Genomic DNA, 288358 nt, shown 5'->3' on the forward strand with positions numbered 1-288358 from the left:
AGGTGAGTCTCTTGCAGGCAGCATATTGTTGGATTTTTCTTTTTAATCCATCTGCCAGTCTGTGTCTTTTGATTGATGAATTCAGGTCATTAACATTCAGGGTTATTATTGTGATATGATTTGTATTCTCAGTCAATTGACTCATATTTGTTTTTGACATGATTTGGTTTCTTCTCCTTTTTTTGGCTATTCCTTTAGGCTAGCGCCTCCTGTTGCTGAGTTGCATCGTTGTTTTTCATCTCTTCCTCATGGAATATTTTGCTGAGAATGTTCCGCAATGCTGGCTTTCTTTATGTAAATTTCTTTAGCTTTTGTTTATCATGGAAGGATCTTATTTCATCGTCAAATTTGAAGGTAAGTTTTGCTGGGTATAAGATTCTTGGTTGGCATCCGTTTTCTTTCAGGGCTTGGTATATGTTGTTCCAGGCCCTTCTAGCTTTTAGGGTCTGGATTGAAAAATCTGCTGATATTCTTATTGGTTTCCCTCTGAATGTAATTTGATTCTTTTCTCTCTCGCGGCCTTTAAAATTCTGTCTTTATTTTGTATGTTAGGTATTTTCATAATAATGTGCCTTGGTGTGGGTCTGCTGTAATTTTGTATGTTTGGAGTTATATAAGCCTCTTGTACTTGGTTTTCCATTTCATTCTTCAGATTTGGGGAATTTCTGTTATTATTTCATTGAACAGATTGTTCATTCCTTTGGTTTATTTCTCTAAGCCTTCCTCAATCCCAATAATTCTTAATTTGGCTTTTCATGATATCCCATAATTCTTGTAGATTCTGTTCATGATTTCTTACCATCTTTTCTGTTGGCCAACTTTGCTTTCAAGATTAAATATTTGTCTTCAATGTCTGAGGTTCTGTCTTCCAGGTGCTCCATTCTATTGGTTATGCTTTCTATGGAGTTTTTAACTTGGTTTATTGTTTCCTTCATTTCAAGGATTTCAGTTTGGTTTTTTTCAGTATCTCTAACTCTTTATTGAAATGATCTCTTGCTTCCCGTATTTGGTCTTTTAACTGTTGATTGGTGCGATCATTTAATGCCTGCATTTGCTCTTTCATCTCCTCCTTCAATGCCTGCATTTGCTCTTCATCTCCTCATTAGCTTCCCTGATTGTTTTAATTACGTACATTCTGAACTCCCTTTCTGACATTTCTTCTGCTGTGCTGTCATTGGGTTTTATTGATGTAGTATCTAGGTTTGTTTGGGACATTTTCTTCCCTTGTTTTCTCATATTGGTCAGTTGTCAGTGGGACCCTGAGATATTGCAGTTTTCCGCTATTGGCTTATAGTGTCCCGGTAGATTCCAGTGTATCACCTCCCAGCCTTCAGTAGCCTGATGTCTTGGAGGAATCTGATAAAGCAGCACATCTGAAGAAAACTGCCCCTAGTCCCCTACTGGTTCCATGGTTTGGAACTGGCTCTGTGTGGAAATGCTCTCACTGTGGGCCTGCACCGTGCAGCTGGCCGTGTGGGAGGAGCCCACTGCCGGAGTGTGGAAGGCCACCTTGGGAAGACTCTAGCTGCCCTGCCCTGTTCCAATAAGCCACCTCTATCTGGGCCTGCCACCCGGGCTGAGCTTTACCCATTGGGCAGACTCACCCGTGGCTCTATTTCAGTCCGAGTCTCTCAATGCCTCCCCTTCTTAACTCCTGGGTTCTGGAGCGACTGGGGGTGCAGTCTCCCTCTAGGCCGCCATCTTGGATCGCCCCGTGAAGAGAGCCTGCAGCCGGAGTGGGCAGAGCCGCCTGAAGAGGTCTCTGGCTGCCCTGCCCTGATCCCAGAGGCTGCTTGCGGATCGAGGCTCTCCGCTGGTTCGTTGCCGGAGTACGCTGCGTTGCAGTGGCTCCAGGACTCGGAGCTTGTTCTGGTCAGAAAGGCTCTCACTAGCGGGCCAGTTTCCGTTCCAAGAACCTGGAGAAGCTGGCTGTGTGGGAGGGACCCACCGCCGGAGTGCGCAGGGCTGCCTGTGGATGACTCTAGCTGCCCTGCCCGGCTCCAATAAGCCATCTCTATCTGGGCCTGCCACCCGGGCCGAGCTTTACCCAGTGGGCAGACTCACCCGTGGCTCTATTTCAGTCCGAGTCTCTCAATGCCTCCCCTTCTTACTCCTGGGTTCTGGAGCGACTGGGGGTGCAGTCTCCCTCTAGGCCGCCATCTTGGATCGCCCCTAACCTTCAGATTTGATGATGAAATAAAATCTTCCCATGATAAACAAAAGTTTAAAGAATTTACAAATAGAAAACCTTCACTACAGAATATTCTCAACAAAATATTTCATAAGGAGGAAGTGAAAAAAAAAAAAAGAAGTCAGCAAAGGTAGAAACTACCATAAAGGAAAATCAAAAGAGAAGCCAAGTCAAGTTAAAAACCAAAAATAAACCAAAATTGCAAGGAATACAAATCATATCACAATAATAACCCTGAATGTTAATGGCCTAAATTCATTAATCAAAAGATATAGACTGGCAGATTCAATTAAAAAGACAGAGCAAAAAATATGCTGCCTTCAAGAGATTCATCTCATAGAAAAAGACATCCACAGACTAAAGATGAAAGGATGGGAAAAACATATCATGCACATGGACTCAGTAAAAAAGCAGGGTGCTTCTATCCTCAGATAAAGTGGACTTTATCTCTAAGTTAGTCAGAAGGGATAAAGAAGGACAATTCATACTGCTTAAGGGAAGCATAAATTAGCAAGACATAACAATTTTAAGTATTTGTGCCCCAAACAATGGAGCATCTATGCACATCAAACAAACCCTACTCAATTTTAAGAATCAACTAGACCAAAACACAAAATAGTGGGAAACTTTAACACACTTCCCTCACCACTGGATATATCCTCCAAACAAAAACTGAACAAAGAAACTATAGACCTAAAAATGCAATCAATGATCTAGACTTAGTGGACATTTACAGAGTATTTTACCCATCATCGAGAGAATAAACTTTCTTCTCAGCAGCTCATGGATTCTTCTCCAAAATGGACCATATGCTATGCCACAAACAAGCCATTAGTAAGTACAAAAATTAGAGATACTACCTATTATCCTATCAGATCATAATGGAATGCAATTAGAAATCAAAATAAAATAACAAATAAAAACTATTCCTACACTTGGAGACTAATAGTATGCTATTGAATGATGCAATAATAATAGAAGACATCAGGGAAGAAATAAAAAATTCTTAGAGGTATACAAGAACAAAGACACAACATATCAAAATCTCTGGGACACTCTGAAAGCAGTACTAAGAGGGAGGGTCATTGCATTGAGCTCATACATAAAAAAAATAAAAAGTCACAATAAAAATACCTAACATTACATCTCAAAACCCTTGAAAAAGAAGAACAGATCAACATCAAAAATAGTAGAAGACAGGAAATAATTAAAATAAGAGATGAAATCAATGAAATTGAAACAAGAGAAACAATTTAAAAAATTGACAAAACAAAAAGTTGATTCTCTCAAAAAGTAAACAAAATTGATAAACCCTTAGCCTCACTAATCAAAAGGAGAGAGAAAACTCAAATTACTAGAATTCATGATGAAAATGGAAAGATAATGGCACACAACATTGAAATACATAACATAATTAGAAGTTACTGTGAAAACCTATACTCCAACAAAATAGAAAATATCAAAGACATTGTCAAATTTTTAGAGACATATAATCCTCCCGAACTGATCAGGAAGACATATACAATTTAAACAGATCAATTTTAAGCACCAAAATAGAAGAAGTCATCAAAAGCCTATCAACTAAGAAAAGTCCAGGAGCAGATGGATTCTCAGTCAAATTCTACAAGACTTTAAAGAATAACTAATACCAATACTCCTCAAAGTATTCCATGAAATGCAAAAGGAGGGAACCCTTCCAACTCATTCTATGAGGCTAGTATCATTCTGTAACAAATCCAGAAAAAGACTCATCAAGGAAAGACAACTTTAGACCAATATCCCTGATGAACATAGATGCAAAAATCCTTAACAAAGTACTGTAAATTGCATACAAAAATGTATTAAAAATATAGTGCAGCAGTATCAAGTGGGGTTTATCCCAGGAATTCAAGATTGGTTCAACATCTGGAAATCAATAAATGTAATTCATCACATCAATAGACTTAAAGTTAAGAATCATATGATTATTTCAATAGATGCTGAGAAAGTGTTTGCTAAAATATAGCACCCCTTCTTGCTTAAAACACTAGAAAAATAAGAATAGTAGGAACATACCTCAGCATTGTAAATGCTATCTCTGCTAAGCTCATGGCCAACATTATTCTTAATGGAGAAAACTGAAAGCATTCCCTCTAAAAACTGGAACAAGGCATGGATGCCCTCTATCACCACTTCTATTCAACATCATCCTTGAAGCACTAGCCAGAGCAATTAGACCAAAGAAATTAAAGGGATAAAAAATAGGAAAAAATGAATTCAAGCTGTCATTATTTGCTGATGACATGATTCTATATTTATATGATCCAAAAAACTCCACTAGAAAACTTCTAGAACTAATAAATGAATTTAGCAAAGTAGTAGGATATAAAATCAATACACATAAATCTAATACACTTCTATTCATAAGTGATGAATCCTCTGAAAGAGAAATTAGGAAAACCACTCCATTTGCAATGGTCTCAAAAAAAAAAAAATACTTGGGAATCAATCTAACAAAAGAGGTGAAAGACCTCTACAATGAAAACTACAGAACACTAAAGAAAGAAATTCAAGAAAACCTTAGAAGATGGAAAGATCTCCCATGTTCTTGAATAGGCAGAATTAATATTGTCAAAATAACCATTCTACCAAAGGTGCTATACAGATTCAATGCAATTCCATTAAAATCCCAATGACATTCCTCATAGAAATAGAGAAAGCAATCATGAACTTCATCTGCAAGAATGAGCAGGAAAAGTGAAGCAGGAGGTATCACAATACCAGAACTTAAACTATACTACAGAGCAATGTAACAAAACGGGTGTGGTATTGGCACCAAAATAGACAAACAGACCAATGGTGCAGAATAGAAGACACAGAGAAAAACCCACATAAATACAGTCATCTCATACTAGACAAAGGAGCTAAAAACATACAATGGAGAAAAGCTAGCCTGCTCAACATATAGTGCTGGAAAAACTGGAAATTCACATGCAATAAAATAAAATTAAAACTCTATCTCTCACCATGCACAAAACTTAACTCAAAATCGATTGAGTACTTAGGAATTAGATCAGAGACCCTGTACCAAATAGAAGTCAAAGTAGGCCGAATCTTCAACATCTTGGCTTAGGACCAGACTTCCTTAACAAGACTCTCAAAGCACAAGAAATCAAAGCAAGAACCAATAAATGGGATGGACTCAAACTAAAAAGCTTTTTCTCAGCAAAAGACACAATTAATAATGTGAAAAGAGAGCCTACAGAGTGGGAGAACATCTTTGCCACAGGCACTTCAGATAGAGTACTTATCTACAAAATTTATGAAGACCTTACAGAACTTTACACCAAAACTAAAAGAACCCAATCAATAAATGGGCTAAGGAACTGGACAGACACTTTACAAAAGAAGACATACAGGTGATTAATAAATGTATGAAAAAGTATTCAACATCTCTAGTAATTAGAGAAATGCAAATTAAACAAACTCTAAGATTTTATCTTACTCTAATTAGAATGTCTATTATCAAGAACACAAACAATAACAGATGTTGACATGGATGTGGGGGAAAATACAATGGAGAAAAGCTAGCCTGCTCAACATATAGTGCTGGAAAAACTGGAAACACTTTTACATTGCTGGTGGAGTTGCAAATTGGCGAAGCCACTCTGCAAAGCAGTGTGGAGAATCCTCAGAAAACTTGGAATGGACCCACTTTTTGACCCAATTTTCCTACTCCTCTATTTATACCCAAAGAACTTAAAATCAGCATACTACAGTAACACAGCCACATCAATGTTTATAGCAGCTCAATTTACAATAGCTAGATTGTGGAACCAACCTAGATGCCCATCAATAGATGAATGGATAAAGAAAACTGTGGTATACATACACAATGAAATATTATTCAGTCATAAATACAAATAATATTATAGTATTTGCAGATAAATGGATGGAATTGGAGAATATCATGCTTTGTGAAATAAGCCAATCCCAAAAAACTAAAGGTCAAATGTTTTCTCTGATCAGTGGATGATATATTGGGGGTGGGGGAGTAGGAAGTGAGAGACGAATAGAGAAATTTTAGATTATGTAGAAGGAAATGAGAGGGAGGACAGTATGAAAAATCATGGAATGAGACAGACATCATTACCCTATATACGTACATGATTATTACATGAATGGTATGAATCTACATCGTGTACAACAATAGAAGCGAAATGATGTACCCCACTTGTGTACAATGAATCAAAATGCAGTCTGTAAAAATAAAAAAAAACAATAAATTAATTAAAAAATATTTTTTAAGAAAAACAAGAGATTGAAATCCTCTATATTGTGTTGATATTGTATGACATTGTCTAAAATGTACTTGAGAAAAATTAATTTTTGCCAACTGCAAGTAATATTGACTGTGCAGTTAACTGGGTATGTGAGGCATAAAGAGGGATAGGTCTTAGAATTTTTCTAATATGCCACTATTTGAGACCAAGATAAAATGATAGCAATAGAAATAAGTAATATGTGAGACATTATTTTCTTCAAAAGCAAAATAATTTAAAAAGTAGCCTAAAATATGATGCAGGGATTACCCAACCCTCCTTGTTTTGAAGTGTGCAGTGATATATTAATGAATTTTAATGTATTTGTAGCTTTCTTATTCTCCTGTAATTTTACAACAAAATTTTTCTGTTTTAGATGAAAATATATAACAATAATTGGGTATAAAAATAAAATTAGTTCATGACCAACCAGTGTCTAACCTCATCTGAATGTTGTCCAAGCTGTTTCTGTGTTCTTTGTCATTTTTCATAGAAACCTCTTTCCTTTTTCTTACTATTTGTCTTCTTTCTCTATTGTTCAAGTTTCCCATGAAATTCCCATCCATCCATGGGCATGTGCAGTTAAGCAATGTCCAAAGAGAGGGGTCACTCTTCTTCCTGTATCATTTGGTCTTGTACCTCTCTAATGCAGTTGAAAATCAGATCAAATCCCAAAAACACCTTTCTGAGCTTAAAATGTTTCATATAATTATATGAAATTTTTCAAATAATTCCCCTAAATGATGGCTTTCTGCCCTAATTCATAGTAAAGATGAAGTTGAATCCTGATCAGTCTCTATGCAGCCATGAACAGTCTGCTCTAGCAAATCACCACAGATTGGACTTTATGTCTAGATTGGAAGATCCATCACATTCCTTTCTGTAATGAAGCAGAAATATCCACTGATTTCCTTCACATTAAGTTCACTTTCTATGCCAAAATGAGATTCAACTCTGACCTAATCTAACAAGCACAAAATTGTCAGATATATTTCATTTCAATTTTACATTATTGAACAACTTTGGTCTATCTAGAGCTATAGATTTGTTTTATATATATATATATATATATATATATATATATATATAGAGAGAGAGAGAGAGAGAGAGAGAGAGATTTGTTTTATATATAAATTTGTTTTATATATACATATATATATACATATATATATATATATATATATATACTTATATATGTGGTATGTATCACACACAAGGACACACATACACGAACAGATGATTGAGGTGACAACTCAGGAACCAACTTGGGTTGGCCTTTATTTTTGCACAAGAATAAGTAAAACTTCAAATACAACATGTACTGTATAGCAACCCATTAATTATGGAAAATTAATGAAGAAAATAATACTTAAGGGCATTAACATGAATATAAAAACAGTGGCATTTTGATTCAGAGACAGTATTTAACAAAGGATAAACTGATAGTGATAGCATGCATAAATTATAAAACTGAGCTCTTAAATATGTGAGTATAAAGTTCCTAAGCCATGGAACCAGGAGGGGCATAGCATGGTTCACCCTATTGTGTAGATATTAAGGGTGACCATCATCAGTAGTAAATGTAAAAAAAATATAAAACCCTCTAAAAAACAATATACTTTTCATGGTAACTGACTTAGAATTTCTAAGTGACATCAGTGACAAAATAATCTCCCCTGCAAATCATGCATTAGTATAAATTTTAAACAGTTAATATTCTTTATATAGAGTAACAAATTTTATTTTTAATTGTTATTGTTTTTTATAGTCCAGAAAATTATACAAATTCAAAATAGCAACCCTGAAAATTGAAAACTAACATAATACAACCATATATATGAAATTGGTAACCTATGTTCACGTGGAAAATATTCTCTCTGAATGATTTTATAACAATGTTTTCACTCTATATCATTGGTGAACTGTGTTCTGAGTACCAGGAAACTATACATAGGAAGATTTGGGAAGATGGTGGAATAGAGAAGATTGCATTCCTGGTTGCTTGGTGGCATGAAACCAAGAAAGCAGATAGGCAGTTTCTCAGCAAGGTAGTTGAAAAAAAAAGCAAGGGGAGATTTTAATGGGAATTAATACTGCATATTCAAAGCAAATTAGGGACTTAGCAGGTTGGATATAATAAAATAAGGAAGAAATCCCCAGTACTACCGCTGCCATCACCTGTGCCAACCACAACTCCCCCTATGAGCAAAGTGGAGGGATAAAGGAATTAAAAGAACCCACCTTTTTAGGAGACCTGTGGTATGTTTGGGTACAGAGAGCTCAAAGATCAAATACACTGCCAGACTAAACTGAAAGGTATGCTGAATTGTATCTTTGTGTGAGAGAGGGGCCTGTAGATAGAGGAAGGAGCCCTACTGAAGCCATGCTGTGGGGGCCAGCAGCTGTGGTGACTGATTCCTGGCAAATCCAAGCTGGGCCCAAAGTGCAGGCTTGATAAACCAACATCGCAAGACATAGAAAGTGCCTAAGTGACCAGAAGAGGGTTGGACATGAAGTGGGGTTTACACAGGAGAATACAGATCATGGAAACCCACCTGTCTCCCCCTTTCCCTTTGGATCCAGCAGCTCTCAGGACCAGCAGGAACATTAAAGTCAGACTGGGAATTGGAAAGGGTTGAAGTGGGATGAATTGACTTTAGAGAATGAACCTCCAAGACCAGAAAACACAGAGTCCATGGGTAATGAAGGGGATAAAGGATCAGGTCCTCCACTACATGAGTGGAATCCAGGAGAGATTCCTGGGGTGCAGTCTCCCAGTATGTACCAGCAACTGCTGGGCCCTGGAGGTGTGCTGATTTAACTTCTTCAGAACAATACTATTCAATGAAGAACCTGGAGCCTAGGCCTAAACCCTGCATCCAGGAGCTTTGCCTATGAAATCTCTCTCACTCCAGTGACCCCATCCTTAGAGTGGAGCAGATATCACACTCCACCACACCCCCATCTAACATGGTTGAGAAGGGAAGACAAAATTTTTTAATATCAAAATAAACAATTCTTTAGCTCTTCATCAGGAAATTTTATTTTTTTCCTTTATTCACTTGTGAGCTGATTGGTTCATGACACTTATACATATTTATCTCTTTTTTATCACTTCAAACTTTTTTTGAAAGCAGTTATTTTTCATGACTCAGTCTTTTGAGGGTCAGTATGTTTGATTAGTATATTTTGGTTTATTTTGTACTCTTTTATTTTTATTTATAAATAAAATTATTAAAATTATATATATATTTCTCACCCATTTCCTTGAATCTCTTTCTCTCTTCTTCTGCTAACAAACATTTATTGTTCTTTCACTTTCCCTTATTTTTACTTATATTTTCTCTCCTCCCTCACAATTATCACATCCTTTATCTCTTCTGTTTTCTCCCTGTTCACCATTCAAAATTGTAAACATTATTGCAAACTTACTGTTTTTACTGTGGGCAATAACTGATTACATCATTTCTGTTTATTGTGACTGTTAATACTATAGATGCCTTAGTAGGAATTATTCAGTTTAATGCTGCGTACTGTTGGCATTGATAGTTGTTATTATTTGTCTTCCCCTAAACTATGGTGTAATGGAAACCTTCAGGGACACTATAAATTCACAGGGTAGAAACTCTACTGCCTCATATACATATTATTAGATGGGTACTCACACAAACAACTTGAAAAAGTAAGGGAACAAACTACCCCAAACAAACCAAAATACTACAATAACAGACTCCAGAACACCACAATGGTAGAAATGTCAGAGAAGGAGTTTATAAAGTTTAAAATGATATATGAGGTAAAAGATAATTTAAGAAGAGAAATCAGGGAGAAAATACAGGAAGTGAAACACACCTTCAGTAAAGAAATAGAGATTCTAAAAAATATCAAGTGGAAATCCTAGAAATAAAGGAATCAATAAACCAAAGTAAGCATTCAATGGAAAGCATCACCAACAGACCACTTGGAAGACAGAATTTCAGGCAATGAACACAAAATATATAATCTAGAAAATAAAGTCAACCATGGAGAGAAGATGTTAAGAGACCATGAACAGAACTATCAAGAAATATGGGATAACATGAAAAAACAAATATAAGGTTAAGTGGGATAGATGAAGGCTCATAGATACAAACCAAAGACATACGTAATCTATATAATTAAATAACACTAAAAGTTTCCCAATACTTAAAATGAAATAAAAAAATCAAATACAGGAGACTTATAGGACCTCAAATACACAAAATTACTACAGACTCGTACCACATTATTATGAAAATGTCTAACATACAAAATAAGGATAGAATTTAAAAGACTGCTAGAGAAAAATGGCAGATACATTTAGAAGAAATCCAGTCTGGATCTCAGCAGATTTGACAACCTAGACCCTCAAAGCTAGGAGGTCTGGGAACACTATATACCAAGCTCTGGAATAACCAAGAATACCATTCCTAGAAAAATTAAACGTCTGCATTGACAATGAAATAAAAATCTTCCATGATGACCAAAAGTTCAAAGAATTAACAACTAGAAAGACTGCACTACAAAACAAACTCAAAAAAATTTCATGAAGAAGAAATGAAAAGTAAAATTAAAAACCAGGAAAGGAAGAAACTACACTAAAAGAAGAGTCGATCAAAGGAGACACTAATTCAAATGAAAAACCTGAAATAAATCAAAATAACAGAGAATAAAAATCACTTCACCATAACAACATTGAATGTAAATGACCTAAGTGAATAAATAAAATGAAATAGACTGGAAGATTGGATTAAAAAACAAGACCCGACAATATGCTGTCTCCAAGAGACTCACCTCATAGGCAGAGACACCCACAGACTGAAGTAAAATGATGTCAAAACACCATGTCTTTCACATGGATCTTGTTAAAAAGCAGTAGTTTCTATCCTCATATCCGATAAATTGGACTTCAAGTCAAAGCTAATCAGAAGGGAAAAGAGGGTGGTTTCGTACTGATTATGGGAATTGTACATCAAGAAGTTATAACAATCATACACACTTATGCCCCAAATAGTAGAGTATCTACATGTATCTAACAAACCCTTCTTAATTTCAAGAATCAAATAGACCACAACACAATAATACTGGGTGATATTAAGATATCTCTTTCACGCTGGATAGATCCTTCAAATAAAACTAAATAAGAAGCTATAGAACTAAAAGATAAAAATGAATATATTTTAGTTTCATAAACATATATAGAATACTTCATCTAAAATGAAATTAGAAATCAACAATTAAATAAAAAATAAAAGCTATTCTATAACCTGAAGACTAAATGATACACAATTAAATGATCACTGGATAGCAGAAAAAATTAAGGGTGAAAAAAAAAAAAGCACTTAGAGGAAAAATGAGAATAGCAACACAACATTTTAAAATTTATGGGACACTCTAAAGATGGTACTAAGTGGAAAGTTCATTGCATTGACCTCATTCACTAAAAGAATAGAAAGTCACAAAATGAATAATCTGACATTACATTTCAAGGCCCTAGGAAAAGAACAAATCAACAACAAAAGCAGAAGACAGGAAATAGTTAAAATAAGAGCTGAAATCAGTAAAACTGAGACAACAACAAAAAATTTCAAAAATTAATGAAACAAAAAGTTGGTTTTTAGAAAAATCAATAAAATTGATAATCCCTTAGCCATGCTAACAAGTAGAAAGAGAAAAAAACTCAAATTACTAAAATTCATGATGAAAAAGGAAATATTGGACACTATTGAAATATAGACAATACTCAGAAAATTTTGATTAATAATAACAGAAAATTTTGATTAATAATAGAAAATCTTGAAGACATCAACAAATTTCTTGAGACATATGACCAACTCAAATTGAATCAGCAAGTCATAGAAAATTTAAACAGATGAATTTCAAGCAATGAAATGAAGACACCTTCAAAAATGTACCAACAAAGAAAAACCCAGGACCAGATAAATTATCAGTCAAGTTTCTACCAGACCTTCAAAGAAGACCTAATACCAATCCTCCTCAATATTCCATGAAATAGAAAAGGAGGAAATCCTTCCAAACTCATCCTATGAAGCTAGTATTACCTGATACCAAAATCAGACAAAAACACATCAAGGAAAGAAAACTTCAGACCAATATCCCTGATGAACATAGATACAAAAATTCTTAATAAAATTCTGACAAATTGCATACAAAAGCATAATTAAAAGATAGTGCACCATGATCAAATGGATTTCATCCCAGGGGATGCAAGATTGGTTCAACATACAGAATCAATAAACATAATTCACCACATCAACAGACTTAAAACAGGAATCACATGATTATCTCAATAGATTCAGAAGAAAACATTGGACAAAATACAACATCCATTCATGTTCAAAACACTAGAAAAACTAGGGGGTTGGTAGGAATATAGCTCAATATCTTAAAAGATATATACATTAAACCAAAGGATAACATCATTCTAAATGCAGAAAAATTAGAAGCATTTCTTCTAAAGGCTGAGTTAAAACAGGAATGCTCTCACTCTTTCACCACTTCTATTCAACATTCCTTGAAACTCAGGTCACAGCAATTAGGCAAAAGAGAGGAATTAAATGAATATGAATAAGAAAAGAAGAGCTAAAATTTCCCCTATTTGCTGATGACCTGATTCTGTATTTAGAAAACCCAAAAAACTCAACCTGAAAAATTCTAAAATTCATACGTGAATTCTGCAAATTAGCAGATATAAAATTAATGTGAATAAGTTAATTGCATTCTTATACTCTAATCATGAGTCAGCTGATAGAGAATTTAGGAAATCTATCCCATTCAAAATAGCCTCTTCTTCTGTGAAGTGTCTGCTCATTTCCTTAGCCCATTTGTTGATTGGGTTATTTGTATTTTTGGTGTAGAGTTTTTGAGTCCTTTATAAATTCCTGAGATTAGCACTCTATCTGAAGTGTGTGTGGCAAAGATTTTCTCTCATTCTGTAGGTTCTTTCTTCACATTGTTGACTTTTTCCTTTGCTGAGAAGAAGCTTTTTAGTTTTAATCTATTCCATTTATTGATTCCTTCTTTTATTTCTTGTACTTTGGGAGTTACGTTAAGGAAGTCCGGTCCTAAGTTGACAGGATGGAGATTTAAACCTACTTTTTCTTCTATTAGGTGTAGGGTCTCTGGTCTAATTCCTACGTCCTTGATCCACTTTGAGTTGAGTTTTATGCAGGGTGAAAGATAGGGGTTTAATTTCATTTTGCTGCATAGGGATTTCCAGTTTTCCTAGAACCATTTGTTAAAGAGGTTATGCTTTCCTCCATTGTATGTTTTTGTACCTTTGTCTAGTATGAAGTAATTGTATTTATGTGGGTTTGTCTCTGTGTCCTCTATTTTGTACCATTGGTCTATGTGTCTATTTTGGTGCCAATGCCATGCCATTTTTGTTACTATAGCTCTGTAATATAATTTAAGTTCTGGTATCATGATACCTCCTGCTTCACTCTTCCTGCTAAGGATTGCTTTGGCTATTAACAGATATATGAAAAAATGTTCAACATCTCTAGTAATAAAAGAAATGCAAATCAAAACCACCCTAAGATTTCATCTCCTGCCAATTAGAATGTCTTTTATCAGGAATACAAGCAACAATAGGTGTTGGCTAGGATGTGGGGAAACAGGTACACTCATACATTGCTGGTGGAGTTGCAAATTGGTACAGCCACTCTGCAAAGCAGTATGGAGATTCCTTAGAACACTTGAGATGGAACCACCATTTGACCCAGTTATACCACTCCTTGGCCTATTCCCAAAGGAATTAAAATCAGCATATTACAGTTACACAACTACATCAATGTTTATAGCAGCTCAATTCACAATAACTAAATTGTGGAACCAACCTAGAGGCTCTTCAATAGATGAATGAAAAAAGAAACTGTGGTATATATACACAATGGAATATTATTCGGTCATAAAGAAGAGTAAAATTATGGCATTTTCAGGTAAGTGAATGGAGTTGGAGCATATCATGCTAAGTGAAATAAGCCAATCTCAAAAAACCAAAGCTGAATGATTTTTCTGATAAGTGGAAGATGATATATAAAAAGGGTGAGGGAGGCAAGAATGAAGAAAAGATGGATTGTGTAGGGGAAAATGAGGGTTGTGGAGGGGGCAAGGTGAAGGAAGGACATAGAATGAGACAAAAATCATTATCCTATATACATGTATGATTACACAAATGGTATGACTCTACTTCTTGTACCACCAGAGAAATGAGAGTTGTACCCCATTTGTGTACAATGAATTAAAAACAATAACCTCAAAAAAATAACATTTGGTAATCCATCTAACAAAAGAGGTGAAAGACCATTGCAATGACAACTATAGAACACTAAAGAAAGAATTTCTTAGAATATGGAAAGATCTCCCATGTTCTTTGAGAGGCAGAATTAATATGATCAAAATGACCATACTACCAAAAATACTATAGAGACATAATGCAATTCTATTAAATTCTAATGATGTTCTTCAAAGAAATAGAAAAAGCAGTAAGGAAGTTCATTCGGAAAAATAAGAGGCCCAGAATAGTCAAAGTAATCCTTAGCAAGAAGAGTTAAGTAAGAGGCATCACAATACCAGACTTTTAATTATACTACAGAACTGTAATAACAATAACAGCATAATATTGGCACAAAAGCAGACATGAAGACAAATGGAACAGAATAGAAGACACAGAGACAAGCCCTCAAAAAGACAGCCATCTCATATTCGACAAAAGTGCCATACACATACTTGGGAAAAAAGATTTTTCAACACATGGTGCTGGGAAAACTAGAAATCCATAGGTAGCAGAATGAAATTTATCCTCTGTCTCTCAACCTGTACATCTATCACTCAACTCAAAGTAGATCAAGGACTTAGGCATTAGACCAGAGACCCTGTTCCTTACACAAGAAAGTGCAGGCCCAACACTTCATCATGTCAGCTTAGGAAATGACTTTCTAAACAAGACTCCTAAAGAAGTAAAATCAAGAATCAATAAACAGCATAGTATCAACTAAAAATCTGCTTTGCAGCAAAGGAAACAATCAACAACATAAAGTGATAGCCTACAGAATATCTTTGCCACTTGCACCTCAGATAGAGCATTAATCTCCAGCATATATAAAGAACTCAAAAAACTTAACAGCAAAAAAAAAAAAAAAAGAACAAATAACCCAATCAATAAATTGGGCAAAGGAACTGACAAACTCTTCACAGAAGAAATATAATCAATCAACAAATGCATGAAAAAATATCCAACTTCTCTAGCAATAGAATAAATGCAAATCAAAATTAGACTAAGATTTCATCTCACTCCAGTCAGAATGGCAATAAATCAAGAATACAAGTAACAATAAAAATTGGCTAGGATGTTGGGAAAAAAGGTCCACTCATATATTACTGATTGGACTGCAAATTGATAGCACCACTATGGAAAGCAATATGAAAATTCCTCAAAAAACTACGAATGGAACCACCATTTGACCCAGTTATACTACTCCTCAGTATCTATCCAAAGGACTTCAAACCAGCATACTACAGTGATGCAACCACATCAACGTTTATAGTAGCCCAACTCACAATATCTAACCTAGGGAAGCAATGTAAGTGCTCTTCGACAGAGGAATGGATAAAGAAAATGTAGACTATATACACAATTGAAAATTACTCAGTCATAAAAACAATGACTTTATGACTTTTACTGGTAATTGGATGGCTCTAAAGACTATCAAGCTAAGTGAAATAAACCAATCCCCAAAAACCAAAGGTTGAATATTCTCTCTGAAATGCAGATGCTCACACATAGTAAGGACTGAGGAGTAGGGAGAATAGTAGTAGTTCAGTGAATTAGACAAAGAGGAATGAAGGGAAGGGAGAGGGGATAGAACTAGGAAAGATGGTAGAATGAATCAAACATAGCTTTCCTATGCTCATATATGAATACACCACCAATGAAACTCCACATCATGTATAACCAGAAGAACAGAACCCTAATTAGAATAAGTTATATTCCGTGTGTATACTATGTCAAGAATACACTCTACTGTCATGTCATATCTGAAAAGAATAAATAAAAATTCAAATAAATATTTACTATACTTCAAAAGTTATGCAGATTGAACATTTTAATGCTTTTTAAATTTGTTTTCATATTGGATGTGTAGAAGAATTTAATATAATTTTGTTCATATTTTAGATTTTACTCTAAATATATTGCTAATTACTTATCTACCATCTATATTTCTCCTTTGTCTTTATTTCTTCTTTTTCTAAATAGGTGTAATGCTTAAGACATTGACTTTATTATTCTAATCTCTCTCTTTTTTTTTTTTTTACTTAACTAGTAAAGTCTCCTACTTTAGCATTTATAACTATCTTCTTCAGAAGGTTTATCAACAACTGGATAGATCATTCTTCTTTTTAATGATGTTCTCTTATAATCTATGAATCTAGAGTATATTCTCTTTTTGAAATTTATAACTTTTTCAAAAATATCTGTGTTAGCTTTCAGTTGCTATGACAAAATATGTGAGATGATCTACTTACAGGGAGGAAAAATTTATTTCACTTCACTATTTTACTTTACTTTTAGACTTTTCAGTCCATTGTTGCTTTGGGCCTGTGGTGCACAGCACATGATGGCAGGAATGAGTGTAGGAGGAGGTCTGCTCACATGGAGGTAGCTGGGAAGCAAAGAGTGAAGCACGAGGTTCTGGGTCTCCAATAGTCCCCTTAAGGATATGCACAAAATGACCTCACTTACTTCCACTAGGTTTCACCTCGTAAATGTCCCAGCAATTCCCTTTTAGCATGAAGCAGAGGACCATTTGACACATGGAACTTTGGGGGACATTTTGGATCCAAAGTATAGCAGTATCTATGTTCTAGTCTTAACCTTGAAAAGAACAGAATTTATTTACTGTTGTTGCCCATATTGTATTGAATATATACCCTTCTAACTTTCAACATCTTTAATGTTTCTATTTAATTTTATATTAAAATACTTCAAATATTTTCTTGTTTTAAAATTCTACATATTTTTCACTTTCTTTAGCTTCCCTTGTGTTTTGCATCTTTTCAGAGACCTTTTTTTTTTTTTTTAAAGAAAAGATAAAAGAAGTTTTATTGCTCTGCTAACAAGGGAGAAACACAGTGGATTCATGTCTCAGAAACTGTGATTTTGACTGTCAGGAAAAACAGAGAATATGATGTTATTATATAATATATATTAATATGTATATGATAATATATTATATATAGTAAATATATATAATATACACACAATTTTTTTTTTTTTTTAACACTGAGAATGGCTTTGAACTCTTGATCCTCCTGCCTCAGCCTTCCAAGTTGCCGGGATTACTGGCATGCTCCACTGCACAAGACACAGAATGTATTCTTGAAGTGGGAAGCTATGGACATGAATCCAACCTTGTAGGAACTCTGTAGTGCATCTGCAACTGAAATCAATTACATATAGTAAATATATAATATATATAATGTATATAATATATATAATATGTATTCTATAGCATATAATATATATTTATATTTCTGGTAAATGGTAGCTTTTTTAAAATTTAATTTTGTTTGTTTGTTTTTTTGCGGTGCTGGGAATTGAACCCAGGGCCTTGTGCTTGCGAAGCAGTTAAAATTTAATTTTGTGTGAAATGTCAGATATAAAAACAAATATATAATAAAACACTCAGTGAACCAGTTTTCACACTTGCCTAAAAACTGCCAAAATATTCTTTTGGAGAATGTAATGAAAGCTATGGTACTTGTCCAATAAAAATATAGATATGAACCATGTATATAATATTAACTTTTCTAACACTCACATTTTAAAAATGGTAAACTTGGTTTTAATAATATATTTCACTTAAATATAAAAATATAATTTTCTGCATGTCATCAACATAAAAATTATTAGTATTCAACTGATACTGACTTTTTACTGTTCTTTTTAGTTATACATGACGTGAAAATGGAATGCATCTGAAATACTTTTCCTATGTACTTGTATGAATATACCATAGTGAATCCTATGATCATGTACATTGTAGAATGGGGTCCTATTTAGAATAAGATATATTCCATGCTTTTATAATCATATCAAAACAAATTCTCCTGTCATGTATAACTAAAAGGAACCAATAAAAAATCAAAGACATTTTTATCTTTTATGCCTATCCTAAATTATTCAAACTCAAATACTTATTTTATTTAATATACCAGCCTAAAGTAATAACACTTCTCTTTTTCCACTGTAAACAAAATTATTATAATCATCTATTTGCCTTGTTTTTCCACTTTCATCTCTGTTCAGCTTTAGGAATTTAGAAGAAAATATGTTAGACATACTTCCTCTAAGTGCTTAGAAGACAGACTATTGTTTTTATCTAGTAATTACACAATTATGTTATGAGAAAAATAGCTTAATTTTTAAGTTTAATTTTATTTCTTGATACTACTCACCTCAAGATAGTTAGGTATAAATGTAGAAGATTTTGTATCAACTAACATCAAATTCAAGTGTTTTATTTCATTTTTATTAACTTTTCTTAATGGTGGGCTAGAACTGAGTTGAGTGGGTTACTATGTCTTTAAGGAAAACCTTCAGGAAGAAAAGCAGAAGAACACACAATGTTTTTTTTGTTTTGTTTTGTTATGTTTTTTTGTTGTTGTTTGTTTTTAATACTGCGACTGGCTTTGAACTCATGATCCTCCTGCCTCAGCCTTCCAAGTTGCTGGGATTACTGGCATGCTCCACTGCACAAGACACAGAATGTATTCTTGAAGTGGGAAGCTATGGACATGAATCCAACCTTGCAGGAACTCTGCAGTGCATCTGCAACTGAAATCAAAGTTGGACCAAGGTGCTATGAATAAGAAACCAAGAGCTTCCAGCACAGTGCATCCTGTGTACTGTTCAATGCATGTGTTCTGCATTTTGTCTGAATTGTCACTGCCTTTTTAAAGTGGTGTGGAGCTTATTATTCAGAGTTCTCCAGAGAAACAAAACAGCAGGAGAAACAGGGAGTTGACTCACATGAGTGTACTGCTGAAAAGTCACAGTTTGGCATCCTCCAGCTGGAGGAGCAGTAAAGTTGGTGGTGTACTTCAAAGGCCTGAGAATCAGGGTTGATGGTCTTGAATCCAGTATCTCTCTGAAAGCCTGAGAACCATAAGCCCAAGGGTGGAAGTTCCGTATCCCAGCTCGCACAGTGGGGTTGAGTGCAAATTCAACTTCCCTCCACCTCTTTGTTTCATTCAGGACCTTAGTGGATTGGTTGAAGCCCACTTGCAATAGGAAGGGCAATCTGTTTCACTCAGTTCACCAATTCAAATGCTAATCTTGTCTGAAACCACCCCACAGACCCACCTAGAATGAATGTTTAACCATATGGCTAATATTCTGTGGCACAATCAAATCGACACTCAAAAAAAAAAAAAAAAAAGGTAGGTTTGCTGATTCCCTCTTTTTGAGTTTAGCATGCTTTTATTTTTTTATTTGTGTATTATAATTAAACACAACGATGGTATTCATTATGCCATATTCATACACGCACATATTAAAATTGATCAGTCTCATTTCCAGTACCTTACCTTTCCCTTTTCTCCTCCCTCTTCCTGATGTGCTTACTCCACTCTACTGATCTCCTTTTTAATATAAGATTTAGTGAAATTATCTACAGTCTTTGGTGCTGCAAAGGGCCCTGAGGCAATACATGATAGTTTTTATGTCACTCTTTCACACTCACTCAGCATCCCGACTGGTCTAGATTCTCTGGTGGGGAAATAAAGAACTTTAAGTAAGTCAAAATCCTTGTTTGCCTTCCTCTCATTTAGTTATGGTTTAGCAATTTTATTTTCATCATAATTTTCAGGGAACACCCAAATGTGACTCCTAATTTGCAGTATACTTCCTTCAGAAACTATTATGTAGTAGCAATTCTGGTTTCTTCATGATAACCAGTGTTATTGTACTGTTTGGATTTACTCAATCATTAATATTTTGTCCCTGTCGGTACACTATCATGATACTACCAAATTAACCAGATAGTCATTGTAATTTCAGACACAAAGGAAAATATTCTAATTACACTTAACATATATTCTTTCCCAGGACACTAATCCAACAGAGATTAGAGATGTGGACAAAGAAAGTAAGAATAAGTCCTTAAGTCAATCACTGGGATAATATGGAGATCAGGCCCTCTGACTTCCACTTCTTCATATCTGGTGTCATGAGTTCTTATTTCGGAGCTTAACAGCAGTGTATGGAGATGTTAGCTCAATGTGTGTACCACATTCTGGAAGCATTATCTCAAACTGAAAGGTGTGATACCACATTTGCAGAGCTGTTTATAGGCTTTCCCAATATTTTGGGGTGGTCAGCAGCTTCCCAAGGATACACTGTATAGTAGAGACCCTTGGAAATCAGCGTCAGGTGAGAAATGCAGCAGGTCCTACAGCATAAAGTCTATCTCTTGGAGAGAGGCAATGTTATGTGGGATACCCATCAATACAGCAGGCATCCTTTAGACCCTCAGGGATGAACTAGAGAGATATCAAGTAGAAAACCAAAGCCACATTTGTGAGTTAGGTGAAAATTTCTTTGTGTGAACATCCAGAATTAAAAGGTTGCAGTGATTAATCTACCATTAAGTGACTGCCTGTTCTTCTCAATTAAAGCTTATGGGAAGGAACAGGCTAAGATTGCCCTTGATAAGAATGAACCTTTGCTACAGGGTCTATATGTCACCTCTATCACCATGGATACTCTGTTTATGAGCCTATTTGAAAAGAAAGTGGGGAAAACCATTCTAGCTATGAACCTCTGAACAACATGACCTTGTGATATGTGAATATTGACCCTGAATTGTTCTCCAGTAGACACTGGGTCTGACCTAATAATTATACATTAGGTACCTAATTTTCATGTCTGTCCAGCTGCTTCTCTTTATCTGACCTCCTAATCTGGTTCATCCCATTCCCTTGAACATGAAGCACAGTTGTTTAGTTATTTGCCACAGCCCAAAGTCCACATACATACAGTTTTCACTCAGTACAAAGTAGTCAAGGATTATATACTGCTCCCCATTCCATCTGCCAGTATTACTCTCATCTTTAAACTCTTCTTCCTCCACTGTGGATCAGTATAGCACCAGTCAGACAGTTCATTCAAAATCCATTGAGCTGATCCACCTCTGTAACAGACCTGGTTTATGCCTTCACTCTCTGCTTCCAATCACAGAAAATCATGTGTAACGTTGGTGTTGTATCTCACAGGTGAAGCTGAATAGTTGATGTGGAGATATGGGGAACAAGTTCACATAATTTAATTGGGCCTACACATAATGGCTCTGAGATTTATTCACATGAAGAAAAAAGAATGAAGCATTTTTATCCAAATAATTATATCTAAGAGTGTTACTTGTTATACTCAGACTGTACATGAACTAAGCATATTTCATAGAAGATACTTAGCAAAGAAAAACCATGAAATGGGATGCTCTCAGCCTGAGTCTATTTAGGAAAATGTTCTCCATGGTTGCAGCTTAACTCAACTTGAGGGTATTTGACTCAGGCATCCAATGTATGTGACATTTCTTTCTCCTGAAAAACTCTTAAAATGTACATGTCTTAATAGATTCATGGGAATGAATGAAGTGTGGAGTTTAAGGAATCACTAATTTAATAATTTAAGTTCAATTTCAAGAAGCGAGACAAGAGTTAAGAAATAGTAGGGAATTCAACCAATGCAGATCAAAGGGTACCCTGAATGTCAGAAATGGAAATGTGAATCTCACCACCTGCAAGAGAACCCCTAGAAATGTTTGAATTAGAGAGTGAAAGAATCACTAGAAAGAGGGATTACCAAATTCTTGTCAGAAAGATGGCTGACAGAACCTGATAGACCTCTGTCCCATAAAGGGTAAAACAACCAAGCTCGTCTCAGGAGTGAAACTGGGGTAGGGGCGGGGAACATTATTTAAAATAATTAAGCTATCTTTGTGGAAGAGAGTAGAACTCTGATGAGAAGTCATTTTTAGGATACTACATAATGTTGGCATTTGGGTATGTTATGAAGGTTCATACTCCTTTCTATAATTCACTATTATTTTAAAATGTTTTTGCGTATTTGAACATATGCCTCATGTATAGCTTAAAAATCTAGATAAAGAGATGATTTATTTCAGTATGACTTTTTTTTTTAATATTTTTAGGTGTATGTGGATACAATCTCTTTACTTATTTAATTTTATGTGGTGCTGAGGATTGAACCCAGTGCCTCACATGTGCAAGGCAAGCACTCTACTTCTGAGCTACAGTCCCAGCCCCTCAGTATGACTTTTCTAATAGTCTTGGTTAACCTGAGCTTGTTTTCTTATTTCACACTTCCACAGCTCTGGAGAACTTACCTTTGGAAAGAATTCTAGTAGTAAAATTACAGGAGAGGCAATATCTACATGAATTAAACTGTCCCAAACCCAGTTACCTGACCTTGATTGGGACAAAAATCTTTGTAATTTGGTTTTTTTATTGTCTCAGTGAGCACACACACACAGCAGAACGTGATTTCTGGGAAAATGTCTGCAATAGTTTCCATTCAAGGGAAAATCCTAGAAGGAAGTGTTGTTGGGTCTCTAAGAGTTTGAAAGTGGGACTTAGACTGCTGAAGTCTAAGAAGAGAGTTTATTTCAAGCAGAATGGCAGATTTGAACAAATTCCTGCCTGGGGTGGCACACTTGACTTTGACCTATAAGTTAATGTATCATCTAATTTCCATGAATTAGTCCCAAGAGGTAATGGACCAAAAAGTGGTTGGGTACTTGAAATTTAATCATTTACTATTTCAAAAGAAGTTACTGGGATGCATCCTATCCACACAAATTCTGGTTTATTTGCATTCACGGGAAGCATCCAAGGGCTTTTAGGTCCCACAGATGAAGATGGTAAAAACAAGAGTATTACTGGGTCACCGATCAAGAAAAAGGATCTGTAGCAATGTGAATTAAAGATTATTTTTAGATTTATTTTTGTAAAAGACTCGAGAAAGTAGAGTTTAACACACTGGTCCTGCCCCCTGGAAGACAACTATTTACTCACGTACCAAATAACCTTCTAGAGAATTGAATAGCAAAAAGCATAGATGCAATTGATCTGGATATTATGTTGGTTGTGGTATAACACAAATAAGAATCATGAAATACAGAAAACAAATTACCTATAATCACGATATAAAAGTACTACAGATTCTTATGAATGTTTGACTGAATGACATTTTAAAAAATATATCCTGAAATATTTATCATTACCTCAAACTTGAGCATGAAAATAACCTATATTTCTGCTACTTTCTTGTTTCCTTATAGAATTCAATCTGTTTTATATCTCCAAACTTCCTCTTTATCTTTCTATGTTTATTCACATGAAAATGTTTCATTAAACTCAACACAGATATGCACAGCATTTGTATACATAATCACTCTTGCACATCTCATTAACTTACTCCTATTGTAAAAGTACAAGCACCCTTTAAATGAATATGCATTTGATGTATATAGCCAGTATTGCCTGCATAATTAGTCCAACCCATTGCAAAGTGAAAATCAACTCCCCTGCAAACTCCCTTCTTGATATTCTCAGTATCCAAATAGTGGTGGGTGAAAGGCCATTGTGGGTATCGTTCATTAAATGTACCATAGCTCTGTTAGCCTAGAATGGATATTCACTGCCTTTGTCCAGCCCAGAAATGCCCTCAACCTTCCTGAGTTCAAGTACTCATGGGCAGTGGGGGAGAGGGGGGATCGCAAAATATGCATGTCAGTTGCTCATATCTCTAAAACTTTCTGATAACTTCTCTAGGTGGAGGGCAGCAGTGGCCACAGAGCAGGGGCAGGACAGGGACAGGGACAACCAGACTTTATGGGGATATGTAGCTGGGAAGAGGAGGCAGGGAGGTCATGAGAGTTTAGACTACATGTAAGTTGAGGCACCGAAACACTTGTACATGCACCTTTGTTCTGTCAGCGTTGAGTTACAAAACACACGTTTATAGATAAAATTACAAGGATTTCAGAACAGTGACCGCAGAACAACAAACCCCTAGCTTGGGGCCCGAGGTGACAATATCAGTGGCAACCTATGAAACAGGTCGAGATTATGGCCTCCATTATCTCAGAAGTGTGAGCATGCCCTCAAAGACGATCCCTAGAGCATGGGGATCGCAGTCCAATTATGAAGATCTCGGGAAGGTCTTACTTCAAGCCTAAGTACATGCTTGCTCTGATTCCCACTAAAGCCATCAGACAGGCTCCGGCTTGCAGGGGAACTAATTTAATATAAGTCAACAACAGAAACTGACACCATTTCTCCATACATACAGAATAAGATTGCACTCTTACCTCTGGCAAAATGCAGTACAGAATTTTGAATAATATAAGTGGTTCTCCACTTTTCTAAGTACCTCCAAATCATTCACAATATAACACAATTTTGTGAAACACTATGGAGTTTGACAGCTAAAGAATTGCCTCTACGTTATTCCTCCACTGGTATTGTCCAGCCTGTAATTTGGGGAACTCACGTTCTCCTGAAGAATAACATTATATATCTAGACATTTTGATTATTAGAACATACTTCAATGTATCCAAATGAATCTTTTCCTGTATAAATTTTTGCTTTCTGATCCTCAGTCTGCCCTGCAAAACTCTAGTGCAAATTTAATTAATTTTGCTATGAAAGCCATTTAAAGAAAATTAAAATATCTTCTTTAGATTAACGTATTTTGTATTTACTAGCTGCGAGAAAATTAATTAATTCATTTTATTAACAATTATTGAGTGTCTCCTCTGTCACTTTGTAAGGATACAAATGATATACAAAAGAGGCATTGTTGCTGCTCTCAGAGAAACTGCAACTTTGTTGGTTAAACAGATAATTCTTCAAATGAAAAATTGAGATAAATAGGTTGGGGTGGGCTACCTGGTGCTATGGAAACACAAAACATTCCTGACATCCTAGATAAAAATGTCTGGCTAAGAGCAAGGATTTTGAGATGAGGTCTTAGAGATGGAATTATCCTAGATAGATGGAACGGTATATAATAAATTCCAAAAACAAATGAAAATATGATGCACCTGACAACTACAACTGATATATTTGTTTATCTGGGAAATTGATGCAATGAAAAATGTGAGGGGGCAAAATCCAGAAATGAAATTCTGCTGGACTGTATAGACCATTATAAACCATTGCAACAATTCTGAATTTGACTTGCAGGTTAAAGAAGTCATTTAATGATTAAAAGTTATTGGCTTATGTTTCAGTTAAAGGTTGATCATTCTAGATTCATTAAGAACCAAGGCAGAAGGAGAATATATTGGAGGTGATGAGATCAGTGGGTAATTATGCTGAAAGAATTTAGGTAAGAGGTGCTGGAACCTATTTTAAGACAAAATCTGGAGGGGAACAAATAAGGTGGGTGGATATAAGTATTTTTAAAATGGAGAAATTGCAAGGCATGTTTTTTAATTGTAAAAAATGGAAGGGAAAGTTAATGTTCTGATGCTTAGATTTTGCAAACTTGTTAATGGAAATCCATTTTTTTTTTTTTTTTTTTTTTTTTTTACTAAAATAAGGAGTTTCTGGAGCATAGATTTTAGGGAGAAGGGGAATTCAGTTTCCGACAGGTTGAAGCAGGTGATTCATCCAAGTAGGAAAGTCTAAAAGGCAGTTCTAATATGTAGATCAGAGGGTCCATGCGCAGAGTGTCAGTGGATGTGTGTTGAGATAGCAATATTGATAGAAGGTAACTGAAGCTAAGGACATGGGGAAGACTGCTTGAAGGAGCGAGATAAAAAGAGGTCATGTGGCAGAGAGTGCTGTGACCACAGACCTTAAGGAGAAGCTGAAGCAGTGGTGGAAATGGCCCTGAGAAGTAAAAGCAGAGGGGGAGTGGGACATGTCACTACAAGCGTGATGCAGAAGATCTGTGGTTCCAGTCAGAACCAGAAGAGAGCAGCAGGGCAGAAAGAAACAGGGAAAAACACACTGTACGCAATAGTATAACTTTGTAGGCCTTTACTGAGAAATCTCTTTTCTTCGCAATGAAATTAAGGTCATTTGCTAAGACGAGAGGAGAAAAATTGAATTTGAGGAACAAAAACATGTAAAACCGTTTCTGTGGAGAATGAGAAGACTATCTGCAAATCGAAGTCACTGAGTTAGCAGGGTAGCCTCGACAAAATTGTCATCATGACTTTACAATGGCATATATCTAGGCTTTTGAATGAATTCTTCAAGGACATTCAGTAGCAGAGCTTGAAGAATACAGTCCTATCTACCAGAATGCAAGCATTCTGCTGGGAAGTGACCAAAAGTCTAAAGTCACAGGAAAGACTGATGATCCAGGACTTTGGAATCTTCATGATAATAGTCTAATTATATATATATATATATATATATAATTATATATATATCCTACTTATTTCATATATATATTTCATATATATCCTACTTAATTAATTTTTATATATATGAAGAAATAAATAATATGAGTAGCACTGGAGAATCTATTGATTTTATTTGAGAAGAAGAAAGGTTCTTGTTGATAAGATGTATAGGCACAGTAGCAAGCAATTGAAATGGATTGCACAGCGTCACTGGTAATGAGGGTGCTAGGGTTTGAGAGGAAATTGGTTCTTGAGAATGAAACAGGATCTATTCTACAGACATTCACCAAGCAAGTGATCAAGCAATGTAGCAATCTGATCTGATTTTCTTGTTAACAGGATCCCTCTGGCTTTTGTGCTGAGAATATATTGAAATAGGTAAGCAAAGAGAAAGATAAATTCTCCAGTTGAGAGGTTAATCTTTACTAGAATAAGGAATATTCAGCCATAATAACAAGAAAGAAACTGGAGTTTCTGGGCAAGTATCCAGGAAATCATCAAGGACATCACTTTCCCTATGATGTCAATAGTAAGGGTGGGGGAAACAGAGGGAAGTAGTGCTATAGGTTAGAGACAAATAGGTAAGAGATGAAGTATTAAGGAAGGAGTGAATAGGAAAAGACAGCACAATTGTTAGACAGAAGTCAGCACCTTGATTGTAAATTTGAAAAGACACCTTTCAGCAATGTTAAGCACTTTACTCTAGTCACATTAGCTTCCAGGGTATAAAATGTAAGGTGGTAAAAATTAGGAATTTAAGTAGAGTTTTTATTGCCCTAGCAAAGAGTAAAGATAGTGTTGGTTATGGATGAAGGAAGTGGGATAAGGATAAAACATTTAATTTAATCTTGATAAATGAAATGAAACATGTAAAATAAATAAGGTGGTTGTTAATAAATGGTGGCAAGATCGGTGCTTTGAAGATTGCTTGGAGCTGGATTTGGTATGGTTGTGGTATGCAAGGAGGGGTAGGAAAAGATAGAAGTCAGTTGGAGTCAAGTTCAAATTTAGAAATAATATTCTGGGGGAGTTGAATAGGTAATGATAAAGTCCGAGGGCATAACTTTGGGATGACTTGCTAAGGTTGGCAGGAGGGCATTCATTGGACAAAATGAGTTGAAGGCCCGAGAGGAGGGATTTCAAAAACCAAATTGGTGAAACCATTCTGAAAAGCAGTATGCAGATTGTTCAGAAAATTGGCACGGAACCACCATTTGACCCAGTTTTCCCACTCCTTGGTATATATCCAAAGGACTTAAAATCAGCATAATACAGTGACACAGCCGCGTTAATATTTGTAGCAGTCAATTCACATAGCTAAGCTGTGGAACCAACCTAGGGGCGCTTCAACAGATAAATGGATAAAGAAAATGTGATACACACACACACACACACACACACACACACACACACATACACACACAATGGAATACACATACACAATGGAATATTGCTCAGCCATAAAAGAGAAAAATTTTATGACATTGCTGGTAACATGATTGGATTTGGAGACTTCCATGCTGAGTAAAATAAGCCAATCCCAGAAAACCAAAGGCTGGAACTTCTCTCTGATATGCAGATACTAACACACAATGGGGGAGGGGCAGATTCAGTGGTTTAGAGGAAGCGGAGTGAAGGGAAGGGCTTGGGTATGGAAATAGGAAAAACAGTAGAATGAATTGGACATAACTTTCCTATGTTCATATATGAAACTTCACATTAGAATAAGTTATACTCCATGTATGTATAATGTGTCAAAATGCACTCTATTATCATGCATATCTAAAAAGAAAACATAAAAAACAAATTTTAAAAAGCTTGTCTATATGAATATGTAAATGATGAATTAAGAATTGTGATTATCATGCTTTTAGCGTGAGTGAACTGTAAGAGTAAACAAGTCACATAATAATGTGAAAATCTTGGGACATTCAGGCGTGAGTCTAGATTTCATAAGATATATATTGTTGAATTCCGAATTTGGTTTCAAATGAGGTACTTTGGCTAAATTTACACACTTTCTAACCTGAAGCAGTTTTCTCATTTACCGAGAACCCTGAGAGTGAAATAACAGTGGACTCTGTAAATTCAGGATGCTAATCAGATCCGACTGGCTATTGATTGTGAGTTACTGCTGTGCAATGAAAGTGCATGATTACACAAAGAGAGTAGGTGCTTGTATCACTCTGAATTTCTTTCTGCTTCAAAGACTATAAATTAATTGTGTCTGATTAACTGGGCAATCCATTACATGAATTATTACCAGCTGAAACTATGTTTCCAGAGGTCAGCTTCAAATTAGCTACAGAATGCTACATGCATTTTGTCTCATCAGTGAAAGGGACATTCTAGGATGAAATAGCTCTGAGCTTGGCCCAGCTTAAAAAGGAAGTAAAAGTTTTACTGCAGTTCTGCTGTTCTTAAAATAGTGCTGTGTTTTAAGATTTTTAATTTAAAACTTTTGAAATTAACCGACAAATCAAATTGATCCAATAGTTTCCACATATTGAAGATTGTGAAAGGTTTAAAATATATGAGTCAGGGGCTGGGGATGTAACTCAGTATATCAGATAAAGTTCAGACCTGTGAGATCTTTGGTTCAATCTCCAGTGCTGCCCAAAATGGAAAAACAAAGAATAAAAGTAAATAATAAATATAGATTCAGAACACTAACTTCTTATCCAGAAATATTAATGAAACATTGTGTCAAAGGAATAAAATTACTATAAATATTTATGGTCAATTCAATTTATTTAATATTTTTCAGATTTAAATCTAATGTTGAATCAACATAGAAAAGTTGTAAAGATTAAAAAATCCTTCTGAAACTTTTGTATGATCACTCAGGATAATTTAACTTATATTTCAAATGCATTTTCCTGGTAGTTTTCAGTGTTGTTATTGAATAAAGTGCATGTGTTCTGTGTAACTGTAAAAGTGATATCAGCAGAAAATTGCATCATTAAAATAGCTCAAGAGGGCTTGGGATGTATCTCAAACGGTAGGACACATGCTTAGCATGTATGAGACCCTGGGTTTTCATACTGTAAAAAATTAAATTAAAATTAAAAAATAAATAATAAAATAAAATATTACTTAGCCATAAAAAAGAATAATATCAGAGTAATCCTGAAAAGTCAGTGAAATGTATATTAAGATGTATAAATTAAAACTTTGATGCTGACACAAAATAAATAGATCAGTAGAATGTAAGAGATTATCCATAAAAAAATCCAAAAGGTATGGGGCATTTATAAATGAATTTATTTTAAATAAGTAGAGCATTAGCAAAATATTTTTAGAAAATATCTCAGATTCATTTCTTATATCAAAATTAATTCCACAGGAAAAAAGTTGAAATGTTAACATGAAATTCTAAAAATAATTCAGTATAATATTTTAATATTTTGGACACTGGTTAGGCATGGAGGCACATGCCCATAGTTCCTATAGCTTGGGAGGTTGAGGCAGGAGGATTTTGAATTCAAAGCCAGCTTCAGCAATTTCAAGGCCCTGACTCTAAATAAATATTAAAAAGGGTTGGGCATGTGATTCAGGGGTAAAGAACCCTTGAGTTCAATCATGTACCCCCTGAAACAATGTATATTACATATAGTCATATAGTTATATATACATATATTCTTTATATATATGTATTTCATATATATATATATGAAATTATCGAAACATGACACAAGACCTAAACTTTGAAGAGAATGTTTAGGAGTAATTTTTATTTATTATTACCGACTACATTTTAAAAATCGTTTATAATCAAAAAGTTTAAAAAATAAATCAGCATACTACAGTGACACAGACACATCTATGTTTATAGCAGCTCAATTCACAATAACTAGATTGTGGAACCATCCTAGATGCCCTTCAATAGATGAATGGATAAAGGAACTGCAGTATATATACACAATGGAATATACTCAACCACAAAAAAAGAATAAAATTTTGGCATTTGTAGGTAAATGGATGGATTTAGAGAATATTAAGCTAAGTAAATAAGCCAAAAGTTAAAAGTTTTCTCAGATAAGTGGATTTCAATACATAATGTGGGTGAAAGGAGGGAGTAAAGGGAGAATGGAGGGAACATTGGACTGTGTAGAGGGAAATGAGAGGGGGGACAGGAGGAAGGAAAGATGGTGGAATAGACAAAGATCATTGCCTAATGTACATTATGATTACACGAATGGTGTGACTCTACATTGTGTACAACCAGGGAAATGAAAAGTTGTACTCCATTTGTGTACAATGAATCAAAATGCATTCCAACTTTAGATTATGTAGAAGGGAATGAGAGGGTGGGGGTATAAAATGGTGGAATGAGACAGACATCATTACCCTATGTACATGTATGATTACACAAATGATATAAATCTACATCTACAACCATAGAAATGAAATGAGGTACCCCATTTGTGTATAATGAATCAAAATGCAGTCTGTAAAAAATTAAAAGATAAATAAAAAGAATACATTCTGCTGTCATGCATAACTAAATAGAACAAATGATAAAAAAATAAAAAAAGATGTTAAAAAAAATCCAAAACAAAGAAATAGCTCTGAATATACTTTTTATAATTCTAGGAAATGACTAATTTCTATTCTACAAAAGTTGTTCATATGACACAATAATTTAAAAATACAATTGAAAATTACACCAAATATAAATATAATAACATATAATATTAACAGTAATAATTAAATACATATAAATTTAAAAAGGACAGTAGATTAATCAGTTTGGCAAAGTATCTTAGGAAGATCGTATATAGTACCAATCAGTAAGAGTATTTGAAAGTTGTAATCTCATTATACAGTGGTATGAATTGAAGGTCTCTTTAGAAATCAAGTTAATGCTGTGTATCATAACATTTGACCAAGTAACTCCAATTGTAATAATATATGTGGCTGATAGGAATGCTCAGTTATGTATATGAAAAGGTGTTATTGCATAATTATTACATATGATTAAACTGAATGTATATCAAATAATGAAAATTACAATTAATAAATGCATTCTACTGTCATGTATAACTAATTAAAACAAATTAAAATTTTTGTTAAAAATTATAAAGAAGATGCTTTATGCATGCATGTGTACTAATAACAGAATTCTAAACCATTAAAAATCAGTTATAAATAATATATAGAATATTAAGAATGTTATTATAAAGAGAAAAGATTTATTGAGAATAGTATGGGGATTTATATACATGCAAAGTATAGGGTGTTATGATGAACTATGTGGTAATGGTTTAGATTTGGAAATATTGACGTGAATTCATGTTTAACTAAATAGCAATAATAGGTGCTTATATACAGAAATATTTATAGGTATGTGTCAGTACATAGGCTAGTGCACACACATATATTTCCTTGCTCTGTCAGTAAAGGGGGCCTAGAAGTTATGAAATCCCAGTAAGAATGAACAAACCCAGTTCTTAGGTCTTAGTACCTAGTATTACTTAATAAATGGAAGTAGGTGTCTTTGAAGAAATGGTACTCTGGGGGTGAAGAAGAAATATGCAAGACCATCATGGAACATTTTGTTGTGGTCAAAAGGAAAGAAGTTCTAAACACACACACACACACACACACACACACACACACACAATGGTGGGCAATGTCGAAAGAACACAATAGTTTAATGGACAAAGCTGAAACAACCTAAGCAAAAACATGAAGAAAAGGAGCAATGAGTGATTATCAAAATCATTAATAATTCAAAAAAATTGTTCTCTGAACGAAGTGAGGCATAGTTTCCAACTCCCTGAGTATAGATTGTGAGTACTGACTTCTTTCTAAAGGTATAATACCAAAAGGTAAATAGTTTGCAATAGAAAAACATATCAAACATTGCCTCAGTCAGGGGCCAAGGTCAACATCATACATGGAAGTTCCATGACAATCTGTATCCTTGATACAATGTGGTGAATACTGCTCTCAACTTATCACCTTCCTCCCTTAAACACATGATTAAATGTAATAGGATATACCCAAATAGAAAAATGTTACTGGGTAAAAATGAAGGAAACATGACCAGGCGCCATGGTGCATGCCTATAATCCCAGCGACACGGGAGCCTAAGGCAGGATGATTCCAAGTTCAAAGCCAGTCTCAGCAACTTGACAAGGTCCTAAGTAACTTAGAGAGATCCTTCTTCAAAATCAAAAATAAAAAGGGCTGGGTATGTGGCTCAATGGTCAAGCACCCCTGGGTTCAATCCCCAAAAACAAACAAAAAAAAAAAAAAAAAAAGAAGAAAATCTTAATAAAGTATGCAGTGCAGTTACGAATGTATCTATCTATCTATCTATTTATCTATCTATCTACCTATATTGTAATTTAACAAATAGTAATATAAGCTGTTCATATTAGAGGAAATTGGGTACAAATTATATGGAACTCTCTATTCTTGTTTTATAAATATTCTGTGAATATTTGTAAATATAGTTTATTAAATACTTATTCACACATTGATCTTTTACACAGAAAAATAAAATAGTACCAAATAATAATTGGATAAGCAGAACATGAAATTATGTATATAACAAAAAGTCAATACAACCTGTTTGTCTTATGAAATGGGAATAGCGAAATAGAAATACTTATACTGAGATTAACCAAGAAAACTAAATAAAGAGAATGAAAAAGGGAAAAGAAAAATCAGTGAAACAATAATAAAAATACAAAAAACAGACGTTATGATCACAGGCCATCCATATATTTCGTAAATCATAAAAATAAAATGCACTACTTTAAGAAATGTAGAAATTTGGATAAATAGAAAAATTAAGGAAAAAAACATAGATAATACCCAAGAATGTTCCAAAATTGATCAAAAATACTTGAAATTTCAAGAAGGTGATGACAGGGTAGGATAAATAGGAAGAAAACCTCATTAGGAACATAAAATCAAATGGTTGAAACATCAAAATCAAAGTAATGAATCTTGAAAAGAACATATAATCTAAATGAAATGACAATCACATCAATACCTGACTTCAAAAGAAACGTTGGAAGCAAGAATAAACTGAATAATACCTTTGAAGTCTGGAAAGAAAAAAAGAACAGCTAGCTTAGACTCACTATCCCTGAACTAAAGTAAACACTGAGAAAAGATAAATGTTTTTCAGAAATGGGACATTTGGCAGGTTGAGACAGAGAGCTTTGTAATGGGGAAAACAAAATGAGCTTTTGGTTTTCCCAGTTATCTGTTGAGGCCAGTGAGTAGACGCAGCAGCAGAGAACAGCAGTCTCCACAAATTGAAAGAATGGAATCAAGGAGTCCAGGAAAGTCAAGGCAGCTGGACTTCACAGGGAAAAGGAGCAAAAAAGAGCAAAGGGCCCAGTGACCACGCTTCACAGCAGCCTTCTAGAGAAGGCCCAATGAGCCTTCAGCATGGAACAGACCAGTGTAGAGGTAGGCTCCCACACCTGGGAAAAAGGACCCCCAATCAAAGACAGAGGGGACACATCTGGGTTTTCACAGAAATTATTGATATCTGTTTGCCACTGTGGAAACTTTCATAAATTTAGCCAACTTTGATAGATGATAAGTGCCTTGCCTCAGAGTTGGTGTGAAATTAGCTTTGGGGGCTGGGCTGTGGCTCCGTGGTAGAGTGTTTGCCTGACATGTCTGAGGCACTGGGTTCAATCCTCAGCACCACATAAAAATAAATAAAAAAAGAAGGTATTGTGTCCATTTACAACATATATATATATATATATTTTAAATATATATATATATATATTTTAAAAAATTAGTCTTGGATGAGAGTTGTCTCTTGTCCCAATAAAAATCTCCCAATAGGATAAACCTCCAAGGGTTTGGCAACTGTTGAAAAAAATCAAGTCATTCAGCAGTGGCATGAAATATGATCCAGAATAAATAGAAAAGTCAATCAGTAGAAGTAGTTGACACAAATGATAGAATAGAAAATGGCTCTAAAATAGTTACTATAATTCAATCAATGCCTCCAAGATGATAAAAATTGAGCATCTTAAGATAGAAAAGTATGAAAAATACTCAGATTGTAACTTTTAGAAGGTAAAAGTGTAAAAGCTGAGATGAAGACGAGATTACAGAATTTAAAAAAGGATCAAACATAAGGACATCATACCAGTGAGCGATGAACACTTTTAAGCTGCCTAATATGTGTGTGTATATGTGTGTGTGTGTGTGTGTGTGTGTGTGTGTGTGTGGAGAGAGAGAGAGAGAGAGAGAGAGAGAGAGAGAGAGAGAGAGAGAGAAAGAGAAGCCCCAAAAGAAGAAGAGTTGGGGATGGAATAAATATTCAAATAATGACCATGTACAAAGGTTGAAGATGAGGAATGAATACACTTTCTAGAAGTTGAATGCATTCAAATGTCCATTAATTTATTTGCTGAATAAATACACACAATGAACTATTTCACAGCTCTAACAACGTTAAAAAAAGCATGAGTTATTTTCTAAACCATGTACTATTATGGATTGGTCACCCCAAGAAAATAGAAAATCGGTTAAAAATATGCAAAGGATGCATTTGTATATAATTGCTAATAAAGGAAAAAAGTATTTTGAATACATTTTTGAAAAGGAAAGGAACAGTACTGAACAGTAGAGAATAGAAGTTAATCTTTTCCAAACATATCTTGTTTCATAGATCTATCAGAGCTACACATATTATTTTATAAATATGAAAGTACATATTAAAATAAAAATGAAATAAAACAAATATGATAAAAGTGCATCAATTTGATAGCAAAACTTTAACTATTTAAGTACCTTTAAAATAATAACTTTAAGGAATAACCCATGTGGGCTGCAACATAAAAATGAAAGAATTACAAAAAACCCACCTTTTTTTCTTATTTTGACTTCACATATCCTGTTCAGCAATTACAATGGCAATAGCATTTAAAGACATATTTATTTTAACATTCCCAGATATGGAATAGAGAATTATGTCATGAAACAGAATTTTAGCATGGGTAGAGAATATGCTAGTCTAAATTTCAAATAAAGTATATTTTTGAATCACTAATGCTGCTTGCCACATATTTGTGACATATTTGGATAAATTTATTTAATCTTATCTTGTTATTTTTAATTTTTATTTTGTAATTTCTTCTTTTCCTTCATTGGGACATTTATAAAATTTATTCCATTTATCAAAAAAACTCTTTTTCCTTTAAATTAGAAACTATAAACCTCATATCTAGTCAATGATTGCTTTTGGATTTCTACAAGACTTTCAAACTCAACCAATTATATTATTCATGATGTTTTTTTTTTCTTCCTACCTATTACAATAAAGGCACTCTTACTTCAAATATATGAATTATACTTCCAATTTTATTTGTATCTTGAATTATACAAACCAACTTAGCATTATTAATGTTTTCCACAGATTACCTTAACTTTGTACTCTGAAGTGTATGCATCATTTACTGCTGTAGATTTTGTGTGTCTGAATTTGAATGATCTTGATCTGGTAAAAAATACTCTACAAACAATGAGATTGGGTTATATTCTGTTGAAAATAATGATAGCAATTTACCAATTGATTTATATCAACTATGGCCAGAGTACTCCATTAGTAGCTACATATGGTCATATTCAGTAAGGAAAAGAACTTAAGTCTAGGACAAATATCATATATATATTCACCCATAAGAGTACATTTAAGCATATTGAGTCAAGTAGTTTGTCTAAGTTCAGAGAGGTCCTATTATCAGGGTACATGATTCAAACCAAAGTATCTTGATCATCAGAACCCATATCTTATGATAGAAACTCCCCACCAACTAGGACTCTAATATCTTTAAAAGTCATTTAGTAGCATGCCATGGGTAGGAGAGCATTTATTTATTAAAATAATGATATTTTCATCTAAATTTCTAACCAAATTTTGTGCACATTTTCACTTTGAAGCAAAAATTTATCCTATTGTTTCCAATGGCAGCATAAAGTTACTAAAAGGCTGAAAAAGTTTCCCCATTATTCATTTTGTGGAAAGGATTATTGTGTAGCTATTTCATTTTCATATATGAAGTACAAGTTTATACATATTTATGTAGCAAGACAGTGATAAATTTGTTTTGAGAAACTAAATTTATCTGAAATCAAAATGTTTTACTTTTATGGGCATAGTTTATGGCTGCTAAGCATTGCTTTGATGTTTACTTATCTTTGTTGATCAAAGAAATATACATTTACTTTCCTCATTCAGTAATTTTTATACTGCCATTTTTCATATGTCAACCCACTTATGGATAAACCTACCTACAAGTCAAGTCTGAATACACTGGGCTTGGCTGCAAATACCTGACATGCTTTCCATGACAGATAAGGATTGAGATTTACGGTTTCTCCTTTGCTTCAATTCCCAAGGCTATAGACTTGCTCAGTATGCACTCTCTCATAGAGAGAGCAGTATTTCTTTGCAATACACAATGTGTCTATATATTTAGTAGGTGACTGTTACATAGTCCAGAACTACTTTAACATTATTTTAATTACCTTCACAATTAAAGACCTCACTTTAGATTTTATTTATTCTCTGACTTGCATTACAATCTCATAAAATAATATTAAGAATAAAGATTATTAGGACACTGAGATTAAGGACAGTTGGTACTAAATTAAAAAATTATGACAACTCATACTCAAAATGGGCACTTATAAAATAGAGGAAGTATCCCTTAATAAAACAATTGCTATCTCAAATAATATGAAGTAAATATTTGTTAAAAGTTGTGAGTAGTGGTGAGAAGATTACTAAGAAGGTAAGAAAATAGAGGCCATAGCTAAGATTGAAAGATAAGACTTTTCTCAAGTGTGTTTATTTTTGCTGCCTGTATTTTCACTTTTCCCTGGAGACTGTGCAGACTCTATTGCCCTATAAGTCTCTAAAGAACAATTAAGTAATTGAATATGCACTTCTCCCTGCTGAGTCAATACATTAAATTTCAAGGTTTTAATGGGTAAAATTGAGCGTCACTTATATCTCATACATACTTATATCTTATACATGTCAGATCTATTAAATTGAGATAGGAACCATTAAGTTCTAATAAAATATCATTTAGGAAGTTTTTCTTCCTGTATTAGTAATAGGTTATTGTATATTTTAAAAAGTCACATGATTATAATTCAATTTCTTTTGGAAAAGTATAATATTGTTACAGTTTCCAGTATATTTAATTTAAAATAATAAGAAGGGGAGTATAAATATTACTTCAAAAACTTACTGCTTAACTGAATGCAATGTATTCATGTTTGTATTTCTCTTAAGTATATGTGATATTTGAACTGTAACTTTCTTTTATTTTTAAATTATCCTAACATATCTAGCACAATGCTCACATAATGCATATTTCCCCATGATATATTTTATAAAAAGGCATTTTAAGAATTATATAGAACAGTAGGAGCCTTCTGAATATTTCTCGAATATCCTTAAACATATCCTGTCAAACATTGAGTGTGTTCCTCAGTGGAAAATAAAATGCCTAAGTAGGAAAGCATTCACTAGGGAAGTTATTTTAATGTTTTACCAGATGAATAAGGGACTTAAGCTATCTCATTCAAATAAAATTTTGGCAGGAGAACGTGGAGCTCCAATTGCTGACTAAGCTCTACTCAACGTCACAGGGAGACCTTGCCTACACCTGCCTATGTTGTGAGAGAGCTCAGGTGCCTCCACCTTGCATAGAGACAGCAATGGAGTGTGACATATAAAGGGAAGTGTCATTTTGACGTAATCACTGGAAGATTTATCTGTGGCCTAGATGTTTTTCTGAATGATCTTAGAAGATTTTACAAATGGCTCTAGATAGTTGTTGTAGTTTCATTTTGGTTTATAACAACAAAGACACTGTGACCCCTGTATGAGAAGAATGAAGTTCAGGAACAGCCAAAGTCCACTGGAATTCTGCCAAACATAAGAAAATTTTGGTAGTAAAAGCCTAGAACTAATGTACACTCTACTGCAAATTGCCCAGTGCCCCTCACCTATTGTGATAGGAGCTGCAGGATGTGAACAGTAAGCCACAAAGCTCAACAATGATGTTGTTACTAACCTGAGCTTTGTATTATGTTCTCATCCAAAGCACACATAGAAACTGAAAAGAAAGAAAGAAAGAAAGAAACCTAAGAACCACAAGACTCAACTGTACTAGAACTTCACATTGGTGATTGCATAGGGTCTGACTGAACCCATATATTTCACTAACTAAAAAATTGGGGTGCTTAGTTGCCTGTATCTACCTCACTAGCATTCAAATAATTGCTAATAAATTTCATTTCATAATGTAGAATGAGACCTTCACCTTAACCACACATTAAAATTCTTTGTATTTTCTTTATTTTGATAATCACTTACCAAAGGGCGACTTAAAAGAAAATGTATTATGAGGTTATATAGGTCATTAAAAATGCCAGTTCCACTCAGATTTTTTTTTAGAGTTTTCAATAAACAGATAAATTTATTATTCACTTGACAGACATTGATTTTTCTTTGCAAATTGCCTTTCACCAATTCATACCACATATTTTGTAAAATGTTTCATTGATCATCATCAGTTTTAAAGCACACTATATATTGTATTATAGTTGTTGCCCCTTTGAAAGTTCTGATGCTAGTTGCATCTTTGGAAAGGACATGCTATAAGTACTTTGTGGTTTAGTCATTTAAAAAATAATGTAAAACTAATATTTTAAAAGATGTTCAGTGCAATAAAGCATGAATTGGAATTTTAAAAGTGTTTTCCAGATATATTCATAATACTTCCAGGAACAGTAAAAAGAAATTTATTAACTTGTATGGCATCTACACATTAATATAGTTATTTCCATAATTGGACTATGTTTCAACCAGACACTGATTAAGAAGGGCTCCTAAGAGCATCAACTGTCTTGGAAAATCTAGCCTGCATATGAGAGTAATGTTTTAGTGTAATATTTAATCTTATGTGAGGAGGTTGAAGAAATTACATCAGGACAGTAGAGATGTGTAGATCCAAACAATAAATATACAAAGATAAGTCTCTGGCATATTGTGATTTTTTACAAATACTAAGTTATGAGGTCAAAAAGCACTGTCAGATCTTCCCGATTCTACTGAAGTGCAGCGGCTAGAAAAAGTATCTTTTTCATTAACACTCCATTGGGGGGGGAAATGGATGACATCCCAGTTTGTAATTTTTTGGTACACATCTTGGATTTCAGGGCTATTAAATATCCTGAACTCTAAGAAAATTGAGGTGCCTCTTATCAGAGATGAAAGGTATGATCTGGATCACTTATGATAAAACATGGAAAGAAGACACAGCTGAGATCTATAATTAGATAGGAAGAATCTATCTAAAAATTTTGGTAGATTTGAAAGACCAAGTTTAGTTTAGTGTTAAAATAGAGAAACTCTGGTAGCCACAGATACAATGAAAATATTTTCACTTCTATATACTCCATGGGATTAACTCTAAGAAATATAATTAATCTAGATAATGAGATTATGGGTTTTACACTTCCACTATCGTGGAAAGAAACTTATTTAAAATATCCTTAGTAGGGGCTTAATGCACTTTGTATTTAGAAGGAATGTGATTCATTGGGGGACAGAAGGTGAGTGTGACCCTTGCTTCTAAATGACTCATTGGGGTCCCCACCTCCAGGTAGTCACATCTTTGTGTAATCTCTTCTATTTTTAAATGTATGATGGATCCAGTGATGGCCTCCAATGCTAAGAAACAGAAAAAGTGATGAGATATTAATATTAACAATAGATACAAAAGAATATTGCTTCTATCTTACTTGCTAGTTCTCTCTTTCTTCTAATGTTCCTGCTCTGAAGAAGCAAGTTGCAGAGGCCCTCAGTACAAAGAGCTGAGGAAAGTCACTGACCAATCAATAACCAAGACCATCAGCTCAATAGCTTGTAAGGTATTGGATCCTGTCAGACACCTCTGAGTGAGCCAGTTGAGTCTTCACAGGAAACTGCAGCCTCCACCAAAATATTGAGTGCACATTGTAAAAGACGCCAAATCACAAGCCCATCTAAGCCATTTCTAGATTCCTCACCACAGAAGCTATTCAATGATATGTGAATTATTTCATTTTGCATAATTTATGATATAGTAGTAGATAATTAATACATACTTGAAGGGCAATGTGGGAAACCTGAAGCCTCGTTCAGTGGTGCAGGCCTGAAAGAGGATAGAGACCCCTCAGGCGGAATAAGAATCAAGTACAGCCTGGACCCTTCTTTCCTAGAGAGTAAAGGCTTTCAGCACCGGGGAGAGGTGAATGTGAAGACTAACTAAGGATGGGAAAATGAAAATGACAAACCATCTATTCCAGAAGACAAGGGAAAACTAAAACAAAACACAAAACAAACAACCATCAACAGTTTAAAAATAAATGAAAAATGCTGTATTAAGGTGAACGGAACGTCGAGTTCCACTATAAGAAATGGCAAAGAAAGTTAGGCAGAAATTGGTACCTGACAGAAATGGAGATGTACAAAAGCCATATGAAGACCTTCGAAAACTGTTAAAGCTACATGTATTTTCTTATCTTAAATTACTCAAAGTATAATTGACTGCCTAAAGCAAAAGAAAAAGTAGTAAGACTTTGTTGTTTTACAGCATAAATATAAGTAAAACATATAAAAACTATGACAAATAGAGGAATTGGGAACATACTGCATTAAGATTGTTATAATGTATACGAAGCAACATTATATTACTTGAAGGCCAAATCTGACTAATAAAGTGTATGTTGTAGCTAGGTATGGTGGCACACCCCTGTAATCCCAGCCACTTGGGAGCTGAGGCAAGGGGATTAAAGGTTCAAAGTCAGTCTCAGCAACTTATCCAGGCTCTAAGTAACTTAGCAAGATCCTGTCTTAAAACATAGAAAGAGCTGGGGATGTGTCTCAGTGGTTAAGCACCCCTGAGTTCAATCCCTCATACCAAAATATAAGAAATCCCAAGGAAGCCATGGAAATGTCTGAGATTAAAAGGCATTATTAATAAACTAGAAGTGGAGATAAAATGGAATCATAAAAATTACTAAACTCAAAAGATGGCAAAAAAGGGAAAGACAGATTATAAAAATACACAAAAACATGATGGTAAATATTTTATACAACAAAAGAAAATTGTATAAAACAAAATGATCTGACTGTTTCAATTTAAAAACAGAAATTGCCAAGCATATTTAAAAAATACCTAACTGCACAGTATTTAAGGGATACTACTTTAAACATAAAAACATAGATAAGCTAAAATGATGGGAAATGGTATACCACATAGACATTAAAAAACAGCTATTTTGAGACAGAAAATTCTTCAGAGCAAGGATATTTAAGGGCTGGGGCTGTGGCTCAGTTGTAAAGTGCCTGCCTCACAAGCCCAAGGGCCCCAGTTCAATCCCCAGCCCCACAAAAAAAAAAAAAAAAAAAAAAAAAAAAAAAAAGAATATTTAAGAGGTAAAGAAGGACAGGTCTTAATTTTAAAGAGATCAATTCACCCAATGAATTACCACTGTAAATGTGTACCAGCTACAGCAAAGCTTCATAATGTGTGAGTAAAATATCTAGTAGAAATGAAGGGATAAATGGATAATTTCCTCAAAATATGTATTATATCGTGCCCAAATCTGTTCTATCCTGGGAATACAAGGCTGTTATTAATGAAATGATATCTATATCAATGAATGGAAAATAACAGAGTTCAGAAATAGAAGCATTCAGATAAAACCAATCAGTTTTCCAAAAAGGTACAATGAAGAAAAGACTGAATTTCAACAAATGTGCTTGGATATTTGGATATCTATGTGCAAAATAATGAATCTCGTTTCAGACCTCACACTTGCTATGAACATTAACTCAAAATTGAAATATTCGCTTTAATATAGAAACTAAAAATATAAAATTTCTAGAAGAAAAGTAGCAGAAGATCTTTCTTGGTCTTGGATTAGATGAGAATTTCTTAGTTATAATACCAAAATCATGATTCATTGAAATACTAAGTGTGATACAATTGACTTTTTAAAAATTAAGATATTTTAATCCTTAAGAGGTACCATTTACATCTGAAAAATAGAGATTAAAACCTAGGAGAAAACATGAGCATAATATTTATGAGAATCTACAATTCACAACTTATTTACAACAAATTCTATTATTTCATTATTTACATTTAACCTTAAATTTGTCAACAGTTGTAAATGTGTGTAGTAGAATCTTTGAAGGTAAGCAGAATAAGCTGTTAGGTGTTGTTTTAAAGGGACAAGCATAGCATATTATTGTTCAATAAAAAAATAACACACACATACACACACAAAAGAAAAGATTAGGCTACTTATTTCTTATGTAATTTAGGAAATAATACTGTCTCTGAGATATTTACACTTTTAAAATTGTGTAACATTTATTACACATTTTATGAAAAATAAATGAAACAATGCTTGGGGAAATAGATTATAAAATGTAAAGGGTTATTTAATTATTATTACTGTTTTAATCAAATTACCACCGAAATGTAAATAATATTTGTGTGTGTGTGCATGTGCTGCTGGGGATGCAATATAAAGCTTCACACATGCTAAGCAAGTGCTTTGTCACTGAGTTACAAACTCCCAGCCCAAATAGCATTCTATGAACAAAACCCTGTCAAATAAACTCATTCATGTATTTTTAAAATTTAAGACATCATAGATCACTTAGTTTTAAAAAAATAGATAGAACTAAGTAGAATTTAAAATGAGGACTACATAAATAATTAACCCCAAAATGTATCATAATTGATAGTTGAAGTTATTTACATTTTTGTCTAATGTTCTACAGTTAATATTAAGTTCAATGTTGGTAAGAGCCAAGAGGTTAAGCACATTTCATAAACTAGGATAACGAATTGATGCAGCCACTCTGGAAAGCAGTGTGGAGAATCCTCAGAAAACTTGGAATGGATCCACCTTTTGATGCAGTTATCCCACTCCTCAGTTTATACCCATAGGACTTAACATTAGCATACTACTGTAATGCAGTCAGATCAATGTTTATAGCAGTTCAATTCACAATAGCTAGATTGTGGAACCAACAACCTAGATGCTCTTCGATAGATGAATGGATAAAGAAACTGTGATATATATACACAATGGAATATTATTCATCCATAAAGAAGAATATTATGGCATTTGCAGATAAATGGATGGAATTGTAGAATATCATGCTAAGTGAAATAAGTGAATCCCAGAAAACCAAAGGCTAAATGTTTTCCCTGATAAGTGGATGATGATATATAATGGGCGTGGGAGATTGAGGGGTGAGAAAAGAATGGAGGAACTTTAGATTATGACATAGCAGGAAATGAGAGGGAGGTGGGTATGAAAAATGGTGGAATGAGACAGACATCATTACCCTATGTACATGTATGATTACATGAATGGTATGAATCTACATCATGCACAACCATAGAAATGAAAAGATGTACCCCATTTGTGTACAATGAATCAAAATGCAGTCTGTAAAAATAAAAAACATTAAAAGAATGAATATATGTGCATAAAATAAAAGACTCTTTATAATCTCCTTTTCCAATATCCTTATTAAAAACAAACAATAATAACAATAAAAACCAGCCTCAAGCTATTCAATTAATGAGCTAGCAATGATAGTTAAAATTGATGAGTTGTCCCAGTGACAAAAGACTGGTTATACTTGGTGACTAACCTCAAGGAATTGTGAAAGATGCACTATAAGTCCAATCATTCATACCAGTGAGGGTTATTTCCCTAATCACACCGTCATCAAAGTTTGGTTTTATTCTTTCTGGAGGATGTACTCAGAACAGACAAAATATCAGAAGCAAAAGAAAGTAGGGCAAGCAGTGCACAAAGATGAACTGAAATAAACATGTCTAGAAAGGTAGACTAATATAAACAGATTTTCTTATACTATGCCTACTTAACTCATGAATAGATTAGCCTAAATTAAAACTAGCGGCCCATCTACCTTGATTTTGAATTCTTCTTGTGTCCAAGAAGTTAGGTAGTAAGTGAAATAATTAGATGAGAAAAGAGAAAATAGAAGGAAAGAAAAGGAAGGGAAGGTAAGAGGGAGGTAGGAAGAAAAGTAAGGCAGGCAGGCAGAAAAGATAAGAAGGAGGGAAAGAGGAAAGGAAGGAAGGCAAGCTGCAGTGGGTTTCCACCTTGAGGGCCAGTACTGTTGTTTGAGTATCCACTCCTCTCCCAAATTAACCTGTGGATCCTGAACTTTCAATGTGATTCCACTGGAAGCTGGGAAGTTTAGATTGAGGTGAGGTTGTGAGGGTAGAACCCCAAGATGACATTATTATCCTTCCAAGAAGAAGATATACCAGAGATTCTTCTTACCATTTAAAAATACAAGAGAATGCAACCATCTACAACCCGGAAAGGGGAACCTCACCATGAAAATGGTCAACTGACACCTTGACTGTAGACTTTTTCTTATATTTGTTGTGGGGGGATTGAACCCAGGGCTTTGTGCTTGTGAGGCAAGCATTCTACCAACTGAGCTATATCCCTAGCCCACTTGATTATAGACTTTCTAGACTCTAGAATATCAGTTATATCCTTCCTCTCTTTTGCTCCCTCTCTTTCTCTCTCTCTCTCTCTCTCTCACACACACACACACACAAGCACACCTTCAAACATATTCACCACAAATATCGCAAACACAGAATCTAATTTCTTGCTCCCTAAGAGCGCTGGATTTAGGGTAAATCATTCCACTTTCAATGACATGTTCTTATATCCTGGATCTGATTAGAATAAAAAAGTTGATTTAATGACAATCTGAGGGATTTAGCAAGGCTTATTTGTTCAAGTTCTTCGGTGTTCTGTGTCTTCAGAGAGAAGTACATTTTTTTCCTCTAGTTACAGGCAGAAGAGGCCAGTGGGAGAGAGACTTTCCTACTCCTGCTGTCTTTTCAAATGCCAAAGAGTCATATTTTGGGGTAGAGTGCCCTGCACCCTATCACTATATTTATTAAAAGGGTAAAAAATTTTGCTCCAAAGTATCCGATTTCTTCAACAATTTCAGGATCTTTATCAATAGGAACTAATTTGTTGTTCCTAATCATCCTACTATGCAAGCATGATGACTTTCTACTTTATATTTGGAGATCAGTGAGGTTGCAATCTGCCTTCCAGTTCATGTAGGTAGGAGTGGCAGACTTGTAATTGTACATAATCAGTTTGATCCTAGGACCTGGTCTTTAATTCCCATGCTCTGCTGCTTTAATAAAATCAACTGAGAGCACAGCGCTTGGACTCGGAGCAACCACTGGGGCTCCGGGCGGCTGCCTGAATAGGAGCTGCGTGGCGAGCTGTTTAGACCCAAAACGACCGCTTCTGAACACCGGGGGGCTGCCCGGAGGAAGAGGAGAAGCGCGGCGTGTCGCTTGGTCTAGGAGTGACTGCATCAGAGCCACAGGTGGTTGCCAGAGGAGGAGGCGAGTGGTGAGTTGATTGGACTAAAAGCGACCGCTCCTGAACACCCGGGGAGCTACCCCAAGGGGGAGGAGGAGGAACAGGGCGGGTCACTTGGACTTGGAGTGACTGCCTAGGGCTACGGGCGGTTGGTGGGAGGAGGAGAAACGAAGTGAATTGCTTGGGCTCCTAGTGCCTGCGTCGGAACACCGGCCGCTGTCCAGAGGAGGAGGTGTGTGGCGGGTCTCTGGGTATCCGAGCTATTGTACGGGACTCCAGGTGGCGGCTCAGAGGAGGGGCCACATAGCCAGGTGATTAGGTGCAGAACAGGGTCCCAGGAGCTAGGTGGCTTCTTGCTGGAAGAGCCGCACCTAGACATGCCTAGGGGCGGAGCGAAGTTTTCAGGACTGGGGTCAGATTCTCTGGGAGAGGCAGCCTAGGGAGACTCGCCTGCGAAGGGTGAGGCTCCCAGGCCCAGGAGGTAGGTCCGGGCCCCTGGGAACGTTGCAGAAGAGGACAGCCCAGCCCAGGCGGTAGTTGTAGATTGAGGGAAACCTCTAGGAGGGGAACTGAGCAGCGAGACGTCCCCACCGAGTGAGTCTTCCCTGCCAGGTGAGGTTTTCCCACAGGGACGGTAAAACCAGAGACACAGGCACAAACAGGGCCTCAGCCTGAAGCCTAGTTTCCAGTTGGATGACCATTGGTCAACAAGTGGAGGCACCTCTGCCCACTGGCAGGGAATATATGCCACCTGAGGGTCACCACCCCTAGAGAGGCAGCTTCTTCATGGAGCTCCGCATTATCAACTTCCTCCAAGACTTCAGGCTACTGAAGGATAAGAGGGGATATACTAGCAATCTTCAAGGACATTATAAGTCAATAGAGGAAATCTGCAATATCTTAAGGACCCACTGATTCCTGAACAATATGAGAAAACAAGGGAAGAAAATGCCCCAAACAAATCTAGATGATACATCAATAAAATCCAACGACAGCATGGCAGAAGAAATGACAGAAAGGGAGTTCAGAATGTACATAATTAAAATGATTAGGGAAGCAAACGATGAGTTGAAAGAGCAAATGCAGGCATTGAATGATGAGATGAAAGAGCAAATGCAGGCATTGAATGATAGCACCAATTGACAGTTAAAAGAGCAAATACAGGAAGCAAAAGATCATTTCAATAAAGAGTTAGAGATATTGAAAAAAAACCAAACAGAAATCCTTGAAATGAAGGAAACAATAAACCAAATTAAGAACTCCATAGAAAGCATAACCAATAGGATAGAACACCTGAAAGATAGAACTTCAGATATTGAAGACAAAATATTTAACCTCAAAAACAAAGTTGAACAAACAGAGAAGATGGTAAGAAATTATGAACAGAATCTGCAAAAACTATGGGATATCATGAAAAGGCCAAATTTGAGAATTATTGGGATTGAGGAAGGCTTAGAGAAACAAACCAAAGGAATGAATAATCTATTCAATGAAATAATATCAGAAAATTTCCCAAATCTGAAGAATGAAATGGAAAATCAAGTTCAAGAGACTTATAGGACTCCAAATACACAAAATTACAACAGACCCACACCAAGGCACATTATAATGAAAATACCGAACATACAAAATAAAGACAGAATTTTAAAGGCTGTGAGAGAAAAGAACCAAATTACATTCAGGGGGAAACCAATACGGATATCAGCAGATTTTTCAATCCAGACCCTAAAAGCTAGAAGGCGCCTGGAACAACATTTTTCAAGCTCTGAAAGAAAATGGATGCCAACCAAGAATCTTATACCCAGCAAAACTTACCTTCAAATTTGACGATGAAATAAAATCATTCCATGATAAACAAAAGCTAAAGGAATTTACAAAAAGAAAGCCAGCATTACAGAACATTCTCAGCAAAATATTTCATGAGGAAGAGATAAAAAACAAAGAAGCATATCAGCAAAGGGAGGAATTACCCTAAAGGAACTGTGAAATAAAGGAGGAACCAAGATGTTTCAAAAAAGAAATAAATAAATAAATAAAATTTTAAATATGAACCAAATGACCGGGAATACAAATCATATCTCAATAATAACCCTGAATGTTAATGGCCTGAATTCATCAATCAAAAGACATAGACTGGCAGATTGGATTAAAAAGAAAGGTCCAACAATATGTTGCCTGTAAGAGACTCACCTCATAGAAAGAGATACCCATAGACTAAAGGTGAAAGGATGGGGAAAAACATATCATGCTCATGGACTCAGCAAAAAAGCTGGAGTATCCATCCTCATTTCAGATAATGTGGGCTTTAAGCCAATGTTAGTCAGAAGGGATAAAGAAGGACATTTCATACTGCTTAAGGGAAGCATAAATCAGCAAGATATAACAATCATAAACATCTATGCCCCAAACAGTGGCTCATCCATGTATGTTAAACAAATCCTTCTCAAATTTTAGAAACCAAATAGACCGTAACACAATAATACTAGGTGATTTTAACACGCCTCTCTCACCACTGGACAGATCTTCCAAACAAAAATTGAACAAAGAAACCATAGATCTCAATAACACAATCAATAATTTAGACTTAACAGACATTTATAGAATATACCATCCAACCAAGAGCGAGTACACTTTCTTCTCAGCAGCACATGGATCCTTCTCTAAAATAGACCATATATTATGCCACAAAGCTAATGTCAGCAAATACAAGAAGATAGAGACACTACCTTGTATTCTGTCAGATCATAATGGATTGAAGTTACAAATTAATGAAAGAGTAAAAAACAGAAACTACTCCAACACCTGGAGATTAAACAATATGCTACTATATGATGAATGGATAACAGAAGATATTAGGAAGGAAATTAAAAAATTTTTAGAGGTAAATGAGAACAAAGAAACATCATATCAAAATCTCTGGGACACTATGAAAGCAGTACTTAGAGGAAGATTTATTTCATGGAGCGCATTTAATAAAAGAAGTAAAACTCAAAAAATAAACAACCTAACACTACAGCTCAAAGCCCTAGAAAAAGAAGAACAGAACAACACCAAAAGTAGTAGAAGACAGGAAATAGTCAAACTCAGAGCTGAAATCAACGAAATTGAAACAAAAGAAACAATACAAAAAATTGACAAAATGAATAGTTGGTTCTTCAAAAAAATAAACAAAATTGATAAACCTTTAGCCACACTAACAAAGAGAAGACGAGAGAAAACCCAAATCACTAAAATTCAGAATGAACAAGGAAATATCACAACAGACACGACTAAAATACAAAACATAATTAGAAGCTATTTTGAAAATCTATATTCCAACAAAATAGAAAATTTTAAAGACATCAACAGGTTTCTAGAGACATATGAATTGCCTAAACTGAACGAGGAGGACATACACAATTTAAATACACCAATTTCAAGTAATGAAATAGAAGAAGTCATCAATAGCCTACCAACAAAGAAAAGTCCAGGACCAGATGGGTTCTCAGCCGAGTTCTACAAAACCTTCAAAGAAGAGCTCATTCCAATACTTCTCAAAGTATTCCAGAAAATAGAAGAGGAGGGAACCCTCCCAAACTCATTCTATGAAGCCAATATTACCCTGATACCTAAACCAGACAGAGACACATCGAGGAAAGAAAATTTCAGACTAATATCCTTAATGAACATCGATGCAAAAATTCTCAACAAAATTTTAGCAAATTGCATACAAATATATATTAAAAAGATAGTGCACCACGATCAAGTGGGTTTCATCCCAGGGATGCAAGGTTGGTTCAACATCAGGAAATCAATAAATGTCATTCACCATATCAATAGACTTAAAGTCAAGAATCACATGATTATTTTGATAGATGCAGAAAAAGCATTTGATAAAATACAGCACCCCTTCATGCTCAAAACACTAGACAAAATAGGGATAGTGGGAACATTCCTTAACATTGTAAAGGCCATCTACGCTAAGCCCATAGCTAATATCATTCTAAATGCTGAAAAACTGAAAGCATTCCCTCTAAAAACTGGAACAAGGCAGGGATGCCCTCTTTCACCACTTCTATTCAATATCGTCCTTGAAACTCTAGCCAGAGCATTTAGACAGACCAAAGAAATTAAAGGGATACGAATAGGAAAAGAAGAACTCAAACTATCCCTATTTGCTGATGATATGATTGTATACTTAGAGGAACCAGGAAATTCCACCAGAAAACTTTTAGATCTCATACGTGAATTCGGTAAAGTAGCGGGATATAAGATCAATGCACATAAATCTAAGGCATTTTTATACATAAGCGATGAATCTTCAGAAATAGAAATGAGGAAAACTACCCCATTCACAATAGCTTGGAAAAAAATAAAATACTTGGGAATCAATCTCACAAAAGAGGTGAAAGACCTCTACAATGAGAACTACAGAACACTACAGAAAGAAATTAAAGAAAACCTTAGAAGATGGAAAGATCTCCCATGTTCTTGGATAGGAAGAATTAATATTGTCAAAATGGCCATACTACCAAAAGTGCTATACAGATTCAATGCAATTCCAATTAAAATCCCAATGATGTACCTTACAGAAATAGAGCAAGCAATTATGAAATTCATCTGGAAGAATAAAAAAACCCAGAATAGCTAAAGCAATCCTTGGCAGAAAGAGTGAAGCAGGGGGTATCGCAATACCAGATCTTCAACTCTACTACAAAGCAATAGTAACAAAAACGGCATGGTATTGGTACCAAAATAGAAAGGTGGATCAATGGTACAGAATAGAGGACATGGACACAAACCCAAATAAATACAATTTTCTCATACTAGATAAAGGGGCCAAAAATATGCAATGGAGAAAAGATAGCCTCTTCAACAAATGGTGCTGGGAGAATTGGAAATCCATATGCAACAGAATGAAACTAAACCCATATCTCTCACCATGCACGAAACTAAACTCAAAATGGATCAAGAATCTCGGAATCAGACCAGAGACCTTGCATCTTATAGAAGAAAAAGTAGGTCCAGAGCTTCAACATGTCGGCTTAGGACCAGACTTCCTCAACAGGACTCCCATAGCACAAGAAATAAAAGCAAGAATTAATAACTGGGATAGATTCAAACTAAAAAGCTTTCTCTCAGCAAAGGAAACTATCAGCAATGCAAAGAAAGAACCTACAGAGTGGGAGAAAATCTTTGCCAATCATACTTCAGATAGAGCGCTAATCTCCAGAATCTATAAAGAACTCAAAAAACTCTACACCAGGAATGCAAATAATCCAATTGACAAATGGGCTAAGGAAATGAATAGACACTTCACAGAAGAAGATCTACAAGCAATCAACAAACATATGGAAAAATGTTCAACATCTCTAGTAATAAGAGAAATACAAATCAAAACCACCCTAAGATTCCATCTCACCCCAATTAGAATGGCGATTATCAAGAATACAAGCAACAACAGGTGTTGGCGAGGATGTGGGGAGAAAGGTACACTCATACATTGCTGGTGGGGATGCAAATTAGTGCAGCAACTCTGGAAAGCAGTGTGGAGACTCCTTAGAAAACTTGGAATGGAACCACCATTTGAACCAGCTATCCCACTCCTTGGCCTATACCCAAAGGACTTAAAATCAGCATATTACAGAGATACAACCACATCAATGTTCATAGCTGCTCAGTTCACAATAGCCAGATTGTGGAACCAACCTAGATGTCCTTCAATTGATGAATGGATAAAGAAAATGTGGTATATATATACAATGGAGTATTACTCAGCCATAAAGAATGATAAAATTATGGCATTTGCAGGCAAATGGATGAAACTGGAGAATATCATGCTAAGTGAGATAAGCCAATCTCAAAAAAACAATGGACAAATGATCTCACTAATAAGTGGATGATGACACATAATGGGGGGTGGGAGGGGTTAGTGTTAGGGTTAGAGTTAGGTTTAGGGAGGGGGGCAAGAATGGAGGAAGGAAGGACTGTATAGAGGGAAAAGAGGGGTGGGAGGGTTGGGGGGGAATGGGAAAAAAATAACAGAATGAATCAAACAACATTACCCTATGTAAATTTATGATTACACAAATGGTATGCCTTTACACCATGTACAAACAGAGAAACAACATGTATCCCATTTGTTTACAATAAAAAAAAAATCAACTGAAACTATATTGCCAATAAAATAATGCTTTTTTCATTTTTCACAGATAAGACTGATTCTTCAAATTTCATTTTTAAATACTTTCAATGTTTAAATTTGAGTATATAAAACAATTTTTTTTAGTTTCCAACAAATTTGCTTTATAAATAAGTGAGCATATTAATAGCAACACAACAGTCTCCCATTATCCATGGTTTTACTTTCTGGGGTTTCAGTTACTCGTGGGTAACATTGCTCCCAGAAATATTATTTGTTTTGATTATTTAAGAGAGGGAGGGAGACCACATTCACATAACTTTCATAATTAATTTATTAATTTCAGAAAAACGACTTTATTTCATTCTTAGTTATAGTTGTTTAAACTTATAATATGTAAGTATAGGGAAAAAAACATGTGTGAATTTGTGTTTGTGTGTGTGGTTATGGACTTTCAGGGGTTTTAGGCATCCATTGGGGGTCTTGGAACATATCCAACAGAAGGGGAACTACTATATTATTAATTTACCCAAATGAACCAGGGTTACAGAACATGTTTCTTAAGTCACAATAATTTCCTTTCAATTTAATTATTTTTATTTGCTGAAACTTCCTCTTTCATTTTCTTATGTCCATTTAATGACTTCACATAGGTTTCCCTTATGACCAAATAATTAGATATTGATAAGATTTTGTTGACCTGGAAAAAATTATTTGGGGTCCTTTGAACTTTAAGAAAAAAATGATCATGAGTTGGATGAAGTAAATAAATCAGAAGGAAACCGAGGATCTTATTTTATTGCTAAATTTATTTGCTAAATTAAGGCAAGTTCATAATATTAAAGAAAAACGTTTTTTGGACTATCCAAGTTATCAAAAGAGGAAGGAAAGTTTAATGATGTTGGCAGAAGAGTTGAGGTGAGAAAGAAATGAGCTGCAGATGGCAGAGGAGCCATTTTTGCAAAAATGGAAAAAAAAATGAGCCTTTTAATCATCCACTGGAATGGAATAAGTAAGAATCTAAAATGAAAGGCAGCACCAACTCCTCTGGTCCAGGGTCAGATAGGTCTGTAGAGATGTACAGGGTCCTCTCACTGAGGAGGGAGTCCCTAAACAGAAGCTTCTTTTTTTTTTTAATTTATTTTTATTGTAAACAAATGGGATACATGTTGTTTCTGTTTGTACATGGAGTAACAGCATACCATTTGCATATTCATACATTTACATAGAGTAATGATGTTTGATTCATTGCATTATTTTTTCCTTCCCCCCCTCCCCTCCCACCTCTCTTTTCCTTCTATACTGTCCCTCCTTCCTCCATTCTTGCCCCCCTCCCACCCTTCATTACATGTCATCATCCGCTTATCAGTGAGATCATTCGTCTTTTGGATTGTTGAGATTGGCTTATCTCACTTAGCATGATATTCTCCAATTTCATCCATTTGCCTGCAAATGCCATAATTTTATTATCCTTTATAGCTGAGTAATATTCCATTGTGTATATATATATACCACAGTTTCTTTATCCATTCATCAATTGAAGGGCATCTAGGTTGGTTCCACAATCTGGCTATTGTGAATTGAGCAGCTATGAACATTGATGTGGCTGTATCTCTGTAATATGCTGATTTTAAGTCCTTTGGGTATAGACTGAGGAGTGGGATAGCTGGGTCAAATGGTAGGTCCATTCCAAGTTTTCTAAGGAATCTCCATACTGCTTTCCAGAGTGGCTGCACTAATTTGCAGCCCCACCAGCAATGTATGAGTGTACCTTTCTCCCCACATCCTCGCCAACATCTATTGTTGCTTGTATTCTTGATAATTGCCATTCTAATTGGGGTGAGATGGAATCTTAGTGTAGTTTTGATTTGCATTTCTCTTATTACTAAAGATGGTGAACATTTTTTCATATGTTTGTTGATTGCTTGTAGATGTAACAGAAGCTTCTTACAGGTTTCCAAGCCTGGGAGATTGGGGGAAGTACGATGGGCAAAGGTTAGGAGTGGAAATTGCAGCGTACTGAGTCAGCCTGGAGGAAAGTTTCCTCACCCCATAAGTAGGTCAAGCAGAGGCATTTGAAGAACTTTGCCCAAGGCCTCAGATAAAAAGAACCAGGAATGATGAGCCAACATTAAGAACATAAACACGCAAAGAGCACCACCAACCAGAGGAGTCCTGGACTCCAACCTCCTTCATAGACAGCCCGTGTACCAAGGCTGGTGTAGGGAGGGCAGCTCTCTTGAGAAGCCTGCCAGGCATTCTGTTACAGGCCATGGTCAGGCCCGAAAAATCACACACAGATTTTTTTTTTCTTAAAGTTAAAAATTTTATTTAATAGAAGTGATTAAATATTATAAAATGTAATAAATATCAATTCTTTTTTTTTAGTTTTTTTTTAATTGTAAACAAATGGGATACATGTTGTTTCTCTGTTTGTACATGGCATAAAGGCATACCATTTGTGTAATCATAAATTTACATAGGGTAATGTTGTTTGATTCATTCTGTTATTTTTTTTCCCTCCCCCCCCACCCCTCCCACCCCTCCCTTCCCTCCATACAGTCCTTCCCCCCTCCATTCTTGCCCCATTCCCTAACCCTATTCCTAACCCTAACCCTAACCCTAACACTAACCCCTCCCACCCCCCATTATGTGTCATCATCCACTTATAAGCGATATCATTCACCTTTTGGTTTTTTGAGATTGGCTTATCTCACTTAGCATGATATTCTCCAGTTTCACCCATTTGCCTGCAAATGACATAATTTTATCTTTCTTTATGGCTGAGTAATATTCCATTGTATATATATACCACATTTTCTTTATCCATTCATCAATTGAAGGACATCTAGGTTGGTTCCACAATCTGGCTATTGTCACACACAGATTTTTAACCAAGAACCATATTCCTCAAGTGAAGCCTTTTGCCACAAAGCTCTTGATGTCTCTTTGGTGATTCACTAAGATCTTTTAGATACTCTACATAAATTGTTTTCAGGTTTTATAACAATGTGTTATGACTTTATTCTCTGCAGTTATGAATATTGTCCATGAAACATGAAAAAATAATGGTTCTATGTATCCAGGTAATCACTTGGAATATTTAAACAAACTGACTATTTTCCAGGTTTATTAATGAGAAAATGTGGAAATAGAAATTTAGGCAATTTGGACTCATTCAGCCACAGGAAAATCAATGCTGCTTTAAATATTATCTTAAATTCAAAGAAGACATGAATTAATTATTATAGGAGGTATCTTAATGGCTTGATATTAGCTATATGGTCTTAATTCTGATTCATGCTACTAAAATTAATCATTGCCATGGTACTAGAAATTGTATAATAAAATAATTTCAAAGTGTGGAGAGGACCTGGTCTTAGGGAAGACTGGAATCTGAGGGTGAATGGAATTACACCATTGGAATTCAATTTTTCCATTGCACATCTGCATCTCTCCACTAGAAATATATCTCTTCATTCATTGATATCACATTCCAATAACTTTGCAGCTTACTATTAATGGATTTATATCTTCAGAGATAGTTTATGTGCCTGTACTTCAGGATGGAGTTGAAGAGTGGCAGATCCAAAGCTCAATCAGATCACATGGATAGAAAAGCGAACATGGAGTGAGAACTCTAATGGCAGAGAGAAAAGGGAGTTACGGCAAGCAAAACCAATCAGAAAAGGATCCCGGTTTACCAAGTCCTGACACTTCTATTATTTTGTGGGTGTCATAAGAAAATATGACTTCAAAAATTTTGCACAAAGTCTTGGAAGGAGTACCTAAACGTAAGAAAAGTTTAATGAAATCTATCCTACATTACCTTCATTGCAAATCTGATTCTGAAACAAAGACAAAGTGAACCTGGAATCCTGTCTGACACTGAACACCACCCATTATTCTCTTACCCAAACCACGTTTTAAAAATTGCACATACAAATAAAGCACCCGTGGAAAGAAATCAAGAGGTGCAGTAAATGGGATCTTTAAATTGATATTTGTTTTCAATTGACAAAAGAAAGAATTAGAATAAATAGGGTTTAATCTAAACTGTTCTTTTCTGTGTGTGAGCACATGGTAAGATGCTTTTTTATTAACTCATTTTAATCCTCATTAAAATCTATGGGGTTTTATTTTCCCTTCATACAAATGACACTACTAAAGTTGAAAGATGTTGAAATATTTATCTAAGGTTACATAAGGCTGACAAGGAGTGATGGCAATTAGATGCAAGTCGTTCTGATTTAGAAGTTAAATCCCTCAATGCAAATCAGTGAAGATCAGGGTTCTTCATGAAAGACAGTCTTGGGAAAATATTGTAAACTTCAAGGTTGGAAAATAAAGTCAGAGGGGAAATTCAGGAACCATGCACAAAAGTGAATTGGGAAAATCTGAATCTCATGTGTGCCAAAGAATAAATTGATCTGTGGTCAGAAAAGCAAGGGTAACATGAATAGGACTATGGGACAGTCCCCATGACTCTTCCAGATAAGCATATTTTCTACTGAGTACTTTGAGTTCTTCTCTTCCATCCATCCTTGAACAGCCCATGTGTCCTTAAATAACAATCAAAATTTCTTATTTGTCTGCAAATTTATTGAGAGAGCATATCTATCATTATTGTAATAGATTGAGTTTCAAAGGTTACTTGAACAGTTAAGTCTAACATTTGACCTCTGTAAAGTTAATTTTGGGACACACACACACAGGCACACACACACAATCTGAGAACAGAAAAAGGGACAGGTACAATATTCCTAATCGTGTATGAAACTGAACAATTCCCAGAGGTGTAGGTTATATAATTATGCCCATTTGGGCACTAATTACATCTGACTCTAAGCAAAAAAGAATATACCACATTATACATTATACAAAAATGGCAAGTATATTCTTATTAATATCATTTTAAGTCTTTATGTTGTGCCACACACTGTGACACATCATTCAGGGTTTTCAAAGCCTCTCGAAGGTAGCTACTACTACTTTTTCAATAGAGGAAGAAACAGTGGTTTAGAGAGATAAATTAGCATGTCCAAGTTCACACAATTATAGGAGAGAGAAATGTGACAACTGTTCCAGATACTCTGAGACAAATATATTTGTAACAAGATTGAATTTTCTTTAATATATATAAAGCCAAGCAGAACCAAGAGGCATCCTAGAAACATCTTTATAAAAAGAAAAATGGAATGCCAGATTCTTTTAAACTTTAAACACCCCAGAGAGAATTACATAATAAATTTTCCATGCTTGGAAAACATTAACTATTGTATTGTTCTTACATTTAAGAACATTAGAAAGGCAAACATTAATAATATTGCAATAGTTTTTAAAAAATTCAACATCAATACTGCTTATAATAAATATCCACCCCTTTATTTCATATGACAAGGTGACCTTAACATATTGGTTTTTTTTTTTTAATCCTGGGCAATTTTTTTACTTGGCTTTAGACTAGTGAGCCTCCCACAGATGGAAGTTATAACTTGGAATAGTAATGTTTACTCTACCTGCTAGTGCTTTTAGGAATTTCCTTAGAGTTCAACTGCGAGTGCTACTGTGTACTTTGACTAGGTCTGCTTATGTATATTACAAACAAATATTTGAGGCAAAGCAAATCTGTACTATTGGATGTCAGAATAATAGTTTTCCTTGGCAAGGAGTAGTGACCAAAAGGGTAAACAAGGAAGCTTGCAGGTTGCAGCAATATTCTTTTTCTTTCTTTCTTGGCACTGGTGGTTGAATTCAGGGGTTCTTTGCCAGTGAGCTACATCCCCAGCCCTTTTATTTTTTATTTTGAGACAGGGTCTCACTAAGGCTTTAGGGCCTTGCTAAGTTGCTGAGAAAGGCCTTGAGCTTATTGTCCTCCTACCTCAGCCTCTGGAATCACTGGGATTACATATATGTTCCACTGTGTCCAACATCAATATTTTTTTTTCTTGATCTACTGATGGTTATGAGTAAGTTCAGTTTTATAAAATTCATCCAAGCTTATTAACAGTACATTGAGGTGTATATTGATATGTGACTTTTCTATATTAATATAAAATTTCAATGAAAAACTTTTTAAAAGTTAGGAAGTAAAAAGCATCTATTGAAATGTTAAAATAATAATTTTGAGGATTTTTAAGAAAACTAGGTGGCTTCCTAAAATTCATTCAGGTTTTTCTATTATTGGTTTGTGAGGGTAAATATATAATATGCATGACTTGATTTTCTCCAATTCATTTTTTTGATTCTGGACCTTGTTGATCCTGATATTAACACTTTAAATAAACAAATATATATTTTAAATGACTTTAGAATATGAAAATTTTGTCTCAAGGTATTTGATTAGAAGTGATTGATATCAGCTGTAAGTTGACTATACTAGGTGTAAACCCCATAGAAAAAGGGCATGTTGCTGTTATAACAACATCTTGATCCTCTCAGGCCATCTTTTGTATAGACGTCTCTTCTAAGATCCAGAGTCCTGTGTCTAATTGTCTCCTCAATAAATACACTTGAATATTTACATTTAAAAAAAAAAAAGACAACCCCAATATGTCCAAATTGGTCCCTGCAACGCTTGACAAACTTCTTTTTTCCACATTTAAGCAGACAATACTAATATCCATCTGGGCACAATTCTGGATACTTAGTGTCTACTTTCCCTATTTTTCACCCTTCTTCTCACCAAAGCCCTTACACTCACCAGCAGTGGCTTCCCTCTCCCCTTTCCTCCATCTAAACGCCTCACTTTCTCTTTGATTCCTTGAACACTCCATGTTATTTATCACCTTAGGATTTCCATGTATGATATTATTCCTGGAAGTATTTTCTTTCAGTTCTCTGCAAAGTTGACCTTAGTTTCAGCATTTGTAGTTCAGGAAGTAGTTCCTTAGAAAGGCATTCTTAGCCCACTCATGCAAAAATTAATTCCCTTATTCCTGTAGCATTATTATTCTTTCCCATAAGATCCATAGCAATTTTTCTCCATAGCAAAATTAAATTATGCATGATTCAGTTTACTAGCCATTCCCCCAAATTAATGTCATTGCATGAATCAATCCATTAAAATAATATGTATGGTATATATGTATTTATATATAATATATACTATAATATATACATATATTTATATAATTACAAATTTATCTGCATTTATTTAACTCTACTAAGTTAATAAATATAGATATGGGTATAATCATATTAGTTCTGTTTCTCTGGAGAACTCTGACTAATACAATTATTGTATTCAGAGCTTATTTGAGTTTCAAGGGGGGGCGGTGGAGATTTTATTCCAACTGTAAAAGCTGTGGAAATAAGGTTATGTTCCTTGAAAAGCGGAAGACAAAAATATTTTGTCTAAAGGGGAGCGAACTTTGTGCCGGTCACTATATGAAATGAAATGCCTTGGGCAGCTCACTAGTATTTCTAAACCATACTGTTCCCACACTAACAATCCATTGGAAGAGACATACAGGTTGCCTGATTCTGGGTGTGCAGCCTCCTGAGGAAAGTGTGAGGTGAATGGACTCTGGAGAAGCTGATGCTCTGGGCTTTGTGCTTCAGGAACTTTCTACAAGCTTGTATGTACTCTCAAATGATCTGGCTCTAAACACTGCTTTCCTTGACAAATGTTAAAATTAATTTACAAATCCAGAGCGCACACTAGTATATCAGGGGGCAGCAGCAATGCATCAAATCCAAATTTAATATTGTCTGTGATATGATTATTAAAGTGCTGGGAATATTTAATAATCTTATTCATGCAATAGAATATAAAGGTGTTGTAGTACATATATATCATATTATTTAAGGAGTTCTAATAATTTTATAACCATTTTCAAAGTACTTAAAATTCATTTTTAGATGTAAGAAAATGTGGCAAAGAATTGCTAGCAGGAACTTTATCTAGACTGGAAAATATTAAAGAACTAATATTAAAATTTCATTTATCTGTCATGCCTTGTAAAGCAAATGACAAAGAGATGAATACTTTCAGCATACAAATAAAAAATCTAAGGCACAGAGAAGTTCCAGTTCCTTATCTAGTGTGAACCAACTTGTCAGTGCAAGAGCTGAGAGACAAAGGACATAAATTTTTCCCTGAAACCGATGATTGGTATCCCCAATGCTAAATTCTAGTTATGAGAAGGAAAACCAATGACTGCAAGAGGCGGATGGAAACTCGGGAGAAAGTCTTGTTGCAGTGTCACTTTTTATCAGAGACCATTTACTGAGCCTGTCATTTTCATCGATGTACTTAAACTGGTAAGTAGGCTGCTTCACACAGACGGGCAGCATCTGTTCCATAATGATTGTACCTATCCATGTGAATTAAGCAAGTGGCTCTTTTATTGTTCATTCTGTCAAAGTCAAAGTTCCACATCAGTTATTAGTTGAAGGGAAGAAGAAAATGGCATCTCTATATCATTTCATTCCAGGTACTAATTCCATCTACTTTATGGGAAAATAGATGTGGATCTTAGAATGACTCATAGTGGCAGTTAAAGAACCCACAAAAGTAAGAATCTACAGAAGTAAGTCAGCGAATATTAAATGCACTGGATTTTTCATATAGTTTGACTTTTGCTGTAATTAATAGGTCATGATGAGAGTAAAAGCAAGAGTTCTAGAAAATTTTTTGCTGAAATAGTAGCTTCAGTATGTAGCATGATGATGATATCATGGGTGCAGCCTTTTCCACTTTTAGTATGCTAGACAGATGATCCGGACTGCTGGTGTAGCAACATTGCTCTGAAAAGTGTGTTTGGGGGAAAGTCAAGTAACTCTTTTTTTTTTTTTTAATTTATCTTTTAATTTTTTACAGACTGCATTTTGATTCATTGTACACAAATGGGGTACATCATTTTGTTTCAATGGTTGTACATGATGTAGATTCATACCATTCATGTAATCATACATGTACATAGGATAATGATATCTATCTCATTCCACCATTTTTTATACCCCCCCCTCCATTTGGCCTACATGGGTACTTATTTCTGGTGTTAGAAAAAAAAATCAGAGGAATTTCCCCTATTTCTTTTCTTTTCTTTTTTTTTTTTTTTCATCCCTACTCTGAGTGTTTTTTCAATTCTAAAATCCTGGTCTTTAGTTTTCAATGCGTTTTTTTTTTTTAATGATATTTTTGAAACTGATGGAATTTCACAACTAATTTATGTTCATTCAACTGTTTAATATTTATACCTTGAATGAGTCCTGTAATTAGTTTCTCTTGTTATTTCCAACCAGGGATAGTGTGCAGGAACAGAAAATAGAGCTGATTCAAAGACGCAGGGATGTTTAGTCACAGAGGCGGAACACAGGATATTGAACTGAATGGATAATGTGCAAGCAGAATCCCCACATCCTTTGGAGGAGGATCCAAAGGACATCCAGGTGTAACAGTGGTGCTTTTCATGCTTTTTGTATAAACTACCTTATGTGTGTGTGTGTGTGTGTGTGTGTGTTTGTGTGTGTGTGTTTCTCGTCTTTATCTTCCTCCTTTTCCCTCCCTCTCTACCAGCAAGGGAAACAAGATTAACAATTTTCCTTTCCTAGATCAAGTTATTGTGTCCTTCACTGACCACAAAAATAAATAAGAGTGCATTTTAGACGAGGAGTCTTTCAAGGCCACCAGCTTAGACATTAATTATATCTGCTAATAATCACTACACTTGGAGTTCAATCCTTGTATTTCCTTTTAATAGTGCTTTGTTTCCCCTTGTGAGTGGAACATGTCTTTTGGGATCTTTAGTACACTGCCCTCCCCTGTGCTAGCAAATCAATACATTTTTCCTCGTCCTCAAAAACTTGGTCCTCATTATTTAGATGGGCACCAGGGACCAGGACTAAACTTTAGTATCACAGGGAGGAAATCCCCTTCAATTTTGCCTCTCTTCAGGGAGGCAGGGGAAGGGAATGGGGATTCAGGGTCAAGAGTGCAATCTTAGTCTTGGAGAAAAAAGGCATGAAAAAGTAAGAAAACCTCAAATTGTCAAGTAAGGCAGGCAACTTGCTGAAATCATGCTCAAAAAATGCACTCTAATGCAGAAGCACAGGTAAGGGAACTTAGTCACATCTTTGGCTTGAGCCATGAGACAGGTCTGATTTAGAACTAAAGTGCAGGAGCCCTATCCCCAGAGTACACCCCTGTAACCATTCCAGAGTCAGTCAGGGACAATATATAGCATCTAATTTATGATGGTTTAATTCAGGTTTGTGCTCATACAACTATTGTGCTTTTCATTTTCAGTATATCACTGGAGATATTTAACACTTTCTTATACTAAAATACTGTGTTGGATGCTATTCCCCAACTATAACCTAATGTAATATTCTGAGCACACTTAGGTAGGATAAACTGTAATATTCAGTAAATTAAATGCATTTCTGGCTTATGATATTTTCAGCTTATGGTGTCTTTATCAGGATGCAATCTTGTGACTAGTTGAGGAACATCTATATTCTGGCTCAGATAAATATCAAGCAAGAATCATTCCAAAACTTGAGGCATAAATGTCCTGTTAGTAAAGGTGTTGCCCATCTAAGATTCAGGGAATGACATACTAGCATGATAATCACCCTGGGAAAGGTTAACAAGGTCACACTAACAGAAGCAACTCAATATTTTTATTTTAAAGTAGCATTATTTGAGGACTGATTTGGGATGCTAGGGGAGATTTGTGTGTCAAATACCATAGAAAGAATTAAAGAAGTTTGCACCTACAAACTTTCCCTCTCATTAATTCCTCCCAATAAGGGTGAAAAACAAACAAACAAACAAATAAACAGAATATTGGTACAATACATTTAGAAGTATTTTCAACTTTAAGCATTTATTTTACCATAATCTTTTTTTGAACATACAAAGTCAGGCACTCAGGGCTTTTTTGAAGCTTCCTGGTCCCTGCGTGTTTTAGTTCTCTTAGGTATTTTGCCTCCCTGCTTCCACCTCTGACTCCAGAGAGCACTGAGAGTGATGCCAAGTAAGAGTATATTGGACAGAATATTATTTGCCTTATCAGTTCAAGGCTGACATGCCAACGTGATTCACAGAGTACAGGCACTTTTCCCAAGGTACTAAGGGAACTTAAAGGAACTGAAAGGTGTATTCAAATAATTTCACCTACGCTAAAAACCTTTCAAGGCTCTCCTTTGGCTTATTTTTTCTGAAAAAGTTTAGTAGAATTAATTCTTATTTGGTCTATTGGCTAATATTCATACAATTAGGCTAAAATTAACTTCACAATTTGAATATAGAAGACATGTCTCTAGAGATGAACATATCAAGGCTACCATGAACACCAACCTCCATTATTTCAAGTTCTACACATTTTATTGGCCGTTATTCCCTTTGTGGATCTTCCCTGAGGTAGGCTGGTGCAATTCTCTCATAAAGCATCAACCAGTTTTTTGCAAACTTGTGGACTGTCTTTATTGAAAATTTCAAAACTTCTAGGTCATTTCTATGCCAGGTCATGAAATTCCTTTATGTGCCATTCTAGGTTTCTTTTGGAAAATGAGCCACTTCAAGGGTTATATTTTTAAGTCTATCTTTCTAGAGTTACAAGTGTAGAAAAAAAGAAGAAAAGAGATGAGCATTTCAATATTAGTATTTTTTACTGGTTGTGGAGTCAGAGTAGTATTTCTACTTTGTATGTTGGACTTTATAACATCCCATTTATTCATGGTTAAAAAGCTTTTCTTGGGAAATCAATATGATAATTTCAGGCAAATAATAAACCCAGGTGTATTGCAGAATTGTCTACCAAAGCATATTCAGAGATATCCCTCTTTTTCTGGCTTGGTTAAATGTATATTACAAGGGAACTTAAAGGAACTGAAAGTTGTATTCAAATCATTTCACCTACACTAAAAACCTTTCAAGGCTCTCCTTTGGCTTATTTTCTCTGAAAAAGTTTAACAGAAGTAATTCTTTATTTAGTCTATTGGTTAATATTGATAAAATTTGGCTAAAATTAATTTCACATTTTGAACATAGAGGACATCTCTCTAGAGATGAATGTATCAAGGCTACCATGAACACCTGCCTCCATTATTTCAAGTTCTACACCTTTTATTGGCTGTTATTCCCTTTGTGGATTATATACATAATTTCATGTGTATAACCATGTAATCATTTGTGGTTTCTTAAGAGCAAGGAGTTCTTTCCACAGGGTCTATTTGTGCTGATTATCAAGGGTAGGACAAAAGTGATTATCACCTATATGGTTAGTAATATAAGTATTAGGTCAACTTTAAAAATTTGTAAGATAATAACTGCAATAAGAATAATATTGGATATTGTGGAGAAAATGTCCATCCAATTTCATTTCATATCTTAGCACACATATAGGTCTACAACTTTTAGACCTGCAGTTAATTCTAGTCAGAAATTGAGTGGGAATGATTGGAACCCATGAAACTACTCTCCTCTGAGTTCTGCCCCTTCCCCAAATCTGATGTCTTAAACACCATATGAGAAATTGCTAGAGCCAGAGACATAAGAGACCAGCATCCCTCATGCTTAACTTAAAGGAGCTCTGAAATCTTGATTTTATACTTTGCGTGAGAAAGAAATAAACTTTCATTGTACTAAGGCACTGTGTTTTGAATCTCTGTTGGTTAAATAGTGAACATTTCTAAACTAATACACTAGACTACCACTTCCCCACTGAGAGATCAATGAAACTTAGAAATGTACAGTGAATTCTGTAGGCAACATAAAAAATAATAGGAACAGGTATCAACAATTATTAAAGTCACCATGGAAGGAGTTTTCTTTCTTTTTTGGGACATTCCAGGATGCTGGGATCTTCCTGTTAGAAATGTATTTTATTTGGTATATTCACTTGTTACTTTCAAGGTAAATTTAATGTATGCTGCAAAGGCTTACAACTACTGTATTCATCATGCTGGTGCTCTGAGACTGCATTAAATAAAAATATTTATCATTAATTTCTAACTGGAATTTCTAGTGGGCCTACATTTGGGATAACTGACTAACTGAATATATACATATAAACATATGTATCAATACACATACACATATAAACATAACCCTACAGAGTGCATTATAGAAGATATTCCACTAATGAGGAAATAAATGAAGCCAAAACATTACTTTTTCCTTGTAGTTCACCAGGTTGCTTTCCTGTTATGACCCAGTTTGGTAATGTGTTGTCCATCCTCAAGGTGTAAAATGATTTGGGGCGTTAAGTTGATGCATTATCACCACACAGCAGAGAATATTAACACATGCTATTTAAACACTAATGATATGTAAGCCTTGAAAGTACTAATTCAGAAGCACTGGTTGTTAGAGAATGGAAATTAGGAATCCACTCCTTATGCTACACCTTTATGGTGACAATTCCACTCTGCCCAGTAGGTGCTGTTGCTGCCACTGAGAAGAACATTACCTGCCAGGGTAGTGCTCCACCCTCAAGGTTTCCAAGTGGTCCATGAAATTCAGGAAGTCTTTACTCTAAGGTTCCTTGTCCTCCAATTCTGCTAGTTCTTTTGCTGTTATTTCTGTTCTGTTTTGCTTTTCCTATTCCTTTTGTTAATTTTTCAAGGAAAGAGTGGGAAGGAATAAAATCCATTGTTTTCCTAATGTTTACCAATTTTAAATGAAATTTTGGGAACAATAGACAAAATTTTACCATGCTTTTCTCCCCTGTTACTATGCTAAAGATAATTTAAACAAGGCTATAAAATAGAAATATCTTCACCACTCTCCAAGACATTGTTAATCATAGGTTAATTGCAGAATGAATTGAATGTAATCCTCTATAGGTATGGAACACATTGTGTTGAAAATCTTGCCCTCTATAATGATATGTGCAATAATGAAAGAAACCAATGGATAAGAGGGTTGTAATCCTAGAATCCAAATATATTAGTGCAGAAAGGAAAATTGTAAATACGCTAATATAGTCTTCTTAGTCCAGAAGTCAAATCTCAAATCTGATTTAAAAAATCTCTCATCTTTGTGGCCTGAGATTATCAAAGCAAAAAGACACCATTGATTACTAACATTTCTCCTTGTCAGCCCTTTATCTTGAGAGCATTGTAAGACAATTATCAAGTTTTAGTCTTATTTTGCTTTCTTCCATTAACCATAAAATATCCTTATTCCTAGACTATTGCAATGTTTTGCCTTTTTAATGTAGGCATGGCTCAATTCCTACCTCAACCAATGTGTCCTTCTAGTTCATAGTTTATTTCTATTTGTCCTCAAACAGTAGATACAACATCAACCAAGCAACTAGAACAACACAAAACATGCAGATATTTATTTTAGCAAAATTTGTGCTGTTATTATGAAGAATGACACACATGGAAAAAAACCCAATTATTTATTTGACTTTATTGGAACTGTGGATTGGGATATATAGTGAAACTTAAACTGGATAAAAATGATATGGGCTCTTAAAAAGGTCACATGAAGAAACGTATCATTCATTTAATCATTAAAAGTAAAAACATTTTGTTGTTACATTTTGCCAGGCATTAATATTAACACAAAAACTAACAATTGGAAAGAGAATCATCAAAATATTTTTTAAAAAGATAATTATACTTAACTTTCTTTGATTTTATCAATTTCTAGATTTACTAAAGACAACTTTTTTGTCAAATCATTATAAAATTACATTGGGCATAATTATTAATTATATAAATAAATGCTTAGTAAATCCATAATGTGAAAATATTATGAGTCAATTTTTCTGTAATATCAAAATTAATGTTAATCTTCAAACATGGCAGTTTTTAAAACATAGCTACTAATAGCTAACAATGACATTTAATTGGATTCTTGAATTCAGAAAGGTCAAAAACACAAATTTATTAGGCAATATATATAAAGCATTTAACAGATTTAATGTGCTACTATTATTTGAAAATTACTTGATATTGATGAAACTGACATCTCATGTGCTATTATTATTGTAATAGCAAATCAAAATATCTATTTGGGAGCACCAGGAACTTTTTATTCATTGTTAGTAGGAAAGCAAAAAAAAAAAAAAAAAAAAAGCACCTTGGAAGATTTCTTTTGTTGGTAAAATATAACACAATACATTGCAGTAATTTTATTCCTAGATAATTGAAGAAAATTGAAAGTGTCGTCACATAGGTCTGCACATGAATATTTGTAGTGGCTGATTCACAGTCACTAACATCAGTAAATTCTTCAATAATTTGTGAACAAATTAACAAAGTGTCATATACATTTACTATTCAAAAATAAAAAGAAATAAACTATTGAGTCATATGAAAACATGACTGAATCATTTTAAAAAATTGTTTTCTTGAATTTTTTAAAATTTGTTCTTTTTAGTTAGTTACACATGACAATAAAATCTATTTTGACTTATTTGTACAATCATGGGATATAACTTATTCTGATTAGGACCCCAGTCTTGTGGATATATGTGATGTTGAGATTCACTGTGGTGTAGTCATATATGTACAGAGTAAAGTTATGTCATATTCATTCCCCTGTCATTTCAATTCCTATTTTTCCTCCCTTCCCTTCATTCCCCTTTGTGTACTCCACTGAACTTATATTCTCTCCCCTTCCTCCGTTTACCCTGCGCTGCTGTGGGTTAGCATCTTCATTTCAGAGAGAACATTCCACCTTTGGTTTTTGGGAACTGGCTTATTTCACTTAGCCTAATAGTGTCCAGATCCATCCATTTACCAGAGAATATCATAAAGTCATCCTTCATGGCTGAGTAATTGACTGAATCTTAAATGCATGTTTAAGTGAATGCATTTGTAATGTGATTCTATTTATGACAATAAGAAAAGCCATGATGATGTGGCAGAAAATGGACCAATCATTAACAGGAATGAAGTGATTATAACTAAAGGCACCCCACCAGGGAAATTTTAGGTTGAAAGCAGCTTTCTGCATGATATTGAAGTGCTAGAAAGCAACTAATGTGTTTGATGAAACCCATTTAAGTATGGTGTGTACCACAAAGAGTGAACTTTATGCAAATAAAGAAGAAGGAGCAGGAGGAAGGGGAGGAGAAGAAGAAAAAGAGAAGACATTCATGAATCCTGGGAGAGAATGTGCAGTATAAGAAATGAGTCTGGCCAGGTGTGGTGGCACACATCTGTAATCCAAGCAGCTCCAGAGGCTGAGGCAGAGGATTGAGTTCAAAGTCAACCTCAGCAAAAGCAAGGTGCTAAGCAACTCAGTTTGAACTTGTCTCTAAATAAAAAATGCAAAATAGGGTTGAGGATGTGACTCAGTGGCTGAGTGCCCCTGAGTTCAATGCACAGTACCAAAAAAAAAAAAAAAGAAATGAGTCTCAATGAAAAATGCCACTAAAGGGAGTGTGAAGAAATAAGATGACCCAAGTCCCTTTAGAAACAGTGTTTTGACTGGGTACTGTGAAGCTGAAAACAAAACAAAACAAAACTGTAAATAACTACAGCATCCAATTAAACCTGTTTCTTATAGAGATACGATTAACCAGTTCTCAAACTGTTTTAAATATATGCAATTTTTGAATGAGTAAATGAATCAGAGATGACAGTTGGAGGAAGAAGTTACTAAGAAAAATGCAAGGACAAATATGAATCCTATGGGCAGGGATGGAGCTCACTGGTAGAGAACACTTGCCTAGCATGTATGAGACCCTGGTTTCAACCCCAGCACCACTAAAATAACAACAAAAATGATTTCTCTGGTGCTGGATTAACTTTGAACATTCTAGTATGAACTCATTTACTTTAACACATATTCAAATAGAAATATATCACAAATGTACAAATGGCCACTGTATACATATATCTGTAAGTTCTGTTTGCTGAGAAGATCTAGAAGCAGTGAGTCCCAGGAGCAATGAGCATACCTTTTACTCAGATTTTAGTATCTAAATACTATTCTCCAATAAAAGTAAACAGGAACTTTAAAGAAATGACTGATTCTATTTCTGGAACAGAGTAAATGAAAGGTAAAGCGTCTTATTTTAGGAGAAAGTAAGGAATGTTTGCCTGCCCCCCAAACCAACCAAACAATCAAACAGGCAAAAATAAAGGACACAAGAGTCAACATGAAATATCCCAAAGAAGGAAATAAAGATGTATAAATTAATATTGTCAGAAATAAAAGACTAAATGAACAACTAAATTAGCAAAGCATCTTATTTTTGCAGAAAAATCCCAAACATGCTGAAATACTCCCCCAACCCCTGAGAAGCAGCTTAACTCCTCTCCTCAGAGATATGGTTTACCAATTGAGTTTGAACTAGTGATTCTTCTCCAAAGAATAAATATTGAAAAGTTACAACCATAATTTTATAGTGGAGAAAACTGGCAGACAGCACCCCACTCAAATGGTGAAAGATAATGTCAATTGTTAAATCATGTTGTATTGGTATCACGTAGTCTCTGATTTAATGTAATGAAGATGCTTCATCTTTGTGATATTCTTTACAATAGTATAACTTCTGTCCAGTCAAGAAAAAACATAAAAAAACTGAAGCTGAGGAATATTAGACAAAATTATTTATTGGTACTCCTCAAAATCCTCAAGGATAGACTGAGAAATTTTCATAGTCTGGTGGGGATTAAGAGTTAGAATGACTGAATTATACTCAGCATATCATAGGTTGGATTCTGGAACAGAAAGAGGATAGCAATAAGGAAAACTGTGACACCCAAAAAGTACTTTGCTCAGATAATAGTACTGTAATGATGATAATTTGTTTGGTTTTGATAATTGTGACATATTTATATAAAATGTTAACAGGAGGAAGTGGAATTAAGGGAAATTTCTGTACCACTTTTGCAATTCTTCAGTTAATCTAGCAATCTACAAATTTAAAATTCAAAGGTATTTTTCTTATATAACAAGTAATGTATATTTATAACTTTAGAAACTGTAGATATGAAGTGTAGAAATGACCTGAGAATTGATTACCATCCTGCATGTTCAGGAGTTTAGCATGAGTTTAGTTTATGCTTTACATCTTTTGAAGACGCAACTATAAATATTAATTGAAAATCCCCCTGACCTATATCATAATTTAAAATAACATTTGAATTTTACTAAGGTATTTAAATGCAGTATAATCAATCAATGTTGTGTAATGCTGCAAAGATCTCCTTAAGCATCCCTCAACATAGATGTCTTTCATTATTAGACACTGGGCTCAGAAAATCTTTGTATTTAGTTAACACAAATATCAATTTCTTTGTTATCCACCATGTTATTATCAAGCTTTTATGTTGACAGAAAGAAATCTAATTAAATGCTTATGATTCTTATATATTGACATCACAAGGGTAAGTAATTCTAAGACTTCCTTCTTGTTTCAAGCATCCTTATCACTTTGCAAATGCTATCTAAAGGTCTTTATATATTACTCATGATATCATAAAACTGAATGGATTATATTCATTGTGGTTGAAAAGGTATGCTTCTACATTTTTAGTGAGATTGAAAATTAGTATGACTGCTTTGGAAAGCAGTATGGAGATGCCTCAAAAGACTAGAGATGCAAACACCATCCTACCCAACTATACTGTTCCTCATTATTTATCCAAATGAGCTAAAATCAGCATACCATAGTAATACATGAATACCAATGTCTATAGTAGCACAATTCACAATAGGCAAGTTATGGAACTAGCTTAGGTGTGCCTGTCAATAGATGAATGAATAAAGAAAATGTAGTCTATAGAAACAATGGTGTTCTACTTAACCAAAAAGATGGAAATTCTGCCATTTGCTGGTAAATATATGGAAGTGGAGAAGATCATGATAAGTAAACTAAGCTACATTCTGTAAGTCAAAGGTCGAATGCTTTCTCTTGCACGAGGAAGCTGAAGAGAGGAAAAAAAAGAATGAAAAAAGGAGATCTTTCAGACATAGAAGGGAGATCAGTAGAATAGGAACTGGGACCAAGGGAAGGGAGAAAGAGAGAGAAAGGGGAAGAACTGGGGAATAAAGCTGGTAAAGTTATACTAGGTGCATGTTGAAGACAGCACAAGGCGTTCCAATTGTATACATAATTATAATTACATATCAATTTTTAAAAGTAGAAATAACATGCAAAGGTAAAGAACAGAATTATAAAACATGAATTGCCTAATACTTCTCCAGACTGCAGTCTATATGTCAGCATTCACCTAGAATGAAGCAGTCTAATGATACATGTATGGTGTATACCTCCATCTTATTTTCAGATGTGAAACAAATATTATCCAATCCTTTGGTGAAATTAATTTTGTCTATCAGATGTGTGTCTGTCTAGTATTAATTATAAAATTAAAGAATATAAATTAAATGTACTTTGTCTTAGAATTTTCATTTATTCCTACTGATGGGGAATGTGTGTGTTTGTGTATATATACACACACATATATGAAAATATTCCCTTTGTTAACTAAAACTAGAATACTGAACATGGAATAAATTGAACTAATTGATAACAATGTATTCTTTCCAATTTTCAAAAATGTAATAACTAATTTTGTCCTGTTTAGACTCAAATTATTCCTCATATTATCTATTATTTTTCAAGATCTTTGATATTATTTGAGAAATATGTTCCTAGGCACCATTTCCCTCTAAATCTTATAAGCAGCTTTCAAATTATTTTAGATGTTCAAAACTAAAGAGTCTTGAATATTTTTCAATATGAATATATAAACATTTTAGAGATAAGAAGATGCAAATATAGATACATTAGAAATTAGATAGATTATATACAGATATTGGTTAAGTACTGATAGATTATTATTTCAGACTGAACTGTGTACCCCAAAGCTCAAATGTTGAAGTTCTAAATTCTGGTACCTCACAATATGACTGTTTTTGAAGATAATATCTTTGAAGAGGTAGGTAAGCTCAAATGGGATGATTATGATGCTAATACTCTATCCTTACAAGAGGAGGAAACATGGGCATAGACACACAGAAGGAAGATACTGGAAAGATTCTGGGAGATGGTGGCTATTTCCACATCAAGGAAGGAGCCTCAGAATAATCCAGCCCGAAGATCACCCCAATTTCAGATTTATAACCCAAAACAATGAGTGAACAAATTTCTATTGTTGAAGACTCCCAGTCCATAGTAGTTCGTTGGGGCAAATTCATACAATTATATGTAACATTAAAGATGATTTTGATCTCATTTCACAAAGATGACAAAAGTTTGGATGAGAATTACCATGCTTATTTATAGTTATGTACAAATTCAAACACCTGTACAAACATGCAAGAGATTATGGGGGATCTTTGGGGGATGTCTGATATGAATTTCAAGCTCCATTCAATAGGATCAGATCATAAACTTGAGGTGATATTCGGAAATAGCCCCTCTCCTGGTTCTGACACATAACTTTGACTCATACCAACTATTTCCTTATTACTAATCAGGAATGACATGTCAGGATTTTAAAGTTCTTTCTCAATATGTAGAATTTACCTACTGTTGTTTTATTTTGGCTGGCTTTATTTTACAAAATGTTGCTGTATTTTGCAAAATGTTGATATATACTCCTTGTTACATAAATTGATAAAAATAAAAGAAATATTTTCTTGTTTTTTTAACCTCTGTATTTTAATTTGTATTTAACTTGTCCTTTCCTTCCCACCTTCTTCCTCTGCCTCCATCGACATTTTAATGTTGTAGTGGCACAAAGGGTACTTTGCACCTTCATTGTGGTGTAACTTGTATTTAAAGTCAAAGATGGCAATGAATATTCCCCTGCCCATATCAAGACATATCTTGGTAACATTAAGGAATAAAGTTTTATAAGAACTTCAGACCACATAATTTTGTGACTATCCTTTATTTTTTCAAATACTGATTAATACCCCAAAAGTTTTAATTTTGTCTATCTCAGGGGTCCAAGCATGCTAACTCCTTTTATGTATGGATTATTTTCCTTACATATGAAAAGAGAAGGTTGGATCCTTCAGTGTGAGACTGCCCTCTGATCTTTAGTGAATGCTAAGATCAGGTTTTTTATTACTCTGAATAGTATCTTGACTATGAACATGAACTGGATGTTATTTAAAATTAAAACAAAATTTGACAAAAAGCTATAGGAATGTACTGTGGAGTATGTAATTGTTTAACTCAGCAATAACAAAAGAGAGTTCATCTATAAATGCTTTTGCTAACAAAATTTAAAAAGTGGGTTGATGATTGCTCTAGCATCCTTGGAAATTAGTGCTTTTCATTATCAGAGAAAATGCATTAACTGTTCACATATAATAACTTGTAGTTTTCTGTTCTTTGGAAATTGAGAACAGATATAGTTAGAATTCTTTTCTTTACTTAATTAGATATTATATACATGTATATACTATATGTTATATCATTCCTATATATAAATACATACATAGTTTCACATCTCTAATTTTCAAGTATATATTATATGATATATAGAATTACAGCTATCATATATCTTTATAAATAATATGCAATACATTATATACACTTTCTTTCAAAGAATCACTATAACTTAACTGAATAAATATGATAACTATGACTAAAAATGCTTTCATCTATAGCAAATTCCACACATATAAAAAGGGATGAGAAGTAATGTTCCATCTGTATTCATCTGGACTCTTTGTAATCTTGAATCTTGTACTTCTTGTCCAAAATGGATAAGAAAACTGGTATAGTTATTCTCTCTGTGGGTGCCTTCCACTAAGAAAGGAGACTTCAAACACCATTTGACTTGATATACACTGAGGATTTGTATTCTTCTGCAAACATCTCTGAAATGAACATAAGTGTCCTAGCTCTGTTTCTGACTCACCTATCCATAATGACGTTTAGTCATCGATTTTGAGAAATGCCTTTGATTTTGGTAGAAGAAGGATGATCTTGAAAGGGATGTTGACACACAGTAAAATAGGAAAGATGTTTTATGCACACATGCTAAATAGGATTGAACTTGAGCTGAACCCTAAAGAATGTGCACATGATGAATCATAGTACCAGAGAATAACACCTTCTACAAGAATGTCAATTCTCTGACTTCTGTAAGTAGTTCTGGCAACTCTGGGAACACCAGCTGAAGTAGGTGTAGGACACAGTACTGGTACACACACTCTACCATACTGCAAGAAGCCATCCAGAGGAGGAGAATATTCTTGACAAAACACTCTGATATATATGAGCCATGCACTTGAAAGATGTTTTAAATTATTATAGTGCTATTTTGTCCCTTTTATATCTGAATTTTCTATCCTCTTAGATGCTAAATGCATAGGTGGCAAAAAACATTTTCTCAAAGAAATACCTTCTCTACGTCTCATTTAAATGAGAAGTGGTCTGGAATGGTAGTTGTTGAGTTCTTCCTTTAACTCTCAGGTATAAGTTGAAATTTGTAGAATAAACTATAGATAGTAACTATAGCAACTTATATATTAACAGAGCATCTAGAAATGACAAATCCAAGGATGATTCCTTGTGTTTCCTCAAATATTGCTTGTTTTATTTGAAGTAGGCAGAACTTTGTTCCACATCCCTGCAACATCAGCCCTGGACGTATTTGGCCAACTTTTGTACAAATCTCCATCCCACTCTCATGTCCCTAGTCCTCATAATGACTCAATATGAAGAGGTCTTTGCATTAAGCAACCCCTTCCTATTCTTTCCAAAGCACCCGGATTATAGGAAAGACAGTGGGCTCTCTGTGCATCCTCTTTTCCAGAGTTCTGCTAGGATAACACATTCTGTCCTGGTGCATTCTGAGTGTTTGTTGAGACATAACTATAAAGATAATATGCATGAATTTCAGAGCTATAAGAAAAATATGTAAAACATGTTGCAGATTTTTCCTGTTCTGGATATTAATGTCTTATATGAAATTAGAGTTTAATGTTTACAAATTTGTTTGAAACAATATAACATTAATTTTTTAAATAGGACTTTTAAATATTTTAGATATTTTTCCTATTTTCTTCAACTATAAGGACCCAATTGTGGACTGCTCAAAAGGTTAATAATGTGGAGAATGGAGACAGAAAGAGATAAGAAGTACCATAACACAGATAGGAGGAATTAGGTCTGATTTTGTATAGCACAATAGGGTAACTATTATTTATAACAATCTATATTTCAAAATGCCTAGAAAAAAGGAGTAAAAATTTCTCAACACATGTAAATGCTTAATGCTTATCACCATGATTTGATCATTACACATTGTGTACTTACGTACAACTCTCATGTTGTATACCATAACAATGTACAACTATTGTGCTATATTTTAAAAAGAAATGAAAATAATATATATACTCTGAAACTGTGTTACCTGTTAATTATGATTGCTAGGTGCATATTGGTCCCTGTTGCATTATATTAGCAAAATTATTTTTCATTATCTATTTTTTTTAAAATTACCTTTAAAAACAAATAAACTTCATGTGTATGAAGTTCAAATTTAGTTATGCATATTGAAGTTAAAATGTAAACTTCAAAGTTTACTCCCCACTCCACCCTAAATAGATCTCTCCATAAATATAATTCTTAGAATAGTTGATGTGTATCTTTCTAACCTTTTAATGCAACATGAACACAAAACCAACACTACAAACATGTACTAGCCTCTTTTTTTTATATATTCCTTCTACTCGTTTTTTTCCTACTTAAATGCATTTCAGTGTTTTACTTTCTATGCACACAGCATTACCTCATTCTTTTAAAATGCTACCTACTCTTCCACTATATGCATATACTCTAAAAGTTAAACCCATTCCTTTGTTAAAATTTAAGTAAGTGCCAAATTTTCAATATTCATTTTTTACATCATAATTTCACTCAAATTTCCTGTGATGAGTTTTGTAATACAGATCATCTTTATATCTTTTTTATTTGCATAGTTGTACCTTTGGAGGCCTTTTTTTACATTTGTAAAACTGTTGGGGAAACACATATGTCCATTTTATGTTTTGATGCATATTGTTAAATTAATCTCTAAGGCAGTTTTACAGTAAACCCTTCTAAAATAGTTATAGCAGTTATTACTTCATGGAACCCTTCACAGAATTAGATATCATTAATCTGTTTCAGTCTTTGCTAATCAGATAAGTAATGTAACTCACCAATGTTTTATCTTTAATTTAATTGTTTAAAATACTGAGATTATTTTGTAAATTTATTTAATTTTAGATTTTTTAATGTGATTTAATTGTTCATATCCATTGACAGCTATTCTACTGGATCAAAAGCTTTGATAAAATTATGTTTATATGCATGGGTGAATATACTACAATAAAACCCTCTATACTATATAATAAATATGAACCAAAAAATTTATAAACAATAAATAAATATTAGTAGAATTTAAAAAGAGAGAAAATCAATTAATGGATATTTAAAATTAAAATAATTTATCAAAGAAAACATCAACCCACATTTAAAAAGTGTGTTCACTAACTGGGTGTTGGATTATATTATGGAATTTTTACATTTATAAGAATGCTAGAGATGCAATAGTATTGTTCAAGAAAAAGGGTTTACATTTTAATATTCATAATTGATTATCTACAGAAAATTTTTTGCAGTGTAGAATTTGTTGCAAAACAATTTGTAGAAAGAAAATTATAAGGTGAAATTAGATAAAGTGAAACAGGACATTATATATTTAAATTTTTCTAAATGCAAATAGTTTATAAGGAATAGAAGAAAAAAACACTTCTTAAAGATGATCAGGCAAAGAGAATATTAGAATGCAAAAAGCACAGACTGATATTTTTTGCATGAACCTAAATATTCTAAAAATCTAAATAACGAAGCATAAATCAGTCAATGAATTAAGAGCTAAATATGTCATCCATTTTTTCCTAATTTGTGCATTTATACCTGTTCCAGAGGGTAATTTCTCCTGGAACTGACCAGTTTCCTCTGGAAGTACAGCTAGAGATGTCAATGAACTTATATTCTTATGGGCATGAAATATTGACTATATGGGGAATGAAGATTTGACACTGTATAATTTCCACATTCTTCTTCCCGTCAAAACTCTCTTTTTTATTTGTCCCTAAATTGCACTGTTCAATGAAAGATTATTGTAAGTTTACTGAATAAAAAGAAGAGTGTGCTAGATATACAAATTATGTGTGAAAAACTTAATTCCTAATTCATTAATTTCTTAATTTAGTAAAGAGTGTTTAACCATGTTTATGTCTGAACTATAAAGGAGAATTTAAAATAAGATTCACAAAAATATCTGATATCACATTGAGTGAATGAATGAATGAATTTTCAAAACAGTCCTTTTATTTAATACATTGGAGATATTTTTGGAGTTAGCTTAGCTCATTTCCTATTTGAAGAATAAGATGACACTGACTTAATACTGGCAGCCTTTAACTATTGGTCAGATTCTTTTTTTCACTAATAGAACGGAGATAACACAGAGAATGAGAGTGTCAATCAGACCCACAGAATAAGTTTTACTCAATATCAAATTTTACCATAAGTCAAAGGACAGAGATAACTATAAGGCATAAATGGAACTTTATAGAAGACTGAGAAACCAAGAAAACTTTCCTAGTTTGGAATGCAAAATGAAATGAAAAAATGCACAGCTCAGATCTGCAGTGGGAATCGCCATTGACTGATGGCCCAGGCAGCTGTCCTCTGTTTCATTCGTCTTTATCCTTCAAAGACACAATCGTCACTAAATTTCTTGAGTATCTGATTCTGTGTGGTGTCATCCTAACCTAACATACGTAAATGGTAGTAAGAATTGTCTTTGAAAAGTGTTCATAAGATGAGCTTTTCAGACTTGCTGATTCTTTGTTGGGGAACAAAAATATGCCACCTGTTTTGTAAGGAGGTGAGCAGGACATGGAAATGGGACTGTTTAGCACTAGGCAGCAGAAAAATTGCTAATATTTCATGTGGATGCGTTGGGGAAATGGTCTTCAAGTGATCATACTGGCAGACATTTGACCAAGATAAGAGCAGTAAAGCCTACAAGGACATCTTATTTGTTAGATACTATTAAGTTGTACAGATGCACTGCACAGAGCTCATGAGAAACAGGTGACCATCAGTAAGCAGATAAAAGCTAAGTGCAAGAGAAAGGGGCTCTCTATACTATCTTATAAAGAGGCTCTTTCTGGCACAAAGTCAAGCCCCAAACTGAAACCTGACCAGGTCATAAAGCTCTACAGTATAATGCTAAGCAAAGATAATTATGCATATAAACGTCCAAGTCAGAAAAACCAACTTGGGTGGGGGGCTTGAAACCTGGAATGAGGTCATCTGCCTAGATTCTTCCGAGGATATTGATACTGGGAACACCTATCCCACTCCTTACAAACCTGTGAGCTTGCAGAAGCTTCCTAGTGAAAGTGACATATTCTCTCAAGAAAGAGATAAATAATAGTAACCCATAATAAACTAGAACAATTATGATACATTGTGAGAGTCTCTGCAGAGACCCTAAGCTTGCAAGCAGTAGGTGTCATACTCTAGAGGGGCCTTCTCTTCTCTTGGCTGATAGGACTACAGCTAGATGTATGACCCAATATTGGACCCCTAGAAGCATGATGGACCCATATGGGGGAAAAGAATGAGACCATAGTATTTTTTTTCTTATTCATGACTTCACTTTCTAAAGTTTCAGTTACCCATGCTCAAAAATATTAAAGGAAAACTTGCAAAAATAAACAAACCGTATTTGTATAACTCACAGTACATCATTATAATTCTTCTAGCATATTATTGGTTATTGCTATTAATCTCCTGCTGCACCTAATTTATACATTTAATTTTACAAACAGTATGTATGTATAAAGAAAAACATAGAACATGTTGGAGTCCATACTATTCACTATTTCAGAAATCCAAAGAGTCTTGAAACACATCCCTGCTGATGATCTTATGTGGCAAAAGAAAAACTAATCATTAGAGTAAATCTTAGAAAAGTGGAGAAGGCAGTGGCCAAAGCAGAGTCAGATGGAAATGCTTGAGTTGCCCTGCAGGTGTTAGAGGAAAAAATGGAGATTGATAGAAAAGTGATTTCTGGGATTTTACATGTGAACAGAAAAGTCACCAAAGTTTAAAGGTCTACTGGAGGGCCTGGGGAACACAATTGAACAAGGCCATTGTAAATGCTTTGGAGAGGAACAAAAAAAATCACTAAGAAATTTAATTGCAGCTGTCCTACAAATGAGAGTTGAGAGCAAAAAAAAAACGGTAATAATTTGAGGCTGAAATATCCATAATGAGGCCCTAAACAGTAGAGCGAAGTGATCAGTATTTACCACCCAAATCCAAGAAGCTGTAATTTTCAAAATGACAGGCAAGTTTGGAGGAGAGAAAGGCAACTTTCTCTGTAGAATTCTATGTACTTTGAAAAAAACAACTCTTGATCTGTTACAGCAACCTGGCAGACATAGAAAACTTGATGCAGCCATATTGGTGAAGCACTATTGTTCATACAGATGGAATGCTCTTCTGAAGAAACAGTTGGTGTACTGGCAAATTATAACACCCTGAAAGGACTCGTCACCTTTATTTACATTAAAGTTTGCACATTTATGCAGACTGTTATATGGCACCATGTTAACCAACAGGAAGAATTCTTGGGTTTGGAAACCAGTGATAAAACCATGAGTAGATTCATTTACCATTATTCTAGTGACTCATAGGAATATTTTGTTTGCCATGTCCATAATCCTGGTCTCTGTAGAAAAAGGAGATCCTGGTTTCCCAAAGGGAATCCTCTACCAGTAGAGCAAGGTTTCCACTGACTACAGACTATTACTGCCAGGAGAGTATTTTGGATTTCATGTCCAGAATCAGGCAAAGAAAGGAGTCATCATGTTGATAGAAATAATCAATTCAGATTTTATTCCATATAAGTAGGTAAAAATAAGTCTAAACTTAAGTGGTGCACTGGGGTACCCTTGGTACTCACTTGCTCCATTATTACTGTGAGCAACATGTTCAATGTCACCTTTAGAAGAGCATGATTGCAAGAATTTTGTTCAGTGATGGTTTAGGTAAGACTACTAGATAAACCACCAAGACCTACAGAGGTATTAGCTGAGGGTAACATAATTAAGAAGGAATAGTGCAGGAAGCAAAGGAAGAATCGAGGTCCTAAAACCAAGAACTGCCGTGGGAGCTGTGTCATACCCCACTGACCTTTGTCTTCTGTTTCTCCACAGGGAAAAAAGCTCATTTTAGTCCTGGAGGATCTGTTTCCTGAAGCTGAATAGAGATGTAGACCTGTGCACAGGAAGGCATGAATTGTGGAGCCACAGAAATGTGCTTGATATCTCTTATAGTCGGAAAACAATTGATAGCTCCAGTAGTTGCTCCTCTGGATCCATCTACACAGTCATACCAATATTGTGCTTCCCTGGGCTCCTACTTGCCCCTAACTGGTAATGCAGGCCCTCTCCTGAGAGACTGACGACTCCTCCAATGTACATATTTGATCCCGTGTTTCCCTGTCCGACACTCTTTCTACCCAACTTCCTTCATGTGACTCTCTCCTTCACAGATGGCAGACTTGAATTGTCTTAGGGCTCTTTTCACATTTTGTCTCATTTTTTTTTTTTTTAATATATTTCCACCACTAAATCTCATGCACATAATCTCCTATCTTGGTATGTGCTTGTCCAATGATCCGAACTGATGTACCAGGTCTTTCTCTGTCACATGAGGATGCGCTCTTGTCCAGATTTACACTTACATTTTGAAATGATGCAAGAGAGGCATTACTTATATAAACAATCATTTCCTTTACAAAATATTTCCCAGAAAGCCATGCTCCATAAATCCCACATTCTTAATTTATTATCTAGAGAGACCAAGTATATCCATGGATAATGACTCTCCTTTATCTTTCCACTATTAAATTATATCAGGAAGGGAGGAAGGATGGGAAACAGACTATCTATTGATATGTTCATTTCCAGATGACATATTTATTACCTTTGGTATAAGATTCTGTAGGGTTCCAGATGGTACCTGCACAATCCACAAGTGCAAATGAATTAAGGCTTCATGGGGAGAAGCCTTGAAAAATGAGAAATAGGCACTGATATCCATGTTTTTCTCATTTTCTTCCCTCAGATGAACTACCCAGATATGTGATTTATACAATTTCTTGCAGACAATCTTTCAAGATAAAAAGAAAATTGGTTTCACTTAACTATAGCCAATTCAACAATATAATCTCCTCTTGATGCTTACCCTTCTCTATTGCAAATTATATCATAGTAGTCGTAAAATTCTGGCAATATACAATTTCTTTTCCTCAGTTGTATGTATGTAATAGATTGTTTTATTTGTTAATTTTAAGTTTCCATATTTTATTGTCTACTATATGTAATTTATTTCTCAACAAAAAGTAATATTTTATACAAATGTATAAACATATCTTTACCGTCTACAATATATATGATACATTTTTAGAAAAATATTTTTAACTATTGTATATAACCTAAAAACAATGTTATTGTATATAACCTAAAAACAATGAAATAAATCTTAGAAAAGGTATATTAGATTTATAAAAATATGTACAACTGTATTGAAAGAGACTATAGAAGACATAAATGAATGAAAACTGCTCATGAGCAGGAAGATTGAATATAATAAAAATATTAGTATTTTTTTCCAAATTGTTTCTATACTCATTACAGTTTAATTAATATTGCAAAAGAAATTTTATTGGAATTAGAAAATTGATTCAATAACTTAGGAAAGTTCTACAACCTTAAATGAGGCAAGACAATCCTGAGAAAAGGAAAAATAAACATGGAAAGAATAATAATAGTTAGATAGCTGGACTCATTTGAACATTGTATCAAAATAGTGTGTTTCTTTGGCAAAAAGGTAAAAATATTTGAAAAATAAGACCTTTGATGAAGACAGACTCCTGTGTGTATGAAAATGTGGTAGACAATAGGATTGCTATTTAATTATATGGCCAGAGATAAGGAGTTCAGAACAAGAAAACAAACCTGTACCTTTACCTAGGCCCATACACTGCAATAAATTCAGAATGAGTTAAAGAATATTTCTGAAACTTCAGAAATCAAGGTAACAGTTCATTTTTGGTTAACGAGAGATTCTTTACTAAGACATAAAATAATCAATAATATTTGATAAATTGAAGAGCATAAAAATCAGTAATTTTTATGTGTCAAATGAATTATTAAAAGTAATAAAAGGACAAGATACGAAGTGAAGGTATTCATGATATTCATGATAAAATAATATAGGTATGGGCACAAATAGACACAACATAGAAATTGGAATGGAATATATATTACAAAAAATAACTAATGAAGAATTAGTTTCAGAATATGAAAAAATACATAAGAATTTTTATGAGCGTATCCTAATAAGAATATTCAGAATATCCTAATAAGCAAAGGATAATGACTGAAGTTGAAAAGGACCAAAAATTTGAAGTGAAAATTTCAAAGATAAGGAAATATAAATAACCAGAAAACACATATTGCATATATAGCTATAGTATAGAGAAAATAATAATGCTTTACAGACATCTATTATTTTAAAAGGGTGAAAACACATGAGAACTTCAAAGAAAAAGTTAAATCATACTTAAAAGCTGATTAAATCGAGAAAAAAAACAACAAAAAGCAACTTTTAAAAAATAATAAAATTAATAAGATCTTCAGAAAATCCGATAAATGATTACATAGATTAAAAGTAGATAGAGGGGGAGTTTCAAGATGGCGGACTAGGGGGCAGCTGCATTTCACATTACTCCAGGATACAAGATTCAAAAGAGGAGATAGTGAGAGACTTGGGACCAACTCAAAGCCACTGGGTGAGTCTCTGCATTGGGGAGGCGTCCCGGATGGGGCGGTAGCCCCGGAATGCAGGGAACTTTGTGAAGTAGAGTTGCCTGGCGAGGCGCCCCTCCCCCCAATGGAGCGCTAAACACGGACAACTGGGATCATCATAGAGGAGGCGGCTCAGCACAGCGCTTGAATTCCGACAACCACTGGAGCTCCGGGCGGCGGCCGGAGGAGGAGCTGCGTGGCGAGCTGTTTAGACCCAGAACGACCACTTCTGAACACCAGGGGGTTGCCCGGAAGAAGAGGAGAAGCGCGGCGGGTCGCTTGACCTAGGAGTGACTGCATCAAGGCCACAGGTGGTTGCCAGAGGAGGAGCTGCGTGGCGAACTGTTTGAACTCAGAACGACCGCTCCAGAACACCGGTGGCCTGACTGGAGGAGGAGCGCGGTGGGTTGCTTGGTCTAGGAGTGACTGCATCAGAGCTACAGGCAGTTGCCAGAGGAGGAGCAGCATGGTGAGCTGTTTGAACTCAGAACGACCACTCCTGAACACCAGGGGGTTGCCCGGAGGAAGAGGAGAAGTGCGGCTGGTCGCTTGGTCTAGGAGTGACTGCATCAGAGCCACAGGCGGTTGCCAGAGGAGGAGGCAAGTGGTGAGTTGATTGGACTAAAAGCGACCACTCCTGAACACCGGTGGCCTGCATGGAGGAGGAGTGTGGTGAGTCACTTGGTCTCGGAGCCACCACTCCTGAACACCTGGGGGGCTACCCCGAGGAGGAGGAGGAGGAACAGGGCGGGTCACTTGGACTTGGAGTGACTGCCTAGGGCTACGGGCGGTTGGCGGGAGGAGGAGACGCAAAGTGAATTGCTTGGGCTCCTAGTGACTGCATCGGAAACCCGGCCACTGTCCGGAGGAGGAGGTGTGTGGCAGGTCTCTGGGTCTGGGAGCTATTGTATGGGGCTCCAGGTGGCGGCTCAGAGGAGGGGCCACAAGCCAGGTGATTAGGTGCAGAGCAGGGTCCCAGGAGCTAGGTGGCTTCTTGCTGGAAGAGCTGCACCTAGACATGCCTAGGGGCGGATAAAAATTTCCAGGACTGCGGGCAGATTCTCTGGGAGAGGCAGCCTAAGGAGACTTGCCTGCAAAGGGTGAGGCTCCCAGGTTCAGGAGGTAGGTCCGGGCCCCTGGGAACGTTGCAGAATAGGACAGCCCAGCCCAGGCGGTAGTTGTAGATTGAGGGAAACCTCTAGGAGGGGAACTGATCAGTGAGACATTCCCACCGAGTGAATCTTCCCTGCCGGGTGAGGTTTTCCCACAGGGACGGTAAAACCAGAGACACAGACACAAACAGGACTTGCCTCAGCCCGCAGCCTAGTTTCCAGTTGGATGACCATGGGTCAAAAGTGGAGGCACCTCTGCCTACTGGCAGGGAATATACGCCACCTGAGGGTCACCACCCCTAGAGAGGCAGCTTCATCATGGAGCTCCGCATTATCAACTTCCTCCAAGACTTCAGGCTACTGAAGGATAAGAGGGAATATACTAGAAATCTTCAGGGACATTATAAGTCAATAGAGGAAATCTGCAATATCTTAAGGACCCACTGATTCCTGAACAATATGAGAAAACAAGGGAAGAAAATGCCCCAAACAAATCTAGATGTTACATCAATAAAATCCAACGACAGCATGGCAGAAGAAATGACAGAAAGGGAGTTCAGAATGTACACAATTAAAATGATTAGGGAAGCAAACGATGAGATGAAAGAGCAAATGCAGGCATTGAATGATCGCACCAATCGACAGTTAACAGAGCAAATTCAGGAAGCAAAAGATCATTTCAATAAAGAGTTAGAGATACTGAAAAAAAACCAAACAGAAATCCTTGAAATGAAGGAAACAATAAACCAAATTAAGAACTCCATAGAAAGCATAACCAATAGGATAGAACACCTGGAAGATAGAACTTCAGATATTGAAGACAAAATATTTAACCTCGAAAACAAAGTTGAACAAACAGAGAAGATGGTAAGAAATCATGAACAGAATCTTCAAGAACTATGGGATATCATGAAAAGGCCAAATTTGAGAATTATTGGGATTGAGGAAGACTTAGAGAAACAAACCAAAGGAATGAATAATCTATTCAATAAAATAATATCAGAAAATTTCCCAAATCTGAAGAATGAAATGGAAAATCAAGTCCAAGAGACTTATAGGACTCCAAATACACAAAATTACAACAAACCCACACCAAGGCACATTATAATGAAAATACCTAACATACAAAATAAAGACAGAATTTTAAAGGCTGTGAGAGAAAAGAACCAAATTACATTCAGGGGGAAACCAATACGGATATCAGCAGATTTTTCAATCCAGACCCTAAAAGCTAGAAGGGCCTGGAACAACATTTTTCAAGCTCTGAAAGAAAATGGATGCCAACCAAGAATCTTATACCCAGCAAAACTTACCTTCAAATTGGACGATGAAATAAAATCATTCCATGATAAACAAAAGCTAAAAGAATTTACAAAAAGAAAGCCAGCATTACAGAACATTCTCAGCAAAATATTTCATGAGGAAGAGATAAAAAACAAAGAAGCATAACAGCAAAGGGAGGAATTACCCTAAAGGAACTGTCAAATAAAGGAGGAACCAAGATGTGTCAAAAAATAAATAAATAAATAAATAAAATTTTAAATATGAATCAAATGACCGGGAATACAAATCATATCGCAATAATAACCCTGAATGTTCATGACCTGAATTCATCAATCAAAAGACATAGACTGGCAGATTGGATTAAAAAGAAAGGTCAAACAATATGTTGCCTGCAAGAGACTCACCTCATAGAAAGAGATACCCATAGACTAAAGGTGAAAGGATGGGGAAAAACATACCATGCACATGGACTCAGCAAAAAAGCTGGAGTATCCATCCTCATTTCAAATAATGTGGACTTCAAGCCAATGTTAGTCAGAAAGGATAAAGAAGGACATTTCATACTGCTTAAGGGAAGCATAAATCAGCAAGATATAACAATCATAAACATCTATGCCCCAAACAGTGGCTCATCCATGTATGTTAAACAAATCCTTCTCAATTGTAGAAACCAAATAGATCGTAACACAATAATACTAGGTGATTTTAACATGCCTCTCTCACCACTGGACAGATCTTCCAAACAAAAATTGAACAAAGAAACCATAGATCTCAATAACACAATCAATAATTTAGACTTAACAGACATTTATAGAAAATACCATCCAACCAAGAGCGAATACACTTTCTTCTCAGCAGCACATGGATCCTTCTCTAAAATAGACCATATATTATGCCACAAAGCTAATGTCAGCAAATACAAGAAGATAGAGACACTACCTTGTATTCTATCAGATCATAATGGATTGAAGTTAGAAATAAATGAAAGAGCAAAAAACAGAAACTACTCCAACACCTGGAGATTAAACAATATGCTATTATATGATGAATGGATAACAGAAGATATTAGGAAGGAAATTAAAAAATTCTTAGAGGTAAATGAGAACAAAGAAACATCATATCAAAATCTCTGGGACACTATGAAAGCAGTACTTAGAGGAAGATTTATTTCATGGAGAACATTTAATAAAAGAAGTAAAACTCAAAAAATAAATGACCTAACACTACAGCTCAAAAGCCCTAGAAAAAGAAGAACAGACCAACACCAAAAGTAGTAGAAGACAGGAAATAGATAAACTCAGAGTTGAAATCAACGAAATTGAAACAAAAGAAACAATCGAAAAAATTGACAAAATAAATAGTTGGTTCTTCGAAAAAATAAACAAAATTGATCAACCTTTAGCCACACTAACAAAGAGAAGATGAGAGAAAACCCAAATCACTAAAATTCGGAATGAACAAGGAAATATTACAACAGACACGACTGAAATACAAAACATAATTAGAATCTATTTTGAAAATCTATACTCCAACAAAATAGAAAATTTCGAAGACATCAACAGGTTTCTAGAGACATATGAATTGCCTAAACTGAACGAGGAAGACATACACAATTTAAATAGACCAATTTCAAGTAATGAAATAGAAGAAGTCATCAATAGCCTACCAACAAAGAAAAGTCCAGGACCAGATGGGTTCTCAGCTGAGTTCTACAAAACCTGTAAAGAAGAGCTCATTCCAATACTCCTCAAAGTATTCCATGAAATAGAAGAGGAGGGAACCCTCCCAAACTCGTTCTATGAAGCCAATATTACCCTGATACCTAAACCAGACAGAGACACATCGAGGAAAGAAAATTTCAGACCAATATCCTTAATGAATATTGACGCAAAAATTCTCAACAGAATTTTAGCAAATCGCATACAAAAACATATTAAAAAGATAGTGCACCATGATCAAGTGGGTTTCATCCCAGGGATGCAAGGTTGGTTCAACATCAGGAAATCAATAAATGTAATTCACCATATCAATAGACTTAAAGTCAAGAATCACATGATTATTTCAATAGATGCAGAGAAAGCATTTGATAAAATACAGCACCCCTTCATGCTCAAAACACTAGAAAAAATAGGGATAGTGGGAACAATCCTTAACATTGTAAAGGCCATCTACGCTAAGCCCATGGCTAATATCATTGTAAATGGTGAAAAACTGAAAGCATTCCCTCTAAAAACTGGAACAAGGCAGGGATGCCCTCTTTCACCACTTCTATTCAAAATCGTCCTTGAAACTCTAGCCAGAGCAATTAGACAGAACAAAGAAATTAAAGGGATACGAATAGGAAAAGAAGAACTCAAACTATCCCTATTTGCTGATGATATAATTGTATACTTAGAGGAACCAGGAAATTCCACCAGAAAACTTTTAGATCTCATAAGTGAATTCAGTAAAGTAGTGGGATATAAGATCAATGCACATAAATCTAAGGCATTTTTATACATAAGTGATGAATCTTCAGAAAGAGAAATCAGGAAAACTACCCCATTCACAATAGCTTCGAAAAAAATAAAATACTTGGGAATCAATCTCACAAAAGAGGTGAAAGACCTCTACAATGAGAACTACAGAACACTAAAGAAAGAAATTCAAGAAAACCTTAGAAGATGGAAAGATCTCCCATGTTCTTGGATAGGAAGAATTAATATTGTCAAAATGGCCATACTACCAAAAGTGCTATACAGATTCAATGCAATTCCAATTAAAATCCCAATGATGTACCTTACAGAAATAGAGCAAGCAATTATGAAATTCATCTGGAAGAATAAAAACCCAGAATAGCTAAAGCAATCCTTGGCAGAAAGAGTGAAGCAGGGGGTATCGCAATACCAGATCTTCAACTCTACTACAAAGCAATAGTAACAAAAACGGCATGGTATTGGTACCAAAATAGAAAGATGGATCAATGGTACAGAATAGAGGACACAGACACAAACCCAAATAAATACAATTTTCTCATCCTAGACAAAGGGGCCAAAAATATGCAGTGGAGAAAAGATAGCCTCTTCAATAAATGGTGCTGGGAGAATTGGAAATCCATATGCAACAGAATGAAACTAAACCCATATCTCTCACCGTGCACATAACTAAACTCAAAATGGATTAAGGATCTCGGAATCAGACCAGAGACCTTGCATCTTATCGAAGAAAAAGTAGGTCCAGAGCTTCAACATGTCGACTTAGGACCAGACTTCCTCAACAGGACTCCCATAGTACAAGAAATAAAAGCAAGAATTAATAACTGGGATAGATTCAAACTAAAAAGCTTTCTCTCAGCAAAGGAAACTATCAGTAATGCGAAGAAAGAGCCTACAGAGTGGGAGAAAATCTTTGCCAATCATACTTCAGATAGAGCACTAATCTCCAGAATCTATAAAGAACTCAAAAAACTCTACACCAAGAATGCAAATAATCCAATCGACAAATGGGCTAAGGAAATGAATAGACACTTCACAGAAGAAGATCTACAAGCAATCAACAAACATATGGAAAATTGTTCAACATATCTAGTAATAAGAGAAATACAAATCAAAACCACCCTAAGATTCCATCTCACCCCAATTAGAATGGCGATTATCAAGAACACAAGCAACAATAGGTGTTGGCGAGGATGTGGGGAGAAAGGTACACTCATACATTGCTGGTGGGGCTGCAAATTAGTGCAGCCACTCTGGAAAGCAGTATGGAGACTCCTTAGAAAACTTGGAATGGAAACACCATTCGACCCAGCTATCCCACTCCTTGGCCTATACCCAAAGGACTTAAAATCAGCATATTACAGAGATACAGCCACATCAATGTTCATAGCTGCTCAGTTCACAATAGCCAGATTGTGGAACTAACCTAGATGTCCTTCAATTGATGAATGGATAAAGAAACTGTTGTATATATATACTATGGAATATTACTCAGCCATAAAGAATGATAAAATTATGGCATTTGCAGGCAAATGGATGAAAGTGGAGAATATCATGCTAAGTGAGATAAGCCAGTCTCAAAATACCAAAGGAAGAATGATATCGCTAATAAGTGGATGATGACCCATAATGGGGGGTGTTAGGGGTTATTGTTAGTGTTAGAGTTAGGTTTAGGGAGGGTGGCAAGAATGGAGGAAGGAAGGACTGTATAGAGGGAAAAGAGGTGTGGGAGGTGTGGGAGGGGTGGGAGGGGTGGGGGGAAGGGAAAAAATAACAGAATGAATCAAACAACATTACGCTATGTAAATTTATGATTACACAAACAGTATGCCTTTACGCCATGTACAAACAGAGAAACAACATGTATCCCATTTGTTTATAATAAAAAAAAAAGTAGATAGAATGAAGGCAAGGAAAGAGGATGGGAATAAAAGACAGTAGAATGAATTAGACATAACTTTCCTGTTGTTCATATGTGAACACAAGGCTAGTGTTATCCACATCATGTACAACCTAAGAATGGGATTCTAATTAGAATAAGTTATACTCCATGTATGTATAACATGTCAAAATACACTCTACTATCTGTGTATTTAAAAAGAACAACTAAAAAATATTAGAGGAAAATAATTCACACTTGTTCAAACATATGTAAAGCTATGCTTCTGAAGCCCTATCTGGCTCCTTATATTTGTTTCACTTCTAATAAATAAAAGTAAGGAAATTTTTAAAACGTAGATAAATATATACATAGATAAAAATAGAAAAAATATATGAGGTTTTTAAAAAAGGAAACTACAACAGATATTTTTTGAATTATAAAAGTATGTTTTAGGACTGGGGTTGTAGTTAAGTGGTAGAGCACTTGCCTAGCATGAGTGAAGCAGTGGGTTTGATTCTCAGCATTGCATATAAATGGATAAAAAAACAAAGGTTCATCAACAACTAAAAGTATATTTAAAAATAAATAATATCTGCACATCAATCCTTAGGAACATATTGAGGTGACATTCAGGTCAATTTCTTACTCTCATCAGGGAGGCAAAATTCTAAGCAACCATTATTAGGGAATAAACAAAGTGTGGTGTTTCTGTAGGACAATGTGGCAGAGAGAAACAAGAAGTTACTTCTATGGAGACAAACATGGAGAGATCATAGAACTGAGTGAAATAAATTGGGAATAAAGGAAAACTGGCACCATTTAAATAAATTGAAATTCACACAACTTACAGCCTATGACTTATCAGAAAAGAATGAAATGAAATGGAGACATTGAGCACATTTGTCCAAGAGAGGAGCAGAAGGAAAAATCCAATTTAATCAGCAGACAAGCAGAGGAGCTATCTTTCACTGAGGAGTGTGATAACGTTAACCTTAACCCTACTTCTTAATTAATTTATTTTTTATTAGAACATCATAATTATACATAGTAATTGGGTTTGTTTTGATCAAATTATATGTGCAAGAAATTTGATTTCAATCCCCAATTCCTCTCACCTCCTTTTCCCCTTCTGCATTCTCCTTTTCTCCCTCCTCTACTTTTCTGAACTTTCTTTACTCTACATATTCATAAGGTAAAATTCTCTTTGGTATCATTATATAGAATATAACATAATTTTGTTAAATTCATTCCATTTATCTTCCACTGTCCCTCTTTTCCTCCCTTTCTCTTGCTCTCCTTCTACTCCCCTGATCTTCCCTGATCTTTATGATATCTGATTTTTTCCCAACACCATCTTTTCCTTATTTTGCTTTAGCATTCAGTGAGAGAAAACACTGATTTTTCTGAGTCTGGCTTATTTTACTCAGCTTAATATTCTCCACTTCCATCCATTTGCTGGCAAATGTCATTATTTCATTCTTCTTAGTGACTCCATTATGAATATATACCACATTTTCTTAATCCATTCATCTATTGACAGACATCTGAGTTGGTTCCATAAATTGGCTATTGTGAATTATGGTGCTATACATATTGAATTAGCTGTATTACTATATTATGCTGATTTTAGATCTTTTGGATAAACACAAAGAAGTGGGATAGCTGAAACTCATGGTGGTTTCATTACTAGTTTCTTAAGGAATCTTCACACTTCTTTCCAGAGAAGTTGTACTAATTTGCAGTCCCTCCAAAAATGTAAGAATTTACTATTTTCCCCACATCCTCATCAGCATTTTTTTTATTTGTGTTCTTGATAATTCTGACTGGAGGGAGGTAAAATTTTAGTGTATTTTTGATTTGCATTTTCCTAACTACTAGGGATACTGAACATTTTTTATATATTTTTTGACCATTTGTATTTCTTCTTTCAAGAAGTTTCTTCATAGTTCTTTTCCCCATTTATTGGTTGAGGGAAAAAAAAAAGGCAAAGCAATTCTGAGAAGAGAAATCACAATACTCAATTTCAATTTATACTACAGAGCTATAGTAGCAAAAACAGCATGGTATTGAAATCAAAACGGATATGAAGATGAAAGGAAAAGAATAGAAGACAAAAAGATAAACCCAGATTTTTACAGCCATCTGATACTTGACAAAGGTGCCAAAAATATATGTTGGAGAAAAGACAGCTTTTTAAATAAGTTGTACTGGAAAAACTGGATATTCGTATATAGAATAATGAATTCAGATCCTTATCTTTTACCCTGCACAAAAGTCAAATCAAAATGTATCAAAGACTTAGAAATTAGACCAGAAACCTTTCAACTGCTGGAAGAAAACACAGGGTCAACATTCCATCATATAGTTGTAGGCATTGACTTCCTCAGAAAAACCTCTAAAGCTCAAGAAATAAAACCAAGAATGAATAGGTGGGATGCCATCAAATTAAAAAAATTTTGCACAATAAAGGAAAGAAGAGAGTGAAGACAGAGACAACAGAATGAGAGAAAATCTTTGCCAGCTACTCCTCTGACAGGGGATTCATATACAGAATATGTAAGGAACTCAAGAAAATCAAAGCAAAACAAATAAAAATAATAATAATAATAATAATAATAATAATAATAATAATAATAATCCTGTGTTTTGAAATGGAAAGCAAACAAAACACAACTAAATGGTGTGGGAAGCAATTCAAGTACACTAGATGCTTGAAATCCATGTTAAAATATGTAATGATATATCCTTCCACACCTTCTATAGTGGCACGAAAATAGTCTCACAAAATCAAGTAGTGGTCAACATGTGGCAAAATAGAACTCACATACTGTAGTTTGCTTAAACTGAATTTTAATTTGAAAAGATAATAAATATTTATTATAATGAATATAATATAAAATATTTATAATATTAGTTATTTTAGTATTCTTTTTGTTCTAAAAATTTGCTGATTTGGATGATAAAGTATATGGTCAACAACTTAGCCTTGGGTTCATAACATATATGAGATTGTTTATCTGGTTTTTCTTTCTTTTTTTTGTGACATCAAGAAATTAACAACAAACCAGTAACATACAGGAAAAACTTGGGAAATATTTGAAAGTATCTAGTGTATTAATCAGGGTTCTGCACAAGAAATTATTTTATATGATTATGAAGACTGAGAAGTCCCAATAGCATGAACAGACCAGCTGGAGACTCAGGAGGCCAGCGTTACAAACACCAGTCTGCAGGCAAGGGGCTGATGGCCTATAGTGAATATTCAAGGAGGTAAAGATCTTAGTTATTCATTCAATCTTTTTGTTCTACTCGGGACTTCTTGATTATATCATGCCCACCCACATTAGGGACAGTCAACTGCTACCCTCATTCCACTGAATCAAATGTTGATTTTATCCCCAAACACCATTACAAACACATCCAGAATAATTATTGTACATGTATTTTGACAATCCCTAGCCCAGTCAAGTTACCACAAAAACTTTTCCATCGTCCTCAGGTATTTGAAAATATACATATCCAGTGACTCAGGAAGTTCACTGCTAGATTTGTCAGCCTATAGAAATGTTTGTATATGTACACCAAAGAAAATATTCATCAAGAGAACAGAATGACACACTGAGAAATTATTTCAACAGGATATACAGGCAATGGAAATGAACATATGGATTGCTTCATCAACAGGAATAAATCTCAAGTATAAATACAATAAATTACAATATAAGGCATATATTCTGTTTCCAACTTTTTTTTGGAAGTCCAAAATTGGCAAGATTACAGAAAGAGAGAGAGAGAGAGAGAGAGAGAGAGAGAAGGACTAAAAGTAAGAGATTTATTAATAAGATAACCTCAAGATTACCTCTGTGAAAATAGCAGAGATGGATGATGCATTTCCGAACAGGCACAAGAGGCACAAGGCAATTCGTGGAGTGCAGTAATGAGATGTTTCTCAGCCTGAGCATTGAGAACATGATGTTTCTTTCAATATTGTTTAAAATAAGCCCCTATGTGTTATATGCCTTTGTGGGCCTACACTATGTTATCTAATATCTTTACAAAATAGCATTTGGGGTATCATGTTAGATTATTTGTGGGACTCTCTTAGAATCAAAACTAGTTAAAAGTCTTATGTAATATTTATTTGCTTAACTTTAAGAAATTTTATACCCAAGTTCAGCTTCATGCAGGCTCTACACTAACCAGAATAGAATTAAGTTTCAGTGAATGGTGTATGTTATACAATTTCACAACTGAGCCCCTGAGGTAACTCTCTGATCCAGACCATCTGGTCTGCTGGAGATAAAAAAAAAAAAAAAAAAAAAAAAAATCGTGAGACCTTCAGTAATATTTTCTCCAGCCCAAACAGCAGCACTGAAATCACATAATTTTTCCCTTCCTAAACCTTTAGTACTGCTTCCTCCAGTGCAAACAGCCAACACTAAAACTGCATTATCCTTCCTTTCCAATACATTGCAACTTGCTGTGAATTTCACCATCACATGTATCCACAAGACACTTGTTTTAGTCAGTTATTTCGCTGCTGTGACTAAAGGACTCAACCAGCACAATTGTATAGGAGAAAATGTTTGAGAACTCATGGTTTCAGAGGTCTTAGTTCATAGATTGCTGGCTCCATTCCTTGGGAATGGAGGTTGAACATCATGGCTCTTTCATATAACTTAAAATCTTCTTTGCTTCATCTCTTTGTTTTCACAGTCTTGATCCTTATTGCTCTCTGATTGTATTTTCTAACGACTTATCTCCTCCTTACTGATTTCCAAAATTTAAAAAAATGTTAGATTCATTTCCATTATTAAATCTAAAAAAATCTCAAAATAACTTAATTTTGAAATTATAATATATTCTTATCTACAAACTAATATACATATAAATTAATGTAATTAATTTATTTGTATGTAAAATGATATAAATTTCTTTATATAGTCCTCTATGTCTTATGTCAACAAAATACCTGAGATAGGGTACCCATAAATAAAAGAAAGTTTATTTGGACTCACGATGCTGGCTGTTCAATTCCAAGTTCAGGTGGCCTCATTGGTTCAGCTTCTGATAGGTGAGACAGATGGCAATGGTGGGAGCACATGTGAAATCAAGATTTCTTATCATGATCCAGGAAGAAGAAAGAAAAAGGATGGGGTCCCACAATTTTACTTATTTTTTTTATTTTTCATTTTTTTTTTTTGTAAAGAGGATTGAACCCAGAGGTATTTTACCACTGTGCCACATTGCCAGCCCTTTTGTTTTGGGATAAGGTCTCTCACTAAGTTGCTTAGAGCCTTGTTAAGTTGCTGGGGCTGGCCTGTAACTTTCAATCCTCCTGCTGCAGCCTCCTGAGTTTCTGGAATTATAGGGGTGTGCCATTGCACCTGGACTCACAATTCTTTTTGAGGGTATGAATCCAGTGACTTAAGGACCTTCTACTGGGCCCAATTTCATACCACCTCCCAATACACCCATCCAGAGGGCCAATAATTTATATGAATCTTTTGGGTAGATTCAAGCCAAGAACAAAACATTTTTCTAGATTACTATCAACACAGGTGAAAACTGATGAAGTAGGAGCAATCACAGGAAACATAACAATAACTAAGAAGGAAAAATATTAACCAAACCCAAAACAAATATATAAATATCAAGGCCAATGATGCCTTTAAGGTACCAGCATAATTCCAGATAACCCTTTGATTGTCAGAATGCTTTGATGGACCAGTTCTTTGATGCTGAGCCTAAACGTAATGTTAATACAGAGTACTTTCTAGACATCAAATTTTAATTTCTACCCCTAAGGGTAACTGGTAATGAGGGAAGATAAGATAATGTGATGGAGTTATTCCCAGTAATATTTCCTTTAAGGTGCCTTGTGTAAATGTGAAGCATGAAATGTAGACTCTAGCATTATGGGAACTTGGATTTGGCAATATCATTATATATATATATATATATATACATATATATATATATATATATATATATATATTTCTATATAAATATAAAAGCTTAGGTCCTCAGAAGTATAAGGTATTACTCAATTATTCATCAATCTACAAGTTCTTATTAGGAACCAAAATGTATACAGTTTGTTCTGACAAATTTGAGAAAACTCCCATACAATATGTTCATAAAATTTATTGTCCCGATGAACAGGATATCCTTATAATTTTCATAATTCCATGTGCTCTTTAATGGCTTCCATAACCCAATTAACATTAATTACTATTAAATTTTACTCGAAATAACAGGATTAATTAAATACATTTAAAATCTCAAATCACAAGTAGGTACTTAATTAATAAGTGATAGAATTTTTCCTACATATTTTGATTGTATAGAAATAAAATGCTTGCATCGATACTTTTCAAATTATTGTTTGAAGTATGCTTCTTATATGGAGATATTTCATTGTTGAATTGCTTAATTTTATAAATCTTGAAATGTCAAAGAATGGATCATTTACTTAGAAGTATTTTTAATTGTCCATGGAGTGCACATGATACCTTTTCCAGATGTGCTAGATTATTTTTCTAGACTGAAGTTTAATAGGTTATTAAGATTTCTATTTAATAAAGTTTTCCCATACTGCTAAAAATAGATTATCTGCACTGCCTCTTATATTTCTGAATGCATTATTTTTCTCTCCCAAGAACTTAGGACAATCAAATTCAAATAAAAATCTAAAACACACATTGGAAGTCATATTGTTCACTGATTTTCTTTGTTCTGAATATAGAACATTCTTGTCTATTACTTTGGCAAGAATTTTTAGAATGGCCTCTTAAATACTCCTTTTTTAAGAGATGGGGGAAACATTTAATGTCTAGTGTACTGCCTCCACCCTTTTACAGTATCTCTTGTCCCTTGCTTTTCCATAGAGTTTTCATTTTAACATCTTAGAAATAGAAATAAAACATACACTTAAGGGTGAGTAAAGATCATGTTTGGTACAGGCACATTTTTTCAGGTACACTAATCCTCCGTGATTTATGGCCCAAGAAGTAAGTTTCCACAATGCACCTACATCAGAACTATTTGAATAATGGACAGTACAAGTCGTGAGGGAACAAACCATCATTACAAAGCTATCTGTCCCATAGGGAACACAGTACTCTGAATGGAGCCTCACTTAACCACAAAAGGGCAGTAAATTTTGTGGCTTAACCACAAAAGGGCAGTAAATTCTCCACTGACCTAAGAGGTCAGATCTGCCTGAAGCTTAAACAGTAATACAGACAGGGTTGTTTAGCAGGTGGAACAATTACAATTGGCCTATCCCTGCAGGAGTGGAATAATGAATATGTCAGTTTTAAAATTCTGAAAATACAGAAATTTTCTACATTGTTTAACAAAAACAGGCTGTCACAGGCCTTGCAAAAGACCATCTCTTGCATAGTCCTGAGTTTTCTCCATTTAGGAAGGCCTTCCACATACATATTTTTTTTCCTCCCTCTCTCTCTCTCGTTCTAATAAATAGAACCACAGATCTGCAACCTATTGAAGCATCTCCATAATTCCCCAGTGCCAAAACATCTTTTGTCTCTTTGTGAAAATTATGGGTGATCATGGCAAATTATATAACCTTTTCATCCAAATAATTACTTATCCATAAAATAGTGATAATCATCTTAAGTCATGAATTTTTGTGAAATTTATGGCACGAGACAGATTAACATTATTACATGGTGCCTGGAACATGATAATGTATAATACAACACATCATGCTTTTTATTTGCTAAATTCATGCTTTGAAATTAATTTTAACCAATAATTTCAAAAATTATTTTGTGCATTGTCTTTTATAACATCTGCTTTACTTACTTCTGTCATTTCTTCAAACTCTAACTATGAAAAGCTATGAAATCTCAGAAACTCATCAGCAGGACATGAGTCTCCAAAAATTATTTAAAACACTCTTCCTTAATATTCTTAATGTAAGAATATTAGAAAAACAGTGGCAAGTGAAGAGCAAAGTGATCAGTATTCAAATAATTTTCATTTAGCTGCCAAATACAATAATTGATCTTTTACAGGCTGTGGCAGACAGCAAAGATCTTTGAGCTCATGAACAACAATAAACACAAATATTCATGCAAAGTACTCAGCAGCAACTAGACAAGCAACTCATTTTTCTGTACTTTGCTTCAATTTCTCTGCTTTGATATCAAACCATCTTTCCATGACTAAAGTTCCATATTTTCTTTCAGAAGCTTCAAATTGAACATTCAATATTTTCTTCTCATTTACTCCTATCTGTCACAAAACACTTTACTCCATTACAACCATTGGGACTTGAATACTTATTGAAAGCGATTATACAACCAGTGGTATTGATCCATAGGAATATTAATCTGACTGCTCAGTAGATAGGCTGGAATAGAGATAATTAAAACAAGGATATAAACTGGGCTACTATTTCAATGCATTAGACAAAATGTAATGAACTTGCTACAATAATGAATTTGAGAGTTGATAGGTGGACACAGGCATAAGAACTACTTTCAGGTGTAACAGTTTGTAATAATTATTTGATGAGGAAATGATATGAGATCTAGAAGTGGAGATAGGAGGGTGGTACAAAATTCAACAAAATGGAACACATTTTAGAAATAGGAACAGATTTACTGGGTTTGACATGTTCTTAATTTATGATAAGGTGATGGTAGAAATGAACAGGAAGTAATTAAAATGTAACACTGTTGCTTAGATAAGGAAAAAATATGAAGAAATTGTTCACATGGATGATGGTTTGGAAAAGGTAAATAATACATCTGTGTGAAGATTGGAAATATGTTTCCCATGGAATTTAGGGAAGAACATAATCAAGTATCTCATGTCATGTAAATCAAGAAAGGGCAGAGTTTATCATGGCCACAAAGATGACTGAGTACAAGTAGGGAATTCATGAAAAAGCAAAGTCTGAGGAGGATGGTGAGGATGCTATTGAGAAAATATATTATGGGTTACTAATCTGAAAATAAAATTCTCCAAGGCAAGATGTAAAAATTGAAGAATCAAATATGTGATCTAAATGAGCTTATATTTTTTAGAAAAAGACATGTAATCCATAATTAACCGCCTTCCAAAACAGAAACACAGGCTAGAGGACTTCACTGATGAATTCTGCCAAATATTTAAGGATGAAATTATACTAATTCTCTACTTCCTATTTCAGACAATATTGTTGTGTTTTGTTTTTAGCTTTTTAATCTTAAAATAGTATTTTGTTTTAGTGAATGAGACTGAAGTTGTTTGGGCATTCCTTTATTTGCTCTGTAATGTCTTTAAAGTCAATAGATTCCTTATTTTTGTTGTTGGTTTTCTCTATGTTTTTTCTGATTTCTTTGAATTTTTTGTTTTATTTTGTTTTCTTGGATGTCTTTTCTGATTTCCATTATCTTCTATCTTTTCTATAATATCATTTGATTCTTTTTCTTTTTCTTTTAATCTTAGGTGGAAGCCGAGGTGGTGATTTGTGACATTTGTATTTGTTAAATACATGTGTTCAGTGCTTTAATCCCCCCCAGTACTACTTTAACTTCATTCCACTAGTTTTGAGATATTGTCTTTTCATTTTAATATAATTCAAAAGAGATTGTCTTTCCCAAATCTTTTATATTCTTAGTTATTTTCTTTGCATTTTCAATTACTGGAGAGAGTGCTATTGAAATTATTAACTATAATTGTGGACTGGTTCATTTGTCCTTAAAATTTATCAACTTTCACATGATGTATTTTGAAGTTCTAATTTTCCATAAATATTTAGGATTTGCGTATTCTTCTAATGAATGAGCACTTCATCATTAAGAATTACCAGTTAATTTCTGGTAATACTCCTTTTTTTAAACTCTACTTCATATTAGCATAGCCATGCCAGCTTTCTTTTAATTAAGGTTAGCATTGATCGACCTATTTTTATCTTTATTTTTAAGGTTCATTTCTTATGGTCAGAATATGTATTTTGCTCTTTGATCCAATCTTAATATCTCTGCCTTTTGTTTAGAATATTTAGAATATTTACATTTTTGATTACTGATGCAGTTATATTTAAATAGAATGCATTATTATTTCTTTTCCATTATCCCATTTTATTTCTATTCATCTCATATAGTCTGTTTCCATATCTTTCCACTCTGCCCTGTTTTGATTAATTCACTACTATACATAACATAGTTTGATCTTTACTGGCTTATTAACTACAATCTTTGTTTTGCCCTTTTAATATTTGTAATCGGGCAGGATATATTGAAAAAAAATCTTTTAACCGATCAGTCCACTACACTTTCATATTATCCTAACAAATTCCTATAGTATTAAGAAACTTCCATTATTCCTTTTATATTCTTTGTGATAATATTGTCTTACATTATATATTATATGCACACATATTTTTCATGTATTTTATATACATATACAAACATATACTTAGAAGTTATAAATGACACATTACATTTTGTTAATCATGCATAACATTAAATTTTATCTTAAAGAGATTTGAATAACAAAAAAATCATATATATTACCCATATAGAACATTTGTAGAGTTATTCAATCCTTTTCCTACATCGATTTTTACTATTTGATATAGTTTTCCTTCTATTTAAAATACTTTCATTTCATGTAGTAAAATTCAGTTTATGACTCATTCTTTCAAACATTCTGTAGCTAAAAATTAAGCATTTTACGTTTAGTCTGAAAAATGTTTTGCTAAGTATATATTTTTTTTCCTTTTGTAGTAAAGATGATTCTCAATTTCTTCTATCTTGAGCTGTTTTACAGTAAGAAATCTGGCATTATCTTTTCTCTTTATTATTCTGCACAAAGCAATAGCATAGACTTTTTTTTCTTTATCTTGATTATACTTCATACTGTTTTCAATCACTGATTTTGAGCAATTTAATTTTCATTTCAGTTGCTGTAGATTTATTCATGTTGCCTCTTTTGTGGGATTTATTCTGCTTCTGTAATTTGTGGCTTTATATTTTTTTTATAAATATAGAAAAATTTCAGCAATTTTCTCCAAATATTTTATTTACCTCCCCTTCCTTTCTATTTAGGGTCTCCAATAATACAAATCATTCAAGAAATTATACTAAGTTATCTTATCTCAAGGCTCCCAAGTGCTGTTTATTTTGTTATTCATTTATTTTGAGTTGAATTGTTTTGTTATCCTTGTATATTATTTTGGATAGTTTCTATTGCTATAGGTAAAACTTCACTATCTTTTCTTTTTTAATGCATAATCTACTATTAATATCAGTAGTGTATATTTTTGTCAGCTTCCATAATGCTACCAAGTTCAAAGCTCTGTTCCTTAAGTCAATCAAGATACACATTATGATTAAATCAATGTAAACCTAACCAGCCTATGGGGCCCATTGTTAAATAAAAATAAATAAGTTTATGTTTTAGTATAGATGTTTCTACGAAAGTTTTCATATAAGGTTTTTGTTTACAAATAGCCGACTTAAATTACTTAATATCGGTAATTGAGATGGGTTTTATCCAATCAGGAGAAGGACTTAAGAGTAAATATTGGACAATTCAGAGAAGAAATTAAACCTCAGGACTGTAACAGAAATTCTGCCTGACTTTCCAGGTTGTAAGCCTGTGCTACAGATGCAGACTTTGTTTTTCCCCCATAAGTGTATGAAGGAAAAACTTCTTTCATAAAATGCACACATGCACTCAAACACACAAATTATCTATCTACCTATGTCTCTATCTATCTAAATATGGACATATATATCCATTCTCATTGCTCCTTATATGTATCTATAAAATATTATTATATATAGATATGTAGATAGCTCTATATTTATCTATACATATAGGTAGATATAGATATGTTCTATTGTTTATTTTTCTCTGTAAAACCCTAATGATTATCCTGAACCTCTATCTAATATACTGCACATGTATCTTGTCTTGGAAAGTTGCTTCAGAATAATACTTACTTAATTTGTTTCTCATCTGTCAAGGATCCCTTGATACCTTAGTCTAATATCTTAAAATGCATTGATTCATAGATATTGTCACAGTTTGCATGTTTCAGGTGAGAAGGTAAAGCTGGTACCTAGAACTTCTGCCCTTCTTGTTGTGGAAGATGTCATTTACCTTCTTGGCTATTATTGTTTCTAAGAGGGCTTTACACTTTAGAACAAGCAGATACTTAAATCAACCTGACCATCTGCCTGTTAAACCCTTTTGCTGATCCTCTGAACCCACCCTGCTAAGTTCCATTAGATTCCACTTCATGGATGGATAGATATGGACAGGGTGTCAATTCCCCCTTAGCTATTTTGCTTCCAACCACTTGCTGTTTCTAATTTCCCCTTAACCTCAGCACCCAGAAGTTGATCCCATAATTTCTTAATTTCAGTGTCTTATTACCACACTGTGGCTGACTTTTATCCTGAAAAAAACAATGCATTCTGAATGATAAACCCACATTATGAAATGAATATATTATTTGATTATCAAAACAACCTTGAATTACCAGATATAGCAATATACCTTTGCTTACATTCACCATTGGCATTATTTGTCTCAGGATATGTGTCAGGGTGAAAAAAAGTGAAAAAAATACCTTGTGTTATTTTGGGCATTAATTCACATGTAACCTTGGGAAGTTCATTTGTCTTCTTTGTCTTGGTGTTTTGATTCTTCTTTGTCCCTGTAAACTCTTAAAAATAGCTATGTATCCATTTATCTCATGTGTGCGTGTGTGTGTGTGTGTGTGTGTGTGTGTGCACTTCTATATTTAAATCACTAAAGAAATAACTGAGCTTCCTTTTGAGAAAGGAATCCTCTTGCATTTCAGTGGAGAGTTTTGGAAGGCACCCAAGAACATGTGAACAAAAAGAAACAGCACTATCCAATCAGCAGGCCAGGAAAATTCTGCCTAAAATATGTTCTTTGAACTTTTATGATGCTTTTTGATTTCTGAGTAAGTGTGTTTTGGTTGACTTCTATAATCCTGATGGATTGATGGCTACATTTGTCTGATCTGGTGGTACACTAATTGTCTGAACTCATTCCTGCTATTGAAGAGTTAATTGCATAATAAATTTTGCCATGTCTAATAAAGCCGAGTTACCAATACTGTGGTAGGAGAAACAGTTTCCTAGTAACTTTTCAAGGGTCAGATATTGAGGTTAGCTTTGAATAACTTGAGGAAATGAGAACAAGTAAGGAGAGAAATGCTGGGTCAGACCTTACATTTAAAAATACCTTTCACTGAGAAAAACATCACCATCACGAAGATGAAAGCAACCACAAGCACTTATGGAATGTCTACAAAACTACTATGAGGCAACCTTAAGGTCAATGGAATGCATTAGAATGTCTCTGCTTCTAGAGAAAAAATAAAATAAATGTTTAGCCAGAAAAAGAAGATACAAGATCAATCTTCTGCATGTAGTATTTTAAAGAGATATGATTCTTTTAAATCATGTTTAAAGACTGTTACTTCCAAGGCCAGAAGAAAAGTTTATTTAAATTTGCATAGAAGTTTGTTTTTCTTCTCATATTTGCTTTATACCAAATGTATGATGGTATTCTGATGTTCTTTCTGTACTCCCCTCTTTATAGTACATAGGGTTTAAAAAAATTAATGGGTTTTAAATACAGATGTTCTTTAACTGATACTGAGTACACAATTTTGTATTTGTTTTCAATTTAATCATTTGCAGCATTTGCTATTCTTATATATATGGTAAAATCTATCATACAGCAATCTTGCATACATGGTCAAAAATAAACCACAAATATAACTTCATATTCATGTTAACATGATTTTTTTATGATATTCTTTTTACTATCTTCAATGATAAGAAGACTGAATATGTATGCAGGCTGAGCAGTGTCTCTTAAAAATAAATGTCTATAAATTCATTCTACTGTCATGTACAACTAATTAGAATAATAAATAAATAAATAAATAAGTAAATGTCTAGTAGGGCACAGTGTTCTGTGCCTATAATCCCAGGAACTCCAGAGGCTAAGGCAAGAGGATCATAAGTTCAAAACCAGTCTCAGTAACTTAGGTAGACCACATCTCAAAATAAAAAAAATAAGAAAGGCTGAGGATGTATATCAGTGGTTAAGTGCCCCTGTGTTCAATCCCTAGGACAAAAAAAATAGTCCATGTGGTATCTCATGTAATTTCATTTAGAAACAGGGTCATTGCAGGAGAAATTAGTTAGAAATGAGGTTATGCTTATTTATGATAATCTCTAAATCTAAGCATTAGTGCTTTAGTCCACGTTAGTTTTAAAATATCTGAGACTGGGAAATTTGTAAGAAAAAGAATTCATTTAGTTCACAGTTTTAGAGTATGAAAGTCCAAAAGTTGGGCAGGACCATCTATTTGGCCTTTGATGAGGACCTTGTCACTCCTTCATCACAATGTGTTGAATAGCATCATAGGATGGGAGCATGTATAAGAGTGCAAAGCAGTGCACGTGGAAGAGATCACATGACAGGAAAGGAAGCGGGTGTCAAGGGAGATGCCAGGCTCATACTTTTCCATAACAACCCACTCTCTTACAAAGTACTGATTCTGTGAAATTTAATCTACTACATGAGAACAGCACTAATCCCTTCAAAAAGAGGTTCATGACACAAAGCACCTTCACTTTAAGACCCCACGTCTTAAAAGGTCCCACCTCCTTTCATTAATCATTACATTGGAAAACAAGCTACAGGTACATGAATCTATGTGGGAAAAATGACTCCCAAAGCATACCAACAAGTATTCTCTTTATGAGAAGAACGGAGTCTACACAGACACATAGACTGGAATCAATTAGCCATAAGCCAAGGGATGCCAAGGACTGAAACCACCAGAAGCTGTAAGAGAGGGGAACAAATATTCCCCCAGAAACATTAGCAGAAATCTGCCATTCTGACACCTTGGTTTTAAAATTCTGGCCCCCTAGAATAAATAAACAAATTTTTGTCCAAGCCATTCTGTTTATACTTATTTTTATTTATTTATTTATTTAGCTTTTAGTTGCCAATGAACTTTTATTTTGTTTATTTATATGTGGTGCTGAGAGTTGAACCCAGTGCCTCACACACACTAGACAAGCATTCTACCTCTGAGCCACAACTCCAGCCCCCTATACTTATTTTTAAAAAGCAGTTTTAGGAAAGTAATAAGAATATCCTAATTAAATTAAAATTAATTTGACTCTATCTCCATTTTTTGTAGAACCTTACATCATCTAATTTTTGAATCAAGACAATACAACAGGTATATTATAACTAATTTTCCCAAACTACATAATTAATTGCTTCCACTCACAAAATTAGTTCAAATATCATCATTCAGCATAGTTGTTTTCTAATGGAAAAAATACACAGAAAAGGATTATTTTTTATGCGGTTAAGTTAGTTTCTTTTATGTTTCATTCTTAACAAGACAGAAGAATCTGTCTTTATTTTATTTTTTATTTTTTTGAGACAGAGTCTTGCTAAGTTGCTGAGACTTGCCTGCAACTGGCAATCCTCCTCCTTCAGCCTCAAGTCACTGGGAAGAACCTGCTTCCAAATGCACAATTTACATATAGCGTTTGTATTAGTACATCTCCTAGAAACCCCTAGAGCAATTACTCATTGCCCAATTTCCAGAGGGTACATTAAAAGAAAATCTCAGCTAAGAGTCTCTCTGAGATTTTCATTGGCTAATGAAAGTTGCTTTCCCGGGGACATGTCTCTTTCCTGAAAGCAACCACATAGAACATTCTATAGCTGTTCCATTTGTTCATTGCCAGAGAATATAAGCTTGTTATATGGTATAGATTCATGTATAAACAGAAAAAAAATGAGAGATTACACTGTATGTATGATCTATAAAAATGTATAAATGCATTCTACAGTCATGTACAACTAATTAGAACAAACAAAATAAGTTAAATTTAAAAATTAAAAAAAAAGATACATGAAAGGTTGAACAGCAAATGTTAAGGTTAATGAAAGTTAGTAAAGCAATATGTATTTTCTGATGCCTAAACCATGCTATATCTAGTCTTTCTCTGTAAAATAAAGAAAAAACAAATTAAAGAAAGAATCAACTTCAAAATACATGAGAGAGAGAGTATTTTGAAAGGGCAAATTTTATTAACTTTGAATTTTAACATCATGTCAAACTTTGGTGATTTGTCTCAATGGCAGATGGTATTGATATTAAGAGCAGACTAGTAAGCAGCTCATCAGAACAAAGTTCACATTTTCTCTCTAACGTTCCATCCCAATCTGAAAACAATGAAAACATAGGAGAGAAGCATGAAGCAACTTATTATTCACACATTAGTTTTTTACTGCAAACTGGAATGATCTAAACTAATATTGGATAAATTTACATAAGGGATGCTGCATTTGCAAAGGGGTTATGACCTCAAATTCTCCTTCCAATTTATTGAAAATTTTACAGAGTAAACTTTCCCTCAGAATAGATTGTTAAACAGCTAAGTGGAATAATTTGCCTGGTGCCATACTGGTTCTAAAAGGACATAACCACCTCTGGAAGAAATTTTATAACCAGCCTATACCCACAATTAGCTTTAGGATGCGATCTGAAAAGGTGACCTTGATTTATTTAGCTGGTTAGTCAGTAGATACTTTATGGAGTTCAATATTCTAAAGATTGATCAAAAAGGAAACTTTTAATGTCCTTAATGAGGTCATTAGTGATATTACTGAATGAAATTAAACTGAAGGACAATCTCAACAAACCTCTTTTTAGTTCTAATAGCATACCCCTGGGAAAGTTAATAGCTAGTGTAAATTGGTGTCTATTTCCTTTATCTCATTTTCTCTATCTGGCTTAAGTAGATAACAGATGATTACATTGAATATAAATTAGAAGCATTGCCTGTTTTCTAAACTTGACTCATAAAAATAAATGCATAGACCCTTATAAATCCAAGGAGAATTTTTATGAAGAGTCAGCAACACCTTCTAAAAGTAGGTACTATTTTATGGAAAATAATAGAACCATATCAATTTTCTGTGTGGAATGACATTGGTGAATTTATGATTCAGGCATTTATTTCAATTTTGACTTGTGAATAATTACTCAAGATGATAAAGATAAAATTACCCAGATGATAATGAATTAAGACTCTCAAGTCATCAGGAACAAAAATATTATCCAAGGAGCCAACTTCTTAAATCATGAGACAGTATACGCTTTCATGTACTACCAACCAAATGAAGAGATTCTGATACCACTGAAAGAACTCGAGAAAGAGGTCAGGGATAACTGCTTCTAACCAAGACTTTAACAGGTGGTAGGAGACAGTGCTATTCTTTCAGGGGAAGAATGATTAAATGTACTTTACCTGCTCATGTAGGAATCAAATCAGATATTAATATGAAAGCTATCTAAAACTATAAAAATATGTAGTCAAAAGAGACTTGAGAGATATTGCTATTTTATTTTCAAGCCTGACTTTAATTGCTTCAGAAGAGCAGCTATACGAATCCTTCAATCATCATGCTTTTTGCTTCTTTCTAAAGTAAATGAAAAAGATCCGGGACATTCCAGTATCCTTTATAGATAGACCCTGAGGACTAGGAAAGGGACTTTGAAAAAATATTCAGAGAAAACTGGAGATTAGAATGCTCAATGAAAGATCCAATGTAAAATTTTCTTGACACATATTTAAAAGAAAAGTAAACAAAAGTAAACAAAAGTAGAACTATTAAGTCTTCAAGGTCACAGTGTATGAACACATAAAGATAAATCCCACTCGTGATAACACCAAAAAGAATAAAAGAGTTAAGAGTAAATTTAAGAAAACAATTGCAATATTTGTAAACTGCAAATTATAAAACAATGATGAGAAAAATTAAGTATCTAAATGAATCAGGAGACACTCTACATTTTTTTGTTAGAAAACTCAGTTTTGCTAATATACCAATTCTACCCAATTTATATAAGGCTTTTATTTTATATTAGGCAGATTTTTGTTGTTGTGACCAAAATACCTGACAAAAACAACTTAGAAGTGGAAAATGTTATTTTAGCTCATGGTTTCAGAAGTAGGTCATAGTCCATGGTTGGCCAACTCCTTTGCTCTGGCACAAGTAAAGCAGCACATCATGGTGGAAGGGTGTGACAGAGCAGTACTACTCCACTCATGGCGGCCAGGAAGTAGAGAGAAAGGGGAGTGCACTTTAGGGAAGATAAACTCTTCTGGAACATGGCCCCAGTGACCCATCTCCTCCATCCATGCCCAATCTGCCTACGTAGTACCCTGTTTGTCCATTTAAACTAGAATGAACTAATTAGGTTATAGCTCTCACAATCCAATAATTTCATGTCTGAATATTCTTACAGTAACATAGGAGCTTTTGGGGAACACCTCATATTCAAATCATAACATTCCACCTCTGACCACGAAAGACAGGTTCATCTCACAATGCAAAATTAGTACATCACCTTTAAATTTATCTTCATGCAAATCTCAGAATAAGGGCAAAATGTAGACAAATTATTTGCTGGAATGTAACATGAATTGCCTCTATTCCAAATTATAATAGAGTCCCTATTCCCCTTTTAAACCTCATGAGCACATCCTTTACTGTCTGCACTCCTATCGGCATTCTGGTTTTCTGAGCTCCTACATGAATCACCCACTAAACTCTGCATACAACATTCTAAGGTTTCTCTGGCCTGCTTCTCCAAATGTTTCCAAATTCCTTCCACAAACCAATTCCAAAACTTCTGAAGCACATTGTCAGTTTAGTCAGTAACAACCTCACTTCTTGTTACCCCAATTTCTGTGTTAGTCAGATTTTCATAGCTGTCAAAGAAACTGTTACGAGAACACTTTAGAGAAGAAATAGTTTATTTTGGCTCACAATTTTAGTCCATGGTTCACCAACTAAATCACTCTGGGCCCAAGGCAAGGCAGAACATTATGGTGGAAGGATGTGGCAGAGGAGTGCTCTTCCAGTCCTGATGACCAGGAAGCAGAGACAGGAAGGGAATGCACCACAGGGAATATACACCTTTTTAGGCATGCCTCCAGTGACCCACCTCCTTTAGCCATGTCCCATCTGCTTACAGTTACCAACCAGTTTCTTCACTTAAACTAGGATTAACTGCTTCGGTTACTGTTCTCATAATCCAATAATTTCAGCTCTGAATATTCCTGCGTCAGCACAAGAGCTTTTAGGAATACCTCTTGTACAAAACATAACAGAAGGTATGCACACAACTCATAAACACATAAGATTCTTATCATTAGTCATTTTGGCAATAAAAATCATAACCATAATGAGATATCACTATATGTCACTGTAATGGGTACGATCCAAAATACCAATTATTCCAAAATTTTTCTGTGCATATAGAGAAACTAACATTAATATGTTGCTCTCAGTGATCTCCCCTGGGTGGAAACCAGGATGGAGTGTCCAGCGGCAAGGCAGACCACAGTATTCCACTGAAAAGTCAAGTACAGGGTAGAAACAAATGCATGACCTCTACAATCCAACGGATTGGCATTCCAGTCCTGCCAATCAACCAGGCCATTAATCAATGTCCCAGTCAATCAATGGATCAATCATCCAGTGCATCCTGGTTGGAGTAGGGGAGATCAGGAACTTGGTGATCTTTAACATCACTCTCAGTTCAGAAAGTCTGAAATTTTACTGAGCCCTGACTTAACCTAGTCTTTGCTAAATGTTGTGGAGTGAGAAATGGGGGAAGTCCAAGTATTTAGTTTTACCTCATGAAGGTACATTTTTAAGAAACATATTTAAAAGTAAAACAAACTTAATCATGGATTCCTCTTGTTTTTCTCCTAAGAATATTAATGAAAAATATATTTGCACACAAAGACTTGTAGATAAACATATATTATAAAATTATTCCTAACTACCCCAAAATAGCAACACTCCAGATGTCTATCAATTGATGACATGTGGTATATTCATACAACAGTAAAACAGATGAACTTCTGATATATTCAGACGTGGGTGGTATTATAATACACTAAGCAGTCACTGAAAACATTTTACTAAAGAGCCAGGTAATACATATTTTAGGACTCACAGGTTATATGGTCTCTACCAAAACATCTCAATTCTATTTTTTGTACTGTGAAAGCTACCATAGATAAATCAAAACAAATGGACAGACCATGTTTGAAGAAAACTTTATTTACAAAAGCATATATAGCTTTCTCACAGGCCATGGATTGCTGACACCTGTACTAAATAAAAACAAGCACAAAGCAAAACACAGCAACAAAAGTCTACATTACCATTTAATATCCAGAAGGCACACATTTACAGTCACGGAGAACATTGCTTTCTAGGAGTTTTCCGGGAACATTGCTTTAGGAAATTTGTAGAGAATGATGGTGAGGTTATAAATCTGGACTGTGGTTATTCTGGCACAAATATATGAATTTAGTAAATATCATCAAAACGTCCAAATTTAATCAGCAAATTTCAGTCTGTGCAATTTACATATCAGTAAACATGTAATGAATAAACACAAAATTAACCTAAGTGGAATAAATGACTTATTAAAGTACTAAAACTAGAAGGCAACAAAGTGATAAGCAACAAGAGACTTTATTATCTGAACTTTTTTTATTGTCATGAAATCCCAAGTATCTGAAGTTAAATTTGAAAATAGAAGACAAAAATGAAAAGAAAATTTGACTGTTTGTCTTATAATTCATTTTTCTGTTTCTTACCAATCCTCTCTCCACAACCCCTTAATGAAGGATTTAGATCATGCTTTGCTGACAGCTGTTATCGCCATGTTGCAGAATATTCAGCACAATCACAAGACCCTGTCATTCCCACATGGGAAAATGTAAGGGTTTTTAATAAATAGGTGTGTGGAAATATGGTGGAATGATAACAATTTAAAATTTTGAGTAAACTATATGAAAGGAGAGACTGAACTCTTGTGTTGTACTGAAAATGTATAGATATATATTTGTCAAATACACGTGGGATATAAATTTGGAAGATCCAATAACAATAATAATAATATTATAATAATATTTTTATAAGACTGAGAGAAGTTGGTAGATAGCAACTGTAATATATTTCAGGTCACAGTATGAATGCTGAAGGTCTTATAGTTTAAGACATACTATACTCTTAGGATATGTTACTACTGAAAAAATGAATGATTCACCTTATATTTCAACATATTGGTGAAACTATACTTAATCCAAGGCATTAAGTTTTAGGTACCACACTTTAATAAAATGTAGTTTTAAAAAATAGAAAATGGTAAAGGAGAATACATGAATTACTTGGTAGGTGGAATTACAAGTGTTCATGATGAATATGTGATGATAAATGTAGGACACATACCATCCAAGGATAGCTGAAGAACTTATTCATGCTGCCACAAAAGATGGGATTAAACTAAAAAGCATGTGGTCAAGTTGTGCTTATCCCAAAGAACATTAGGCATGTGGAAGGGTGAATAGTCATTGCTCAATAAATTGTAGAGAAATTTGTGATCATTAGATTCATCTAAAACAAAATAGTTCAATTCTAAATGTAGTGAGTGTCCCAACACTGGAGGTGTACAATAAATTATTTAGTGTTACTGGCATTATATAAGGATCAGAGAAGCAAATGCCATTACTTGGTCCAAAGGAACTTCCTGTTCAGCACAGAAGTAGGCAAAAAAAAAAAAAAAAAAAAAAAAAAAAAAACAATTATAATAAATAATGATGTAAGCTCAGTGAAAATGGTGCTTGTAGTAGCCAATAAGAATTATATTAATCTGAGACCTGGAGGTTAGGGATGGCTTCTCAAAATAGGTTACCACTGAGCTGACATTTTTTAAGAATGAGTAGGAACTTACCCAGAAAAAGCAATGAGGATATGATGTTAACAACAAAAGAAGGTACAAAGGCACAGAGGCATTCAAATTTATAAATATTTGTTAACCATAAATATGCATTATTCATAAGCATTATTACATACTCTAAATTGAGCATTTTTGATGCTTAAAATACAATGGTGAACATTATGTATGTTATGTGTTTACATTTTACTTGAAAATAAACACTAAATGGAAATAAAGGAGGTAAGTTATATTGGAAATATAGTCAGAGGACAGTCACAATTTTAAGTGATATAAATTGGGAAGGTCTCACTGGGAAGGTTGATACTGAGTACAGATCTGAAGGAAATAAGGGGGAAACACTATATGAGAAATAATGCATTTAATGCTACAGCACTAAAATGGTCCAGATCAGAAATGAACTGGATTTTCCACAATGAGGAGTCAAGAATGTCTGTATGAGAGTTTAGGTGAAGTGTTGGAAATGAGACCAGAGATAATGGTTTGATGTGAGAGGAGAGATTATGCCAACCTTATATAAGGATGGAGACAATGGGAGCAAATAGTTATTTCCAGGAGCTTTATCAATTGAAGACAGGGCTTACAAAAACAAAATAAATAAATAAAAGTATGAGTAATGATAAAAGATAAAGTTCGAGGGGAAAAGCATGCAAATCAGGTACTGGAGACCCCTGAGTAAGCTGATCACATGACCTGATTTACTCAAAACAGGCCCAAGATACTCTTTTCTGGTGTGATTTTTAATGTACTCTGTTTCACTCTCAAAAGTGCTTTGGTTTGGAGACTGAATAGTATGCTCCTCTAACATATGTTGGAGCATGCTTTTTATCTTCGAAGGTATAAGGAACTATAAAGGATGGTGGCACATGAAAACAACATGGCAGGCACGTCTGGAGGCCTGGCTGGAGGTGTGGACATAAATTCCACAAGGCAGGAGAAATATGCCCAAGGCTTCAGTGAGCACACCCGGCAACAGAGGGTCCAGGGCCAGATAGCTATGCAGGGAAGTGATTTTCTCACGTTCAGTGAGCCTACTGCCCATTGTAACTTGCTTTCCTCCAGGGAGACATATGGAAGAGGGAATTTACTGTCACACAAGTTAGCGTGTCTTTGAGTAGTGATTCTCTTTTTTGTAAGAAGGAAATGGAATTGTTTGTCCTCTAAAAAATACTATAATGTATTGTGCTTTAATGCCCCTTTTTACTGATACTGACCTCAAAATTCATAACAATGGAAATTATCAAATGATTTGGTTGAATATTTTGAAATGCTGTGCAAATACAAAATATCCTCCTCAAAAGTGTTTAAATCTGCTGAATGCCTCTGAAATGGAGCATAATTCACTATTAATATTATAGTATTATGTGACAGCATCTGTTATGTAAGTAACTTCAATCTCATAAAAAATTCACAAGCAATAATACTACTCTAATTCTAAGCAACTCTACCAGACAGCTGAATCAACTAAATAGCCAAAGTGTCTGGCTTCTTAAGCAATTTTTAAATCAAATAAATCCTAATTTTTGTTTTTAATATACTTACATTTGAGAAGAGTATTAATCTCTTGGGCATAGTGGCAAAGAAATTAGCATTAATTAAACAACAGCAATATGTGAGAGAGTATTTACATGAGATTTAATTTTATAATCTTAGTGGCCTCTGATAATGAATTTTATCTAACTTCAAAATAAAGAAACTGAGGTTCACCACGGTTAAGTAACTTGCCCAAAGGCATTCAAGTAGTAAATGGCAAAAACTGAATGCAAAGCAGGTCTACTATATTCCAATGCCCTTTTCTTTGTTGTGGTTTACAACAAGTATCCCACTCTACAACCAACAGATAAGCAGTTCAACATTTTTAAAACGAGATAATGCATCCATTAAATGTATTGGTGTTTGTTTTCATTGTATTTGTAACTGTCTATTCCATTTTCCTGAGTTGATGCTCATGTTACAGAAAAAAATTGGTAATAATATTTGGCACTTATAGACTTTACTATATCTGAGAAACTTTTCTGCCTATGGTATTTACAGGTTTACTTAATCCTCTCAATGATCTTTTAAGGCTGTTGGCACCATTCTGCAGAGGAAGAAAATGAAACATCACAATGAAAAAGCAGAGTGATCACTTGGATTGCCTGGAATCCTGTCAGCTGGGGCCCTTTCTTCAGTGGGTAGAGCTGCATTCTGCTGAGTTATCTCCAGCTGTGTGCTGCCCTTCTCTCAGCATGGGGTGCTGCAGCATCCCAAAGTATCCAAAGTCTATAGATGCCATATAGCTGATACACCCAGAAAACTGCTTTTTCAAATAGGGCCCCAAATCTGCATTATTCAGCAAGAAGCTCTGGGTTACTTCTACTGCTATGAGGTTTCTTTCTCACACCTGTCTTCAGAAAGTAGATAACTAAAGAGGGCAGTTGAACTACCAGAAGTGAACCCCAGTGAAGATCTCTGTGGCAGGAGAGAGGGTCTCTCTGGGCTGACACATTCTGGGGTCTTTGCTTATTCCTCCTTATACATTGTTTCTATTTATTCATTCTTTAACTATTTTATAATCCATGACCTTGTCACCACAGAATTTGTAGTGAGACCTCATTTGTGATCACTGGTGAATCCTCTTGTACAAAAGCCCCAGGGTTATTAGGTGATGGAGCAGAGACCCAGAACCAGGCTCTCAACACATACCTCCATGCCTTCATTTACTCATGTGTTCATGAAGGTCAAATTAAAACAAACTTAGGCAAATATACTAAATATAACCTCATAATAAACAATTTCTTATTGTTTGAGATTGTTGGTATGTATAACAAAATATGCTGAAAATACAAAGTTAAACCTAAAATGAGATAAGCTGGAGTAAGATCAGAATAATAATTTCTTGTTTTTTGCTTTTTAGCCCAGGACAGAATCTATTATATTCAATCCTCTTGGAGGGAAATGGGCATATGAATGTTGATAACTAAGATGATAAAGATACTTGATGCAAAAAGTTGAGAAAACTGCTTAGAACCATTGCTTGAATTCTTAAGTAGTTGTGTGAGTTTGGGTGAAATTACTCTATTTATTTAAGCCCTATTTGCTTATTAGAATTATATATATATATATATATATATATATATATATATATATATGTATATACACATAATTTTAAAGGATTGTTGGTGGGATTAAAGAAAAACATGATATGTTTATAATACTACTCAGCACAATACATACATGAAAATAATTCTTTGCTGGTAAATGTCTTTCATGTAATCAAATTCATTTTAGCCAAATAAAACCTGAGAATCACAGAGTTCCATTAAAGAATTGCTACTAATTACTGATTTGGCTCAAATGGGTCAAACCAATTTTGCACTTAGATTTATGTAAAATTAATAATTGTTATTATAAATATTCTGTTATGATTTTAAAAAGTGGAGGGCAACTTTTGTGTGCACAAGCAGATACAAGCAACAGTATTGCTGGGATGACATGTACTTGAGAACAGAAATAACTGATTTGGACAGCATTATGCTCAAAGGAATTCACAAGAAAATAAAGGTCAAAATAGATTCATAATGTTGCAAAATATAATATTTGTCTCAAACTACAGATTGAAAAGATTATTTCTGATAAAGGACTAAGGTACTTCTTATAGGAGGAACCCATGTGGTTTCATTTCACAAGTCATGATTTCATGAGTTTTAATTAGATTGAACTTTCTACTAATTTGAGAAACAAGATTTTTCACCTCTGCACATTAGAATCCTTGTCCTGGACTATACTGTGATCTGATAATTGTTTCAAAGGGAAGAGCATATCTAAATAGGAATGACCTTGGAAAATTGGAAATTTCACTTTCTGCTCTACATGGGACAATGCTATAAATATTTAAAAGGCACAGAATAATTGTGGTATCAAGGTAAGGTATTGTTTTATATTTTTTCATATATTAGACAGTTTTGTGCCCCACAAAAAAGATAATATTGATTTCCTGTGAGACACAATATATTTATGTATAACTTCTTTAGTATTGGTGGTGTTATTAGCTAACTTTCTATTTGTTTCCATAATTGATTGTATTCAAAGTGCTCTGTGCATTCCATGGAAATGAAAGTCAATAAGAAGGAAACATTAAGCAAATTGTTTTATTTTGGTTATTACTTTATTGGAAAATTGTCTTCTTAATCTCATAGACTTTTTAGATAGAAATATATGATTTATTGCATATAAAAATTTATATGAGTATGGATTTTCTTGAGTGTTGGTCAAATGCAAGTAACATTTTTCAAATGAAAGATTCTATGCATAGAAAGATTACAAATTTAACACACATAAAGGTCTTGTAAATTTAATTTTATTGATCTGAATATTCTAGGAAATAATATTCAGCACTATTATCAATTGGATAAATAGAGTCACAGTGCAAGAACATAGGAACTATCTGGATTGCTTGTTGGAAACAGCAAAAAAGGAGCTGTAACCCATAAAATGGATATGCTATGTTACTCACATGGAAAATTTTTGTTACAGATTACATTTAAAACCCTGTTTTCAAATGCCTATATGGCAATGGCATTTTATTTCAAAATATTTTGCCTTTTAAACTACAATTTTCTAATCACAAAATATATATATTAAATATGACCTCATTTTAACACTTCATTCTGCATTCCAATTTTTTAAAAATGTGAAGAAATTAAACTTTAAATGTTTATAATATAAATAGTGACAAAGTACTGGTCACAGAATTGCTTTTTATCCTACCTTTCTTAAAATTAATCATAAATTACTTCTTCAAATCAAATTAAATGAGTCAATTGTCTCCATACAAGAGGACTGAATATTTTCATGGGAATTTTCAGGATCCATTTGACTATATGACATGGCAATCTTCTTTGGCTCATCTCTTGTAGTCACACACTCTTAAGTCAATTTTATTGAAAAATTTCACCATTTACCTCGATACTTCAAATCATAAATATATTTGATTCAACAATTTTATTGGTTTTTTTTCTCAATAATTATGTATTTCTCTAATCTATTGTGCCATGTTCACTGTTCAATTAACTAGTGTGCATCATGGCTAAGCCAGTTATACTGACTACTAGATATAGCCAGTATAACTACAGTCCTGAAATACCAGTGTGCACGGCTATAAAATAGGATGGCATGTGGAGTAGCTGGAAACCCTCAGGAGTTGGCAACAAAAAAAATCTAGTTCTCTTGCTACGGTCTTGTGTTGATGTTTTATTGCTTGGTTTTTCATGACATATTTTACCTATTAGACTTTAAGTGCTATGAGGACACAGCTCAGTTTTATGTACCCACTATTTTTTCATGGACTGTCACCTTTCTATCACAGGGTATAGGCTTTAAAACTAACTTTTGGCTTATCAGATTCAAATGTTTTTGCTACAATGCAGCCTTAATAAAATATTCTATTGTACATGAAATTATAGGGAAGTATATATACATACAGTATTTATATTTTATGAAAACTGATTTCTTAAAACATTAAAATATATAGTATGTTCTATACTATATATAGTCATATATATATATATATATATATATATATACACACACATACATATACATGCTGTTGACTCTCCATTTCCAAGTTTTCTTCATCTACAGATTCAATTAACTGTGGATTGAAAATAATTGATAGAAAAACTGCTTCTGTATGGAACATGTACAGAACCTTCTTTCTCATCACTATTTCCTAAACAATACAGTATAACAGTGATTTACATAGCACTTTCACAGTATTGGATAGTACAAGCTATCTAAAGACACATTGAAGTACATAGGGAGGATGGACATATGTGACCTGTAACATTATGCCATCCTGTACAAGAGACTTGAGCATCTGTGGAAGCCAATATCTTGGGAGGAGGTGTCCTGGGAACCAATTCCCCACCAAAAATAACTAATGACTGCATATATGTAAACATAAACTATGAATATTTAATATAATTTGCACTTAAAATATTTTTATTAAAAGATAAAATAAGATGTAAATAGAGACATATAAAATGTACAGATATTTTAAAATAGAACTATGAAACTTTATACACAAACATGAAAGAGAACTCAAAAATACATACCATTTATTATGTGGTCAGATTTAATAGCAAAAGTATGTTTGTGTTAGGAAATTGACTACACATGTTATGAATTTAATGGATTTTTCATTAAAAATAGATAAATTCACCAAGAAAAGATTAAAACCAGGAGTTATGATGACATATTAACCCTATTAAGTATTGAACTAAATCATGAAATGATAATGATTAAAAACTTGTACACACAGGCATAGTGTTAGGAAAAGCAAGAAAATACAAAGGGAGCTTCAAATCACAAGGAAAGTTAATATAATCTGACATTTCTGCTCAGAAGGAAAATTTATTTGTTTGTTTGATAAATGCTATTGGAATGCTGGCTACTATGAACCTAATGATTTAAGTAAAATAAAAAGTGATGAGAACAAAACTTAGAGCACAAAGAAAGAAAAACTATACAGCATAATTTTTTCAAGTTTTTAAAAAATATATAACAAATGAAGGGAAATGTTCAACCTAGCATATAAATACAATATTAACTATTTTTCCCTCAGTGAAAAAAGAAACTTTAGTTATCACCTATGATTCCAACGGAGGAAAGAAAAACTGATAGTCATGGATAATTCTTGGGAGTATAAAATCGTGTGTGTGATACTGGAGGACAGCAAAATGTCACAAATGAGATTAAGAAATACACACATTTCCTCACTTTGCAAGTCAGTTTGTGATAGTTTAACTTCCTATTTTTACACATGTGCTTTGATGCATATGCCAGGATCACACTTGAAGCATTTTATTATTTAAAAATAACAACAACAAAAAACCATCAATAGATTCTGAGAAGATAATTAGTACTAAATTCATACTGTGGCATTCTATATATGAACTAAAACTCAGTGAATTCTGAGTATGGTCTCTGGTTTTTAAAAAAATGATACTTTCCAAATTTCTATATAACATATTTCAAAAGTGTAACAAAATAATTGACTACACAGGAGAGATAGACCACAACTTTTTATGAACAACTATAGTACAAATGTACACTTGCTGAGATATAGGTAAATATTTACTTTTTAAGATCCTACTCCATTTTAAGCTTTCCATTTTTAAAATAATTAATTTGAGTTACATTTTGATCATAATTAATTTACTGGTGATAAATTCTTACATAACTTGAATGCTCTTTAGGTATCTTAGCATGTTCCTTAAAAATCACAATAGAAAGTGGTACTTTTAATAAAGCATTATTTTGTGGAATAAAATAGCAGTTATATAAATAGTGAATTACCAAATTGTTCTTCACAACATTTAACAAAAATTGCTGTCTGAATTTAGGTGGAATGAGTGCATCTCTGTGTCAGAAAACTTTAAAGTTGTAAGCTGAAAAGCAGAGTAAACTATTTAGATTTAGTTTTAAAGGAATCTGATAACTCTGGCAATTTAATGATTTAGTCTTTCTGATATTTTGAGAACTAGGTTTCTTCCTTCTACTGAGTATGAGCAGATAGGAAGAAACTGGAGTGGACCATGGGTCTATTTCCTGTAATAATCTGGTTGAATATTTGCCTATCCATGAAGTGTTTAGTGTGCCCATTGATAAAAATATCACTTCAGAAAATTTTGAATGATTTAGAAACATAAGATTTATATATTTTTTATCAATGCCACTAAGAAATTGAAATTTCTTACATGAAGAACGATTTTAACTTGCAAGGAAAAAAATTATAGTATTGCATAATTCACAATTTAATCAGATAAAGCCTGTTAAAATGTCCATTTTCTGGTTTATTATAGACATTGGACATATGAGCAGCTTTACCCCTCATTTAGTCTATCTATCATGGTTAGTACTCATTAGTCCTGGACAGTCCCTCCTTTACTTCTCTGTCCCCCCTCTTCTTTTCAGTACTCATCCAATGCATCTAGTATTTAAGTATCTACTTGTTTATTGTTTATCCCTCTCCATAAAACTATAAATTCCATAAAAAGAGAGATTTTGTTTGCCTACTAATAAATACATTTAATGAATGGATATTTAAAACAAGCAGTCTTGTGGAAAATTAATTTCATGTCATAACAATGTTCCCTTGATGTACAATATTTACAGACTTTCTCATGAATGAAAAATAAACTGCCACCAATTTCTAAATTATTTATTTACTAAGATTTTAAATAATATTTACCTACATGACATTCTGACTAAGCTAAAGATAATATTTTTAGTATCCTTACAGAGATACTGTATGTATTAAGTCTTAAAATACAAAAACAAATCTACTCCTTCACTAGATGGAAAATACATTTACAATTTGCTTAGATAATTCAGTAAGATTTAATATAATAATGTCTGTAATAAAGTTATTGAAGCAACAGGTTTATTTGTAAGTAGGCTCTAAGGTAGAAAGGCATTAGCTTCGTGGTGTCACAAAACTACAGAAAATTATTGGGAATGGCAGTAAGACCAATATAGATCATCTGTTGAACAAAATAATCTACTAGTTTGATTGTTTATTATGTTTCTAAGTACCTCGTATTCATCTTTGCTTAATTTTCCTAAATTACATCTCCAGTTACAAACTCCATCCCTACTGGCTCCATAAACTGGCCAAGCCATTTAATCTGTCTATCCTCAGCACCCTCATTTGTAAAATGGGTATAAAAATACATTCACTGGAAATCATGGATATTAATGATGTGAAGAAAACTGGTGTATAGAAACACTGTAAAGGTATTATTATTATTCCTATTATTGTTAGGAAGCAGAGGAGAAATGCCTTGCCAATGAAACTTAAATATAAGAAATATCTTTATTACAAAGCAAAACTGCAAGATAGTAGGTGCTAAATAAATCACACCTTCAATGTGCATGGTAGGATACAATCTGCAATCTTTAGAAAATCATAGGACTGTTGATCAATTAAAATTAAAGACAAATGTGGAACAATAAGTATCAACCAATAACAATGGAATGTGTTAAAATTTAAAATGTGATTTTTACTAATTTGTGTGACCTAGATGATTTGATTTATTTTAGTTTTGATTCTTGCCATATAACATCACATTAATATACTGCAATCTATTCATCAGTTCTGCTATTAGTAATATTTAGATTATTTCCAATTTTCATTTATTAAGAAGAACACTGTTAAAAACATGTGCACATATGGAAACATGCAAATAAAAGAAGCATATTAAAGTACCAAAAATAGAATATAAGAAAAAAATCACTTAATAATTAGGAAATAAGATGTGAAAGATCAGATGTTATTTAATTGTTAGAGTACATTTCAATCCACTAAGTCCTATTTCTACTAAGTGATGATTATTAGTTTACATTAAAGCAAATTTTAACTCTATATGCCATTTAACAACAGAGATAATAAACAGAAATTCAAAATTTTTAAAAGACACAACAAACAAGTAATGTAAAAGAAAAACTCATTCTGAAACATTAAATGAGGCTCAGAGGACATAAATGTTTTACTGACACAATTGACAATGAAGTCATTTACATTGTAAAAATATTTTATATAAATGATGAAGCAAGTGCAAAAATGAGACATAATAACCTAACATTCAATCTGAATTTTAAATGCAATGATAAATATATTAAGCTTCAGAAAACTGAACAGAATATCTTTTTAGGATACAAAAGAATATCTAATGCAAATACCAATATATTACTTAAGCAGAACAAGAAACACAATCACTAAAATAAGAAATCAAAAGGAATGTCAATGAGGAATATTGTAAGCATTGTTAAACACCTTCTAATAATTACAATAATTATCAAGTCAACAGAAAAATTAAATAAAAATGTTAGAAGGAAAAGACAAATATTATTGTATATGATTTTATTGACTTTGTAAAGACACCTTAAAAATCTGTAAAAATTAATATAAAGACCCAGTAAGAGAGATAATTAAAAACATAATGTTTAAAACATAAACCTTTTCCTATGTACAAGTACTGTAGAGTAGAATGAGACAGATAAGACGCATAAGAATAAATGAGAGATGAATGAATAAAGAAACAAAGCAACATTCCATAACAACAGAATTTAAGCACTTTAGTTTATTAATACCATTCAACTCTTTGGTTAATTTTTTTTTTGTGTGTGTGTGTATGTGCTGGGGATCGAACCCAGGGCCTTGTGCTTACAAGGCAAGCACTCTACTGACTGAGCTATATCCCCAGCCCTGGTTAATGTTTTAGAAAAGATTGTAATTAATCTTGGTAAAATTCCATTAAGTATAAAAATTAAACATAAAACCTAATATAAAAATAAAATTGTGAAAGCAATTGGTATACATTTATATAAATTTGTGATAAGATTTTTTTCCAGCATGACACCAAGGCAAAAATCATATCAAAAATGGCAATAGGGGCTGGGGAGATAGCTCAGTTGGTAAAGTGCTTGCCTTGCAAGCACAGGGCCCTGGGTTTGATCCCTAGCACTGCCAAAAAAAAAAAAAATGGCAATAGATCTTTGAGATCTTAATTTTTAATATGATTTTTGCCTTGGTGTCAGACTAAAAAAAAGTCTTATCAATCCTGTCTGTTTAAAAAAAAAAAAAGATTAGGAAAAAATTTAGAGAAGGACAAACAATAATATAAATATTTGATGTCGGCTTAGGACCAGACTTCCTCAACAGGACTCCCATAGCACAAGAAATAAAAGCAAGAATCAACAACTGGGATAGATACAAACTAAAAAGCTTTCTCTCAGCAAAGGAAACTATCAGCAATGCGAAGAAAGAGCCTACAGAGTGGGAGAAAATCTTTGCCAATCATACTTCAGATAGAGCACTAATCTCCAGAATCTATAAAGAACTCAAAAAACTCAACACCAAGACTACAAATAACCCAATTGACAAATGGTCTAAGGAAATGAACAGACACTTCACAGAAGAAGACCTACAAACAATCAACAAACATATGGAAAAATGTTCAACATCTCTAGTAATAAGAGAGATGCAAATCAAAACCACCCTAAGATTCCATCTCACCCCAATCAGAATGGCGATTATCAAGAATACAAGCAACAATAGGTGTTGGCGAGGATGTGGGGAAAAAGGTACACTCATACATTGCTGGTGGGATTGCAAATTAGAGCAGCCACTCTGGAAGGTAGTATGGAGATTCCATAGAAAACTTGGAATGGAACTACCATTTGACCCAGCTATTCCACTCCTTGGTCTATACCCAAAGGACTTACAATCAACATACTACAGAGATACAGCCACATCCAATGTTCATTGCTGCTCAATTCACCATAGCCAGATTGTGGAACCAACCTAGATGCCCTTCAGTTGATGAATGGATAAAGAAACTGTGGTATATATATACAATGGAATATTACTCAGCCATAAAGAATAATAAAATTATGGCATTTGCAGGCAAATGGATGAAATTGGAGAATATCATGCTAAGTGAAATAAGCCAATCTCAAAAAACCAAAGGAAGAATGATCTCGCTGATAAGTGGATGATGATACATAACGGGGCGTGGGAGGGGTTAGTTTTAGGGTTAGAGTGAGGGTTAGGGAGGGGGGCAAGAATGGGGGAAGGAAGGACTGTATAGAGGGAAAAGAGGGATGGGAGGGGTGGGGGGAAGGGAAAAATAACAGAATGAATCAACCAACATTACCCTATGTAAATTTATGATTACACAAATGGTATGCCTTTACTCTATGTACAAACACAGAAACAACATGTATCCCATTTGTTTACAATAAAAAATATATATATAAATATTTGCAGACAGTGGTTAATATATTACATAAAGAGCCTTTCAAAACACTGAGATTGTGGTAGATGGCAAATAGGAGAACAGGTGAAATGTTTGACCTAGCAATTTAGAGTAACGTGAAAGAAATCAGCTTACTACCAGAGTGAGAAGGAAAAAAAGAAAAGAAGAAAAATAGGAGAAGTAAGGGAAGGAGGAGGAGGAAAAATTCAAGAAAAAGAAGTGTAAATCAAAACTACTTATTTGTTTTCAAATATAAAAGTAAACAAAAAAAATCCCCCTTATCAATTTCGATTGTCTTCTATCATTCATTTGCAAATGTATTCATAGATTCACTGGACAATGAATTCACAATGTTTTTGAAATCCTGTACATTGTTCGTATTAGGCTAGCTGCCCAAGATTGAAAGTGAATATGCAGGAAAAAAAATCCCTATTTCTCAGATTAATAATTCTTTGTTGGCTGTTTTCCTGCTATTCTATTACTGTATTTAATGAACTCCTATGCTATAAGATGCTCTAGGCAGAATTCATGCCCTTTCCATCATAGCAACCCTTATTCCTGAAAAGGAGATGGAACATATCATTAAATATCTCCCAAAAAATAGTCCCTGAGTTAATCAAAGGATACAATAGTACCATAACAAGGGTAAGGGCAATGTAGAACAAGTTAAATTGATAACAGTGTAAGAAAACAAGAATATTCAGATAATAGCCTTCTATTCAAACATTGAAAAGGTGGTTATACAAGAGTATGTACAGATTTGAAAAGATACTGAAAAGTATTCCTGGAAGAAATGTTAATTAGTGTAGCACTGTATCAAAATACTTAAAAGGAAACTATTAGTGGAATGGGATTGCAAACACACAATTATTATATATGGCTTGCTTAGGTATGCACAGTATTTGATGAATTTATTTTCTTTATCTCTATATCCTGTTTTCTACAATTAATAAATAGTAATTGTGAAACAGAAATGGTATCATAAGTACCTCTTAATTTAAAAGTGAGGATCGTCAATATTCCACAAACCTGCACATAGGTAGATACAGAACTTTTTAGAGATTTTTCCCTCTCTGTATGTCTTTTTACAATAATTTAAAAATATACTTAAAGTTGGTTTTTTTCCACTATTTTGTTGTCTGTTTTCCAACAGTATTACCAATATTTTTTACGTAGAGGGAAATGAGAGGGAGGAGAGGGTGGGGATATGAAAGATGGTGGAATGAGACAGCCATCATTACCCTATGTACATGTATGATTACACAAATGTGTACGATCTGCATCATGCACAACCATAAAAATGAAATGATGTACCCCATTTGTGCACAATGAATCAAAATGCAATCTGTAAAATTAAAAAATTAAAAATTAAAAAATTTAGCCTTACATAATTACAATATTCTACATGCACATCACCGAGAGATTTAAGGCAGAAAATTGTTAAGAAATTTTAAAACACAGAGGCTTCCACAATACAGATAAGACCTATGAAAGGACATATACCCAAGGAGTTGCAGGCAAACCATTCCATGTAATATTTCTAAATTCTTATCATGTGATTGAGATATGCTATTAAAATTGCATAATTAGACTTTAATTTTGACATACCTTTTCTTCTCCACAAGCTAATTAAGTTTGTTTTCCACTTTTTACACATTCGAGATGAAAAATTTTACTTTCTTTTATAAAAACTGAGATTTTAAAATTTATTTTTATTTGCTTTAATTAGTTATATATGACAGTAGGATGCATTTTGATACATCATATATAATGGAGAATAATTTCTCATTCTTCTCGTTATACATGATGTAGAATCCCACTGGTCATATAGTTATATTTGTACATGGGGTAATAATGTCTGATTCATTCTACCATCTGTCCTTCTTTCCCCTATACCCCCTCCACTCCCTTCACTACCCTCTATCAAAACTGAATTTTAATCAAATAATCTTGACTCTGTAGTTAAGTGGACTCAATGTTTACCACCTTCCTCTTTCTCCAATCACATTTTCTCCAATCTACTTTCTTTGAGGAAAATCACAAGATTTGCCTTTGATTTATCTTGTATTTGCTGGATTTTTTTTTTTGTTTAGTTTAGTTTTGTTTCTTTTTTGTCTGTTTGTTTTAAAGCTATAAACATGGCTATTATTTTCCAGATTTATTGATTTATGAAGGCTTTTTAATTCTTTTCTCAAAAGATCTTTATTATGTTTACATACATACAGAAAACTCAGTAGGTATAATTATTTTAAAATTATAATTTATTTACTGAACTTCCTGGTAAATGCAATTTTCTGCTCTTCTGGAACCAATTAATGGAGAATTCTAAGGCAAGAGTGAGTTTTTTGGGTTTTTTTTTGTTTTTTTTTTTTTAATCAACCCACATGTATCCACCTCCACCTACAGGTAATTTGCTTTTTTTTACCATAATAATATTTAGAGATTTGGTTCATCAAAGTTCTCCTTACTCAACTAGAGGTAAATGTGGCCCTCTGGGTTTTATTCCTCCACTTTAGATGGATCTGGTAAGCATGGACACCCTGATGACCCATCCTGCCTCAACTGAGATCCCTATTTATTGTGTTGGAGTTCATTATTTTCTACAACTTTCTTACTCATTCCTAAATCTATTTTGCCATAATTTGGTGGATACGAATGAGAGTTCTTTTTCTACTGATTTTTTGTGTTTTCCACTATCACTGGGGGAATGTGAACAGAGGTGTGTCAGGAGTCAGCTAAGACTGCTACTGCGTGTTTTTAGTCCTGCCCTTGCCTGCCTATTTCAAATGGCACAGGATTTTATCATCTTTTTAGTTGAATACTTTCTATTATTCCTTTCAAGTGGTAAATACTAATTTCACTTTATGTCTCCAATATATTATAATTTCTATTTTTAAATTAAGCAAGAGGCTGAAATATAGGGAGCTTATTCTGTTCTGAATTTTACAAAAAAAAAAAATGGAATGAAAGTATCTCCAGATAAAATGATGTAAATCAGCAAAACTTTCCTATAAAGGGCAGATAGTAAATAATTTACAAGCCACATTTTCTTAATTTGACACTCAACTTTGACACTCAGCTTTGGTATCCCAAGCTGCACAGACAACAAGTGAGAGTACTTCGTTCCAGTAAGATTTTGTTTATGAACACTAAAATTTGAATTCCATATAGCTTCACATGTCACAAATAGTATTTTACTTTTTCTTTCTTTTTTAAGAAAAAAAAGTATACCCTATTCTTTGCTTATGGAACTAAAATAGATGGTATGTTGGCTTTTGCCTGTATGATGATAAGTTTTCTAACCCTAAGGTGCAAGTCTACATTTTGAACAGTTAACTGGCATAATTCAGGAGATGTCTTATTGTGTTTATTCATCAAGCTGAAGATTTTCCAGAACCAATAAAAGTTTTGGATTAAAGTGAATAAAAATTTGGAGTATTTCCTCAAGATTTTTCCATGGATGAGAAGCATCAAACACACATTACATGGACTACTTAAAATAGGAGACTCGTTATAGCGTTCAGATAAATGCTGCCTTGAAGTAGTTTCCTTTCAATGGAAAAGACTTAAACGATGATACCCAGGAGACTGAGTATTCCCTGGAGAGTTTCCCATGCTGTCAGATGTGAATGCTGCACTCCTGTTTGACGTTCCCTGCTGAACCTTGAGAGATCTGAGAGGCAGGAATTACAGAGACTGCACCGTATTCATCTTGATCTTTTTTATAAGATTTGTAATGATATCTCTTGCGCCAGAATTTAATCTGTTTTTACAGCATCCACAGCTACTAGAAAACTCCCTCGTGACATTTTCAATGTGTAAGGTTCACTCAAGACATGACTTCTTTCTTCTGGTACTATTTTGATGGCAGATATGATGATTTAGTACATGCTCTCTCATCTCAGTAGGACACATTTTTGTTACAAAAGAAGTGCTGCCAGGTCACTGTCTACAGAGTGTTTCTACCACCTCGGAGCACAGCAGGAATAGTTACCCACAGAGGTCATGGCTCAGAGCTCCTCCGCAGAGCCTGTGCTGGCAAGGCAGTGTCTCTGCCCCTCCCCGCCTCCAGGCTTGGCATATCCTCAGACTTGGGCCATGGGTGGGCTCCTAAGCCAGCAGCACAGTTTATTCATTGATGAGTCCAAATAGATATGCTTTTCATTAGTTAAAAAAATATAGTACCTAAGTCTCGGTGGCCTGACACGTTTAAGGTGAATTATCTTTTTCCTATCTAGATAGATAGATATTCATAAATTACATAAAAATAGTTGGTGTTGAATCCTCTTTTGTGTTTATATAAAATTAAAGATGCCATGAGGTATACAGGTACTTCTAAAATATACTTAAACTGTCATCCATAAAAGTTTTCATCATATTAGTTGAATATTCTCCTAAATACTTCCAATCTTTATTATTTCATTTTTTAAATAGTAATGTTTAGCTGATACCAAAATAGTCAGACTATGCTTTTTTATAAGAACAAATTAATTTCTACATTGCAGGAGTTCAACAGTTGGTAAAGGCATAGTTATCAAGAATTTAGTTCCTAGGAATTTAGTTCCAAGCAGTTCATTGGAAGACTGCTTGCTCAGCATGAGGGAGACCCTGGGTTCCATACCTGGCGATGGGGGAATAAAAGAATTCAGTTGCTGAAGCAGATGCTTACTCTTCAGGGCAAATCTGATCAGTAAGGAGAGCAGACTCCTGAGCACTGTGACTATGAACACTATCCTGATGCAGGTGTGTTGCCACAGAGAACAGAGAGAATCACAGAACAACACAACTTCATAAAAACATCAAGCTGGAAACTGCACACTGCTCCCCTCTCTGAGGATTGGGCAGAACCAGCCACTGGACTCTTTGTAGGCCACTGTTCAGGGAAGGCCTGAGGGTAGTCAGAGAGCAACAAATGACTTGCCCACAGTATTCTGCTAAGAGATTTTATAATTTTATTTTAAAGCATTCCAATTTATTTATATAATTGCTTTGCTAGGCTGACAGGCCATACCCACTTCTTTCCATCCATATTCATCTTGTTCTAATCTTGTTGCTTAAGCTTCCTGTGTGCCTTTTGAAAAAGAATCTTCTAAGGAGGCAACTTAGATTAATTTACTCTTTTAGATGCCTCCACATAATTATTAAGGAATATCTCGCCCTGGGTTTTTGTTCTTGTTTTGTTTGTTTGTTTGGTATCAGGCATTGAACGCAAGGGTGCTTAACGACTGAGCCCTTCCCCAGTCCTTTTTATTTTTATTTTTTTATTTGAGACAGGGTCTCGCTAAGTTGCTTAGGGCTTCGCTAAATTGCTGAAGATGGCTTTGAGCTTGCAGTCCTCCCACCTCAGCCTCTGGAGCCTCTGGGATTACAGGCAAGCACCACCACACCCAACATTTTTTTTTTTTTTTTTTTTAATGGAAAGAGGGATTGATTATTCCTGTTTTTCACAAATGAGCTATTCAGTCCAAATTCAAATATCTCTGTTGTGGTCTCTGCTTTTATAAGTTGTTGCTAGTTAGGGTAACACATTTTTTCCAAAAATGCAAATGTTCAGAGATTATAATTCTGATACAACAATCTATCTGGTGTTCTATAAAGTGGATTTCTACATTCCTTGGACTATGATGAAGCCATTACTGAAACACCAGTTCCTTTTACTGGATCCAATTCACTTAATTTCCAAATACAATTCAGTTCTGAACTCAGTTCAGATTTGGTCTGACCCAGGTTGAAATTTCTTAACTGAATCCAATTCAATTTTTAGATGCAATCTGACTTTGGATTAGACCCATCCAGTCTGGCCAGTAACTGACTTTTGGTTACCATAGAACCCAAGGTCACATGCTCACTCAGAACTCGAAAATCCTGGTTTCAAAAGCTAAAAGGGGGAAAATATATATTAAAAACATGTAACTAAGGCCCTTAAATAGATTCAATCCATTTAAGTGCTGAATACAATTCAACTCTAAGCTCAGTTTAGTTTTGGTTTGATTCAGTCAGACTGAGGACTCTTACCTGAATTCAATGAATTCAGTAGTGAATAGAAAAAAGACATTTATAAATTGATGCTGGTATAAATTTTCAGAACTCTGAACACAAGCCACGAAGAGGTAGGGTCCAAGAAAGGGATCCTCTGACTTTGGTTGCTATGAGAGATTGCAGGCTCAAGGGGCCCTGAGGGTACCTCTTGTGGTCACTTGCTGCTCCTGGGGTTGCTGGAAGCTCTGCTTCAAATCTTGCTGAAGACACCCAAACTGCTAAAATAAAACCTGATGTCAGTTCATCTTACCACAGTACCCTTGACCAAGAGAAAGGTTCAAGGACTGGACATCATCAAGACCAAAGATGCTTCAGAATGTTCCTCCAGCAATGTGGCGAGCTAGTTTTATAACAAGAAAGGCAGGAAATGGCACACAGATTTTTTGATTGCTGCAGTTTGACTTTGCCTTATTTGGTTATAATTTGGCATCCTGGTATGGGGTACAGGGTGGGTTGCTGTGATTGTCCAAGGTTCATTTGCCTAACTACAGGAAATTTTCTTGGATTAGGTTATAGCCTGATTGCACATGAATTTTGGTTGTAATTCACTACACACAGAAGCTACTTTGGGTCGTATTGTTTAAGTATGGAGGCTGTTTGACTTAATTTATTTCATTTTGACAATGACATACCTGTTCTTTCCAACCACCTGCTTATCTCTCTGTTTGGACTATCCTGTCATTCTCTTCTATCTGATGTATCCATCTCATCCCTCAGGTCACAAAGCAATTGCCACTTTCCCTTTCAGTACATTTTTCATCCCCAGAGCAGAATTCACCTTTTTATTGCAGGAATCACACTACAGTTCTGAGACATTATTTTTTATTATGTCCATCTCTTCTGTGGGTGCCTTGGGAGAAAGGACTACATTGTTTATGTATAACACTGACAAGGATGTGCATCTGAAGCAGCACACTGGACAGTGAGACAGGCAAAACTCAAGGTGTTTCATATTTTTTATGACTAATGTAACTTTGATTGAGTTACTAGTCACTTTGGTCTTTATTTTCTCACATTAAAAATAGGTACAAGAATAACATATTCATAGGAATTAAGGGAAAAAGTTTATGCACAATGCTAACTATGCTATCCAACATAGCAAAGAATATTAACTACTACCATTGTAAAAAAGAAAAAGTTCTCCTTTTTCTTGCATTTCTTTTTTCAAGAAACAGAGTCTCTCTGAGTTGTTTAGGGCCTTGCTAAGTTGCTGAGGCTGGCTTTGAACTCTAAATCCTTCTGCCTCAGCCTCCTAAGCTACTGGGCTCATAGGCGTGTACCACATGCATAATTTCTTATAGAATAGAAACACTAAAATATTTAAGAGGTGTTGTATGGCAAAATGCTTCTCAAACTTTATTTATTTATTCTCCAATTATTTAATCTTGTAATAACTTTCTACAACATATAATCTAGTATTATTTTCTTTTATATTGACTCAATTTTTAGTTACATAATATACTTAAAAGTTCTGTGCCATTAACATTAATGAAAAAACAATATCACGCCATAAATAACCAGCAACAACCTTTTAAAATTAATAATTAAATTGTAAATAAAACTAAACAGTAAATTGAAAATGCATTCAAATGATTGTGAAAATGCTTAGTAGAAAATAAGTTTTTAATGAAGTCGAGAAATATTTATGTTTTTTCAGTAATTAAAGGAAGGGTATTTGTCCAATATTGTTTAAACATATTTTCATGTTTCTATGGCTAAAATAAGATTATTTTTAATTTTTTGATGTTAGTCCTTACTGAGAGAATACAATTCCAGAAGTGTAGACGGGAAAAAAAGAACATAAACATTTTATCAATCCTTTGAGAGATCTAAACACTGATACATAATATTCTCAAGTACATTGTAAATGAACATTAGTGTACAAATTATATTTTAACATGCTGTCTTCTAATAACAATCTTTCGCATTGTACACTTTTGTATTGAAAGTTCTAGTTAAAAACAATTGAAGTTCTTGTAACTGCAAAATAATAAAAATCTATCTTAGTAAACCAAAAAATTTCAAAATAAAACAATAATGTAATATCCACCTGCATGTTTATAAGAAAATTCTAAAGCAAATTTCCAATAACCTGTTCTTAATATAGTTGATAATCACATGACTTTAATAAATACATTCCCTAGATGATCACACACAATTAGCCAGAGTACTCTCTTCACATTCACACTGTGATTCATGAATGAAAACTTATTATTGAACAAATCTTTGCAGTTTCACTACTCTTATTTATGACAGAGAATTACTTCCCACATATGTTCTTATTTAAAAATTTTATAGCCATTTCTATAAATTGATAAATGTTGGCAGAATGCCATGACTTCAGGTTTTCATTTTATACCTCCAGGCTGGTAAACACTGAAAGGTTTCCTGGGTTCATAATTTGTTTAAAAGAGCAACTGCAAGTTTATATATTTGCCTGTATATCTAATTATATTATACACAGTGAGTTTTTGACAGAGATGCCTTATCTATCCATTTCTTGCCTTAGCTATGATTATTAGTTTTATCGTTTTTGATAGAATTTTTGCTGTGTGTCTGCAATTATTTTAGCATCTGCAGTCCTATAAGGCTTTATGGAAATTCATTGTTCAGTTCCTGTCACATTGAGCATTAGTTTCTAGGACATTTGAATAGCCTTCTACTTTGCTTTAAAAATTAAATTAGTTTTTCATGGAATTCTTTATGCTTTCATGAGAAAATGAGTCATGAGGGCTGATGTAGCTGCTACAGAATATGAGTGTCTACAAATATAAGATGCACAATGGAATGATTCAATCATATCCTCAGAAAATGGAAACAAATTAAAAGTAATCATTATCATATCGTTTTTATTTTTATAGCTGGGAATGCATATATGGTTGATAATGTATACATTTATCAAAATCTTCAATATTGTAGGTTAAAGTGTACTAATTTTTAAATTACAAGAGCTGAATATATGTGTGTGTATAAATTTTCACTGTATTAAGTTCTTTAATTGTCTTCTTCAAAGAGTCTATATTTTTGCTAATGTCTTACCTGCTTGGATGGTCCACTTCTAAGAAAAATGTAATAATATATTCCTTTTTTATGATGGAATTATTTGTTTTGCCTTATATTTCTATGTATTCTTTATATATTTTATATGTAATGCAAATATAATGTAATTTATATATATAAAACATATATATATATATATAATATATATGAGACTTTTGTTCCCTTATGTGAGGTTGTTCCATGTATCATTTTATGTTACCATGATTATCTACTAATTATTGCCTTAAATTCTATTTTGTTGATATTAAAGCTCCACTCTATGTTTCGAATTTTATGAATGTATATGTCTAAACGTTTAATAGCTGGTTGTCAGGGTTAAAAAACCCTATTTCAAGGCATTTGCTAATTTATGTTATAAATATCCCAGCATGGAGACCAATGTTTGCTTTCCCCAGCCACTACTTACTACCACCATGCCACTATTTACAGCCCAGATGACTAAGACTCACTCTGTGCTCTCCTTTCATGTAGGCCCACAAACCTAAGTCAGTGTTAGCTACCCATGGTTCTAGTCTTTGCCCTTGTGCAGACTTCTTTTGGAATTTGGGTTTTCATATTGGCATTCTCAACTGCAGCTACCTGTTCTTGGTTCTGAAATTTAGCAAGCTTCAATATCCCAGTCCTATTCAGAATTTTGTGTCTTCAACCAAGATAAATTTCCATAACAGTAGGTTTAAAATAGAACTATTTTAGTCCCAGTTTATGTCAAGTTTTAGCTAAGATATTACAAAGTGAGGCATCAGAAAGCAAGTTCCCTTCAAGAAAAGAAGTGCCTGATAACTAGGGCTTCAGGTCATAACTGATATCTACCTTAAAAATAATTTGGAGAGACTGAGAAAACAACATTTAGGAAAATTTATCAGGTCGGAACCATCAGTGCTCAGTGCATCCTGCTTTTCTTACAATACAGTGTGAGTTTGTGAGTGTGTATACAGGGTAAGAGGTTACATGACTTGTACCTTCTGTTTGGAGATGTTAGGATGATATTCCAAGAGAAGAAATATGTGGTCCTGGGGCTGGGCACACTCAATAACCAGGCTTCTAACAAATCTGATTTAGGTAAAGGTGTAAAGTTATGGTGTAAAACCATAATGCTGAACGAGGATGGGCTTGTACTACCTGTATTGGTTGGGTCTAAGTATGCATGACTATTTTCCATAGTCTATGAATGAGTTGTAAAAGAGAGAGAGAGAGCAGAGTGGACTCTCCTTAGATGTCATTGAAGAAGATCAAATAAGAACTGAGGAAATCCCAGTGGAGGATATGAATGGACTACAACAAGAGAGCTAATAGCTCAGGGAGAAACCATAGTAACCAGCAGGAAAGCAAGTGCTTTTGTTTGATTCAAATAAAATAAGGAAGATGGAAGCTCTTTTAAAGAACTCATAAATTTTCACTTTTTATATTTGAATGTAAATGGTGAAAAAGAAGAATATGATCTAAATTTTGTCCAAAGTGGGTCTTCACAGAAGTGGGTCAAGAAATTTATTGAGTTGCTTCCTGATTTTTATTCTAGAGTCTTAATTTTTCAATGTAATAGTTTAGTTTGAAGTTGATCCTGTATGTGCCTTTTTCCTTCCTTTCTTTTCATATATATGTTTTCTAAGAGAGCTACATTTGGAGTACAGGAGGGTTCAAACAATGAACGTTGCAAAACATTAACATGAATCCCATTCAGATTTAGAAAAAGAATATAGAAAATATCTGTTTCTCCCACCTCTTTGGTGGGCATTTAATGGAAAGTTAAAAGTGAGTAAATAAGGTTGATACTACCTTCATAGAATGAGTTTGGGAGGGTTCTCCCTTCTTCTATTTCATGGAAAACTTTGAGGAGTATTAGAACGAGCTCTTCTTTGAAGGTTTTATCCAACTCGGCTGAGAACCCATCTGGTCCCAGACTTTGCTTTGCTGGTAGGTTTTTGATGACTTCTTCTATTTCGTTACTTAAAATTGATCATTTTAAATTGTGTATGTTCTCTTGATTCAGTTTGGATGGATCATATGTCTCTAGAAACCTGTTGATGTCTTCAAGATTTTCTATTTTGTTGGAGTATAGATTTTCAAAATACCTTTTAATTATGTTTTGTATTTCAATTGTGTCTATCGTGATATTTCCTATTTCATCCTGAATTTTAGTAATTTGAGTTTCTCTCTCCTTCTCTTTATCAGTGTGGCTAAGGTTTATCAATTTTGTTTATTTTTTCAAAGAACCAACTTTTTATTTTGTCAATTTTTTCAATTGTATCTTTTGTTTCAATTTCATTGATTACAACTCTGATTTTAACTATTTCCTGTCTTCTACTACTTTTGGTGTTGCTCTGTTCTTTTTTTAGGGCTTTGAACTGTAGTGTTAGGTCGTTTATTTGTTGACTTTTTCTTCTTTTATTGAATGTGCTCCGTGAAATGAACTTTCCTCTTAGTACTGCTTTCATAGTGTCCCAGAGATTTTGATATATTGTATCTTATTCTCATTTACCTCTAAGAATTTTTTTTTTATTTTCCACCTGATGTCTTCTATTATCCATGCATCATTCAATAGTGTATTATTTAATCTCCAGGTGTTGAAGTAGTTTCTGTTTTTTATTTTGTCATTGATTTCTAATTTCATTCCACTGTGATCTGATAGAATACAAGGTAGTATCTCTATCTTTTTGTATTTGCTAAGAGTAGCTTTGTGGCATAACATTTGGTGTATTTTAGAGAAGGATCCATGTGCTGCTGAGAAGAAAGTGTATTTGTTCATTGACAGATGGAATATTCTATATATGTCTGCTAAGTCTAAATTATCAATTGTGTTATTGAGATCTACGGTTTCTTGATTCAATTTTTGTTTGTAAGATATGACCAGTGGTGAGAGTGGTGTGTTAAATTCACCTAGTATTATTGTGTTGTGGTCTATTTGGTTCCTGGAATTGAGAAGAAATTTCAGACCAATATCCCTAATGAACATAGATGCAAAAATTCTCACAAAATTTTAGCAAATTGCATACAAAAACATATTTAAAAGATAGTGCACTATGATCAAGTGGGTTTTATCCCAGGGATGCAAGGTTGGTTCAATATCAGGAAATCAATTGATGTAATTCACCATATCAACGGACTTAAAGTTAAGAATCACATGATTATTTCAATAGATACAGTAAAAGCATTCATGCTCAAAACACTAGAAAAAATAGGGATACTAGGAACATTCCTCAACATTGTAAAGGCTACCTATGCTAAGTCCATGGCCAGTATCATTCTAAATGGAGAAAAACTGAAAGTATTCCCCCTAAAAACTGGAACAAGGCAGGGATACCCTCTTTCACCACTTCTATTCAACATTGTCCTTGAAACTCTAGCCAGAGGAATTAGACAAAAGAAATTAAAGGGATATGAATAGGAAAAGAAAAACTCAGACTATCCCTATTTGCCAATGACATGATTCTATATTTAGAGGAGCTGGGAAATTCCACCAGAAAACTTTTAAAATGCATAAATGAATTCAGTAAAGTAGCAGGATATAAAATCAATGCTCATAAATCTAATACATTTTATTCATAAGTGATGAAGCCTCTGAAAGAGAAATTAGAAAAACTACCCCATTCACAATAGCCTCAAAAAAAAAAAAAATACTCAGGACTCAATCTCACAAAAGAGGTGAAAGACCTCTACAATGAGGACTACAGAACACTAAAGAAAGAAATTAAAGAAAACCTTAGAAGATGGAAAGATCTCCCATGTTCTTGGATAGGCAGAACTAATACTGTCAAAATGGCCATACTACCAAAAGTGCTATACAGATTCAATGCAATTCCAATTAAAATCCCAATGACATACCTCACAGAAATAGAGCAAGCAATCATGAAATTCATCTGGAAGAATAAGAAACCCAGAATAGCCAAAGCAATCCTTAGCAGGAAGAGTGAAGCAGGGGGTATCGCAATACCAGATCTTCAACTCTACTACAAAGCAATAGTAACAAAAACAGCATGGTATTGACACCAAAATAGACAGGCAGATCAATGGTGCAGAATAGAGGACATGGACACAAAGCCAAGTAAATACAATTTTGTCATACTAAACAAAGGTGTCTAAAACATACAATGTAGAAAAGATAGCCTCTTCAACAAATGGTGCTGGGAAAACTGGAAATCCATATGCAACAGAATGAAACTAAACCCCTACCTCTCACCCTGCACAAAACTCAATTCAAAATGGATCAAGGACCTTGGAATCAGACCAGAGACCCTGCACCTTTTATAAAAGCAAAAGTAGGTCCAAATCTTCAACTTGTTGGCTTAGGATCAGCACAAGAAATAAAAGCAGGAATCAGTAATTGGGATAGATTCAAACTACAAAGCTTTTTCTCAGCAAAGGAAACTATCAGCAATGTAAAGAGAGAACCTACAGAGTGGGAGAAAATCTTTGCTACTCATACTTTAGATAGAGCACTAATCTCCAGAATATATAAATAACTCAAAAAATGTTACACCAAGAACACAAATAACCCAATCAACAAATGGGCTAAGGAATGAGCAGACACTTCACAGAAGATCTACAATCAACAGATATATGAAAAAAATGTTCAACATCTCTAGTAATAAGAGAAATGCAAATCAAAAGTACCCTAAGATTCCATTTCACTCCCATTAGAATGGAGATTATCAAGAATACAAGCAATAGTAGGTGTTGGAGAGGATGTGGGGAAAAAGGTACATTCATACATTGCTGGTGGGGTTGCAAATTAGTGCAGCCACTCTGGAAAGCATTGTGGAGATTCCTTAGAAAACTTGGAATGGAACCACCATTTGACCCAGCTATCCCACTCCTTGGCCTATACCCAAAGGACTTAAAATCAGCATACTACAGGATGCAGTCACATCGATGTTCATAACTGCTCAATTCACAATAGCTAGATTGTGGAACCAACCTAGATACCCTTCAATTGATGAATGGATAAAGAAACTGTGGTATATATACACAGTGGAATATTACTCAGTCATAAAGAAGAATAAAATTATGGCATTTGCAGGCAAATGGATGAAATTGGAGAATGTCATGCTAAGCAAGATAAGCCAATCCCAAAAAACCAAAGGATGGATGATCTCTCTGATAAGCAGATGATGATACATAATGGGGGGTGGGAGGGTGGCAAGAATGGAGGAAGGATGGATTGTATGGAGGAAAAAGAGGGGTGGGAGGAATGGGGAAAGGGAAAAATAGCAAATTGAGACAAACGTCATTACCCCATGTACATGTATGATTACCCAAATTGCATGACTCTACTTCATATATAACCAGAGAAATAAGTTTTACCCCAGTTGTTTACAATGATTCAAAATAAATAAATTATTTATAAAAGAATATAATGAATCTATATATGAGACTATACTGAGGTTTTCTTTTAGGCCTTAATGAGTTGATAAATGTTTTAACCATTACATGAACATTCTGCAAAAATGGTTTATGTACAACACATGCTTAAATTCTCCCATTCTACTTGTGAGTGTTCCCACGCATTTCTAATAGATTTTGCTTTCATTACTGCCAGTGTTTTGCTATTTCATGTACCAGATTTTCTAACTGCTCCTCTTTCTTTTTAGATTATAATTTTATTAACATAAAATATTCTGTCTCATTTGAGGTAAAAAAAAATGAGTAAATCAAACCTATATTATTCTTCTCACTTCAAGTTAGAAGTCACTCCAGGATACTCAAAATATAAGGCCTATTTTTAAGATGTTTGGTGTTTTATTCAGCTTTTCCATTGTTGTGAGCAAAGAAACTGACAATAACAATTTTAGCAGAGGAAACGTTTATTTGGTGCTCACAGTTTCAGAGGTCTCAGTTCAATCCATAGACTGTCAATGTTCATTTCTCCAGGCCCAAGATGAAGGCAGAACATCAAGGTGGAGGGGCATTACTCCAAAGTTCTGCCCCCCAGGAGCCCACCTCCTGCAACCACACCCTACCTCCCTACGGTTACTACCCAGTTAATTTCTATCAGGGGATTAATACACTGATTAGATTAAGGCTTTTATAACCCAGTCATTCCACTTCTGAATGTTCTTGCACTGTTTCCCAAATACTTTTGGGGGACACCTCACATCTAAATAATAATCAAACTGTTATTCCTTTGAATCAATAGTAGTAGTTATAAAAACAGGCTAAAGCAGCTCTGCATCCTGCTGAGGGCTCCCTAGCGGCAGTTTCACACTGTGTCAACTACTTGCGCATGTGCATCCCTGAATGTGTGCATCAGTGTTAGAAGGAATGATAGGAATCAGCAGATATCACTAAGTCCAAAGTTTTTGATTTCTCATGGGGGACACACACACTGAGAGAGATGAGTTGTTGTGGAGATTCATACATTCCCAGCTATCTACTACATGAGGATACACATTTTGGGATAGATGTAGGCACCCTTCTCCCCATGTCTTTTATTAGTTACATTAGATGTAGGGAAGCACCTGTTTTAAAGAACTTTCATTTTCTCATTAAATGAGGAAAGTGACATCTTTTTCTCACCTGGAGTTGTGCTCTGATTGTGAGGACGAATGCAAGTACATTTATTGGGGCACCTATTCATTTACTACATTGTCAATGAAAATAGTTGCAGTGTCAATCTACAAAAATTTGTCACCTACCTTTTTAATGATATCTAGAACAGTAGTAGTCCCTTTTTTTGGTGGGGAGAGGGAGGAATCTCTACATCAAAATCATGGAGAATTGTTGTTGGAAGAACTGATTGGCCCACATAAAGGCCAGGGAGAAGACACTGACTAGAGAAGACTATTTGTCCTGAAGTCAGGGACAGGTGTGCCTTTGGCTGAAACTGAAGCTACCTTAGAAACAGATGGATGAGAATACATAATGAGACATCAGAATTCATTCTGAATTATCTTAAATGCTTACCTTCACTATTTTTTTTACAAGTATGTGCTTGTTAAATAAAGGTCTAAAATGTAATTTTTTATGACAATTAAGATGAATTCCCTGACACCTAGAGCTTTTTCTTAAGTCAACAGGATAGATGGAATAAACCAACTGCAAAACATTCTCAGCAGCAAACCATTCTAGGCTATGCTTCAAACATGGAATAAAAGGTGGGCCAGGTGGTAGATGTGATAGTGCCAGAGGTGGGGATCTCAGTGTGTAGACAAGAGGGGTCTACTATACAAATTCCACAGTGGAAAGTCTTCAAAACTCTCACTCAGGATTGCTTAGAGATCTGAGGACTTGACTTTGGACAATTTGCTTCACTCCCCCATAAAATTGCTGACTACCATTTTATAAAGAACATTTGCAAATAAATTTTAAGCTGGCCATCCTTAAAGCTGATAATAGTAATGACTAAATTATCATGTTACCCATGTTTGGAAACATTCATTGTGTCTGTAAACTTTTCATTTCTTCAAATTACAGCACTCAGAAGTGGTGATTTTATCATTGTTTACTGGGGAGTGATTATACTATAACTATGGAAATATGTTACTGTAACAAAGTATAAAAGAAGTAACAGATGGATATCTATTACAGAACAATTTTGCCTTCCTTTAAATGTGCTTATGGTAAAAGAAAGAAATGAAGTTTTAAAAATACATGAGTAAAATATCTCCAAGAAGAGAGTTTTTAAATATTTATCCATTAAACATCAAATGGTCTGTTTTGTTTTATTTCTGCAGAACTTTAAACTGATGTTTTTTTATATCTCTAGATCGAATTCCTGGGTTGACTATATTAGCCGCTATAAGTAACCCTACCAAATATTTTGTTCAACCTCCTTACTTTAAAAATTAATAAACAGAGGCTAAAAAGAGACAATCTCTTGCCCATATTTCATTACTAATAATTGCAAGAGGCAACTTAGAGCAAGATATTTTGACTGTAGACTTTTCCACATTTATTTACACTTGATATATTAATTTTAGTCTTTATTTAAATAATGCACTACTTTTATGAGTTGCATGTAATTGACACCAAAAATAATGACATTTTTTCTGATTGCACACTGTATCTTACAAAATTCAGCATGTTTCCCGTTCTAGGTCCTTCAATATTACTGTACTGTAACAAAAAGTAAGGAGACTTCTGCTCAGGGAGTAGAACATTGAAAGACTAGTGTAGATCTTGCTTTCTCACAAGGTGGAGGCATTGTAGGGATAGCTCAAGAATGGAGAGTTTGAAATTGATGATGAGGAATTTGGAAGAATCCACAGAGGGAAAATTGAAAGAATTTCTGAGTAATATTAAAAACCCACCCCAAAATGGTAAAATTTTGTCATGGGGTTAATCTGTGTAGTGATATGATTTTTGTTCAGGTGTGATATGGCTTCATAAAATGGATGAAATATATAGCCAAGAAATTAAAATGGAATGAGTATGTTTGTGGTACACTTTAAAACCGTCATAATCATTCACTCCTAGCTCCATATCCCTTGCAATGTACTTCTAAAAGATGTAGTCTATTTCTTTCTCCTTTTAGGATGGGCTGTGACTTGCTTTGTTTGAGACAATGCAGTAGAAGTGATGGTGTGCTGGTTACACATCTAGGCTCCAAGGAGACTTGCATGTTTTTCTCTCTTTCTGTTTTGGAATTCCTGCCTACCACAAAAGAACAAGTTCAGACGAACCATATAGAAACTGTGGAAACACATGCATAAGACCTAAGTGAGCCCAGCTATTTCATCTTCAGCCCCTGGTCAGATGAGAAAGAGAAAACAGTCAGAGTCCAGAAAGGCATCTATCTAATTTACTATTGGGCATGAATGCATCAAAAGTCCTAGTTAAGACTAGACTCCATTAGTAAACTTGAAGAACTCCAAATAAATAAGTGTTTGGTTTTTTAATCCACAAAGTTTTGTGTGCTTTTTTACACAGCAATAGCTAGCTGATAGTCTTTGTAGTGTGTATTGGCGAAACTGTTTTGAAAGAAAGGGAAATAAGACTGAAGATAATAGAGGAGAGGCAACAATAGTGCTAGATATTATCAAACATTAAATACAAAGAGAAGGTCGAAATCAGGCTTTCAGGCAGTGCAGTACCATAGAAGATCTGAGGAGCTCTGCTTAGGTGATGGATTGCCAAAACACTTGTAATACATTACAACATCATTTTTCAAGTCTCTATGATCCTTAATTCAAACTGTCAGAAAAGCAAATATATCTACCACTGAAGAACCAATCAATTGGCTTCTCTTTAGTCAGGAGTCCACTATGACCCAACTACACTCATCTATGGATATATTATAGCTCAGCAGGATCCACTAGATCTTTCTAAAGACACATAAATGTTATGAAATAGATATGAATGTGACTGCAACTGTTTAGTTACAGGCTACTCTTGATCTAGAAAGAGGGAATGTGAGAACTTCAGGAATGTCAAAGATACATCTACTTAGGAAAAAAAGAAATCGAGGAGGAAGGTCAAAGGATTTTTGTTGTTGTTGTTGTTTTGTCTTGTTTTGTTTAGTACTGGGGAATCAAACCCAGGTCCTCACACATGATAGGCAAGCACTGCACCACTGAGCTACATTCACAACCCTGGAGGAAGATATGACTTATTGGTCTGAGTTTGAAGGAGAAAGAGTTCTGGCACAAAGGTGAAAAAGTTATGGTCCACAATGAGGCTTGAAATGGGTGGATACATCTGCCAGAACAGAGGTGACAGGAAGAATGATGTGGAGTATGAGAAATTTCTCCATTCTGGCAGTTCCAGGCTCAGCAGTTATTGACACAGCTGCTTGAGGAGTTAACAACCCAGACCAGATAATGGCATAAAGGTACAGGATTATAAAGCATTTATTCTGAGAACTTTCATCCCTTCAATATATGAAGGTGCCATTAACCACAATTTTTTTATTTCCTCCTTGTATAAAATTTTGTGTATTACTGGAAAAATATGAAAAAATAAGATCTTATGTAATTGGGGAAATATCCAAGAACTAAGTCTGGAAACTGATAACAGATAGAGTTAGCAATTACAAACTTGTATAAGCCTTTAATAAGTACCAGATCAGGAACACATCAAAAGTGCACAAACACACCCACACGTGCATATACATATACATTCTTTTCAATTCTTGTAAAACCTTATGGGGAGTAACATAACCTGATATTACCATTTGTATTTTTTTAGATTACATAACCGAGGAAGATTTTTGTTTTCCAGATACAATAGATGTGCTGTGCTTCTCAAAAAGTGCACCATTTGACAGAATTCATTGTGTTTCTATTAATAATCAATTATATTCCTGTGCTGAAGGCAAAAAGAAACAAGTTTTTAAAAATTAGAATAAAATATTGAGCTGGACAAGAGATAGAATTTTTTTTTTTAATTGCATTAGAATTGTCATGATGGGCTACCTGCCCACAGTGATGTGCATAGCAGAGAATGACTCTGTGGTCCAGCATATGGAAGCTGGAGACAAAATGCTTGTGTTGGAATCTGTATCCTGCCACTATAGGTGCATGACATGCTAACATTCAACTTCCTCATTTGTGAAATGAAATTATTGATAGAAATCATACAGAACACTATTATGAATTTAGATGCTTAGAGAAAACACTCAATAAATGTTAGCTGTTTTATTCAAGGCAAAACCAAAGAGTTAATTAAAAATGCATCTTGCATAATTAAGCTCTCTACAGACTGGAAACATTAGTAAAGACTGGAAAGAAAAAGTTCAAAGACATGCAGCAAAATCTCACAAATGTGAGTTTTGAGAAACAGTGCTGGAAAACATATCAGGTCACAGAAAATTCTGAGTCAATATACAATGAAAATTAAGAAAGATTCTGGTAATTTTTAATTTAGAAAATAAAACTAGCTAAAATCAAACCTGAATTTTCAAGTTGATGCTAGCAGTGTCTTGGGATAAAAGGTAGGTCTGAAGAGTGAGAACTGTAAATAGAAAGCTATCACAATAGAATCAATAGTAATTAATTAGACTGAGTTAGGGCTGACAAAATAGTCATATTCAGGAGAACTGAGAGGTGCAAAGTATATAGGGCAAGGTATCTGGAAAATAGGTAAGAAGAAAGAGGATGAAGAACTAAGCAAGACTGTGGAGTACTATTCTGGGGACTCTGAGAAGTCAACCTCCAGACTGTAGGTTAAAACAACCAGAATATCACATGGTCAAAAAGGAAAGGTGAAATCCATAACTGGACAATGTAGGGATTTTGACAGATGACATGGAGATATCTAGAGGACAGGAGAAATCTTGGAAAGATCAGATATTTTTGGAAGTAGATTTGCCCTGAAATAGTGTCTATCCTTCTGGTCAAAAACCATCATGAGGTTCTGGTTGTTCTTGGGATAAATTTCAAACCTTCACGGATCTGACAGGTGAGGCATGATTAGTTTCTTCACTCAGCCTCTTTCTGTTCTCCATGGGTTCATTCATACTTGGCCAAACACTTTTACTTACCAATGGCAATCCTGTTCTTCTTTATATCCCAAGACTCTTCTGATTACTCCCTCCCCTAAGATCTCCATTCAGATCTTTCTTCAATATTTCTTCAAAGAAATTGACCTTTAAACATCCTGACTGGTTCTCCTTAACTGGTCTCTTCACACCTTCGGTTTTAACTAGCTGATTCCTCTTCAGCTTTTTTCCCATCATTCCTCTCTATGTTCAGTGAATAACCAAGGAGTACTTGCATATGTGTGTGACTAAAGCATGAGTCAAGACTGGAAAAGAATAGGCATTTTCTTCACATGAATGAACAAGTAAAGAAGTGAATTAGTTTTTAAGAGCATCTGATGGTATTATTTATGAGTTTGTTTTCTAACCAGTTGAGAAAAGCAAGTGAAAATGAATAGCAAGTTGATTTTGATATAAAATAAACTTGCATGGCTCCAAGAGAAGCCCATGTGTTGCCTCACGTGCGAGTTTCCTTGGTAACTACATATCTCTGACTTTCAAATGGACCTCCATTTGAATTTTCTCCAAGATGTTAGGCTGTATTTCTCATCAAGATAGGTGTTCATTACAATCACAGTGTGTTTGGAGCTGAGTAGGGAGGAGAGAGACATTTTTTCCAGGGTAACAGCTGTGAAGATGAACAGATGCTGTTGATTAGCTGTGCGGTGTTGCTGATTCTAAGTAATTGTTATGAGTATTGAAATGTGGCTGAAATGATACGCTTGGCAATATCAATTTCTGTAGCATCTTATTCCTATTCATCACATTTGTAATTCTTGTGTTTATCCAGTTCAAGGGAATTTTCCTTTTATGACTATTTAGATTTCATTAGTCATCTCTTCTAACATACCAAGCCGTGGGTATGTTTGTTCCTAAATGATCATGAAGGAGAAATATGAAAGGAAACAGGCCTCTCAAACTGAAGAGCCAAAAGGATGAGGTTTCAGGCCTTCTTATCTACATGGAGTCTAGTACGGAAATGATATGGAAGGGGAGAATAAGCATGCTAACTTCATGAATATTCCACTTTCAGTCACTCTTGGGGAATGAGTTTCATTAAGTTATTTGGAAAGTGCTGCAAACAAGATAATAGGTTAAATACCTATGTGAAATACCAGAGAGACTGAACCTGTTCAATTTGTTGGGGGTCAGTACTGAAAATGTCAGCTTACGAACTTGCTCATTGTTGTCCAATCAAAAGAATTTATCTCAGTGTGTGTGATTAAGTATGGACAGTGACAATGCTGTCTTTGTAGGGAAAGACCATTGTTGTTAATTTTAACCTCAGTAGAAAAGAGAAGAGAATGACAGTCCACTGCCTTTGTAATGTATTTGTGTGAATATCTCTGATGATAGGAATTTACTTACAGATCCCTTGCAAGCCTCGGGATAGAAGGATATGGAAATATATGAGCTTCACATTTTTTGACTCCACAATTCCTCTCCTCCCCCATGTTTTCTTCCTTGCGCCCCGCAATTCACTAGTAGTGAAGTTTAGTTGAGGAAAAAAGGAAGAGATTTGTTGGAGTTGGAATTTTGAACTTGGTAATTATTTAGTTTAATGACATATCAGTGAGTAATTTTGTTAGTCGTTGCTTCATAGGCTCATGATTGCATTTCTGCTTTTGTGTATCTGTCTTCAGTTCTTCGTTTCTTATGATATAGGTTTTTGCCGCTGTTGCTATTTTTTTGGGAGGGTGCACACTGGGGATTGAACTCAGGGGCACTCAACTACTGAGCAACATCCTCAGTCCTATTTTGTATTTTATTTAGAGACAGGTTCTCACTGAGTTGCTTAGCACCTCACTTTTGCTGAGGCTGGCTTTAACTCACGATCCTCCTTCCTCAACATCCTGAGCCACTGGGATTACAGGCATTTGCCAGGGTGCCCAACTGCTGTTGCTATTTTATAGGATTTTAAAATATAGAATATTCAATATTAATGACTCATGTCCTCATGAAGATTAAATGATATCCTCATTTAATATGTTCTATGAGGAAATAAAATTAATTTATATTTTGTAAATGTACTTGGGCAAAATGTCTTAGAAGATATAGAATTGAGTATTTAAACCACTCAACAAGGTGTCAGTGTATGGTCATGATGCCCCATGCTGAGCAACAAACGCTCTGCTCTTCATTCTGTCCCAAACCCCACATTTTAGAAGCAACACCATCTCCTATCCACAATTCTGAAATTAAAATGTAAATGACAATATGAAGGTAAAATTGGATATAAAATGAATGAAACTGTTATGTTTACCTTACTTGGCATAAGGATTCATACATTTCTTTACTGAACTGATGTCTATTCAGAGTTCTTTTCCACCCAACCCCACAAGAGGTGTTTATTGTGTTTATTTTACTGAAACATTTGATTTCATAGTACATTTGGTTCCAAGTGTTTCAGATAATGTATATAACTGCTACTTCAATGAATACTCAAACACACACACACACACACACATTCTTTCAGATTCTAGATTACCTTTGAAGTTCCCTGGAGAGTCACATGCTGCAATCTGGAGCCACCCCAACCAGACTGACAGATCAACACAGAGGCCAGGTTCTTAGGGTGCTGCTGGCAGGTCCAGGCATTTACTAGGTTTGTGGTCTATGGCATTTTAAATTTTATCCTTGTTCAATTTCTCATTTATAAAATGCAACAATACTTATTTTTATGAGTTGGTTTAAATGATGTAGACATTGTATCTGTGTATTCAAAACTCAGGAGACATAGTAAGTACCTTACAAATGTCAATTATCAATATGACAAGGGTTTTCCTATATAGATTTTATTATTTATTAAAAAGCAAACAATCCAATTAATGCAATATTAAGAACTGGTTTTGTGAAAATGGAATGATTTGAGTCACAGAAACTTTCTGGATTTTAGTTATTAATAGAAGGGATCCCTGAAAGTTAAAATTGATCTCTTCAGACATGAAGATTTTAAAATAATTTTGTCCTCCTTTTTGACATTTCAATGGCTGCATAATAATGCCCTCAAAATTCTGAAATTTGAATATCAATTACTCAGGATAGTTACTGTTAGATATATACACAGAAGAAAAATTAGAAATAATTTAATATCTAAAACACAAACACTATAATTCATCAAGACAGGTTAAGCTATATTCTCTGTTAATTTTCAGTAAGTTAAATGCATGCATGCATATTAATAAAATCAATGATGATGAAAAACATTTTAGTATAATGTTATAAAACTTATTTTTGTGTTTAATGCCAACCTAACATCAATAAATAATAACCTTGTAAAATATGACTGTCCTCAATTTAGTAGCTTCATATTAACTTTGAAAATTAATATATTATTTTATAATCTAAAAAAGGAATTCTATGTAACAATAAGCACAGAAAAGTCTGTCAGTATCAGCATTAAATTGTCATAATTATTCTTTATTTAAATCTTACTTTAAATCTTTGGAATCACTAATTTTAATAATGAGGATTTCTTTGTAATGTCATTTTAACAAGTGAATTTAGTTATTGAAACTAAAATGAGGAAAAAGTAATTATGGAAAATGAAATTGTTTAAGTTTCAAACGTACAATGTATAATTAGTATCTTAGTGTAATTCCATTACAAAAATACTCTGCCTCATAATTCTAAAGCCAGTAAAGAATTAGATTCTCTCCATAATGGATTCATTTGAAGAAAGACACAACCTCTGGAAGTCAATCTTAATGTGTTCCCATTTTGGGTAGTACTACTAACCATGGAATTATTTTATCAGCAAGAATATAGCTTGCTGTAATAGTTATAAATATTGCAAGCAGATGAGGAATCTTTAATGAAGGCCAAGGTTAATTATTTAGCAGTAATGACCACTGTTATGAGTTCTACTGCAGTTTCCATGATAATCCCAGAGGGGCAGGTTTGGAGGTATATCTATATATATATCTTTCAGCCCAAATTGAAAAATTATGACCACAAAATATTTCACCTTAAGAAAATAGTTATTTATAAATATCTATTATTTTAGGTGCATTGATTAGCTTTCAAAGCATGATTTCTTAATATAGATATGTACTGTTAAATATACACTGATATATTGATCAACCATTTATATTTTCTAAACTCTTTTTCATAACTATGGTCTTCTGGTATTTAACTCAGCTTTTCCAAAATATATTGTGCAAAGAAGGAAACTGTGATGATACACATTTGGTACAAATATTTTTCCTCTCTTTCTACATCCACAGGTCAAGGAAGAAAGCTCTGGAAAAACAACAGTGGGAAGGTTCCATTGCAAATGACTATGTGAGAGCAATTCACCTTCTAGATGAAAAAATGCATGGATCACATCCAGATTCCCATTGCCTTATGTACTCTATTAGTGTTTCAAGCTGTGTTTTAAGTTTTCTCTACCATCAAGTAAGAGTCTGAATTCTTGACCACATTAGTTTCACAATCCACAAATAATGCCATCACAAAAATTCATATATTTAACTCTATAGGATGGGGAGTAACTTCCTAAAAATGACAAAAAAAGTAAATGAAATTTTTGATTTGTCCTGCTACATTATAAATCAATACCTATGCCATTCAAAGACCCGTAGATAAAAGTCAATCCACAGAACAGTAGAGTATGTAGACAGAAAACAAACTGATAGATATTCAAAAAATATAATAAATATGAATCTTTAAGGTATAAACTATAAACTCAGTACTGGCTTAAGGGGGACAAATATGGTGGAGTAGAGGAAGGGTGCAATTTCTAATTGGTCCATGGCTCTGGATTCAAGCAGTGGGGTTACTGCTTCCCAGTGAAGTGGGCAACAAAAAATTCAGTGGAATTCAACATCGAAGATTCACAGAAATTCTGGCGCTCAGAGCATACAAGAAAAAATACCTTGAGATTCCAGACTACAACACTGTGGTGCTGGTTCCCTGTGGAGGGAGGGAGCAACCAATAGAGAGAGACACAGACAGACAGACAGAAACAGAGAGAGATTGAGAGATTTAATCAATGGAAAGCAAACAAAGTCATAGGGAACCCGTGGAAGTGAAGCATGATCTGACCTTGAGTGACCCAGAGGCAGCACAGGAAGCTGGTGCATGAAAGTTGCTCCGTGTTTCTCCACTGTGGGGCAGCGTGGGGGGAGACCAACTTGACACAGCGGGGCTGCGGCTTCCTGCTGCTGCGTCTGGCAGCCCAGGAGCTCAGGAATTCATAACACATATTAGTAACATGCCTCTGCCTACCTGCTCCTGCGTGAGATCTACTAAGTCAGGCAGACAAAAGACTATCAGAGAAAGTCAGACTGGGGATGGAGAGTGGAGTGTGGTTTGCTTTCCCTTTGGGTTTGGCAGTTTACAGGATTAGCCAGACAGAAATCAGGAACTAGGTAGGTCTAGCATTCAATCTGATCCTGGGAAGATTACATTTGTGGGCAATGGACTGTGTGAGACGAGGGGAGATTTAATTACTTTGTCCCAATAGTGGAGTTCTCAGGAGCCACAAACCCCAATCCCCCATGTGCCCAGATCCAGATGCTCAGTAAAGATCTGCAACTGCTGGGCAATAGGGTGGGTTTAGTTATTTTCTCTGTGTAAGGGAATTTCCACGAAACCATGCCAGACACGGGAAATCACACAAGGGAATTTATTAAGCAAACAGTGTCTCCCTGCAGGGTAAGAGAGAAAATGAGAGGAAAAAAGAAAGGAAAAGAAAGGGCACGCGCTAGAGAGAGTGGAAAACCAGGAGGATAGAGAAAAGTGTGTAGGACAGACAGAAGAATGGGAAATGATGGCGGGGAAGCTACAGTAAAACAGTTGAATTCCACTGGGCTAACAGGGGACCAGTATCGGAGAAGGATACTTGCAAGCTGACTGATGAACCAATAGCTAACCAGGATGTTCACAGATTGACAAGTGGTTGGGAAGTGGGGAAAATTACTACACCTGATGGGCGGGGGAGCAGCTTTATACATTACACTCTGGAGCAGGTCTCTTTCAACAGACATTTTTTTTTGTTTGTTTGGTTGGTTGGTTTTGGTACTGGGTATTAAACCCCTGAGCTATACCCCCAGTGTTCTTTAATTTTGTATTTCAAGATAAGGTCTCACTGAATTGCTTTGGGCTTTACCCAGTTACTGAGGCTGGCCTTGAACTTGCAATGCTCCTGCCTGCAGAGTCACTGGGATTACAGGACTGCCATGTTCAGCTATCTCACAATACAGTTCTAAAAGTTGGCAGAACTAAAAGCCCCCAACCTGAACTTCACATTTAGAACTTTGCATCAGCCCTGCCCTGAGAGTGCATCTATCTAGTTTGCATGGATGAAACACTAATTGTTCCTACTTCTCATTCTGTCTTCAACCAGCAAGAAGAGAAGTTGAGAGCTATAACTAGCTTCAGTTCCAGGCTACTCCAGTTGAGAACTTACTGAGTAACTCAAAGAAGACAGGTTTAGCAACACACAGCAGTTGCTCTCCCAAAGGGCCACACAGCTCAAGAACAAATGAAAAAAAAAAAAAAAAAACATTCAAGTAAGGCACAGGCAGTGAGCTGCCATTCTTGTCAACAGTTTTGACTACCTCAGCAAAGATGATCCCTTCATTTTTCATTAAGATTTTTTTTTTCTCATGTTTATCACTTTTTCTTTTTCTTTCTTTCTTTTGTTATTTCACCTGTAGAGTGGTAGAGATTTTGCTTTGATTTGACTTTGATTTGTTTCTTTTGACTCTTTGTTTCTTTTTTTACACCTACTCTCCTCTCTTCACTAGCCAAATTTAAGGTTTCTCCCTTACTCTCTCTTTATTTATTTATTTATTTTAGTTATTTCCTACTCCTCGATTTTTTATAGCCATCACGTGTTACTTCACTCCCTCTTTAATTTACTTTTCTAACAATTTAGATTTTCCTTTGCCTTTCCGCCTCATGTTCTTTCTTTTTTTAAATGAACTACAGTTTTACTATCTTCAAGAAAAATCTAGTTTATATAATTACGGCCAACACCATTTATGTTGTTGCATTATACTAAGGAGGGCATGACTGACACCTGCTACATACTTCAATGCTACATGAAGTTTGAAACTGTTTGATGTTAAATGCTAACCCCTGCCATTTCTCTTTTTTGTAGTAAGCACGGGATATTTATTCTTATGATGTATATTGATCACTACTATTGCTTCTGTTGCTTGTTTCCCCTTCTTCTGAGAGGGACTGGAAAGAAATTAATACTCTACAAGTTTTACAAATAGAGATATTGCTGCTAAACTACAGCCATAACTCAGCAAAATGACAGAACTTCTTCCTTCACACACAATCTAGCCCACTCGAACTTCAACCATACATTAAAGCAGAATAGGGGAGAGAAAAACTCCAAATGAACATCAAGACCAAAGTAAGAAGGACTAGAGGAGAACATCAGGTCCCACTCATGAACATTTACCCCTAGAACAAAATCAGAGGAAGATTCCAAAATGATGGCTTATAAAAAATCCACAGTGTTGCAGCAGTACTGTCAAAGTGAATTAATTCAGCAGTTCTACAGTAGTCAACTGGGAGGCATTGACTGGTAATTGATACTAACTTGGACTAAACTGAATGTATAAAACTAAAAAACACCAACAATACAAGGCATTTTTCAGAAGAGATAGATACAAAAAAAAAAAAAAGAACATTCTCACAAAGAGGAACCAATCTTACCACATGCACAAGTTTGAGATCTCTGAAAACACAAGAAAACAATCCAACAAGTCTACCCCCAAAGGCTACAATCTCTCAACAAAGGATCATAGAGACATGGAGGGGGTACTACTCTAGAAATAATTTTAGAAAGAAATTATTAAAACAATTAAAGAGCTAAAAGAAAGGTTTACAAAATGAATGAAGGTGTGAATTAAGAGAGATATTATAGGAGGTGAGAGATCATTTCAAAGAAGAGATAGAGATTGTAAAAATAGAATAATCAGAACTCCTGGAAATGAAAGACATAATAAACAAATTTAAAAATCACCAACAGACTAGATTCCATAGACACAATATTCTCAAGCCTCAAAGACAGGTTATTTGAGTTTAACCCTCCTTGTTTGTCCTTTATTGTTGTAACACTACAATAGAGGAAAAAAAATAAAGAACTTGATGAAAATATGCAAGAACTCTAGGACAACATTAATAGATCAACTTAAGGATCATCAGGATAGAAGAGAGTAGAGAAATACAGGCTAATGGCACTAAAAACATTTCACTGAAATAATATCAGAAATTTTAAAAAATCTTAGGAACAGAATGAACTTCCACATGCAGGATGCATGTAAAACCCCAATAAAAAAATAATTTCTCCAAGACATATCACAATCAAAATGCATACTATAGAGAATAAAGACAGAATATTAAAAGCCAAGAGAAAAATGTCAGGTCACATTAGTGGTAAACTAATAAGACTTACTTCAGACTTTTAAACTTAGACTCTAAAAACCAGGATTTAGAACACAATTCTCTGCCAAGTTTGCTTTATCTGACAAAGCTCTCATTCAGAATTGGAGGAGAAAAGAAAATCTTCTATAATAAAGAGAATTCAAATGGCTGAATCTCTCCAAAAGCACAATGAAGCAAATGAGAATTAAGAAAAGTAGAGCTATGAAATAAACCAAAGTAACTGAAAATAATAAATATCTCTCTATAATAATAACTGATTTTTTTGTCCTTTATTTTTTATTTATTTTTTTTTAATTTTTCTTTTTTTTTCTTTTTTTTATTATTATAAACAAATGGGATACATGTTGTTTCTCTATTTGTACATGGAGTCAAGGCATACCATTTGTGTAATCATAAATTTACATAGGGTAATGTTGGTTGATTCATACTGTTATTTTTTTCCCTTCCCCCTCCACCCCTCCCACCCCTCTTTTCCCTCTATACAGTCCTTCCTTCCTTCATTCTTACCACCCTCCTTATCCCTAACCCTAAACCTAACCCTAACCCTAACGCTAACCCCTCCCACCCCCAATTATATGTCCTCATCTGCTTATCAGCGAGATCATTCATCCTTTAGTTTTTTTAGATTGGCTTATCTCACTTAGCATGATATTCTTCAATTTCATTCATTTGCCTGCAAATGCCATAATTTTATCATTCTTCATGGCAGAGTAATATTCCATCGTATATATATGCCACAGTTTCTTTATCCATTCATCAACTGAAGGGCATCTAGGTTGGTTCCACAATCTGGCTATTGTGAATTGAGCAGCAATGAACATTGATGTGGCTGTATCTCTGTAGTATGCTGATTTTAAGTCCTTTGGGTATAGGCCAAGGAGTGGGATAGCTGGGTCAAATGGTGTTTCCATTCCAAGCTTTCTGAGGAATCTCCACACTGCTTTCCAGAGTGGCTACACTAATTTGCAACCCCACCAGCAATGTATGAGTGTACCTTTTTCCCCACATCCTCGCCAGCACCTATTGTTGCTTGTGTTCTTGATAATCGCCATTCTAATTGGGGTGAGATGAAATCTTAGGGTAATTTTGATTTGCATTTCTCTTATTACTAGAGATGTTGAACATTTTTTCATATATCTGTTGATTGCTTGTATATCTTCTTCTGTGAAGTGTCTGTTCATTTCCTTAGACCATTTGTTGATTGGATTATTTGTATTTTTGGTGTAGAGTTTTTTTAGTTCTTTACAGATTCTGGAAATTAGCGCTCTATCTGAAGTATGAGTGGCAAAGATATTCTCCCACTCTGTAGGCTCTCTCTTCACATTTCTGATAGTTTCCTTTGCTGAGAGAAAGCTTTTTAGTTTGAATCTATCCCAGTTGTTGATTCTTGCTTTTATTTCTTGTGCTAGGGAGTCCTGTTAAGGAAGTCTGATCCTAAGCCAACAAGTTGAAGATGCAGGGTCTCTGGTCTGAATTCTGATTTTAAATTGTCAACTCTCCAATTAAAATACATAGGCTATCAGAATATATTAAAAAGCAAGACCCAAACATATGTTTTCAAGATACTCATCTTACAGGCAAAGAAATCCACAAAGTGAGAAGAAAAGAATGAAAAAGTTTATTCCATGTAAAGGGAGTCTGAGCAAGCTGGAGTTAGCAACTCATAACTGACAAAACAGATTGTAAACAAAAATTAATGAGAAGAGGCAAGGAAAATCACTACATGCCATTAAAGGGAACTGTACACTAAGAAGATATAACTCTAGTCAATATTTATGCCCCAAATATTGATACATCTAATTACATAAAATACTTCTTGACAAAAATATTTGGTGGTTTTAATACATCCCTCTTGAGAACAAACAGGTCATCCAGACAAAAAGTCAGTAAAGATATTTGTAAGCAAAACAATATAATAAATTACATATATCTAACAGATTTTTATAGAACATTTCACCTAGAAACAGATGAATACACTTTTTTATCAGCAGTTCATAGAAACTTTTCTAAAATATACCATAATTTAGGACACAAAATAAGTCTCAGCAAATACAAAATAATATTACTCCTTGTATATGATGAATTGAAATTAGAATTTTGAAGAAAGAAAACTTGCAGAAACTACATAAACCTGTGAAGACTGAATAATGCCCTTACTAAAGGAAGAATTGATTATGGAAGAAATAAGAAGAGAAAAATTTAAAATTCCTAAAGTCAAACCATAATACAATATACCACAATCTTGGGGACACTATTAAGGCAGTTCTAAGAGGAAAGTCTATAGCATTAAGTGCCCATATTAAAAAAGAAAGATCCCAGATAATCAATCTGTAGCTGTATCTCAAAGCCATAAGAAAGTGGGAATGATTAAATTATCAGTAGAAGACAGGAAACAACTAAGATTAGAGCTGAAATTAATGAAATAGAGAATTTTTAAAAATATAAAAGATTGATACAACAAAGAATTGTTTCTTTAAAAAGTTGACAATATTGATAAACCCCTTGCCAAAGTAAACAAAATAAATAGAAATCCAAAGTTAGCAAAATTAGAGATGAAAATAGGAGACATCAACACAAATATTTTTGAAATGCAGGGAATAATTAAGGACTATCTTTAAATCGTGTTATTTCAGTACATTAGAAAATCTAGAAAATATTGACAAATTTCTACACACATATGATCTATCCAAATTTAACCAAGAAAGTATAGAAAATGTAAACAAACATCAAGCAAGAGATTGAGTTATAATTTAAAATCCTCTAACAAAGAAAAGCACAGGACCAAATGATTTCTTGGTTGATTTCTTCTAGACCTTTAAAGAAGAACTAACATCAATTCTTCTCAAGTTATTCCATGAAATAGAAGGTAGGGAAACACTTTCAAACTCATTCTTTGAAGCCAGTATCACCCTGATATCAAAACCCAATGGAGGCAAAACAAAGAATGAAAACTAAAGAACAATATCCCTAATGGACAGGGATGCAAATGTCCTCAATAATATATTAGCAAACAGTATTAAAAAACAGGTTATATAGGTCGTATACCATGATCAAGTTGGATTCATCATGGAAATGCAAGTTTGGTTCAACAAACATAAATCAATAAATGTGATTCATCACATGTAGTATCAAGGACAAAAATCACATGATCATTTATGACATGCAGAAAAAACCTTTGTCAAATTCATCACCCATTCATGTTAAAGGCACTGAATAAACTGGAGGTAGAAGGAAATTTCCCAAACATCTTATATAAACAACTATATATAAAGAACTGAAAGTCCACATAATATAGAATGGAAAAAAAACCTGAAAGCATAACTGAAAGCATTTTCCTTAAAATCAGGAGCAAGAAAAGGACATCCATTCTGAACCGCTTCTATTCAATTTAGATCTTCGAAACTCCAGTAGATTGAAGAGATACATATAGGGAAAACAATCTCAAATTATCTTTGTTTTCTGTACATGATTCTAGATGATCCATCCCCCCTTGGGGAAAAATCTTCTGGAATGCTTTTAGATCGGATAAACAAATTCAGTCAAGAAGCAAGACACAAGATCAATATACAAAAATCAATAGATTTCTTATATTTTAATAATGAACCTGTTATGAAAGAAATCAAGACAACTCTTTAACAATAGCCTCAAGAAACAAAATTTTTAGGAATAAATCTAACTAAGGAGGTGAAGATGTCTGCAATGAAAATTATAAAGCTAAAAAAAAAGAGAAAGGAATAAAGAAAGAAAGAAAGAGAGAAAGAGAGAAAGAGAGAAAGAAAGAAAGAAAGAAAGAAAGAAAGAAAGAAAGAAGAAAGAAGAAAGAAAAAAAAAAGAAAGAAAGAAAAGAAATTGAGAAAGGCCTGAGAAGAAGGAAAGACCTACCATGTTCACAGATAGGTCTTTCCATCTTCTCAGGCCTTTCTCAAGCAGATAGGTAAAATTAATGTTGTGAATATGGCCATGTGACCAAAAGCAATCTACAGATTTATTGTAATTCCCTCAAAATATCAATTACATTCTTCACACAAATGAAAAAAAAATGTCCTAAAATTTTTATGGAAGAATGAAATACCTAGGATATCCCAACTAATTTTGAGCAACAAGAATGAGGCTGGAGGTATTCCAACACCTGATCACAAATTATACTGCACAGCTATAGTAACAAGAACTGCATAGCATTGGCATAGAAAGAGGTATGAAGACATGTGAGAGAGAATAGAAGACACAGATAAAGCCACATAGTCATTTGATCCCTGAGAAAAAGTTGGAAGATACATTGGGAATAAAATAGACTTTTTAACAAATGGTGCTAGAAAAACTATATATTCATATGTAGAAGAATTAAACTAGATCTTACCTCTCACCCTGCACAAAAATTAAATCAAAGTGATTCAGAGACCTAGGAATTAGACTGGAACCAGTGAATCTAAAAGAACATAGTTACCAAAAATAAAGTTAAAAAAATCTACAACATATTCGGTTTTAAAAATAGGTAACAATTAAACATGGGTGATAATTTATTAATGTAAATTATCAAATTTTTTGGAGAATCAAGTTAATTATCCTTAGCATATACTGAGAGAATTGGAGAGATGTCTGGGTAAAGACATTTCTAAGAAGAACCCCCATATAGCACAATCCTGGATATGTCTATGTTTAGTGATTGGTGGTCCCAGTATCTGATTTCTTTGAATTATCTTTATTGTTGTTATTATTGCTCTTGTTAGTATTTGTTATTTTCATCATTAAATATTTATATACCATGGAGATTAATATATATTTGTATACCCATCACCTGGTTCATTAATCTTAACATTTAGCCTTAATTTTTTGAAAAACTTACTAGTTAAATCATTGGTCATATCCAATAGATATGTGACCTATAGTATATTCTTTTTTTTTCTCCTTACCTTGGTATTATCATAGTTTAAAATATTCCCAGTATTATCCCAATGTACATTTTTAATTTTGTGCTTGCAATTGAGTTTGAGCACCTTTTCATGTGTTCAGTAGATATCTGGTTCTTTCTTTTTATTTTAATTTAATTTTATTATTTTATGTTTCACAGACTGCACTTTGATTCATTGTACGCAAATGGGGTACAGCTTTTCGTTTCTATGGTTATGCTCAATGTAGACTCATACCATTCATGTAATCATACATGTATATAGGATAATGACGTCTGTCTTATTCCACCATTTTTCATACCACCCCTCTCATTTCCCACTATGTAATCTAAAGTTCCTCCATTCTTCTCTTCCCCACACTCCCACCCCTATTAAATATCATCATCCACACATCAGGAAAAACATTCAGCCTTTGGTTTTTTGGGATTGGCTTATTTCACTTATGATATTCTCTAATTCCATTCATTTACCTGCAAATATTATTCTTTATGGCTGAATTATATTCCATTGTGTATATATACCACAGTTTCTTTATCCATTCATCTGCTAAAGGGCATCTAGGTTGGTTCTACAATCTAGCTATTTTGAATTGAGCTGCTATAAATATTGATGTGACTCTGTTACTGTAGTAAGCTAATTTTAAGTCCTTTGGGTATAAGCTGAGGAGTGGGATAACTGGGTCAAAAGGGGTGGGTCCATTCCAAGAACCTAGTCAATAAATGGGCCAAGGAACTGGACAGACACTTATAGAAGAATACATATAGGCGATTAATAAATATATGAAAAAGTGTTCAACATCTATAGTAATTAGAGAAATGTAAATTAAAACAACTTTAAGATTTCATCTTACTTCAACTAGAATGGCTATTCAAGAACACAAATAATAGTAGATGTTGGCGTGGATGTGGGGAAAAAGGCTGGTTGTGTTGCAATTTGGTGCAGCCACTATGGAAGCAGTGTGGAAAATCCTCAGAAAACTTGGAATGGTTTCTTCTTTCTTGATTAGGCTATTGGTGTTCTATGCCTACATTTCTTCCAGCTGAGTTTATACTGTTTATCTTAAATATTCATATTGATTATATCTTATTATATTTTCTGAATACTTATCATCAGTTTGTTTTTGTACACATATACTACTTGTCTGTGGCTTTATCTCATAGCATAGACATCGATTTATAATGTAGTAGAACACATTGTCTTTTATTATTTACTTTTTATGTCATGTTTAAGAAGTTATTCACCATCCTACATTTATATTCTAGTACATTTTCTTCCAAAACCATGACAGTTACTTTTTTCTCATTTTGCAAACATCACTTGAATGTGTAGCCCTTTAGAAATAACTCAGATTTCATCAGATTATTGTATTTATAAGATATTAGAAAACAAAATAGAGGCAGCAGTCCTGGTCTTGCCCTTCTTGGTGTTGAAAAGAAAAGTTGGAGAAGCATGACTTTTGGTGTCCTTTGATCATGTCCCAGTGCCTAATTGTATTACCAGATAATCAGGTGATGCATCATTGTGGTAAAGAGCAGAGGAAACATTAAACACCTCCAGACCTGATTGGAGGGAGCACAGAGTGTGGAATGACCTTCTTCTGAGGGTTCCTCTGCACCCTACTACCTCCAGCATGATATATGAAGCTAATAGGAGGTAGATTCCCTTCCTCTAGTATGGAGAAGCTTCATGCTGATCAAATTTCAGAGACTATAGATTACTTTATAGAATAATTCTGTCTTGCAAATTCTTTCAAAATATTGCAAAGTTTCTCTTTTCAGTACCAGGTTTCTTTCCCTATTTTGTATTTGTAAATTGTCAAACTTCCTTTCTAACCTACTGGCTCCTGTGCATGGCTTTCCCTTTACTTGCTAGTGACTATCTCAGGATCCTCTAGAAAGTTCAGTTGGGAATGGAGAGGCTCCATATTTGCTCCATCTTTCTCTGTGTCTTAGTAAGAAAGACAAAGTTTTGGAACAGCCCTGAGTCAGTTCTGTTCTTGTTTGGTGAACAGAATCATGCCACTCTTTCTACTAGGTAAGGCTTTGTTTAGCAGATTCTGAGACCATTTAGACTTTAGGCCACCCAAGGTGAGCCTCTCTTTTTTGAGAACTCCTTTCATTTCCTAGTTTGCAAATTTGTGTCCACTGCCTCAATGATCTTGCTTAGCATATCTTCTTCAAAGCAGCAAAGGATCATCCAACACCCACCAACATTTTGATCTCATGAATCTATTACTTCTGTAGCTTGAAACCTTTGGGTAATCTAAAGTGTCTTCCCATCATTAAAGTGACTATTTTAGTAAATGCCTACTGCTGTGTGACACAAAACAGCAGTTTTCCAGGATGAAAAATCTATTTTCTTGCTATCTACTCCTCAATCTTAAGGAAAATAGATTCTAGTTACATGCATCCCTCTTACTCTCTATTGCCCCACATCCAGATCCTTGGTGATGCTGGGTGCATGAGGTAATGCAACCTCGGAAGGCCAGAATGACAGATCCTGGTGGAAACTGCTTATTATTTCCCACCATCATTCTCCTCCCTCTTCCTTTTAGAAACAGAATGCACCCCACATGCATACTCCACCCAGTTTTAGTTAGGTCCACGGCAGTCAAGCTCCATACAAATTTCACAAAATTCCTGGTACTTATTGGTCAATAAACTGGGGAAAATTAGGATTTGAGTTGAAACATCCTAGTCATTTAATTAAAGAGAATCTTACTCTAAAGTTTGTCTTGACTTTTCCCAATTGGCCAGGAAATGAATGCCTCTGCAACCTCCCTGAACCCAGAGCCATCAGCCACATATTAAGGATGACAGCTTGCTTTCTGAGTGGCGTCAGGTACTAAGGCGTGAACAATTCAAAGAGAAAGAAGTAAATTTTCATCTGATAGAAGTCACTCTACTTGGAGTCTTTTAGAGGAGTTTTATTTCTACTCTGAATAACACAATGGCTTATCAAGTAGTCTGGTTCAACACTAAATTTTTGTCCTGCTGACCTGAACCCAAAGTTTCCTAAGAAGAAATAACCCCAACCTATGGTTTAACAGTAGTTCCTTTTCCTCCCTCTCCTCTAATATGAGCAAAGAGCTCATTCCTAGAGAGATTCCACTGATACTCCCACCTTATGTAATTGAATTCCTTAGAATCCTGCACCCCACAGATGCTTAACTCTGATGCAGGCTGTTGATCATTGTTCTAGATATCAGTAGACTTCAGCCAGCTCTTTATTGCTTTTGCAATTCTCTCCAGTTTACTATACTCTGGAGTGCTTTCTTATATATAAAACAACTCTCTATATTTTTTTCTTTTTTTGTTTAATCTATCAGTGGTATGCACTCTGTTGGGGAAGACGGGATGCATCAAAACACCAAGTGATTGAATTATATTACCCTAAGATTCTTTAGAAATGGCCCTAGGAAAAATTTGAAAATGTGCCAGGGTAGCAAAATTTTATAGACATTAATTTATTCATTTCTTAGTGGATAAAATGAATGAAACTCTATTTAAAAAAATACATTGTCCAAAGGTTTTCTAACTTAATAGGGTTGTTTTAAAATGAGAGGTAAGTGGAAAAGAAGCTGAGCAAATAGATTAGTGTTGGGTGTATGAGAAAGGTTTGGGATCTTTGGAAGATCAGCAGTGATAAAGCGTATTCACAGGGGCAACTCTAGCTATGGGATTGTATTTTCCTTTTCATTTCCCTTGCTTCTATTTTTCTATATTAAATGTTTACAACATTCATAAAAAAACTGAATATTTTTATTTAAAAGAAATTTCTAAGGATCTATTTTTGTGGTATTTTAAAATTTTGCTTATAAGATGATCAGAAAAAAATCAAGCTAGGAATGATAAAGATAAAATAGTTGTCAACTAAACTGTCAGAAATGTCCTGCATAACATTGTTATGATTTCTTCCTCTTGAAAGAAGAAATAGAAATGTCGTAACACGTTTAAGTTACATATTGATTATTTTTGGATCACTGAACCAGGCTAGATGGAAGATTTGCTTTGTTTTGCTGTTTTAATATTAGCAAAACAATCTGTTTTCCCAAGTCATATTGTCTGATGATGTAGTAATGACTAGCCATTCTCTCTCCATTGCCTTTGACTGGCTCATAGGAGAAGAGAAATGAGTGACAGATGGCTTATTGCTTTGAAGGCAGTGCTTCTATTAAGGGTAGTTCTCAGCAAGGAGCAGAAGTGGACATGCTTGGACAGGCACTAGAAGAACAGGTGCCAGGCCACAATTTGAGGTTGCAGTCATATTTGCTCTTTTTACCTTATCATGAAATTTAATCCTAATTTTCCAGAGAGAAGAAATAAAGGGAACTGCAATATTGAGCCAAAGTTCATAAAGAATCATCAACATTTTATCTCCCATCAATCATGTCCATGAGAAGGGGACCTATCTGGATAAAATGATAACACTAACAGATAGTTGGGTTAAAACTTCTTGGTCTGAATTCATCAAATAAAATACTGCTCACTTCGTATATGAGAGAAAACATTCTACCCTTGACTTTCTGTGTCTGACTTATTTCCCTTAGCAGGATCTTCTCCAGTTCCATTCATTTACAAGCAAATGACAGAATTTGTCCTTCTTTGAGGCTAAGTTAAACTAGGGGAAAAGTGGATGGAAATGGATATCCTAATACAGGGGACATCAATGGAATAGAAGAAGTAGATCAAGAGGAAGGATGGGAAAGGGAAGGAAATGAGGAATGAATTTACCAAAATTATGCTGTGTGCATGTACAAATATACCACAATGGATTCCATCTATGTGTATCTATAAAGCACCAATCAAAAATAAATAGGGAAATGAAGACTAATGAGTAGAGGAAGGAGAATAGGGGAGGGAGGAGAGGAGAAAAGCAGAGTGGGGGAGAGGGGACCGGGTACTGAAACAGAGTAACTCAAATTTCATGCTTATATGATTGTGTCAAAATGAACTCAACTGTTATGTACAACTATAATTCACTAGGAGAAAAAAAAAAAGAAACAAACAAAAAACCTATTGTTCAATTTTGTTAAAGATTGTAGTATGGAAATTATTTAGTTTGATCCAATGATAATTCTTGGCAGGAAGAATTCAAAGAAATTAAAAATTTGTTGAAAATTATTCAAGTTGGTTCTAATGCTATTGTGCAAATCTACTTTATATAACATATTTGCAGTTTCCAGTTATCAGACAGATCATGGTGGTAAATCTTTCTGTGGTTGCCTTAAAGGGACCAATGAAGATCATGTGAAGCTCTCCAGGTTTGGTTGCTCTTTAACAATATCATTTGGTATTTTTGGCCTTTGAAGGTCTTAACTTCCAACTAAATAATCTTAGCTAGTTTGAGTCATTGAATCTGGAACTTTTTTTTTTTTTTTTTTTTTTGGCGTTCTTTTCTCTTTCTTTCTTTGCCAACAAGCTTGCTGTGAAGAAAACCATTTACTCTGCAAACATAGTGCCCCAAATTTGCCTAACAGTTAAAATTATGGTAGTAACCTTTGTTAACAATTCACCTTTGTGGAATTTGCTGTTGTATTACAAAATAAATTTTAGAATATGTTTTGGGAAAATATTTTTAAACCCACAAGTAAATTATCACCTTATGCTTAGTAGGCAATTCCATTATATTGTATAAAAAGAGCCAATCATTATGTAAAACACATGTTTTCTAATTTTTTATTATAATAGACTCTGTCTTAAGCAAGTACTTGAAGGAAGAAAATGCTTCCTATCTCTTAATGCAAGTTTCCTGTGTTGTTTTCTTCTATAAACATTTCTTTTGACTGATTTAATGTTTAAGACATATAGAACTATTTTTGAATATGAGAAATAATGGTGATTACAGAAGACTTGATTTTGCATTAAGTGCAGTAATATCATTGTCTTTAAAGACTTAATGTTCTTTCTTAATTGTCTAAATTAAATTTAGAGCATAATTAAGTGCTAAAGAGTTTCTTATTTTTTTACCTTAAATGTTAGTTTTAATGTTACAATTTAATTATTATAAGAGCTATGCCCAGTAGATCTCAGTATTAGTTTCCCACTTGGAGATTTCTTTGTTTTCTAGTCTTCTTATTAGAGATTTCAGTATTTGACTTTCACCATATAAGAGCTGAAATTCATGCACATTATATGGGTGTCTGTGCTAACTTGGATGCTGTACACCCTGTCACTAGACAGAGCACCACAGTGTGGTTTTTATGTATTCATGAAAGGAAATTATTTTATACTTTCTTCAGCAGTAATCATTTCTATATTTTAAATAAATTATACTCTTATCTTTGATTTGCTCTTTTCCACAAGGCTATCTGCTACCAGATGACAAATGGCAGGCCTTTCCCACCTAAGAACATGTATTTGTTATCTTAAAGATATAAAAAATCATTTGTTTCAATTCACTCAAAAAAAGAATCTAATTCATTTGCTATTGTTCACTAACTTTTCATTACTTTGTCATTGTAGATGAACAAATGTAAACCATCTCTTTAAAAAACCTCAACTTAGTTTTTAGTATAAAATATTTTGTTTTAGAAAAACATTTAACATATTCCATTAATGTCAGCAGTGTATCAAAAATTGTTAAAACTATTGGCTGAATGTGTAGCTCAATGGTTCAATATGTGTGTTTAGCATGGATAAGACCCCAAGGTCAATCCCTAGTACCATTAATAAAAATCTTAAAACTTAGAGCATCCAACTTATTTTGTATGCTCTTCAGTTTTACTATTAAATATGAAAAATGAAGTAGCCCAATAAAGATTCATTAGGAACTGATCAAATAAAAATGTGGCTGTATGTGGAATTAATAGATGTGACAAGAGAAAGTACATAGACCATGAGACAAGAATGAACAAAGTAGATTCAAGAGTGAGAAAAATTCCTATCACCTTGAAGGTGATAGGACGTGGACCAAGGCAGTTCTTGGTTAGATTTGACCTTTGTGGAGTCGTTGAAAGATTTTGAAGAAGGAGTATAAATTTGATGTGCACTATGAAGGATCATTGTCTCCCATATGGAGAAAAGAACAGAGAGGAGCTAGTGAAGAAACAGAGAGCCCAGGAGGGAGGTCAATAGAGTAGGCCAGGTAAGAGGGGTGGTTGCTAGGACTCTAGTTTTAGAGAAAGAGGTAAGACAAGTAGTGGTATATAGATTTGTTTTAAAAATAGATATGACAGAGTTTGGTAGCAAGTTAATGTGAGTTATGAAAATGAAAAGTGAAAATTAAACCTGGGAAATTTTGACCTCAACAAGTTTGAAGAGTATTAGAGCAACTGCCCCAGTTAACCACCCCACTGGAGAAGGAAATGGGTGGGAAGAGAATCGCAGTGATTTCTAAACAATAAGTGGAATAATGAAGCAAGCAGTCAGGTGTTCCATGCTAGAGCCCAGAAAAGAAGCTGGGGCTAGAACAAACATTTATGAGAAACTGAAGATTACATTGTATATAAAGCCACTAGATGAATGAGATGCCCAAAGAGAATATGTGCCATGGAAGAGAATATGAATAAAGACTGAAGCCTCTTTGTGCCATATGTGTTTATATTTGCTTCTAGTGCTTCTGTGATTTCTACTTTCCACATTTGATGCATGTTTTAATTGTAGGTAGAACATCTGTAAGATCAGGTTCTTTTTTTTAGCTCAAAAAATGATGTTTTGCTTTTATGGCATATCTGTTCTGATTTAACATAGGAGCACCTGAAATTTTTAGGTTGAATTTTCCTTCATCTCTCTTAACCTATTCAAGTAAAAGCCAATCTGGACTTAGGTAAGGAAGGAATATTGAAAAGAACTATTACAATAGGGGAGAGACATTATTGCAATAGGATAGAGGAAATATTGCAGTAGGAGAACGCTCCAATTATAAGGTTCATTTGTCTCAAAGGTGAATTTGGAAGGGCTTTTATTGTATAGAGAGGAGTAAAAAAATCTAGAAAGAACTGGGTATAGGGTATTTTGATGAGCAAGTGATATGATTGATAAGTTGAGGAAGGATTTTTTTTTTTTCCCAGATGTCAATTGATTCTTGGAAGGGGTCCTTAAGGAGAAATTGTTCCCCTTTCTGTTGCTGCTTAAACCTAAGGGTTGGTCAAAGTCTAGGGACTCAGAGGCGGGGTGAGTACTGATTAAAGTTTAATCAAGTCAAGTTAGAAAACCTTGTGCAGCTTGGTGGAGACACACGTCTGCTCACTACTTATGATACAAAAAGTGGGGGTTTCAAGGATCTGTGTGTGGCCTTGTCATAGATAAACAAGGAAGGTTTTATTGAAGAAAAGTGGTTCTTTGCAGTGAGTTAATACAAAAGAATGGGGAGATATTTTAACAATTGCTGTTTTTCAAGAGCACAGAATAAGGCAGAATTCACCTTTTTCAAGGTCAATAACATTTTTTCATTCTTTTCTTTTTGTTTTTTCATCTTTATTCTGGGATAAAACTCTAGAGATTATTCTTGACTCTTCCATTTTCCATGCATTTGTGTTCATTTTCCAATAAGAATTTGAAGTTTGCTGTAGAATTTTCTACTTCTTTGAACTTCTTGCACTGATATCATTGATTTATCTGTTTGTCTCATCTTGTTTAGGCTTGCTTATACATATGCTTTTATGAAAGCTTTGTCTTGTCTTATATCCTACTGTGTATACTAGAGCACTTTCTATACTTTATCCCCATTTTTCTAGGAAATATTTAGAGTGAAGTGTTTACTCCAACTCTCAAAGACAAATATGGTATCCCTTTTGTGATTTACAAATTATCTTGTTTGTTTTTAAACATATTATTATTTTGTTTCCCTTTATTTAATCTGCAATGAATATGGCTGCATATTTAATATTTATCATTATCGATGATGATTGCTTTGGGCTGAGTCTTGCTCTTTGTCCATTTGTTGTTTTCAGAGTTCGCATTTTTGATGCAAAACTAGAAGCAGGTAAGCTTAAACACATATTTCAATCTCACCATGCAACCTGCTCTCACTTAGGAAGGTTTGTTTTTACTTGCTTCTCTAAAACATTCAAACATTGATACATATCTAGCAAGTTTGAAAATGCACTTCAGTTATTGATTTTCCTACCCAGGTATCCTTCATAGATATTTGTCAGGAAGTAATTCTTTACTGACACTCCAAATTTCTGATTTATGTGTTGTCTGAGTGAGAGTCCATAGGTTCAAAATGTTAAATTTATGCTTCAGAGAGATCATTGCTTTAGTTTTGCTAGTGGAGAGTCTGAATCTAAGAAGCCAAGGATACTATAAGAAATTAATGAATGAAAAGACTACCATGTGGACACAACTCAGTAGTAATGCCCTTCATTCCTTTATTATTATTCATTGTTCCAATCATTTACTCATGCTGTCAGTAGTTAGTAGGTTAGGTTTCCTTCAGATTATTGGAGATTAAATTATAATGTTAATTTCTAGTGTTATGCTGGTTTTGTTTCAAAACTACCATATTTTGGTCTTTTTTAAATTTAAATTTTTGGTTGATATTATATTTATGTCACAGACTGAATTGTCAGATATACACCATTTGAAACTAAAAGTCAATATTTACCCAAAATGAGTAGCAAAGAATATTGAAGCTATGCTATACAATAATCCAAACTCAGCCATACATACAATTTAAGTCAAATCAGATCAGATTCATGACAAATTGGGTTATAGTTTTTATTGTATTATGATAATATTTAATAACAAAACAACTAAAATATTCATTTCAACAGGTTTTAGAATTGTTGAGTGAATTTCCTTTGAGCATGTTTAGATTGTATCTATTTGCTAAAACTAAAATAAAAGTATTGGTGAAATTTATAAAGTATTCAAGCAAAGTAACCTTTTGGAAACACTAGCATGCATATCCTTTGTACCTCTTTCTGGAGCAACTGATAATGTAGTAACTTAGTCTTTGCCATTTACATGTTAACGCTTTCCAACACTTTATCTAGGGCTTCTTTTTTCAAATATTTTATGTAGTCAGACATTTCATGCTGATATATAATTTAAATAAAGTGTTCAAAATAAAATGTTTTCATGGTATATAACAGATATTGTGGCCGAATTTGCTAAAAACCTTGTCTTGAATTATAATTTGCATGGATTAAGTATAATGCAACTATTCTTATGTAAAGTAAATGAGTAAAAAAATTTAGTATGAATTAAAGACTATATTGTAAATCAGTAATTTATAATCTTCTATATGTTTTTAATATAAAGAGAACTATTAGGATGATACTCAGCCAAAACCAGATTTAAAAAAAAAAGTCATAGATGCAATCATACTTAATATAAGTCTAATTATAAGTCTAATTAACTTGATATTTGCACAGAATTGAGCATTTAAAGAGGGTCATGATGCTAAATAGGAGTCTTATTTATGATACTAAATAGAAGATATATTTTCAGTAACACCATTATAAGACAGACTGATATTTTATGGGAGTTTATAGATAACATCTGCCCAAAACTTAAGCTACAAGTAATTCCTACTGATTTCTTCCCTTTATTTAACACTTGCACTTTTGCTTTTATTTCCATAGTAACCAGGGAGCAAAGAAATGATCCAATAGTTCTACTTGTTTCAAATTTCCTGGCAACTTATTCTGCTATATAAAGTGCTAGCAGTACAACAGTGTCTCAGCCTTCTGAACAATCAAATTTCTGGTTGGAATTTTACTTCTTACACCAAATTTTCTTTCTTTTTTTTTTTTTAATTTCAAAAGACAGCATATTTAAAAGCTAATTATTAAACCCGCTTATACCAACTCATTGCATTTTTCAAATTTAATGGTGATTCTGCATATATTTAACATATAGGTAACTATTCTTTGATTGAAATAGTATGTTTCATTTTATCTTTGATCATTAATATATTTGGAATATTAATAGTTACAAGTATTTAAGGTAAGGTTTTTAGTCTCTGGAAATTATATGTAATGGAAAAGGAAGTTGTAAAATAATCATTTCAAAATGAAGTTTTAAAATATAGGGTATATCATTAACTGTTGATTGATGAGAAAAAGGAAAATATATTCTGACTAAGGAGCATTAGACAGAAAGAAAAGTTAGAACATACTTAAGAATAATGATAGACTATTAGATTTCAGTCATGTCTGTGGTAATATTTTCTTTTTATCTCAGATTTTGTTAATTTAAGTTTTTTCCCTCTTTCTTTGGTTAGCTTTGGCTGAGGGTTTATCAATTTTGTTTGTCCTTTCAAAAACCAACTACTCATTTCATTGATTTTTGAATTGTTTTTTATTCTCAATTTCATTGACTTCAGCTGTAATTTTAATTATTTCATATCTTCTACTGATTTTGAGGTTTGATTGTTCTTCTTTTTCAAGGACAAGAGATTATTTATTTTGTATCTTTCTATTCATTAAATATATGAGCTCAATTGGATGAACTTTTCTATTTATTTAATAAATGAGTTCAATTCTATGAACTTTCCTCTTAGAACTCCATACTGTCCTGGAGATTTTGATGTGGTATTTCTATTCTCTAGTGATGAAAAGATTTAAGTGTTCAGGGAAAATAAACATGATCTTCCTAAAATGTAAAATAATTGGAGTATTACACCTTGAATGATTTAATATATATCCTGTAATGAAAATATACACTATAAAGACAATATTATCCTATATATAAGAGATGGCCTACATTAGGCAATCAGAAATTGAAGCATTCCTGAAGAAAGGAATTAGGATATCCTGATATGTGTTTTTGTAATACATGTCTGTGACATTGAGATGGAGAATGGAACCCAAAAGAAAAGTGTACCCAGAGAGCATAACTGGAAGCAGATCTGTGACTTGAGGACATGATAGTGCCCTGAATTTTAATATTATAAGCTGTTATGAACAATGAAAACAGATATGAAAGATATTTATCTATGGAAATTCCATTACTGATGTGGAAATATGTGAGGAACAATGAAGAGTCAAGAAATAAACTTTCTTGAATAATTGGGAGTTTAGTTATGTCTTTACTGGAGATACAGAATGCTGTAGAGGAGATTTCTGAGTGTCTAGAATGAAAACAAATCTCATTATTTTAGTTTTATGTTTTTCAGGTGGCCTAGGGTTTGTAATGCAGTCATAAATGCCTGTATTGAGCTCCATTATTTTTATCTGATATTTATCTTTTAGTGGTACTTGATATTTGCTTTAATAAAGTATGATCAGACATATAGACTTGGGAAAGGTTTCTGTTACATACATAGTTTCCTCCAAGGAGAGACAGCAGGTCACATAAGGCCACCAAGAATGGTGACCAGGTAGAGGGGGTAAAAAATATGAACAGGAGAAGGTAGTGGTTCTCATGGGAGGAGATGGACAAGGCAAGACTGGTAAATAAGTAGGTTTAGGTTGGGCAATTTAAATAATCTGGCAGTCTCTGAACTATAAAAAGTCCCTAGTTGTCTGGCACCTGGTCTTGTTGTGCCAGAGAGAAAGAGATAACAAAAGGAGGTATTGGGTATCACTCAGGATTAGTTGGTTGCCATATCAAGGGCAAATTCACTATCTCTAAGCCTGAAAGGAATAGTTCCTCCCTGTTCAGCAAAGCCCCAGGTGTCACAGCATCAAGAAGGCACACAGCAGGAAAACATAATTACAACAATAAACTAAAGTCATGGAAATTAATTTGATGTTTTAGGGATAGTTTATGTATGGAGAAGAAAAGGAATTCCATGACAGCATTCCCACTAAACACCAACATGGATTAAAAGGATAGAGAAAAACCCAGAGAAGTAAAAGACATAGTCACAGAGATTAAAGGAGAGTCATCTTAACTAAATTTTGTAGTAGTACTTATAAATACTGGGGAAATCACCAGTTGATTGTCTATCCGTTGTGGATATGGAGTTAAGTGTATGTTTGTGACCATTGCATCTTTAAAAGTGGAGACACTATCAGGAAGAGAGAGAGAGAGAGAGAGAGCTAAAAGAGAGAGCTTATTCATTCTCTCTGCTCCTTGGAGAATAACTTTGGATTTCATAGGAGTCAGAAATATTAGTTGAACATTTCATGTCTTTAGATTTAAGGAATCTTTGGCATTACCAACATTAGCATACATAGAGATCTCTGTGTATTTTCTCACTCCTGCCTTCGTACCATCTGGACAAAAAAACTAAATAAACACCTTCACAACTTAAAGACACAACTTAAAAATCTAATAAAACAATTGAAAAACACCATCTTTGGACCGTCTTTATTTTAATAACAGGAAATACTTGAAATGTGACAAAATAATGACTTAGGGTCCACTTTTCTTGTCAGCAAATATTCCATTCGTGTCTCCTCCCACAGAAAAATGCATTCACCCATTCATCAAAGGAGCCAATCTCCCAAGTCTTACCCAGGAGTTACTTTACTTCCCCAAGTTATGCTGCAGTATTTCAGTGCCCCAATTTCTGAAATCTAAAATAGCAAAACTTTACTGCAGGATTGATGGGACTCTGTTCCATGTTACACTAAGGCTTGAGCCTAGGCTCAGGCAGGAGCCATCATCTCAAAGAATGAGAGTCATAATGGAAAAGGGTGTTTTAAATGTTCAAGCAAGAATTCACACTTTTTTTTTTTTCACAGCAAAGGAAAGTTATTCCCCTATTTTCCAAGTTCCAAGATGTCTCAGAGGTAGATATTAGGGGAACTGGTAGATTTTTAGAAGCAAGCGCTCCTTTGGGAAGAATGTGAAATATCAAGGGCTGTGTGGATACTGAAAGTGATGACCCTAGCAGGCATCCAGTTGCAGATACCAAACCAAATAAATACACATTTGTGTCAGAGACCCTTTAGTGTGACCTCAAGGATAAGGCAGCATCTCTTCTGTACACGTTATCTTAGACTGTTTTCTGCTACTATAACAGAAGACCAGAGACTGGGTGTCGTTAGTTACCTTTTCATCACTCTAACAAAATAACTGATACAATAAATTTATAAGAAAGTGTTTATTTAGCTCACAGTTTTGGAGGTTCCAGCCCATCATTTGGGGTGCTAAACAGTAATGACAGACAACACAAGGCAGAGCAAAACCACTCAACTGATGAGACAGGGGAGAGAGGGGAGGGAGGGGAGAGAGGGGAGAGAGGGGAGAAAGGGGAGAAGAAGGAGAAGAAGGAGAAGAAAGAGAAGAAGGAGGAGGAGGAGGAGGAGGAGAAGGAGGAGAAGGAGAAGAAGAAAGAGAAGAAGAAGAAGAAGAAGAAGAAGAAGAAGAAGAAGAAGAAGAAGAAGAAGAAGAAGAAGAAGAAGAGGAGGAAGAGGAAGAGGAAGAGGAAGAGGAAGAGGAAGAGGAAGAAGAAGGAGAAGAAGAGGAGGAGAAGGAGGAGGAGGAGGAGGGGGAGGAGGAAGGGGGCTTATAGTCTCACAATCCTTTTCAAGGACACACCCCAATGGCCTAAGTCTTCCCACTAGGCCTCAATTTCTAAAGACTCCATCATCTCTCAGTAGTGCCACACTGCGGATCAAGCCTTTAACACATGAACCTTTGAGGGGACACATATCCAAAACATAGCCCTGGGTGTTTTAGGGGTAACAAATTCATTGAGGTCATGATCCTGGGTGCTAGGAAGTACAAGAGCATGGCATTGGGATCTTACAAGGGCTTAACAGCTACATCACACCATTTTGAGGAATAGGAGGACAAGGGAGTATGAGGGGGCAAGCAAGAGAGCACTGGACCCACGTTTACAACAAATCCATGATTATAATCTGCTGTCATGATAATGACATTATTTCATTCATAAGGGCAAAACCCTCACTAGCTAATCATATATCATTAGGCCCCACATCCCAACACTGTCCCATTGGAGATAAAGTTTTCCAACGATGACTTTTTGGTGACTCATTCACACCAGAGCACACACCCACTAGGGCCAGAAACCCTGTGGGACTGCAAATGTCCTGCCTCTCCACCCTGAATCCACTCACTCAACTCTTCTTGTTCATCTAACGCCCACTTCTTTGCATTTCCTGCCAACATTTTTAATTGCTATATGGGTTACTTGAGCTTACTTACTGTATGCCTAATGAAGATATTTAGTTTTTCTAATGTATTGGAGGGTCTACAGAGTGGATATAAACACGAGGTGTCACAAAATAGCTATGTAACTGAGGACAGCTAAGATCTGAACCAGGTATCTTCAAATTTTCTCAACAACATGGAATCTTTCATCTTTCCTGGATGATGCCTTTTTTTTTTTAATGTCTGGACAAATTTCCTTGTATTTCAATAAGTCATTCTCTACTCTCTTTAAAATCAGGAAGTTACATGAAGTGGTTGTCAAATCCTATTCTTTGACAAATAGTTGCTGGTTTGAGAAAGGAAAGTAATGATCTGAGAATTATCGATCTCCTCAGAATGTTTAGAATGCTCTGGTCTAGGAAGATACTTTCAAAGGCTGCCTGGTCAGTGTCACTTACCTGGTATTACTAGGAATACCAGCCCAGAAAGCAAACACAACAATGGGTTTTTTAACTCTAGGGATGGTATCCATCCACCCAACATAGCAGTAAAATTCACAGTTGCTAGGCCACTGAAATCCATGTCTACTGTCTCATGGACATGGATTTCATACCTGTCTCATACCTGTCAAAATGTGATTTTGTGGTTTTGGGAGTCTCAAGATGTATAGAGGCACATGAATAATTATGATGATAGAGTGGAAAAGCATATTTATATGGATTAAAAATGAGATTTTATTTGAACTAAAAGGTATGATTTACATGGTATCAGGTAAAAGGTTATGCCAGGATACAGACGTGTGGTGACAGAGGGTCTTCTTTGCCTGAGTTGGCATGTATCACATGCTCAATAAAGTTGTTCAGAAATTAGTAAGGGTCATTGGTATCTGCATTCACCTTCTACTCCAGCAATCAGAAAAGGGCTGGCAGCTAAGAGAGAGCCTTTCTATATTGCTAAAGCCATTGCTATTTATTATGTTAGGATTTTCCTTGAGTTATAAGGGATTTTGTCTTCAATATTTTTACCCACCACTAACCAAATAGCAGTCCCCAAATGCATTATTTTTAGTTACAAAATGAAACCATGGCTTCTCTCATACCAGCAAATGTCCTTTACACTGCTGGTCATGGGAGTTTACAGAAGGCCACACTTATTTTAATACGCGAACAAGTTTAGTTAACATACCCCTAAAGGATGTTAAATTCACCCTGTGTAGCTGCTGCATTGGAAAAAAAAAATCACAATCACAGTGAGACTAATTCACAGAGGTTTTACAGTGACTTTTGGGAAATTAAATTAAAAAGTAGATTTCGATTACATTTTGTGACTTTCAAGCTTTAAAGATCTTATCAAGAATTAAATTAGGCTAACTTTCTCCATTTTCTCCCCCTTAGGGAGCATATATTGAAGTAGTTCTTTCCTTTAGTGGTCGGATAAAAATATCTTAATTTAGGTGTTTTAAGGGGGTGATAAAACTGACCCTGTATGTTATAGACCAATCAACTTCATTAATGCTGCAGTTAAATTGCACATGAGAATTTTATTGCAGTAGTTGGAAGTGATGAAAAAAATGTAAAAGGACAGATCTAATATGCTAATGGTAGTTAGGTAATTTCCCAAACATCCCAAAGCAAAGCAATTTTTCTTACTGAAAACTGATCTTTTCTTCACTCATATTTCAGTATATTTATTCAAATTGGGATGATAGACAAAATGTGATTTGTGTAATCCACAGACAGTATCCTGTTTCTTTAGGGTCCCTGCCTAAACTACATTGCAGAAACCTCTCTTTGCTCTCAGGTTTCTCTCTGGTGCGAGGACAAAGTATTAAGAATTCACAGCTTTAAATACTTTTAGATGTATACTGAGGAGTGGAATAGCTGGGTCACTTAGTGGTTCCATTCCTTGTTTCTTGAGGAAACTGCTTTCCAGAGTGGTTGCACTAATTTGCAGACCCACCAACAGTGTATGAGTGCATTTTTTCCCCTACATCACCACCGATTATTTGTATTCTTAATAGTTGCCATTCCAACTGGAGTGGCAGAAAGATCAGTAGAGTAGAGGAAGGGAAACAGGAGGACTGAGGAAGGGGCCCAGGGGTGAAGAGCTGGGGACTGAATTAGAGAAAATTATATTCTGTGTTTCTGTGATTATGTCAGAATGTGTGTGTATACATACATAGCTAAAAAGAATCAGTAAAAAGTAAAAAAGAGAAATAAATAATAAATGAGAAAGAATTCACAGCTTTAGTAAACAATAAAATAGTACTTGAGAAGGATCCAAAAAGTTCTGTTTTCACTTTAATTATGTGTGCCTAATTTACTTAGGCCGATATACTTACATGCATATTCATATGCAAGACCATAAATGTTTGGGAATGAATGACTATGCATGTAGGGCAAACTAAACTTCATGAGTGACTATGTGTCCAGCATTATTTTAATCCCTTTGCATATATTCACTACTTCTATCCTCAAAAGAAAGAAGCCTCTATGAGCATAAACTCCTACCTGAAAAAGCAACATGAGGACTTATGAGAACATGAGAACTTATAAGGACCCAGACCCCACTGTGCATCTGCTGGGTCACCTCAAGGATTGGGATTCAGCAATTTTACTTTTAACAGTTTTTCATCTTGTTCTAGTACTCACCAAAATTCATGAATCACTGTCTTGTACAGCAATTGTCTTATTTATTTCATATTATTTTTTCAATAGACATTCGAAAAATGGTCGTTATGAGTTTCTGCATCATTGCATTCTGTGGCTCCAATTCAATCCTTTCTGACAGTTTCTAACAGTTCTCAGATTCACTCTGAACATAGTAATCATGTCTTAAAGATTTATTACTCCATTCTATAGAAAACTCTTATCACTGATAATATATTCCCACTCTTGAGGAACTTTCTTCTTGACCTTTACAGATTTTTAATTGCATTCTTGTATAATGACCTTCTTTCCCCTTTAGTACCATTCTGCATTGTGTAGTACATTATCTTTTAATTCAATGTTCTTTGTTGTTTTTTAAATTTTCTAGACACAAATACCAATTAACAGGGCCCTGAGTCCCAGATGGGACCTTTCTCCATCGGGGGATCATGTGCTCAGTCACTCACTGCTAATATTTTCTCTGAGGACTCTGCAGCTTTGTCACTGGCCTGTGACCACACATTTTTGCCTACCGTTTTGGTTCTTATACAGATTGGCACATCTTTTTGTCTAAGGAGATGTCCGTATTTACCTGTCTACAGGTACTACGGGTATTTCTTTCTGTCAGTCTGGATCATACAGAAGAAACTAGACCTTTGTTATCTCCAGTACCCTGTTCCCTCCTCCAGTTGGTCAAAGTTCTCAGTGGAGTACTGACACTTGGATGAAAACCTCTGATCTAAGTGAAACTCAATCTTGCATATCCCAAGAATCCCTGAGCTCTCTCTGCTCAGCATGTTGGGAGGGTAGTTTATCTGCCTTTTCAGATTTGGGAGAGAATGAGCAGCTTCCAAGCAGGTTCACCCCTGGGAAATACAAACAGATATTTTCTCTATGATCTCTTTGGTTTCATTTTCAGATTTATTTTTACAGACAGCTTCACTGTAGCATCTTTGGAACTAAATTTTAACAGTGAGCCACACGTACACACACACACACAAAGGTGTTTATCACATTTTTATTGCTAGGTATAGATTTTTAGAAGCAGACATTATAAAATATCAAGAATTGGATCCCAGCTTCAATTTTTCATTTCCTTCACGCCATAATGTTAAATGAAGCAAAATTCACATATATCTATTAGTGTAATGTATGAATCTGAAGAAGCCCTGTGAAGGTCATTTAAGGTTATTGTCATTTATAAATTGAAATCCTATATATCATGTGTTTGAAGACATCATTAAATGGACAGTTAGTTAATTTATTCTATAGCATATCACTAAATAGAAGAACTGGAATGGACATTTAGGAAAATCCATCCCAGTACCTTTATTTAAAGATGAATAAATGAAGTCTAGAGAAATTATATTATATGCCCAATGTTTTAGGGTAGATATTGATTTAAGACAGATGAGGCTGGACAACTGAGGAATTTTAAGGAAGCAGGGTTATTTAAGCTGCAATGGTCCAGAGGGACAAATGTCTAAAAATCTCCAGACCCTGGATCTGGAAATTCTTTTGGATTTATACTTAGTGAGGTGATTACATGACAGTGGGTGGGTACATAACATTTACTCTCTGTCCCATATTCTTAAGCTAGACAGAGATTTCACAAGTTTTTACCAAGAAAACAGAGATAGTATCTTTTGCACCACAGCAAGCTTGATTGCAGATTTAGCTTTTGTAAGAAAGAGGAAGCTACAAAACACAATGAGAGCTCTCTGAAAAATTCCTGCTAACATTCTTTGTAAAAATCTTGTTGCCAAGAAACTTAATTATGGTGGGGGATTCATGAAGAAGCTTGATTATGGTAAGGGTCTTTTTGGGGGGCTACGTCACTATGAGGTGTCCCCAAAATATCACAGGTGAGAAAATGCAAGAATGTTCAGAGGTTAAATTATTAGATTATGGGAGGTTTAAATTACTGAGTGGATTTTTCCACTGATATGGATTAACTGGGCAGTAATTGTAGGTAGGTTAGGGTGTGACTGGAGGAGGTAAGTCACTGAGGGGGAGTCATTTGGGTTTAAATTTTGTCTCTGGTCAGTTGAACACACTCTCTGTTTCCTGACTGCCATGTTTTGAGGTGCTTTCCTCTTTTATGACCTTCTGCCACGATGTTCTGCCTCATTTGGGCTCAGAGCAATGGAGCTGGCCAGTCATGGACTTTACCTCTGAAACTGTCAGCCAAAATACACTTTTTCTCCTTCAAATAGTTTTCATCTAGTCTTTTGGTCACAGAGACGAAAAACTAAGGTCACAGATACAGTTTAATTACCATTTCCATAAATATGATAAATCTGTATTTGGAAGTAGCACTCATTTTTCTCACAGACAGAATGTATAAAAAGCACCTTGTAATTCATAAACTAGAGAACACAGGGACAATATTTAAAAATGGAAATTGTTGTTACAGAAGATTGGGGATATTTTCCAAGTCATCATTGATGTTCTATAGTCTCTTTTCATTTTAGAAATGTGAATTTAGAAGGTGTTATTTACATATAGATGTGTAAGTGGACAAATTTTCCATGTAAAAGTTATGCTTTTTATTTTTTTGCTTAGATTTTGTTATATTGCATTTTGTTGTTGTTGTTTTTGACAATACAGGGTCATAGGGGGAATCCGATAGCTGTTGACAGAATTTCTGAGAAGCACTTACCTTCTCAGTAGGGTAAGGGCAGCTGGTCATGGAACCTAAAGATAAGATTTCCAATACTGGTGCAAAGAAGACTGTGAGACAAGGTGAGATAAGAAAAGTCATCAGAATTTAAGACTGTTTCTAGAAATCTTTTCTTCAATAAATAAAAATATTCCTGTAAGATTGTCATTTGCTTCTTCAATTTCCTAAAACAAAAACAAAAAAAAAATGAAAGTTAGAAAACCTTACCATATGATGTTATTGAATTCTAAATCTAAACCATGTAAACTTCAAGTTATTCAAATTCTTTTTCTCACTTTATTCATATAAGAAATACATAAATGCCTATAAAACTCTCAGAACACTGACTCACAGTCTATGTTACAAACATTCATCTCTATAAACTACCACAATAATTATTAGTGGTAGCTCTCATATAGCAGTAGAACCATGTACAGGCATAGAATTGCCCAGGAAACATTAAGTTCCCTGGTATATTAGTAATGTTCCCTCATACTGACAAAAATACGTGAGGCAGTCAACTTCAAAGAAGAAAAGATTTATTTTGGCCCATGGATTCAGAGATTTCAGTTCATGGTCTATAGGTCCCTTTACTTTTAGGCCTTGACAAGTCAGTGCATCAAAACAGGGAGGGCTTGGTGGAGCAAGATGCTCACATCATGATAGTCAGAAAGTAAAAGAGAGAATGAAGAAGGCAGCTGGACTCCAATTTTTCCCTTTAAGAGCATTCCCCTCAATGACTGAACTTATGTCCATTAGACCCCCCTCCTAAAGGTTCTACCATCTACCACAGGTCCATGAGCAAGTCTTTAACAAATAAGCCTCTCAGGGATATTCAGGAACCAAAATGTAGAACTTTCGTAAAAAATATATTGTAACTAGCTAGTGTCATTTTTTTTTCTGTCTTGTTCTGTTTCATTTAAATTCTGTTCTTTTGAGAGCTTCCCTCAGCAATCTTTTCTAACTTGAACTTTCATCTCTTACCTGCATTCACATTAGTGATAACTCAAAGTTTCCAAGACTATTTGCAATAGAGTATTGTGTGATATTGATAAATCAGGCATCACAGAAATAAAACAGGCATGTAAGTAGACATTGGCAACAAATAGATGAAGAATACAGTTTTAAGTATGTTGAGCAGAAAGGCACATTGAAAATCTACATGCTCGTTATCCTACATGTAATTTAGAATTTGAATCTGTGGTTCATGCAAGAAATAAAGATTAAAGGGACAACCCTTGTTCAGATCTTTATTAAAGAGACAATATTTTAATTCATGTGATGAATAAAATCTTAAGTGAGAAAGCTCAGACAGAAAGACACAAAACCCCACACATTAAGATTGAATAGATACAGCAGGTAAAAATACAGTATCATTCTTGGTTGCAACGTGTACAAACCAGAAACACATGGTCAGGAAACTGAGACTTCCCTTTTGGACGATGTCTTCAGGTGTTTAAGAATGAACATGTCATCAGACAGTGCCAAAAAAACTGTAAAGTTTATAGGTGGACCAGAAATTTACAAAAACGTCAAAAGGCTGGGAATGCTGAAAGTCCTGAGAAGCAAAAGAGAAATGCAAAGTTGCAGTGTGAATTTGATTGGAAACAGAAGAGTATTTCCTTACCATGTACTATTGCCTTCAATTTATATTTATTTATTTCTGTACTCTCTTACCATTTTCAATGATACAGACTTCAAATTTCTTGTTTTCATATCACCTTCTGTGCACAACACAAAACTTGACATATTCACAGCAATTTTGTTTTGTTTTGTTTAAGGTCATGGGTAATAGTAATAATTAACAGATACAGCTGACTTAATACAAATACAATAGTCCCACTCTTCAGGTCCCACTGAAACATTTATTATCCTTTCTTTGTTTTAATTAAATCAATATGCTCACACATGACTTTTCATTCAGAGTTCATACAATTATTTTAGTTTTCCTTGTAAGAGGTATTCATTGAACATCTTCTAAACATTTTTGGAATTTTGACTCTAATAATGAAAGAATAGATAACAAAGTGGTTCTCCAAGTCAAAATAACTAAACATCTTTACAAAAAAAATTACAAAACCATCCTTTCAAATGCTCTACAGAGCTCCTATGACATGGAGACCTCACTAACCCTGGGCAAGAATAGTCTAAGGAAAGAAGAATAAGCAACACTTTTGTTGCTGGTTTTTGGCTGTGGGATTCTGCTTTCCAATTGGTTAACTAAGAAGATATAGGGGTAAGTAGAATTCTTAACACCCTCTGAAGTGTAGAAGGAAAGAAACCAGAATCTAGAATCTGCTGAGTATGAGAAACTTCTTCCTTTGAGATGGACTCTCAACGTGAAAAACATCACCCCTGAGTGTGAGGAGGGGAAATCTGGTCCTTGCAGTTTGAAACTCAGTCCCCAAAGTTGAATTGGCTCTGGATTATACCTAAGGGAATCAAATAAAAATTCTCTTTGGAGGATTAAAAATCAAGCTAAGTTTCAAATTATTTCCATGAAAATTTTGTAAATAAAGTATCTTTACAATAAAAGTATCATAGTAGGTGAGGAAATATGACAACAGTAACAACAAAACATAACAAAATAGAGAGCATATAAAACAAATAACAAAGGGTTAGAACTGTGGCTTGGTGCCCTGGGTTCAACCTCTATCACTGGAAAAACAATAGCAAAAAAAAAAAAAAAAAAAAAAAAAGATAACAAAAATCAACCCCTAAGAGACCACAGCTATAAGTTATTAGATATGGTCTTTAAAATATGTTTAAAGAGCTAAATACAAGATTGAAGATGAACTGTGTGCAAAAAGAATAGAAATGCAAATAAAATAAAATTATGCAGTAAGTGATCAGTTCCAAAGCAGTATAAACATAGTTGAAATAATAATTAGTAAATTGGAAAATATATCAGAAAAGACAATCCAATAACGCATGAAAGAAGATGAGTGGACATGTAAGAGACATAAGAAAGTGAAAATTCTAATGTGCATTCCACTAGAGTCCTAGGAAGAAGGGCAAAACTAAGGGATTGAATGAGATTTTGTAAATATAAGGATTACTACTTCTAAAGTTGAAGAATGTCATAAAATCAAATATTCAAGTAGCATTTTGAACAGTTGACTGGAAAATATAAATGAATACACACATATAATAATCTAGAAACTTTGGATAAGTAAAGAGGAAGGAAACATTTAAGTAGGCAGAGAGAGAAGAGAAAAAATAAAATATTACTTTCAAAATTAAAAAAAAACTGACAGCTGTATTTTGACAGATGAAATTAGAAGAAAATAGAATGATAGGATACCAATAAAAATCTGGGGGAAATTTGTCTATCTATAATTATATTGCAAGTGACCATATCCTATAAGAATAAAGTTGAAATAATGACATTCACAGAATGAACCATAATTTTTAAAAAATACACATAATTTCTTCAGGCAAAAGTAAGTGATTACAGAAAAAAAAGCTAGAGATTTAGGAAGGAAAAATATTACAAGAATGAATAGATAGATTTATGTGAAATTTGAAGGTGGCAAACATGTATACATATGTAAAAAGAGAACACTCCTCACACACTAAGAAAAATGTTTACAAAGGACTCATAAGCAGCATACATAGAGTACTAGTAGATTTCATGAAAAGATAAGTAACATAATTTAAAAACTGGGCAAAAGATTTGAATAGACAGTTCAACTAGGCATCTCCATATCATTAGTAATTAAGGAAATGCTAATCAAATATAACAATGATATATATATATATCTACCAGAAAATCAATATTAAAAAGTCCATTCATATGATATGACAAAAGTATGAAGCAATAAGCTCTCTAAATTGTTGGTAAGAATTTAAAAGTGATAATCTATTTTGGTATTTTCTTTAAAAGTATCACAATATATTAAGTAATATAAAACTATATAAAAGTAAAAAGTGAAAAATATCATACTATGACCCAGGCATTCCAATCCAAAGAATGCAGGAGAAGTGAAGACATATGTTGATGCAAAACATATCCACAAATGTTCATAGAAGCTATACTTACATGTAACAGCTAAAAGAAACAGTTATATAGCTATAAAATTAATTATAATACATGTAATAATGCAAACTAATCTCAAGGTAATTATGCTGTGCAAAGTAAATTGCATGAAAATAATACACAATTTATGATTTCATGTATTAAATTCTAGAACTGTTAACTATTTTGTGAAAAAAAAAACAGATCCCTAGTTGTTGGTGACTAGGTCCATGGTTATGACGGTGGACTTTATAGCTCGGTAGAGAAATTTAGGGGATAATCACTATATTCTTTATCTTGATTATTATGATGCATACATATGTAAAAACTCACTAAACTTTAAATCTCACATATGTTTATTTCATTGCATGCCAATTGTACCCTAAAAATTATTTTTTAAAAAAAGAAGTCAAATGGACTAAATGCTGTTATTTAATGACAAAAAATCCAGACTAGATAAGAAAACAAAACAAAACCATGTAGTATTTAAAGAAATATATTCATAGCATAAAGATACTTAGATAATGCAACACAAGAGTGAAAAAAACAACCACGCATAATTTAGATAATTTTAAAAAGTGCTGCCAAATAAATCCAAAGGAAGTAGAAGGAAAAATGTAAAACAGGAAGAAACAGAAATCCATTTCAACTTATATTAATTCTAGAAAATAAGAGTTGATGTAACATTTATAGGACAGAAAATATACTTCAGTACATTAGTAGAATATGATACAATTATTTCAATTATGTAAAGACAACATTTAATAAAAATTCTTTGAAAATGGCAACAAAATTGACAAATATTTATGTACATTGCTCTGGACAAAGAGAAAGAGAAGACACAAATGTCCAAAACAAAAATGAATGTGTATCATATCACTAGTGAATCTATGTAAATTAAAAGAATTATAAAATAAAGTATCAAATAACTTCATTATACAAATTAAAATATAAAATAAAACATACATAACAAGCAAGATACAAATTATCAAAAGTGTTTCAAACAGAAATGGAGAATATAAATGGATCTATATCAGGTAAAAATAATTAATAACTAAAATTATTCCCACAAAAATTGTCGCATGGTTTTACCACTAATTATTAGCAAATATTTAGTTAAAGAAGAGATGACCAACAATCTTCAGAAATTTTTTCAAAAACTTAGAGAAGAAACGTCAGGTACAGTAGCACATACCCCTATTCCCATCTACTCAGAAGGCTATAGCGGGAAGATGGCTCAGTGCAGGAGTTTTAGACCAACCTTGGTAATGTAGCAAGATCTTTTCTCAGAAAAAAAGAAAAACATAAATAGAGAAAGAACACAGGGACACTTTTCAACTCATTCTGTAAAACCAATAATATCCTTGTACTAAAACTAGACAAAAGAAATCAAAAAACAAATTACAGAGCTGCAATCTAAATGAAGATATGTGTAAAATACTTAACAGAATATCAACAGATACAATGCAATATCTTGTAAAAAGAAATATAAACTATTTACAAATGCAGCATTTATTTCACGACTAAACATCATTTAATGAAATACACTATAATAATACAATAAAGAACAAACACAACCTTATCTCAATGAAGAAATGTATTTGATAAAAGGAAATGTCATTCTTGAAAGCTACTCTCTGTGAACTAGCAATAGAAAGAAAATTTCTCTTTCTCATTAAAAGTATCCACAGAACACTGTAAACATATTCTGAGGGACATAAACATATCTATGTTTTCCCCTTAGGTAGAGAACAACAGGAAGATGTTCTCTTTCATCAAAAAAAAAGATGATAAATTGATTTTATTAACAAATGGAAAAATTCTGAATGCTAAATATATAAAATCTCAAGCAATGCATGCCACATACACAGACACATACTTAAAATTATTAGAACTCAATGTTCAGCTAAGTCTCAGGAAACAATACCATAAAGATAACAATTATACTTCTATATCCTAACAATGACAAATAGACAATGACATAAGAAAATAAATCCTTTCAAACTAACATTCAAAAAGCTGATATATGTGAATATATTTTTATAATAAAAGTAAAATATGCAATAAAAGGGACAAACTTGACCTAGACGTTTGATGTATTACAGCAAATGCAGATGTATTACATGTTTATCAGTTGCATAACATATTTCCCCCAAATTAATTGTAAGTCAGTGTAATCACAATAATAAATGTTCTAAATGCTAGTCTTTTTTGCTAACAATTGAAAAACTAATCCTAAACTATACTTGAAAAACACAAAGGACCCAAAATTGCCCAACTAATTCTGAAAAAGATCAAGAAAATTCAGTTTTAAAATTTACTTGAAACTGAAGGTAGATATTGGCACAAAATAAATATAAATATACACAAGACAGAGTTAAAGCCCAGATATAAAACCTCATTCTGTGGTCAATTGAATTTTGACCAAAGAGCCCTGAAAGTTCAGGGGGAAAGGACAAACTTTTCACAATTAGTGCACCCCTAGTGCAAGAGTGCTGGGAGGAGGGGCTGATTAGAAGTGACTGTTTTATATTGCAGGAGTGAGTGAGTTTGTTGGAGAGCAGGTTTGTTATAAACTGAACTCCCAACATCACCCTCTCTGGTTCTTCCACCTTCCCTCATGGGATGATGTAGCATAAAGACCCTCACTACATAAATTTCTATTAGTAATAAATTACCTTGTATGTGGTAATCTCTAAAGCAGTGATACCTCCGTTTAACGGTTCTGCTCCTTCTAATGTTGAAGTTTGAGCACTAGAGAAGCACACCAAGGCAAGCATATTAAGCAGGTTATATTTAAAGGTAATAATACAGGCTTCTCCCAGGAGGAAGAAGGGGGCCATGGTTGATGTTCTAAAGTCCCAAGAAGTGAGTGTACCCTACATCTTTTATAGGTTAAAGTCTCTTTTGTTCTCCAGTTCTTTCCCCCCTTATCTCTCCTTCCTGCCTACTTGACTAGGCCTGGTTTTGCATTAAGTGAGAAGCCATGGGCAGGGGGAGGGCCAAGGTGATTCAGGCAGGTGAGGGCCCAGGGGGTATTAATTAGCAGCTCCAAGCTTGCAGTCCTTGATAAAGGCAGGTAATCAATGAGCTCTGGAGATCCTTGACATTCCATTCTTCCAGGGGCAGTCTCCAACTTCCAGAGGTAGATGGCTTCATGGCTTCATTTCCTCAATTTGACCCCATCCCCTATTTCTACACTACCTGTCCTTAATTCTGGTTTCAGCAGTACAAAACGAAGTAATTCCCACATAGAACATTGACCTAAATGTAAAAGTAAAAGGTATAAAACTTGTGATGTATAAAACTGCTCCCCCGCCCATGAGGTGCAGCCATTTTCCCCGCCTCCCAACCACTTGTCAATCTGTGAACATCCTAGCTAGCTATTGGTTCATCAGTCAGCTTGCAAGTATCCTTCTCCAATATTGGTCCCCTGTTAGCCCGGCGGAATTCAACTGTTTACCATAGCTCCCCCGCCATCTTTTCCCTATTCTTCTGTCTGTCCGCCTCACTTTTTCTCTATCCTCCTGGCCTTCACACTCTCTCTAGCATGCGCCCTTTCTCTTTTCCTCTCATTTTCTCTCTTACCCTGCAGTGAGACACTCTGTTTGCTTAATAAACTCCCTTATGTGATTTCCCGTGTCCGGCGTGGTTCCGTGGGTCTCCTTGCAAAACTTACAGTAAAACATGGGGAAAAACTGATGGCATTGAGATAGGCAAATGTTTTCTAATGTGACACAAAAACATGACTAATGAAAGATCAAATTGATAAAACTGACCTCATTAAAATTAAGAACACTGTGCACTAAACACGCTAATTGGAGGAGGAAAATTTGTCAGAAGCTATGAGAATAAAGTTGCATATTATATATATGATTAAAGACTTTATCCTGAATGCACAAAGAACTCATAACTCAGATATAAGACAACTTTAATATATGCATAAAATATTTGAATAGACATTTCACTAAAGAAGATATATAGATGGTTAATACAATATATGAAAACAACATGTACCATTAGTCATCAGGGAAATGGAAATGGAAATCACAATAAGACACCACTACATATACACTACATGAAATATAATTCTGAAAGACAGGCAACAATGCGTATTGAAGATGTGAAGAAAATGGAAACCTTCTCCTTGCTGATGGGAATGTAAAGTGATAGTCACTTTAGAAAATAGTTTTAAATTTCTTATAAACTCAACCATAAGTTTAAGGTAATACGCAACCATCCCACAATGGGAATCTTCCACAAAGAAGTGAAAACAAATGTTTACACAAACATGGGTATCAAAATAATTTTAGCAATGATATTCATAATAGTGAAAATAATTCACATGTCCAACAACTTAACCTGTGATATATCCATGCAATGAATAGTCTTCACTGTTGGAAAGGAAGTACTGATACCTGCTTTGACAAGGGTAAAACTCAGATGCTTTATGCTAAGTGAAAAAGTCAGATTGATACCACCAGTTACCAGTGACAAGTTCCACTTCCTCAAATGTTGAAGTCTGAACATTAAAGAAGCAGGTCCAAGCAAGCACATAAAGCAGATTTTATTTAAAAGTAGAAACATAGACTTCTCCTGGGAGGGAGAAGCTGGTATTCTGGTATCCCAAGGAATGAGAACATCCTGCTCCCTTTTATGTATTCTAGATTTTCTTTGTTCTCCTGCTTTCTTCCCCCTTATGACTCTCCTTCCTGTGTACACATTAGCAATAGTCAAAATCCAGATGCAAATCAGATGCTTATTCATATAATAATAGATAAATTGTGGCATCTATATTCAGTGGACGTAAGAACAAGCATAAATAAATTATAGGTGTATAACACAGTAAAGTCAAATTATAGAAGCAGTATGTTGAGTAATAAAACACAGGCATAAAATTCATGTTGTGAGATTCTACTCCAAAATTTAAAAATTTAGACTAGTATACTTTAGAGCTCAAAAATGGAAGTTATTGTAGCATTATTATACAAGATCAAAAAGATGATTAATAAAGATTGGATTAAGATGGGAAAGGAAATCTTTTGTCAAAGATTTAAGATTTAAGGGAGTTTACAGCAACTAGCAGTGTTCTAGTCTGGTTTTGGATGGCTGTTACATTGGTTATAGTTTTATGAGAAATATACAAAACTATACATTGATTATGACATTCTTTTATGCTCATTGTGTATGTATGTGTGTGGTCTCTATTGCTATTTTACAATGAACAAGAATAAACAAGAATCAAGAATTTTGATTAGTAAAATACAGTGAGACAGTTTCCCTTTACAGAAAACAAATAATTTATTTTAGAAATGGAAAAATTATATCTAGTATGAGTTGTTCCTGAACATTTTTTAGAAAATAGCAATTAACACTATATTCATAACATTAATCTTTTTCCCAAATGTCTCCTGTGTTGTAATATTCTTTTGGGATAATATAGGGTATGAAAAAATAATAATATGCATTCTTAGACATTGATCCCCGATAATGCATTAACCTATGCTCTAAATTTTTATTTTATATATTCTTATTAGATGAGGTGAGATTGGTTATTAATAAAGAAAGCTGTACTATTGTTTGAAATTATTATTTTTGGCTTAAGTAACTTACATCATGGCATTACCAATCAATATTTGTTAATAAACCTTATAATTTGAGTTCATCTTATTATTTTATCATAATTTGGGGAGCAATTTTATGGGTTTAACCATCTGATTTATGTCTCCAATTCTTTCCCCTTTTCTTGACCAGGCTGGTGTGGCCACAGAATATAAACTATCACTGGACTGCATGCTCTATTACTGCCCTCTTCTTTTACTTATTATCTGTCAATATTTGGAATCATTTATGGATTTATGTTTTTCTCTCTCTTTTACATAAATGTGTAAGTACCAGTAAAAACCATGGGTAGCAGACAGAGCAACAACATATAATGCCTGAGAATACTTGGTGATTTAGTAACTTAATATTAAGAATACTTGATGATGTTTTAGTAATTTAATATTAGTACCCCTTCTCTGTCCATGTCTGAATTTAAAAATCAAACGCACACACAAAAAAATGGATCATTGGTATAATTTGTGTGGCATTAACATTGATAACAAAGAACTTCTTTCCAACAGTTCTAAGTCTCCTGAGAATCTTAGAATTCTAACATTTTTCTCTTGGTGTGTGTCAAATATGACCTTTAATAGGAAAGTTGCTAAACCAATGTATATAGCAATTTAATTGCAAGCAGCTAAATTCATGCAGTCATTTTTAACAGCTTATATGTCAATACTGTAACTAGTTAGCTTTGTCTCCTCAGTTCATTTAAATTCTAAGTGTCTGAAGAAGAAACACATATGAAAAGAAAAGGAGGCATATTTTTGCATCAGCATATACACATTTCCTATGCGGTAATATAGACTGTGTTGGAAATAATTTGTATAGTAAAAATGACATTAAATTAAATGTGAAATAAGAGTGCCTCCCTATGTAACAAATGTAACATAACTGAATATGTAAACATACTGTAACCTTATAACAGCATAATAACTCAAGGAAAAATTTCACAAGAGATAGAAATATTAAATCTCAAACAAAAGAATTCTATATGCAGCCATTGGAGAAAAAAATTAATCCTGTTTAATAATTTTCCTGACAATCCCATGTAACTGATTAGCAACTTAGTAGAAAAGATATTTTTTGAGATGCAATTAAAAACTTCACAAGTGAAAAAATGAAAAATTTAAAATATGATCAAAAGACTAGACATTAGACATTTCTCTAAAGAAGAAATACAAATAACCAATTACAAAATAGATATTTAATATCACTAGTCATTAGGAAAATCCAAGTTAAAACCAGAATGAAATACATTGTCACCTATTAAGATGACCTTAATGAAAAAATAAATAAAACAGAAAATATCAGTGTTGCCATGAATGTGGAGAGAATGCAGCCTTTTGTGAAATGCTGATGGAAATTTAAAATGGTGCTGCTTCTGTGTGAAACAATGTAGTGCAATGTGAATGTTCCTCAGAGTTAGACGTAAAATTACCGTACGATCCAGCAATCCAACTTTTGTGTATATACCTAAAATAAATAAAACCATGGACTTGAACAGATATTTGTAACCCCATGTTCATAGCAGCATTATTCAAAATAGCCAAAAGATGGAAATAACCCAAATAATCATCAATAGATGAATGGATATACATATTGAAGTATATACATACAATGACATTTTATATTTAGTCTTACAAAAAGAAGAGATTCTGATACACTATGGATAAACCATGGAGATGTTATTCTAAATGAAATAAGCCAAACAAAAAAGGGAAAATATTATATAATTTCACTTATACAAGGTAACTTTAGTAGTCAAATTTAAGGACAGAAATTAAAATATGGTTTTCCAGGTGTTGGGAGAAGAGTAACAGCAATTGTTCAATAGCTGCAGAAGTTAGGAAAGTCGAAGATTGTTTTCTGGAAATAAATGGTGGAGAAGGTTGAACAAAAGCATGAACATATTTTAAGGACAAAGAACTGTACAACTAAACAGCAGATAATATGTTACACATATATAGTGCTACTATAAAATTTTCTCATAAGAAAATAGGTTCTTGTTCTATTTCTTGTTACTGGACACTTGGTTTTTTTGTTTGTTTGTTTGTTTTGTTTTGTTTTTTTTAATCTTCTTTACAGACACACAGAAGGGTTCTAGTTCCCAACCCCCTTGAATTTAATTATGGGCATTTTACTTACATTAGCTAGTGGACTATGAATGTCACTTTCAGGAGAAACTTTTAATTTGCAGTGTTTGATTTCAAGCTCTTTATTCTACAACTTTAGTGAATGTGAACACACACACAAGGGTGTGTATATAAGGGAAATTGGAGACATCAAACAGAGAACAGGTACTTTGAAAATCACCCAAATTTTAACGTGATTGAAGATGGAAGAAACAAACTTTGGTTATTTAAATACTTTCTAACTTGACACAGCTAATTCAAACACATATATTGTCACCAAACATTAAAATATTTAATGGTATATGTGAGCAAATTTGTTAGGTAATGAATGACTTCTCTATATGCCAGCAGAGGCAGTAAAAATAGATGCATATTATGTTGGAGGACCAATTTACATTATAAAATTTAGGATGCATGTATCCCTAGGTGGCTGAATTTCAACAAGACATAAAAATGAACATACAAAGATGCTCAATGCAGCATTGTTTTAAAAATGGAAAAAATTAAATTGGTAATATATTAAATGTGTATTGGTCAATGACATAAAAATGTGATTCATAAGTAATATAAAATCTTATGCTGCAACATAAGAAGCATAAATAGTTTGGTTTATTGTTTCAGAAATCTACTCATATATTTCTGATGTATTAACGATGTATTAACCTGTGATTTCCCTTTTGCTAATGGAAGAACAAGTAATTCACATCCAACTAAGCCTCTGAGAAAAACTGCATAAGCCAAAAACAAGCAAGTAACTGCTTTGTAAAATCACCAGAGAGGTAAAAGGAAGTGAAGAATTACACAATCAAGATTCAGACCCAGTAGGGCCTGGTGCCCTGCTGCATGCCTGTAATTCCAGCGACTTGGGAATCTGAGACAGGAGGAGCCAGCTTCAGCAAAAGTAAGGCACTAAGCAACTCTCTGAGACCCTGTCTTTAAACAAAACACAAAAGAGAGCTGGGGATGTGGCTCAGTGATCAAGTGTTCCTAAATTCAATCCCTGATACCCCACTCAAAAAAAAAAAAAAGAAAAAAATTCAATAGAGAAAACTACTGATGCAACTTGGGCATTTGTTGTCTTAAGAAACTTACAAAATGAGAATCAGCAGGGTTTTGGAAGTTTTGTCAGATATAGACATCACTAATGGAAGCAAAGATACATCAATTTAAGGAAGACCTTGTTAATTCTATGTTATTTGATATTTGAGTTGAGATGGTAAATTTTAGAGCATCCACAAAGGTTTGAAAACTAGCATTGAAACCTCATATTAGATTAAGGTGAGATGAAATTATAGACACTTCTTAGATCTCTTCTAGAAGCAAAATGAAACAAATTATAAACTGAGAAATTATGACACCAACCTAGTGTTCAAATAACCTCGAATGTTCATACACATTATCTGTCATGTTAAAACTGTCCAGGCACATAAGACTAAAATATGTGACCAAATAATAACAGAAGCTATTATGTAATAGATATAGATCCAAATAAATCTATAAAATGAAGTTTTCAGGCACAGATTTTAAAGAAACTATGCTAACATGCTAAAAAAGTTATTTTAGTATAATACTAGAAAAATGAAAATGGAAACACTAAATTAAGAATTAAGATAACTGAAATGAGTCAATGCAAGAGTTTAATAGCTGATTAGACTTACAAATGAAAATAAAATATACTTGAAGGAGTAGAAATATTACTTCACGTGAAATATGAAGAGAAGCAAATAAGGTGTGAAATGTAAAATCAGAGTTGATCCACAGAGAATATTTGAGGTGGAATGTTAACAGGAAATGGGAGAATAGTGCAGTACTTGAAGATAAAATTGCTGGGAAGTCCCCAAAATTTAAAAAAAAAAAAAGTTTCAAGTCAAGATAGATGATTCTTTATGAGCCATGATCAGGATATACCAAAACAAGAAAATAAATAAGCCACATAACAGCATCATAATAATATAGTTAAAAGTCAAAGATCATGAGAAATTCTTAAAAGCAGTCAGAGGTAGAAGACACATTGCCTTTAAAAAACAACTGACTTCATTGAGGGGAGGGAAAACCAAACAAAATGGTATGATATCAGCACATTTGGAAAGAAATGCTTGCAAACCGAGCATGCAATGCCAAGTATCAATTAATTTTAGGAATGAAACTAAAATGGAAAATAATAGTGACCAAAAACATTGAGCTAAAAAAGTTACTCAAGGGTTGTTTTAGGCATAAGAAAAATAATTTGTGTTAAACGAACAAATAAATATATCTACTTGATCTCATATGTAAGAACAAATTCCAGGATGGTTGTTGATGTTGGTCAAGACAATATTTAAAACAATAGTGCATCTAAGAGATAATAAATTTTAAATTCCAATGTCATTCAGGTTGAGAAAGTTATCATAACACATAAGTGTTAACATAAATTCAAAATAAACTAGAGGAAAATTAAGACTTTTCATTCAATAAAAGATACTAAAAAGAAGAGCTATCCTTAAAATTGGAAACATCCTCATACAAGCAAAGGGTAAATTTTTTTTCAGAGTATAAAATATAAATCTTCCTTAAAAAATGAAAAATAAAAACAATATGACAAAGTATGAATTTTAGAAAAAGGATATCTATGGTAGGCACTTCCAAAGATGGCTTCCAGTTATCTTTCTTCCCTGTGGAATCTCTTCCTTCTGAATGTGGGTTAGATCTAGAGAATTATTTCTGAGTAAAAACTACAGCAATCTTGATGGGAAATCATTTTCAAGAGTATATTATAAAGATACTCTTACTCTCTAGGTCTTTCTGAGGAAAGCCAGCAGTCATGTGTTATGAATGACTGGCCATGCTGAGAGACCCACATGATAATTGGCAGGAAGACCCAAAGGCTGCCACTAGCAATGGGAATGAGCTTGAAATTGGATCTCCTCCCAGCTCAGCCTCAACAAAATGTATGAGACCCTACAGAGACACATTAAACTATGCTCATATGCTGACCCAAAGAAACTATAAAATGACAAGTGTATATTTTAAGCCACTCAGATTTGGGTAATGTCTTCCAATAGATAATTAATATATAATTCAGGATTCAATAAAAATTTTATAAAACAACTCATGATAATTTTTTATTATGAATAACCAAACTCATTCATTTTTGTCTGGCAGCCATCACGTAAACCAAGAAGGGTGTATACAAGTATGTCCAGGAGCTATGAGGTGAGAGGCAGTCCTATGTGACTACTGCTGGCAGTATCACCAGCTCTCTGCACTCCGGAGGACTCCCTGTCCCATCTGGCCTGATAAAGAGCACAGACCGGAGTACAAGGTCAAGCAAGTTTAGGTCAAATAGAAGATTCATGAGTGCCATGCTGGCTATAAAGGCCTAGTTCCTAAAGGCACAAATTGTGGCAAGCCTTTTGTCCATATCTCTTAACTAGTTAAAGTGTACAGAGCCTTCATTCTGATGCCAAAGAGTTAGCTGGACACCACAGTGTGGCTTTAAGTATCCTGGTTTCTTACTGAGTTGGAGAAAATTCCACACACAAATTCATTTAATTACCCTCATTGATCCTTTCCATAAAGCTATCAGAAGAAATCCTGAAACCCTGTGGATCACCAAATCAATTCACATGCACAAGGAGATGTACTGGCTGACAATCTGCAGGCCTCATGTGGTGGCCTTGGTGAAAAGGAACACAAGTTCCACCATGCTATTGGTGGTTCTCACTGTGCAGCCAAGGAGCAATGTCTTCCAGTTCCATCATGACTGTTAATATAAGCAATGTTCATAAAATTCAAACTTCATAAAAAATTTAGGACAGCCATGTGCGCTTAAAGGTGTTATCTGCAAAAACTAGTCTGCAGATTATTTTGTGATTTTTTTTCAAATATGGACATTAATGCAACAGTGTTTAAAGACTATAAATGATGGTACATATTTTTTCAAAGACAAACATTTTGTTTTTTGCTTTATGTTATTAAGGACTTATATGTCAGTGTTAAAAACAGGTTGGGTGTTAAAATAGGAGTAAAGTAAATCCTTATAAACAGGAGTGCTGAAGCTAGCCTGGTAGATTTGTTTGGTGCATGTGATAAAACCTGCAGTTTATTGGGATGATACAGAGCTCTGCTGGTTTATTTAAGAGTTGTTGAGTTTGTTGGAGTTTGGCAAGCACAAACGTGAAAAATTGGAGTTTGATTAGAACTTTTTAGGATGGAAGGAAGATAGCCTAATACTGTGGTATGGTCCTATGTAGAAAAGTGTAAGCTTAACTAAAGTCCATGTTTTAAAATTTAATACAATTTTCCATTTGTGAAATTGCTGTTTCTGAAAGGGAAAAAGTTTCCAAAATGCTACTACTTTCAGAAAAATTGAATAAACCTGTGTGTGTGAAGACATTTTTCTTTCAAGTGGAACAAATCTAGGTAAACCTAAACAGAATTGCCTAACTCTCTACAGTACTGTGTAAGTTCACATAAAAGGTGAAAACTCCCAGTTCATTCCTCTGGCTCCATGGAATTTAGAATCTGGAATTCATTGCACAGTGATCAGTAGTGATATTTATGCTGCTATGCTTTGAAACTGATAGAAACTGAACATGAATTAAATAAAAATTATTTGATTTAATGTTTGTAACAAATGCTAGGATATAACGTTGGTAAGCCTTTCAATAAGTGTCTTTCAAGTGTGAGGTTTAAAAATTAAAGTGAGTTTTAATCACGACTTCAAAATACTTACTGTAACTCTATTTTGTGACCAATGTGAATCCTCTACTTAAAAAGGAGCTGGTTATGTACAAGTGTATCTTTGCTTAGTCCAGACAACAAAACATCTTGGGCCAATTTAGTTTACCCATTTTCTTAAGGCTAGTCAGTTGACGTCAAAACAGGTTCCTGGTTGCCAATCTAACCTTAGGTGTTGTTTGATTTTATTTTATTTTTCTCTTCCCTGCTCAAGCTACCCTCAAAATCCTCACCATTCCACAATGTTGAACCATCAGTTAAGCATATCAACACATTGTTCTGTTTCTGTTTGTGTTCCGTCTTCCAGTAGGGTGCACGTGACTATGGAAAAAATACAGGAGGAATTTCCCTTATAATTTCAAATTCTGAGTGTGCTGACTTAAGATAGATGTTTAGATTTTAAAATCTAATTAATGCTTTTTTCTGTACTGACTTTTCTTATTTTCTATAAAGGTTTCAAAAGAGTAAATTAATTGATTTCCAGAAAATATACCATAGCAGACTCATAGAACATTGAGAACTTTCTAGTTAACAAAATAACAAAACATACAGTTTGTGTGTAGAACTTGTTTAATGAAAGGAATAAATGTTTATCAGACAACAACAAAAAGAATCACCAAAATTTGATAATATACCTACCCATCAGAGTAGCTAAAATTAGCAATACAGTTCTAACACTAATACACACCAAAAAAAATTTGAAACAGTAGAAATTATCACATATTGTTGCCTAAAGTGTAAATTGATAACAATAACTCTGAAAAACAGAATCAAAACATGTATATGGTATAACCCAGCATTGTAACCTAGGCTATAATGCACAAATAAAAGGAAGGTATATATGCAAAGACAGAAATGATAATACTTATGTTACTATTGTGTCTATTCATAAAACCCCCAAGCTAGAAGTACTTTAAATAAAGATCAAAGTTAGAAAATAAAAATAAACATGACCAGAAGGAAATACTGTAAACTACCATTGAAAAAATAAATATACACAGGGGTAGGAAGGATAGTAGAATGAATCAGACATTATTGACCCTATTTAGTTCCTCATCTGCATGAGGTGACATGGATATTCTATGGACATTTTATATGTGCACTTTGTGATACTTCCAAAGGTTAAAGATTAAATGAAAAGTAATATTTAAAAATAGAGGGTGAAAACTTTTCTCTGACATTTCTGTTTTTAATCATAGTATTATAAAAGTACTAAATTAATATAACAAGTTTTCTTGGCTGGTAAAATTTTGCACTGATCAGAATAAATGGAAGTATGAAGGTACAATAGAAATAAACTATTCTAAGTAACTCATTTATTTCTAATGTACCTTCATACTTCTATAATACTATGATTAAAAACTTTTTTTTCTACTTAACAGAAAGCTAAATCTTACAACTCATAGGAAACTCCCTAAGGATAGTAGTTGTAGTGGCAATTAACATTATAATTGAATTAATTTGATCATTAAGTAAAAAGTTAGCAGATTTGCTAAAATTTTGGTTTACTTTCTGAGATGGAAGCTTCCTCAGACAAGCTTAAAATTATCTTTGTGAATCACATAAGCTCACTGTTAATTTTAAGGCATTTTAGTTTAATTTTTGTGACAATGCAGGATTTATATTTTTTATAACTTTCTCATTAACCTAATGGAGCATATTTTGATTTTATATCTTAACTAATTGAGAGAAATATTATTTTACTTCATGCATAGAATTTCTCTAAAATATGCTATCTTACCTTACTGTTTTCAATCCTATTGATATTTTCCTATCTGCTGATTATTTATTATGTGATACAGTTATTATATGTGTATTTATTGTTCTTTTTGTTAACTTCTGAAAAAAATATATGACATTATGACACTTTCTATGAAATCATGTTTTCCCACAAATGATGTAACTATGGGATACAGACTAAAGTTATTTGATGAAAGTTGTGTAATTAAAATGACAGCATGCTAGGCTCATAAACAGTTTGTTATTTTAAAAGTTGTAATCTCTGCTTCTAATTGGTCCTCTGCAAAGACTCTCAATTATATTTTAAAATATTTTAACATGTAAACACATTTTCTAGTTACCTAATTCTTTTTATACTTTATTTTAAGACCCACTGTATATGTATTCTTATTTGGAGTAATCAAGAAACCTGAAGAAGATAAAACAATTTAGAGATAAAGACATTGTCTGAGGCTATGGATTCTATAGGGATGGAGTAGCAACTGTATTCTGGACCTTGTATCCAGGGCAAAATGGACAGTATCTTCAGGGGAATACATAAATCTAAAAAGAGGTCACAGAATTCATTAATTCATTCTTTGTAGAAGTGTTTTTGTCTCGTTTAACAAAAAACTTTCTGCTCGCCATCTAAGTGTAAACTTTTACCTAAAAGTTGATTTTCTCATTCATCCAGAATATACCAGTTCAAGTTTCTAAAACCCTATGTAACGTCTGGTAATATAGAGATATTAAGAACCCTATTTTATTTCTAAGCAAGCTCCTGATGCAGAGAGGAAACAGACCAGAAATCAACACATTCCAAAGAAGTTCCTGCTGCCAGCATGCTGGGATTCAGGTAGCAAAAATGGGGATCTCTGGAGCTCTGACTGCTCTGCAGGAGGCTGGTGGCTGCACACTGAGCTCCTGCTATTGCCTGCACTGATGAAATTTGTTTTAACTATCCTCAGGTCCCTAAAAGTGATGGTAGCAAAAAGCAAAATTTGAGAAGACTTTATATTTAAAATAGGTCAGGTTTACATGGGATAAACAATGTAACTAAAATATGTCATCTGACTTTCCACAGTAAAATGTATTTGTTTGAAAACATTCAAAACTGTGTTTACACTTTTCTTCAAGAATAACTACAGGGGAACAAAGGAATTTCTTTAAAATATGGGAATTATGAATCTAACTGAACAATTACTAAAGTTTATAATTATCCAATATTTTCATTCTCCCCAGAACAATGCACAGTAGAGAAAAATGCAAAAATCTGATAAAGTTCTCTGCAGCCACCCCATAAATTATTTTTCAATATTAGTATTTGTGAATTTTGTTTAAAATGTTCTATTCATTTTACCTCCTTGAGAATATTCATACTATACAGCTTTGTCTTCTTTCAGCAGTAATAAATATTTTCTATGATATAGTTTACATGAAAGCCCATCAAAAACATTACCATCATGTTACCTATTACAAATTTAATGAATTGGAAAATTTAGCAACACGGAAAATCAAACACTAAATTAAAAACAAAAATTTGAAAATGTTGCTGCCTCAGATACCAATATTTTCTAATCATATGGTCATCTTTCTTTATATCATAATGCAAAAAAGATCATTAGGTTTTATTTAGTTTGTATTTTCTCTCTCTGTAGTCTCTTTTTATTCACAAACATGTGATACTTTTATAGTCATGATGTGGTATTTTTTATGATTCTGTGATTCCCAGCCTGAATTCTGTTCTGAAACCTGAATCTTTTACCCAAATGTGTAGTATTTCTGATTTCCCTTGTCTTAAAACAAAGTGGTTTTGGCAGGGCCTGGTGGTGCTCACCTGTAATCCCAGCAGCTCAGGAGGCTAAGGCAGGAGCATCAGGAGTTCAAAACCAGCCTCAGCAAAAGTGAGGCGCTAAGCAACTCAGTGAGACCCTGTCTCTAAATAAAATACAAAATAAGGCTTGGGATGTGGCTTAGGGGTTGAGTGCCCAAAATTAATCCCTGGTACTCTGCCTCAAAAATGAAGAGGTTTTAAAATTACTGTAGGTGAGAAAGACTAATTATGCATATGTATAATTTTATATATACTACTCAATAATTCTTAGTGGTTCTCTATATGGTTATAAATAAACTATATAGATGCAGTAAGTTTCAAATGGTGCAAAATAACTCAAGTCAGTCATACTACTTGGGTTCTAATTTTTGCTCTTCCACTTACAAGTTAGTTGTCCGACCCTGAGAAAGTCATTTAACCCATCTGTGCTTGAGCGTTCTTATTATCAAATGTAATCAGTAATAGAAATGAGAATAGTATTACATGAGTCAGGTTACAATGGGCAGAAACCAGTCAGGTTGTTTCAGTCATTGAAAGCATAGAAAATTGGTCACACAGTGGAAGTCTGCAAAATCAGAAAGTAATATTGAATACTCAAGTAACCCAAGGATAATAACCTCAGGAAACATTTATCTCCCTAGGATTTGAGGAACAAAAGAATTTTCAATTGGTAGAATCCTTCAAAAAGTCAACAGACAAGGAATATGGGAAATACAGTGTGCCACCTCCCAGGACCAGAATGAAAGCACATGACAGGATGAAATAGAAGCAGAGAGATTACATATCAATAGAAGTCCACTCCCTGGGACTAATGAGAGAATCTGATGAATTGATTCACACAGAACATTTACAGCCAAGCCTGGTAACAGGAGAAAAACTAAATAACTGTTGACTTGTTTTATTAGTACCTGATTAACTTAAATCCAAATCTCTCATAATTTCTTTTCTTTATCTTCTCATCACCAATTCCAAAACTCTGTAATAAATTCACCAAAGAAACATTACACTGTAAAAGCTTACATTATTAGGTGCAGGTACTCTAGCAGTCATTTAATTCAATTGTGTTTTCCCTTTTCCCTATAAGAATATACTCCAATTTCAATTTTCTTTACCCAATCAACTCTCTTCATAAACTTTTTCCCACTCTCTGTGGGTTACATGCTTTTCTTCTACATGAATGGTTGTAATGCTCCTCAGGAATTCTAAAAACAATGGACATGATCATTGCTTTTATTCACTGCAACACAGTGAATATGTAGAAAGATGTGTGGAAGTATGAACATGAAATTTACATCAGGGTTGGAAAAATGGGTTTATATTTATAAAGATCACTCGGATGTCTGTTTGTAGACCGAATAAATACCACAAGTGAAGAATCAACAAAGATTGAGAAGTCTTTTGAAGTAATCTAGATGAGGAATGACTGACAAAATTCAGGTGTTGCCAGTACATTTGGACAGAAGAGCAAATTTCAAGATACACTTTCATTAAAGAAATGCCACATAGTAATGAATAATTGCTCCAAAAAAGAAAAGAAATAGACCTGTTGGTTCCCCAATTTTCATATATTTTAATTGTGTATTTTGTACTGCAACATTTTCTTTTTAATTAATTAATTGGTACTGAGAATTGAACCCAGGAGCACTTTACCACTAAGCTATGTCTCTTTCCTTTCTTCCTTTTTTGAATCTTTTGTATGAGTTTACTTTTGTAAGATCTAATAAAGTCATTAGAGGTATCTGAAAACATGAAAAATTGCAAAATTTAAAAAGCTTTTTTTAATTTTTAAATTTTATTTGTTCTAATTAGTTGTACACAGCAGTAGAATGCATTTATACATTTTGATAGATCATATATAGAGTGTAATCTCTTATTTTTCTGATTATACATATTGCAGGATCACATCTGTCATACAGACATACATGTACATGAGGTAATAATGTCTGTTTCACTCTACTATCATTTCTTCCCCCATCCCCCTTCCCCTTCCTTCACTCCTCTCTACCTAATATAAAGTAACTCCGTTCTTCCCTATCCACTGGCCCTTATTATGAATTTGCTTCCACTTATCAGAGAAAACATTAGGCCTTCGTTTTTTGGGTTTGGCTTATTTTATTTAGCATGATATTCTCTAACTCCATCCATTTACCAGCAAATGCCAGAATTTCATTCTTCTTTAAAACTGAGTTATTTATTTATTTATTTTCATTTTGAAGCAGTTGCGTAGGGCCTGGCTAAATTGCTGAGGCTAGTCTTGAACTTGTGACCCTCCTGCCCTGGCCTCTAAAGTCACTGGGATTACAGGTGTGCACCACCAAGCCCGGTGAAGAATCTAATTTCTATAGAGAGGATCTAGTTTTATTTGCTATTATTTGAGAATATAAGCCAATGTATACTTTTATTTTACAAATATTGACACATTAGTTCTGACTCTTACATATTCTCAAGTATTTTTAAGCTCTGCCTCTGTAATATTGAAAGTTATTTTTTGTTATGATAATTTAAATACATTCACCAGTAATCTTAGAGTTTGACTTGTTTTGATTCTAGTTGACTAGAATAAAAAGATTCAGAATGCCTTCCCAAGCTATTTAAGTGTACAGGAAAACAGACATGAGTGGATTCTGAATCTTTTATTTAAATGATATTGTAGTATAAATTTTAGACATAAAATTGGCAATTTTAATTCATTTTGGTACATTTCCATATTGATAGATTCAAGAAGAGAAAATGGTATTAGGAATGTTTAATTACTGAAATACTTACAATTTGAACTAGATTGAGAAGAAATATTTGTTTCAGTATAGTCAATGCTACTTCCTTTTGAAGACTTTGAATTTTCTGAAATGTAATATCCACAAGTTGGGTAAGTAATTGAAGCATTTAAAGAACAATGTCGAACAAATACCATGAAGTTCTTAAACAATAGATACCTGGTCTTACTTAGCCTTTGAGCCTTGAAAGCTTAACCAAATTGTGCCAAACAAGGAAGTAATATACATCCTGGTTGTTTTAGGTCAAACTATGAATTAGAATAGTGTGTGATGAATCTCCTGTGGTGTATACACTGTTGATGTAGCTGCTAACCAGAAGGTAGAGAATAAAGTAAATTGCTTAAAATCATCAGACTGCAGGTCAGCCAATGATCTAGTCTGACATCTTTGTAGACAATGTAGTAAGAGCAACACAGCAGTTTTACAACATAAGAAAACCATATGAAAGTGTAAAAATATAGCAATCAGTAGTATTCCTTTTGAGATGTGAGCATATTAGTTTATTTCTCATTCTAAAAAAACTTCTAAAATATGAACAGTTCCAGTGCTCCATTGTCTAGGAATGAATGCACATTTACCCAAAACATTAAATAATGAACATACTATAATTTGCATATAACTATTTGGAAATAAGTAATACATGGTTTCAAGATGTCACCTCAGAGGAAGAGGCCAGCACATTGCTTGACTACCTGATAGAAACAAATGCTACTTATGATGCATTGCTTGATTTACTTACAGTAATAATAACCTAAATGGTTCCGTCTTTCAAATGAAATAAGAAATGAGATTTCAAATGAGTTAGAAAACATGCAAAATGTCAAAGAAGATAATTTTTGGAGGATTATTTAGACATTCTAGCCATGCATATTTGATTTGAGGAGAGAGTGCTGAGAAACTGAGAGGCACATCAGAATTTCTGGCAAACTCACAGGGGAAAAAAAACCTACAGTTCAGGGCTTGTCTTTGAGAGTTCTGCTAATCCCTCCCATACTTATGGTCCCAAAATGAACTTGGCCCACTCTCATATAGATAAAAGTTAAAGTAAAAAGGAAAATCTCAAGGAAATTATAACATACGCTATAATATAAATGAACCTTATGAACAATATGCTAAGTGAAATAAACCCATCACAAAGAGAAAAATACTATATGACTCCACTTGTATGAGTTACCTAAATTAGTTAAACTAATTAAACCAGAAAGTAGAATGGCAAAATAACAAGTGACTGGCCATTGAGTTATCACTTCACTTTTGCAAGATGAAAAGAATTATGGAAATGAATGTTAGTGATGGGTAGATAGCAATGTGAATGTACTTAATAGCAGTGAGCCATAGATATAAAAATAGATAACATGGTAAATTTTATGTTGTGTGTATTTTACTGCAACAACAACAACAACAAAAAAGAATCAGGGAGGAAAGGTCTAAATATTTCAGTTTCTAATTGAATTAAGGTGATTTCAGTTTGCCAGATTTCCCAAACAGCACTTAAGAGGAAAGTTAAATCACCTGTGAATAAAATAACCTCTGAGGTTGCAAATTATTTGTAAAATTTTAATAATTATTTTCCAACAAAAATAGAACATAATAAGAAATTGAAGGCAATAATACTATATTTAAACAGGAATAACAAAATGGGAAAAAACTTAGTGGGATTCAGCTAAAAGTGTCATCAGACATGACCTGGAATCTTTAATACATTGAGGAATTTGAAGATGATACTTCATTGAGGATTTGAAGATGAGAACTTAGGTAATGTTACAGTTTAGATGTGGTTTTTCCAAGAAGCTCATGTCTGAGACAATGCAAGAAGGTTTAGAGGAGAAATGATTGGCCTTAACCTAATCAATGAATTAATCCCTGATGGAATTAACTGACTGGCAGGCAGGGTGTGGCTGGAGGAAGTTGTTCATTGGGGGCATGGCTATTGGTTATATATTTTGTATCTGGAGAGTGGAGTCTGTCTCTCTCTCTCTCTCTCTCTCTCTCTCCTCTCTGATCATCATGTGAGCTGCTTCCCTCTGTCATGATGTCCTGCCTCACCTCAGGCCCTAAGGAATGGAGCTGGCCTTCTATAGACTGAGACCTCTGAATCTGTGAGCTCTCAAATAAACTCTTTCTCCTCTACAATTGTGTAAGCACAATTAGTCACAGCAGTGAAAAATTTGACTAAAACAAGCCAAGAGCTTAAAATTATAAGGAGTAACTAAATGGAAATTTGAAAATTAAAATGTAGAATAACTAAATTAAGAATTTGAATGAGATTAATAACAGACCAGGAAGAAACAAACAAACAAAAAAGATGATAGAAAATTGGTAGACAAGTTAGAAAATATATTCAGAATGAAGCAAAGGAAGATTAAAAATAGAGAGACAATAGAGAGTATCAGAAATACAAGGTATCAGTGTGAAAATCTAATATACAAGTAATTGATGTTCTTAAGGGGACCACAGAGACCACAAGCATGCTGTGTTAGTAAGCTTTGTGTCACTGTGACCTAAATACTTTAAAAGAACAACTTAGAGGACAAAAAGTTTATTTTAGGCCCATGGCTTCAGAGGTTTCAGTCTATAGCTAGCCAACTCCATTGCCTTGTGGCACAGATGAGGCAAGAACATCATGGCAAAAGGACGTGGAGGAAAGCTACTCAGCTCATGGGGGCTGGGGGAAGGAGAGAGTTGGGAGAGAATAGAGAAGAAAAAGAGAGAAAGAGGGAGACAGGGGTCACAAGGAAGATGAATCATTTCAGGGCACACCCCCAATGACCCATCTTCCCCCATTCCCCACGTCCCTATAGGTACCACCCAGTTAGTCCATTTAAAATGAAATGGGCTGATTAGGTTGCAGCTCTCACAAAATAATCATTTTACCTTTTGCATTAATGCAGGAGATTTGTTGGAACTCTTTATATCCAAACTATAACACATGGGTTACTAGAAACCCCAGGCTTAAGGAAGTCAGTCAGTTCCTGTGCTGACACGTAGGAGTGCTGGGCCTACATTGTTTTTTTTTTTGGGGGGGGCGGTTATATATATATATATATATTTTTTTTTTAAAGCAGGTGCCATGTTTCTGATCTAATTCCTAGGTCTTTGATCCACTGCAAGTTGATTTTTGTGCAGTGTGAGAAATGGAAATTAAATTTCATTCTACTACACATAGACTTCCAGTTTTCCTAACACTATTCATTAAAAAAACTCTTTTCTTCAACTTGCGTTTTGGACACCTCTGTCAAGTGTCAGGTAACTGTATGTATGTGGATTTGTCTCTGTCTTCTATTCTATTCCATTGGTTTTCATGCCTGTTTTGGTGCCAGTACTATGCTTCTTTTGTTACTATAACTCTGTAGTATAATTTGAGGTTCAGTTTTGTGATGCCTCTTACTTTGCTTTTCTCGCTAAAAATTGCTTTGGTTATTCTGGTTCACTTATTTTTCTAAATGAATTTCATTACTGCTTTTTCTAGTTAGTGAAAGAAGTAAAATCAAAACTCAGTAAGTGGGATGGCATCAAATTAAAAAACTCTTCACAACAAAGGAAACAGAGTTTGAAGAGAGAGACTACAGAATGGAAGAAAATCTTTGCCACCTTCTCCTCAGCTGGAACGTTAATATAAAGTATATAAAAATAACTCAAAAAACTTAATACCATAAATAAATTAAAAAATAAATAATAACCTAATAAATAAATGGTCAAAAGAACTAACTAGGCACTTCTCAAAAGAAATACAAATGATCAACAAATACATGAAAAAAGGTTCAACATCTCTAGCAATTAGGGAAATGCAAATTAAAGCCACATTAAGATTTTATCTCACTTTATTCAGTATGCCCATTATCAAGAATACAAATAATAATATTTTTTTGTTTATTTTGTTTATTTATTTTTTTTAGGATGCAAGGGAAAAGGTACTGTCATACATTCTTCTTGGGACTGCAAATTAGTGCAACTACTCCTGAAAGGAGTATAGAGATTCCTCAAAACCTAGCAATGGAACCATGATATGACTCATCTATCCCACTCCTTGGTATGTATCCAAAAGATTTAAAATCAGCATGCTACAGTGACATAGCCACATCAATGTTTATAGCATAAATAAAAATGACATTATGGTTTATGCTGGTAAATGGATGAAACTGGAGGGTATCATGCTAAGTGAAATAAGCCCATCTCAAAAAGTCAAAGTCCAAATGTTTTCTTTGATCTGCAAAAGCTAATCCAAAATAAGGAGAAAGTCAGGTGTGGTGGCACATGCTTGTAATTCCAGCAGCTCAGGTGGATTAGGTAGGAGGATCACAGGTTCAAAGCCAGCCTAGCAACATAGCAAGGCTGTAAGCAACCTAGTGAAACTATCTCAAAATTTAAAAATAAAGGGCTGGTGTTGTCACTCAGTGGTTAAGCAACCCTAGTGGGTCCAATCCCTGATACGAAACCAAACCAAACCAAATAAAATAGAAGAAAGATCAGTGGAGTAAACAAAGGTGAGTGAAATGAAGGAAGAAGGGATGGGATAGGGAAAGACAGTGAAATGAATCTAACCTAACTTTCCTATATACCTATATGAATATACCACACCGAATCTCACCATCATGTACATCCACAACACAGTAATTAAAAAAAAAGCAATAAGTAAATAATGGAAAAATCAGTAGAGGAAAGGAAACTAGAAGGGAAGAGGAGAAAGAAAAGAGGACGTACTGGGGACTCAGAACAAATTATATTTCATGCTTTTATAATTATGTCAAAATGACATAATTATAATTAGTGTTACATACAACTCAAAAGAACCAATAAAAAAAAGAACTCCTAGGCTGGTTAAATAAAAGAAAACTATATCTACTTACAAAATTGTAAAGGTGAAAATGGGTAAGAATAGAATACAAAATGAAAATGAAAATGTCACAAAGACAGATTACCTTTAAAAAGTCCAGGAATTAGACTATTACTTTTTTTCTTAAAAAAAAAAAATGTAAGCCTGAAAATGGCACATGAAATTCCTGGATGGAAGGTCAGAAATGCTGAAACTAATTAAAAGAAATAAAAAATGGAAAGCATAACAATAACCAATATGCTAGAATGTGAACATTAGGATTACAATCTGTATACTATCATCCCAAAATAACAGAAAGTATATGTAGAATAAGTGGGGGAAAAAACAAGTGTAAAGACAGTATATTAAAATATCTGTTCTCATATTACATATAAAACGAGTATTGCCAGATATCTATGTATTTCTATATCTGTAAAATCTTTGTGTGCTTAAGTATGTATATGTATATTGCTTCAAAGAAGTATGACAATTTTAAGGACATAAAGGTGATGGAAGTGAAGAATAGAAATATCTGTAAGAGAAAAACACAAACACAAATCCTGGAGGTGCTATATATTAAATCATAGACTAACATCAAAGGAAATAAATACATGTGAATTAAAAATATTATTAAAGATTGTTTTAGACAGCTTTTCACAGCTGTCACCAAAAGACCTGACAAGAATAATTAGAGGAGGAGAAATTCATATTTGGTGTTCACAGTTCCAAAGGCCTCAGTTTGTAAATGTCCAACTCCAATGCTCTGGGCCAAAATTGAGGAAGAACATCATGGCTGATGGACATGGCAGATAAAAGCAGCTTGGAACATTGCACCAGGAAACAGAGAGAGAGCTGGCTACCCTCACCACAGACAAAATGTATACCTGAAGGTCTCAACCCCAGTGAACAGCCTCCTCCTGCCAAACTTCATCTGCCTACATCTACTACCCATCTAATCCCTATCAGAGGATTCATGCACTGATTAGGATTCTTGTAACCCAATCATTTCACCCCTAAATGTTTCTGTATTGTCTCACACAAGAACTTTTGGGGATCCTTTACATCTAAACCATTACCAGAGTTAATGATGGACATTATCATAAAAATAAAGGCGCAAATCACCAGAAAGTTAAAACAATTCTAAATTCTGTGTGACCTGATGATAAGCTTCAAACTTTAGCAAGAAATAATCAATAAAATTAAATATAAAGATAAGAAATTGTGATTACAGTTAAGGATTTTCATGTCTTTTTTTAAATCACTTAATCCAATCCAATAATAATTTCAAGATCACTTTAAACTAACATAAGATGAAGCAAAAATCAGACCAGATGATATATAAAAAATACTATTCTCCAAAACCATAGAATACACATTTTTGTCAAATGCACAATTGATCATAGAATGGATAATAAAGCAAGTCTCAATAACTGTGCAAAGATGAAAATCACATAGAATATTGCATCTGACTATCATGGAGGAGTTAAAGAAGAAATCAATCAATGAGAAGAAAGATGAGAGAAGGAAGGAAAGGAAGAGAGAAAAGAAAACAGATTGTCTATCATTTTCTCTACTGATTGCTTTCCATTTTTTCCAGAAGTAACACTGCCACTTATTTCATATTTGCTTGTTTTTCTTTGATTGTACAGCTATGCTTTCTTCACATCATCTAACACATCTGTACAGCAGCTCTCATTACAGTTCTTCCACAGGCAAATGTGTCAGTTCATTGGAGAAATGATTGATTCTAGTGCAGGGGCAGAGAAGACTGGAGCCAAAAATAAGAAACACTTTGCTTAAAGAAAGAGAAAAAGATCAATGCAAAAGGAGAGGGGAACCAGTCTGAAATGAGCTTCTAGACAAAAGCTGGAAAAACTTGACCTATAAATAAGTAGTAAGACAATTTATAAAAAGAGCAATAAATAATAAATGTATGTGTTTATACTGGAATAAATAAAGTTTATATGGACAAAAGTAAATGACAGCATGAATTGTAAGCCAAGGAAAAGTGACAAATCTTCCTCCTCCACAAAGAATTGTGAATGAAAATCATTCAAATTATAATGGAAATAGAGAAATACCATCTCAGAAAGCATTTAACCCTGGTTCAGTAAAGATAAAAAATTGAGCAAGCCCATGTTGGGAGGTATCTATTAAATAACTGACCATTATTCTTTCAAAGTATATATCATTGAAGACAAAAAAACCCTGGAGAACTATCACAAATGGGAGGCAATAAAAGACATATAACTACCCAAGGTCATTAATATGTTCAATTAATAATATTTTATTAATGTTAATTGCTTAGTATTTATAAATATGCCATAGTTATTCAATATGTTAACATTTGGGGAAGATGGGTAAAGGATATGCAGGAGCCCTCTGTGCTTTTATGTATAACTAATACTATTTAAAAATTAAAAATTAAAGGGAGAAATCAATAAAGATGGTTGTTTAAAGGTGACGTTATACATAAGAATAGAATGATTCTAGAAGTGTCACATTAAAAGTTTATCACTGGAATTTATGAGTAAGTCCTGTCTCATAGCCTATATTTGTGGATGAAAATTATTCTCCATAACCCCAGAGAAACCTAGGCAGAACATACTGCAAAACTTGCACATTTAAGTTTTATTCATGATGCTAATACTTTGGAATTAATACTTTGTAATTCTTTTTACATGCTAATTAACTAGTGAAAATTACATGAGTGGATTTGAAATACAAATGCCTTTTATGAGAAAATATAAATGGGCTTATATTTTTCAGATCATTAAGACATAAATGAAATAATATCTCCTAAAGTCTCTCATTTATAAAATACCAACATTTTATAAATTTAACTGGTATGTAGTGAAATAAACTCTTTGTCATTGTAAACTCCTATTTTTCACATGTATATTATATATAGCTTATTCTCTCTAGATCCTCAGACAATATATTTGTAATGCTTTATATTTGTATTAATCAATATTCCTTTTTAATCTATTATCAGTTGAAAATTTCAACTAAAATATTGATTCTTACATAGGTAAAGTTTTTTTGTTTAATGTGAGTACAACTCAAGTTACTTTCTGAAATACTTGGGGATTAAACTTAACTTTTCTATCAACAATGAGGTGGGAAAACTTTCACCTACATGAACAGTGAAATTTTTTATTGAATTCCACCAAAAACAAAATGTAAATGAGGTTTATAAAGACAAATGAATGGATTTAATCTTTTTGGAGAGAGCCACTTAAAATATTATTTTCTTTTAGATTAAAAAGAATTACTTAAAATTCTAAGTTTTATGACAATCAAGTACAAAACATTTTCAACAACTACAAACCATTTAAATATCACATTATTTCCTATCTGATGATTATATTAATTTTAGCTGTATAATTTTTCTTTAAAGTGTATATTTTGGTAGTATGCACTTTTTTTTATATGTCCCAAGAGGGAAAAAATATAAAACCTTCCAATGTGTAAAATGCCTTCAAATTAACACAGGTATTTTTTATCTCAACACTGTATTGAAATTCTAGACAAAAGCTGGACACTGTATTGAAATTCATTTTAAAAATCAGTTAAGGAGGGTTAAATCTTTAAAAACTTCCATTAATAGTTGTAAAACATAGGGTTTAGGGTAGCACAGTAGTAGAATGTTTGCTTGGTGCATGCAAAGTCCTGGGTTCAATACCAATACTGCAAAAAAAAAAAAAAAAAAAAAAAAAAAAAATTAAAAAACAATGTTTTCTGAGACACCATATTTTTGTCATCTTTTCCAAAATACACATATACACAAATAGCATATTTCACTTGCATATATATTGCCTGAACTCTTAAATTTTTATTATATTTGAAAACCATTATTAATGGAAGGGTGGGAATGTAGACAAACTTCCCTCAGCTTTTCCTACCTCAGAGGCACTAAGAGTACAAACTGAGCTAGACCAGTGTCTTAAAAAATTAAAGACTTGGGAAAGCAAGATTTCCTTTACCTTATCTTAAGATTTCTATTGTAAGATAAATCAATGTTATTTCCAAAGTGAAAAAGGTCATTTTAAGTTTTTCAATTATATTCTATTCATACAATATAATATGAATATTACTAGGAAATAAGCATCATCTTCAAGGTGATAAAACATGATAAATTTCTCATGTGTATTTGCTGCAAATGTTAACGTGTTAAATCATCAATCAAAGTACAGGAAAATAATTTTTTAAAATGCTTTACTGTATATGTTAGCCACAAAGGTCAATAACAAAAATTAATTTGAAATATTGTTATTTGCCAATCTAAAACTCTTTCAACTTTTTCCCTGAAGGACATCTAGTCCGAGCAAAGATTTCTGCACTCTCTGACTAATCACCATTTTTTAACATTTTGTAAGAAAAAAAGGCAGTCTGATTGTCAGATACATGTAAGAGGAGACAGTTATAGCACAGAATTGAAAATAGCATTTTTAAGCCAAGTTTTTATGTAAGTATTTTATATTTCTCATTTAACTTCATCAGGTAGGGTACTTTTGCATTTCTGTCACTAATAAAAAAAAAACATGATCATCAATACCAATTAAAAGCAGTGACTCTTTACTTAGGCCTGTAGTTGCTGGATAGATAACTAAAAGCAGGATAAAACTTGATCATGCCTTTGAGTTTTTCTTCAGGTCCTTACTTAACCTCTGGTATGTAGCCATGTAAATCACTTAAGGAGTGTTCATCTAAAATCTGGTAATTTAAGGTTTATTAGCCCTTCATTTACCTAACCTATCTCATCCCCCTTCAACATTGAGACAAGATTTGCAGGGACAATCAACTATCAGTTTTATAGCATAAGAAACTGGGAACAGTGCCTAAAAGTCTTTCAAGAACAGCAGAACAACTTCTTATGGAAACTAAATTGTTCACTTCCAGGTTCATGGGTACAATAGACAAACATCCTGCATCCTACAAAGATTCAAAGATATCAAAGGTGTGAGTTCTTTCTAAGTTGACTTTTGAGAATTCTTGTTAAAATTGGGCAATGTAGGCCCTAAAAGGACAGACAAGGAATGCCGTGTATGAGAGGACTTAGAGGAATCACACCAGTTTGGGTCAAGGAGAATTCTTGCCACCTCTTGGTAAAATGGCAAATTTCGGTATTACAAAATGGTAAAAACAAATTTTGTATTAAACATTGGAGACTACTATAGTAAATTTCTCTTACTTTGGATGCTTAAATGATTCTTTATGCTTGCAGAAGCCAGAAAACTGAGATGATGGTTTTGACAGTGCCAAATGCTACCTGGGTCTCCTTAGAGAGAAATTTCCTTGCTCTCCTAGCTTATGAAGGCTGCCAGCCACTCCCTGGCTTCCCTTGGTTTGTGGTTACTTTGTATCATTTAAATCTGCCTCCATCTTCACACCGCCTAGGCTTATTAGGTATCTCTCTACTCCAGTGTTTTATAAGGGTTTTGTCACTGGATTCAGGGCAAACTCAACTGCCACACCTTTCCACATTTAAAACAGAACCTAGCTATAGCTTTTTTTATATGCTGTAAGCTTTCTTTATAAAAAAGAAGTACCAAAACTTAAATTAACCTCATTGTGCCAAATGCTTTAAACATATTAAAATAAAATGCACAGCATTCACTGTGCATTTCAAGCATAAATTGTTTATGAAAGCTAAAATGACATATTTTAAATGTTTTCGGCATCATTTACTCCTAATGAGAGTTTAGATCTAAAGAGCAAAGAGCTTTTGGAAGCTCCAGTTCCAACTTCTTTTATATTCATCCAATTACACCCTATTTTAAATTTCTATTGTTGTTTTAGGGTCAGCTATGTAATGTCAGAAAAAATGACAGTAATGATGTAAAATGAAATATGCTTCAATCATTTTAATTGAATCAGCTGATCCATTTAGTAGGAATTTTGACCTGGAAATTTCCATGGAGAAAAGCATAAATTGTTCATGTACCTTGATATTATAATTGTACTTCAGTTCATACTTGGAGCTTCTATTTTGACTTTTTCTCAGTTTCTTTGTTATTTTTCCTTCCCTTCAACCTAACCGTACTGGAACATTATTTCTTCTTTGGTAGGAACACAAAGTGAACACGTGTAAGATACATTACGGTACATTTTCCTCTTTCCTTGGGGAACAGGTGTTCAAGGAAAGCATTTCTGACTGAGCTCCTTAAATCTGGCTAATAATTTTCATTTCAGGCTTTACCTGAGTGCAAATAGTTTAGAAAGGTTTTTTGTTGTTGTTGTTTTTAATAATCCACAGAAAAAATATGCATGATGTTTATACAATAGAATGCAGATTTCAACCTCAGTTTTTATTACTAGAGAAATAGATTTGAATATCTGCTATATTCTGTGCTGTTTGTTTTAAAAATTAAATATCCCTATATAAAATTATAACATAAGCAAACCCAGCTATGCATTGTTTATAAGAAATATGCCTTAAGCCAAATGGAATAGAAACATAAAGTAATAGCTAATCTATATAAAGTGAATGTGAATTTTTAAAAATTCATGAATGACTACTTGTATCAGAAAAAAGTAGAACTTGAATATATTAAGTTGGAAAAATTTTTATTTTATTCATGATGCATATAATCACAACAATAAAAAAGTTAACAATTTGGTGAAAAATAACAAAACATCAACATATACAAAATGAAGTCTGTGAGAAATCAATGAAAGAATATCCCAAATCACTATTTCCATGTATCATATTAACATAATTATTTCGGTTATTGGCTTGACACAATAGGAATAAAAAGTTGAGATGTGGACTCTAACATAGAGTAAGTTTTTTTGCTCTAGGAAATAAAGTCATAATTTCTGCTCTTTGTTTTATGAGATTCAGAAAACTCCTATTATTGGGAAAACTCTGATTTAATCTGAGAAAAATTAAGAGCATATTAATAAAAATAAACTATCTTAATGTCCAATTGTGCATCTTGTCTACTTTTCTCATAGAACTTATCAGAAATTTTAATTTATACTTATTTTGAGATATGTCTATTTGTAAGATTCTTTAGAATAAGTGTTTTCTCTGTTTAACTTATAAAATTATAAAAATTATCATGTGGTATGTACCCATTATTATTTCACTTTTCTTTTTAATTCAACCTTGAATTCTCTGCAGCAAAGTGTCATAAGTAAGAATTGGCTGGCAAAACAAAGACCATCCACAGCATCTAGTTGACTAAATGACAAGGAAGACATCAGTGACCATCAAAGGACACATAAGCTAACTCTAGGAGGTTCTCAGTGACTAGAACTGGGGAAAATTAAAGATCAACAACAAATTAGGGGTGATCCAAGATGGCGGCCTAGAGGGAGACTGCACCCCCAGTCGCTCCAGAACCCAGGAGTTAAGAAGGGGAGGCATTGAGAGACTCAGACTGAAATAGAGCCAAAGGTGAGTCTGCCCACTGGGTAAAGCTCGGGCCGGGTGGCAAGCCCAGATAGAGGTGACTTATCGGAGCCGGGCAGGGCAGCTAGAGTCATCCACAGGCAGCCCTGCGCACTCCGGCGGTGGGCCCCGCCCACACAGCCAGCTTCTCCAGGTTCTCGGAATGGAACTGGCCCACTAGTGAGAGACTTTCTGACCAGAACAAGCTCCGAGTCCCGGAGCCAGTGCAGCGCAACGTACTCCGGCACACAAGCAGCTTCAGGGACCAGGATAGGGCAGCCAGAGACCTCCCCAAGTAGCCTGGACCCCTGCGGTGGGAGGTGCCTTTCAAGGCTAGCTTCTCAGACCAGACCGCCCAGTGAGAGGTTTTCTACATAGAACCAGCCACAAGTCCCCGAAACAACGGAGAGCCTCGATCCACAAGCAGCCTCTGGGATCAGGGCAGGGCAGCCAGAGAACTCTTCAGGCGGCTCTGCCCACTCCGGTCGCAGGCTCTCTTCACAGGGCGATCCAAGATGGTGGCCTAGAGGGTGACTGCACCCCCAGTCACTCCAAAACCCAGGAGTTAAGAAGGGGAGGCATTGAGAGACTCGGACTGAAATAGAGCCACAGGTGAGTCTGCCCACTGGGAAAAGCTCAGCCCGGGTGGCAGGCCCAGATAGAGGTGGCTTATTGGAGCCGGGCAGGGCAGCTAGAGTCTTACCAAGGTAGCCTTCCACACTCTGGCAGTGGGCTCCTCCCACACGGCCAGCTGCACGCTGCAGGCGCACAGTGAGAGCATTTCTGCACAGAACCAGTTCCAAACCGTGGAAACAGTAGGGGGCTAGGGGCAGTTTTCTTCGGATGCGCTGCTTTATCAGATTCCTCCAAGACATCAGGCTACTGAAGGCTGGGAGGTGATACACCGGAAATCTACCGGGACACTATAAGCCAATAGCGGAAAACTGCAATATCTCAGGGTCCCACTGACAGCTGACCAATATGAGAAAACAAGGGAAGAAAATGTCCCAAACAAACCTACATACTACATCAATAAAACCCAATGACAGCACAGCAGAAGAAATGTCAGAAAGGGAGTTCAGAATGTACGTAATTAAAACGATCAGGGAAGCTAATGAGGAGATGAAAGAGCAAATGCAGGCATTGAAGGAGGAGATGAAAGAGCAAATGCAGGCATTAAATGATCACACCAATCAACAGTTAAAAGAGCAAATACGGGAAGCAAGAGATCATTTCAATAAAGAGTTAGAGATACTGAAAAAAAAAACAAACTGAAATACTTGAAATGAAGGAAACAATAAACCAAGTTAAAAACTCCATAGAAAGCATAACCAATAGGATAGAACACCTGGAAGACAGAACCTCAGACATTGAAGACAAATTATTTAATCTTGAAAGCAAAGTTGGCCAAACAGAAAAGATGGTAAGAAATCATGAACAGAATCTACAAGAATTATGGGATATCATGAAAAGGCCAAATTTAAGAATTATTGGGATTGAGGAAGGCTTAGAGAAACAAACGAAAGGAATGAACAATCTACTCAATGAAATAATAACAGAAAATTTCCCAAATCTGAAGAATGAAATGGAAAACCAAGTACAAGAGGCTTATAGAACTCCAAACATAGAAAATTACAACAGACCAACACCAAGGCACATTATTATGAAAATACCTAACATACAAAATAAAGACAGAATTTTAAAGGCCGTGAGAGAAAAGAATCAAATTACATTCAGAGGGAAACCAATAAGAATATCAGCCGATTTTTCAATCCAGACCCTAAAAGCTAGAAGGGCCTGGAACAACATATACCAAGCCCTGAAAGAAAACGGATGCCAACCAAGAATCTTATACCCAGCAAAACTTACCTTCAAATTTGACGATGAAATAAGATCCTTCCATGAAAACAAAAGCTAAAGGAATTTACAAAAAGAAAGCCAGCATTACAGAACATTCTCAGCAAAATATTCCATGAGGAAGAGATGAAAAACAACGATGCAAATCAGCAACAGGAGGCGCTAGCCTAAAGGAATAGCCAAATAAAGGAGAAACCAAATCATGTCAAAAACAAATATGAGTCAATTGACTGGGAATACAAATCATATCACAATAATAACCCTGAATGTCAATGGCCTGAATTCATCAATCAAAAGACACAGATTGGCAGATTGGATTAAAAAGAAAAATCCAACAATATGCTGCCTGCAAGAGACTCATCTCATAGAAAGAGACACCCATAGACTAAAGGTGAAAGGTGGGGAAAAACATACCATGCACACGGACACAGCAAAAAAGCTGGAGTATCCATCCTCATTTCAGATAATGTGGACTTCAAACCAAAACTAGTCAGAAGGGATAAAGAAGGACATTACATGCTGCTTAAGGGAAGCATAAATCAGCAAGACATAACAATCATAAATATCTATACCCCGAACATTGGCTCATCCACGTACGTCAAACAAATCCTTCTCAATTCCAGAAATCAAATAGACCACAACACAATAATACTAGGCGATTGTAACACACCTCTCTCACCACTGGATAGATCATCCAAACAAAAATTGAATAAAGAAACTATAGATCTCAACAACACAATCAACAATTTAGACTTAACGGACCTATATAGAATATACCATCCAACAAAGAACGAATACACTTTCTTCTCAGCAGCACATGGATCCTTCTCTAAAATAGACCATATTTTATGCCACAAAGGTACTGTTAGCAAATACAAGAAGATAGAGATGCTACCTTATACTCTATCAGATCATAAAGGATTGAAATTAGAAATAAATGACAGAATAAAAAACAGAAACTTCTCCAACACCTGGAGATTAAATAATACACTATTATATGATGAATGGATAACAGAAGACATCAGGAGGGAAATAAGAAAATTCTTAGAAGTAAACGAGAACAAAGACACATCATAACAAAATCTCTGGGACACTATGAAAGCAGTACTTAGAGGAAGATTTATTTCATGGGGTGCATTCAAAAAAAGAAGTAGAAATCAACAAATAAACGACTTAACACTACAGCTCAAAGCGCTAGAAAAAGAAGAGCAGACCAATACCAAAAGTAGTAGAAGACAGGAAATAGTTAAAATCAGAGCCGAAATCAACGAAATCGAAACAAAAGAAACAATTGGAAAAATTAACAAAATAAATAGTTGGTTCTTTGAAAAAATAAATAAAATTGATAAACCCTTAGCCACACTAACAAAGAGAAAGAGGGAGAAAACTCAAATTACTAAAATTCGGAATGAACAAGGAAACATCACAACAGACACGAGTGAAATACAAAACATAATTAGAAGCTATTTCGAAAATCTATACTCCAACAAAACAGAAAACCTCGAAGACATCAACAAATTTCTAGAGACATATGAATTACCTAAACTGAACGAGGAGGACATACACAACTTAAATAAACCAATTTCAAGCAATGAAATAGAAGAGGTCATCAAAAACCTACCAACAAAGAAAAGTCCAGGACCAGATGGGTTCTCAGCCGAGTTCTACAAAACCTTTAAAGAAGAGCTCATTCCAATACTCCTCAAACTATTCCATGAAATAGAAGAGGAGGGAACCCTCCCAAACTCGTTCTATGAAGCCAATATCACCCTGATACCTAAACCAGACAGAGACACATCGAGAAAAGAAAATTTCAGACCAATATCCTTAATGAACATCGACGCAAAAATTCTCAACAAAATTTTAGCAAATCGCATACAAATATATATTAAAAAGATAGTGCACCACGATCAAGTGGGTTTTATCCCAGGGATGCAAGGTTGGTTCAACATTCGGAAATCAATAAATGTCATTCACCATATCAACAGACTTAAAGTTAAGAATCACATGATTATTTCAATAGATGCAGAAAAAGCATTCGATAAAATGCGGCATCCCTTCATGCTCAAAACACTAGAAAAAATTGGGGTAGTGGGAACATTTCTTAACATTATAAAGGCAATCTATGCTAAGCCCATGGCTAATATCATTCTAAATGGTGAAAAACTGAAAGCATTCCCCCTAAAAACTGGAACAAGGCCGGGATGCCCTCTTTCACCGCTTCTATTCAACATCGTTCTTGAGACTCTAGCCAGAGCAATCAGACAAACCAAAGAAATTAAAGGGATACGAATAGGAAAAGAAGAACTCAAACTATCCCTGTTCGCTGATGACATGATTATATATTTAGAGGAACCTGGAAATTCCACCAGAAAACTTTTAGAACTCATGAGTGAATTCAGTAAAGTAGCAGGTTACAAGATCAATGCTCATAAATCCAATGCATTTTTATGCATAAGTGATGAATCTTCAGAAAGGGAAATTAGGAAAACTACCCCATTCACAATAGCATCGAAAAAAATAAAATACTTGGGAATCAATCTCACAAAAGAGGTGAAAGACCTCTACAATGAGAACTACAGAACACTAAAGAAAGAAATTCAAGAAAACCTTAGAAGATGCAAAGATCTCCCATGTTCCTGGATAGGCAGAATTAATATTGTCAAAATGGCTATACTACCTAAAGTGCTATACAGATTCAATGCAATTCCAATTAAAATCCCAATGATGTACCTTGCAGAAATAGAGCAAGCAATTATGAAATTCATCTGGAAGAATAAAAAACCTAGAATAGCTAAAGCAATCCTCAGCAGCAAGAGCGAAGCAGGGGGTATTGCAATACCAGATCTTCAACTCTACTACAAAGCAATAGTAACAAAAACGGCATGGTATTGGTACCAAAATAGACAGGTAGATCAATGGTACAGAATAGAGGACATGGACACAAACCCAAATAAATACAATTTTATCATACTAGACAAAGGTTCCAAAAATATGCAATGGAGGAAAGATAGCCTCTTCAACAAATGGTGCTGGGAAAACTGGAAAACCATATGCAATAGAATGAAATTAAACCCCTATCTCTCACCCTACACAAAACTCAACTCAAAATGGATCAAGAACCTTGGAATCAGACCAGAGACCCTGCATCTTATAGAAGAAAAAGTAGGTCCAAATCTTCAACTTGTTGGCTTAGGATCAGACTTCCTTAACAGGACTCCCAGAGCACAAGAAATAAAAGCAAGAATCAACAACTGGGATAGATTCAAACTTAAAAGCTTTCTCTCAGCAAAGGAAACTATCAGAAATGTGAAGAGAGAGCCTACGGAGTGGGAGAATTTCTTTGCCAACCATACCTCAGATAGAGCGCTAATTTCCAGAATCTATAAAGAACTCAAAAAACTCTACACGAAGAATACAAATAATCCAATCAACAAATGGTCTAAGGAAATGAACAGACACTTCACAGAAGAAGATGTACAAGTAATCAACAGATATATGAAGAAATGTTCAACATCCCTAGTAATAAGGGAAATGCAAATCAAAACTACCCTAAGATTTCATCTCACCCCAATTAGAATGGCGATTATCAAGAATACAAGCAACAATAGGTGTTGGCGAGGATGTGGGGAAAAAGGAACACTCATACATTGCTGGTGGGGTTGCAAATTAGTGCAGCCACTCTGGAAAGCAGTGTGGAGATTCCTCAGAAAGCTTGGAATGGAAACACCATTTGACCCAGCTATCCCACTCCTTGGCCTATACCCAAAGGACTTAAAATCAGCATACTACAGAGATACAGCCACATCAATGTTCATTGCTGCTCAATTCACCATAGCCAGATTGTGGAACCAACCTAGATGCCCTTCAGTTGATGAATGGATAAAGAAACTGTGGCATATTTATACAATGGAATATTACTCTGCAATGAAGAATGATAAAATTATGGCATTTGTAGGCAAATGGACGAAATTGGAGAATATCATGCTAAGTGAGATAAGCCAATCTCAAAAAACTAAAGGACAAATTATCTCGCTGATAAGCGGATGAGGACATATAATGGGGGGTGGGAGGGGTTAGCATTAGGTTTAGGGTTAGGTTTAGGGTTAGGGATAAGGAGAGCGGTAAGAATGAAGGAAAGAAGGACTGTATAGAGGGAAAAGAGGGGTGGGAGGGGTGGGGGGGAAGGGAAAAAAAATAAACATCATTGCCCTATGTAAACGTATGATTACACAAATGGTATGCCTTGACTCCATGTACAAATAGAGAAACAACATGTATCCCATTTGTATACAATTAAAATAAATAAATAAATAAATAAAAAAAAAACAAATTAGCTATGATGTATTTAAGGGTTTATTTAAATACATTCATTTATTTAAAAATATACATGCACATGCACATACAAGACCTACAATCACTCATGCACACTCACACCCCAGATGTATCTCACTTGGAGGGTATTTATTAATCAATTCATAATCTAAATAAGAGAAAAGAAACATTGTCTTGATTTCCCTGTTCAAATTTTCTATCAGGGCAAATAACTGAGGAAGAGATATGTGGAAGAGTTGAGGAAATGTGTTCTTTATAAAATTAATATTTATTTTCCCATTTTTTATTGGTGCCTTACAATTGTACATAATGGTATGATTCATTGTTAGATATTCATAAATGCATGCAATAAAACAATAAAATTTGTCCCATATCATTAATCAGTGCTTCCCCTTATTCCCCCCACTCTTTTTCCCTGGTTCCTTTCCTCTACTCTACAGATCTATCTCCCTTCGATTTTTATGAGATCTTTCCCATACCTGTCTCTTTCTTTGTACTTTCTAGCTTCCACATGTGAGGAATAACATAAGATCTCTGACTTTCTGAGTTTGACTTATTTCACTTAACATAATATTCTCAAGTTCATCCATTTTCCTTCAAATGACACAATTTTTCTTTATGGCTGAATAAAACTTCATTGGGTAGATACACAATACTTTCTTTACCATTCATTCATAGTCAGGCATCTAGGCTGGTTCCATAGTTAGGTTATTCTAAATTGTTCTGCTATAAGCATAGGTAACAATGTATCACTACAGTATGCTAACTTTATTTCTTTAGGATAAATACCAAGTAGTGATATAGCTGGGTCATATAGAGGTTCTATTCCTTTTCTTTTGAGAAACCTCCATACTGATTTCCATAGTGGTTTTACTATTTTAAAATCCCACAAACAGTATAAATTGTTCCTTTATCTTCACAATCTCCCCATCATATATTATCATTTGAATTCTTAATGACTGCCATTCTGACTGAAATGTCAGTGTAGGTTTGATGTGCACTTCCTTAATTAGCCATTATGTTGAACAATTTTTTAAATATGTTTATTGGCCATTTGTGTTTCTTCTTTGGAAGAAGTGTCTGCTTGATTCATTTTTCTATTTATTAATTGCATTTCTTTTTGTGTTAAGCTTTTTGAGTTCTTTATGTATTCTAGATATTAATCTTCTGTCAGAACAGTAGTTAGCATAGATTTTCTCCCATTCTGTAGGTACTCTCTTCACATTCTCAATCGTTTCCTTTCCATGCAAAAGCTTTTCAATTGGATGCCATCACATTTATTAACTCTGGGCAATATTTCCTAAGGTTAAGGGGTCTTTTTGAGAAACTCTTTGGCTGTGCCTGTATGCTGGAATGTTGACCTTGTGCTTTCTTTTAGGATTTGCTTAGTTTCTGTCCTTTGATCCATTTTGAGTTGATTTTTGCATGGTGAGAAATAAAGATATTGTCTCATTCTTCTACACATGGATAACCAGTTTTCCCAGCATCGTTTGTTAAAAAAGACTGTTTTTTCTGCAGTTTATGTTTGTTAGCACAAAATTACTCAGCCAGGTGCAAAGTTCATGGGTCAGCACAGCCTTTATTCAGCAATGAAATCATGCATCTGGTGGACACACTTTCCTGGTGGAAAATGAGTCACTGGTCAAAGGGTGAGTCTGTGCTTATATAGACACCCAGAGTGGTGACTTAATTATTGACAGAGTGTGTCTGTTTGGGCACCCAGGAAACAGATTTGTAAGAATTTGAAATGTGACTTAACTGGGCAATACTTTTAATTGAGGAAGAATGGAGTGTCTGGGGTCAATGTTCAGTGTTCATCACTTTTTCTTCAGGGTTCCATTGTACTGTAACTGGGAAGGGATTTATTTGGGGAAGGATCAATGCTTTGGCTTCCTCCAGAGACTGCCATTCTAGGCTTGATGATGACTATCTTCTTCCCAGGGATTGTCTTGTCACTGGATGATATTTGCTTCCTTCCCAGGGATTCCTCTGCCACTAGGTAAGGATATTTTGAGAAAGGATGGCTGTTATCAATGTGTTGCCTTCTTCCTCACTCCCTCTTCCCAGGCCACACTATTTTGGGATTTGTCATTTTCCATATTTTACAATGTTTTTGGCACCTTTGTCAAGAATCACATGACTGTAGATGTATGGGTTTGTCTGTGTGTCATCTTTATTAGTATTTTGATGGAGATTGCATTGAATCTCTGTTACTTTTGGTAATATGGCCCTTTTAGCAATATTATTCTGCCTATCAAGAACATGGGAGATCTTGCCATCTTCTGAAGTCTTCTTCAATTTCTTTCTTTAATGTTTTATAGTTTTCATTGTAGACATCTTTCGCCACCTTGGTTAGATTTATTTCTAGCTTTTTTTTTTTTGTTTTGAAGCTGTTGTGACTGTGTTTGCTTTGTGATTTCTTTCTTAGTGGATTTATTATCACTTAAAGGAAAGTTAATGATTTTTGCATGTTGATTTTGTAACCTGCTACTTTGTTGCATTTGTTAATTAGCTCTAGCAGTCTTTTGGTAGAACTTTTAGATCTTCCAATACGGAATCATATCACTTGCAATGAGTGAAAATTTGACTTCTTCCTTTTCTATTTTTAATCTGTGAACATTTTATTTGATTTATTGTGTCTTTCATTTCCAAGATATCTATTTGGCTCTTTTTCATTATCTGTCTGCTTGAATTTCTCTTTCATATCCTGTACTGCCATCCTCACATCACTTAGTCGTTTTTCTGTATTCTCTTGGAATTTATTGATTATTTTGATAATCATTGTTTTGAATTCTTTATCTTGTATTTTATTCCTTTCAATATCTTTGGAGTGAATTCTTTTCTTTAGGAGTCTTCATTTTAACTTGTTTTTTCATATTTCTTGAATTTCTATGTTGACTTTTATACATCTGTTGGAATGGATTTCTCTCCCACTCTTACATGTGGGCCTTGTAGGGCACAATCTTCTCTTGCCAAACTGTTCTGAGATATCAGGTTTATTGTAAATTTTTAAATATATTTCCATGTGGGTTTAGCAGTATAATTTTCCTAGTGTCCTTTCTGTTTCTTCTTGGACTGTGTACTGATAGAGAGAGACACAGTGATATATGAGAGACAAAGAGAGATTGAGAACTAGGGGTTGTTAACCCTTCCTCTTTTTGTATTTCCCACCAAACTTTCAGATGGAGTAGCTTAAAAATGAACCTGTTTGAAACAGTTTTCAATTCCCCTTCTTACTAATATAAGGTAGGGCAAAATGTGACATACTATTGTAGTGGATAACTGATCTAGGCCTGGATAGAAAGTAAACTGAGAATGCTGTCTCTAAAAATTAGTGCCTGGGAAAGGGAGAGAGTGCCCCTCCTTGTTCCTGCCAGCTGCTTTTCAGCTAACCTAATTAGCATCATTTGCTCCTTCCTTTTGGATTGTAAAGGACTTTCCCTAGGATCTACTTGCCTTTGAAGTCTAAAGGCCCTTGTGAAGCCTCTAGGCCTAAGGCTAGAGGTTTAGGAAAGGCCTTGTAAGAGGAGTCAGTCTCCCTTATTGTGCTCTGCTTTTGTAAACATGCTTCCTGCTTGAAAACCCTTACAGACAATCATGTATTGTCTTCTGAAACCTTATGCACAGCTATGTATGGTTTTAGACTAGAAAATTTATGACACTAGATAGCCTATAAATGTAGTGAAAACTGCTAAGGGGTGCTCAGAATTTGGAGTGCTAATCTCCTCCGGACCTGCCAGAGTAAATTAAAATTTGGTTTCTCCCACTCGTTGAGTGCCTTTTGCCACTTCTTACCCGATTCCTATAATACTGTCGATTGGAATTTTGTCTAGACAGACCAGATCAACACACTCTAAGCGTGGGGTTGTTGCAGAGTTTTCAGGAGATAGCTAGGGCTTAGCTCTAATCAGGATTTAGGAACTTTGTTGGGTGGTATCAGAGATTAGATCAGTGCCTAATGTTGGGCATACCCCAGTTTCTACTGGGTTTCTAGATCTCAGGAGCAGGAGCATCCCAAGAATCCTATTCATGGAGCACACTGTACTATCTATGAATAAGGCCTTCCTGGACTTAGTCCCTGAGTGTGATCGCAACCCCCTCTTGGGTTTCCTGACCCTCTTATGCTTGTCATGTGAGCTTTTAGACTCAAAAGGAAAGTAAATTTCACTTCCTTCCATATCTCTGACCAGCTTCCTCCTGGGTACAGTCTTCTTGACTGCTTCACTCTTGTTCTGCTAGCTACACCATAGGCCACACAGTAGGCAGTTCCCAGAATGGTATGACAGTATTTGCTATGATCTCCTAATAAATCTGCAGGAACAGGTGGCAGAGTGGGCCCCACCAGGTGACTCCCCACCTCAGTTCTCTCTTTGCCAGTTAAGAAACAGAGTACTTTTTGTAAGGAATCCCACGGAAACCATGCCGGAAATGGGAAATCACATAAGGGAGTTTATTAAACAAACAGAGTATCTCCCTGCAGGGTAAGAGAGAAAATGAGAGGAAAAGAAAGGGAAAGAGAAAGGGCATGCGCAAGAAAGAGTGTGAAAAGCAGGAGGAGAAAGAAAGTCGGGGGAGAGAAAAGCAAAAGAGAAAAGATGGCGGTGAAGCTATCTTTAAGAATCCTGCCAGGCTAACAGGGGACCAATTATGGAGAAGGATACTTGCAAGCTGACTGATGAACCAATAGCTAGCTAGGATGTTCACAGACTGACAGTAGTTGGGAGGTGGGGCAGCTTTGTACATTACACTTTTCAAGCACCAGTTTGCTAAGCAGAATCTGAATCAACTAAGGTAAGGCTGCTTTTCTGATCTACACGTTCTTCCATGCCAAATTTGTCTAACTATGTTTGAATGGTTGTGGAAAAGAATATTCCTATAAAAACAGTCCCCAGGAAAAAATGGAAAGAGGATGTGGCTTTGGAACTGGGAGAGGAAAATTAGCCAAACATTAAACCTCTCCTAATAAATCCTTTCCCCAAAACAATGGACCCTTGAAGGAAGGGAACAGATACTGAATGCTGGGCTCTGGACTTTGACCTTCCCCCATTGCAAATTAGTCCTAAATGGAGGCACAATAAATAGCAAAACTCTGAGAAACAATGAATTCCCTGAGGAAGAAGAAAAGCAATGGACAGGATATGAGTAGTCATCCCTTGGATCTGAGCTCCTATCTCTCCTGGTAACAACAATGAGTTTCAGACTTTTTACAACTGCCCTCCTGAGTTAATATTTTAACCTACACAACTAATTCCCTGACTGTCTGAACCGCACGTCCACAGTTTCCAAAGATTAAACCACCCTCATTGTACCCTATAAAACTAAAATTCCCTCTGTAACTGATAGCTATTTTCATATCCAGAAAATGAACCCCTATGCTGCTTGAGTAATTGAGTCTGTGAATGAATAAACAGCTTTACTGAATCTTTTGAGGTCTGCATTCATCATTCATCATTTTGCACTTAAAGTGTTTCTGTCTGTTATCCCTTTCTTCTGTAGTGAGTAGGAACTACTGCTGCTGCTGCAAACCAGCTATGCTCCAATGTACTCTTTTGTTTTGTTTTGTTGTTCAATGCACCCAAATTTCAGAGTCTCCAAGAGACTGTCCAATATTGAGTTCCAGTGAATTTCCTCTTTCACCCACATAACTGAGATTTGATATTCCTGCTGCTTGAATCCTGAGCCATGGAGTGACTGGAAATGCAGCCTTCCTCTAATCTGCCATCTTGAATCTCCAGGAAATGTGTCTTCAATTGAGTTTTTCAGTTCATAAATGAAGCATGAATGAAAAAATTACAATATTCCCAGTTGCAACTCGTATTGAACTAATAAATTTATATGATGGTATTCAATAGCTGTCTATACACACAGTAAGAGAAAGACAAATAGTAACTGCCTCATTTAGAAAAGTAGAAAATGCCAACTATGGTACATCCTTGTGAAAATATTGCACTTGAGTTAATTTAGTTGTTAGAGCCAATCATGAATACTGATAATTTCAGGAGACAAAGGGACAGGTGAAATGTCATCACAGCGATTCAGGCCACAAAATGCAGGCTGTGAAAAATCTACAGGACTAAAACTCTCAGGCCCTTATAGGAATCATTTTTTAAAAGGTTATATCTGTATATCTTTAAAGTACAACGAATCAAAATGCAGTTTGTAAAAAAGTAAATAAATAAATAAATAACTTTAAAAATAAAGTATTTAAAGTTCATATCAACAAACTTCAAAATCTACACCTAATAGTGATAGGTTCTTGATTTAAATAAATTATAAAATGAAATATGAGACAAATTCAAGTAACTTGAATGCAATGTAATGACATTTAGCACTTTTTAAATTTGTAGGAGAAATATATCTTTGTTCTTTAAAAAGTAAGCAAAACTGGGCTGGGGAGATAGCTCAGTTGGTAGAGTACCTGCCTTATAAGCACAAGACCTTGGATTCAATCCTCAGCACCGCAAAAAAAAAAAAAAGTGAGCAAAACCTTGAAATATATTTAGAAATATTTGCTGATGAAACAATTTGGTATTTGAGTGAACATAATCTAGGAGGAGTGAAAAAGTTAGTAGAAATAGAGTTGAAACAAGATTTTTCAATGTTTGCAAATATAAAATCTTGACAAATATAAGTAAGTAGCAGTTTCTTATGTTCTTTCTCAACTTTTATACATGCTTGATATATTGCTTATTTTAAAAAATCTACCCAGAACCTAATGAAATTTTTGAAATAATTTGAGTGAAGAATCTAAAAAAGTTTTTAGATTATTTAACTAATTCATTATAGTTAAGCTGCTCACAATTACACTTTTTCCTTTCTTTTGGTAAACAACATTTATCAAGTCCTTCTAAATTATTCAGATTATCAATCATAAAATTCTATTTGCCCATTATCACTTATAAGTTTAATTTAATTCTATAATTATCATAAAAATTACAAGGGACATAATAGTTTTAGGAATAAATACAATTGACTTTTAGTTAGCAAAGACCTCAGTTGCTAGAAAATATATGGGGATTTTTACAAGGTATCCTATTAGTCATTCTTTTGCTGGGCATTAGAAGCATTTACAGAAAAAAATAAAGATTATTAATCTGGTAAATTCATTAAGCACAAATTGCTAATATTTCTCCCTGACAATACATCCACAAATTAAATGACAACCTTCTACAAATAAAACTTTATATGAATACACCAGGACATTTAATATCAAAACTATGCAATTGTGCATCATTTAAAAATTTTCCCTTTATTCTCATCAATAAAATATAACAGTAATAACCAGCTCATGTTTGGGAAAAATATTCTTTGGATTTATCTGATCCATGGCTTCCTTCTGAGACATAATCCATGGTAGATTTTCAGTTAATCTATAATGATGCAATTTATCATTATTATTATTTGTAGTCAAAGACATCACAAACTGAAATCACCAATATTAAATTATGAAATTAGTATTTTATAAATATAAGCAGTTTCTAGAAATGATAAACTGAATCTGAAGCTATCCTGTTTTTTAGCTTACAAATGAAGTATATTGTAGATTCCATGATTGTTTCATGATTCTTTTATAATACAAATGATTATTGCCATATATTATGCCAAACTATATCAACTATATAAATTTGAAATATAACGCTATCTTACCAAAAAAGCTTTGTTTAACTGGGTGATCTAAACAATAGACATTTATTTTCTTACAGTTCCAGAGGCTGGGAAGACCAACATTAGGGTGTGGGCCAATTTGGTTCCTGGGGGGAGCTCTCTTTCTGGCTTGCAGATGACAGAGAAAGAGGAACTCTCATGTCTTTTTCTTTTCTTTTAGAGACACTAATCCCATTGTGGGGGCCCCATTTCATGATCTAATTTTAGAAACCTCTGCACCTCCTAATATGTACCATCTTAACAGGGGTTAAGGGTTCCAGATATGAATTTTAGAGAGACACAGACATGAGTCAAGTATGAAATGGCTCAAAAGACTATAATGATGATAGAAATGTGGACTGCACTCATGGGATTTCAGAGGGAATTAAGAACTCCATTAGGTATTCACTAGAGACCATCAGTATTATATTCTGGAAAAGAACTTGGCTACATTTTGCTCATGCCTGAGATTTTGTGTGAATCTGAATTTAAAGGTGATGGACTAATTAATCTGGTCAAGAAAATTTCAAGGTAACATAGCATTCAGTCAGTGGCAAGCATACTGCCCACAGCTTTTAGCCAGGTTTACTGTAAAATCAGAAGCAGAAAAGCAGAGATAAAGGATTTTTAAAAATTTGTAGATCATCCAGAAAAATGCATGTAAAGTTGGAGCCAAGGAAAATGTGGTTGTTGAAGAAATTAGAGTCCCTAAAGAAATGCTAAATTCTTCTGAAGGAGATAATAGCAAATATGACTGGAAGGCACTTCAGGAATTTGCAAGACCACAACCACTACAGTTTCCACAGTACAGAAGAGAAAATGATTCTTAAGAGATCATGGGGGTGCCCTGCTTGCACAGAGAGACACAGGAAATTGTTTCACCATATTGAGCTGTTCCAGCACTCAGAGGACACTGCAGTCAAGATTTGAGGGAGTCCAGATATTGAGCAAACTGATAGCAGACCTTGGCATTATCCATATTGTGCTGGTTCTCTAGGAATATAAGATGCTGGAGTTATGGGTCATGGTGGCGTCCCCCAAGGTTTTAAAGGAAGACCTGAGAAACCAGGCAAAGTGTAGTTTCACTGGAGTCCCTGAAGGTTGCCTCTGAGAGGGTGATGCATGAAACTGTGAAGGTGAAGCCCAAACTGGAATGGACATGCCAAGAATAAAGAAATTCCAGTCATGTGGACTGTCTGCCAAGAATACTGCTGGCTGTATAGATCCAGGCTAAAAAGGAACCCTAGTGAACTATAGTGACAAGACCATACAGACAGAGCAGCACAAACCCTTTGTAAGCCACATCTCTATGTCGTGTCTTCTAGATGCTATATGCCGAGTTCCCACACCTGTTTGCCTGACTGGGTTTTAGTCTTTCTTTAGCCCCATTCCTTTTTTCTATGTCCCTATTCCTCCATTCTGAAATGGGAATACTTACGCTGTGCAACTGAATATTGTGTGTATATATACTGGCTTTTAATTTTTACAGGACTCACAGCTGTGAATTCTCCTTGAATCTCAGAGAAAACTGAATTTGAATGTTTTGGCAATGCTGAAACTGTTAAGACTATGGGACTCTTGAAGATGAACTAAATGCATTTTGCATTGTGAGATGGGCATGAGCTTTTGGGGGGCAGGGGTGGAATGTTATTTTGGGGACATAAAGTGTCCCTCAAATGTTCCAAATGCAGGAATACTTAGAAGTGAAATTATTCGACTATGAGCACTGTTACCTAATTCTCATACATCTTAGTTTAAAAGGACTGTCTGGATGGTAACTGTAGGCCAGTGGAACATGGAGGAAAAGGTGTGTCACTGGAAGCATGCCCTGGATGGTTTGCATCTTCCCTGCATCCCCTTCCTCCCTCTCTCTCTCCTTCCTTGCTGCCAATAGGGCAGCACATTACCTCAGTTGCATACTTTGCCCCATGATGTGCTACCTCACCTTGGAACTACAGCAATGGAGTTAGTCATCTGTGAACTGAGACTTATGAAACTGTAAGCCCCAAATAAATGTTTCCTCCTCTAAGTTGTTCTTGTCAGATATTTTGTTCAGAGCAATGCAAAAGCTAAGTAAAGCACAGACATTTATCCATAATATTAGTCTATCTAAATGCTTACATAATATAAATTCTTGTGAGAAGAAAATTAGAAAAATATATGTTTTAGTTGTAGTTTATTTCTGTCATGCCCTTGCATGGGACTCTGAATCTTGAAATTGACCTTTAAACTGCATCATATTAAGGGCATTTAAAAGCATCTCACGTCCATGAGCATCTGATGCTGCGTTCTCCACACAGGTTTTCCACAACCAAACCATTGACACAAACAGCTAGAAGAACTGAAGATTTATTTCAAAATTAAAACATATTTTTCTATATTAAAGTTTTATAATATATGATAGAGCATAATCAGGATATTTCTTTGGGTTTTATAAATTAAATTTGAAATTTGTAATTTTCTAATATTTCCATGTATATTATGATCTCATATCTTATAAGAAAAGCACATGTCCTGGATTATTTTCTCTGATTTTGTAAAGTGTTTAGTTAGAAAATTTAGGCCTTTAATTAATCTCTGAAAACTGTGTCAATATAATGTTGCTTTTTGCTAGTCACTAAGGAATACAAATATAATTCCACTTAATTATAGAAATTTTCTTTAGCTTTGGTTTTAAGTACAAGTATCCTTTAAGTTCCCCTTTACAACTTGACTCTTTTCATTTTATTCTTAGATTTATTATTTTGAGTTATATTAAATATTGACTGTCAAATCACCTTAGTTCATTTAAAAAACCTATACAATGTATTTTGAAATTCAATTTTCTGAGCATTAAAGATAGTAACTTATAAATAAATACTATGCTTAGTAAAGTATTTTAGTTCATATAATGGAAAACAGAATATGTCCTACTTCTAAATATCACTTTAAATATTATACACATTGCAAAAAAAAAGCTATCAAGACTTTATCAGTTTGAAAACAAAAAATTCTGCTGTACTGGATATATTAGTTACCAGATTTTGAATGAACAGTTATCCTTTTTAAAAAACAATTTACATGAATACAGACTTTTTATCTCCCCTAATTTCTTCATTGCTTTATTTCTGTTGGGCATAAAAGTATGTTCACATGTCACCCTGCACACATTCATGCACTGCCATTTTTACAGGTATCATGTTTCACTTATTCAAATTTTGCAACCCCAAGAGAGTAATTTAAAGATTAAGTGGATTTGCTTATGAATACCATAGCCCATGGACATAGTAAGGTTCAGTTCCTTGAGGCAGGAGTGTCTCTAAGAGTCTGCCACATGCACAGATACATTGCAGATTGTGCAATTAGGTACAGCTTCTAAAAAGCTCAACCCTGATACTCACATTAGGTAAGTTAAATTTCAAAATCCTATCCTTCTTATTTGTAAAACAGAAGGATAACTTTTCAACATAGGAATTTAATGTAGAATTAATTTTGTGGCATAAGTAGAAATGCCTAGAAGAAATTTTTATGTGTTCAGTGCTGAATAAATGTTATTTACCTACAATACTTTAAAATTTTTTTAGAACTATTGGTGAGTGTGTGTGTGTGTGTGTGTGTGTGTGCAATATGTTCCTTAGTTTTGTATTCGTATTTGTATTGTATTGTAACTAAGAACTTTTTCCCATGAAAACAAAAAATTACCTATGATTTAATAATGGAAGTTATTTATAAGAGTTATTTAATAAAGAGAAGTTATATGTAACTGAATGGTTGAGTTTCCATCTAAAGAGAGGGAGAAACCTTAAACTCTTGTGGTAGGAAAGGATCAGGTATGTGTTCTGGCTATAGAAGGTAGGGATTAGGAGTTGATGATTGTCTTCATCTTGGACTTGTCCTGAGACAGATTCTGCCATAGAAGAGGTACAAGTGCATAGATCTACCTACAGCAAACTAGCCAAGATCCATAGGAATACCTGGGAGCTTCACAGGAACAAAGTGTCTGCAAGTTAAGAAATTATGTCAAGGCTCTGAACCTCATATCATCTGAACAGGGAAAACTTACAGACTACATGACCTGTAAGGGAGAAATGTCCTGTGAATGAACACTTTATTGAAGTCTGATGATCACCCTCAAAAATCAGGACACTAAGCCAAGCTGGCTCCATATCCAAAAGATCATGAATAGATTGCTGACTCATACTGTGAGGCAGAATAAAACATGGAAAAAAACTCTTAAACATGGATAAAGAATAACAAGAATCAAACTAACCCATCAAATAGAAGTTAACAACCATGTTGTTGGTACTCATGTATTGAAAGAAGTGACTGTAATTACATTATTTATTTCCAAAAATTTAAATACAGATTTGACTCTAAAATTCCAAAATATTCTTCAGTAAAATCATTGTTTCACTGAGATCTAATGAATAGTATGTATAATATGTCAAGTTACATTTAATTATGAACATTATAAAATGTTAATAATAAAAATAACAACATGTATGAAACAAAGCTTTCCTATTTTTTTTTGTTCCTGAGACATCTCATTGAATTCTTTAGTTGTCTCAGTCAAATAGGAAAACATTCTCTTTCTCTCTCTCTCTCTCTCTCTCTCTCACACACACACACACACACACACACACACACACACTGGCATATCTTTGTTGTTCTGGCTTTGCTTCTCTGACTACATGATAATTTACAATAAAATTCTGCCATCTCAGCAGCAATATTCTACTTTGATGGCTCTTGGGGGTTTCACAGAGTTGAAATTATTTATTCTATAACTTCAGAAGATACCATTTTCTTTAATTTTGTTTAAAAACTCACATGTACCTATATCAATTTTAAGACACATCAGTCACTGCAAAGTTTGAAAATATGATTCAATTTAAACGGGTATTTCTGTAATTTTAAACTGTCTAAAACTTATATTGTAAAACAGTTTTATAACTGTCCACTGCTTGTAACCTAATACAGATATTTCCAGGGGAGAGTAAACAACCATTACCTTCTCATCTGTTTCAATTTTCTATTCTTGTCAGTTACCTTTTTCTTGGCTAGCCATGGAAATTCATAAACATCAGTGTTGGTTCATTTGTATTCCTGTTTCCAAACATCAAATAAAGTCATCCATAAATTAATTTTATGAGCAATTAAGTTCTTCCAAGTCAATACTTTCTAAATTGATTTCTCTTTTACAATCAAGACACAGTTTAGCTTCATTTTATAACATTAGGCACAGCTCTTAGATAGTTTGCTGTTTCTTTTTGGCTTCTACTTTCTTTTTAATTTTCACTCCAGCTGTTGGAATTCTTTCTGTGGCACAACATAGAGGCCCCCTTCATTGTCAACTAAAATTAGGCAACTATATAGAGGCAAGACCAACCTGCATAGAGATCTTGGAGTCAATTTGTTCAGGAAGGGATGATCCACTGTTAAATCAGAGTTCTCAGGAGCTATTAATGCTGATAAGAAAGGATCAAATCAGATACATAGAAAAAGAATGGTGTTTAGAGACAGGTCAGTAAGTGTCACCAAAGACATCATCAATGTTGTGAGAAAGGGCTTCTTAAAACTAGCTGAGTGGGAAGCCTCATGCATACCCTGGCAATTGTTTTTCCATTTGTGCTATAACAAAATACTTTAGATTGGGTAATTTATACATAACAAAAATGTGTTGCTGCCTGTTCTAGAAGCTAGAAGTTTCAAGATCAAGGTGCTAGAATATTTTGTGCCTGGTGAGATCACCATCCTTGTGGATGATGCCTTCTATGTGTCCTCATATGGAATAAGTGCAAAACACACAATAAGATTCCTCATGCCTCTCTAATGAGGTCACTAGTAACATTCCTAAACACTCCATACTCCATACTCATGGTTTAATCACCCCCCACAAAGACCCATTAACTCGAGGGGCAGGTTTAGTATATAAATTTTGGAAAATATCAACACTCACATATCTCATCCCTTTCCTGATGCCCTTTTTCAACATAGAGCAAAACCAGTGATTCCCTGGGCACATGGAATATAGCTGCCCTGTCCAATTTAGGAGGCCCTAGTCTCACATGCCTACTAAACATTAGAAAGTTGTGGGTCTGAAAAAGGGCATGCTGTAAGTGTGAAGTATACATAACAATTTAAAGACAGCACATTGGAGAAAAGAGTGTGAAGTAAAACATTAACAATTTCATTGCTATATTCATGATGAAATGATGATATTTAGGATAATCTGTGCTGAAAAAACACAATATTAAAATAAATTTCATCTGTTTCTTTTCACTTTTTTAAACTGGAAAGCACAAAATTGTAACCATAAGTAGCACACTATTTTTATTATGTAGAACTGCTCTAAATGCATTGCTCTGGGATATTGTAGACAATCTCAGACTTTACCCTGATTTTCAGTATTTGCCAGAGTTAACTATCATGTCATTAGGAATGCAGCATTGTCTCAATACGTCCATTCCCAGGTGCTATGTGTCTTGTTTTGGGGTAGCCATTGGGGTGTGGTCTCCAGGAAGGATATAAGTGAAACTGGCAAACTCACACATACAAAGAAGATATTTAGTTAAACTTAAACAGCTCATGAAGAATCCAAATCCTTTATAAAAATTTTATCACTGATGCTTGCATTTATCTTTCTCTGATTTGAGTCAAAATCTTTTTTTTTTTTTTTCTGGTCCTGGGGATTGAGCCCAGGAGTCCTAAACCACTGAGCAACGTCTCCAGCCCTTATTTGTATTTTTTTTTAGAGACAGGGTATTGCTGAGTTGCTTAGGACATTACTAATTTGCTGAGGCTGGCTTTGAAGTAGCAATTATCCTGCCTCAGCCTCTCGAGCTGCTGTGATTACAGGTGTGCCACCATGCCCACCTTAAGTGAAATTCTTAAATTTAATTACAAAACACTGTTACACACTTGAAACTATTAGCTTAATTTTACATATGAAAAAAACATGCTTCCAAAAGTTCAGTAACTTGGCTAAAGTTCCCATTTAGGTAGTGGAGCTTGGATGTGAATGGACTTTTATTTCAAAGGTCTTTATAAGAGCTTACCTCACCTGTCTTGAGTATTAAAATGAACAATACTCAGGAAATAAATACACTGGTAATTTCTTCCCCAAAGGATTTTCAAAGGACTCCATAGGTTTCCTAATGCATATAAGCATTATTTGGATTTCAGATCATCTCCTGTTTCTAAATTTGCTCAGGATGTATTATTGAATGAGAGAATCAAGAATCTCTGAATAACTTTTCTTTGTAAATATATTAAAAAAATCATACACATTCCAACAATTTAAATGTGTATTCAACTGGAATCAATCCAAGTAAAGCTCAATACCTCATCTCATTTTAAATGCTTTATAATGTGAATATTTATAAACAAATTATGATTGTTATACTTCAACAAATATTAAGTGATCTGTGTTTAAGTAGTACTAAGCAATGGTTTTTATTTTCTTGGAGTGAACGTATTACCAAAGGGGAATGAATGCAAAATGATTGCAGTGACATTTGATATATGGTATATGATATGTACAAGATAGAAAAGTGAAAACATTAAAATATTAGCATCTTTTTGAGGAGATGTAACATTATATCGTTACCTAAGTGTGCAACTGCTAATTTGGCAGATGAGATGTAATAGATAATATTATTTATACAAGGTAACATTAAGTTTAGTAATAATATAGATGCAAGAGCAAAAGCAAAAGCAAAAGTTATTGGTGAAAAAAAAAGAGAGAAGAAAATATGTCAACCGATTTGGGGAAACACCAACGCCTGACGTCATGTAGCTAGGGAGCCTAAGGGCAGCTTTTTAGGGTCCTGACCTGGAAGCATCCTCTCCACAAGTGAGACTCCAAAGTCTTTTTCCCAGTGGGGCTCCTTAAGTACAAGTCAGAACAAAGAAAGCTCCATTCTAACAACCTGTGTGACCTAGTGATCCCTGAAGGACACTTCATCCCCCCAAGGACTGGCCAGGTCCCTGAAGGGAAGGAGAAATAGCCTTGAGAGTGAGCCAAACCCACCAAGGAGTCAGCCTTCTTTAGATGTTCCATCAAGGTTGTGCGAAAGTCACAGCGGGCTCACAGACAGAGAAGATCTTTCACATTTCCCTTTGCCCTATAGGAGGATAGGACTTGTGTCTTAAAAAAAAATATTTGTCTTTGGTACTTGAACAAAGAACGTGTATATGAAATAAAACACAAGAGCAGTGTGGAATGGCAACATGCAATCTGGAAACCTCAATCCATAAAATATCATTTTACCCCAATAACATCTAGAAGGAGAATATGAGAGTCTTAAGGGAGTGTGGACTCTTTCTAATCATAACTGTGAGCATGGGACATAACAACAACATTGAGGAGAGACATAATGAATTATTGAACAGCTGAGCATCTTTGGTCTCTATTTTTTTGTGTGTTTTGCTCACACTAAGCTACTAAATGTAACATTAGGAAAAGAAGATAGCTGGCCAATACTGTAAATGCCAATTTATACAAGAAGATAAAGATAAGGAGGCCAGGTGTCTCAGAGTTTTAGGAAAGAATCTTAAATTGGCATTCCATGTCAGGCAAGGTAGTACACAACTGTAGCTCCAGCTTCGTGGGAGGGGGAGGCAGGAGGATTACAAGTTCAAGGATAGTCTTGGCAACTTAGCAAACTTCTGTCTTGAAATAAAATATAAAAATCTCAGTGGTAAACTGTTTCTGGGTTCAATCCCTAGTACTTAAATTTGGTATTCAAATACATAATAAAGCTAAAATGATTAAAGATATAGTCCATGTTGTGGTTGAGCACCTGAGAATGTGTTTGTCCCAACAATGTAAGTAGAGTGGTTTCAGTGAGGGACAGAGAGGAAGAGTGGATGGACAAGTTAAAGAATTAGTTAGAATTAATATTATCGATTTATTGGTTTTTAATTTGTATCCCTAAAAGTACCTAAAATGGCATTGCTCAGGTAACATAATATTTTTAATTCAAAAGTTTACACAGATGATGCTTTTCTGTACATTTCTCCAGGAAAATAACTTTAAAATGCTACTGATAATTATCTAGCATTGAACTATACCTATGCAGAGTATAAATTGGCAATATACGATTGACTTGACAATAATGAATATTCTTCAGGATATTATTCAAAGTTAATTATTATTCTAACAAAAATATCCTGAAGATTTCAGTTCCTTTTGCTTTATTCCTCAAACTGTTCATATATAAATAATCTATGTCTTTTCTTATGAGAACAACTATTTGCTTTTTTAGGATTAACATATTCAGTACAGAAGCAAATACAAGGAAAATTCACAGTTTTAGAGGTTATGATAAACGTGATTCTACTTTCCCATCTCCTGGAAAGAAGGACCTAGCATCTTCTGTGGTGGATCCCTGAGAAGTTTTCTCATGCCAGAAGCATTAGTGACATCTAGGACCAAACCTGACCTCAAGAACAAAGAGTTTCACTAAAATGTCCTCATCCAAAATTTCAACCCTCCCCAAGTTCTGGCAGTTTTTACCTCCCACACAACACTACAATCACAGCCACCTTCATAAAACAAGTCTGAGTGGACTAAGACTGTGGCTGCAGTTCCATCGTGTCATCTGCCACATAGGCCACCACATCTAGTCCCCTTACTTTTTGCTGCTTCTCCATACTTATCCATATTCAGTATCATCTACCACGGAGAAGAACTGAGAATTGAAATGGGCATCTTGATTCCTGTGTTTTTCCCATATCTCTAGCTTTAAAGGGTCTGAAAACATATGTATAATTACATAAATTGTATTTATTGACCATAGAAAAACACAACATTTGAAGTATTGCCAGGGTTTCCTTTCTCACTCAGTGCAAAACTGAGAGCTGAAACACTGAACAGTGAGACATCACAGAGACCCTCTGAGAGCCAAAAGCAAACTCCATCCAATTGATTGTTCTCAGATTTAGTTTCATTTACAAATGACTTCGGCTTCCTGATTTCTTTCTGTCCTTCACACTTTCCAGTTTATTTTAGTCAGCTATTAATAATAGAAGTCATGGTTTTAGAAAAGAAAGAAGAAACAGAAAATTATAATAAAGAACAGAAGATGATCTACTCATGTGATGAGGATCAAGGAACTGATGAACACTAGGTCTGATGGAAACCAGGAAAATACTGGTGGGAGGAAAGTTTCTCTACAATGCATTCACTGGGAAAAAGCTAAACACGGACCAAGGTGTTACAGAAATAGATTAAAAAGCCTGTGATTTAACAAGTTTAGTCTACTTTGTATTTATTGAACACTCAATTTAGTGGTCCTGCAAAATATTTTCTTCCAAATTCTCTAATTTACCCTTGTAACTGATAGAAAATATGATCTTGCAAAATCCACATATGAGCATATCTATCCATTTGTACAAATATGTCCATGAATATAAAGTGAACTGTGAGCTTTTGAAATTTATTGGGTAATAAAAATTGAAGAACACTATTAAGTCATGTATTGGCACATTGTTTGTTGACAGTAATAAAGCATGCTTTAAACTGAGAGAAAAATTGATTTTTGAGATCTATGTTCATGGAGTAGGAAAGAAAATCTTTTTCAAAGAGTAAGAAGCCAGTTAAAATTAAATATAATGGGCTTTGCAGAGCAGACCTGTTTTCAAAGGCCAGATTATTATCACTGTCCCTAAAATAAAAGGTTCTCATTTCATCACAGTATTGAATTTTATAGAACAGGGTGAAATAAGGGTTGTTACAATAAGTGTTTTGACAAATCAATCAACACTCCAAATAAAGTCAGCTTAAATTTGTATAAATAACTACAATTCGTACAGCACTTACTGAGATGCTAGCGACACTGGTGGGTGTTTTCAAGGCATTACATCACTTATCACAACAGTTACATAAAAGAGATAATAGTAACTCCATTACGGAGATGAAGAAATCAATCTTAATATTTACCAAATTAAATAATTTTCCCAATGTTTCTCTTAGGAAAAATAGAGCTGGAATTTCAGTCAATATATCTGACTCAAAAGCACTTGCTATGAACCTCATAGTATTTGCCCCACTTCTCTTATTAAAGCAAGTGAAGGGAACTTTGGAATATATCCATATATATCCAAGTAAATACAGTAATTTCCCTTTATCTATGGAGAATACATGCCAAGAATGTCAGTGAATGCCTAAAAAATCACAGACTATATATGCTGTTTGTTTCCTATACATGTGTATTAGTTAGTCTTCTCTACTATAACAAAATACTTAAGACAAATGTTAATAAGTAAAAAGTTTTATTTTAACTAATGTTCAGACCTGTGGTAGCACAGTATATCATGGTGGGAACATGTGGCACAGGAGGCCTGTTCAACTAATGGTAAATGGGAATGGAGGAGAGGAACAGAAAGGGTGTAGGGTTCCAATATCCCCTTGTTATGGTTTTAATGTGAGTTGCCCACCAAAAGCTCATGTGTGAGACAATAGAAGGTTTAGACATGAAATGATTGGATTATGAGAGCCTTAACCCAATCAGTGCTTTATTCCTCTGATAGAGATTAACTGAGTGGTAACAGAAGGTAGGTAGTGTGTGGCCAGAGGAGGTAGGATCTCTCTCTCTCTCTCTCTCTCTCTCTCTCTGCTTCCTGATGTGATGTCTTGAGCTGCTTCCCTTCACCACACTCTTCTACCATGATGTGAAATGGAGTTGGCCATCTATGAACTGAGACCTCTTAAACTATGAAGCCCAAAATAAACTTTTCTCCTCTAACTGTTTTTGTCAGGTCTTTTGGTCACACAATGAAAGAACTGTCTAAAACACCCTTCCTGGGCATACCACCAGTAGCCTAACATCTCCCATGAGGCCCCATATTTTAAAGTTTTCCTTAACTTCTTAATAACACCAAAGGCTGAGGACCACACCTTCAACACATAGGCCTTTGGGAGGTACTCCCAAACTACAGCAACATGCTTTATATTAAAATTTATAAATTGAGCATATTAAGAAGTTAGTAATAATAACAAAAATAAAATCATCCAATGATAGTGATATTTTGTAACAAAGTTAAGCAAATGTGGTCTCTCTCTTGGAAGTTCAAGAAATATTAATAATTTCACACCATGGTTGACTGCTGATAACTGAAACTATGGGATGCAGAACTGTTGGAAAAGGGGCCCAACTTAAATAGTTGTGTTTTTGCACTACTGTTTCTGTTACAAATGCATAAATCAAAAAATGTTATAGACACTTATAGGAACACTTGCATTCAATCTCACAAATATGTCCATGCAAAGAAAGGATACTCACAAGTGCACACAAACTGCACCTGCACATTCTGCTTTTATGATGATAAGTGTATACCCATCAGAGGTCTGAGTTTGGCAGGGTGAAAAGGAAGAGTTTTTATTTTTTTTTTTAATAAAGACACCAGATTTTCCCAGAAATATTCATTTTCAGTTGCTTTTTTGTATACTTTACAGTGATTTGTACAACAGTCCCTATTTTGGTGTTGAACTTTCCTTTCCTTGACAGTTTTGGTCCATGTCATCTTTTCAATTATCTAGGATTAGCACTATTGTTCTCATCAGGGATCAGGATTTGGAAAACAGATTTTCTTTCCTTCTTTTTTTTAAAAGAATTCTTTCCTTTTTCAGAGAATCATATGTTAATAATTAGTTGTATTAGAATTTACAGATTTTTATTCTGCGAGGGGTATATATTTTACTTTTTTTTCACACAGGTGTTTTCAAATGGCTTTGCTTATGGTTGCAAATAATAAAGTTAATAATAACAAAACATTTTATTTCAGTAATGATTGCCAGTATAGTATGAATCATCAAATGTTTTCATCATTATTTCACTTTTCTCTCTCTCTGTAACTCATTGTTTGTTCCCTCTCTCATGTCTGTAAATAAGGCTAGCTAGCGGAATCTATGTTCTTGTCTTCCTCTACAATCAATTCTTCCCCAAGAAGGTGTCTAACTTCTCTTAGTTCTTGAAACACTTCAACAAGTTTGTTCATTGCAATCTTAGACAAACTTAAGTGGGTCTCTTATTTCTGCATACATTTTAAGTCTCTTATACCAACAAATTTTTGATAAAACATACCAGAAATTTAGTATTGCTGAAATTCCTTTTCTCACTTGTGGTCTTTCTGGTTGAATACCGTTTTCTCTGGAGATATCTTTAAAGAAGATATTTTTTATCTGATTGTGAAATTAAGCATGAATCATGCTGTGACTACCGAATGTCATCTTCAATGTCAATAACATTAACTAGCTAAGTGTTTAAGTGATATCTTAAACTATAAGACTAACTCACTGTTGACAAAACTTTGGTTAATTCCTCGGCTAAGCATCAGCATTAGCATCATACTTGATAAGTTAACCAGAAAGCATCTTTATTATATGGTTTTTAGTAATATTTACTATAAAAGTTAATAAATGAAATAAAATCCTATGGAAAACACAATAATAATTTTTCATGTTTTATTATTTCGATAATTCAGAAAATTTCTATAGCTGGAATTAATGTGTAGGCTTCTATAATGTTATTCTTGTTCCAATCATATTTTACATTTTATGTATTTAGAAACTTTAATGTGGGATGTCCATGTATTACAGTTTTCTTGAGAGACTATTTGACATAAAATTATGCTGCTAAATATAGCTGCACATGATTTCTTTCAATTGTCATTTTTAAGGGACATGTTTTTACAAGCCTTTGCTTCACTTTTAGTCTGTTTGTCCTTAAATCTAAAGTGAGTTTCTCTCTTTATGCATCAGTTAGTGGGATATTGTGTATTTTTATTCATTCAGTCACCCTATGCCTTTTATTGGAGAGTTCAATTCATTTAAATTAAAAGTAATTATTGACAGGAAAGGATTTACTATATTGCCATTTTATTAACTGTTTTCTGTTTTTCTTCTAAGGGAGTTTGTCAGCATTAGAATAATCTTACAAGGAATGCTAAAAAGAGTTGATTTTAAGTTAAAAGGAAAAGCTGCTAAATAGCAATGCTGTAGCATAAGAAAGTATAAAACATTTTAATTTTAGTATGAAAGCTAAAATTCAAAAATACTGAAAATAGCTATTAGCTATTTTCTCTCTGTCTTCCTTTGTGTTTTTTCTTTTGCTCTTTTAATGATGGAGTTTGATTTCTCTCTCTCCCTCTCACACTCTGTGGCACATGTGTGCATGTGTGTGTGTGTATGTGTGTGTGTGTGTGTGTGTGTGTATGCATGTGTGTATAACTTGAACAAATTATTTTGGTTGTGGTTACCCTGGGACTTATGTAAAATATTTTGCAGTTGCAACAATTTATCATAAGGTGTTAATAATTCACTTCATTTGGATACAAACACTACATGATTTCCTCTCCCTCCTCACATATTATATCTGTTTATACTGAATTTCTATTAACAAGATTTTGCTAATAGTTATTTTCAGTATTTTTGAACCTTTGCCTGAGAAAAATCTTCATCCTCCCTTCATTTTTGAAGAACAATTTGGCTTGGTATAGTATTCATTTGTTAGCAGTTGTTGATTGTTCCTCCAGCATTGTAAATATATCATGACAATCTTTTCTTGCCTACAAGATTTCTGCTGAAAATTCCATTGATTATCTTAGGAGGGTGCCTTTGTATGGGACAAATTGCTATTTTCTTGCCGCTTTCAAATTTTTCTTCCTCTTATCTTTCTCTCTCTGTCTCTCTCTCCCTCTGCCCCTTCTCTCCCTCATTTGTCAATTTAATTTCAATGTGTCTTGGTGATTTCCTGGTTTAAGTTGTTTCTCCAGTTCATTTCCAGCTCACCTTTTGGTGTTCTTTGGGCTTGCCAGTTCTGGATGTCTATTTATTTTCTATATTGGGAACTGCTCAGCTAGTATTTATTGCAAGAATAAACTTTCTTCTCTTTCCTTTATCTCTTCCCCTTTTGAGAGTCCTGTAATGCATATATTGATCTTCTTGATGGTGTCCCAAAACACCCATAGGCTTTCTTCATCCTTTAAAATATTTTTGTTTATTTCTTAAAATGGATCACTCCTAATGATAATTTATTTCCTATATCTTTTTTCTTCTACTTGACCTATTCTCAACTGAACTCTAATGAATTTCTCAGTGTATTTTTTAAGTTCTATGTCTTTGTTTATATATGTATATACATATACATGTTTATGTATGTTTATATATACATATATACAAATATACACACACGTATATGTGTATACATGTATATATATGTATTTATATATATGTGTGTGTGTATATATATATATATATATATATATTATTGTTATGGATTAGTATTAGGTGTCCCCCAAAAGCTCATGTGCATTAAAACAAGGTTTAGAGGTGAAATGATTGGGTTATGAGAATATTAATCAGTACATTAATTCCCTGATAGGGATTAACTGAGTGGCAATTATAGGCAGGTAGGATGTAGCTATAGGAGGTGCATTCCTGGAAGTCATGTTCTTGGGGTTTATATTTTGTCCTCATTGAGCAGAGCTCTCTCTGATGTGATATTCTGAACCACTTTCCTCCACCACACACTTCTGCCATGATTTTTTAACTCACCTCTAACTCTGAGGATGGAGCCTGTATATATAGATTAAGACCTCTGAAACTGTGTCCCCCCCAAAATTTTCTCCTCTAAATTTGTTCTTATGGGGTCTTTTGGTGACAGCAGTAAAAAAGAAAACAATCATCTATCTATGTATGTATCTACCATCTATCTATATGCAGACACACATAGATATGTAAATAGAAATATATATATATTATACATACATATATTATACATATTACATATATTAGTATATATAATTTTTTCCTATAACTTCACTGAAATTCTCATTCTTTTTCCTGTATTACTCTGCTATCCTCATTGAGTACTCTTATGAACATTAACTTGAATTTTCTTCCATATAAACGACATATCTCCTTTTGGTCAGAGTTGATGTCTGGAGTTTATCTTAGTTATTTATCTCGTGTATTTGGAAATTATTTTCCTGTTTCTTCATTTTCTTTGATTATCTGTATTGGCTTCTGTCTTTAGATATAACAGAGTTCTGTACCTCTTTATTGACTGGACATGTTCAAGAGAAGATATTTACCAGTCAGCATGGCTAAAATGTCTGACTTTCTCTCAAGGTTTGGTGCTAGTTCTAACTACAACCTTTGTTCTTAGCTCCCCACCAAGTCTTTTCAGTGCTCTGAGTCAGGTTAGATCAAAGTCAGTCCTTTGGATAGAAGTCAAACAAGTTGAGGTCAGAGGTATATTGCCCAATTCCTTCTCTCCTCAAAGGGAGACACGAAATGGGAGTTTTTCACCCAATTTCTTTCCACTGAGTTAGGGAGGACAGCTGTGGCTAATGTCTTCATGCTCCTTCAGACAGTAATCTCTCTCAAACCACTTCCTTGCTTTCTGTGTCCCACAAAGACCTAGTCAAGCCCAGACCTATTCAACTCTTAATGACAAACAGGTTAGAAGCCAGTTCCTTGGCTATGAGTCAGAAAAATAGGAGGTGAGGCATGTACAACTCTTTAGAGGGAGAAACTCAAGGTCTGATTTTATTTCAGAAACAAGTTATGGGTAAAATCCACACAGAGATTGCCCAAATACATGTTCAGCCTCCCAAGGAACTAGTTATTATCCACCTCATCAGCTCTCAGACAGATGTGAGTTAGAAATGTGCAGTTTGAACCCTTCCAGGCATAAGCTAGGAGCTGGGCTTTGATGTCTGCTTACTTTTTGATGAGCAAAGGGAATTGGTCTCAGTCGTCTACTCTCCCATTCTTAACCATTCTTTGCTCTCCATGGTCCTGGTTGCGAGTTGGGGATTAGTGACTACCAATCTCACTACTCTCAGATACAGGTATATAAGGAGCCAGATCCTCAAGAAGCAGCTGAAAAGTGTAGGGTGCTATATATGTGTTTAAAATCTTCTGCCCCTTAAGGAGTCACTGACATATCAGGAGATGAGAGGGTTATACACTTCTCATTGCATGTCCAGTCAGGGATGGGATTTTTGATGACATTTTATGAACTCTCAGAATTACTTATATTGTATTATTTTGCTAGGGCTGCAATGATCATGCAACCACAAACTGGCTGAAATAAGAAAAAAAAATGTTTTCTGGAAACTGGATATCTGAATCAAGGTATAAGCATGGTTGTTTCTTCTGAGTCCACTTGCCTTGGTGTTAATGATGGTCTCATCCTTGGGTCTTCACATAGTCCTTCCTCTGTGCATGTCAACATCCTAATCTCCTTTTACAAGGACATCAGACAAATTGTACTACAGCCCACCATAATAAGTTAATTTTAAATCAATCTGCACTTTAAAATCCCTGTCTCCAACACAGTCACATTCTAAAGTACTAGGGGTTAAGACTTCGAATTATGAAAAATTAGTCATACCACTCTACTGTCTGGCTCCCCAAATTTTGTGTCATTTTCTTGTGTGTAAAAAAATATTCACCTATACAATCAAACCAAAAAATTTCGACCCATTCCAATGTCAACTCTACATCCAAATTCTCAGAGTAAATAACATCTAAGTCAGGTATGAATAAGACTAAGGATATTTTTTATCTTGGGGCAATTTCCCCTCTAGTCATGAACCTGAAAAATTTGACAATTCGTTAGTTAATTCCAATATACTATGGTGGGACAGGCAAATGATTAACATTCCCATTCCAAAAGGGGACTTCAGAAAGAGGAAAGAGATCACAGGTTTCAAGCAAGTCCAGAACTTAGCAGGATGAATGCTATTGGAATTCAATGCTTAAAGGATAATTTTTTGCTTTATGTTTTGTTCTCTAGGTCCAGTTGTATATCTCTGACTTCTGTGCTACCAGAATCAATCATGTCCCTCTCTTAGTATTGAGCAGTGTTCCGAGTCCATTTCAAAGTAATCAGGAGATAATCTCATCCTACCACCCTTCCAGCCCTGTGACCTCTGAAACTTTGGTGGCAGTGACATCACTGTTGACTTCTGAAGTCTCTTTTCATTCTTGTAAACTCAGTGTTTGTAGCTTAATATCTATCTTTATAGGCCTGACCTGCAAAATACCAGAAATCTAATAGGATTCTTTAACTTGGGTTTTTGTCAATTTTTTTGTTGCTGTGACAAAAAAACACCTGACAAGAACAAATTAAGCAGAGAAAACGTTTGTGAAGCACTAATGATTTCAGAGGTCTCAGTCCACACATGGCCAGCTTCATTGTTCTGAGTACAAGGTGAGGCAGAATAATACGGCCGAAGAAAGAAGCTCAGGACATGACAAAATACAGACAAAATACATACGCCAAGGCATGCCCCCGATGACTTGCTTCCTTCCCGCTACACTCTACCTGCCTATAGTACCACCCAGTTAATTCCTATTAGTGGACTATTGCACTCACTACAGTTAAGGCTCTTATAACCCAATCATTTCACCTCTAAACTTTCTTGCGTTAACTCACATGAGCTTTTGGGAGTCACCTCATATCTAAACCATAACAAGTTGATTTATAAATTCAATCAAAAAAGAGAGAATTAGCCAAAATGGACTTCAATGATATATTACCCATGTATAATCGAGTTACCTCAGTTCTTTTTACATTCAAGTTCCATAGGAATCACAGGAAGCAGGCTCAAGTGGATGCTATACACTGGAGTATGTCTCAGAAAAGGCAAATCAAACCTTAACAAATAGTTAATTTTTTTTTTCATTTTTTATTTTTTCTAATTAGTTGTACTTGACAGTAGAATGCATTTATACGTTTTGATAGATCATATGTAAATGGAGTATAATTTCTCATTTTTCTGATTATGCATATTGCAGGATCACATCAGTCATGGAGACATACAGGTACATGAGGTAATAATGTCTAATTCACTCTACTGACATTTCTTCCCCAATATCCCTTCACCTCCCTTCAGTTCCCACTACCTAATCTAAAGTAACTATTCTTCCCTATCCCCACCACCCTTATTGTGAATTATCTTCCACATATCAGAGAAAACATTTGGTCTTTGGTTTTTTGGGTTTGGCTTATTTCACTCAGCATGATATTCTCTAATTCCATCCAATGCCAGAATTGCATTCTTCTTTGAAGCTGAGTAATATTCCATCATATCTATATCACACTTTCATTATCCATTCATCCATTGAAGGGTATCTAGGTTTGTTCCGTAGTTTAGCTATTGTGAATTGAGTTGCTATAAAAGTGATGTGACTGTGTCATTGTAGTGTGTTGATTTTAAGTCATTTGGGTATAAACTGAGGAGTGGGATAACTGAGTCAAATGGTGGTTCCATTCCAAGTTTTCTGAGGAATCTCCACACTGCTTTCCAGAGTCGCTGCACCAATTTGCAACCCCACCAGCAATGTATGAGTGTACCTTTTTCCCCACATCCTCACCAACACCTATTGTTGCTTGTATTCTTGATAATCACCATTCTAATTGGGTTGAAATGGAATCTTAGGGTAGTTTTGATTTGCATTTCTCTAACTGCTAGAGATGTTGAACATTTTTTCATATATTTATTTATTGATTGTATTCTTCTGTGAAGTGTTTGTTCAGTTCCTCAGTCCATTTATTGATTGGGTTATTTGTTTTTCTGGTGTTAAGTTTTTTGGGTTCTATATAAATATCCTGGTGATTAAGGCTCTATCTGAGGTGCATGTGGTAAAGATTTTCTCCCACTCTGTAGGCTCCCTCTTCAGATCACTGATTATTTCTTTTGCTGAGAAGAAGGTTTTTAATTTGAGCCTTTTCCATTTATTGATTCTTGATTTTACTTCCTGAGCTTTCTGGGTCTTGTTAAGGAAGTCAGGTCTTAGGCCAACATGGTGAAGATTTGGGCCTACTTTTTCTTCTAAAAGTAGAAAGATAGTTAATTTTAAAAGGCCCCTCTGGCAAACCTACTTACCCTACCCTTCTAAAATAAAGACTAGGTAAATTACACTGGAATGTCAGTAAGTATATCTGAGGAAAAGGAAGATTTTATTATCTTGCATTTTCATCAGGACTGTAGCTTCCAAAGCTGTTTTGTAAATAATTTTGTGGTTACTCAGAAGACCTGCAAACACACCAGAATCATGAGAAATCTCATAAAGAAATGGTAATATATTCCATATTCAAAGAGTTCAAATTTTTCCTTTCAAAAAGTCAAGCCTATTTCTTATAATATTCAACCTCAATCCTTGTATTCACAACTCTTGAGAGAAAAGTTTGTTAATTTTCCTCTAGGGATACTTGTATAGCACTTAAAGTACTATTTTTATAAAATACTATTTTCTCTATATTGTATAGTTTTCTCCATCTTCAATTACTTCACAACACTTTGTATCTGTCAGAGTAAAATTTCAACAAATACATGGACTTCATTTTTTAAATTATTTACTTATTTATTTATTTTTACAGACTGCATTTTGATTCATTGTACACACATGGGGAACAACTTTTCATTTCTATGGTCGTACATGATGTACATTCATACCATTTGTGTAATCATAGGTGTACATAGAATAATGATGTCTGTCTTATTCCACCATCTATCATACTCCCTCTCTACATAATCCAAGGTTCTTCCATTCTTCTCTTACCATTCCCCATTACATATCATCATCCACTTAGCAGAGAAAACATTCAGCCTTTGGTTTTATGGTATTGACTTATTTCACTCAGCAAGATATTCTTCGATTCCATCCATTTACCTGCAAATGCCATAATTATATGCTTCTTTATGATTGAATAATATTCCATTGTGTATATATACCAGTTTCTTTATTCAGTCATCTATTGAAGGGCATCTAGGTTGGTTCCATAATCTAGCTATTGTGAATTGAGCTGCTAAAAACATTGATGTAACTGTGTTTCTATAGTATGCTGATTTTAAGCCCTTTGGGTATAAAGTGAGGAGTGGAATAACTGGGTTAAAAGGTGGGTCCATTCCAAGACTCCTAAAGTTCAAGAAATGAAAGCAAGGATCTATAAATAGGATGAATTCAAACTAGAAACCTTTTTCTCAGCAAAGGAAATAATCAATAATGTGAAAAGAGAACCTATAGAGTGGGATAAAATCTCTTCTACATGCACTTCAGACAGAGCATTAATCTCCAAAATTTATAAAGAACTTACAAAACTTTACACCAAAAATACAGAGAATTCAATCAATAAATGGGTCAAGGAACTCTGCTGACACTTCACAGAAGATATACAAGTGGTTAACAAATATATGAAAAAGTGTTCAACATCTCTAGTAATTAGAGAAATGCAAATTAAAGCCACCCTAAGATTTCATCTCACTCCAATTAGAATGACTATGATCAAGAACACAAGAATAATAGTTGTTGGTGTGGATGTAGGGAAAAAGGCACACTTGTACATTACTGGTGGGGTTGCAAATTGGTGCAGTCACTCTGGAAAGCAGCATGGAGATTCTTCAGAAAACTTGGAATGAACTCTCCTTTTGACCAAGTTATCCCACTCCTCATTTTATACCCAAAGGACTTAAAATCAACATGCATAAATCTAATGCATTTCTATTCATAAGTGATGAATCCTTTGAAAGAGAAATTAGGAAAACCACTCCATTCACAATAGCCAAAATAAAATAAAATAAAATAAAATAAAATACTTGGGAATCAATCTAACAAAAGAGGTGAAAGAAAACTACAGAACACTAAAGAAAGAATTGAAGAAGACCTTAGAGGATGGAAAGATCTCCCATGTTCTTGGATAGGCAGAATTAATATTGTCAAAATGGCCATACTGCCAAAGGCATTATACAGATTCAATGCAATTCCAATTAATATCCCAATGACTTTCCTTATGGAAATAGAGAAAGCAATCATGAAATTCATCTGGAAGAATAAGAGACCCAGAATAGTCAAAGCAACCTGAGCAGGAAAGTGAAGCAGGAGGTATCGCAATAACAGACCTAAAACTATACTATAGAGCAATAATAACAAAAATGTCATGGTATTGGCACCAAAACAGACAGGTAGACCAATGGTACAGAATAGAACATACAGAAACAAACTCACATAAATACAGTTATCTCGTACTAGACAAAGGTGCCAAAAACATACAATGGAGAAAAGATAGCCTTTTCAACAAATGGTGCTTAGAAAACTGGAAATCCATATGCAGTAAAATGAAATTAAACCCCTCTCTCTCATCCTGCACAAAACTCAACTCAAATGGATCAAGGACCTAGGAATTAGACCAGAGACCCTGCACCAAATAGAAGAAAAAGTAGGCCCCAATCTTTATCATGTTGTCTTAGGAACTGACTTCCTTGACTTTAAATTCTTTCTCCTAGGTCTGATATAAGCCATTGTGCTCAGAACTAGTTAAGGAACAAAATATTTTCTGTATTTTGTAATAAATTACTTAAGAGGAATTTTAAAAATACTTTTGTAATTTTGATGTTATACTTTATGTTGTAAATTAATCTTATTCAGTAAGAAGCAGTTAGATATATTATCGAGCTTGTACATTTGTGTTTGTATGTAAAACAATGAAACAATAACAAATGCAGCACAAGTCAAAGGATTTTTTTTATTGGAAAAACAAATACAGGAGATCTAATGATCCCTCTTTATAGGAAACATTTCTACTTCTATACTATTTCTCGTTACTACGCCACAGAGGTTATGGTATTTAATAAGAGTAACCCAAATGGGCTAAGATACATATATTACCATAATAATGTATTAAATAAACAAGGAAAATGCTCTTAACCCCCAAGCTATCTGTTTACTTTGAGTTCCTGTATAGCAAACCATAGTTAAATTTAAGAGTATATTTTTGTAACCAATAGCCTGGTTTGCATCAGTCACAAATGGCCACACCTCAGCCAATGAAAGGCAACTAACTGGTTAGACAATATCTAAATAAGGCAAATACCTAGCTGTAACCAGTCAAGTGATTTTTCTACCTTATTTCTATGTTCAGTCTACTAAAGCTCACTGTACTTGATGTTGGCTGGAGGTCTCAAGCTTCTAGTTTGAGTGCTGCCTGATTCACAAATTGTTCTTTGCTTAAATCAGTCTCAAGTTTTTGTTTTACAAAATACCAAAGAGTAGCAGAACCAGACATATGTTGAAAGGGGGAAAATTGATTTTATTTAGGCAACTAAAGTAGAAAGACTGATATAAAATGAGTTCAACTCCACTGCAACGAAAGGTATGGGACTTTTTTTTTTTTTTTCTTCTTGGTACTGGAGATTGAACTCAGGGGCACTCAACCACATCCCCAGCCCTATCTTGTATTTTATTTAGAGACAGGATCTGACTGAGTTGCTTAGTGCCTCACTTTTGTGGAGGCTGGCTTTGAACTCATGATCTGCCTGCCTCAGCCTCCCCAACCACTGGGTTTACAGGTGTGTGCCACCGCACCCTGCAGGTATAGGACCTTTTATAAATGTTGCAGTGTACTCATGGAAAAGTACTGGAGTGTAAGTAGTTGACAATGTGATTAGGCCGTCTAATTTTATTAAATCAGAGATTGGGACATAGAGGTCCATATATTTCAAAGATATGCACCCCAGTTCCTTCAGGAGACATTTTTGGGTTACAAATTTGCAATTCAAAGGACAGAGAAAATATTAATTATTGCAAGTGTCCTAAAATAAAGTTTCTACGAAAAGAGAGGTCAGGGCCTATGGTCAGGTTTCAGCTGGAACAAACCGTTAAGTTGTTTTGGAAAGCATTGCATTTTTACAGGCTGTCATTTTAAGGGGGCTGTGGTGATCCTAGGTCATGCCCTTGAGCTGATAGAAGTCACATTAGAGTTTGAACAAGTCTCTTAGTATGGGTCAGACGAATGAAATCAAATGTGATGAGAGAATGTCATTCTCTGTTAAAACGGTGAAATCAAAACATGTAATAATACTGATATATTTGTTATCAATTTCTTTTAAAATGTGAATTTAAAAGCGTTGTCTATTTTCAAAAAAATGAACAATGGAAAAGTACAAATAACATCACAGAGTCAAAAAATGACAAGAGTAACTACGTCATTAGGGGCAGATGAGAAACAACATCTTCACATTGGTTTTTGAAGCAAGGACACTGTGTAGACAGAGAGTCAGAGTCAGCTTCAATGTGAAACTTTTCTCTTACAATAATGTATTGCATATTTAGAGGAAGATGGAATGTAAAATTTACTCTTCCTGGGGAATTATTAAATAATTGCCATACAGGATTGGAAGGAAGATTATTGACAGCTCCAGTACTTGGAATATAATCATATTTAAGAGCATCTATTTTTCTGGGAAGTTGTCATTTCCCGTGTGTTGAAGGAATAATACTTATCTAAATCATGAGACAACTGTGTATTTCTGGTTTAAAAGTGAAATTCAAAGTTATCTACCAGGAAAATGTTTATTATATTTAAAAATATTGTAGTACTTTTAGCTTTAGATGAAGTGTATCAAAATGCGTAATGTTTTCTGAAAAAAAAATTCCAATAAGTGTCTTCGTTTTTACATTTTCTCTTAAAACTTTTAAAGAGGATACAGAAAATTTAATGTTGCAAAAAAGTATCACTAAACAAATTAAAGACAGACAGAGATCTTTGATTTTCTTCAGGAGTGCCCAGGAATTTCAAGTAGAAGTAAAAAAGAAAAAATATGACTGAAAAATATAAATTCCCAAAGGATTCTTTAAATGCTTAGCCCTTGAGCCTCATTTTCAGGATCTGTTGCAGCTATATCTCATAGAATCCTGGATACCGGACTATGCTTTGTCTCTTCTTTTGTAATTAATTATATATTTTTCATTGTAAAGGATGCATGTAGAAATTAGAGGAAAAATTAGGGGAAAAAGTAACACTTGATCTTATTTACCAACAGTTTTCATTTTAATCATTGTATTGTTCTTATGTTTAATTAAGTTTGACCCTAGAGATGTGCAATTTTATAGTGATTTAAAATAATTTTCTATAAAATATACTTCTTATTTTAAAAATGTAAAAACTAATGAAATTATAGTGCAATTAAGATATTATTTAATACTTCTTAGAAATAAACAGTTGGTGTTTACATTTGGGTCTATTTAATCTGTATTTTATGAATAATTGCATACCTGAGAACATATGTGCACTAATTTTGGGGTAAACACTGTATATATTTTCAGAAATGTCAAGTACTACAAAAAGTGAATGACTTAGTAATAGCTTATATTGACAGCTAAATTGCATATGAATTGTGTTCTATCTGTTCAGATTTCTCTATCTTCTATACATGTCAAATGAAACATTTGAATAATGCCTACTTAGGTCAATTTCCTAATTTTTAATCATATCATTATTATTATTATTGGTATTGAGTTTTTGCAATTTGGTATACATTCTGGATATGAAATCCTTGTTAGATGTATAGTTTACAAATATTAGCTCTCACAAAAGCTATATGGTGATGCAATCCTATTTTTCGATTTTTGCTTTTGTTTCTGTGCTTTTTAGGTCTTCTGCAAAATATCCATGACCATTCCAATGTCCTGAAGCATTTTCCTTATGTTTTCTTGTAGTTGTTTCATAGATTCAGGCCTTACATTTAAGTCTTCAATCCATTTTGAATTGATTTTAATAACTAGTGAGAGATGAGGCTCTAAGTTTATTCTTCTGCATATGGATATCTAATTTTTCCAGGATCTTTTACTGAAAGGACCAACTTTTATCCAATGCATGCTCTTAGGACCTTTGTTGAAAACAAGTGAGCTATAGACATGAGTTTACTTTCAAGCCTTCTGTTCTGGTCCTTTGGTCTGAGTGTCTATATTTATGCCAATACCAAGATTTTTTTTTTTTTTTAAGAAAGAGCTTTTCTTTCTTTTTTAGAAAAATAGTTTTAGTTGTAGATGGACACAATACTTTTACTTTATTTAATTAATTTTTCTGTGGTGCTGAAGACTGAACCCAATTCCTCACATACGCTAGGCAAGTGCTCTTCCACTGAGCTACAACTCTAGACCCCCAATATGTTTTTAAAACTGAAGGCTTGTAGTATATTTTGACGTCACTAGTGTTATGGCTTCTGCTTTATTTAACTAAAGGTAATTTTGGCTATTTGGGTTCATTTTTGGTTATTTATGTATATATACATATATATTTATATATAAATGTATATATATAACATACATATATTTCAGAATGGTTTTTTCTAGTTCTTTGAAAAATGGCATCTGTTTTTCTGATGAAGGTTGTATTGACTATGAGTATTGTTTGAGGTAGTGTGGACATTTTAACAATATTGATTTTTACAATCTGTGAAAAATGGATGTTTTTCTTTATTTTTGTGTCCTCTTCAATTTATTTAATTAGTGTTTTATGATTTTTTTTAGAAATTATAGTTAACTTTTTGGTTAAATTTATTCCTAGATATTCCAATTTTTTTAGCTATTACAAATGGATTTCTTTCTTGATTTCTATTTCAGATAATTCTCTATTGGTATACAAAAATAGTACTGATTGTTTGATTTTTGTATCTTGTGACTTTGCTGCATTTACTTGTTGATTCCAATTTGTTTTGATGGAGTCTTTGGGGATATATATATATGTGTACATGTGTTTGTATATGGATCATGTCATCTGAAAATCCAACTTTTATCTTTTTATATACCAGTTGAAATAAATTGAACTAAAAAGGTAACAAGCAAGGTTATTTCTGTCCTCCTTCACAACTAACTTGTACAGTAATCTCAGGACCTCACTTAATCTAAAGAGAGAGTGTCTATTATTCCCCAACTTCCAAGGTAGAAGCATTAGGTAAGATAAGTTTACTGTTGTACTGGAAATATTGATCAAAAAGAGGATTTATTTTGATGGAGGGAAAAAATACTCATGTTAATTTCTATAAATGAAATGGATGAAATCAGTAAATTCAGGTCTGTGTGTGTGTGTTATCATATTATGTGAAAGGACGGAATATGAAACTCCAATGATTTAATGTATTCCTGATACAAAGCGAAGTGAGCCAGGAAACACTGTCCTTATGGAAGTGAAGCATAGGTTCAAATAATGTTGAATGTATTCCCCATTGTTACTAGAGAAGTAGATTCTCTAAAGAAGAGTTTGAGGAGTTCCCAGAGAGAGAGGAAGAACCCAACTAAGGACAAACAGGGTTCTTGGCATAAATGACACCAAGAATTACAGCACACACCAGTTAAAAACATAGACAGAGGTTTTTTTAGGAAAGTAGAAACAAATTTAAGGTAGAATGGGGGTAATCTCAAGAGAGAGACACTTTTGGAGGTAAAGCAACAAATACACATACAAGGGAGAATGCAAACCATTTTGAGAGTTAGAGTCATGTTTTGGGGTTCCCAGATCTTCCTTCAAAGGAAATTATGAGGTGGTGGGTTTGGAAATTTATGTAGGAAAGATATCAGTCCAGTTATCTCAAGTGATTTCTGATGAATTTAGTCAATCTTTTCATCCTTAGGTTAATGTGGTTTTGTTACTTGATCGAAAGTTCCCTAAATTTTAGTTCCCTCTTAATATTTTATCTCTCTTTACTGAATCTAATTTCTGTGGGGGGTTAATTAAGAGTGCACAGGGAGATTTACAAAATTCTCAGGAATTTGAGAGTAACTTGCTTGAAAAAGAGACAGGCATAGGAGGTAATAGGCCTGAAAAATTTGTGGAAATTCTGAATTAAAATCCTGTTCTTTTTTGACCTTCCTTTTTGTCTCCTTTCTACCTTCTTCTTATTTCTTCTAACCTACTTTATTTCTCTCTCTGAGACTTTGATTCCTTAATCTCAAGAGTTGGAAAGGGACCATCACACATCTTCTATGGCTGCTTCAGACTGACAAGCGGTGATGACTCTGCCTCTCTAAGGATCAAAATTCTCATTCTCACTGATCTGAAAGACATAAGGAGACATTGGTCTCAGTTGTGCGATGGGTTCTTTTTTTTTTTTTTTTTTTTTTTGTCATCCTATTAACATTGCAATCTGTACTACACAAAATTTTTCTGGTGGATTGATTGAGAGGTAAGGGCCAAAAAATAGTAGTGGGAACATAGCATTTGATAGTTGTGATTGCCAGGTGAAGATAGGAGAGAAACATTTAACACTGCTACTTTTGATATATGCATTGCTTTATAGTAGTACCAGGGAGCACATATAAGAAGGTAAGGATTAAAAGGATTATTAGCATTGCCAAGAGAAATCAGATCCCTTGCCAAGGGATTGGTTCCAGGTAAAGTAATTCTGAAAGTCAAAAATAAAATCTCACAAGAATGGAAAGAAGTAAGATTTTTGATATAGAGTATATAGGGAAACTTGTTTGTACACTTTTAATTTAAATTTTTTTGACCAGGACTTGTAGATCCTCTGGTGGCACATACATTTTTTTTTTCTTTTTGAAAAGTTGGCAAGTTGTCCTGGACCTGTAAAACCTCAAAAGTAGCAGGTTTAATTTTGTAGCAATATATTAAGACTTATTTGAAGAAAAGTTTTGGGAGTCAGTGCCATATTCTATCTATCCCTTAAGTCCAAAGTTAGAGGTATTATTATGAATTACAAAGTAGAATATAAGAGGTAGTCAAGATTAGAATATATCTAATTAAATAACTTATGTGGGATATTAATTATTTCAAGCATATGTCTTTCTTTTAATCCCCATAATAGAATACTTGCCTCTAATTATATCTCCCTACCTCCTTATTCCATGTAGAAGACTAAGCAGGTAGCCCTCTGTTGGGCAAACATGTATATTTTTAAAAATACAGGTCAGTCAAGGCTCTCCAGGGGTTCCTTTTAGGAACTTTGTGAGGAACCTCTTGGCTTCTTTAATTATTTTCCTCTACTAGTTTTTCTACCTACTCAGATACATCAGGGTCCTACAGACCACATGACTTTTCTTGGAAACACTGGAGGACATTGCCCTCTCTAATGATCCTACTCTTTTTTAGAATATATTCTGGTGGCTCCTAGTCTCATAATTCCCTGGATCAGGAAGTTGGGTGACTTACCAGAGTTACAGCGCCTTTGGAAGAGTGTCTTCATTTCCCAGGCCCCAGTTGACCTTGGCAGGCAAGGACCAAAATATTGGCTAGTTTTGGAAATATTATATAGAATAAATTAATCTCCATTTAAATTTGACTCTTTAGAAATTATTATTAATATTATTACTATTTATTTAGGTTATCAATGCCCAATCTTGTAGTCATCAGACCAGCATGATTTGGGATGCCAAGTGTTTGGGCATATGTAAGTATTTTTGCTTAATGAAGATGGTCATAATTCAATTAGGGACATAAAAATATAAACTGATACAGGCTATCATTGTTAATATTTTAAGTTTGAAGGATTTAAGCTTGGTAAAGTTTGGGGTTTTTTGTTTGTTTTTTGTTTTTAGTTTTGCACTATAGAAGGTTTGTCTACTTGGGAAACACAAACATATTTAACATACAAAAGCCTTAAAAATTAGCATCACAGTTCCACAGAAACCTTTCTATATTAACTTTTGAAGGGAAATTTAGAATCCATGACTTGGAAAAATAACTATAATTATAGGTCTATACAGGTTATCATCACTGATAAAAATCAAAGACTATCTTTAGACATACATTTAGGAAATAGTGTTAATGATTCATTTCCTTACATACAAGTACATCTAATTTATACAATAGTAAAGCACTTAAAACAAATACACGCCAGATTTTAAATGGCAGGGACATTTTTTAAATTTTATCTGAATGGTAGAAAATTTAAAATGTTTCATTGAACAGTTTATATGTTCAGGTACAGATACAATGTATATAAAAGAGCACTTATTCATTTTCTTATATGTATTAGATCTATAAACTTTTAGTTTTACTTCTGCATAATATTTTAAAAAGGTTTGATAAAAAGCATCATTAGTCCTCTAGTCTCAGATATATATGATATTAAACATGCTAGAATAACCTAAAATAATACTTGTTTATTTAATGAGAGTTATAAAATAACCATTTAGAATTTGTAAAATGTTTGAATACCTCCACTTTGCAGGGACTCAGATTTTTAAGTAATCACAAGAGATTGTCATGATAAAACACAAAATCTTTGTTTCTTAAATGAATTTTTTTTTTTTTTGGTTTTATTTTCTGTTTTTGGTAAATGTTCAGAAGAGTAGAAAACTTTCTTTAAATACAGAGAGGTAGATTCTGGTTTTACATCAGTGTATTAAATTTTTGAACTTAGAAAACCTTTTAAATAAGACTTTGTAAGTTATAGCCAACTTAATCACAAAAGGAACAATCTCATGTACTCTGCAACTTATTTACAGGCTTAAATTTTATCCTATTTATCTTTTACCATCTGGGAACAATCCAGTCATTTTATTTATTTTTTGAAACAAAAATAAACTTACTATATACAATCTCTTCTCATCTAAAAGTTTTTCCTTTATTTTAAACTTTTTTAACAAAACATTTATCCATGCCTATAACCATCTATCTTTTTAAAAACTCCTTTTGTTTTATGTAGTTTCCCTTGTCTCAAAATTTTTAAATTTACATTTTGAAACAATTTTTGTGAAAATTTTGTCTTTAGACAATTAAATCTTCATTTAAGAAGATAAAATAATTTATGCTCTTCATAGTTCTTTACCAAAATACAGCCTAAACCTTTTTTTATTTCTTGTAGAATTACTTCTTAAATAATTCATAATAGTGAAAATCTAGGAAGAAAGCAATCTTAATTATATATATATATATATATATATATATATATATATATATGAAAACACATTTGTCTTTTTACATTGTCTTCTTACAGGCTTAAAAAGTCAAGTGTGGTTGAATTTATACTCAGCAATTGATGTTTTAGTATTTAACTTATAAACATCACAGATAGACTTTTTTAAACACGTGTTTATAGATGTTCATTCTGTCTATATTTACATAATCTATCCATTTTAATATTTATTTTAGATAACACACAAGAACCAAGATATCAGACAAGCATGCTAGCATTTTTTAGTTACTACTTTTGTCAAAGAACACACCTAAAAGTAATGGACAGTGTATTATAAACATCTAATAGAGACAGACACACACAATCTGATTGGCTAGCAGTCCCAGAAAAAGCATGTTATTAATTTAGAGGGCATGCTCATTTTTATTTATCTTGCTTGTTAGAAATACTTTTAACTTACATGAACTTAAAGACATTCAGATCATTTTAAAAAATTTATTAGTGCTCCTTTATATATAAACCAACTTGGTAACATGAAGACAATACTCACATACACTGAACATGCATAGATAGATATATAATACACACTATGATTTTTATAGTTTTCAAATACCAGGTCCTAGATACCCTCAGATAGGAGAAAAGAGAGTTACAACTGCTCATTAAGCAAGACCAGAAATAGACATGAAAAAAAAATATTGGAGAATAGTTAACTATAGAATAATTGCCTAAGATAACAACACTTGAACAACTGGTTTTCTTAGAAAATACATCAGGAGGATAGATAGTTAGACCTTTGTCCATTTTTCTTCCCATTTACAGAATGAGATAAGCTGAAATATTTCAGGTACCATTTCATGGCCATATTTTTTCATTTTCTGTATTGGGGCCAAGTTTTGTTACAGAGGAAATCAATTTTCTTTTCTTTAAGTCCTCTGCCTTAAAACAATTCCATTTATTTATTATGTACTTGAGTAGTGAGTTCTTAGGGGTAGACTCTAAATTACCCATGATCTTGTAATTTGTATGCTTCAGTTTGTGTGTGTATGTGTGTGTGTGTGTGTGTGTGCAGTTTGTGTGTGTGTGTGTGTGTGTGTGTGTGTATGTATGTGCTTACTTTAAAGAATAATAATAGAGAAAAATTAAAACTAAAGAAACAAAATAAAACATATAGACCTTGGAGTATTCTTTTTGTCCCCATCAAAATCAGAGTTTCCTGTCTGTTTCATATTGTATCTTTAAGGTACTCTATGGATCCCCATCCAAGATCACACTTTTAGTTTGTCCCATTGTAAACTCAAAGGTACCCTATGAGTTCCCATCTGAGACTGAACTTTTAAGTCTGCTTCAAATTGTTTGCAAATTATTGGCAGCATGAGCATCTTTATTCCCATTAAGTTGTTCTCATGGTGTTTGATAGTTTCTGCCTGGATCTTAAGAAAAAAACAATCCTTTTATGAAAAGAATACCCTGAAAAGAATATTTCTAAGATTGCAAATGGTTTGGGTGCACTTGAAAACTTGTGATTTTAAGATAATGATTACTCAAAAACTTGTAGAGAGCTTAAAGAAGATTTGAATTTCTGGATAAAACAAAGGTAGATTTCAATATGAAATGATTTCCTTATACCTGACATTTTATCTCATGACCAAGAAGGAAGAATACCTTGTGGTAAACATGTCTCTTTATGGTGAGGTCTAATGTAAAAAAAACATATAACTTAAGTATAGTAATTGTTGCTCTTGGAAGGTAAAACCATCATTCTTTTAGTTAGATAGTACCAGTAGAGTGGGTTTGTATCTCCACTAGAATAAGAGGTCAAACAGAGAGGAGAACACCTCAAGGCTATTTCTATTAAAGTAATGGTTCAGTATTGTAATAATTTACTTCAAATATTGAGTAACTAGACTCTAAAAATAAAAACAATAATAGCACAATTTTAGTTAAAGAAAAGGTTGAGAAGACTTCCTAGTCAACAGTAGTTGAGTGGGCCAGGCTGGTTTAGCTTGAGCATAAAACAAGAGATTTATAAAGAAATAGTGCAGAGAAGAAAGTGAAAGGAGGACAGCACTTAATCTCAGAACTTATTTTCATAGCATAAGTTTAAAGAGTTATGAGATTGCAAACATAGTATGAGAGGTATGAATGTGGTGATGAATGGAGATAGCATCCTTTTTTTTCCTTTTTTATTTTTTTATTTTTACAGACTGCATTTTGATTCATCGTACACAAATGGGGTATGACTTTTCGTTTCTATGATTATACACGATGTAGATTCACAGCATTCATGTAATCATCCATGTACATAGGGTAATGATGTCTGTCTTATTCCATGACATTTTTCATACCCTCATCCCTTCCCCGCTCTCATTTCCCTCTACATAATCCAAAGTTCCTCCATTCTTCTCTAACCCTCTACCCCCCAACCCCCATTATGTAGCATCATCCACTTATCAGGGAAAACATTTGGCCTTTGGTTTTTTGGGATTGGCTTATTTCACTTAGCGTGATATTCTGCAATTCCATCTTTTTACCTGCAAATGCCATAATTTTATTCTTCTGTATGGCTGAATAATATTCCATTGTGTATATATACCACAGTTTCTTTATCCATTCATCTGTTGAAGGACATCTAGGTTGGTTCCACATGTAGCTGTTGTGAATTGAGCTGCAATAAACATTGATGTGGCTGCTTTACTGTAGCATGCTAATTTTAAGTCCTTTGGGTATAAACTGAGGAGTGGGATAACTGGGTCAAAAGGTGGTCCATTCCAACCATAGAAATGATATTATTATCAATATCTTGGAATTAGAATGTAAATATTTTTAAAAGATAATAATGACATCATGATTGGTTTATAAGTTGACAGTGTGATACATAAAATCTTTTTGCCACATTTAAAAAGGAAATTAGAAGCTCTTTTAGCTTTTCTCTTTGATTTGTGTTTCAAATGTAAAATTATGTTAAGTCATAATTACATAGACTACATGAAAACTTCATTTTCTTATACTAATAAATAGAATGGTATTTTAAAAGAGAGAAAAGGTCAGTTTCAAAAACAAAATATTTTATTTTAAGATTTGCAAAAGGCCAGTCTCACCTGAGAAAAGACTTTCTTCCCACCATACACCATGTTAGAATGACTCCCAAGTAAGCTAAACTTAAGCTCATTTAATATTATGCTCAGAAGACTGATTTTTGTTATCAAGATTACTGTGATCCAAAACAAAAATGGACATAATACAAAACTGATTAAAGGTTTGGTTAAATTTTATAAGGCATTTAAACATTGTAAAAAAGGCATTTAGAAGAAAGTAAGACTTGTAAAAAATTTCATATGTGATTGAGTTTGTTGACAAACAGGAATTTTTATAGGGGTTAAACAGATACCAAAGATACACTGGTATTACAAAATTTTGTTTCTTGGTTAAAATCTATTATACAAACAGAATATGGCTTTACTATTGCTAATTTCATTTTACATTTTCCTTGTAAATCTTTATAACTGTTGGCTCTAAGAGTTTTGCAGAAGTACTACCTCTAAGAGAATAACTAATGTAACTTAAGGTAATATACCATCACCTACGGAACAGATAGGATACGATGCTCACTCCCTGTACTAATTCTGACCTTCCTTTAAATGGAACAGTAAAACTCAACTCCCACCTCAAGTTTTGTGAAACTGACATGGTAGATGGTTATAACCAAAATTAGGGAACTAAATCCAAGGATGTAAAAAAGCAGCCAATTTTTTATTTTGACCCTTTAAGGTCAGCCAGGACCCAGGGAATGATGGGACCACTCTTAGAGCCCAACAATTCTGTTGGTTCACCAATCCTCCCAATGAGAGGGAGTGTGAGAACCCTAGAGAACAGGAAGCCAACCAGTGTGAATTCTGCCAAGAGGAGCATCATTAGAGAGGGTTATATCTCTGTTGCTTTTAAGGGAAGCCGTGTGTGATCAGAAAGACTCTGACCCATCCTGGCAGATGGTACAACTGATACAGGAAAAGTGAAAGAAGCCAAGAATTCTCACAAGTTTCAAAGGTAAGCCCTGAGAAGTCTCAGATGACCCTAATAGTAGAAAAGCAAGAGGATGATTTTTGACCAACATTAAAAGTTACCTACTTGGTTTCAAACACCCAGTTGAAAAGTATAACCAAAGTATAGACATAGACATTTAAATGAAAAGACAATGGTCCTTTTAATGAAATGTATGCCTGTGTAAGCCTTACCAAAAATAAGTAAAGCCAGGAGGCTTATTTTTGTGGAAGGATTTTTATATAGAAGTGCCTGGGAATAACTATCACAAAAGACTCTGCAAGAGTTACAAGTTTGTCCTGAGTCAATTTAAGCTTGATTTCACAGACATTCAAATTTTGCCAGGCTCCTACAGAGGTGAACTCAGTCTGTTTTTTACCAGCATGATTATCTAGCCATGAAATTTATTCCTCGGTTTGAGTGAAAGATGCACTGTGCAATATGGAAGCCCTAAGTTTACCATAAGAGCCATGAATGACACAGGTAAAGTGACGTCTCTACTAAGCACAGATATAACATTAATAAAAAAAAAGCTACTTTACAAAAATCAGCTGTCATTAGATATCTTAACTATAGCTAATCATGTCTTTTTAAACACACACACACACACACACACACACACACACACACGAAATTTCTGCCAATGTTTCTATAGCCTTAAGTGATCTTCACTCACAAATCGATACTGTATCATATCCCACCTTAAGCCTTAATAAGTTACTGTCTCCATGGTTTTCAGGGAATGACTGATAAAAAACTGTTGATTACTTTGTGAAAATTTTTTACAGATGGTAATGTTTTACTTTCTTATTTACTGTTGCGTCAGCATGATTCCTTCCCTATGTATATCTTGACCAGTCACCCAACAACTACAACCATGCATCTCTGAATTGCCCTGATGCTAAATACCCTTAACCGTCCATGCTCCACCTGACAGAGAATAAGCACTTGGGTCTCTCTCCCTAACTCCACCCTCTCTCTCTCTCTCATCAGGAAGCAGTCAGACCAAATTGATGCCCAATTTCCTAAAAATACTTAGAACTGTAAGTCCTTAAGGTGGTAATGATAGGTTATAGACAAACATGAGTGTTGGGAATATGAGGTTAAGGGGATGATTCTATAAATGGGACCCAGTGTGCCTAGTCCCACATGCTTTCTTTAAAAAAGCGATTTACTTGCAACTCTTCCTGATTTAAGTCAATAGAATATGCTATATTCCTCAACAAACAACTTCTCTGCAGGAGAAATGCAGGGCCAAATAAAGTCTCCTCTCTGATAATAAGAACACAAGTTACCCTGAAGGTGGGGGGGGGGGGGTTGTGACCTTAACACAGAACAGATTCCAGCACTCAATAAGATATGAAAATTAGAACCAGTCACCAGAGGGCAAAGTGATCCAGAGTTGCTTTGGACTTTTACCATGTGTAGTAGGGACTTAGACTTCTGACGTGATCCTGCTCTTAGTCAAAAGTCAAGAGATGGACCTGAATGTGACTATCTGGTAACTTATTTGGGATACCCAATAGAACTGGAGGGCAGGAGGGGTGCTCCCTTCTTTTTCTCTGACAGAACCCACTCTCTTTCTTGAGTGCGTCCCTTAATTCCTTTTGCTATCCTTTCTAATAAACTCATGCATGCTACTCTGAGTCCAAAATCTTTCTGGCATGATCTCAAGAACTGGTAACTGGGAACTGCTACAGTTGCCTTGGCCTTGCTGTGGGCTCTTGCTCTATAACAGCTCAAATGAATCTCAGTGGAACCCCATGTTTGACAAAATGAGGGAGTGCTCAGAACACTGGGAGAGTAAGCCCACATTTCCATTTTTTACATAATAAGTATTTTATATTTCCTTCAGTGTAGGAGTGGGTATGTTGGTTGGCCTAAAGGTGTCTCCTACCTTTAGTACTTTGAAGAAAAAGCACTTATCTAGACCCGATGTTCAGTGATTTTTACGAATAAGTACTAATCTTCTAAAGGTGAAGAGGAATTTGGGCTAAGGAAAAGAGAGAAAAAGAAAGAGTGGTGAGGAGAAAGCGAAGAAACAGCAATATTGCTGATTCAAGTCCTACAATGTCTTTAAGTTAAAAGCAGCACTTTTTTTTTTTTTTATCTCAAATAGGTTTGGGCCTTGTCTCACATAATTTATTCTTTAGTTTAGTTAAGATAGCAGACGTAAAATGGAGAGACATCAGGGAGATGGCTAAGAAACCGAAAGGTAATCCTGAAATTCAGTTTAAGTAGAAAAGGAAATGATTTTAAAGAAGTCCACTGAGTTCCTTTGCAGCATTAGAGTTCAAAAATTCTTATTACATCCCTAGGATAGCATCTATCATCACCTTATTGCCACTTGAATCTACATGGCTTAATGTTTCCATAATCACCCAAAATGGGTAGCAATGTCAAAGAAAGGCAAATTGAAGGTAACCTCTTCAGTACTTGAAAATGAAGGAAGCAGATGGTACAGAAGCAAACATAGAATAAACTGTCTAGGAAGAAAGGGAAAAAATGAGTAAACTTACCAAAGTTGATGCCTTTAAGCCCCACCTTGGGTGCAGAGATATTATGAACGAAGAGGTGTCTTCAAAGAATAGTCTAAGGAGTTACCGTGGAGAAGGGAGAACTTGACTCATGACTAGCAAGGATCTTGGCATATGTGAAGGAAAAGAATTTCAGCATAAGCCTGTTAAAGGTATAGATAGAGGTTTATTTAGGAACTTTCAGGACGCCACATTGTGATGATGATAACATAAAATGTGCCCCTTTACGAATCTTCGGATTCCTGTTTTTCATTTGTTCTAATTAGTTATACGTGGCAGTAGACTGTATTTTGACACATCATACAAAAATGGAGTATAACTTCTCATTCTTCTGGTTGTACACCACATAGAGTTACATGGGTTATGTAATCCTATATGCACATAATGCAATGTAATGTCTGATTCATTCTATTATCATTTCTACCTCCTTCATTCCCCTCTATTTAATCCAAAGTACCTCTAGTCTTCCCTAGCTGCCCCCCTTTTGTGAATTAGCATCCCCATATTAGAGAAAACATTCAACCTTTGGTTCTTTGAAATTGGTTTATAATGAAGTAATATTCCATTGTGTATATGAACTACAATTTCTTTATCCGTTCATGTGTTGAAGGGCACTTAAGTTGGTTCCATAGTTTGGCTATTGTGAGTTGAGCTGCTATAAACATTGATGTGGCTGCTTCACTGTGGTAGCTGATTTTAAGCCTGTGGGTATAAACCTAGGAGTGGAATGACTGGGTCAAATGGTGGTTCCATTCCAAGTTTTCTGAGGACTCAGATTTTTTTTTTTTTTTTTTCCCTTGGTTCCAGGATTTGAACTCAGGGGCACTCAACCACTGAGCCATATCCCCAGCCCTATTTTGTATTTTATTTAGAGACAGGGTCTCACTGAGTTGCTTAGCACCTTGCTGAAGCTAAGGCTGGCTTTGAACTCGGGATCCTACTGTTCTTCCGGAGCTGCTGGGATTACTGGTATGTGCCACTGCAAACAGGCCAGATTCCTTTTTGTTAGCAAAGTTTCTTCTTATTTGAATCAGTCAACCCAAAATCTTCTCAGACTTTTATTTATAGGAAAAATTCATAGTATTTAGTGGAATATTCAAGTAAATGGTTCAATTGTATGATAGCAATGTCTTTTCATAGTAAGAAATATTTCAAAAGGGAAAGGTGCCAGAAAATTTTAAATTTCTAAGCTCAAAATGCTTTTTATTTGTGCATTATAATTATACATAGTAGTGCTCATTTTGACATATTTATATATTCATGGATGATAGTTTTAAGAAGGCACAGAAGTGGAGGTAGAATTTAAGGGTTCAATCACTGGCCCTTCATTATACTAATTTATCTAAAATGCTTTTGTCTGAAGTACTATGTTAAATTATTCCAAACATCACTCATTGACAATGTGAAAACCCCCTCATAACACCAAATTAGTGTTAAGATTATTTCAAGCTGAAGACATTTGAGATTTAACAGGTGCAAGTAAAACTTCTTAGAGAGCTTCCTTTATCTGACGATAAACAGTAACTTCTGGAAATTGAGGTTGCTAGAAATTCTCTGTCTGTGGGCAGGATTACTACCAGCAGAAAAAATAAGAGTGAACATGCTAATAGTAGTCTTTCTGGAAGAGTTTCATGGCTGTGATAAAGGAGAGACCAGTTACACCTGAAAACACAAACATTATCACAGGTATTCTTCTCCTCTGTTTGTCCTAAAAATCCATTTTTTTCCCTAGAGAATGGTGTGCCTTTCCCATAACCTTCTCCTAACCTCCTCTATCCCCTGGAGTAAATTAGGTACATAAGTCTTTATGTATATTCTCTTAGGGAAGGAGATACTTGGCTCTTATATGCATATGCATAAACCCTATTCTCCTTCAAGTCTGCCTTTTGTCATTTCAATTCCCAGGATAATTTCTACTGAATCTAAGAGAGTGAAGGTTTTCCTTCAAGGTAACAATGATGTTTCTGGGACACCATGCAATTCTTCTTTAGTTAGGGAAGAGAAAAATTCTGTATTCCATGTGTGTTTGTTCTATAGTAAAACAGATAATTTAGACCATATAACAAGTTTTATAACAGAAAAAATATCTATGGCAAGGTTTTCAGTCTGAAGTGTTGGGAAAAGTGTAGACCACAAAAAATATATTTTCTTGCAATTATAATAGTTAAAATAGAAATGGAATAATTGAGGAAAAATTTCAAAGGCCGTTTTTCATTTTAACTTTCAGAATGTACGTCATAGTGGAATACACTTAAAAGTTAAGATTGAATAGAAATACGTGTTAAAGTCTTGTGAACTTCACTATCCTATTTTTTTTTTTTTTTTTTTGGTGCTGGGGATCGAACCCAGAGCCTTGTGCTTGCATGGTAAGCACTCTACCGACTGAGCTATCTCCTCAGCCCCCCCACTATCCTATTTTTGATTTCTCAAATTTGATTCACTTAAGTTGGAGGTTTCAAGTACATTTTTCAATAAAAGCACTAAGATTCTCTATCAGTTTGTATTAGAGTCAGCTGAGTAACAGAGACCTTAAAAATAGTGTCGAAAGCAACTTAAGTATCCAGAGCAGAGCAATAAAGTGTAGCTATTATGGGTTTTCTCTTGACATCTGTTTCTTTATCTGTAAGGCATGGCCCTTATTCTTTAACCCCAGGAAAATATCAGTAGCAACCCTGATACCCAGAAGAAGAGATTTATTTGAAAGATTCTCTATTACTAGCTCACCCTAACATTAACAGCAACACTGATAAAGCTATTTCTGGAAGCATTCTGCTATAAGGACTGAGGAACTTGCTTTACACTGTGGTTATCACCATCATTAGTATCACAAATTTCAGTTGTGTAGTAGTAATTTCTTTCTTTCTTTTTTTTTTTTTTTTCTGTACCAGGGATTGAACCCAGGGATACTTAACCACTGAGCCACATCACCAGCCCTTTTCCTTTTTTTATATATTTTTTTAAAATTTTGAGACACTGTCTTGCTAAGTTGTTTCGAGCCTCACTAACTTGTTGAGACTGGCTTTGAGCTTGTGATCCTCCTATCTCCCTCCAGAGTCTCTGGGATTACAGGCCTGTGACACCATGCCCAAATTTATAGCAATTTTTTGTTGTTGTTGTTAAAGAGTTGATGCCATTCTTCCATCATATTTCCCTCATTTATGGAAATGACATTAATTACTCAATCACAAACCATGAAATATATTCCTTAATCTTTAGTCATAACTCACAAAAATCTGTGTATAGTTCCTGTTTGTTCTGTCATCACTGTAAATTAAAGTAGACATTAATGATCTTAACTTACAGTCTTCTGTCTTCAAACATCAACCAGAGTACAGACCTTAGACAGGTCATATTGACAGGTAACAGAAGAGTTTTGAAAACAGAGGATAATTCCATAAATTGGGCCCACTATGCTAATCCCCACATGGTTTCTTTTAAAAACCAATTTACCTGCAACCCTACCTCACTTAAGTCCATGAGATATGTTAAATTTCTCAGCAAACAATCTGTTATTTGTGGAAGAAATTCATCCCCTAAAGATTCCTTGCCACTGATAAGTTACCCTAAATGAGGGGCACTCTTGTGACCTTTACACTTAATCAGATTCCAGAACTCAGGAAAATATGATAATTAGAAGGAAGACCCCCAACCATAAAATTTGTAAGTGCAAATTCCAATTAGAATTGATTAGTGTGACCAAAGTGACCCAGAGTTGCCTTGGATCATTAGCATGTCATTAGTAAAATCTCCCCTCCATGATGTAAGACCTTGTGGAGTGCACATTTGAAAGTCTGATGCTACTCTACTGTCAGTTAGTCAAGAGGTGGACCTGATAGGATTCTGGAGACTTAACTGGGACCCCCCAGTAGAAATGGAGGACAGGAGGGGTGCTTCATCATTCTCCTCTCTGAGGAGACCCATACTCTCCCCTAAGAATGTCCCACTTCCCCTTTTCTATTTTGTTGAATAAACTCATGCTTGAGTTTATTGTGAATAACATGAATAACATGTCCAAAATCCTTTTGGCATGATTGTAGGAATCAGTAACCAGGGATCACTTTGGCTGCCCCATCTTTTGCAACAGGCCTTTACTCTGTAGCACTATATATCACTCTCCTGATTAAAATACTTCTAAAACAGAGATGTATTTTCATACCAAATTCAATTATTCATTTGCAAGAACTTTAAAATATTCTCATCCTATCTAGCTGTAGTCAGTTTCTCCCCTCCAAATGGAATCTTTTCAAAGAACAAGATTTGGCATTATTGAATCTACCTTATTTTTTGTTTTTATAACCTCTATTCTTACCTCTTATATTTCCATCCTTTTTCTTTCTTTGCACGTATTTTATCATCTATTTCTCTTTTAATATTTCCTCATTTTTATGTCTATGTGTAAACATATAAATTATTCTCTAGGTAACATTAGCTATATTCCACATGTTTGATTAAAATTACCTTCATTTTCAATAATGTTGCTATGTGTTCTAATCAAAAGTATTTCTTTTTATCCACAGATTATTTGAATTTTAAAATTTATTCGTGCACATTTTAGTTTATTTTAATGTTATTGCTATATAGGTTCAAAATTTTAAGGTTTCAAATTTAAAAACTTTGGTATAGATTGTCCTTATTGAAAATTGTGATCTAATGAATGCAGATGTCTAAACCTATGCAATCTACTTTTATAAATATTCTAATATGCCCTTTACATTTCCCCTGGAAATTATAATTTGTATCATGTAACATAGATGCCTAATAACTATTTATGTTGATAATGAGTTGCATTAGCATCATTCAAAATCTTCTACTCATGGAACAGAACATATTTTCCACAACTGACTTAAACACACCTCATCTTGTATAGACATATTCTGAATACTCACACTTGTGAAATCTCTGTCCAGTTTCTTAATTCTGTTTTTTCCCTCTGTATGAATATTATACCATGTTAAATATTATTGCTTCAAAATATGCATTGATATATGATAGGGACTCAGTCTCTTTAATTAGTTCTTCAAAAGTTTTTGGTCTCATTCACCTATATGCTCATGTGTGCATGTACATATATGTAGATATATTGACAGATATATGCATATTTGTTTAAGTTACATATGCTTTTAAATTTTGATTAAGAAAAATTATAAAATATAAAATGAGATATTAAAAAGTGAACTATTCACAATGTTGTATATCTAGTGCCACATCTATTTAGTTCCAAAATATTTTCATTATTCAAAAAGAAAATCCTATACACATTGAGCAATCATTTTCTATTCCCCTTCTCTATTCCCTGGTGACTACCAATCAGCATTCTGTCTCTAAAGATTTACCTATTATGAAAATTTCCTATAGATAGAATCATACAATATGTGATTTTTGTTTCCAACTTTTTTCATTTAGTATAAACTTTCAAGGTTTAACTCTTCTGTGGCATATATGAATATTTCAGTCATTTTCATAACTGAATAATATTTCTTTTATTAAATTTATTTTTATTTTTATAGACTACATTTTGACTCATTGTACACAAATGGGGTACAACTTTTCATTTCTATGGATATACACTATATAGATTCACACCATTTGTGCAATTATGCATGTGCATAGGGTAATGATATCTAATTCCACTATCTTTCCTACCTCCTCCTCCACTCCACTCTATTTCCATCTTCAAAATTCAAAGTACCTCCATTCTTCTTTCCCCACTCCCCTGCCACCACCCCCACCCATTAGGTATCATCATCCACTTATCAGAGATAACATTCAGCCTTTGGTTTTTGGGGATTGACTTATTACACTCACATTGATATTCTCCAGTTCCATCCATTTACCTGCAAATGCCATAATTTTATTATACTTTATGGCTGAATAATATTCCATTGTGTATATATACCACAGTTTCTTTATCCATTCATCTGTTGAAAGGTCTCTAGTTTGAATCCACAATGTAGCTATTGTGAATTGAGCTGTTATAAACATTGATCTGACTGCATTACCATAGTATGCTGATTTTAAGTCCTTTGGGTATAAAATGAGGAGTGGGATAACTGGTCAAATGGTGGTTCCATTCCAAGGTTTCTGAGGAATCTCCATACTGCTTTCCAGAGTGGCTGCACCAATTTGTGATCCCACCATCAGTGTACAAGTGTGCCTTTTCCCCCCATATTCACCCCAACACCTATTATTGCTTGTGTTCTTGATAATAGTCATTCTAATTGGAGTAAGATGAAATCTTAGGGTGGTTTTAGTTTGCATTTCTCATTGAACACTTTTTCATATATTTGTTGATTGCCTGTATATCTTCTGTGAAGTGTCAGCCCAGTTCCTTAGCCCATTTATTGATTGGGTTCTTTGTATTTTTGGTGTGAAGTTTTTAAAGTTCTTTATAAATTTTACAGATTAGTGCTCTATCTGAAGTGCATATGGAAAAGATTTTCTTCCACTCTGTAGGCTCTCTTTTCACATTATTGATTATTCCCTTTCCTGAGAAAAAGGTTTTTAATTTGAATCCATCCAGTTTATTGATGCTTGCTTTCATTTCTTGTGCTCCAGCAGTTTCTTGTTAAGAAAGTCTGCTCCTAAGTCAACATGATGAAGATTTGGGCCTACTCTTTCTTTTATTTGGTGCAGGGTCTCTGGTCTAATTCTTAGGTCCTTGATCCATTTTGAGTTGAGTTTTGTGCAGGGTAAGAGAGAGGGGTTGGTTTAATTTCATTTTTCATAGGAAATTAAACATGAATTTCCAGTTTTCCCATCACCATTTGTTGAAGAGGCTATCCTTTCTCCAGTATGTGTTTTTGGCACCTTTGTCTGGTATGAGATAACTGTATTTAGATGAGTTTGACTCTGTGTCTTATATTCTGTACTATTGGTTTACCTGTCTGTTTTAGTGCCAATACCATGCTGTTTTTGTTACTATTGCTTTGTAGTATAGTTTAAGGTCTGATATTGTGATACCTTCTGCTTCACTCTTCCTACTCAGGATTGCTTTGACTATTCTGGGTCTCTTATTCTTCCAGATAAATTTCATGATTGCTTTCTCTATTTCTATGAGGGAAGTCATTGGGATTTTAATTGGAATTGCATTGAATTTGTATAGCACTTTTGGTAGTATGGCCATTTGACAATATTAATTCTGCCTATCCAAGAACATGGGAGATCTTTCCATCTTCTAAGGTCTTCTTCAATTTCATTTTTTAGTGTTTGGTAGTTTTCATTGTACATGTCTTTCACCTCTTTAGTTAGATTGGTTCCCAAGTATTCTATTTTATTTTATGTAGGCTATTGTGAATGGAGTGGTTTTCCTAATTTCTCTTTCAGAGGATTCATCACTTCTGACTAGAAATGCATAAATATATGCATGTTGATTTTATACCCTGATACTTTGCTGAATTCATTTATTAGTTCTAGAAGTTTTCTGGTGGAGTTTTTTTGGATCCTCTAAACATAGACTCATGTTGTAGGCAAATAGTGATAGCTTGAGTTCTTCTTTTCCTTTTCATATCCCTTTGATTTCTTAGGTCTTTGTGATTGCTCTGGTTAGTGTTTCAAGGACAATTTGAATGGAGGTTATGAAAGAGGGCATCTATGTCTAGTTCCAGTTTTTAGAGAGAGTGCTTTTAGTTTTTCTCTATTTAGAATGATGTTGGTCATGGACTTAGCATAGATAACCTTTACAATGACGAGGTATGTTCCTACTATCCCTAGTTTTTCTAGTGTTTTGAGCTTGAAGGGGTGCTGTATTGTTTGAAGCACTTTTCAGCATCTATTGAAATAATCATGATTCCTAACTTTAAGTCTATTGATGTGATCAATTACATTTACTGATTTTTGGATGTTGAACCAACCCTGCATCCCTGGGATGAACCCCACTTGATCATTGTGCACTATCTTTTTAATATGGTTTTGTATGTGATTTGACAGAATCGTGTTAAAGGATATTGGTCTAAAGTTTTCTTTCCATGATGCATCTTTGTCTGGTTTTGGTATCAGGGTGATCTAGCTTCCTAGAATGAGTTTGGAAGGGTTCCCTCCTTTTCTATTTCATGGAATATTTTGAGAAGTATTGGTATTAGTTCTTTTTTGAAGGTGTTATAGAAATCAGCTGAGAATCCATCTGGTCCTGGACGTTTCTTTGTTAGTAGGCTTTTGATAGCTTCTTCTATTTCATTGCTTAAAATTGATCTGTTTAAATTGTGTATGTCCTCCTGGTTCAGTTTGGGAGGATCATATATCTCTAAATATTTCATTGTATGTATTCACTATGTTTAGTTCATTCATATATGCATTAATGGACCTTTGGGCTGTTTCTACCTTTTGGCTATCATGAATTATGCTATTATGAACATGTGTGCCCGTGTTTCTTTTCTAAGTTTTCAATTCTTTTGGGTTGAATTAAGCCTAGCTGAGGACTCTATGACAAATCTGTTTAATTTTTGAGAGAGCAATACTGTTTCACACAGTGGCTGAACAATTTTATGTTTCCATTTAGATGTACACAAAGTTCACATCCTCAATTCAATTTGTTATTTCCATCCATCCTAGGGGATTTGAATGAATCTCCCATCATGTTTTTGATTTTCATTTCTCTAATGCTACTAATGTTAAGAATTTTTACATGTGCTGTTAGCCATTTGCTTGCCTTCTTTGGAGAAGTATCTACTCAAGTCTTCTGCCCACTATTTAAAATTAAATTCTTTTTTCTTTTGTTCTTCTCAGGTATACAACCTAGCTTGAAATGCATACAAAATATCAGTTCCTATATAAATCAGCCCCCTTTTATATTTTTATGTTCTTATATATATCATGTGTCTGTTATAAATATTGATAGGAATTTATCTTTTAAATAACAAAGAAAATAAGAAGGGAAGTAACAGATTTCTTTAATGTTGTCATTTTTGATATGTATAGTTGATTACTCTATGATCCCTAATGGAGACCAAAATCCATCCATGGGAATGCTCAATTCTCTTGTATAAAATAATGAAGTACTTGAAACCGATGAACATCCTCTGGTTAAATTTAAATTGTCACTAGACTACTTATGCTACTTAATACAATGTAAATATTATGTAATCAGTTGCTCTGATGAGTTGTTAAGGGGAAAATATCTCTGGGTGTTGAGTATGGGTGCAGCCATTGTACATAGATCCTATTAGCAATAACCTCATGTTTAATTGGGTGAATCCACAGAAGAACAATCTATACATACCCAAGACCAATGGTACTATCTTATATATATAGTTATGCAGTTGCCTTTACCAGACATTTTATTTCTTTCCATGGCTTCAGTCTAGTATCTAGTGTCACTTCACTTCAGTCTGTGAGAACTCCCTTTAACTTTTCTTATACTGGCAACAAATTTGTTCTGTCTTTATCTGGGAATGTCTTAATTTCTTCATTTTTAAAGTAATTTTTGGCTGGATACAGAGTTCTAGGGTGATAGCATTTTTAAAATAACCCTTTAAATACTACCCTTCTACCTTCTTCACTCCATGACTTTTTAAAGAGAAATAGATCATTAATTTTATTGAGATTCCCTTTTACATAAAAAAGTCATTTTTTCCTTTGCTTCTTTCAAAATATTCTTTGTATTATACACTTTGAGTAGTGTGTCTCTGTGTGAATTTCTTTGACATCATCATACTTGGAGTTTGTTGAACTACTTAGATGTAACATTCACATAATTGAGAGAACATCCATCTAATTTGGAAAGCATTTTTCCACTGTTTCTTCAAATATTCTTTCTCTCTCTTCCTCTTTTTTCTCCACAATGCTCTGGTAATGCACATGTTCCCTGTCCTACAAATTGCTTAGGCTCTGTCTATTTTTCTTCATTACTTTACCTGCTCCTTATACTGGATCTTCATAATTATTTAGTGTTTGAGCTTAATGATTTACAATTCTGCCTGCACATATGTGTAGTTGTATTACTCCAGTGAATTTTTTAATGTACTTACTAGATTTTTCAACTCCATAATTTCTATTTGATTCAATCGTATCACTTCCATCTCTTTATTTTTAGTGTCATCATGTTCTTATATCATCTTGCTGATTTCTTTCAGTTCTTTATTCATGCTTTCCTTTAACTCTTTGATCATATTGAAGACAGTTGTTTTGAAATTGTAACTAATAAATTCTTTAGTCATTCTGAGACATTTCCTGCAACTTGCATTTTTTCTTTCAATGGACTGTGCTTTCTGATTTCTTTTATGACTTTTGTATTTATTATTGTTAAAAACCAAGTATTTGAATAAAATAACATTTCTAAATATTGGTCAAACAAAAATTCTGCATAGCCTTGTCCTGTTTGGACTGAAACTGAATTACTTCTTTGACATATATAGTAACATATTTTCTATCATATTTGGCAGCAATTGGTAAAACAAATCAATTTTTTTCTCTTGAACATACTTATATTTATTGTCTGTCACTATATTTTATCATTTTTTTTACCTTCTGATCATTCTTTTCAGTATTTTTTCCAGATGTTGTTTCAATAATCTTTTATTATTGAAAGTTTTCTATGTTTTAATACCAGTTCTCTTCATTTCTCACTGCAGTGTATTATATGGTTTTCTCAAGCATTTTTATGACTTTAATTAATACATATAGATACATATAATTGCTTGGTTTCTTTTTCTTTTTTCTTTTTTTTTTTTACTGATACAAATGTTTCATTTTATTTCTACTTAATATCTTAGGCATTTCAACCAAATATTTCCAAATTTTAACACATATTTTTCTACCTAAAACAATTATTTTCACTCTTCTTTTTCTTTAAATACCAAATCTAGTCTACTCTGTTGCTCAAGTTAGGATCCTGTAAAGAATCATTTAGGTTTATCTATGCTTCATCTTTTCATTTTTTTAATTATGAATAAATCTTGTCATTTCTGCTTTTAACATAATCTTGATTTCACACACTTCTTTTACTGTTTTCATTGTTACAACCATATCCAATGTATGACCTATTCTCAGTGTAATAATATACATCTTCCTAATTAGCTTCATAATTTCACTCTTCTTTAAACTATAAAATGTTCCAAAGAATAAGAAATCTTTCTAAAATAAAAAGAGGAGACTACAACATATCTGCTCAAAATTTATGTGTAGTTTCCCAAAGCAAAAGATAAGAGAGGGAATAGAAAATACAAAAATAACAAACAGAAGACAAAAAACAAAGTGGCAGGATTAAATATTAATACAGTAATAATTGCATTAAATAAAAATGATCAAAACACAACCAATAAAGGCAGAGTTCCAGAAGGAATTTTATAAATTACCTGGAAACAATTGTCTATAAGAAACTCAATTTTGTAAAAAAATAATCCTGGAACTATTAGATAAGAATATACAAAACAGGAACATTGGAAACTTCTTCCTATAAAACAATCTAATTCAAGGTGCATTATAGTCTTAAAGATAGGAGAGTCAAAATTATAAGAATTTTGGATGACAACATGTAAAATAAAATTTTAGTGAATTCAGGTATTACTTAAAGCACAAACAGTATAAAATGATAAATTTTATTTCAACATGATTTAAAATTTTAATTCTTAATTGAAAAGCAGCCATTGAGAAAAAGAAAAACAAGTGGTATATTCAGAGTGTATATTCCACACATACCTGTATACACAAATACACAGTGATTTAAAATACAGATGGGGAAACTTGAACAAAGAATTTGTCCCAAAATATGCAAAGAACTGTTACAACTTAATTATAAGAAATAAACAATCTCTTACAAATGGACATAAACCTGAGGGATAATTCACAAGACATTTTCTATAGAAATTTTCAATAGAAACATGAAAAAGTACTTAAACTAATGACTTATTAGAAATGAAAACCACAAGGATCTACCACTACAAAGCTACTGAATTGGCTAAAATTTGGAATTATGAGAGATGAAAATTTCATAAGATTGTGGTGCCAGGTCTGGGGTTGTGGCTCAATGGTAGAGCACTTGCCTAGCACATGTGAGGCACTGGGTTTGATCCTCGGCACCACATAAAAATAAATTAAATTAAATAAAGGTATCATGTCCATTTACAACTAAAAATATTAAAAGAAAAAAAAAAAGATGTGGTGCCAAATGACTCTCTCATGCATTATTGATGGGTCTACAAAATGAGATAATCAATTTGTAGAAGTGTTTGAGAGTTCCTACTACTGATAAAGATTAACCATACAACTAAATAATATACTTTCTAAGAGTTCTCCTCCTTGATATCTAACATGAATTAAATCATATAAAAACAAAAATACTTATAAACAAAAATATTCATAGTATTTTTATTCATAGCAGCAACAACAGCCAAACACTGGACACAACCTAAATGTTGGCTAGGAAGAGAATATAATCCAAATGTGATATATTCTTGTAGTGTATTATAATTACCATGAGCAAACAAATAAAAAAACAAACAAACATTGGTACACACAATATTAGATCTGTTTTCAAAAGCTTTGGTGGTAGAGAAAGCTAGACACAAAAGTTTCTACTTCATGATTCCATTTATATGAAATCCACTGAATGGCAAACCCAATCTTGTGGCATTCAATATCAGAACAATGAGCAAGGAGTATTAATTAGAGTAGGCCATGAGGAGTTTTCAAGTGTTTTATCTTCTATACCTTGATTTTTTATATGGTGTTTACATGGTTGTACACATTTATTAAAATTCATCATTATTAGGCACGTAAGTTCTATGTAGTTGATAATAGATAAATGTTAAGGGTAATTTTCTATGACACATCATGAAGTTTGAAAATAGGCAGCCTGAATTTGACATTTATCAAATGACCGTCTCTCTCCTTAGCATCCTTCATATGGACTTCCACTGTTAAGGTTGCCTAATAATCAATTAATGGTTAATGGAGCATCAGAAATAATTGTCCCTTTTGTGTTAGGACTACAGAGTACAGAGGAAGGTCAAGGTGACAACTTTCCAAGTATAAGCACAGGTTTAAGATTTGGGTATACATTTCAACCAATAACTATCACTTACATGTCATTGGACAGTTATCCACAAGTAAGCTGAGCAAATACAATTTTAAAAATCTAAGCACAATGCCACTCCCAACAGGATAGAAGTTCTGTTGTTAAGAAGAAAGTGATAAATGGATGCGGGAAAGCAAATACTAGTCTCTACCATAGTCTCTCCATTGAGGCTTATAAACTTTCAGAAGTTCCTGAAAAGCACAGTTTATATATAATACCTTTCAACCATCTCTAAAGATAATTAAATCCTAAGCCTCATCTGGTTATTGCATTCATCTTTGAGAAACAGCACAAATGTATGATGATAAAAAGACTTCTGTAAATCAAATACTGCTCCAAAATAAATAAATAAATAAAAAGTCTATTAATTTAAAAAAAACTTCACCATATACAGTTGAAGATCTTCACATTTTGTAAATTTTACCATTTATCTACTCTATACAGTAGTTGAAAATAAAACATATGAACACTGTAATAATTCATCATATGAACAGTTATAATTGGATAACTGTCCAATGACAATTTCCCTTGGAAATTGGAGAAGTGAAAAGTTCACATTGGTCACTGGCTCATAGAAAGTATCACCCTCTGGGAAGAAACAGTAAGCTTCATTTGTTAATCCTTTTATTGATTCTGATTTACATTTGAGCAAAACCAATGAATTGGTGAAGAACAGTATGGACAGGACAGATGGTGTTCTGTGTCTTTTGCTCTAGGAGCAAGTTTTTTTTGTTTGTTTCTTTGTTTTTCTTTCCTTCTCTAAAATATTAGGTTCCCTTTCTTGAATAAACCCATGACCTCACCTGCTCTCCAAGTAAGAATATGGTGATTGTTATTCCCCATTCTTTATTCTACCTCATTCAGCTCTGCCCTTGCTGGACATCCTTACTGAAAAGTCGATATTGGACTTATTTCTATTTAAGTTACACCTTTGCTTTAGTCCTTTATTTTGAACATCCTCTAATTTGCATTCAATATTTCTTTTATTGACCCAATTAATAATTAGTTTAATGGAACTTATAAAGCAATGACCCTCATTTTAAAGAATTAGTATTTTTGAAACATTCAAAATAATTTTCATGAGTTCAAATTTCCTCCTGGACTCAGATAAAAATCAATCACTATTTAATAGGATTCACTTCATGTCTTTGATGGGGGCTTTATTTCCTAAATTCACAAAAGTTAAATTTTTAAAAATATTTTATTTTATATTAGATTCCAAGAGAAAACAAAAAGTTGTTGTTGTTGTGTTTTTTCCATTGTGTTAATCTTAAATAGAATACTTGAAAGATCCTTAGCACTACTTAAACTTTTGGATGGACAGGCTTTCTATCTTAATAATATCAGATCACTAACATATCTGAAGCATGTCCATAGCAAATGTACCCTAACTGTGCCATGCCTGTGGTAATGGCAGCACATCAAGTAGGCATTAGGAAAACTGTTTTGAAATGTATTCAGTGAAATATTTTAAAGTACCTTATTTCCTCAAGAAATCTTGAGTAAAACAAATCCCAGTGAGAATTTCTTGGCTTACTCTATTAAGGCTATTAATAACTCTAGACTCCAGGACAGAGTTGCCTCATGGCTACAATAAGAGTGATTGTAGAAGTACGGATTCCCATTGACATCTGGTTGTCCCAATTTTCCTAGTTTTATAGGAGTGAATAATTGAAGGAAATTTACAGTAGCTGCATGTCTCTCAATGATACACCTTATAACCATTTCCATGAACCTACTCCTCTTCCACAATTTCAATTTACTAAAGTCTTTTATTGAAGAAAATTTCTTACTCTAACACTTTAATGCTTTTTTACAAAAGTTCACCCACTATCCTATCAAACTATTCAGTTTAAATAATGTATAAGTTCAGTTTCTCTCTAAGCAACCAGAAAATTTCTATCTCCTCCAAATTAAAAAAAGAATTCAAAATTTTATATGAAATTTTGAGTTGCACATTTGTATTTCCAGATGAAATGGAATTTTAATCAATAATATTCATGGATTTTTGAAAGAAGGAATGTGAAATTTTCACAGCAGAAGAATGTGAACAGGGTAGGTATGAACAGAGCCATTTTTCCCTATACCAAGGGAGAGGTCAGCTGCTAATTCACACTATATTCAGGGGTTGAATTAATTCGTTTTTATTTCATAGAAGTAAAAAGGGTATGGCTTAAAGAAGTTCTTGACAGGGTCAAGAATAGTAGCAGCATTGCTCCAAATAGCTCTATTTACTGATACAGTAAAAATGTTTCCGTAGCAAAGAATTAGACATTAAAGCTTAAGAAGATACTCTGGAACAAACGTCAAATCACTTGCTTCATATTCCAAGACATTTACCACATCCTTCCACGCCTGGTTCAAAGTTCTGTATAAGCTTTCAGTTGCTAGGTCAAAAGTTGTTAGGACCTTTAGAGGATATGAAAAGTGGAAATAATACTGAAGTAAAAATCAAGTCTAAGAGAAATGATTTAATATGCTTTCTTTTTAACTATGTTTTATTTTGCCCTATAGACTTATATTTGGAGACTGTGGAGAATAAAGGTTAATAATTGTCTAGATTTAGTTCCTATCTGGCTACTTACAGTTTTGCAATCATAGACAAACTACTTAATCTACTTTTACATTGTGGGGTTCTCTTTTAATGTCCAATCTCTCTCCTTTCAAGTGCAGGAGAAAAGCAAACTTTTACTTTCCAAAATACAGTTCTCTCTGTTTTTCATTTCTCTATCTTATGGTACCAGAAAGACACCACTGGGAGGTACAATCTGCCATGATCCTTGAATATCCCTTTGCATTCTTGTTCAGTGTCCCGATCTTTATCTAGATCACTCCCCAAGATTGTGTTTTTGCTGAGCAAACTTGAAGGATTAGGTAACAAAGAGAAAGTTGATTTCACTCACATACCTATGCTCCAAGCACTGTGTTTCCTGTGCATAATAAATTGGTTGTCTCTGACTCAAGAATTTTGTGTCTCCATGGAACTTATGTATGGCAGACTATCTTATTAGCTTTTAGGCAGAGTAAAATTCCACGTTCTCATACCCTTCACAATTGTTGTAAATCACACCTTATAGTGGTAAATACTTTAAAAAAAAGAAAAAAACAGGGAGGAAACCTCTTTAATTGACAGAAGATAAACAATTTGAAAGAGGGGTTTCATAAGAGCACATTGCATGACCTAGAAAAGTATGATTGGTCAAAACAGAGACTTTGAGATGTGCAAAGAAGAAGGATGTAAAGTGGGAAGATGTAAAGGCATGAGAACTTAGGTTTCTGCCTGGACTAACTTCATGCAAACTCTGCAAGTCTCCAAATCCACATATTTAAAGACAGATTTTAAAAGTTTTTGCGTGATGACCCATGGCAGGTTATTGCCTTTGGCTAATGCAAAACCCTTTAAGGCAAAACAGTGAAAAGAGTGAGGAACATTCTTTAATCAGCAATATGCCCTAACAAATAAAAAGTTGACAAAGCCTACAGGTTTGCACCTATGATGATGTGATAGGCTTTAAAATGTTTTATTTCAAAGATACAGATTTAGCAACTTAAAAAAATTTGTAGAAAAAGAAATAAGCATCTTCTGCAAATCTATTTAATATCCTGACTACGAACTGTTTACAAACTGATAAATGTAATCTATGATAATTGTTATGGTTTAGACATGAGGTGTCCCCCAAAAGCTCAAGTGTGGGACAATGCAAGAAAGTTTACAGGTGAAATAATTGGGCTATGAGAACCTTAATTCAATCAGTGCATTAATCCCTAATAGGATTAACTGTGTGACAACTGTAGGCAGGTAGGGTGTGGTTGGAGGAGGTGAGTTCCTGGGGGTGTGCCTTTGGGGTATATGTTTTGTATTTGTTAAGCAGAGTTCTCTCTGCTTCCTAGTGGCATATTCTCAGCTACTTTCCTCTGCCACATTATTCCACCATGATATTCTGCTTCATCTCTGACCTGAAGCAATAGTGTTGGTCATTTAAAGACTGAGACCTCTGAAACCCTGAGCAACAAATAAACTTTCCTCTTCTAAAATTGTTTTGTCAAGTCTTTTGGTCATAGCAGTGAAAAATATAATTAAAATAGTATTGAATGGAATAAATATGGTTAGACTAGTACAAAGAATATATCACAGCAGAAGATAAATGAATACAAGTGTTTCAAGTCTTATAAAATTAGAAGACAAACTTTACTTCCAAATTAACATGAGTAGAATAGAAACATTGATTAAGTTTTCACATATGGTAGACTGTGGTAAGTCAATGGCAGGTATACTGTCACTCATACAAGTAAGGACAGCTGGATAAATTATGAAAATCATAGTTTAAAGGTGTCTGAACTTCAGCATATGTTAAAGAAGGAAAGAATATTTCATAACTGAACTAATCTTTTGTAGCTATCTCCAGAGATGTTTACCAAGGCAGGGAAAGGCTATTTTCTGAGAATTTAGGTAGGTGTAAGCCAATAGATGTTACTGGAAGACATGGAGGTGATGTAGTAAGATGGCAGGTATCAATTCGATTAATTAAGTTAATATCTAAAATTTATATAAGTGCAAAGAATGCCAAGCTCTAAACATAAAATAAGAGAATTCTGAATAAACCATGGTTCAAAATAATAAATTAAAATATAAGATAAAATATATTTGCAATTAAATGGTAATTCAAACATATGAAAACTTATAGAACCACAAAAGTAGCAATCAGAGCACATATGTATTTGAAGAGGAATTACGACAACATTAAAAAAAATCAATAATCTAAACATCTATTTTAAGAAGGTAAGAGAATAACATATCAAACCTAAAAATTAAAGTAAATTAGGTAAAGAAAATAAATAATTAATATAAAAAATATTTGCATAAGAACAAATGTTAAACACAAAAATATCAATAAGTGAGAAGTTTGCCTTTTAAGAGAATTGGTCAAATTGATAGACCTGGAGCTAAATTTCTTAAGAAGAAAACATTTAAAAAACATATACTACTCTATCATGAATGTGAAAGAGGAAGTCACAACTGATTTTGCTATTTTAAGGAAGCAATAAGGTAATTAACATGCTAAAAAGGATGACTTTTTTAAAATGCAAATTCAAAGCATGACAAAAATAAGATTCATAATTTATCGTCAGTAAATAAAATTTATTTCAGTTTTAAAAGACTTCTCCCAAACAAACCTATAACTCATATCTTTTCTATAAAACTTAGTTTCTGTATGGAGAAAGCAGAAATCTTCATTTTGTGTGGAACAAATTCTCACTTATGTCTATCATCCAACTGGATGGGAACATGTACACTGGTGCTAACCACAAATATGAGATACAGCCTCTAACAATCAATCTCTAATAATAACTTTAATAACAAACAGTACAATCAAATGGGCTATACAGCTAATTCCTCTCCTATTAGGATCAGAAATGACTGCTCTAGTTGGCACGGGGATGGAGGTGGAGTGCTAACCACATCCCTCTCCTATTTTCAGAGTTTGTTTACCTCTGATAGCCTAGAGGAAATAGTGAAAAGCATAATTTGCCCTTCAAAATCAGATAAATTCATTAGCAGTAGTCACTCTCTAAAACAAAAGGGGACATATGTGTTAATTGCTAAGAGAGAGGGATTATGTCTCTTCCAGGAGGAAGAATGCTACTTTTATGAAAACCAATCTGGATTGTTATGAATCCAGCAAAGAAATTACCAGACTGCACCTTTCAAATTCAACAGAAATTGTCAGAATCATGGGTATCATGGTCAAGATTGTGGAACTGGATGTCTTGTTTACTACCTTTGGCAGGACACCTTTTGATGTTTCTTCTGGCTTTGTTGTTTGGATCCTGCCTGTTAAACCTATTAACAAAGCTTTCCTCGTCTCATCTAGAGGTTATCAAACTCCAGCCAGTACTACAGCAAGGCTACAAACTAATTCTATAATGGGGAGGTGAAGTTCAGTAGGAGGTCTTTAGGTTAACTGGGGACATACCCTCAAAAGGTACTTTTCCTGGTATCCTCCACAATGTTCTTTAAAGGAAATGCCTGATTCTGTCCCAACCCAGCTCTCTGGCTTCCAGTGTGGAAATGTAATTACTTGCTCCCACATGTGTTCCCCACCACTCAATTTTCCATGATGTGACTCAGCTTTGAGGATTCACCATAACTGAGTCACTGCAAATGCCATGAAATTGAACTTCCAAAGCTATGAACTAAATAAACCTCTTTTCTTCATAAGTAGCCTGCCTCAGCAATCTATTATAGTGATAAAACACTGGCTGATACAGTGCATTAGAGCCAAACTAAAATTTACTATGACAACTATGGGATGGATATAGTATGACAATAGTTTGGAAGACACAATATTATAGAGTTCTTCCAAAATGATTATACTGCCAGTATAATTCCCAAGCAAAATTCTTGAAGGAATATGAGTGGGACTGCATGGTGTGTGAATGTGTGTATGTGTGTGTGTATGTGTGTGTGGTGGGGCAAATATTCTAAAACTGTGGAAATGCAAAGAATAAAAAAGTCAATGCAATCTTGAAAAAGCTATGTTTTTGTAAACAAATTGTGCACAAAAATACTTGTCATAACTTTATTCATAAATGTCTAAACTTAGAGGGAATCAAAATGTCTTTCAATATCTGAATGGGAAAGAAATATGGTACATGCAATACTCCGTATTTTATCACTAAGCAGTGTTAAAAGTAAATGAGCAATCAAGCTGAGATGACATGGAGGCATCTTAAAAGTGTATTGCTACATGGAAGAGATTCATATGGAAAGGTTTATTTATATGATTTCAGCTATATGACATTCTGGAAAATGGAAAATTATAAAGACTGTGAAAAGATCAATGACTGCTAGGATTTCAGGGATTGGAGGATAAATCCATAAAGGAAAATGGGATTTTTAGGACACTAAAATTATTCTGTATAATACTATGCTTATGGATATAAGACATTATGTATTTATTTTAAACCTATATGTCTGTATTGTCCAAAGTATTAACATTGTATTTGCAAATTTTATATATCTGAGGAACCTTGGGAAAAAGCAGACTATATGTAAAACTGTATAAAAAATAAATAGCAAGAAACAAGTGCACTGAAGGATATGGATAGTGGGAAGATAACTGACCTATAAACCATTGGAAACGAGTTTAAGACTACAGGTGAAAAGAACTGTATGTACTGTACTCTAGTTGATAAAGTTGTTTCTCACAGGAATATGCATTAACAATTCTGTTAATTCTATATATGTTCATTATAATAAACAGTAACATGAATGGATGACAGATGGTGGAACTTCATTTCTCACTGTTGAAGTGGAATTTGTAATAAGAGGAGGACTCCAGAATAATCTATGTGGATATGAATAGGAATTGAAGATGTCAGGGTAAACTTAGACTTATTATAATATGTTACATATAGTAACATATTTTAGATGTGTGTATATACATAGGTTTGTATATACAGGTACATTTAGTTTTCTGGCAGCTGAAAAGAACTAAAATAAATGATATTCTGGTAATGTAAACATGCCTCACACTTAGAGCTCAGTTTCAAATACCATCACTGTGTGATAAAAGGAGCAAAGATTTATTTTTTTTTTCCTCAATCTCAGTTTTATTGACAGTTTGATCCAGGTAATACTTTATGTGACAACATTCTTGGTCTCAGCTCACTAGATATCAATGGGAGTCATCCTTAGTAGTGATCATCATACATCAATATAGAAAAATCAATTGTATTTCTGTACAATAAAAATGAACAATAGAAAATTGGAATTAAAAATTATCACTTGTAATTGTCTCAGCAAATAGGATATACTTAGGGGTAAATCTGACAAAGAAAGATCCAAGGCCTGTATACTACAAACTCCAAAATGTTTCCAAAAGAAACTAAACATCTAAAATACAATATCTATGGACCAAATGACTCAGTATTATTAAGTTGATAAGTCTTTCCAAAATCATTAATATATAAGATGCTCTAGGTATACAAGAACTACTTTGGAGATAATACACTTATATGTTTTTACTATATGAATATTTTTATATATGTAAAGATTTCTTGAAGATAAGAAATATACCAGATGAGTCCAACACATATAGTAGAAAAGATGGAGAAAAGGAGTGATTTTACAGTACAAAAATCTGACAAACTGACAAACACCACTTTAGACACACGACCAAGACCAACATCAATAATTATACATCAGTGTGATAATATCTATGCTCAAAGTGATAAGTATGACTTCTTATCTCTGTAATCATCCACTCAATATCTGTTTTAGTCAACTTTTTTGTTGCTGTGACCAAAAGCAATTAAAGGAGTAAAAGTTTATTATGGGGATTATGGTTTCAGAGGTTTTTGTCCAAAGACAACCAACCAGTTCCATTGCTCTGGCCCAAGGTATGGCAGAACATCATGGCAAAAGAGTGTGGTGGAGGAAAGTGGTTCAGGACATGGGCACCAGGAAGCAGAGAAGAGGCTAAGCTCAATTCACAAAAAATATACCCCAAAGACATACACTCACAATGACCCAACTTTTCCAACAACACACTCCCTGCCTAAAGTTAATACCCCATTAATCCCTATTAGGTGATTAATGTATTGATTAGGTTAAAACTATCATAACCCAATCTTTTCACCTCTAAACTTTCTTGTATATCTCACGTGTGAGCTTTTGGTGGACACCTAGTATCTAAATTATAACATTATCTCATCATTATAACACCAATCTTAGGATAAAAACAAATTTCAAAACAGACATGCACTCTAAAAAGCACCTATTTGTCTTTTAAAGTGTCAATATCATGAAAATGAAGAAATAGCAAGAAACTCTCTGTCAAGGGGAACCTAAAGATCCAGCCATGAAGAGGAGGTGGAGAAGGAAAAGAATGAAGAAAGTCTATGACATTTCTAGGTCACCATCAAGTGAATCAATATAAGCACCATGGAAGAAGTCAAAGAAAAAACAAAAGGGTAAAAAACACATTTAGAAATATTGGCTAAAAAGATCTCAATTCTATGGAGAAAATTGAATATCTAGATCCAGGAAAACTGAAGAACTCCAAAATATGGTGAACCCAAAGATGTACCTACACACATCCAAAGAGGGCAAACAGAAACTTTTTTGGAAGAGATGGATAATTTTATGACACTAATAGTGTCATAGATAAGTTTGTGGCTCTGATAGGTTTGATAGTTTCATGGGTGTAATTACCTTCAAATGAATCAATCTGTATACATTAAATGACTACGGCTTTTTTGAGTGTCAATTATACTTTAACTAAGTAGTTAACAAAACAATTGGGGACCTTAGTTAATAATGATGGATGAATATTGGTACATTAAACACAATAAGTGTATCATACTTAAGTCCAACATTTATAAGGGAAACTATGTGAAGTGTATATGAGAAATCTATTTGTTATTTTATTAATTATTCTAAAACTGAAACTTCTAAAAATAAGTTTATTAAAAACAATCATTTGAAGCCTAATACTTCATACCTGTTTTACATCATTTTCATATAGACAGACTTCCTTCTTGATGACTGTGAGAAGATTTGGTTAACAGGCTGATTGATTTGATAGCTATCATAATAACATTTTTTCTTATTGATAGTTGGATGTTTGTGATTGTATATGATATTGAACACTTGGTTGTTTATTGATGTCCTTTCATAGAGGCAGCAGACTCTAAAGTTCTTGTTATTCCAGATTGGCTACTCTGAGAGAAAGTTTGAATTTTGTTAAAATATTGAACAAATCACTTTTGGTGAGTTTTATTATGTATGAATGTTAACCAGATAGTATAACAATTTATATCATCTGTGTAAAGGATGTTAATTGTACAGTTTTTCTCCTTTCTGTAGAAATATCACAATTCTAAATATTGCAGAGTCAAGATTATCTAGCTGTCTACAATGTATATATTAACATGTGCATATATGAACCTATCTGCCTATTACCTATCTCCTCCCTAAATGTGTACATATCAAATACATGAATGACCACCTTGCAAATATTTTCAAATAGTGATAAAATAATTAATTGAAAATAAATAAAACTGCATTAGGGGTTGTTATTGAAAACATATATGGATTTATTAATTAAAACAGAAACATTGAATGTTTATAACATGTATGGCTAAAATTAAGTTTCTTTACATCTTATTTTCTTGATAGGACTGTAGGTAGTTTGTTTTTGTTTTTGTTTTGTCCTTGTGATGTATGGAGACCATGTTATAGTAGACTTGGGATAGGAAGTCTTTTAAAAATATGTGGTATTTGTATATTATTTTCTGTTGGATAAATAAGACCATCACGCCATGTTAGTTCAAGTTCCTATGGCATTAATGACTCCATTAATGGACGACAGCTTAAAAGACTGATTGGTGGTGGTTTATGAACACCCAAATACCATTCAATTAAATTGGAATACTCTGAGGAACATGGCTACACTAGCTCCCAGAGATTAATTACCCAGAGGGAATAAGCTTCAATTGCCTCTAGCTCAAGTGCCTTGCTAACAGTACTTCGTTGGTTACCTTACTTTATCTCCCCCCAAAATTACTGATTCTTGTGTCCTTGTCTTGGAGTGTGCTCGTGGAAAACTATGATATTTGTATATATACTATTGTAAATTTAAGCAGGTTCTGAGTTTTGTTGGTTAGATGACAGTTAAAATGTCTGTTATCATTTGAATGTAAGGTGTCACCCAAAAGCTCATGTGTGAGACAATGCAAGAAGGTTTAGAGGAGAAATAATTGGGTTATGAGAGCCTTAACCCAATCAATGAATTAATCTCCTGATGTGACTGACAGAGTGGTAACTGAAGGTGGTAGGATGTAGCTGAAGAGAGTGGGTCATTGAGGGCATTTCTTGGGGTTTATATTTTGTATCTGGCTAGTGGAGTCTCTTTTTCTGTTTGCTGATCATCATGCAAGCCGCTTCCCTCCACCGCACTCTTCCATCTTGATATTTTGCTTCATCTGTAGCCCTGAGGAATGGAACTGACCTTCTATGGATTGGGACCTCTGAAACTGAGAGCCCTCAAATAAACTTTTCCTCCTCTAAAATTGTTTTTGGCAGGTCTTTTAGTCACAGCAGTGAAAAAGTTGACTAAAACAATGCCATTGTCAGCTACTAAAATACAAGTGAATGAAATACTCTGAGCTTCTATCCTGAGACATAAGGAATCTTATGTCAAACAAGGGTTCCTTAGACAACTCTGATTTTGTAAATCAAGATGACCACCATCCTTATGCTGCACACACTGCTGACCTTACTCAAATCAAAATAATCTCTACAGAGAAAACCTCTGTTATTCCATTTATAAACAATTGTT

Source organism: Sciurus carolinensis, chromosome 8 (genome assembly GCF_902686445.1).
Source record: "Sciurus carolinensis chromosome 8, mSciCar1.2, whole genome shotgun sequence".
Classification (NCBI taxonomy): domain Eukaryota; kingdom Metazoa; phylum Chordata; class Mammalia; order Rodentia; family Sciuridae; genus Sciurus; species Sciurus carolinensis.